Below are 288,358 nucleotides of genomic sequence, written 5' to 3'. Positions count from 1 at the left end.
CGAGCTGACTAGCTGAAAAACCTGTCAAAGAGTCCTTGAGCAAAACATTGAACCATAAATGCTTCTGTACGTCGCTCTGGATAAGAGCGTCTGCTAAAATAGTTTGAATGGGTTGTTTCACTTTAGCCGATAGGACTAGGGCCAATAGATGCTCATATTGCGCAGACGCCACTCTCAGGTCGCAGACGATACTGCTTTCATGACCAAAGACAGTGTCATTATGCAGATCCATGTATATGACATGCGCCTCCTCATGGCAGCCATTTTTCTGTACTTATTGTACCCCATGTCCCCCTCCCTATGCATTCATTCAAATGGGCCATTGAGCCCCTGCTGGAGTGTTGATAAGACTCCTGAGAGCTCCGCTAATGCAGTCTGTACACTGCTCCTACCTGCCACAGCGAAGTCCCCATTATTAATGCATGAGCGCAATTCCACAGTAACGGAGTGATGCTGTCATTGAATTTGTTCTTCACTGACTTGCCTAGTTAAATAAAGGTAAAATAAAAACAGTAGCGTGAAGAAGAGTAGAGTATATTACAGTCCAATAGAGTATTATACTCTACTCTACTTTTCTTTACTTCATGCGTGCTCTACTGTACTTTACTGTACTGGGCTCTACTGTACTGTACTTTACTGTACTGGGCTCTACTGTACTGTGCTCTACTGTACTGTGCTCTACTATGATCTACTGTGCTCTACTGTGCTGTACTGTGCTCGATTGTACTGTGCTTTGCTATGATCTACTGTGCTCTACTGTACTGGGCTCTACTGTACTGTGCTCTACTGTACTGTGCTCTACTATGATCTACTGTGCTCTACTGTGCTGTACTGTGCTCTACTGCAACATATTTTTCAGACACTCCATTACCGATTTAGTAACAGAGGGACTCCTTTTAATCACTTAATAATAGTTATATTTGCCTTTACTTGTTACTTCTGTGAACTTTCAGAATTCTCCCTCCTCACGAAGGAGAGAAATTAGACTATCTTAAAGATATGTGGGGTTTTGGTAACAGAATGACAAGACGGTAGACAATATTTCTTAAACTTACGGAAGGCAAATAATTTCTGCAAAACTAAATATAAATGTTGACATTAGTTGGCAGGGGTCTTTTCTTCAACATTATTCTGTTTGTATGTGTTTCTAATACATTTTAAGACTTTTATGTTTTTTAAGACCCATTTTCCCATCTGTGTGACCAGAAATCAAAACCCTTGTTTATTCCTCATTTTTAGAACAGGAAACATATCTATGCCTTCGTTTCCCAAAAATATAGACTCTTTAGTTTTCAATGAACACCAACGTTGGTACGCTCCTATAAACTTCACATGTTGATTCTCATGGGTCCTTTTACATGGAAATGACCATGAGCATCAGGCAGCACACTAAAGTGTCCAGAACGTTCAGGGCAAGGCCGAGCCTGAGGAGGCCGGAAACGGCTCATAAAAGGATCTTAATTTAGTCAACATTTTTCTGCTGATGAAAATGCTGACTTGTAGTTTATTCAAGGTTTAAAAATGCTTTATAAGTTTGTAATTTCCACTTTAAAATGTCAGACTTGATTTGCCCTAATGAAAAATGTATTAACCCCCTCAAAAAAATGTCCATGAATTATTATCCGCATAATAATTCACATTTCCTTTTGCTGCAGGATTATTTTCCTGCTGTAGCAAACTGTCTCTAATTAAGATCCTACATCTGTACCTTTTTGTTTGTTTTATGAGCCATCAAACATCTCAAGACCACATAATGTGATTACACATCTCATTACACCATCCACTTTCAATAAAGAGCCCCCGGTGGCAAGTTTTGGAAGCAGGGAATGTGCAATTAAGACACTCTCAGAGAGGCCCTGATCAAATCCATGGATCTGAATATTATTGTGTTCTGCTGGGGATAACCTTAGGCCTGCCTGTTAGCTCTCTCTGTGTTTATGTAAGCTTGAAACCAATTCAGGCAGCTCAGCCTCTGTTTTGTAAAGGCTTGGCGTTGCCCATGACTATGTTCAATTGTTACTTTGATGGCATTTCCCCTGTTAAACAACAATATTAAAAATAAAATACAAATATTAAATATATGCCATCATACATTACCTGTGGTCCTATGAAGGAGAAGGAACTCAAAATATATATATTTTTTCCATCAACTGTTGCCCAAGGATTTCCTATGTTTTCAATGTAGATCTAAACCCCCCTTATTAGGTATGAACTAAGAGGACTGAGCCGACAGACAATCCAGCCCCTCTTATCCCTCTCCCAAAGAGGACGGAGACGACAGACAATCCAGCCCCTCTTATCCCTCTCCCAAAGAGGACTGAGCCGACAGACAATCCAGCCCCTCTTATCCCTCTCCTAAAGAGGGTGGAGACGACAGACAAGTCGATTGTATATGATGCACATGTCTGTGGAGCCTCCTGGGCATATGGTGACTGCAGGCTCATCTCTAAGGGCATGAGCAGAGATCAGGTGGCTGGAGGTCTGGATCCACTGATAATAAGAAGTGGCTCCCCGCCATCAGAGGTGGGCCTTCAGTTCAAGACCTGTGCGCTCGGTATACCCTTAAGAGGATTGAACCCTTTAAAGCTACTTCAGTCCCCCACCACATGCAGTTGTCTCTAAGCATTTGGTGTAAATCTGATTTACCTTAAAGGTAGGCCCAGGGAAACGATGTTGCAACGAAGAGCACTGCAGTTATTGAGATGAGCACAATGCAAGACTTTGTGTTTGTAATGTAGTGCATGCAACGGCATCTTGCTGAGTCTACCTTAAAGATATGGCAAATTATTAGCGGTAAATATGGCCAGTATCACTCCAAATGATATACATTATCTGGCATTAGATGAGAAGAATGCGATATGATTGTGATAATTTCATTTAATGACCTGATTAACCTTGGTTTAAGCTTCTCCTTTGAGTATTTGCTGCTTGTTTACTTGACATACTAGATAATAATGACAGATCCCCATTAAGTCAATCATGCACATTGTGCATACAGAGGATTGCCTCACGTTTCGTTTAATGGCTCATCTCCTGAACTCAATTTCCATATAACAAAAATAAATGATTAGTATTAGTAATCTGCCAATAACATCCCAGCACAGCGACACAGCCTCCCAAGATGAGGGATGGAAAGAGATGGAAAGAGATGGAAAGAGATGGAGAGAGAGACACACAGAGAGACCAGAGAAAGAGGGATATATGGAGGGAGAGAGAAGGTTAGCAAGTCAAACAGCCTGAGGAGCGGTGGGCCCTCATTGACCCAGTGCGTACCTGGGGTCACCTTGATTGGAAGGAAGAGAGCGTATAGGTTTACTGGGAGTGTATGATGCACAGCCCTGGAAGTGGAATCCAATCTGGCTGACTTCAAGCACACTTGGCCTAATTTACTGGAAATGGTAAACTCATGGCCTCTTATGATTAAAATTCAGTTGGAATGTCAGTTTGGAACCTTGCTGTTGAATGATTTCCTAACACTCCTGTTGATGCCTATCAGTAGTTTCAGAAGAAATTTATTTGTTTCTGGACATGCTGAGCCTGTTATCGAACCCACAAATGCTGATGCTCCAGATACTCAATAGTCTAAAAAAGGCCCGTTTTATTGCTTCTTTAATCAGAACAACAGTTTTCAGCTGTGCTAACATAATTGCAAAAGGGTTTTCTAATGATCAATTAGCCTTTTAAAAGGATAAACTTGGATTAGCTAACACAACGTGCCATTGGAACACAGGAGTGATGGTTGCTGATAATGGGCCTCTGTACGATTATATAGATTTTCCATTAAAAATCAGCCGTTTCCAGCTACAATAGTAATTTACAACATGAACAATGTCTACACTGTATTTCTGATCAATTTGATGTTATTTTAATGGACAAAAAAAGTGCTTTTCTTTAAAAAAAAAAAAAGAAGACATTTCTAGGTGACCCCAATCTTTTGAACGGTAGTGTAGGTATTTTTGAAATACCCCAGTACGCGGTATAAACGGTATATTACCCAAACCTACATCCAATTAACATGACTGTAAAACCCAACATTCTAATCTGAATGTCCCCCCTAATGGCTAGTAAATTGCATGGTTTCCAGCCAAACATTCTTCCCGAACCATCCACCCCTGTCCTTCTGGGGGAATCAAATAATGTTTCATAGACAAATCAATTCAGCTTTAGAAATTCTTGTAATTATTTGTCAGTATTATGTCCGTGGAGAATGTGTGTCACGTTGAACACCTTACACATTATGTCTGGGGTTTGAACCCCGGTGACCTCTCTCTGTTGTGTCTTTTCTGTGTAAAACGGGTTTAATTATGTGAGCGAGTGCTTTGCCAGACAAAACAGATCAATGTGAAGGCCGATGGGTTGAGCCAACAGCATGCAGAGCATTACTAATAAGACAGGGCGATGATGGGAATATTTAAAGGTCTATACATTTCATAGATCAACAACAATGTCTCATCTCAAAGAGCATCGATCACAGTTCATCATTTTGATGTCATTCCGCTTTCCATCCACATCAAGGTGTTCCTGGAGACATCATATTGATTGGAAGAAAGAATACTTCAATAGCAACGTTGATCGCTTGAATCGTCTCTTAATTATTTTGCAATTAATGAATCTATTGTAGTCCGTGGCTGTTGTTTTGTTTGTGTGCGTATCCGAGGAACATGCTGAGTCACCTGACTCTGAGTAAGGAAGCATCGACGTGGAGAGGAAAACTAGATTAGTTATGCATGCCATTTGTCCGACGGAAATATGGTCAGTGATCCTCTTGACAGGCCGTGTTGCTACTCTGACTGTGGTCTCAATTTCCTCTACTTCCTTCACCTGATGGGGAAGCTGTGCCTCTCACAGAGAAGACCTCAGATGTGTAATTTGGACACTGCGCCTCTCATTTCCATGCAGATGCATTTGGCCTCGTTTTCGTAATTTCTCGTCCTCCCGCCTGTCGCCCGTCTCGTCTCCCTCGCTTCCCTCGCAGCATCATCTGGGGCAGGTCTGGCCTTGTCATCCAGCCATTGACAACCATGCGAGCTGACAGCCTCCCACTCGGGCCCGCCGTCTATGCTGTACGTGCCGTAACACCTCCTGATCCACCTACATCTCTCCCCCCCCCCCCCCCTTCTCCCCCCCCGGGGGTGACATGGCACTCTGCTGTGTCACATCATCCATCAGGCTGTCATTGGCTGTTGACCGGACCAGGAATGCCACGGATCTGTAAACAATGGAGTGAGAGACGCAGCCGTCCCTGTGTCCCGTGCAGCAGGCCAAGCAGGCCTCTCCTCCTGGATGACTCACCCACCCTTCCCCCCCCCTAGCCAGAGGGGGGACACACAAAGACACAGACGTAAGCTACTTCTGATCAGCACACCGCCAGGTGGAAATGACTAACACCTCTTGATGCATGTTGTTTATGTGTCTGCACACCCTGCCGGAACCACGAGAATGATCAATGAACTATGTTACTCTGTGATGAGGGAATGACGTCATTATATCAATAGGGAGGAATTGATAGAGCACCTGGTGGAGTGGTTGTTCTTGTCAACATGTGATGAGGGAATGATGTCATTATATCAATAGGGAGGAATTGATAGAGCACCTGGTGGAGTGGTTGTTCTTGTCAACATGTGATGAGGGAATGATGTCATTATATCAATAGGGAGGAATTGATAGAGCACCTGGTGGAGTGGTTGTTCTTGTCAACATGCTTAAATTGAGATGTTGAAAGGATTCTTCTCAGGTTGTCTGGCAACGGCAAACCTAAATCCTCATTATAGCATCACCACTTTCCTGGAGCGGTGATGCACATAAGAACTCATGGCGAGAAGGATTACATTTTTAAAAAAAATTATACCGGAACATTTGAGTTGTCCAAATTATTAAAAAATTGTGAGGAACCCCCTCAACTCAGAACTGACGAGGTGATTTTGTGGTTATCACTCTGAGGTGATGAAATGAAGACTGTGACAGTTTTATTGGGTTGTATATTTTCTCTATTAGGGCGGAAAGACTTCAGGTGTCTACGGATGGATTGGCTGTTGATGACTGCATGCAGAAACAAGCATACACACTTTCATTACCCACTCGGCCAAACAGTAATCTGTCCGTGCAGATGGCTGAAGGGAGGATTCATTTACTTTTTTATTAGTCTGTCATTTTTTTCCTCCACCACATGATTAATATTGTCACTTTGATTTTCTCGTCAGGATATTAAATTATATAGACCATGTGACTGCAGACCGTGGAATCACAACTAGGGGTGAATGATATTATGTCAATCCCCTGTGCCAACTTCATATTGCCCCCTCCCCACCCCTTCCCTCTTAGTCTCTGAAGTCTAACCTCCAGAAAATCTAATGTTACTGTCGGGCCAGCCAGGGCCTGTTGGAGCGTAGTGGGTTGAGGTGTTGGCTGGGGCTTGGCCAGGCTGCCGCTGGGCCAGGCTGTGTGTGAAGGCCAGCGGGGAGGGTACAGCTGGTGTCCCCACTGTGGAGCGCACAGCCAGGCCAACTCTGCTGACGGGCATTCAGCCCAGAGCCACTGAGCTGCCGTATGCCCTCCAAAGGGGATGGGTCCGGCCCCCCCTCTACAATCAGCACAGAGATCTATGGCCAAAGCCAATAATATAGTAGAGCAATTCCACATTAACAGAGTAACACAGAGACTTAAATTCTTCACTTTAAAAAACAACTCTATGCTACTTGAAGAACAGTGCAGACGCATCGTTTTGTAAGAGAATGACGGGACAAACAGCACAAATCATCGTTCTTCAAGTAAATTTGCTTTTGTACATTTTTCTGTGGAAATTGTTAAAAGTAGTCCTTGTGCGTGGTGCTGTATGATTTGTTTAACTAAACAATCATTGTTTTTTGTTTGACAAAAAAAAAGTGAACAATCTGAGTCTGTGTCACTGTGTTACTGTGGAATTGTCCAATACACAGTTCAGTAAACTCAGTTTGAGATGAGGAATTTGAATGGCCACAAAGTTCCAAGGCAAATACATGTAAGTATGAATATTCTAATGTTTCTCGACTAATGGCTCTGTGTAACTGTGGTGTGTGGTAGGAGGATGACCTTGGAGTGTGGGAGGTGGGGATAGCTCAGCAGGGAGCTTGGTGACTCACCTACAGAGAGAAGCTTTGGAATTTGGGAATCAGTGTTGTAAATCGTGATTCTCGAACGGGTGTCTTTTGAGGAAATTGGACATTGGGCAATTACTGGATGTAATGGGGCTTGCATACGAAAATGTTCATTGCCTTTTGTGAATGAATTAGACAAGGGGAAGCTTGATATCTAGTTGAATTCACACATCAGTTATGTTGATGTGCATTGTAAAATCTAATAGATATAGTCATGTGCCTGTATTCATGTAAATTACCTTATTATGTAGAGTAAAGATATAGACTGAAAGGCAAAGGAAATCACATTGACATCTGTATGGAGGGGGGTTCAAGCTGTCATTGCCAAGGTCACCCATACCAAAATGGCGACTGATCTTTACCATTCTGAACGACTAGCTTTTGTCATCATGTTGTTATAGCCGCTGACCAGGCAGCTGTTGGTGCTACACACCGAAGCTAGTTAGAGAGGACTTCCATTGGTACTCCCCCATCCCAGAGTTCACAGAGACTGTTTCCTGAGAGTGTACTGTAGGGATTTGTGATGACTATCTGTACGAGGTAAGCAGTTGTTCAGAGACACCACCAGGCGTCTAACGGCTTCTAACTGAGGATGCACAGTGTATATACATGTATACTTTATGTAACATATTTGTTGGCAGGGGCCGATGTCAAAGTAAATCCTAAAAGGGTCAGCTACGTCATTAAACATGATGCCCATTCACCCACTCAGGCTAGTTCTGTGCAGAAAATACCACTTGGTTTGCCCCCTTATACTTTGAATTTCAACTAGAGATGTTTTGAATGAATAAAGCATGGCAAAGTAATAGAAGTGAAATGATTTTACTCGTGGTGTTCATAGTGATTGAGTTATTTTGTTTTCCTCTCCTCCTGGATGACTCACTCTCCCCCACGCCACGCCAGAGAGGGGACACAAAGACACAGACAGAAGCTACTTCTGATCAGCACACCGCCAGGTGGAAATGACTAACACCTCTTGATGCATGTTGTTTTTTTGTCTGCACACCCTGCCGGAACCACGAGAATGATCAATGAACTATGTTACTCTGTGATGAGGGAATGATGTCATTATATCAATAGGGAGGAATTGATAGAGTGGAGGGGTTGTTCTTGTCAACATGCTTAAACTGTAAATCCTCATTATAGCATAACCATAGGCAAAATGTATTTCTCTCAAAACACCACCACGTTTCTGGTGCGGTGATGCACATACTTAAGAACTCATGGTGAGAAAGATGAGAATTTTCGAATTATACCAGAACATAAGAGTTGTCCAAATTGTTTAAAGAATCGTGTTGAACCCCGTCCACTCAGGACTGGCGAGGTGATTTTGTGGTTCTCACTCTGAGGTGAAGAAATGACAACTTGGTTTGCCCCTCTGTCTTCTGAATTTCAACTAGAGCCCTTTTGATAATGCATAGAAAATGTATGGAAATGAAATGATTTCTACTCATGCTGTTCATAGTGATTGTTATTTTCAATATGACATCTCCAGATTGATATTAGCCCCTTTTCACTCCCAGAATGCCCCAAGGCTGTGTTTGACACTGTGTGTGTGGGAACATGAAAGGAGTCAGAACGCTCTCCTGCTTAGCCCTCCATCATGACCTTTCAGCCCAGCCAGCCCTGCTCCTCATTCAATCCCCTATTGATTCCTTACTGGTATTTCAGAGATTTTGATTTGAGGAACACTTTCTTGAACGGTTAACTACTGTATATTTCCTTCGTGAATTCCATCTACTTATAAACGTAAAGATCCACTAGGGAATTATGTGTATGTTGATAATGAGGTATTGTATGCAATTTCCTGTAAAAATATATACTTTCAGCAATGTTATCATGGTGCCCAGTGTTACACATCCTCATCAAATAACTTTCCTGAAAGATACAGAGCAGACCAGAGGATAGCACTTATTAGATGGTGTTGCTGATCTCCTTCCAGGCTGTTTCAAAATGAATGAAGGCAGGCTGGTATAACATGGAGTGTCTGGGTCAGAGTCATGACCCATTCATCATTTTAATGAAAGATTGCCTTGCAGTGTTTTTCAAGCTCCTCTATGGATGAGCCCTCCCTTCCTCTCTGGGGAAATCATGTCTCCTTCATGGGCATGATCTGATGGGACCTGTGTGTGTGTGTGTGTGTGTGTGTGTGTGTGTGTGTGTGTGTGTGTGTGTGTGTGTGTGTGTGTGTGTGTGTGTGTGTGTGTGTGTGTGTGTGTGTGTGTGTGTGTGTGTGTGTGTGTGTGTGTGTGTGTGTGTGTGTGTGAATTACCATGCATACAGAAACCACTCACCCTTCACACACTCGCAAGTGCACACACGCACAGACACAGACACAGACACACACACACACACACACACTCACACAGCTCCCAAAGGGGGGATTTTTGGGAGTGTCCTTGCTTGTCATTGATGGTGTGCCCTGCGATGTTGGGCTCAAACACAGGAGGGGATGTTATGTGTGCTGAGAGGGTCATCTTACTTCACAGCTGCCAGAGCAGAGCACGACAGATCCCCCGTCCCTAGCATCTCCCCTCGGCTCAACCAATCACAGCCAAGGACTCTGTGATGTAGCGCCCCTCTCACTTGAGGGATTCCGAAGGAACTGCCACGTGACGACGGTCCGCTTAAACAGCCCAGTCTCTCCCTTCTCTCGCTTTCTCCACCTCCTCCCTCTCACTCTCTCCCTCTCTCTATCTCAGCCCAGCGCTCGGTGTATCCACTGTCGTTTCTAACAGGGGATAATAGAGCGCCACCCGTACTGCTCCCTCAACTCTGGCCACAAAATAAAGGCGGCAGACGGTGACAGCATCAGCATTAGCAGCAGGAGGCTCCTCTCTGCTCTCCTCCTCCTCTCCTCTTGTCTGAGACTCCTCCTCTCTCTCTCTCTCTCTCTCTCTCTCTCTCCCAGAGACTCCCTCGTTCCCTCCAGATGAGATCTTCTCCACATCCGGACGGACAGATCGGGAGCTGACAGCATGCTGTGCCAGGTAAAATGAGACATTCCCTCTCTGGGGTACCGCAAAAGTTATGGGCATGAGTAGCTTGGAGGTGGGGGAGGGGCTGTGTTTGTTTGGGTGAGTGTGATTGCTATCTGATTGATATTGAGAAGAGGAGTGGAGGGAGAGGGGAAGTCTACTCTCTGACAACTCCCACCCTTTTGCCGTGGCACCATTTTTGGCGCCCATTTCTGTGTGGCTGCGCCCCAGCGGGCGAGGTGTTGCCGTGGTTATTAGGAGATGGCAGTGTGTACAGGTTGAGATGAGGTGATATAAGCAGATAGGTGAGTAGCTGGAGGCACAGCTCTGGTTGGGAAACAGGGACCACTGTGTTGATGTCTGGGTGGATGGATGGAGGGATGTGGTGGAGGGAAGGGGGCGGAAGACGAGCAGCTGCTTTCATCCTGGAGAAGCTAATCTCTCTCACCATCAGATGAAATGGCCCGGCTGTGGCTCCGTCTTTTCCTCCTCCATCCGTCACGTGATGGGTTTATCTTTGGCATGACTTGCTTAGGGAGGAACGGAGCACACTATTGATTCGGAAAAGAGCTATAATGACATTTGGAACAGGGAGCCAGGCGTTGATCTCAATCCTTTAACCCCTTAGTTGTGCTGCTTCCTGTTTCTGCACAGGTGTGTGGGATGAACCTAATATACATTCAGTATCTTCTTTGCACAGCAGTCTATGGCTGTTGATAAGATCGCAAAGCCGTTGCGAGCCCTCGAACTGCAAACGTCTGTCATTGTCGTGATTGTTGGAAACCCCCAATAGGATAGCTTCTTATCACCACTCTCAGGTGGCGTCAGGTCCACTAACATGGGGCATTTGCAACAGTGAACACAGGTACTGTGATATCCCCATGTACTGAGCCCAGTGTGAAACATGTCAAGCATATCCCTAGTTATTGTACTGTTCCTCTCTCTCTCTGACAAACAAGGCATGGGCACAGGTCGCCTGTTTCCCCGCCCACCCATTATAACCTCGTATCTCAGGTGGTGTGGATAAGCCCGTTGCTATGAGAGTCCACCCGAGAGAGACTACCGAGCGGGTTTGCTCAGCTGTAGCCCTGGGCTCATGCAATTGAGACTCTCAGCCCCAGCCTCCCTCGGTCGCTGTGAATATATTAGCCAGGAGGTGCCCATGTCAAACTGTTGCCAGGTGATAGCAGCGAGAAGGGAAGCAACTCTCCCTCCTGCCCTCCCTCCCTCCCGCCACCTCTCCCAAATCACAATTACCTCCCCAGCTCATTTCCCCAGACAGCAACTTGTTGTTTACATACTGTCTGGGAGAGCTTTGCAGACGCTTCGTTTCATAACCACTAACTGAATCAGATGTGATAGGGGAAGTTGGGGCTGGTCTCTAGCTGGTGGATGCCATGTACACTGTGTTATTGTGATGACTTATTGAAACACAACAGGCAGAGAATACTTCTGTCATTCACCGGTCATATGGGAATACAGGAAACACCGTTGGGGTAGATCTGTGTGACATGGTTTTTCCATCCGTTTACATTTATATTTCAGTCATTTAGCAGACACTCTTATCCAGAGCGACTTACAGGAGCAATTATGGTTAAGTGCCTTGCCCAAGGGCACATTGACAGATTTGTTTCACCTAGTCTGCTCTGGGATTTGAACCAGCATCCTTTTGGTTACAGGCCCAACGCTTTGCTACCTGCCGCCACAATAAGGCCAATTAGGCCAATAATCCAATAAGGCCTCGAGAAACCCAAACAAGACAATGTTCGTGAGAGCAACAACCACCCAACCAGAGAGGGAGGGGCAGATGTTGACCTTAAATAATTCAAGCATCCCCTCTGTCGCCAGAGGTAGCATCATGTTTAATCATCCTCGTTAAATAGCCAATAATGAGGAGGACTAGGAGGCTGCTGCCCCGAGCCTGATGTGCAAACAGCCCTAGCCTTTTGATTCAGCCCTGGTTATTTTGGGTTTGCCTTTTGAAAACCCAAGGCTTCTGGGTCAGAAAGGGCAGCTGGCAGGATGACTTGGTGTTTGCTCAGAGCTCTTTATTTTAAACAACTGCATTAATGAGAGCCGGGAATTGAGGAGGAGAAGGGGGAAGAGGAGGTGAGAGGGAGGAGGGGGAGGGCGCTGTTGTCGGAGCAAAACAGGCGGTTAAAAATAGTCTCTGTTATGATTCGACATTGTGCGGCCGCTTGGCAGCAGGTCGCTCTGAAAGGAAGTGCACCGATCAATGACATGCTCATGAAGTGACCTGTGTCTCGGCGTTGGCCAATGATGAATGCTTCCAATATCAGGACCTGACGTCCCTCTCACCTTTCACTGTCTGCAGCTGATTCGGTTGTTCATGTCAAAGGCAGGTCCTCAGATGGCTAGATGGTACAGATACAGGACCGGCTCCAGGCATAAGCGACATGAGCAGTAAGTCATGGCAAAATGTGTCGAATTGCATGAAATTACAGTAGCTTTAAAACTAAAAACTGTTCTCTCCACCCCATGGCAAAATGTGTAGAATTGCAGAAGTTCACTTTAAAACATATATTTTTCTCTCAGCTGTCAAGAGGTGGGGCCACTGTACAGCCGGCCCTGACAGATATGAGGGTGTCTGAGTGTGCCTGTCTGAGAGGTGGAATGGGCTGTTATTTTCATCTAAAGAAGCTTTTATAGCCACCTATAAAAAGCAATGCATTTTAGATTCCTTGAGTGTAAAGAATCATAGAGCACCTTTTAACATCCAAACCAATGACAAAGACAGAGGATCACAGAGCAGGTTGTAGTTGGCTAACCATTCTGCATGGACCAGATACATCACGAGGGCAAGAGGTCCCCAGGGATGTGTAGTGTAGCCGGATAAATCATGTTGTGTTCAGGCAGCAAGTCGTCCCAAGATCAGATTCACAGTGGAGGAGAGTGAAAGAATAGTGATGACATACCTAGTGCAACCGTGTGTATATGTGGAACAGAATTCTATACTGTCCAAATGTTGTTTTTTACCTGGTCCAGATAGGGACGACTATTGGAATCATGCCTTTGATATGTTTTATCATCTTATTTCCAAGGCATGAATTCAGTTGCATTTCTCACACCTCTAATTCAAACAGACAACGGGGCTCAGAGAGGGCGGTGTGATAGCCCCTGGACAGATCAAAGAGAACTCTACTGTCTGTGGTTTTCTCTGCTCTTGTTTAGCTCCTGGGCCAGCTACCCTCCCTGATCTTTCCCCTCTGAGATCCTTTAAACAAGGCTTCAATCAACAACCAATCAATATAATCTCACTGCTAGCACCTGTAACCTTGCCATAGGGCCAACTCTCATGAAATACACTACGTGACCAAAAGTATGTGGACTCGTCAAACATCTAGTTCCAAAGTGAAGGGCTTTAATATAGAGTTGGTCCCCCCTTATCTGCTATAACAGCCTCCACTCTTCTGGGAAGGCTTTCCACTAGATGTTGGAACATTTCTGCATGGACTTGCATCCACTATCGTTTCTAACGGGGGATAGTACAGTGCCACCCGTACTGCGCCCTCAATGCCGGCCACAAAATAAAGGCGACTTCCATTCAGCCACAAGAGCATTAGTGAGGTTGGGCACTGATTTTGGCGATTGGGCCTGGCTCACAGTCAGCTTTCCAATTCATCCCAAAGGTGTTCGATGTGGTTGAGGTCAGGGCTCTGTGCAGTCCAGTCAACTTCTTCCACATCAATCTTGACAAACCATTTCTGTATTAACTTTGATTTGAGCACGGGGGCATTGTCATGCTGAAACAGGAAAGGGCCTTCCTCAAACTGTTCCCACAAAGTTGGAAGCACAGAATTGTCTAAAAGTTAAGATTTCCCTTCACTGAAACTAACCATGAAACACTGTCTCACCATTATTCCTCCTCCACCAAACTTTACTGTTGAAACTCTGCATTGGGGCAGATAGCGTTCTCCTGGCATCTGCCCAGGTTAGTCTGTCAGACTGCCAGATGGTGAAGCGTGATTCATCACTCCAGAGAACGCGTTTCCACTTGGCATTGCGCATGGTGATCGTAGGCTTGTGTGCGGCTGCTCGGCCATGGAAAACCCATTTCATGAATCTCCCGACGAACAGTTCTTGTGCTGACATTCTAGAGGTAGTTTTGAACTCGGCAGTGATTGTTGCAACCGAGGACAGACGATTTCTATGCACTATGAGCTTCAGCACTCGGCGTTTCCGTTCTGTGAGCTTGTGTGGTCTACCACTTCTTGGCTGAGCCGTTGTTCCTCCTAGACGTTTCCACTTCACAATAACAGCACTTACAGTTGACCAGGGCAGCTCTAGAAGAGCAGAAATTTGACGAACTGACTTGTTGGAAAGGTGGCATCCTATGAAGGTGCCACGTTGAAAGTCACTGAGCTCTTCAGTTAGGCCATTCTACTGCCAATGTTTGTCTATGGAGATTGCATGGCAGTGTGCTCGATTTTATACACCTGTCAGCAATGGGGGTGGCTGAAATAGTCAAATCCACTAATTTGAAGGGGTGTTCACATTCTTTTGTGTGTATATAGTTTATAGCTAAGCATTGAATACCAATACATTTGTATCAGTAATGTATTTGGCTACAACCACCACTAGAACATTGCTGTTTAAAATAGTTTGTTGTAGAGGAGAGAGTGAACATAGTACATAGTGAACAATGAGATATTGCCTGCATGTTGAGGGTTGGTTTCATGCAAGGAGGGATTGGTGGAGGGAGGAGCTCTCATTTGACTAGCTGTGTTACCATGGTGCTACATTCAGTACAGTATGCCCACAGTCAACCAACTCCTCATTCAAACTACTGGCTCACTGGTGAGCATGAAACTGAAATTGTTTGTTGCACTTTGAAACACTATTTGTTCGCATTGAATTCTAGCCTATCGATCTTCTCTATTTTGTTAGTGATGGCTTATTTCTGGCTTTGCTAGGCTTGGTCCTGTGGTATTACTCTGTTATAAGGCCTGATAGTCTAATTAGTCTGGTTTAAGGCTAAATCCTGATACAAGGCTCAGTATTTAACAAGGTCTACGGGACTCAGGGCTCCTTGATCTCTGTTAGACCTGGGGAGATAAGGCAGAGATTACATGATCAATGAGGCCTTTACTATAATACAGACCCAGGGCACACCACACTTAACATTTCCTGACAATGCAATCGCTGGCACTGCTGATGCATAGAGAAAGGGTGGATGAGAGGCATGGACATCTTTGTTTTGTGGTTTTGCTCCAGTTCTGTCTCAGACCCTGAATGTACTGCATGTACAAAGGATATTGTGAGGAGTTTGAAAGTGACTCACTCGCACTGAACTCAAGTGGGTGAAGGTCAAGATCCTTCCCTTCATGTGGAAGTTCTTCAGGCCATTGTCATTGGTGCAATAGCAAAACATAAAAACAAACAGCTCTTTTTAACGAGGCTCAATCTGTTTAGCCTGAAAAATGTTGTTGTGCAATGTTTCTATTCATATTTACAGAGTGCGCTGTGCTGAAAACAATTGCAGTTCCATTGCAGTTAGTCCTGTGGACCCAATGACAGTAGACAGGCTGGAAACAGTGTGTTTAATGAGGCCTGTAGAAGTGCACCGTCTATATTGGAGATGTCTGTTTCCTATTTGAGCCACAACAATGGAATGAAGAAGCGCATGAAGTGACAATTCAAAACAATTGAATGGATTCACAGTAGTCAAAACTAATGAACAACAACATTTCATCATCCTGCATACAATCTTTTTTTATTGAGGGGGAATCCAAACTAACTGGCAAATGAGATACAGTTGAAGTCGGACGTTTTACATACACCTTAGCCAAATACATTTAAACTCCGTTTTTCAAAATCCCTAACATTTAATCCGAGTAGAAATTCCCTGTCTTAGGCCAGTTAGGATCACCACTTTATTTTAAGAATGTGAAATGTCAGAATAATAGTAGAGAGAATTATTTATTTCAGCTTTTATTTCTTTCATCACATTCCCAGTGTGTCAGATGTTTACATACACTCAATTAGTATTTGGTAGCATTGCCTTTAAATTGTTTAACTTGGGTCAAATGTTTTAGGTAGCCTTCCACAAGCTTCCCACAATAAGTTGGGTGAATTTTGGCCCATTCCTCCGGACAGAGCTGGTGTAACTGAGTCAGGTTTGTAGGCCTCCTGTTTCACACACACTTTTTCAGTTCTGCCCACACATTTTCTATAGGATTGAGGTCAGGGCTTTGTGATGGCCAATCCAATACCTTGACTTTGTTGTCCTTAAGCCATTTTACAACAACTTTGGATGTGTGCTTGGGGTCATTGTCCATTTGGAAGACCCATTTGGAAGACCCAAGCTTTAACTTCCTGACTGATGTCTTGAGATGTTGCTTCAATATAACCACATAATTTTCCTCCCTCATGATGCCATCTATTTTGTGAAGTGCACCAGTCCCTCCTGCAGCAAAGCACCCCCACAACGTGATGCTGCCACCCCCACAACGTGATGCTGCCACCCCCACAATGTGATACTGCCACCCCCGTGCTTCACGGTTGTGATGGTGTTCTTTGGCTTGCAAGCCACCCCCTTTTTCCTCCAAACACAACGATGGTCATTATGGCCAAACAATTCTATTTTTGTTTCATCAGACCAGAGGACATTCCTCCAAAAAGTCGATATAGGACTTGTTTAACTGTGGATATATATACTTTTGTACATGTTTCCTCCAGCATCTTCACAAGGTCCTTTGCTGTTGTTCTGGGATTGATTTGCACTTTTTGCACCAAAGTTCGTTCGTCTCTAGGAGTGGTCCCATGGTGGTCCCATGGTGTTTATCATTGCGTACTATTGTTTGTACAGATGAACGTGGTACCTTCAGGCATTTTGAAATTGCTCCCAAGGATGAACCAGACTTGTGGAGGTGTACAATTCTTTTTCTGAGGTCTTGGCTGATTTCTTTTGCTTTTCCCATGATGTCAAGCAAAGAGGCACTGAGTTTGAAGGTAGGCCTTGAAATACATCCACAGGTACACCTCAAATTGACTCAAATTATGTCAATGAGCCTATCAGAAGCTTCTAAAGCCATGACATAATTTTCTAGAAGTCAACTTAGTGTATGTAAACTTCTGACCCACTGGAATTGTGATACAGTGAAGGATAAGTGAAATAGTCTGTCTGTAAACAATTGTTGGAAAATTACTAATGTTATGCAAAAAGTAGATGTCCTAACCGACTTACCAAAACTATAGTTTGTTAACAAGAAATTTGTGGAGATTTAAGAGTTTTTTAAGAGTTTTAATGACACCAACCTAAGTGTATGTAAACTTCCGACTTCAACTGTAAGTATGGAAGAGTGATAGCATAGTAGGTGCTATCTAGAATCCATAGATTAACCCTTTTTGGTTCCAGGTAGAACCTTTTTGGGTTCCATGTAGAACCCTTTCCACAGAGGGTTCTACATGGAACCCAAAAGGATTTTTACCTGGAACCAGAAAGGGTTCTCCTATGAGGACAGCCCGAAGAACATTTTTGGAACCCTTTTTTCTAAGAGTGTACGCTAGAGGACAAATTCCTTTTTCATCAAGCCATTCAGCCGGACATTTGAACTTCCGACACGTCTTCACCTGTTCAAGCAGGCTTTAGTTTATGGCCACATCAAAGATAAGTATTGTCATTTATAAGGGATGTGAGGGGTATAAACAGGGGAGAAGTAGAACACGGTGGGCCAAAAAATGTATAATAATTGTCAGCCAACAAACTTACTGTACTACCCCCTCAAAGCTGTAATTTCAAAATCCCTTTTAAGAGGATATTGCTTTTCGCTTTCTACAATTTTTTAATATCCAGATTTTTACTGAGCCAAGTGAAACGCATCTAATACCCAGCTGCATTTTGCTGTTGCTACCCTGAAAGTGGTGCGGAGACAAGTTATTAGAGTTTAATAGCATCTTTATGGACAATACTTCTCAGAGAGACCAGCCCTGGAGGAGAAAAGCTCAACGCCAGGCTTCTGAGCATGTTAATAATTACAAAGCCGAGCCACAGAGGTGGGTTGGAGGACATTTTGACTGTTTTATGAACGCAATAAGGAACGGGAGCAGCATTCAAAGGAATGCTATTTGCCGCCCCTCTTCTCCCCTCTGCCACTTTCCTAAAATGCTCACACTCAGCCACTCCGTGGCATCCCAAGATGCATCTGTGGTCAGAATGCTAATACAACAGAGGATGCTGTTTCATTTCACCATGTCTAGTATCTGTAATGACTGTCTGAGTTGTACAATGGTTTTTGGCTAACATGGTTTGGACAGTCGACTTGTTTCAGTGGGCACTGTGGTGGTGAGTCATATTGTGACCCTCATTCATCAGAGCCATGACCACAGAGAAAACCCCTTTCACTGCTTTATTAAGGTTAACAATAAAAAGAGGATCAGGAAATTGGCTCATGCCGCTATATTACATTTAGGGTGAAAAGACATGACAGCTAGACTGAATAGCTTCTTAATACAGTATCTATTTGGACAAAGCAGCCTAGTCTGAGTACAGAAGATCCACGTTGCGAGTTATTGAAGAGCTGCTTTATGTTGTTATATTGCATTTGACTATAATAGCGCGTTCAGTTACTTATCTCCCGTCCCTCTGTTGAAATCCCTCAAATAGGGCCAGCATGACAGCTTCGAAATGAGAGAAACTACTTCCAAGAGATTGGCCTCTGAGCTATTGCACAGCAACAACAACAGCAAGTGCCTCTGGTGCCCTTGGAAGACACATGAGTCATAAAGGACAGGACAGACAGTAATGTACAAGACACAGCGCCACCACCAAGACGTACACGCAATTACAGTCAATGTCTTACTGCTGCATCCATGTCAGAAAACATCCTTCGTTGAGTTTGTGTGGCCATACTAACCTGATTAGCCTAGTAGAAACGAATGACATCCGTACATGTGGGTATGGACGGTCTTTTTTAGTGTACAGATCATAACATCCCATACCCCTAACATTATAAACAGTGTATTTAATGTCTGGCTCTTGACCTCCCTCCGCCCTGATGTGACTCGGTAGGAGGAGATTTGGTTGGATGAATCCCACACTAGCCAATGACATTCCTCTATTGTTTTACTACCAAGGTCATTGTTGATCCTTGTTGATCATTTACTAAGGATGAATGAAATGTGATATCCTGCTGTTAATGAATCTACAAATACACTCAGTGTGGCCATAATGTGTAGTAAACAGTGAAATCTGGTATGTGGATGCTAGTGACCCTCCCTTCTGAAGAGCAAGGCGGTAGTAAACATTATAGCTGCTAGACCAATGGCAGCCCCAGCCCGACTTGTATTAGAATGGAACCCCCTTTCTGGTCACGGCTCGACTAGACCCTGATTGAGGAGGGATGCCGAGTGATAAGAAAAGATATACCTTTCCCACACCTGTTTCACCCCCCCCCCCCCCCCCCCCCCCTCTTTGGAATGAATAGCCAGTGTCGAGCTCCGGTGATTCTCCATTACTGCCCGGTGGAAGGTGTGTGTGGCTTTCATGGCCGCCTGACGAGATTAGCCTCTGATACAAACATCCTTGTTTGTCACCATGGCAACCAAGTCTCCCGCCTGCCGTGGGTTGTCATGCCGTCTCTTCCTCCCTCACCCCTCCCTCTTCCTCCCCTGTGAGCGCTGTAGATGAACACAAGCAGTTCCCAGTTACAAGCCACAACGTGCTCCATCTAGTTATCTCCCTAATCTGTAAAATGAGCCTCTCCTCCCTCTTCCAGTCCATTGTCTTTCAGGGTGCTGCGTTTACATTACACCCCCAGTCATGGCTCTTCAATTTTTCTCTCTTGCAGCTGAAAGATGAAATTGCCCTCGAGCTAAGCGCGTGTCAATTGCTATAATAATAACATAGCAAAATAAGCCCATAGCTCTGCCTCTGGTGCTCTCAGAATGAAAATGTAAAAAAGTGAAAAATAGCGACAACTAGCTTAGTTTCATATTTTGTTTGATTGGTCTCCCCTCCCTCCATCAATGGAACAGTCTGACGGATTTGGGGATCCCCTGAAGGACAATACAAATGAGTAGGCATGCTTAAGGAACGGCACATCCCACTGGGCACACACCGGTTGAATCAACGTTGTTTTCACATCATTTCAATGAAATGATGTGGAACCAACGTGGAATAGACGTTGAATTGACGTCTGTGTCCAGTGGGATGTATCTTCACGAGAGAGAGAGAGCCAGGCTTCTCCAGAGCCAGACAGAGAGGAGGCCTCCCCAAAACATGTCCACCCAGTCAGACAGAAAACAACACTTATTACAACACTTATTACCACTCGCCCCATTGGGGATAATAGCCATGCATCTGGTTAAATTGGCTAAACTGTAGTACTAGCTCTGTGTCTAGTCTGAAGTCTGGAGTGTAGTAACAGATAATATTCCTCTCTATTAAACCTTGGGACTTTTGTATTGCACAGCTTGAAGCATAAGATGTAACATTTTCTATTGAATAAATGTAGAGAATGTAGAACATTTGCATATTTGGCCATTTTTATTTACATTTGGCAGCATTAATAGCGGCCATTTTCTCCTCTCTTCAGTGGGTGGTGGCTGCAGAGTCCATATTGTTGCTGGTGGGGATATCTCAGAGCATACATTTGCCGTTCCTTATCTCCTAAATTAACTCATTACCTTGACATCCTACCTTCCATCCCCTGCACAGATTGGCCTTGAATTTCTAATGAAACATGGCTGTCCCCTCCCATATGTACGGTGATAGATATCTTGCCACTGCTCTCGCCATTGATTTTGACTTCACTCTACAGTCAGATGAATACTCTTGAGGAGAAAGAAAATGAAGGAAGATAAGATCTGGGGCAAAAATATAACTCCCTCCTACAGTATATAGACTTCCTCTGGCCATGTCCTCTCTGAACTGAAGGTATATCAAACCCCGAGCAAGGCTCTGCTAGCCGTCGCTCTGCCTCCTACAACACCACCAAAGCAATCTCAACAAATAGCTGTTTGCTCAGCACACAGAGGACCCCACTCAGGGGGTTTGTCGTCATTGTTCCACCACTACAAAAGTGAGGCAGCCGTCGATAACAAACAGTTGTGGGCGTAAATTGGGTGTGCAATTTCCCCCTGGCTTGCGGTTTGATTGATTGTAATGGGCAGTGAGATGAGAATGGGAGTGTGTGTCCAGGCCAGGAGGTGGGAAGGCTTTTAGATAGATCTCAGCTGGGTCTCGTCTGACCTTGTCCATCTGCTAGGTCTCCCCAGCATGGGGCCAACACCTAGCAACACCTAGCACAACCAACAGCAAATTGCTGCTACAAGATGGACTATATGGATGGGCAACAACTGTCTTCTGGGGCGTGGAGCATGCGCAACACATATTTCCTTCTCCTGTTGATAACCTATACTCTTCCCATTTGCTACTGGGAACCAAGAACCTTAGGTGCCAAACCATTCTATTCACGGCAATTACTTTTTTTCCTGGCGGTTTATTTTAATTGCGTACTATATGCAAATTGGTGCAGGATGACATAGATCTCACCTGAGACATGGTGGATGATAGCAGAGATATGATAACGGCAGATTTCCTCATGTTTTTATCTCAGGAACATACTCGGTCACGAAGAAACATTGATTATGCATGCGTTGTGCATTGTACAACAAACTTTGAGGCTGCTGGCATTAATGACAATTATGCTAATGTGGGAAACAATCAAGGTATTTCACCCCAGTCCAGATGCATGTGGAACATGCAGCATTGTTTCAGATGTTGCTCGGTAAATGATTTATCAGCTTCCTTCCATGGAGTGTAAATGGGTTAAACTAATCAACCTTGCACACACCACTGCAGCAGTGCTTTCAAAAGGTGTATGCTAAAACTAGCTAATACTATGCTAATACAGTAATACATTGAATTATTCAAAGGGCTTTGTTAACTCCAACAAGTGAACCGTAGATCATTTTTTCAGCTTCCGTCAGCTTTCCTTTATATGGTCTTTGTGTGCTCTTTGTAAGATAAAATATTCACCTGTTAATATTATCTTTGCGGAAATCAGATTCATACAGTACCTTACTATTTTATGACAAGATATTTGAGTTGAACTCTTTCATAATTAATTTAGCGTTCAATGCAGAAAGAGCATTCCGAGCATTTAATGTTATTTGAAAGAGCATTTATTCCAGTCTCTTGCTGACTAATTCCGTTTGACTCATGTCTACTGTCTTCTTGTCTTGTCTGACACCTGTGACAGCACAGAACACTCTGATTAGTTAGCGTGCCCCACCCTAGAGCAGCACAGAACACACTGATTGGTTAGTGTGCCCCACCCTAGGGCAGCACAGAACACACTGATCGGTTAGTGTGCCCCACCCTAGGGCAGCACAGCACACTCTGATTGGTTAGTGTGCCCCACCCTAGGGCAGCACAGCACACTCTGATTGGTTAGTGTGCCCCACCCTAGGGCAGCACAGCACACTCTGATTGGTTAGTGTGCCCAACCCTAGGGCAGCACAGCACACTCTGATTGGTTAGTGTGCCCCACCCTAGGGCAGCACAGCACACTCTGATTGGTTAGTGTGCCCAACCCTAGGGCAGCACAGCACACTCTGATTGGTTAGTGTGCCCCACCCTAGGGCAGCACAGAAGCTGAAGGAGCCGATGGAGAAGGATTGGACTTGTTCACCTCCAAGCCAATCTGCTTAGCCCACTGTTGGCTATGCTGTGGTCTGTTCACCTTAACTCAAGGATCATAAATCGATCCATAGAAATAGTCTTGCCTTGAGAGAAAACAGACTGCTCTGGTGATCAATCAGATGTCGAAATGGTCTTCTCATGTTCCTCATCAGCATCAGTGTTGTTGCATCTATGTCATTCATGATTTCCTTACATTCTGTCATTCATGATTTCCTTACATTCTGTCAATATAAAAAAAATGTTTTATTGAATAGGCATTTTGTGTTACCCCTTTACACACATGGGAATTAGCCTGTGTGGATAGGGCTACATTGAAGAAGTATGAAAAGCATATGCATAACCATGGTAGCAATTGAAAGGAAACAGTTTGGAGAGAATGGGGAGGTTATTAGACAAAAGGTGACCTAAGGTCAATCAAAAGATTACGCTGTTTTATGTGCATTTTACATTTACTGTACTTTTCACAGCATTTGTTGATAATGAAATCTGAAAATACTCTGGGTACATTCAGTGACACGATGAGAATGTGTTGTAGGTGCACACTTTGGAGAGGTTTGTGGCCACTTGGAGACACTCAAACCTTTGTCATTCTTTTGTCTTACATGTAAGACAAAAGAATGACAAAGGTTTGAGTGTCTCCAAGTGGCCACAAACCTCTCCAATGTGTGCACAGTTACTAAGTAATTTCAATGCACTTTATGACCCAAAGAAGAGTCTTGAACTATAAGGTGCTTTTATTTAGCTCTCCTAGTTGTGCCATTTAGGAACTACAGCAAGCACACTTGTAGTTGTTTTGTTTGGAACACAGCCCTGCATCCCCGTCATCACACAAGAAACGGTCCATTATAAATCGCAATCTGGGTCAGGTGGGCATGATTTGAAGGCTTGTTCTATTGCCAACATGACTAGCTAAGTTATGAAATATGATCTTACAGTGTTAGGTTTTCACAAGGCAATGCGGAGAAACAGAGCGTCATTTTTGTGCGCATAGAAAGGAGTCATGTGCGCATTCAGGTGCGTGCCGCAAATTCACTTCACAATCAACAAACATATGCTCATTCTGTTCAGAACAGCCCAGGGTATGACGACATGTCATCTTGTAACTGTACGTCAAACATAGTGAACATAAATGATGAGACTGTATTTGACATGAGTTTTATGATTTGGAGAGGATGTGATGTGCACGTTTGGACTCACGGGTGTTTGGCTTGCTTGTATGACATTAAAGCAGTACTTATTATAATGCAGTATTTATTATGATCCTCGACGTCTCATCTTTCAAAAATATATACATTGAGTCCTCTTAATTTACAGCATTTCCCTCACTCGGACAACAAAACATTTGCAAAAGTTGCCTGATTTGCGGGAGGTGTGGTTCACCTTCAGAACATCTGTCAGTCAAAACCCATCCAGAGCTCTGAATCGCAGAGCCAGAACTCTGACATTATGTTCGAATTTAGGCACTTAATAGTTCCCAAATATTCAATTTTCAACCTGTATACGGGTACGAGTGTAAAGGGCTACGGCACTAGAATAGATGTGTTTACTCACGTTGTACTCACAAAAGAACAGCAGACAAATAAAAAACACCAGATATTGTTGAAAATGAAAGAGCAGGAACTTGTCCGCCTGCCAGCAGTAGCCACTAAACACCATGGGTCCTAGCTACATAGAGGGTTTTTAAAACGGTTTCTATTTAGTGGCCGGCAGGAGGCAAGGACTGCCTCAATGTCAGAGTTCTCACCAACCGTGCTTAGTCCATCCGGCCCTCAGGGGCCCCACTCACATATTCCAAGAATCTTCCATTCATAACCTGTCAACCCAGCCTCCCCGTGTGGCCGCCCAACCCTGCTAAGAACCCCCAGAGGGCAGTGGGGTACAACCAAGCACAGACAGTCACGACCCTCCAGACGGTGACTAAACACGGCTGTGTTTGTGCAGCATTCACAGACCTGTACAGCATGCAGATAAAACAAGGAAGGTCCGTGGATCTGCACCAGTCACTCCAGCTTTGTGAATTCAGAAAGGCATCCAGGCCATTAACACACATGGGTTCATTGCTAGAAGGTGTATGTGAATGACTGTAATGGATTAGAGGCTCTTAAAGAAGTGAGGTTCATTTGCACATTAGTATTCCCACCCATATAGGCTGGAGTCGTTCACTCTTTCGGATAACAGAGTGGTTAATTTGCCTTTTCAGATGATGGAGAGATGGCTGCAGTGAGGTTCTCTGCCTCTAGATACTGCTGCAACCTGAAATGTGACGGCCCTTTTGATGAATCAGTGGCCACCAACAGACTGACTCTCGTGACATCTGCATCTGTTCATATATGAATATTCAATTATGCCATTATTGGAACATGGGATGAAGGAGATTGGAACTGAGCTCAAATGTTGTGGGAGGCAGGAGCTATTTCGGGAGAAAGATGGAAGAGTGGAGTGTGTATGCTACATTTGAGTGGCGCTGAATGGCGTTTCTGTGAGCTACAATGAAGCCGTACTAACCCTGAATTAGCACCCCATTTCACCAGCCGTCTGCAACTCACGCGGGGCACCAAGACCTTACACCTGTGGCGATGCCTCTGCCAAGCTTCTACACCATCATGAAAAAATACAACTGAATTACTACTCATCACTACTTCACAAGAGCTACACAAAACCTGCTAGTTTTGCTACTTGATTACTATTGTGATGTCTAGTACACCAGTCATAATTTTTGTAGTAATGAGTGATACATTGGTACGTTTCACTACTGGTGAACACTACATATTTACAATTCAAATCACTAGATTTGACACCAGTGGATTGCAAAATTATTCCCCCCCCCCCTTGGTTTTTTTCCTATTTTGTTGCCTTACAACCTGGAATTAAATAGATTTTTTAAGGGTTTGTATCATTTGATTTACACAACATGCCTAACACACATTTTTTTGTGTGTGTAACAAACAAGAAATAAAACAGAAAACTCGAGCGTGCATAACTATTGAGTTTGTGCCAGACATAACGTTTTCCTTGATGGCCAAAAAGCACAATTTAGTCTCATCTGACCAGAGTATCTTCTTCCATATGTTTGGGGAGTCTCCCACATGCCTTTTGGCGAACACCAAATGTGTTTGCTTCTTTTTTTTTCTTTAAGAAATTGCTTTTTTCTGGACAGTCTTCCGTAAAGCCCAGCTCTGTGGAGTGTACGGTTTAAAGCGGTCCTATGGACAGATACACCAATCTCCGCTGTGGAGCTTTGCAGCTCCTTCAGGGTTATCTTTGGTCTCTTTATTGTCTCTCTGATTAATTCCCTCCTTGCCTGGTCTGTGAGTTTTGGTTGGCAGCTCTCCCTTGGCAGGTTTGTTGTGGTGCCATATTCTTTCCATTTTTGAATAATGGATTTAATAGTGCTCCGTGGGATGTTCAAAGTTTCTGATATTTTTTTTAACCCAACCCTGACCTTTTTGGAGAGCTCCTTGGTCTTCATGGTGCCCCTTGCTTAGTGGTGTTGCAGACTATGGGGCCTTTCAGAACAGGTCTATATATACTGAGATCATGTGACAGATTATGTGACACTTAGTTTGCACACAGGTGGACTTTATTTAACTAATTATGTGACTTCTGAAGGTAACTGGTTGCACCAGATCTTATTTAGGGGCTTCATAGCAAAGGGGGTGAATACATATGCACACACCACTTTTGCATTTTCTATTCTTTAGAATTTTTGGGACTATTTTTTGTATGTCCATTACATGAAATCCAAATCAAATCAATTTAAATTACAGGCTGTAATGCAACAAAATAGGAAAAACGCCAAGGGGATGAATAATTTTGCAAGGTACTTGACTACTGTGTAACTACTGAGATTTTTGGAATCTACATCTTAAAACCTGCACGTTCACTACGGAATTACTACGTAATGCCTACACATTACTGCTGTATGTCTACTTAATCCCTGTTGAATTACTACTGCTATTTGTGTGTGTAGTGTTGTCACTACTGATCATGACTGAATAGCTCCTGATTATTTTTATTTTCCTACAAACCCTTCTGAATTGTTATTTAAACAGACACATTTGCTACTGTTTACCTACTCAGAATCACTATTGGCATCTTCTTGTTTCACCATTGTGTCACTACTAGACTAGTACACATGTTAGTTCCTCAAGTTTCTAGCTGTAGTTATGTCATCAAACAATAAATAATAAGCTTGTACAAACGGAACTGCATTTTCTAAACGTGTTAAATGAATTACTTATCAAATTACATATCTACAAATGTTTTATGCCTTTGAAGCTGTGTCTTCATTCAGCATTAACTTAGCTATCTTCAGATCCTCATTTTTGTTGCAGCCATATTTCTCCACCATGAAACCTTTTAGAAAATAAAGACAAGCACAAGAGACAACCAATTACAAGCCATTATCAATCATCTGCTAACAGAGGTCCAATAAGACAACACAGAAAAACATTTGATAAACAATGTCAGTCTTACCAAAAGTGGCCTCCAGTCTTCTTATGTCGAGGGCCTACTTGTTGGCAGGTCAAAAGAGGTAAGTGGAATGTGAATTTGTATCAATATGAACATACTGCATATTTCCATTCAATCACACATACAGTACTTATTAGCTAGCATGACGAAAACAGAGGCTACATAACTACATTTCTCTCTCATCGTCACTCAATGCACATGTTTACCTCCACTGTATTCACATCCTACCATACCCTTGTCTGTACATTGTGCCTTGAATCTATTATTCAGTGCCCAGAAACCTGCTCATTTTACTCTATGTTCCGAACATACTAGACGACAAGTTCTTATAGCCTTTATCCGTAACCTTATCCTACTCCTCCTCTGTTCCTCTGGTGATGTAGAGGTTAATCCAGGTCCTGCAGTGCCTAGCTCCACTCACATTCCCCAGGCGCTCTAATTTTTTGACGTCCGTAACTGTAAAAGCCTTGGTTTCATGCATGTTAACGTTAGAAGCCTCCTCCCTAAGTTTGTTTTATTCACTGCTTTATCACACTCTGCCGTCCCGGATGTCCTAGCCGTGTCTGAATCCTGGGTTAGGAAGACCACAAAAACCCTGAAATTTCCATCCCTTACTATAACATTTTCCGACAAGATAGAACTGCCAAAGGTGGCAGAGTTGCAATCTACTGCAGAGATAGCCTGCAGAGTTCTATCTTAGTATCCAGGTCTGTGCCCAAACAATTTGAGCTTCTACTTTTAAAAATCCACCTTTCCAGAAACAAGTCTCCAACCGTTGCCGCTTGCTATAGACCACCTTCTGCCCCCAGCTGTGCTCTGGACACCATATGTGAATTGATTGCCCCCCATCTATCTTCAGAGCTTGTGCTGTTGGGTGACCTAAATGGGGACATGCTGAGCACCCCGGCCATCCTACAATCTAAGCTTTATGCCCTCAATCTCACACAAATGATCAAGGAACCTACCAGGTACAACCCCAAATCCGTAAACACGGGCACCCTCATAGATATCATCCTGACCAACCTGCCCTCCAAATACACTTCCGCTGTCTTCAACCAGGATCTCAGCGATCACTGCCTCATTGCCTGCATCCGTAATGGGTCTGCGGTCAAACGACAACCCCTCATCACTGTCAAACTCTCCCTTAAACACTTCATTCAGCAAGCAGGCCTTTTTAATCGACCTGGCCTTGGTATCCTGGAAGGATGTTGACCTCATTCCGTCAGTAGAGGATGTCTGCTTATTCTTTAAATAAGCAGGCATCCTCACCATATTGAATAAGCATGCCACATTCAATTGTTTTTTAACCAGGAACAGATATAGCCCTTGGTTCACTCCAGACCTGACTGCCCTTGACCAGCACAAAAACTTCCTGTGGCGTACTGCATTAGCATTGAATAGCCCCCGCGATATGCAACTTTTCAGGGAAGTTAGGAACCAATATACACAGGCAGTTAGGAAAGTAAAGGCTAGCTTTATCAAACAGAAATGTTCATCCTGTAGCACAAACTCCAAAAAATTCTGGGACACTGTAAAGTCCTTGGAGAATAAGAGCACCTCCTCCCAGCTGCCCACTGCACTGAGGCTGTGAAATACTGTCACCACCGATAAATCCACAACAAGCTTTCCACCTGGCTACTCCTACCCTGTTCAACAGCTCTGCACCCCCCACAGCAACTTGCCCAAGCCTCCCCATTTCTCCTTCACCCAAATCCAAATAGCTGATTTTCTGAAAGAGCTGCAAAATCTGGACCCCTACAAACCAGCAGGGCTAGACAATCTGGACCCTCTCTTTCTAAAATTATCAGCTGAAATTGTTGCAACCTCTATTACTAGCCTGTTCAACTTCTCTTTGTATCGTCTGAGATCCCCAAAGATTGGAAAGCTGCCGCGGTCATCCCCCTCTTCAAAGGAGGAGACACTCTAGACCCAAACGGCCACAGACCTATATCTATCCTACCCTGCCTTTCTAAGGTCTTCAAAAGCCAAGTTAACAAACAGATCACCTACAACTACAAATACTTAGGTGTCTGGTTAGACTGTAAACTCTCCTTCCAGACTCACATTATTCATCTCCAACCCAAAATGAAATCTAGAATCGGATTCCTATTTCGCAACAAAGCATCCTTCACTCATGCTGCCAAACATACCCTCATAAAACTGACTATCCTACCCACCCTTGACTTCGGCGATGTCATGTACAAAATTGCCTCCATCACTCTACTCAGCAAATTGGATGCAGTCTATCACAGTGCCATCCGTTTTGTCACCAAAGCCCATATACTACCCACCACTGCGACCTGTATGCTCTCATTGGCTGGCCCTCGCTACGTATTCGTCGTCAAACCCACTGGCACATGGTCATCTATACGTCTTTGCTAGGTAAAGCCTCACCTTATCTCAGCTCACTGGTCAACATAGCAGCACCCACCCATAGCACGCGCTCCAGCAGGTATATTTCACTGGTCACCCCCAAAGCCAATTCCTCCTTTGGCCACTTTTCTTTACAGTTCTCTGCTGCCAATGACTGGATCAATTTGCAAAAATCACTGAAGCTGGAGACTCATATCTCCCTCACTAACTTTAAGCATCAGCTGTCAGAGCAGCTCACAGATCACTGCACCTGTACATAGCCCATCTGTAAATAGCCCATCCTACTACCTCATCCCCATTCTGTTATTTATTTATTTATCTTGTTCATTTGCACCCCAGTATCTCTACTTGCACACTCATCTTTTGCACATTTTCACTCCAGTGCTTAATTGCTATATTGTAATAATTTCGCCACTATGGCCTATTTATTGCCCTGTCTCCCTTATCATACCTCATTTGCACATACTGTATATTGACCTTTTCTATTGTATTATTGACTGTACTTTTGTTTATTCCATGTGTAACTCTGTGTTGTTGTTTGTGTCGCACTGCTTTGCTTTATCTTGGCCAGGTCACAGTTGTAAATTAGAACTTGTTCTCAAATAGCCTACCTGGTTAAATAAAGGTGAATAAAAAAAATAAAATAAAATGTCAATGTGGCTAGCAAACAGCTCGGCTAAACAGGAGCGTTTTCGATAGCAGTCTTTTTAATGTGGTAAAACAGTTCTATAAAAAGCTACAACGACATGAAGGTATTCCTAAAACATAAAGGAAAGTTAAAACTTATAGATGGTGCCAGAATAAAGGCTATGAAAGAGGATGACAAAGGATGGAAGATGATTGCATTGTCAAAAACAGTAGCTAGCTGACAACAACCAACTACTTCCTATTTTGTCTTCTTTTGTGGTCATGAAAAGCCGGTGTAGTCTGGCTTCAGTGTTGAGTAGTACAAGTCTCAACCTGATTATTACTGGAAACTACTGTTTTCTTACTGAACACTACAAAACTTTTCTTGTGTATCTTGAGTTGTGCATAAGATACATCTTCACGACACAATCCCTACAAGTCTCTACATAATCACTACTGCACAAATAGGTTTTGTTAAGGAATTCAGTAGTATTTTTTCATGGGGGCATTAAGGCGCCCTGTAACTGTCAGTTTGTCCTTAGTAAGCTGGTGTTTGCTCTTGTCTCGGGGCAATGTCATTGAGTCAACATATTTATACATTTTTTGAGGGTGGTGGGGGGGAATGATTTGTGAAATGCGGAATCACCTGTGGATGAAATGGTGTAAAATCCTCATGAATAATTCACCATTGACTGGTCAAACAGGAAGGAAACTTTGATGGGACGTTCAGATTTGATCATATGTTATCCTCAAGCTAACGGTGTTGTTGAACTGTATTTGGACATGCTAAACTCAGAGCTTACTGTTGTGATGTATGTGGTATTGGCAATGGAGGTTAGCAAAGTGGTTTGCTTTGTTCCCAGAATTGGACAGAAAAATCCCCTTCTCTCCTGTCATCCACTGGTGCAAAGTGGTGGCTCTTGATTGACCCCTGCCTGCGCGGGGTGTCGGAACAGTAAACACACTCAACAGCCAACTCCATCTCATGCCACAGATCACAATACACTGAGTGGCTCTCTGTTTACTATTCATCCACTTGCTATCACTTCCTTGTTTGCCTCTATTTCTCCCCCCTCTCTCTCTGTCTCTCTCCCTCCTTATCTCCATCTCTTTCGCTCTATTTATCTTTTTCACACTCTCAATAGATGCAGCTCTTCACTAGACACACAGCCATAGATAACATTTACCATTCATTAAGCTTGCGGGACATTCACAAAATGAATGTGTGTGTGCGTGGTAGTACATTGTCCTGTCTCTGTTATCTCCATTCATTTCCTGTCCATTATAGTTGCCCCTGGATGCAAAAGTATTGTTTCCGCCCGGCGCCTGGTGTTGGTCTGCATCAGCAAACATCCTTTGACGTTGATTTGACAAATTGTTTGTGTTCCAGATGCACTGAGTCCTTCGGCCCCAGGGTACCGTTTGCAGAACAGCGATTTTACCTTTGGCTTGATCAATGACTTTACTTGGCTTCTATCAAAGGAATCAGACCAGGATGTGTTTTCATAGGACATCTAACTACCGGAAATCTCCATCAGGGGGTCAGTTCAATCACTGAGCCTCGTGAATCACACTAATGCTCCCTTAAATCCCTCCGATTTACTCCACATTATTTAACCAAATTTCAGCCCAGTTTGTCAGGTAACGTTATTTGAAGTTGTGCTTGGGGGCTCTTTTAAAGCCAGTGAACTAGTGGTTTAAACACAGAGCCAATGTGTCTCCAAAGTCTCATGGATTTCTTACATGTGCAGCTAAACGAGCAGAACGACAGATTTTTACCTTGTCAGCTTGGGGATTTGATCTTACGACCTTTCGGTTACAAGTCCAATGCTCTAACCACTAGGCTACCTGCTGCCCCATTCATAACTACATTTGACTTACATTAGACAGAGAACAGTGAAATCCCATGTCATCTTGTTATCTCTCTATAAAAGGCCATAAAAAGTATTGCGTATTTATTTACTCTAACTTTTTACCATTAAATGTTGAGGAGGAATGATTGGTTAGGTGTGTTAGCTAGTACAGGGTTGATGGTTGAAGCTGAGTCTGTATTGGGTCTTTCATGTCAGCCAGTCACACCTCTAGTTCCAAGGTGCTCTCCAAATGTTTCCCCAGATTCCACTTGGGGCCCTGGACCCAGTCCCTGTTCTGCTCAGCTAGCCTGGACACAAGCCCTATCAGGGTCTCATGTGTTAGTTTCACACCACACCAGCACCTCTTCCTCCCTCTCTGCCTGGCTGACAGGCACGTCCTCCACAGGGCAGAACGCCTCCGCGGGGAGGTGACACCGAGGTGTGTGGACTTAATGATGGGGCTGACGTTAACAGAACAGTGCCAACCACATGACTCCTCCAGTGCATCATCTGTTCTCCCTCACACCTCAGCCCCCACACAGTCACAAACCTACAGTATATATGTGGATGTGTGACTGTGAGACACATGTGCCTTTGACATGTCTGACTAGCATCATCATTGACAGGTATTAAATACCATATTATTATGGTTGTCCATGGAAGGTTTGGCTGACAGAATACTGAACTCTGATCTTGTCTGAATTCTGCAAGTTAAGGATGTGCTGTGCTCTCTGATTATTAAGCATTGTGGGTTAAACACACACACAGAAGGGCAATTTGCTGAGTTCACCAGCTTGCAGTATAGCAGATTTCAGCAGCAGTCTAGTGGACAGCTCCTCACAGTAACAAGCTAAAAGTGAGGTCTCAGAGACCACTTTCTATGCCATGGCCTGTACCTAACATAGCACTGCTATACCATACAGTTATTCTGTTCAGAACAATAGTATGTATACACCATTTTTAAGAGTGTTTCCTTACTTGTCCTGCTATTTTCCAAATACAGTGGGGACATTTTGTTACTCATTAACTTATGAAATGAGGTGAATGGAAAGATGCAGCCGTCCCTGTCCTGTTTGTCCCGAGGCGGCTTCCGTATGTCCCGCCATCAGTCAGGAAGTCAGTGTGTCAGATGTTTTATTCAAGACAGCTGGGTGTATTTTTGGCACCTGGCTGGTCCATCTGACCCACATCAAACAGCCCAGACACCTGTTCTACAAAGACACTGGGCTGTTTATCTGCCCCTCCCCCTCAGTCTGATCAGATCAAAGAAAAGGGAAACTTTCAACCAGGGGAACATTGGCTGAGATCCAAAGTTTATTTCAAAGCATGATATCTCTTTGTTGGTCATTTGCATTGATCAAATCACTCGTTTTGCCTTCCCTATGGGACCAAAAGATGTATCTGTCTGTTTAGCCGCCGTTGTCTGTGCTTCCATTGTCCTTGCCAATGGCAGCATTCAACTCAACTGCCACAGAACTGACAGGTCCATCTAGACAAACGTCAAAAGATACATCAGGCCTCGTCTCTCTGGCGATCTGTCTTTAGTGTCGGTCCCACGAAGTGGAGAAGCCGTAAACTGATGGGCAGTGAAAATCTTAAGACCTCTCAGTTGATAATGGCCCTCTCTCTTTCTACTGTTGAGTCCGTGGGGACGATTCCACACACTTGGTGTTTTTTAGATCTGCACATCTTTTTTTTCATGTCCACTGTTCAAAGCAAATTGCGCTTTGAGATTTCACTTGACTTAATGGGATGTGGCTGTGAATGGCTCTTTCTCCGCGCCATTCAAAGTCGAACGTTCCTTTTTAAATCAAGTGGTTGATGTGTGGAGACTGGGAGCTCATCAGGACGCCTTCTGTCCTGTTGCATCCTTTTGATCACAGTGGCAACAACAGAGAAAATCATCTGTCTCATGGTAGTCAGATCATGTTGTGACCTAGAAACAAATGAACACTGTAGCATAAAAACACTTTATCCACATCATTATGCTGACAAATAACCTTAATGTGGTATACATACTGTGAGTAATGCCTCGTCTTTGGGGACTTAACCTCAGAGGAGAATCATTGCTGCACAAAGGCAGTTGGCCCAATATTCCAAAGATGCAGGATACTCTTAGCCAGAATATTATGATAGAAATGTCACAACGTCCATGTGAGAGAGGGGCTGGGTAAATGTGAGAGCCATGTCAGAGTTTGAAGTACAGCGGTGGTGGGATCTTGTGTAACGATCTTCGGTGGTGGAATTAGACCAAGATGCAGCGTGGGGTAGGTTAATCATATTCTTTAATGATAACCAGAAAAACAAGAAAGAGAGAACCAACGACACATACAGCCTTGTAGGGCTCAACATCAACAATACAAGGACAAGATCCCACAACATAGGTGGGACAAAAAGGCTACCTAAGTATGATTCCCAATCAGAGACAACGATAGACAGCTGCCTCTGATTGGGAACCACACTCAGCCAAACACAAGGAAATACAAAACATAGAATGCCCACCCAAATCACACCCTGACCAAACCAAATAGAGACATAAAAAGGCTCTCTAAGGTCAGGGCGTGACAGCCCATCTGCTGAGACTATAAAGTATTGGGGGAAAAGTGTTCAAAAGAAGCAGACATCAAGGACTTTACTGGACTTTGACAATCAGTTTTTATTTAACAAAGTCAATGTTTTTTTAAGACAATTTTTTACAAATAGACCAGACAACACACTGACCATGTCCACGTTCGTGCAAAGGCACAAGCGAAACCCTATCTTCCTAATACTGTGCTGTAAAATGACTTCCTCCCTTAGTGTCTGCGGTAGCTGCTACGGTTAAGCCATCTGGCTTTACAGGTATTTTAAGGGTGCATTGAGCATTTAATGTGAAATCAGAGCAGTTTAATGGCATTCGGCACCTTTAGCCTCGTCAATTTGAATGCATGGCATAAACGTAATTCATCCATCTACGGTAATGGAATTCTACTAGTGTTGTATTAGTCACCCCCCTACCAGCCCTATTCACCCCCATACTTCTATATAATGGACTGTGGCTTTATTTTATGTGGCTCCTCAGCTACAGCCATGTTAATGACTATCCCTCTAGATGATGGAAATGTTCCTGCGCTCATTAAAGCTATAATCCGCTGTTGAAACAATAACAAAGCAAGGACCACACCTCTGTTTTTGGTTAAAAAAAATCTGAGGGAAGGGCCTGGAGAAATGTAACCACTCTCAAATTCATGGGCTGACCATTCCTGATATCAAAGTTATAGTTTTAACCATGTTTTGAGGCTACGGTATACAGTTTTGGTTCACAAACATTGGAGTAAAATAAGCGTATATTTTGTATTCTGATGGGTTACGACAATCTCACTAAGCTCACAAAGCATTTCTAAGTTCTATTCTTCAAGAATCAATGGGTATATATATCATATGTTTTTAAGTTCAAAAATGGACATAGCAAAGGAGGATTCTAGCTTTAGAGATACAACAGGTGTAATGCTCCGGGTGTCGTGGGTGTGGAGTCAAATGCAGGAGACAGAGAGTTCAATGCTGCGCGTCCTTTAATCGCACCAATGCACCACAGGGTGCTCACAAAAACGTTACGTTCCCAAAACACAGGGAATCAAAATGTACAAATGGGACACAACGTGCCTATACCACAGAGCCGAAGGTTTACAATGAAATAATCCCGCACAACAACCAGGCGGGCCGGCTGTCTAATAAAGACAAACTAATTACACATTCACAGGTGCTACCACTCAACATACAAGGAGGGGAAGGAAAAACAATCAGTGGCAGCTAATAGGCCGGTGACGACGACCGCCGAGCGCCACCTGCCCGGGAAAGGGAAACACCCTCGGTCGGACTCGTGACAGTACCCCCCCCCTGACGCGTGGCTCCCGCAGCGCGCCGACACCGGCCTCGAGGTCGCCCCGGAGGACGAGGCGCAGGGCGATCCGGATGGAGGCGATGGAAATCCCTCAACATGGAGGGATCCAAGATGTCCCCCACCGGTACCCAGCACCTCTCCTCCGGACCGTACCCCTCCCAGTCCACGAGGTACTGCAGGCCCCTCACCCGGCGTCTTGAGTCCAGAATGGCCCGGATCGTGTACGCCGGGGACCCCTCGATGTCCAGCGGGGGGGGGGGGGACCTCCGGTACCTCACTGTCCTGCAGGGGACCAGCTACCACCGGCCTGAGGAGAGACACATGAAACGAGGGGTTAATACGATAATAGGAAGGGAGTTGTAATCGATAACACACCTCGTTTATCCTCCTCAGGACTTTAAAGGGCCCTACACACTGCGGACCCAGCTTCCGGCAGGGCAAGCGGAGAGGTAGGTTTCGGGTCGAGAGCCAGACCCTGTCCCCCGGTACAAACACGGGGGCCTCACTGCGGTGGCGGTCAGCACTCCTCTTCTGCCGTCCACTCGCTTGTCGTAGAGATTCCTGGACGGCCCTCCAGGTCTCCTTGGAGCGCTGTACCCATTCCTCCACCGCAGGAGCCTCGGTCTGGCTCGGATGCCATGGTGCCAGGACCGGCTGGTACCCCAACACACACTGAAAAGGGGACACGTTAGTAGAGGAGTGGCGTAGTGAGTTCTGAGCCATTTCAGCCCAGGGAATGTATCGTGCCCACTCCCCTGGCCGATCCTGGCAATACGACCGCAGAAACCTACCCACCTCCTGGTTCACTCTCTCCACCTGCCCATTACTCTCGGGGTGATAACCGGAGGTCAGGCTGACAGAGACCCCCAAACGTTCCATGAACGCTCTCCATACCCGGGACGTGAATTGGGGGCCCCGATCAGAAACGATGTCCTCCGGCACCCCGTAGTGCCGGAAGACATGGGTGAATAACGCCTCCGCAGTCTGTAGGGCTGTAGGGATACCGGGCAACGGGAGGAGACGGCAGGACTTAGAGAACCGATCCACAATCACCAGAACCGTGGTGTTCCCCTGAGACGGCGGGAGATCGGTTAGGAAATCTATGGACAGATGTGACCATGGCCGCTGTGGAACAGGGAGGGGTTGTAGCTTCCCTCTAGGAAGGTGCCTAGGAGCCTTACTCTGAGCGCACACTGAACAGGAGGAGACATAACCCTTAACGTCCTTAGCCAACGTAGGCCACCAATACCTCCCCTGAAGGCTCCCCACTGTCCTCGTCACCCCAGGGTGACCCGAGGAGGGTAGAACGTGAGCCCACCGAATCAGTTTGTCCCGAACACCAAGCGGCACGTACCTTCGCCCCGCTGGACACTGAGAAGGCGCGGGTTCAGCCCGTAACGCCCGCTCGATGTCCGAGTCCACCTCCCATACCACTGGGGCTACCAGCTTCGATGCGGGAAGGATGGGAGTAGGTTCGGTGGACCCATCCTCCGTGTCATAAAGGCGGGACAGTGCGTCAGCCTTCACGTTCTGGGAGCCCGGTCTATAAGACAAAGTAAATCGGAACCGGGTGAAGAACATGGCCCACCTTGCCTGACGTGGGTTAAGTCTCCTAGCTGCCCGAATATACTCCAGATTCTGGTGGTCGGTCCAGATGAGAAAGGGGTGTTTAGCCCCCTCAAGCCAGTGTCTCCACACCTTCAGAGCTCTAACCACCGCTAGCAACTCCCGGTCCCCCACATCATAGTTACGCTCCGCTGGGCTGAGCTTCCTTGAGAAGAAAGCGCAGGGTCGGAGTTTTGGTGGCGTACCCGAGCGCTGTGATAGCACGGCACCCACCCCAGCCCCGGACGCGTCCACCTCCACTATGAATGCTAGAGAGGGGTCCGGATGCGCCAACACGGGCGCATCAGTAAACAGCGCCTTCAACTTGTTGAATGCTCCGTCCGCCTCTGCTGACCACTGCAAACGCACCGGGCCCCCCTTCAGCAGTGAGGTGATGGGAGCCGCTACCTGGCCAAAACCCCGGATAAACCTCCGGTAGTAGTTGGCAAAACCCAGAAAACGCTGCACCTCCTTTACCGTGGTCGGAGTCGGCCAATTACGCACGGCCCTAATGCGGTCACCCTCCATCACTACCCCCGAGGTGGAAATGCGATATCCCAGAAAAGAGACGGCTCATTTAGAGAACACGCATTTCTCAGCCTTGACGTATAGGTCATGCTCCAGCAGTCTACCAAGCACCTTGCGCACCAGAGACACATGCGCGGTGTGAGTGGCCGAGTAGATCAGAATGTCATCGATATAAGCCACCACTCCCTGCCCGCACAGGTCCCTGAGAATCTCGTCTACAAAGGATTGGAAAACGGCTGGAGCATTCTTTAACCCATACGGCATGACGAGGTACTCATAGTGGCCTGATGTAGTACTAAATGCAGTTTTCCACTCGTCTCCCTTCCGAATACGCACCAAACTATACGCGCTCCTGAGATCCAGTTTTGTGAAGAACTGCGCTCCGTGGAACGATTCCACCGCCGTAGCGATGAGAGGTAGAGGGTAACTATACCCCACTGTGATGGCGTTTAGACCTCTATAATCGATACACGGACGCAAGCCTCCCTCCTTTCTCCTCACAAAAAAGAAACTTGAGGAGATGGGTGAAATGGAGGACCGAATGTACCCCTGTCCCAGCGCCTCCGTGACATATGTCTCCATTGCCAACGTCTCCTCCTGGGACAGCGGGTACACGTGACTCTTGGGAAGCGCAGCGTCTACCTGGAGATCTATCGTACAATCCCTTCCCGGTCGATAAGGTGGTAATTTAGTCGCTTTCACTTTACTGAAAGCGATTGCCAAATCGGCATACTCGGGGGGAATGCACACCGTGGAACCCTGGTCTGGACTCTCCACCGACGTGGCACCGATGGAAACTCCCAAACACCTTCCAGAACACTCCTCTGACCACCCCTGGAGAACCCCCTGTTTCCACGAAATTTTTGGATTGTGCCGGGCCAGCCAGGGAGTCCCCAGCACCACTGGAAACGCAGGCGAGTCAATAATAAAGAAACTGATACGCTCCCTATGATTCCCCTGCGTCACCATGTCCAGTGGGACCGTGGTCTCCCTGACCATCCCTGACCCTAATGGCCGGCTATCTAGGGAGTGCACGGGGAAAGGAGAATCTATCGGCACCAGCGGAACCCCTAACTTAAGGGCGAGTCCGCGATCCATAAAGTTCCCAGCTGCGCCTGAATCGACGAGCGCCCTATGCTGGGAAGAGGGAAAAAAGCGAAGGAAAAAAGTTAAGACAAACATGTGGCCAACAGGGGGTTCTGGGTGAGTTTGATGCTGACTCACCTGGGGTGACCGAGAAGCGTTCCGCCTGCCATCTCTACTCCCAGACGGACCCCCCCAGCACCGATCAGACGTGTGTCCTCTCCGACCACAGTTGGTGCAGGGAAGGCCTCCTCCTCCGGTACCCCTCGGCGCAGCCCCTCCCAACTCCATCGGAATGGGAGCGGAGGGGCTGGGTGGTGGAACGCACAGGACCCTCTCTGAACGCCCGCGGGCAGCCAGCAGATTATCCAGTCGAATGGACATGTCAATCAGCTGATCCAGTGACAGAGTGGTGTCCCGACACGCTAACTCCCGGCGGACATCCTCTCGGAGACTACACCTGTAGTGGTCCATGAGAGCCCTGTCGTTCCACCCAGATCCGGCTGCCAAGGTCCGGAACTCCAGCGCGTAATCCTGGGCGCTCCTCCTCTCCTGCCTGAGGTGAAATAGTCGTTCTCCCGCCGCTCGGCCATCTAGAGGGTGATCAAACACGGCGCGGAAGCGACGGGAAAACTCTGGGTAGTGCTCCCGCGCTGAGTCTGGACCATTCCAGACCGCGTTCGCCCATTCCAGGGCACGACCCGTGAGGCAGGAGATGAGGACACTCACCCTCTCTTCTCCTGAGGGAGTGGGTCTGACGGTGGCCAGGTATAGCTCCAGCTGGAGCAGAAACCCCTGGCAACCCGCCGCCGCTCCATCATAAGCCCTCGGTAGCGTCAGACGGAGGGTGCTGGAGTCGGGAGATGGGGAGTCCGGAACCGTGGGTGCCGAAGGTGGAGAGAGGAGCCCACTCCTCTCCCATCTGTCCATTCTCTCCATCACTTGATCCATCGCGGATCCGATCCGATGAAGGACGGTGGTGTGGTGGAGAACCCGTTCCTCCATCGATGGGAGAGGGTTGGCTGCTGCTCCTGCTGACTCCATCAATTTGATGGGTGCGGGATTCTGTAATGCTCCGGGTGTCGTGGGTGTGGAGTCAAATGCAGGAGACAGAGAGTTCAATGCTGCGCGTCCTTTAATCGCACCAATGCACCACAGGGTGCTCACAAAAACGTTACGTTCCCAAAACACAGGGAATCAAAATGTACAAATGGGACACAACGTGCCTATACCACAGAGCCGAAGGTTTACAATGAAATAATCCCGCACAACAACCAGGCGGGCCGGCTGTCTAATAAAGACAAACTAATTACACATTCACAGGTGCTACCACTCAACATACAAGGAGGGGAAGGAAAAACAATCAGTGGCAGCTAATAGGCCGGTGACGACGACCGCCGAGCGCCACCTGCCCGGGAAAGGGAAACACCCTCGGTCGGACTCGTGACAACAGGGCTGCATTAAAGACTCGTGAAAATAAAATACTGTCTCACACTTTCACCTTACACATTCTATTTCAAACAAGTCTGTGTCTTTTCTTACCTGCTTAAAGGATAGGTCATGGAGGCGGGGTGGAGCACAGGGTTGCAGTTATTAAGTTTGATCATGTTGACGACTACATTTCTTACCCCCTCGGTAGATTGTCTTCCTTTGATTTATCGTGACGATACACGCAAAGGCTGCCAAGGTTGCCACGTGTTATCCAGCAGCAAATATCATTTTATGTTAGTAATTAAAGAGCATCTGTAGAAATCTGCGTAGGAATAAGTATCACCGTCAACCGATTCTGATCATTTTACATCGTTCATTCTTGTAATTAAGAATCAAATACCAACGTGTCTTTAAGCATCACATCGGCAGTGTCTTGGGAGTCTGATTGAATTCATTGGTCCAGTCACTGGCAAAAAGGGGCCCTGCCAAAAGAGGGGAGTGGAATGGGAGGTGGTGGGGGAATAGAAGAGTGTTTATGAGGAAGCTATAGTTAGATTAGAAAACGTTTTTGTCCATTAAGTTTGCACAGAGTGGGAAAATGTCTTTGGCGCTCTGTCTTACAAACAGACAAAAGAACAGACATAAAAACATAGTCATTACACACATTGAGCATTTCCATGTCAATTCATCCATCTTATTAAGGATTGTCACTGCAGAGGGGATGAAGCATTTCTTAAAACCGTTCTTCAGTGCGAGTGGCACCTTTAGTCTCCGGCTGGACGGCAGGCAGCATATGGAAGGATGCGTACAGTGTGTGGGTGTTGGCGTTGAAGACCTGGAGTGCATTCCTTATAAATGTTCTGTGTGTAGAGTTCTGGGAGTGGTGGCTGTTTGCTTCCGACTATTGCACTGACCTGATTGACAACATGTGCCAGTTGAATTACATGGTGGAGGGATTGATTAGCTTTTTATCTACTGGCGGGGCTCTCCAAGATACTGCGTGGAGATGGATGGGCTGCTGAGGACTGACGTTGTTTATTTGGTCGGTGTGCTCCGGTGGAAGAACGTGTCAGGCACTGACGCAGACGCGCCTCAGATCAGGTGAGCAGCAGGCTCACTCCTCACCCCTCCGTAATGACCCTTGGACCCCCAGCCCCTCCCGGTACTTGGAACATGATTGATATTCATGCATTCCAAATGAGCCATTGCCAGGGCCCAGAGGTCTCTTTCGGGACAGCGAGTGGAGAGGAAAAACGTTTTTATTCCCATACTCTTTCTCTTTTGAGGTCCAATTTCTGGTCTGTGTTGAATTTCCTGACCTTCTGTATAGGCTTCTCCTAAAATCAGGGGTGTGTCTGTCAGTCAACTGACCCAGACAAGGCAGAAAGGCTGCCTCCGGTCCTAGTAAGATACTCATGATGAGAAATTATAATCCTGCAAATCAATCCATTTACACCTGGGAAATGTATCGATTTTTCTCCATAAACTATAACCTTCGGACAAATCTGTGTTTCACCGTATAGATGTACAAACGTTATCTTTGCCAGCATGAAGGTAAGCATACAAACTAAGCTAAATATTTCCTCTACAGGCCAAGGTCACCTTGAGGGTCCAGTAGCAGCATCTACAACTCTCAGCCAGCAGCTATACTGTATATGGCACGATGTCAATATCTTTACTCCTCTAGATTTGGCAGTGTACTTTAGTTAGTTTCAGAAGCTACTGGCAGGGCATACCATGACATAATGATGTCCTTTGACCTGACAATGACTCCTCCAGTAGCTCCTAGGTAGAGAGAACGAGTGTAGTTTCTAGTAGCCATTACAGACGTACAGAGACACATCTGACTCATCTTTCCCAAAACAGCCGAGTGATTTCAGAGATTGCTTTCAGTCCCTCCGTCGGTCCCTTGCTAATCCACCGTTATCTCACATCATTGTACTCTCATTTCTCAATTTTCCTCTTTTGTTTTGTTTTTGACCGAAGATGCCTGTTTTGTTTTCTGCCCCAGTGAAGTCATGCGATAAAACCCAACAAGACCCGGCAGATATTAAGATAGGAAACAGTGGAGATGGAGACAGGATATTGGAGGAAATAATGCCAGAAAGGAGTCTGTGTTCTGTGGTGCATTCCCCTCACTTAGAACTAAAAAGCTGTCTTGTTCGACAAGCAGGCACGCACAAAACAAAGACCAGAGCTGAATTACCGTGGCTAATACATCCCAATGTTTCCAAAGTGGGCCTAAGCTTTGGCAGAGTGTCTGCTGCTGTTGGGCTAATAGGACATGATGAAAGTCAATGCCCGGGCCATCTCCCCACCCACATAGATTTAAAGGATGGAGAAGCACAGGATTTTATGTAGGCAAAGTGGATATGGATTGATGCTGTATATTCAGACTGGGGACTAATGCAGAGACAGAGCAGAGGAGAGGTGTATTAATCTGTGATCGCTGCCATGGGTTATAGAGCTATTTATAATTACTGGGAAGCAATCAATTCTGTGTCGCAGGCAGCAGAGTGGTGAGTGTTCAGGGTATAATTCACGGGGTGTTGGTTTGACTCTGTTTTGATAGACTACACTTTTCACCCTCTCTCTGAAAACGGTGGTGAGTTTCCTAGAAAAGACATGAGCCCTCACCCTGTCTGCACTTATCAGACACATTTTCCAGGTGTCTGCCTCTGGTTTCACCCCATACGGGAGAGATTGAGAAATGTTGAATAACTATGATTTCATGTTCTATTCCCATCTAGATGACTAGGTTTAAGGGTGTGTCTTGTGTCAAATAACAATAACAATATCACATTCACGCTAGTTCCCTCATGCTGTCCTTAGACAACATGAAATAAACATTTACTATACCTCCTTACACTTACTACCTCAGGAGGGAGAAATTACACTTTAAATGGTCTGTAGTCTCCATTTGATTTGTTTTGACAATCTGAATAAATTGGCTTTATGGGCCGAGTCTCTTCACACAATGGCCTCAATTACTCTCCTTGCTGTTATTATTGCAAATCGTGTTGCTTTTATGACTAAAATGACCATGGCATCTGGCACCATGGCATTTAGCATTGGGAATCATCAGAGTGCAAGCTCATGCTAGCCTCTTTACGGCCCTCCAGTTTGGAGGCAGCTGTAAGACAATCTACCATTGGTGCACTCTGTCCTTCTTTTTGACCATCCTATGTATGGGATCACACATCCCATACAATCCATCCACAGAGAGAGATAGCCACAACAATCATGTTGCCCATCTAAAGAGTCATGGGAAACCTGACTAAATGTGTTTTTAGAGCAGAGGCCAGCTAGCACATTGGGCTCAAAGAAACATATGTTTCTCAGAACGTTATGGGATGGCTGGGAGTAGATCAGGATGGGAGAAAAATAATGGCCTCCTCCAAGGAAACTATTGAAAAGGCTGTTGACTTGCTCTGCTTTCTCTTTACTATCTCAAACATATCCTTATGTCATTGGGTACTTAAACCGTTCATCCTCAGTCCCAGCAAATAGGATATGTACATCTGCATATATTTTCTTCAAGAAACTAGCTATATAGGCTAGATGTGACACTGCAGTCCTAAACTATGCCACCATTGCCCTTGATTGTAAGCAATGTTGTGCTGCCATTTTATTGACTTGGCCATAGCTTTCGATACGGTAGACCATTCCATTCTTGTGGGTCGGCTAAGGAGTATTGGTGTCTCTGAGGGGTCTTTGGCCTGATTTCCTAACTGCCTCTCTCAAAGAGTGCAGTATATAAAGCTAGAACATCTGCTGTCTCAGCCACTGCCTGTTACCAAGGGTGTACCCCAAGGCTCCACCCTAGGCCCCACACTCTTCTCAATTTATACTGAACAAAAATATAAAGGCAACATATAAAGTGTTAAAATAAAAGATCCCACAAAAAGCGTATTTCTCTCAAATGCTGTGCATATTTTTTGTTTACTACTATCAGAGCTGTTGCCAGAGAATTTAATGTTAATTTCTCTTCCATAAGCCACCTCCAATGTCGTTTTATAGAGTTTGACACTGTGTATGGCGTCGTGTGGGCGAGCGGTTTGCTGATGTCAATGTTGTGAACAGAGTGCCCCATGGTGGCGGTGGGGTTATGGTACGGGCATGCATTATCTACAGACAATGAACACAATTGTATTGATGGCAATTTGAATGCACAGAAATACCGTGACGAGATCCTGAGGTCCCCTTTTTTTAAGGTATCTATGACCAGCAGAGGCATATCTGCATTCCCAGTCATGTGAAATTCATAGATTAGGGTCTAATGAATTTCTTTCAATTGACTGATTTTAAATTTTTGTTCAGTATACATCAACAACATAGCTCAGGCAGTCGGAAGTGCTCTTGTCCATTTATATATATTTTTATTTTACCTTTATTTAACTAGGCAAGTCAGATAAGAACAAATTCTTATTTTCAATGACAGCCTAGGAAGAGTGGGTTAACTGGGTTAACTACCTTGTCAGTTTAGGGCATCAATCTTCCAACCTTTAGGTTACTAGTCCAATGCTTTAACCACCATGCTACCTGCCGTTCCTATATGCAGATGATACAGTCTTATGCTTAGCTGGTCCCTCCCCGGATTGTGTGGTAAATGTTCTACAAGGAAGCTTTCTTAGTGTCAAACAAGCTTTCTCTCCTCTCAACCTTGTTCTGAACACATCCAAAACAAAGGTCATGTGGTTCGGTAAGAAGAATGCCTACATGCAGTTGTGAGTTTGTCTAGATAGATGGTACACTGTCCTTCTCTCAGCACATTTCAAATCTGCAGGCTAAGGTTAAATCTAGACTTTGTTTCCTCTATCGTAATCGCTCCTCTTTCACCCCAGCTGCCAAACGAACCCTGATTCAGATGACCATTCTACCCATTTTAGATTACGGAGACGTCATTTATAGATCGGCAGGTAATGGTGCTCTCGAGCGTCTAAATGCTCTTTACCATTTGGCCATCAGATTTGCCACCAATGCTTCTTATACTGTTGGACACATCACTGCACTCTATTCTCTGGTCATCTCTGTATACCCGACGCAAGACCCACTGGTTGATGCTTATTTACAAAACCCTCTTAGGCCTCACTCCCCTCTATCTGAGATACCTACTGCAGCCCTCATCCTCCACAACACCCGTTCTGCCACTCACATTCTGTTGAAGGTCCCCAAAGCACACACATCCCTGGGTTGCTCCTCTTTTCAGTTCGCTGCACCTAGCGACTGGAACAAACTGCAAAAACACTTAAAGTGGACAGTTTTGTTGCCATCTCTTCTTTCGAAGACTAAATCATGGACAATCTTACTGACACTGATGTATTGTTGTCTCTACCTTCTTGCCCTTTGTGTTGTTTTCTGTGCCTAACAATGTTTGTACCATGTTTTGTGTTGCTACCATGTTGTGCTGCTGCCATGTTGTGTCACTGCCGTGTTGTTGTTGCTAACATGCTGTGTTGTCATGTGTTGCTGCCATGATGTACTGTTATCTTACTGTAGGTCTCTCTTTATGTAGTGTTGTCGTGTCTCTCTTGTCATGATGTGTGTTTTGTCCTACATTTTTATTTTTAATCCCAGCCCCCGTACCTGCAGGAGACCTTTTGCATCTTGGTACGTAGTCATTGTAAATAATAATTTGTTAACTGACTTTAAATACATATTAAATAAATAAAGAAAATAGTAGTTAATGATAAAAATCCAAAATATATAGTCTTTGAGTCCCAGAAGCTCTGTTCCTCCCATCCTGGCTAATAAACACAACGCATGCACATTGTTGTCATAGTCTGTTTGATGAGGAGGGATGTGCCAACCCTAATGAGCACTTCAGAGAGAGAAACGTTTCCTGTCGGTAGCCCACTTTTGGTGCCCTGAAGCTTTCTACCTCAGCAGTAGACGTCCCTACCAAGCACAGTAAGAATGAAAAGGCCCAAGATGAGTGGCAGGACTGGAGCATGAGGCTGCACATGAAATAGGGTTCATCACTGCAGGTCATCACAACCAATTTACCAGCAACCAACCACTTAGGTGACTCACTGCCGTACAATAAAAGCCATCCTTCAACTCCCATCCTTTAAAAAAATGTTTGATTTAGCTAGGCAAGTCAGTTAAGAACAAATTCTTATTTACAATGATGGCTTAGCAACAGTGGGTTAACTGCCTTGTTCAGGGGCAGAACGACAGATGTTTACCTTGTCAGCTCGGGGATTCAATCCACCAACCGTTCGGTTACTGGCCCAACGCTCTGACCACTAGGCTACCTGCCACCCCATCCTAAATAACTGTTAATGGTGATTTTCAATTTGCTGTTGTTTATTGTTCAGAGACTGGATGCCTGGAAATGTAATATTCATCAGAATAACATGCCTCTGACACTTGCATAACCAAGTCACTCCAAGATGGCGTAGCAGTCGGATGTGTGTCTTTGTCTTGTTCTGTCTAGTCCCATGTATATATCGTTTTCTTCGGATATATTTTGTATATATTTTAATCTCACTTTCCATCTACAGACTAAATATACTCTCCTGCAGCCAGCCTCACCCAATGTGGTACGGATCTGCTAATTTTAACCCCCGTCAGAAGCTAGCCAGCTACCTAGCTAGCTACTAGCTAGTAGTCAGTTAGCCACTGCTAGCGGTCCTCACCGTTAACTCGGACATCAGCAAGCCTCATCCCGGTCAATTCCTGCCAGTCTGCACAGCGCAATATCAACAGAGCATATTGAACTGCTTTTTCTCTACCACATCTCCGGATTCCTACTGCTACAATAACTCTTTTGCCAATTGGCCTGGGCCCTTTACTGCCGACACGGAGCCCCGCCGATCCATCACGACTGGTCTGCCGACGTAACCATCCGAGGTGGTCTCAACAGGCTCTTCCGTTGCAACGTCGTCGGATGCCCATCTGCTATCCCCGGCCCGCTAGCAGTCTGAATCACTGTGTCTCCAGCTTGCCTAACTTAGCAGCAACTACGAAATTGGCTCCCTGACTCATCTAGTGCTACTCGTTGGACCTTATGATCACTTGGCTACACATGCCTCTCCCTAATGTCAAAATGCCTTGTCTATTGCTGTTTTGGTTAGTGATTATCGTCTTATTTCACCGTAGAGCCCCTAGCCCTGCTCAATATGCTTTAGATAGCCCTTTTGTTCCACCCCCCACACATGCGATGACCTCACCTGGCTTAACTGATGCCTGTAGAGACCAACCCTCTCTCATCATCATTCAATGCCGAGGTTTACCTCCACTGTACTCACATCCTACCATACCTGCGTGTGAACATTATGCCTTGAATCTATTCTTCCTTGCCCAGAAACTTGCTCATTTTCTCTATGTTCCGAACATACTAGACGACCAGTTCTTAAAGTCTTTAGCTGTAACCTTATCCTCCTCCTCCTCTGTTCCTCTGGTGATGTGGAGGTTAATCCAGGTCCTGCAGTGCCTAGCTCCACTCCCATTCCCCAGGCGCTCTCATTTTTTGACTTCTGTAACCGTAAAAGCATTGGTTTCATGCATGTTAACATTAGAAGCCTCCTCCCTACGTTTGTTTTATTCACTGCTTTAGCACACTCTGCCGTCCTGGATGTCCTAGCCTTGTCTGAATCCTGGCTTAGGAAGACCACCAAAAACCTTGAAATTTCCATCCCTTACTATAACATTTTCCAACAAGATAGAACTGCCAAAGGTGGCAGAGTTGCAATCTACTGCAGAGATAGCCTGCAGAGTTCTGTCTTAGTATCCTGGTCTGTGCCCAAACAATTCGAGCTTCTACTTTTAAAAATCCACCTTTCCAGAAACAGGTCTCTCACCGTTGACGCTTGTTATAGACCCCCTTCAGCCCCCAGCTGTGCCCTAGACACCATATGTGAATTGATTGCCCCCCAACTATCTTCAGAGCTCGTACTGTTAGGTGACCTAAACTGGGATATGCTTAACACCCCGGCCGTCCTACAATCTAAGCTTGATGCCCTCAATCTCACACAAATTATCAATGAACCTACCAGGTACAACCCTAAAACCGTAACCATGGGCACCCTCATAGATATCATCCTGACCAACTTGCCCTCCAAATAAACCTCCGCTGTCTTCAACCAGGATCTCAGCGATCACTGCCTCATTGCCTGCATCCGTAATGGGTCTGCGGTCAAACGACCACCCCTCATCACTGTCAAATGCTCCCTTAAACACTTCATTCAGCAAGCAGGCCTTTTTAATCGACCTGGCCTGGGTATCCTGGAAGGATATTGACCTCATTCCGTCAGTAGAGGATGCCTGCTTATTCTTTAAAAGTGCTTTCCTTGCCATCTTAAATAAGCATGCCCCATTCCAATAATGTAGAACTAAGAACAGTTATAGCCCTTGCTTCACCCCAGACTTGACTGCCCTTGACCAGCACAAAAACATCCTGTGGCGTTCTGCATTAGCATCGAATAGCCCCCGCGATATGCAACTTTTCAGGAAGTCAGGAACCAGTATACTCAGTCAGTTAGGAAAGCTAAGGCTAACTTTTTCAAACATAAACTTGCATCCTGTAGCACTAATTCAAACAAGTTTTGGGACACTGTAAAGTCCTTGAAGAATAAGAGCACCTCCTCCCAGGTGCCCACTGAACTGAGGCTAGGAAACTGTCACCACCGATAAATCTACGATAATTGAGAATTTCAATAAGCATTTTTCTACGGCTGGCCATGCTTTCCACCTGTCTACCCCTACCCCGGCCAACAGCTCAGCACCCCCTGAAACTTGTCCAAGTCCCCCTCCCCCACTTCTCCTTCACCCAAATCCAGACAGCCTATGTTCTGAAAGAGCTGCAAAATCTGGATCCTTACAAATCAGCTGGGCTAGACATTCTGGACCCTCTCTTTCTAAAATTATCACCCGAAATTTTTGCAACCACTAGTACTAGCCAACCTCTCTTTTGTATCGTCTGAAATCCCCAAAGGTTGGAAATCTGCCGCGGTCATCCCCCTCTTCATAGGGGTAGACACTCTAGACCCAAACTGTTACAGACCTATATCCGTCCTGCCCTGCCTTTCTAAAATCTTCGAAAGTCACGTTAACAAACAGATCACGGAATATTTTGAATCCCACGTACCTTCTCCGCTATGCAATGTGGTTTCCGAGCAGGTCATGGGTGCACCTCGGCCAAGCTCAAGGTCCTAAACGATATCATAACTGCCATCGATAAAAGACAGTACTGTGAAGCCGTCTTCATCGACATGACCAAGGCTTTCGACTCTGTCAATCACCACATTCTTGTCGGCAGATGACTGCCTTGCCTGGTTCACCAACTACTTCTCAGACAGAGGTCAGTGTGTCAAATTGGAGGGCCTGTTGTCCGGACCTCTGGCAGTCTCTATTGGGGTGCCGCAGGGTTCAATTCTAGGGCCGGCTCTTTTCTCTGTATATATTAATGATGTCGCTCTTTCTGCTGGTGATTCTCTGATCCACCTCTATGCAGACAACACCATTCTGTATACATCTGGCCCTTCTTTGGACACTGTGTTAACAAACCTCCAGATGAGCTTAATAAAAGGACCACAAAAGGACCAAGCAGCGTGATTGGGAGGAACAGAGCTTAATGGAAAAGTTGACCTGGGAGAAGGATGAATGGGTAACAACCTGGGTGGAGATTGAGAGTTGGTTGATCGATCCAGGGAGAGTGCCAGAGCCTGCATGGGATTCTTTGGAACAGTGCGAGGAGGGATACAGGAGAATGGAGGAACGACGAAGATATAAGGGTCTAGCACGGAAGCCCGAGAGGCAGCCCCAAGAGACCTGAGCCAACTCCTCGTGCTTACCGTGGGGAGTGTGTAACTGGTCGGACACTGTGTTAAGCAGAGATGCGCACGGTGTCTCCAGTGGGCATTTCTAGCCCGGTGCGCTATATTCCAGCTCCTCGCATTGGCCGGGCTAGAATGAGCATCCAGCCAGAACGGGTTGTGTCAGCTTTACACTCCAGACCTCCAGTATGCCTCCACAGCCCAGTACGTCCTGTGCCTGCTCCCCGCACTCGCCCTGAGGTGCGTGTCCCCAGCCCAGTACCACCAGTGCCAACACCACGCACCAGGCTTCCTGTGCGTCTCCAGGGCCCTGTACGCCCTGTGCCTGCTCCCTGCACTCGCCCTGAGGTGCGTGTCTCCAGCCCGGTACCACCAGTGCCGGCACCACGCACCAGGCCACCAGTGCGCCTCCAGGGTCCAGTACTCCCTGTTCCTGCTCCTCGCACTCGCCCTGAGGTGCATGTCCCCAGCCTGGTACCTCTAGTGCTGGCACCACGCACCAGGCCTATAGTGCGACTCGGCAGTCCAGTACGCCCTGTTCCTTCTCCCCGCACTCGCCTTGAGGTGCGTGTCTCCAGCCCGGTACCACCAGTGCTGGCACCATGCACCAGGCCACCAGTGCGCCTCCAGGGTCCAGTACTCCCTGCTCCAGTCCAGAGCGTCCGGCTACAGTACCCAGTCCAGAGCGTCCGGCAACAGTACCCAGTCCAGAGCGTCTGGCAACAGTACCCAGTCCAGAGCGTCCGGCAACAGTCTACAGACCGGAACCTCCTACGACGGGCCGCAGACCGGAACCTCCTACGACGGGCCGCAGACCGGAATCTCCTACGATGGGCCGCAGGCCGGAACCTCCTACGACGGGTTGCAGTCTGGGGGGGGGGGTACTGTCACGTCCTGACCTTAGTATTCCTTGTTTTCTTTATTATTTTGGCTAGGACAGGGTGTGACATGGGTGATGTATGTGTTTTTGTACTGTTATGGGGTTTTGTATGTTTATGGGGGTGTTTACCATCTAGGTGTTCATGTATGTCTATGGTTGCCCAGATTGGTTCTCAATTAGAGGCAGCTGGTTATCGTTGTCTCTGATTGGGAACCATATTTAGGCAGCCATCTTCTTTGCGTATTTCGTGGGTTATTGTCTATGTCTATGTGATGTTGCATGTTTGCACTCAGTATTTATAGCGGTCACGTTCGTTTTGATGTTTTGTTTGTTTGTTTGTTTGTTTAGTGTACTTTGTGTTTTTCCGTCTTTTCTTTAAAAGATGTATTCACCATCACGCTGCGCTTTGGTCTCCTCACTACGACGATCGTGGCAACCGATCCTTGACTTCGACGATATCATTTACAAAATAGCCTCCAACACTCTACCCAGCAAACTGGATGTAGTCTATCACAGCACCATCCGTTTTGTCTCCAAAGCCCCATATACTACCCACCATTGCGACCTGTATGCTCTCGTTGGTTGGCCCTCACTTCATATTTGTCGCCAAACACACTGGCTCCAGGTAATCTATAAGTCTTTGCTAGGTAAAGCCTCACCTTATCTCAGCTCACTGGTCACCATAGCAACACCCACCCGTAGCAAGCGCTCCCGCAGGTATATTTCACTCGTCATCCCCAAAGCCAACACTTCCTTTGGCCGCCTTTCCTTCCAGTTCTCTGCTGCCAATGACTGAAACGAATTGCAAAAATCACTGAAGCTGGACTCTTACAGTGCCTTGCGAAAGTATTCGGCCCCCTTGAACTTTGCGACCTTTTGCCACATTTCAGGCTTCAAACATAAAGATATAAAACTGTATTTTTTTGTGAAGAATCAACAACAAGTGGGACACAATCATGAAGTGGAACGACATTTATTGGATATTTCAAACTTTTTTAACAAATCAAAAACTGAAAAATTGGGCGTGCAAAATTATTCAGCCCCCTTAAGTTAATACTTTGTAGCGCCACCTTTTGCTGCGATTACAGCTGTAAGTCGCTTGGGGTATGTCTGTATCAGTTTTGCACATCGAGAGACTGACATTTTTTCCCATTCCTCCTTGCAAAACAGCTCGAGCTCAGTGAGGTTGGATGGAGAGCATTTGTGAACAGCAGTTTTCAGTTCTTTCCAAAGATTCTCGATTGGATTCAGGTCTGGACTTTGACTTGGCCATTCTAACACCTGGATATGTTTATTTTTTAACCATTCCATTGTAGATTTTGCTTTATGTTTTGGAACATTGTCTTGTTGGAAGACAAATCTCCGTCCCAGTCTCAGGTCTTTTGCAGACTCCATCAGGTTTTCTTCCAGAATGGTCCTGTATTTGGCTCCATCCATCTTCCCATTGATTTTAACCATCTTCCCTGTCCCTGCTGAAGAAAAGCAAGCCCAAACCATGATGCTGCCACCACCATGTTTGACAGTGGGGATGGTGATGAGCTGTGTTGCTTTTACGCCAAACATAATGTTTTGCATTGTTGCCAAAAAGTTCAATTTTGGTTTCATCTGACCAGAGCACCTTCTTCCACATGTTTGGTGTGTCTCCCAGGTGGCTTGTGGCAAACTTTAAACGACACATTTTATGGATATCTTTAAGAAATGGCTTTCTTCTTGCCACTCTTCCATAAAGGCCAGATTTGTGCAATATACGACTGATTGTTGTCCTATGGACAGAGTCTCCCACCTCAGCTGTAGATCTCTGCAGTTCATCCAGAGTGATCATGGGCCTCTTGGCTGCATCTCTGATCAGTCTTCTCCTTGTATGAGCTGAAAGTTTAGAGGGACGGCCAGGTCTTGGTAGATTTGCAGTGGTCTGATACTCCTTCCATTTCAATATTATCGCTTGCACAGTGCTCCTTGGGATGTTTAAAGCTTGGGAAATATTTTTGTATCCAAATCCGGCTTTAAACTTCTTCACAACAGTATCTCGGACCTGCCTGGTGTGTTCCTTGTTCTTCATGATGCTCTCTGCGCTTTTAACGGACCTCTGAGACTATCACAGTGCAGGTGCATTTATACGGAGACTTGATTACACACAGGTGGATTGTATTTATCATCATTAGTCATTTAGGTCAACATTGGATCATTCAGAGATCCTCACTGAACTTCTGGAGAGAGTTTGCTGCACTGAAAGTAAAGGGGCTGAATAATTTTGCACGCCCAATTTTTCAGTTTTTGATTTGTTAAAAAAGTTTGAAATATCCAATAAATGTCGTTCCACTTCATGATTGTGTCCCACTTGTTGTTGATTCTTCACAAAAAAATACAGTTTTATATCTTTATGTTTGAAGCCTGAAATGTGGCAAAAGTTCGCAAAGTTCAAGGGGGCCGAATACTTTCGCAAGGCACTGTATATCTCCCTCTCTAACTTTAAGCGCCAGCTGTCAGAGCAGCTTACCAATCACTGTGCCTGTACACAGCCAATCTGTAAACAGCACATCCAACTACCTCCTTATTTACCTTGTTATTTATCCTCTTGCTCTTTTGCACCCCAGTATCTCTAATTGAACAGTATCAACTGCACATCTATCACTTCAGTGTTAATGCTAAATTGTAATTATTTTGCCTCTATTGCCTTGTTATTGCCTTACCTCCCTACTCTTCTACATTTGCACACACTGTACATAGATTTTTCTATTGTGTTATTGTTTTTTTGTTTTTTTGTGTAACTCTGTTGTTTTTTCCACACTGCTTTGCTTTATCTTGGCCAGGTCACAGTTGTAAATGAGAACTTGTTTTCAACTGGCCTACCTGGCTAAATAAAGGTGAAAAAAAACTAAATATGAATAACGAAAAATGGCACAGGCTTCAACATAAACATACTGATGGATGCAGTATGGAATGTGGGATGCATTGAGTAGTAGAATGCAACGCCATAGAAAATCATTGTGGATGAATGACATGATAATTGAATGTAATCGCGTGTCATTTAGTCGCTGTAGGGAAGTCTCAACCTATGAAGAGTCCTAGATAGTATATGAGGTTGTTCACCCAAGCATAATCATCTTTGGCATGATGAGATCCTCTCTACTGTCCTGTACTCTTGTTAAGAAATAAGAAATTAGTCCAGCAAAGTTGAACCACACGGCCCTATACTAAGAGGCCTGGATCGATGCGATGGTCGCCCTGGTCATTCTTATGACAGTTACCCTGACCTGTCAGCATTCATATCTCAGGGTGGTGACATGACCTTCCTGACGCAGAGGCCAGGGTTGTGACGGAAGACAGGGGTGCAGGAGGTAGGGTCTAGAGTCTGTCCAAAACCCCTGTGCCCTCCTCCCTCCATCCACCTGCTCTGCCGTTGGCTCCGGTGTGAGTAGTGAAAGGTCATCCTCTGCTGTCCTGTATTATCTGCCCTTTCTGTTCAGCCAAGATCCCCCACTGCTCTCCAGCCTGCTGTCTCTGTGCCTCTCTGTGCCCTGCACCACATAGCCTCCACCAGTCAGACATGAGATTAAAAACGGTGTCTGTCTGTCTGCACACTGTCCTACTGTCCATCCTTCGGTCTCTCTGTCTCTCTGCCTCTCTGTGCTCTGCACCACACAGCCTCTTCCAGGCAGAGATGAGATTCAACACTGTCTGTCTCTCTGGACACTGTCCTACAGTCCGGTCTCCTGTCTCTCTGTGCTCTGCACCACACAGCCTCCACCAGGCTGAGATGAGATTAAACCCTATTTGTCTGCAGTGTCCTTCTCTCTCTGGTTATAATTTCCCATTTTAAAATTACCACTGAGCCTGATTAGCAGTGTTGAACCACGGAAAATACTTTAATTACTTCCAGGTTGGCATCCTCTTTTTGTCTCAATGGCAAGGACTCTGGCTCTCTTTGTACCTCTATTTCTTACCTCTTTTCTTACCTCCCGTTTTATCCCCCCACCATTAGGAGATCAGTTATTGAAGTATTATCACAATGGGGCTGCCAAAGGCTTACAGTGATCAGGATGTGTCTAGCTACCACACAGAACACAACACGACAAGTTTCCAGTTACTGAATGTCCTATCCATGTTTTTGGCAGCAGAACAAATATTTGGCAAGATTAAGTCTGATGGATACTTGCAGTCCTTAGTTTAGCATCAATAGTCACTAGACACAAAATGACAGCACAGTAAGAGCCTGTAACTGTTCACAGCTCCTTAATCGGATTGCACATTTCTTAATTAATCCATGCTAACAGTCAAAACAATAACAGAGTTATTCACAATGTGAAAGAATGGCTACATAGATTAGTCTGTAATCACCTCTCTCCAGGCATACATGTGTTGCTTTCTTACTAATGTAATCATGCTGCTTGAACTAATTAGTTTGCAAAAAGGTTTTTTGTACTTAAACCAAATTGTTATGATAAATCTTGAAAAGAAAACAATTCAGCTATGAAAATAGTGTGTTGCAATCGCTGGCGGTCTTAAAGTAGCAGTTTCCCTCTCTCTCTCTGCTCCGTGATTATGCATGTAACTGGCACAGAGTGAGTTATTTATATTTTGGAGTGTGTCGCCCCACTGCCATGATGTATCGCCTGATTGCCACAACTGTTTTTCTGGGTCAGACAGAGCGCACACACACACACACACACACACACACACACACACACACACACACACACACACACACGAACAAAGCGTATATTTCTCACCTCGATGCTCCTCTTCCTCCCCATCTAAATGTAAACGTGACTAACGGCGTGGCGATAGTGCTCACCCTCAGTCAAGATGGAGGACCCCCCTCCTTCAGCAGTCCCTCGCACGGCCTAGCAGGGCTGTTTTTCATTTGCTAGATCCATGTTGTTTTCTAACTGTCATTAATCAGTGCAGTGTGTAAAGCACCAAGTCCCATTTACACCTGAGCTTTTTGTGTCTCTCTGCCAATGACAGACAGATAATTATCGTTGTCTGTGAATGATGTATAGGAAATAAACGTGGTGCTGCCCGCTATCGTTTGCCTCTTTCAGTGGCCCCAGGGGAACCTATCAGGTGGGTGCTCGCCTTGCGGATGCTTGCATTACCAAGGTTGGAGCTTGGCATGTCCCCCAGCCACCCCCCTCTCTCTGTCCCTCTGTCCTCATGCACTAGATGGCACAAAGGCAACAGAGCAGAGGTGCACTATAATCTATGTAACAGTGGGCGTAAACATTACGGCAGCCAAAATGTCTATTACCTTGTAGTGGAGATCAATATGACAAATGACTGGGGAAAATAGAATTTGGACTCATGTAGTACATTAGGCAATTCAAGCATTGCGTATGTGCCATGGAAAGGCAGCAATGCTTTGTATTTCTCATCAGGTTCTCTCACATAGACCTATACATTCTACTCACATACTCACATACTCCTCATTGTAATTACTGTGGGCATTCTGGTAATCACCTGTACCAGCGAGTGTAGCTAATGACTGTTGACTCATGCTTGTTCTGTCTCTTTAGAAAACTAGCAAGAGCAGTTGCGAGTAATTTAGCATAAAATCAAATGATGACAGTTTGAATAGGATGAAACCACATTTACCTACAATGTGTTAATACACCCTCTGTAATTGAATTTCAATAACAATACTGAAACAAGCCAAGACTCACAGCAGAAAGCAGTAGGTGCAAAACATGCTTCAGTGACTCCACACTACAGTGTATGATAAATCACTTCCTGTTTGTCATAAACATACTGAATGTGACCTCCGCCTAATCCCTAACGTGACCATATTATTTTAGGTACCAGGGACAATATTAGGAACGCCTTCCTTGAGATGAGTAAATGGCATTCCCGCCGAGCGCTGAAGTGTCATCCGGCCCGGGCTCATCACGGCCTTCCCTGTCACCACGGCTAACGGCGTTTGTCACCCATATCCATCATCCCACCTCTGCCGCAGCCGCCTCATCGGTCATTGTTTCAACGTTGAGATTTTTTTCTTGCCGTCTTCATGAGCACCATCCATCACACTCAGAGGAGCTTTCCTCCTCCTCTCCTCCTCTACAGAGAAGATAAAAGGAGGAACTACTTCTCCATGCTTCTGTATAGTTCTCTCTTTTATATTTTTTCGTACTGTAGGCTGTCTTTGTTTTTCACCTTTGAGCTCCTTCTCTCCCCGTTGGGAGTCCAAGTGTTAACTATTTTGATCACTTAAATTGAGTTTTCCTCAACACACATGGGAAATGGACTCTTGTCACTTTTAGTAAGGCGATTCAGGTAGACACAATATGTTGTTCATCTCTCTACCTCCCCTCTCGTCTCTCTCTGGGGTGAGGTGTGCTTATTTCCTGTCCTGGCAGATTGAATCGGCCCCTGAAGGGAAGATCGAAGCAGGGGGAGAATAAAGCCTCAGTGTCCCCTGTCACTTTGTGTTTTAAGAGCTTACATTACTGTTAACGTAGTGGGGCTTCAATGGAGGATCCTGCGGGAGATATTAGCGCTTAGGGCTCTCTGGGCGCAACTTCAATTGGTTATTGATTTCAGATCTCAATGAAAAAATACAACTACTATTTTGGGCTTATCAAGCTGCGAAAACTAGATATCCACAATATTACAGTTTATATTGTGGATATTGGCTGCTCTTCTCGTGTAGGATTACAATTATTTCTGTCTTATTTTCTGTCGGTTCAATCAAGGTCACAGTCTGCAGATATCAAATGTGTCAGCAAATGCAAGTTAAAAGCCCTGACCTGGATCAGATGAGAAAATCAACCCAGTAGCTAGTAAATCAAATCAAAGTTTATTTGTCACGTGCACCAAACCCAACAGTGAAATGCTTACTTACAGGCTCTAACCAACAGTGCAATTTTTAAGTTAAAAAAAGGTATTAGGTGAACAATAGATAAGTAAAGAAATAAAAAACAACTGTAAAAAAGACAGCGAAGAATAACAGCAGCGAGGCTATATACATTAGCGAGACTATAACAGTAGCGAGGCTATATACAGGCACCGGTTAGTCGGGCTGATTGAGGTAGTATGTACATGTACAGTTGAAGTCGGAAGTTTACATACACCTTAGCCAACTACATTTACACTCAGTTTTTCACAATTCCTGACATTTAATCCTTGTAAAAATGCTCTGTCAGTTAGAATCAGCACTCTGTCAGTTAGAATCAGCACTTTATTTTAAGAATGTGAAATGTCAGAATAATAGTAGAGAGAAATGATTTATTTCAGCTTCTATTTCTTTCATCACATTCCCAGGGGGTCAGATGTTTACATACACTCAGTTAGTATTTGGTAGCATTTCCTTTAAATGGTTTAACTTGGGTCAAATGTTTCGGGTAGCCTTCCACAAGCTTCCCACAATAAGTTGGGTGAATTTTGGCCCATTCCTCCGGACAGAGCTGGTGTAACTGAGTCAAGTTTGTAGGCCTCCTTGCTCACACACACTTTTTCAGTTCTGCCAACAAATTGTCTAAAGGATTGAGGTCAGGGCTTTGTGATCGCCACTCCAATACCTTGACTTTGTTGTCCTTAAGCCATTTTGCCACAACTTTGGAAGTATACTTGGGGTCATTGAACAATTCTCCTTCCTGAGCAGTATTTATTTATTTATTTATTTTATTTTATTTATTTTACCTTTATTTAACCAGGTAGGCAAGTTGAGAACAAGTTCTCATTTACAATTGCGACCTGGCCAAGATAAAGCAAAGCAGTTCGACAGATACAACAACACAGAGTTACACATGGAGTAAAACAAACATACAGTCAATAATAAAGTATAAACAAGTCTATATACAATGTGAGCAAATTAGGTGAGAAGGGAGGTAAAGGCAAAAAAGGCCTTGGTGGCAAGGTAAATACAATATAACAAGTAAAACACTGGAATGGTAGTTTTGCAATGGAAGAATGTGCAAAGTAGAAATAAAAATAATGGGGTGCAAAGGAGCAAAATAAATAAATTAATTAAATACAGTTGGGAAAGAGGTAGTTGATAGGGCTAAATTATAGGTGGGCTATGTACAGGTGCAGTAATCTGTGAGCTGCTCTGACAGTTGGTGCTTAAAGCTAGTGAGGGAGATAAGTGTTTCCAGTTTCAGAGATTTTTGTAGTTCGTTCCAGTCATTGGCAGCAGAGAACTGGAAAGAGAGGCGGCCAAAGAAAGAATTGGTTTTGGGGGTGACTAGAGAGATATACCTGCTGGAGCGTGTGCTACAGGTGGGAGATGCTATGGTGACCAGCGAGCTGAGATAAGGGGGGACTTTACCTAGCAGGGTCTTGTAGATGACATGGAGCCAGTGGGTTTGGCGACGAGTATGAAGCGAGGGCCAGCCAACAAGAGCGTACAGGTCGCAATGGTGGGTAGTATATGGGGCTTTGGTGACAAAACGGATTGCACTGTGATAGACTGCATCCAATTTGTTGAGTAGGGTATTGGAGGCTATTTTGTAAATTACATCGCCAAAGTCGAGGATTGGTAGGATGGTCAGTTTTACAAGGGTATGTTTGGCAGCATGAGTGAAGGATGCTTTGTTGCGAAATAGGAAGCCAATTCTAGATTTAACTTTGGATTGGAGATGTTTGATATGGGTCTGGAAGGAGAGTTTACAGTCTAACCAGACACCTAAGTATTTGTAGTTGTCCACGTATTCTAAGTCAGAGCCGTCCAGAGTAGTGATGTTGGACAGGCGGGTAGGTGCAGGTAGCGATCGGTTGAAGAGCATGCATTTAGTTTTACTTGTATTTAAGAGCAATTGGAGGCCACGGAAGGAGAGTTGTATGGCATTGAAGCTTGCCTGGAGGGTTGTTAACACAGTGTCCAAAGAAGGGCCGGAAGTATACAGAATGGTGTCGTCTGCGTAGAGGTGGATCAGAGACTCACCAGCAGCAAGAGCGACCTCATTGATGTATAAAGAGAAGAGAGTCGGTCCAAGAATTGAACCCTGTGGCACCCCCATAGAGACTGCCAGAGGTCCGGACAACAGACCCTCCGATTTGACACACTGAACTCTATCAGAGAAGTAGTTGGTGAACCAGGCGAGGCAATCATTTGAGAAACCAAGGCTGTTGAGTCTGCCGATGAGGATGTGGTGATTGACAGAGTCGAAAGCCTTGGCCAGATCAATGAATACGGCTGCACAGTAATGTTTCTTATCGATGGCGGTTAAGATATCGTTTAGGACCTTGAGCGTGGCTGAGGTGCACCCATGACCAGCTCTGAAACCAGATTGCATAGCAGAGAAGGTATGGTGAGATTCAAAATGGTCGGTAATCTGTTTGTTGACTTGGCTTTCGAAGACCTTAGAAAGGCATGGTAGGATAGATATAGGTCTGTAGCAGTTTGGGTAAAGAATGTCCCCCCCTTTGAAGAGGGGGATGACCGCAGCTGCTTTCCAATCTTTGGGAATCTCAGACGACACGAAAGAGAGGTTGAACAGGCTAGTAATAGGGGTGGCAACAATTTCGGCAGATAATTTTAGAAAGAAAGGGTCCAGATTGTCTAGCCCGGCTGATTTGTAGGGGTCCAGATTTTGCAGCTCTTTCAGAACATCAGCTGAATGGATTTGGGAGAAGGAGAAATGGGGAAGGCTTGGGCGAGTTGCTGTTGGGGGTGCAGTGCTGTTGACAGGGGTAGGAGTAGCCAGGTGGAAAGCATGGCCAGCAGTAGAAAAATGCTTATTGAAATTTTCAATTATGGTGGATTTATCAGTGGTGACAGTGTTTCCTATCTTCAGTGCAGTGGGCAGCTGGGAGGAGGTGTTCTTATTCTCCATGGACTTTACAGTGTCCCAGAACTTTTTTGAGTTAGTGTTGCAAGAAGCAAATTTCTGCTTGAAAAAGCTAGCCTTGGCTTTTCTAACTGCCTGTGTATAATGGTTTCTAGCTTCCCTGAACAGCTGCATATCACGGGGGCTGTTCGATGCTAATACAGAACGCCATAGGATGTGTTTGTGTTGGTTAAGGGCAGTCAGGTCTGGGGAGAACCAAGGGCTATATCTGTTCCTGGTTCTAAATTTCTTGAATGGGGCATGTTTATTTAAGATGGTTAGGAAGGCATTTTTTTAAAATATCCAGGCATCCTCTGCTGACGGGATGAGGTCAATATCCTTCCAGGATACCCCGGCCAGGTCGATTAGAAAGGCCTGCTCGCTGAAGTGTTTCAGGGAGCGTTTTACAGTGATGAGAGGAGGTCGTTTGACCGCTGACCCATTACGGATGCAGGCAATGAGGCAGTGATCGCTGAGATCTTGGTTGAAGACAGCAGAGGTGTATTTAGAGGGGAAGTTAGTTAGGATGATATCTATGAGGGTGCCCATGTTTAAGGCTTTGGGGAGGTACCTGGTAGGTTCATTGATCATTTGTGTGAGATTGAGGGCATCAAGTTTAGATTGTAGGATGGCTGGGGTGTTAAGCATGTTCCAGTTTAGGTCGCCTAGCAGCACGAGCTCTGAAGATAGATGGGGGGCAATCAGTTCACATATGGTGTCCAGAGCACAGCTGGGGGCAGAGGGTGGTCTATAGCAGGCGGCAACGGTGAGAGACTTGTTTTTAGAGAGGTGGATTTTTAAAAGTAGAAGTTCAAATTGTTTGGGTACAGACCTGGATAGTAGGACAGAACTCTGCAGGCTATCTTTGCAGTAGATTGCAACACCGCCCCCTTTGGCAGTTCTATCTTGTCTGAAAATGTTGTAGTTTGGAATTAAAATGTCTGAATTTTTGGTGGTCTTCCTAAGCCAGGATTCAGACACAGCTAGAACATCCGGGTTGGCAGAGTGTGCTAAAGCAGTGAATAGAACAAACTTAGGGAGGAGGCTTCTAATGTTAACATGCATGAAACCAAGGCTATTACGGTTACAGAAGTCATCAAAAGAGAGCGCCTGGGGAATAGGAGTGGAGCTAGGCACTGCAGGGCCTGGATTCACCTCTACATCGCCAGAGGAACATAGGAGGAGTAGAATAAGGGTGCGACTAAAAGCAATAAGAATTGGTCATCTAGAACGTCTGGAACAGAGAGTAAAAGGAGGTTTCTGGGGGGGCGATAAAATAGCATCAAGGTATAATGTACAGACAAAGGTAAGGTAGGATGTGAATACAGTGGAGGTAAACCTAGGTATTGAGTGATGAAGAGAGAGATATTGTCTCTAGAAACATCATTGAAACCAGGAGATGTCATTGCATGTGTGGGTGGTGGAACTAATAGGTTGGATAAGGTATAGTGAGCAGGACTAGAGGCTCTACAGTGAAATAAGCCAATAAACACTAACCAGAACAGCAATGGACAAGACATATTGACATTAAGGAGAGGCATGCTTAGTCGAGTGATCAAAAGGGTCCAGTGAGTGGAGAGGTTGGTTGAGGGTCACGGCGATTTAGACAGCTAGCCAAGCCAACCGGTAGCAAGCTAGCATAGGATGGAGTCTGTTGTTAGCCACCTCTTGCGTTCGGTCAGTAGATTAGTGGGGTTCCGTGAGGTAGAGGGGATTAATCCAAATCACACAACAACAACAAAAATAAGAACAATAGATATAGTTATAGAGGCCCGAGAAGAAAACATAATAATAATAAAAATAAATAAATTGTCCGATTGTCTATTCAGATAGCAGCCGGTAAGACAGCTAACGGTTAGCGGGCCGCAGATGGGCGTTCAGGTAACGTCGCGACAGAGGAGCCAGCCGGATCTCCTTCAGGTAGATAACGTCGGCAGTCCAGTTGTGAAGGCCCGGTGGGGCTCCGCGTAGGCAGTGAAACGGGTCCGGATAGGTGACTGCAGCCCAGGAGTGAATGATGGAACTCAGGAGTGATTGACGGAGCTGGCTAGCACCGGAACAATCGATGTTTGCTCCGGAATAGACGAAAGCCGACTGTCACACGGATAGCAGCTAGCTAGCTGTGAGATCCGGGTATGAATGTCCAGAGAGCAGTTGAAATCCAGGGACATGGAGAGAAAAATTGGTCCGGTATGTTCCGTTCCGAGCCGCGCTGCGCCGTACAAAACTGCCGATAGATTTTCGAGCTAAAGGATAGCTGATGACCACAAACCGTGGTTAGCTGAATACTAACGATTTGCCAGTAAAGAAGCTAACTAGCTTCTGATTAGCTTCTGGATTAGCTTCTGGGCTAGCTCCTGGCTAGCTTCTGGCTAGTTTCTGGCTAGCTTCTTGGAGTTTCTGGCTAGCTTCTTGGAGGATTACAGATCTGAGGTAAATAATATTTTTTTATAAATATAAATTGGTGAGGCTGGTTGCGGGAGAGTGTTTAGAAGATGAGTTGATGGAAAATAAAAATAAAATGTATGTGAAAAAAGTTGTAAATATATATATATACAGGACACGACAAGACGAGGACAAAAGACGTCTGAACTGCTATGCGATCTTGGAGAAGGGATGACAGTATGACGGCTGCGTGGTCCCATGGTGTTTATACTTGCGTACTGTTTGTTACAGATGAGCATGGTACCTTCAGGCGTTTGGAAATTGCTCCCAAGGATGAACCAGACTTGTGGGGGTCTACAATTTATTTTCAAAGGTCTTGGCTGATTTCTTTTGATTTCCCCATGTCGTCAAGCAAAGAGGCACTGAGTTTGAATGTAGGCCTTGAAATACATCCACAGGTATACCTCCAAAAAACTAAAATTATGTCAATTAGCCTATCAGAAGCTTCTAAAGCCATGACATCATTTTCTGGAATTTTCCAAGATGTTTAAAGGCACAGTCAACTTAGTGTATGTAAACTTCTGACCCACTGGAATTGTGATACAGTGAATGATATGTGAAATAATCTGTCTGTAAACAATTGTTTGAAAAATTACTTGTGTCATGCACAAAGTAGATGTCCTAACCGACTTGCCAAAACTATAGTTTGTTTTCAAGAAATGTGTGGAGTGGTTGAAAAACGAGTTTTAATGACTCCAACCTAAGTGTATGTAAACTTCAACTGTAGGTATGGTTAAAGTGACTATGCATATGTCCGGGTAGCCAATGCACGAGGGCACCGTTTAGTCGGGCTAATTGAGGTAGTATGTACATCGATGTATAGTTAAAGTGACTATGCATATATGATAAACAGAGAGTAGCATTAGCATAAAATAGGGGTTGGGGGAGGGGCACACAATGCAAATAGTCCAGGTAGCCATTTGATTACCTGTTCAGGAGTCTTATGGCTTGGGGGTAAAAACTGTTGAGAAGCCTTTTGGTCCTAGAGTTGGTCCTAGACCGGCGCTCCGGTACCACTTGCCATGCAGTAGTAGAGAGAACAGTCTATGACCAGTACTAACTCTAGTACCAGTACTAACTCACAACAATGATGTTGAAGATAGAGTAGGTGATGAAAGTTCCTATTTTTCTCCATTACAAGCCATTTTGGTTGCTTCCTGGTGGGCGTCAAGGCCAGTCAGCGCAGTTTGTGATTAGTCAATCACAACCATTTATTTAGCCCTGTGTTTGTGCATCTGTCTCAAGAGGTTTTAACCCTTTGAAGAAAATGGTCTCTCAACCTGAACCGTCTCTGTAAATCAGAACAATCCAAGAAATAGACTGAGGTGTTGTTTCATTGGGAAAACGCTCAGTGGCTTAGCACTCAGGGGAGGACATGGAAGAAAGAATTGACCAATCCTACAACATCCTTCTTCAACTGTGGCTTTAAGACCATGGCTGGTTGTGTCTACTGGCTTGTGGGAATATATAAGTTGACTGCTCAGTGAACAAAACAGCATAGAGTTCATCAATACAGTACAAGACACAGGCTAAATGTATGTGTGGATGTTGAGGATTGGAGTGTGTGTGTGTGTACAGTATATGTACGAGGTTTACACGTTTGTGTGAAAACTCGAGGAAACCTGCAACGTGACATAAGATGGTTACACAACTGCAAGAAGTTGTTGTTGAATATGCATACACAGCGCTCTCCCACCTCCCACTTACCTATCCTTTACACCCCCCACCCCCAGTGCAATCTTCACATGCAAATGCCCCAGTCTGTGGGTGGGCTGTTGCTGTGGCAAACCCGGGAACAGAAATTACATTTGCATGTGATTGAGGAGGACCGGGTTCCCAGTAGGACCGCATCACAGTAAATAAGGACAGTCAGAGGGGGTAGTGATTGCACACTTCCCTGGTGCACTTCAAAGCACTCAAAATTACAGCCTCCCTTCCCGCCTGCGAGGGGGGCGGCGGCGCTATCTTTTTAGGGCCGTCTCTGAGCTGTCACCCACTGGAGTTAACTTCTGACACTGCAATTGCAGGATAACTCAACGGGTAACACCAACCTATGGTATGGTTGTGAAGTACATTGTTGTGGTTGTGACATGGGTATTTTATGTCTTGATATGAGTATGACTCGTCATTGGTCTTTACTACCTGAAGTGGTCATGGTGTGCATTTTGATAGAAAATACAGTGGAAATTCTAACAGAAGTTTTGGAAAGGTGAACTGTAATGAGGTGAAAGTGTCAATGAACACTTTATGATTAGACCGTTATTAGGAGAGGAATTGAATCAACTAGCTACTTACATCGCTTAAAGGCCCAGTGCAGTCAAAAACGTGATTTTTCTGTGTTTTGAATTCACTATGAGGTTGGAATAATACTGTGAAATTGTGGAAATGATAATACCCTTTTAGTGTAAGAGCTGTTTGAAATGATATCCCAGAAAAGTTGAGAAATCTTGCAACTATTACCTTTGATGGAAAACGTAGGAAAACTGAATTTTGAAACCGTGGAGAGGGAAACACCGATCAATTTACAGGAAGATTACCCTGATTAATTATTTCATGATATCGCTGTTCACATATTTACTACGACTAGGAGAATCCTGTTTCAAATCATATGAGAAAACAAATATTCAACTTTATTTGGAAAGGAAAACCAGATGAAGTTAAAGAGACATAAACTATTGCAGCATAAATACTGGAGGCTGAGACAGGAGGGGTCGGGAGACACTGTGGCCCCGTCCGACGATACCCCCCGGACAGGGCCAAACAGGCAGGATATAACCCCACCCACTTTGCCAAAGCACAGCCCCCACACCACTAGAGGCAGGAAGATCACATCATATTCCTATATTGAACTATTTCTTATTGTTGTTGCATTGCCAAGAAGGAACCTGCAAGTAAGCATTTAGTTGGACGATGTATACCATGCACATCTCGTACATACAACTACTAAAAACTGGAATTGCATTATAGTCAGCCAGTTTGTGTGCTATCCTTCCTACCCACAGATGCACACATAAACACACTAACATGTACACAGGCAGTGAACCGAACACCATCAACATCCCCATCCAGCACAGAGTAGTTCGCATGACGCAACTAGACGGCTTTATGTAACATCATAGCATGTATCTCTCCTGGAACTGGAGCAGAAGAGCATGTGAGACTTATCAACACTGGAGTCTCTCTCTCTCTCTCTCTGTCTATCTCTATCTCTCTATGTCTTTATTTCTCTCTCTTTCTCTCTTCTCTCTCCCCCTCTCTCTTTCTCTCACTCTCTTTTTTTCTCTCTTGCTTCATCTCTTTCTATTTCTCTCTCTCTCTCTCTCTCTCTCTCTCTCTCTCTCTCTCGCTCTCTCTTTCTCTCTCTGCCAAGCCTGCTCAATACGTGTTGACATTAAATCACATGAGCACATTGCACGCTTATAGTTCACATCCTTTTATTCTACATTTGGAAATGTCAAAGAACTGCTACCTGTGTATGAGCGTGAACCATGATGAGAACTTCTAACACGAGTCTATGGCTGGTTACATTTTCATTAGACACTAATGAGCAATCAACGTGATTTTTCTGAAGAGACGTCCGCCCGCAATAGCACTGCTAATTACGTTATTTTCTAAACCTGCATACAGTAGATGCAAATGGAGATAAGATCAGCAACACTGGGCCTATTGGGCTGTGGCTGAGCATGGCCCGAACTAAAGCCATTGTTTACCAAGCATTGATAATTAATGTAATGTGGCAAGGGGAAATTATAGTCTTAATTTTGCCATTTCCAATGGACATTAAGTCCCAATTAAGACTTGGAATTGAGCATTGTGAAATGAAAGGACTCGTCTGACATTGATTATATGCATGATGGAACGCTGCAGCTGAACCAATCAGATAGTCCAATTGCAGAATGAACACGTGAACATGCCAGGCATAATAATCAGCTGTGCTTGACTTGGACTGAAATAGGTGCCGATACTGTTTATGTTTAGGTGCAGGAACTCCTCACTACTTTTGAGCTAATATTCTATAAGAGGTGCAGGAACTCCTCACTACTTTTGAGCTAATATTCTATAAGAGGTGCAGGAACTCCTCACTACTTTTGAGCTAATATTCTATAAGAGGTGCAGGAACTCCTCACTACTTTTGAGCTAATATTCTATAAGAGGTGCAGGAACTCAAGCAGAAGATAATTTCAGGTGCCGGTCCTCCGGTGAGCTCCTGCCCAAATCAAGTACTGATAATCCGAGCAATTAAAGCATTTTGCATATAAAGCCCAAAATAACTATTTGTCTGTTCCCGCAGTAGTGAATGCACTGACTGTACAAGTTAGCCTGGAGTGTGTTAATGTGGTTTTCTATGTACAGTGACATTGGGTGTGATGAATGGTGTCTTAAATACAATTTAACATCATTATAATAATCTAAAATGTTCATAAAACACTGTAATGTACATCACAAACTTCTAGTTATTTTTTCCCCATGTCTTCTAGACCCATTCGAGTGCACCAACCCCCATTGTTACTGTATGAAACCTCTTAATCATTCTAACTTGTGATGTGCTGTTGGGCTCAATGGAGTGGAACATGACACAAGCGGGTGTACAGTCCCACTATGGCCTTCTGCCAGGGCCATTTTTAAAGAGCCACTTAGGCTCCTACAGATGTAGGATCTTAATTTGATCACCCTGTTGCAGGAGAACATTCTTGCAATCCAGCAAATGTAAAAAAATTGAGGTTAAAATCGCTTCTGAAGTTTGTGATTTCCAATTTGAAATTTCAGACTTGATTTTCCTGTATGAAAAATGTGTCAACTCTTACACAAATGTCTGTTAATTATAATCCACATAATAATTCACATTTCCTGTTGCTGCAGGATTATTTTCCTGCTGTAGAAAACCAGCTCAAATGAAGATCCTACAGCCGTAGTAATGTGCCCAGGGAGAGAGGGGGTTTAGGTTGCTGCTCTGCTCCAGTTGCTGCTCAAACATCTCAAGACTGCATGGAACAAGAGGGGAGAAACAGAAACATACACCCTATGTTTGTTTTTAGTAGCGCTTGACATCAATCACAGGAGCGTCACAATAGAAGAAGTCAAGTATGAAAATGAACGCTCCAGGAGTAACAAAACAATATGAGAGAGAGAGAGACAGAGGTAAGTCAAGTAACACACTGTAGAATCTCTTCTATGGCAGTCCCTTGGCAACCCAGTGGAACGTACAGGTTGAGCTGTGTGTGACGGCTGCAGAGGGTGATTATCTGGCGTTCCCGAGAGACAGAGCGTCTCCATATCTTCTCCATAGCTTCTCCGAGAGTCATGTCTATATAGTACAGTATGCTCCCATCCAGGTCCAGAGGTCTGCTCATAATGACTGTTTAGATGGGCTAGTGGGTGACTCATCAGGCCAGTAAACACACAGGCTAATACATAACCTCCAATCAGTGCAGGAGAGCATGTTTGATGCAATCACATGCATGTACACTACGGTCATATAGTTCTAGAATCACAGTATACAGTATGTACACATGCACGCATACATTCACACTGTTCTATGGTTTCTCTGTCTTGAATCCCATGCTGTAAGAGCATTCATTGAACGCAGTGAGGGAGGGACATTTCATTCCTGTCAAGAGTCACCCCTTGGGACTTTGCAGGCTGATTAAAGCAAAACACAGCTAACCTTTAAATGCAATTAAAGTGAGATGTCAACTGGAAGCTAACCTATAGGTTGTGCAGGATCTTCACTTTCTCCTTCCTGTTTTATTCTGTCTATGGAGAGCAGAACCTCAGGCAGCATGTCTCTGGTTCTGGAGACAGAAAGGAGAGGGACAACACCAATTGAGTAATTGGTCTGTTGCTTGAGGTGTGGATTTGTCCTCCTCTCTACAATGCTTGATGCCATTTCACTTCTGAATGACTGGCTGATTGAAATGCCTAAATGAATACTGCGGATGAGAGAATGCCCTTTTCTTTGCTAATTTCACAGCTCCTAATACGTTAGATTGGCTTTAATATTAGGGCTTAACGAAGTCAACAATCACACACATTCAGAACTCCACCATTACGGTGCATATCAATCGTGAGTGAAAACGGGGCAATCAACAAGGCATACATGCCTTTTCTTGAGTATGACGAAATGCTTGAGGACTTTTGCCTGTCCAGTTGAAATGTTTTATTTTCAAAACACATTATCACAACCCAATATCATTGATTTGTCCCACAGTTCCTTGAATGGGTGTTGACAGTCTGTAAACCTGGCCTTTGTATGACACGGCAGCCTAGCTGAGGCGACCCACACTCCTCTCTGTTTGTCTCAAGACTGCTTCTAGCTGTCTCTTCCTCCAGGCCTGTGCTCTGTTGTTAATTATGGATTATGACCATGACAAGAGGTGGGTGGTGGGGCGTGAGGCAGAGGCACTTCTGCCTGAACAAAAACAAGCTGATTAAGCCTGAGGGAGCTGCGTCACGGGAAACGCTGAGAGGAAGATGGGATCATTAATCAGAGACAGAGTGACTGAGTGAGTTTCCCCTGAAATCAGCACTCCAGTGTCACCACGGCTCATCCCTGACCTCCCCAACTCCACAGACACACTTGTAAGGTCATTCTCATCATCATCATCATCCACAGCTGGTTCATATTTGGCCCTGCTGTGTGTTTCTTGACCACTAGCTTGAATTCCGTCCAATTGGCGACAGATTTTCATGCGAATATTCAAAAACAATATGTGCATTTTCCCACCAGGGATGTGTTACCATTAAATTGACTTGTTGCAGATAAGTCTGTGAGTGATGACATTGCGCAAATAAAAATACCTCTTGCAGTTAAACGTCCATGTACCAAATAAAAAATACAAGTAAAAATGGTTTCCAACGCATTTTCAACTCTACTGATGGTTTTCTCACAAAAAGGGATGAGATTATTATGGACGAAAGAGGGATATTACTTGTATTCGTCGAATGGCAGCCAAGCATCACTTATCACGCCAGTAGAATAAGACCCTTGATGTTCATTGGAAAGGAGCATCAAGCGTTTCACCTTGCACTTTCACCCCCCCCCCCCCCCCCCCCCCCCCCCTGTGAAGTTCCTCATAATGCTGTTACTGTGGGTTTTTAGGAGGATCAACATTGTTTTGACTATGTACATGCATCTGGAGAAACCATCTCTGTTTTGTCACTTTATACATGTATTGTAATGTTCAAGGCCAGTGCTATGTGTAATGTTCTGGGAAAGGGTTCTATGATCCTACTCTTTTTTTGGTCCACCACATAGAACTTAATGGCAGCCTAGCAGGTATGACGAAGCCAACATTAGGTCTCCGTGGTGTATTCACCAACTGTAAGTACCATTAGTCATTGTGCAGCTCTGCGACTTTCATTATAGCAATGGCTTTCATGGATCATGATAATATATTATTTTCAATCATTATTTTTCAATGTTCATACAAAGAGTTTCATTCCAATTCTTAAACTCTCTCTCTCTCTCTATATATATATATATATATATATACACACATTTTCAGAAATTTTCAGAAACTAGTTTTTTTTTTTTTAAGAACTTTTGAAAGAGAATAGTGTGTTTTTCACATCTAGTCATGGCATGACAGACATTTTGCTTCAAATATATCACTACATGGCTTCCATTCATACAAACAATCATATTTAGTTGCAAAACTCTATATATCCACCTCACTTTCAGAGACTAAATTAAGTAGCACTGCAAGGTTTTCCACAGTCAAATGTGATGTTCATACCCTGTAGTTTTGTTTAAGCCTCGTCAGCTACCAGCCTCTGGGGCACCTTGGCAACTTATGAAGCCAGGTCAGTCAGACAGTCAGTCAGTCAGTATAAATCACAAGCTGTCTCTCTGTCTTACCCACATCCCCCCAGACAGGTCTAATCAGCCGCTGGGCACTACTCCAGCTCAGGAGTCATCTTCTGTCCTCCTAATCCTCATTGACAATGCAGTGACCTTAACCCTCCTGCTGTGTTCCCGGTCGAATTAGACCGATTTACAAGTTCTCTCTGAAAAAATGTAGTTCATTTAATCTGATTGTCATAAGGTTCCAAATACATTTTGATGATTTTCATTACATTTTGGATGTTTTGTTTAACTTTTGTACACTTGTGGTGTTCCCGTTCACTAGAAATGAATGGGTGAGACTACAATTAGTGTATAAAATTGAGTTCAGGCATATGCCCATTCATCAGATGGATGCACTTCCTCTCCCAGACCCCCACATGCATGTGTGTTTGAGCACACACACACACACACACACACACACACACACACACACACACACACACACACACACACACACACACATCACTCTCCTTCTTGGCTTCCATGGCAACCCCCACAGGAATCCTTCCCCAATAGAATCTTTCCCCCACGGGAACCACACAAACAATCACAACATTCAGTTTCAGTAATATATATAACTTTTCTCACAGCTCTGGTATATAAATATTTTTTGAGGCCTTGCTCACAATTCATCAAACGATATACTGTATGTGAGGTTCTTGATCATATCTTTGATCATGACACTGGTGAGGAGGAGAGTCCTTGTTAATCTTCGACACAAAGTACTCTGTGAGAAATAACACAATATGTTTCATCTGACTATTTGTTATAGTCAAAATAATCCATACATTATGCTTTTTTTAAATTCAAAAACGAGGTGTATGAGCTCAGGTCAATGAGGCCTACAGGCCATAAAGAGTAAATAGTAGGTCCAAACTTGTAATGTTCACAAGGACTGAAGTTGATAAAAAAGATCTAACACAACATCAGGTGAAAATACATGTATTATTATAGATTTATAATCAGCTATAATGGGGCGGTCATTTTGGACCGGGAACACAGAATGAATTGACATGAAACGAACACAACAGGAGGGTTAAGCGTTGGCACGAAACTCGTATCTGATCTCAGGTGTACTTTAAATGCAGACGGTTGGGTCTGTGTGGTTGTCCGGAGGGCTAAAAAATGACCACAATGTATTTTCGGACATCAAAACACATTCAGTTATTCAAACCATGCCCAGCCTGGCTGGGTATAATAGTGCTACAATACGGCAATTAGTTCCGTTCCACTCTAAAATCTTTCATCTCCAAGACATTTTTTGAAGAAAAGAGGCAGAGAAGGAACCAGAGAATTGTCAAAATTGTAACAAACTTCCTCCTCTCCCGTTCTGTCAGGGTTGATCGACACACCGCCAGTAGAATCATTTGGAAATGAAACACAAAAAGTCAAACTGCACCCCGTACAGACGCGTCGCGCTCCTTAGAATACTGAATTCTCCACAGCGCCTGTCCGCAGCAAGAGGTCTGTACGCACCCTGATGGTTCTCCAAACAGAACAAAATGGAGATAGAAATAGGCCTATCAGTAACAGTAAGCACACACAACAAGGATGGAGAATGTAACCACACACAAAAGAAAAGCTGTTCAGCTGCCTTCAGGCAGTTACAAGATCTCTGCTGTGAAAATGATGCCATCTCCAGGACTTTGACATGTACTTACAGTGCCTTGCGAAAGTATTCGGCCCCCTTGACCTTTGCGACCTTTTGCCACATTTCAGGCTTCAAACATAAAGATATAAAACTGTATTTTTTTGTGAAGAATCAACAACAAGTGGAACACAATCATGAAGTGGAACAACATTTATTGGATATTTCAAACTTTTTTAACAAATCAAAAACTGAAAAATTGGGTGTGCAAAATTATTCAGCCCCCTTAAGTTAATACTTTGTAGCGCCACCTTTTGCTGCGATTACAGCTGTAAGTCACTTGGGGTATGTCTGTATCAGTTTTGCACATCAAGAGACTGAAATGTTTTCCCATTCCTCCTTGCAAAACAGCTCGAGCTCAGTGAGGTTGGATGGAGAGCATTTGTGAACAGCAGTTTTCAGTTCTTTCCACAGATTTTCGATTGGATTCAGGTCTGGACTTTGACTTGGCCATTCTAACACCTGGATATGTTTATTTTTGAACCATTCCATTGTAGATTTTGCTTTATGTTTTGGATCATTGTCTTGTTGGAAGACAAATCTCCGTCCCAGTCTCAGGTCTTTTGCAGACTCCATCAGGTTTTCTTCCAGAATGGTCCTGTATTTGGCTCCATCCATCTTCCCATCAATTTTAACCATCTTCCCTGTCCATCTTTTTGTATCCAAATCCGGCTTTAAACTTCTTCACAACAGTATCTCGGACCTGCCTGGTGTGTTCCTTGTTCTTCATGATGCTCTCTGCGCTTTTAACGGACCTCTGAGACTATCACAGTGCAGGTGCAGTTATACGGAGACTTGATTACACACAGGTGGATTGTATTTATCATCATTAGTCATTTAGGTCAACATTGGATCATTCAGAGATCCTCACTGAACTTCTGGAGAGAGTTTGCTGCACTGAAAGTAAAGGGGCTGAATAATTTTGCATGCCCAAGTTTTCAGTTTTTGATTTGTTAAAAAAGTTTGAAATATCCAATAAATGTCGTTCCACTTCATGATTGTGTCCCACTTGTTGTTGATTCTTCACAAAAAAATACAGTTTTATATCTATGTTTGAAGACTGAAATGTGGCAAAAGGTCGCAAAGTTCAAGGGGGCCGAATACTTTCGCAAGGCTCTGTATGTTCTTGCTCCGATACAATACAATGACAACCTATTTCAAATTCTCCACAATAGCCTAACCTCGGGTTGTATTGTGTTCTAAATCTCGAAACGATTGTGTTATTTTATTCACAATAATCCAAAGAAATAGATATATACAATGGTACAAAGTAAGTTGGTTACAAGCTTGGTACCATCCGACTGTAGATACAGGGCAGGTAGACCCACCTACAGTACCCACACCAGGCTCCACCCCAGGGTCCTTCTCTCCCAGCCCAGTAGCCTGTGAGACAGACAGTACGGTGTAGGGAGTTGAGGAGTGGACTGACTCCTTCTCTTCTCATCCTCCTCATCATCACTGTGATCCTCCTCCAGCCTGTTGGGCTAATTTAATCCCCAGCCCTCTGGTGCCAGCTGCATTCTGTCCCTGCCTGTGTCAAATTAACCAGATTAAAACATCCTAATCTACGGGGCTCGAGGATGATGCGGTCGGTACGCGTGTCCCTGCGTCCAAGAGGACTTGGTCCAATCCATCTCATTACTGAGAGCATGCCATAAATAAGAATGGAAGTTAATAAGGAAGGCATGGTTGTCGTAGACAGCTGCTATTGATGAGGCATTACCTTAATGCAAAGTCATGCCTCTGAAATTAAGGAATTGAACAATGTTTTGAATACCTGAGACAGTTTTTCCACATCCCGATTTTGTATGAAAATTCACTCAAAACAACCGGTGTCTGGAATGGTGATATGGTTGAAATGGTTCTATAAATACTTGCTTTTGACAGATTCAGGGGCTTCAAATAATTTCACCACCAGAGGTGTTTGCTTGTGTGAGTACGTGTGTGTGGTGCTGGAAGAGATAATTAAGTTGAGTTCCATTGAGATCAAAAGGAGGTCCCAAATGTCATGGTGATTAGGTGGCTTTTATCTGGATGACATACATACTAATGGCTGTGTCTGTGTACATACTCTACCTGCAATTCAAACAAACCAGTTTGAGGTAATTTATTTTCCGTTTCATTTCAACTAAATTACGTGTTAAGAGGCAGTGTTTTGGAATTGTGTGTAATTTTTTTTTTAGCATTTATTGCATTTATTGGGAGTGGGGTCAGAGCTTATCATGGCAAGAACACACTTTCCTAATGCTTATGTGAAGTAGCTTATTTTCTCCCCAATGTCCCTCAGTCTATTGTGTCATATCAGCAATCTCCCACATTCTCCTCCTTTTCATATAAGCGATGAACTGTAAAAATAATTTCTGGCAGTAAAATAGCAGAGATAGTGTGAACGAACGAATCAACTGCACTGGGCGTCTAAATGCCAAAGCACTTCTCAAGCGGTGCCAAACTGAACTATCACTTTGTATATTCTAGATATTGGCCAATCTTACTCTTTTGATATCCCAACTCAGTATTCAGCTGCCTCTTCATAGGACCATGGCCTTATGCCGTGCAGTTAGTTCTTGTGTGGACTGACTCCAACGGAGGCTGCTAAAAGGGAGGACGGCTCCTAATAATGGCTGGAATGGAGTGAATGGAATTGCACCGTAGTTGGTACCATTCCACCTATTCCCACTCCAGCCATTACCACAAGCCCATCCTCCCCAATTAAGGTGCCACCAACCTCCTGTGACTGACTCCATGGAGGAGTAACAGCTTTCCGTTACCTTCGTTCTAGTCCTCTTACCACAGTAATCAGATGGATCGTCTGTCGGTGGCATTGTGAACATGCTGTTCTTATATAGGTGCTATGCTCTATAGAACACTACACTACGCTTTCCCAACTGTTGACAAAGTCGTAGCGTGACAACAACTAAGAGACGACTAAATGATTGCTGATACATCTAACATACGTATGATCTTATTAATTTCATTTCAAGTGAACAAATATACAACCTCTAATTATGTTTAATGTCTGGATGCAATCCATATCTGAATGGCTTAATTTGCCTAATTTGCTGTTAATTTAGCTTTTCACCATACGTAGTGGTGAACTCCTGAGGCAAAGACTCAATCTGGGTGAAGCTGAAGCAGGGCTGAGGTTCATACCTCATACCTCATTTCACCCCATACCTCATACCTCATTTCACCCCTTGTCACTGTAGTACACTAACGAGTGTTGCCTAGTAACCAGTGAAGCAGCTCTCGTGAAGTTAGCTTTTCAAAGAGGCACGCTTGACGGGATTTGTTTTTGCCTCCCATGTGCCATCTGTATCCACATTAACATCAGAAAGGTCATCCTCTGCTTGAAAAACAATTATAGGGCATAATTACCAATCGTTTGAGATATTTAATGGAATAACAACTCCGATGACTGTATCCATATCTGTCCAGAAGGCAGGTTAGTCATTAGGCTCTGGGCTTGCTGTAACATTCTGTACCCATCCATTGCTCCGTCTTTTACCTGCTTTGGCAACATCTTCTCTTGTTGTTGATGCTTCCTTTTATATTGAATTTGATTAGCGATTGAAGCGGAAATCAATTGAGGTTTGATGTTACATTATGACATATAGACACACACATACATTTAGTAAATTCTACTCACTTCTACGGCTGCCCTCTCAACCTAAATTACCTGAACAAATGTACAGCTCCACTTAATCCATATAAATATAACTTTCAGAGCATACGGTTGTAGTTGGATTAGCATTTCATGTTCTGTCAGACAAGCCTAAATATGTCCATAGGGGCGGCTGGACAAAAGCTCTCCAGTGTGAAGAGAAGCTTGAAATGGAATTACCATTACTCAAATCATAGCCCGTAACATCATATTATCACACATTTAAATACCCTGTATGCTCTCCCATCACGAAATAATGATTTCCGTTGAGCCCTGTCGAGAGAAGGAGCCAAATATGAGTCAAATTAGAAGCGATGCAGAATGTGTCGTCCGTGATTATTCTGCAGGTGATTATCTTGCACCTGCAAAAGCCAAATGATGCTTTTTGATTGCATGATTATCCAGCGTGTGGATTCGGAGTGCTGTCATTCAGCTCAAAATTGCTCACCCAGAGGATTCTATTGAGGTTAGATCAACGCTGTGTGTAGCATTCCCAGCTGAATGAATGGTCAACTCTCAAACTGATGATTCATGAAAGTTTAATGCGGCACCATTCCCACAATCACACCGTAAGAGCTGATGGGGGAAAAAAACGAACCAAAAATGCTCTTACAATATGAACAATACAGTCCACAAACAATATGAACAATACAGTCCACAAACAATACACTTTTACACAACTTTACATTAGCGTGCTTCATATATCACATGCATCAATAATCATGAGAATTTCTACCCAAATAGTTGATTACGTTCTAATAGATTGCTAATGTGGTGCAAGATGAACTAATATTAGCCAGCACAAACGGTGGAGCTAGGCTATGGCTAATAACGCCATATTGCTAGCAGACATCAGAACATCAATAACACAAATATCCGTTCAAAAAAATTAGAACGATTTGAAACAAGACCAATATTGCAAGACAGTAAATACCTTGTTCTCTTTCTATCTAGGTGTTGAGTTTGCCGTTGTTTCTTGGATACTTGAGGGAGAGAGAGAGAGAGAGACAGAGAGAGAGAGAAATCCAAATGTAATCCACTCAGTGGAGAGGGTCATTTCTACACAAGTTCCTTAATCTTTCCAAAAGCAGATTCCTAGTAGCCGCCAGCTTGGTACCAGTTTAGTAGATTGGTCATCTTCATTTAAACAATAGATAGATGATCTACTATGTATCTAAGGCGGTCTTACTGTACGACAAGTGTATTGTCATAGTCTTTACTGTATGATTCTATCTTATCTTTTTTTCTGTTGAATGAGACTGTGTTGGCTTGATGTTCAGCCTAAGTAGGTTGTGGTGAGCAGTGGTGAACACTGTGTGTGCGGCCATTTCCTCCACTCGGTTATGCAAGTCTCCAATAAATTGACCAAGACTTCACAATATGTAAAGTCTGCTTACGGTTCCTCTAGGTGCCATGACCTCCAATACCCTTGAAATTCTCTCCTGTACATCCAATATCATGGTGTTTACTGGATTCTGTACTGAACAGAAAGGCCATTGTTGGAGGTTTGCTATTCACAGGCCGAATCCTAGTTTAGCGGTCTCTGTCAAGGTCAGACCACAGGAGAGGTGGGCACGACCGGCCAGCCTGCCAATGCTGTGTCATCATGAGGGGCGTCCAACTGAATGTAATTACACCGCCTGATGATTCAAGTGCTCAGTGCTGGCTCCAGAGGCGCGTAGACGGGTACCCTGCTCTAAACGTAGAGATACTCTCTTTTTATAGACCTAGTTCTTCCCAAAACGAATGCTCATACACTCCTCATCCCACTGTGCCACCATCTCTTACATTGGTCTGCCTGTGGCAATATGGACATTTGCTGCTATTATTCTCTGTTAGATTGAACAGTGATTGATAATCTAATAGATTTTCTAATGGATCCAATGCTGTCCACTTTTCTACATGCTGATGTGAGGAGAAAGCCCAAATGAGCCAACAGAATGAAAACCCGAGACAATACTTTATCTTCCGCCTCAGTTCCTTCTACCTCATTAGTTCTGCTTAACTACGTTCATACGAGGCGCCCACGCTCCTTCAGTTTAGTTTTGTGGAGCTGCAATAATGTGTGAAGGTGGGCTGTCTGCTGTGATTGCTACCTGCTGGCTCTGTCAGGAGAAACCAGCTGTAGGTTTGATGTCTCAGCGCTGCATCCTCATCAGACTCTGTCCTGATCAGTCAGGATTCACTCCCCCAGGCTTTAAAACAAGTCTTCAACCCCCAGTTCATAACTGAAGATATTTTAAAGGTGCTTCCTGTTCGATTTCAGATTTACTGGTAAAGGCTTTGGAGTTTTGCTTATTAGCAACAACGAAAAATCCCACCCTCCAGTATGGGCATGGGTCAGTGGACGTATAAGACTAGGAATGTCATGTATTGTCATGTTGTGTCTTTCTGTCCTTTCCTTTCACCCTGTCTCCCTCTGCTGGTCGTTGTTAGGTTACCTTTTCTCCTCCTCTTTCCCCCAGCTGTGCCTTGTCTCCTCCTAACCACCTCGTCACCCCTTTTCCCACCTGTTCCCTTTTTCCCTCTGATTAGGTCCCTATATCTCTCTCTGTTCCTGCTCCTGTCCTTGTCGGATTCTTGTTTGTTGTGTTTCATGCCTGAACCAGACTGTCGTCATGTTTGCTGTAACCTTGTCTTGTCCTGTCGGAATCTGCCGGTCCGTCTGAGCCTACCTATGTTTGGTAATTAAAGAAGCTCTGTTTAAGTTAATTCGCTTTTGGGTCCTCATTCACGCACCGTAACAGAAGAATCCGACCAAGAATGGACCCAGCGACTTCGGATCCTCTCCACTCAGCCGTCGGGATCCAGGGAGCGATGCTAGGCAGACACGAGCAGGAAGTGTCTGCTGCTCGACATGCCGTTGAGACCCTGGCCACCCAAGTCTCCAACCTCACAGAACAGGTTCACCATCTCCGCCTCGATCCACCGGCCACTTCCAGGGCTTTCGAATCTCCGGAGCCCAGAATCAATAACCCGCCGTGTTACTCTGGGGAGCCCACTGAATGCCGCTCGTTCCTCACCCAGTGTGATATTGTGTTTTCTCTCCAGCCCAACACTTACTCCAGGAGCACTGCTCGTGTCGCCTACGTCATATCTCTCCTTATTGGACGGGCTCGTGAGTGGGGCACGGCAATCTGGGAGGCAAGGGCTGAGTGTACTAACCAGTATCAGGACTTTAAGGAGGAGATGATACGGGTTTTTGATCGATCTGTTTTTGGGGAGGAGGCGTCCAGGGCCCTGTCTTCCCTATGTCAAGGCAATCGATCCATAACAGACTACTCTATTGAGTTTCGCACTCTTGCTGTCTCCAGTGGCTGGAACGAGCCGGCCTTGCTCGCTCGCCTTCTGGAGGGTCTCCGCGCAGAGGTAAAGGATGAGATTCTCTCCCGGGAGGTTCCTGCCAGCGTGGATTCCTTGATTGAACTCGCTATTCGCATTGAGCGACGGGTTGATCTTCGTCACCGAGCTCGTGGAAAGGAGCTCGCGCTCTCCGTCGCCCCCCTCTCCGCATCACTACCATCTTCCTCTGCCGGCTCGGGTGCTGAGCCCATGCAGCTGGGAGGTATCCGCATCTCGACTAAGGAGAGGGAACGGAGAATCACCAACCGCCTCTGTCTCTATTGCGGTTCCGCTGGTCATTTTGTCACTTCATGTCCAGTAAAAGGCCAGAGCTCGTCAGTAAGCGGAGGGCTACTGGTGAGCGCTACTACTCCTGTCTCTCCTTCAAGATCCTGCACTACCTTGTCGGTCCATCTACGCTGGACCGGTTCGTCAGCTTCCTGCAGTGCCTTAATAGACTCTGGGGCAGAGGGCTGTTTTATGGACGAGACCTGGGCTCGGGAACATGACATTCCTCTCAGACAGTTAAAGGAGCCCACGGCCTTGTTCGCCCTGGATGGTAGTCCTCTCCCCAGGATTCAGCGTGAGACGCTACCTTTAACCCTCACTGTTTCTGGTAATCATAGTGAAACCATTTCTTTTTTAATTTTTCGTTCACCTTTTACACCTGTTGTTTTGGGCCATCCCTGGCTAGTTTGTCATAATCCTTCCATTAATTGGTCTAGTAATTCTATCCTCTCCTGGAACGTCTCTTGTCATGTGAAATGTTTAATGTCTGCTATCCCTCCTGTTTCCTCTGTCTCTTCTTCACAGGAGGAGCCTGGTGATTTGACAGGGGTGCCGGAGGAATATCACGATCTGCGCACGGTGTTCAGTCGGTCCAGGGCCACCTCTCTTCCTCCACACCGGTCGTATGATTGTAGTATTGATCTCCTTCCGGGAACCACCCCCCCCGGGGCAGACTATACTCTCTGTCGGCTCCCGAACGTAAGGCTCTCGAAGATTATTTGTCTGTAGCTCTTGACGCCGGTACCATAGTCCCCTCCTCCTCTCCCGCCGGAGCGGGGTTTTTTTTTGTCAAGAAGAAGGACGGGTCTCTGCGCCCCTGCATAGATTATCGAGGGCTGAATGACATAACAGTGAAGAATCGTTATCCGCTTCCTCTTATGTCTTCAGCCTTCGAGATCCTGCAGGGAGCCAGGTTTTTCACTAAGTTGGACCTTCGTAACGCTTACCATCTCGTGCGCATCAGGGAGGGGGACGAGTGGAAGACGGCGTTTAACACTCCGTTAGGGCACTTTGAATACCGGGTTCTTCCTTTCGGCCTCGCTAACGCTCCAGCTGTCTTTCAGGCATTAGTCAATGATGTCCTGAGAGACATGCTGAACATCTTTGTTTTCGTTTACCTTGACGATATCCTGATTTTTTTCACCGTCACTCCAGATTCATGTTCAGCACGTTCGACGTGTCCTCCAGCGCCTTTTAGAGAATTGTCTTTTTGTGAAGGCTGAGAAGTGCACTTTTCATGCCTCCTCCGTCACATTTCTCGGTTCTGTTATTTCCGCTGAAGGCATTAAGATGGATCCCGCTAAGGTCCAAGCTGTCATTGATTGGCCCGACCCTAAGTCACGCGTCGAGCTGCAGCGCTTTCTCGGCTTCGCGAACTTCTATCGTCGTTTCATCCGTAATTTCGGTCAGGTGGCAGCTCCTCTCACAGCCCTTACTTCTGTCAAGACGTGCTTTAAGTGGTCCGTTTCCGCCCAGGGAGCTTTTGATCTCCTCAAGAATCGTTTTACATCCGCTCCTATCCTTGTTACACCTGACGTCTCTAGACAGTTCGTTGTCGAGGTTGACGCGTCAGAGGTGGGCGTGGGAGCCATTCTTTCTCAGCGCTCCCTCTCTGACGACAAGGTCCACCCATGCGCGTATTTTTCTCATCGCCTGTCGCCGTCGGAACGTAACTATGATGTGGGTAACCGCGAACTGCTCGCCATCCGGTTAGCCCTAGGCGAATGGCGACAGTGGTTGGAGGGGGCGACCATTCCTTTTGTCGTTTGGACTGACCATAGGAACCTTGAGTACATCCGTTCTGCCAAACGACTTAATGCGCGTCAGGCGCGTTGGGCGCTGTTTTTCGCTCGTTTCGAGTTCGTGATTTCTTATCGTCCGGGCTCTAAGAACACCAAGCCTGATGCTTTGTCTCGTCTCTTCAGTTCTTCAGTAGCCTCCACTGACCCCTAGGGGATTCTCCCTGAGGGGCGTGTTGTCGGGTTGACTGTCTGGGGAATTGAGAGGCAGGTAAAACAAGCGCTCACTCACACTCCGTCGCCGCGCGCTTGTCCTAGGAACCTTCTTTTCGTTCCCGTTCCTACTCGTCTGGCCGTTCTTCAGTGGGCTCACTCTGCCAAGTTAGCCGGCCACCCTGGCGTTCGGGGTACGCTTGCTTCCATTCGCCAGCGTTTTTGGTGGCCCACCCGGGAGCATGACACGCGTCGTTTCGTGGCTGCTTGTTCGGTCTGCGCGCAGACTAAGTCCGGTAACTCTCCTCCTGCCGGCCGTTCCCTCTCGACCGTGGTCTCACATCGCCTTAGATTTTGTCACCGGACTGCCTTCGTCAGCGGGGAAGACTGTTATTCTTACGGTTGTCGATAGGTTCTCTAAGGCGGCTCATTTCATTCCCCTTGCTAAGCTTCCTTCTGCTAAAGAGACGGCACAAATCATCATCGAGAATGTTTTCAGAATTCATGGCCTTCCGTCAGACGTCGTTTCGGACAGAGGTCCGCAATTCACGTCTCAATTTTGGAGGGAGTTTTGCCGTTTGATTGGGGCTTCCGTCAGTCTCTCTTCCGGCTTTCACCCCCAGTCTAACGGTCAAGCAGAACGGGCCAATCAGACTATTGGTCGCATCTTACGCAGTCTTTCTTTTCGTAACCCTGCGTCTTGGTCAGAACAGCTCCCCTGGGCAGAATACGCCCACAACTCGCTTCCTTCGTCTGCGACCGGGCTATCTCCTTTTCAGAGTAGCCTCGGGTACCAGCCTCCGCTGTTCTCATCTCAGTTCGCCGAGTCCAGCGTCCCCTCCGCTCAGGCTTTTGTCCAACGTTGCGAGCGCACCTGGAAGAGGGTCAGGTCTGCACTTTGCCGTTATAGGACGCAGACTGTGAGGGCTGCTAATAAGCGTAGAACTAAGAGTCCTAGATATTGTCGCGGTCAGAGAGTTTGGCTCTCCACTCAGAACCTTCCCCTTAAGACGGCTTCTCGCAAGTTGACCCCGCGGTTCATTGGTCCGTTCCGTATTTCTCGGGTCATTAATCCTGTCGCAGTTCGACTTCTTCTTCCGCGATACCTTCGTCGCGTCCACCCGGTCTTCCATGTCTCCTGCATCAAGCCCGTCCTTCGCGCCCCCGCTCGTCTTCCCCCCCCCCCCATCCTTGTCGAGGGCGCACCCATCTACAGGGTCCGTAGAATTTTGGACATGCGTCCTCGGGGCCGTGGTCACCAGTACCTCGTAGATTGGGAGGGGTACGGTCCTGAGGAGAGGAGTTGGGTTCCCTCTCGGGACGTGCTGGACCGTGCGCTGATCGAGGATTTCCTCCGTTGCCGCCAGGTTTCCTCCTCGAGTGCGCCAGGAGGCGCTCGGTGAGTGGGGGGGTACTGTCATGTATTGTCATGTTGTGTCTTTCTGTCCTTTCCTTTCACCCTGTCTCCCTCTGCTGGTCGTTGTTAGGTTACCTTTTCTCCTCCTCTTTCCCCCAGCTGTGCCTTGTCTCCTCCTAACCACCTCGTCACCCCTTTTCCCACCTGTTCCCTTTTTCCCTCTGATTAGGTCCCTATATCTCTCTCTGTTCCTGCTCCTGTCCTTGTCGGATTCTTGTTTGTTGTGTTTCATGCCTGAACCAGACTGTCGTCATGTTTGCTGTAACCTTGTCTTGTCCTGTCGGAATCTGCCGGTCCGTCTGAGCCTACCTATGTTTGGTAATTAAAGAAGCTCTGTTTAAGTTAATTCGCTTTTGGGTCCTCATTCACGCACCGTAACAAGGAACTGAAGGATGCTGGATGATACTCATTTCTATAATCAAAGTGACAGGCCTGTTCCATCAATGTATGCTCTTTTAGGTCCAATCAACCAACCAGACACCAATAAAGTCCCCCAGTCTCCTTTACGTTCCTGTCATCTATCCACATAGCATTTGCATACATTGATTTATGATTGTCTGTCTGTCTGTCTGTCTCATCCACTCACCTACGTAAATGGATAGAAATTCAAATTATTGTGAGATGTCAATTAAATCGGTTGACAAAGGGAGAATCCAGACACAGCAATTTGGGACGCTTTCTTCTTCTCAGAGCCTGTAGCTCCATGATTATCAATGGTGTTTTGATATCAAGGGAGAGAGAGAGAGATGTTGACTGACAGGTCTGGCCAATGCTTGCGCTACCAGATCATAACTGACGGCCAGCTTCTGTGGGACAGAGAAAGACAGGAACTAAGGAAAATAAAAAGAACATGCTGCAGTAGCATATAATTATCCTACCAGCTTCAATAGACTGTTGAATTGAATTTGGCCAAACTCTCTGTGGCTCGCCTTGCCTCCGTATTAATAAATTGTTTTTTTACAGTTCTCTATTCAGCCTGCTTGGCAAACAGAGGCCATTTAACACAGTGAAATTAGGTTATTTTCAGGCAGCAATGAGTTATTGGAGGACAATGACTATTGTTTGCAGTGTTGGGAGGACTACCATAGTGTGTGTCCGTGGAGGCTGTGTCAGTGAAGATTTAGCATTTTGGGATATTTTGAGAGGAAAGAGGGGGCCATGGGATGGAAGTTCCATGTACCAGAGGCTGAAATGAACCTGACTCCGATTGGGGACAATGTCTCAGAGTCAAATTTAAAGGGCAGTCCCACTGACTTCGACATTTCCTCTGGTTTTCTCATTGAACTACTGTAGCAACAACTATCGGTCTTGAGGCCTCTTTCAGCTCCCTCCAAAACAAGTAATTCAACTAAATAAAAAGAGTCTGACTATGTAATCACACATCTCCATGTGTAAGTGTTAATGCAACGCTTCACACTGCGTACTAAACCAGCCCCAGACAATCTTTGTCAACAGCAGATCAACAAAAAATTTGCAAACGGCCTTGATTGCAGAGAGGATAATTTCCATCCGGAACCTGTTGAAAACGAGACCCTGGTGGGACGACGCCATCCATTATACCCACATCAAAATGAATGTTGCCCCGCGTGAAAGGGATTGGCAGAATAGAGGTTGATCATAATTGCTTAGTTTGCGAGGGCCCGGGCAGATTTCCTCTGCCAAATCTATTCTTCCAATCCAAATCTATTCCTCCAATCCAAATCTGTCTCCGATCAGCTTGTTCTCAAGGTTGCGTGGTGTGATGATGCTGCTGGCTTCAGGGAGGAGGGAAGCAATGGAAAGACTCCATGGCTTCTCTATGGAGCAAGACTAAGATTGTCAGATTAATGAAAGCTTGCCTCCTTTCCCTGTCAGGGGCAATGTCTCCATGCCAGATATTGGCTCTGTGTTGTTACCACTAAACATTATTCCTCCCCCACTAGCCCTCTTCACTGGTTTCTATTAAATACATATTGTAAAATAAAATCTATGTCGTCTGGCCATCCATTGTGTGTTAATGTTCTCTCATAATTGCATGTGGACATGTTGCGGTGGTGTTAATAACCATTAAATGTGTAAGCCTGTGGCAGAATATGAATGGATCTGTAATGAATACTCAGGGAGAAAAAGGTGTAGATTCACGCGCAGGGCGCGGCAGGTGTTTATCTTGCCTTTGCAGAAGGCGGGAATCGTGGTCACAGGCAGGCAATGGTCATACACAGGTAGGCAAACAGGCAGGTGAATCAAAACTAGGACTAAAGCCTATAACTGGTTCTCACAAACGAGCTAGGAAAAGGCTTAGTAGAGTCAAAATGAACAATAACCCACAAAGGCACAAACAGAATGAACTGAACTAAATAAGGAGCTGATGAGACCAGGTGAGTAACTAACACAGGTGAAATCAATGAACAAAAATGAAAGACAGGGCTACGTTCAAGAACACAAAGAAACAGAACACAAGGTTGACTAAGAAAAGAAATACAGAACCTTACAGGATCCTAAAGACATTGTTGCCATGAACAGCAGGATGGACAGCTGTTCCCTTCCATGACAGCCGTTTAACTTTGAAGAGAAACTGGGATAATCACTTGATATATTGGGTGTGTTTGTGCAGAGACACTAGCGTCGTATCTCAATTCAACGGCTCAGACACAAGAGGCATGTGGCAGGGTCTACAGTCAATCACGGACTACAGGAAGAAATCCAGCCCAGTCACGGACCAGGATGTCCTGCTCCCAGGCAGACTAAATAACTTTTTTGCCCGCTTTGAGGACAATACAGTGCCACTGACACGGCCTGCAACGAAAACTTGCGGTCTCTCCTTCACTGCAGCCGAGGTGAGTAAGACATTTAAACGTGTTAACCCTCGCAAGGCTGCAGGCCCAGACGGCATCCCCAGCCGCACCCTCAGAGCATGCGCAGACCAGCTGGCCGGTGTGTTTACGGACATATTCAATCAATCCCTATACCAGTCTGCTGTTCCCACATGCTTCAAGAGGGCCACCATTGTTCCTGTTCCCAAGAAAGCTAAGGTAACTGAGCTAAACGACTACCGCCCCGTAGCACTCACTTCCGTCATCATGAAGTGCTTTGAGAGACTAGTCAAGGACCATATCACCTCCACCCTACCTGACACCCTAGACCCACTCCAATTTGCTTACCGCCCAAATAGGTCCACAGACGATGCAATCTCAACCACACTGCACACTGCCCTAACCCATCTGGACAAGAGGAATACCTATGTGAGAATGCTGTTCATTGACTACAGCTCGGCATTCAACACCATAGTACCCTCCAAGCTCGTCATCAAGCTCGAGACCTTGGGTCTCGACCCCGCCCTGTGTAACTGGGTACTGGACTTCCTGACGGGCCGCCCCCAGGTGGTGAGGGTAGGCAACAACATCTCCTCCCCGCTGATCCTCAACACTGGGGCCCCACAAGGGTGCGTTCTGAGCCCTCTCCTGTACTCCCTGTTCACCCACGACTGCGTGGCCACGCACGCCTCCAACTCAATCATCAAGTTTGCGGACGACACAACAGTGGTAGGCTTGATTACCAACAACGACGAGACGGCCTACAGGGAGGAGGTGAGGGCCCTCGGAGTGTGGTGTCAGGAAAATAACCTCACACTCAACGTCAACAAAACTAAGGAGATGATTGTGGACTTCAGGAAACAGCAGAGGGAACACCCCCCTATCCACATCGATGGAACAGTAGTGGAGAGGGTAGCAAGTTTTAAGTTCCTCGGCATACACATCACAGACAAACTGAATTGGTCCACTCACACAGACAGCATTGTGAAGAAGGCGCAGCAGCGCCTCTTCAACCTTAGGAGGCTGAAGAAATTTGGCTTGTCACCAAAAGCACTCACAAACTTCTACAGATGGACAATCGAGAGCATCCTGGCGGGCTGTATCACCGCCTGGTACGGCAACTGCTCCGCCCTCAACCGTAAGGCTCTCCAGAGGGTAGTGAGGTCTGCACAACGCATCACCGGGGGCAAACTACCTGCCCTCCAGGACACCTACACCACCCGATGTCACAGGAAGGCCATAAAGATCATCAAGGACATCAACCACCCGAGCCACTGCCTGTTCACCCCGCTATCATCCAGAAGGCGAGGTCAGTACAGGTGCATCAAAGCTGGGACCGAGAGACTGAAAAACAGCTTCTATCTCAAGGCCATCAGACTGTTAAACAGCCACCACTAACATTGAGTGGCTGTCGCCAACACACTGACACTGACTCAACTCCAGCCAATATAATAATGGGAAATGTAAATATATCACTAGCCACTTTAAACAATGCTACCTTATATAATGTTACTTACCCTACATTATTCATCTCATATGCATACGTATATACTGTACTCTATATCATCGACTGTATCCTTATGTAATACATGTATCACTAGCCACTTTAACTATGCCACTTTGTTTACATACTCATCTCATATGTATATACTGTACTCGATACCATCTACTGTATCTTGCCTATGCTGCTCTGTACCATCACTCATTCATATATCCTTATGTACATATTCTTTATCCCCTCACACTGTGTACAAGACAGTAGTTTTGGAATTGTTAGTTAGATTACTTGTTGGTTATTACTGCATTGTCGGAACTAGAAGCACAAGCATTTCGCTACACTCGCATTAACATCTGCTAACCATGTGTATGTGACAAATAAAATTTGATTTGATTTGATTTGGAGGAGTGTGAGGCAGTAAAGTGGTTTAATCCTGAATAATCTTAATGGAGTAATGATTTTTTATGATTTTACTAGTTGTTTGCCGGCAAATGGCGTGTCCGTTGTAAATAAGGTTTATTGAATGTGCATTTACACATACAGTGCCTTGCGAAAGTATTCAGCCCCCTTGAACTTTGCGACCGTTTGCCACATTTCAGGCTTCAAACATAAAGATATAAAACTGTATTTTTTTGTGAAGAATCAACAACAAGTGGGACACAATCATGAAGTGGAACGACATTTATTGGATATTTAAAACGTTTTTAACAAATCAAAAACTGAAAAATTGGGCGTGCAAAATTATTCAGCCCCTTTACTTTCAGTGCAGCAAACTCTCTCCAGAAGTTCAGTGAGGATCTCTGAATGATCCAATGTTGACCTAAATGACTAATGATGATAAATACAATCCACCTGTGTGTAATCAAGTCTCCGTATAACTGCACCTGCACTGTGATAGTCTCAGAGGTCCGTTAAAAGCGCAGAGAGCATCATGAAGAACAAGGAACACACCAGGCAGGTCCGAGATACTGTTGTGAAAGCCGGATTTGGATACAAAAAGATTTTTCCAAGCTTTAAACATCCCAAGGAGCACTGTGCAAGCGATAATATTGAAATGGAAGGAGTATCAGACCACTGCAAATCTACCAAGACCTGGCCGTCCCTCTAAACTTTCAGCTCATACAAGGAGAAGACTGATCAGAGATGCAGCCAAGAGGCCCATGATCACTCTGGATGAACTGCAAAGATCTACAGCTGAGGTTTGAGACTCTGTCCATAGGACAACAATCAGTCGTATATTGCACAAATCTGGCCTTTATGGAAGAGTGGCAAGAAGAAAGCCATTTCTTAAAGTTATCCATAAAAAGTGTTGTTTAAAGTTTGCCACAAGCCACCTGGGAGACACACCAAACATGTGGAAGAAGGTGCTCTGGTCAGATGAAACTTTTTGGCAACAATGCAAAACGTTATGTTTGGCATAAAAGCAACACAGCTCATCAGCCTGAACACACCATCCCCACTGTCAAACATGGTGGTGGCAGCATCATGGTTTGGGCCTGCTTTTCTTCAGCAGGGACAGGGAAATGGTTAAAATGGATGGGAAGATGGATGGAGCCAAATACAGGACCATTCTGGAAGAAAACCCTAATGGAGTCTGCAAAAGACCTGAGACTGGGACGGAGATTTGTCTTCCAACAAGACAATGATCCAAAACATAAAGCAAAATCTACAATGGAATGGTTCAAAAATAAACATATCCAGGTGTTAGAATGGCCAAGTCAAAGTCCAGACCTGAATCCAATCGAGAATCTGTGGAAAGAACTGAAAACTGCTGTTCACAAATGCTCTCCATCCAACCTCACTGAGCTCGAGCTGTTTTGCAAGGAGGAATGGGAAAAAATGTCAGTCTCTCGATGTGCAAAACTGATAGAGACATACCCCAAGCGACTTAAGGCTGTAATCGCATCAAAAGGTGGCGCTACAAAGTATTAACTTAAGGGGGCTGAATAATTTTGCACGCCCAATTTTTCAGTTTTTGATTTGTTAAAAAAGCTTGAAATATCCAATAAATGTCGTTCCACTTCATGATTGTGTCCCACTTGTTGTTGATTCTTCACAAAAAAATACAGTTTTATATCTTTATGTTTGAAGCCTGAAATGTGGCAAAAGGTCGCAAAGTTCAAGGGGGCCGAATACTTTCGCAAGGCACTGTATCTAATAATGAACTATCATTGACTTTTGGAATTGATAATAATTTATTCGGTGGAGGTTTTCAAGCATTGGTTATTGCCTACACTTCCCCACCTTCTCCATGCCCATCAAAATCATGGCACCATTTTGGCAAATTTTGGCAAAGAGAAAATTGGGTACACAAATGATGTGCCCACAAATAGAGGCTGTTTTAATAAAAATAAAAAAAAACAGCTAATAATCCAGCAATGGTACATTTCACTGTGTGTAACTCATTGCTGAATGATGTTGCTCCATGGTGCCTTACAGTAGTAATGCTTGACTTGTAATGCTTGTTCTTTATGGCAGACGTACATTGTCATTACCCCCACTTGTGTAAAGCCATCTTTACACAAAGGGGGGCAATGTAATACTTCTCCCCCATTGATTTTGTGAATCTTGTGCTTGCATGCCAGAATGGCAATAAAGCCTCTTCAATGTCAGTCCACACCTCTGACAAGTTTGTATATTAAATGCCTGCTATGGGATTTAGCGTAATGTAAAGATGTTAAGATGGTCCTTCATTTGTGTTGAGGGGGAGGGTTGGGCAAGAGAGCAATTGTGAGATGTTCCGTAGGGTCCATTGGATTGTGAATAAATTGTACAACCTTGTATGAAGTCTTAGCCATTCAAAAACACACAGCCTTTTCCCTCACTGAGCAAAAGACAGGGGGGTTAAATAAACCACAATTTGTGAGAATGATTCCGATATCATCAGCATGATAATTGGTTTCTTCTGCTCTGCCGTGAAGAAATGCTGTTCCCTGACCATTATTCTAAAGTGCAATGAACTGAGCCATCACGGAAACAATGTAACACGGTATTTTGACCTCTTTGCATCAGACCATTGTTTAGCTAACCCCCACACACACTTCAACTCAACAGCTTAACCTACCACCTAACTGAGCTTTTAGTTGTCACTTGCTTGAGCCCGTTCAATCGATAGACCACGCAAGGCCGTGTCACATTAAAGTCGGATGTCTCCATTGAGATCAAATGGGCTTCTTGGCCTTTGTATGGAAAACGCTCCAGAAGACATATGTGATGAACCTGCCCTATCAGGGCAGCAGAGTGGACTAGTGGTAGTGCGTCTGCTCCCTAGACAGTCACAGACAGCCATGGATTGTCTCTGATGCTGACAATTCTTGGTTCCCAGAAGGTTTCAGGTAGGTTAAGAATAACATGCCACTACCTCTTTTTTTTGTCCAGTTCCTGAGTTTTCTTAGACAGGAACTCTCTTATAATCTGAACGTTAGGAACGTTCTTCCTCATCTCCTTGCAGTCCACCTCTATGACAGCGGCGCACCCTGCCTGGCTGCGTCTGCATTAACGTAGGATGCATTGTGGGTTGGTCATTGTCGCATTCTACTTTAATGCCTGTCATAGAGCCGGCTCCCTCTGTGCTCAGCAGCGGCAATGAATTAGAGACATGAAAGGTGGAGTAACATTTTGTGAGGTGAGCTCAAAAGTTACATATATAACCTAGCTGGTAATCAAAGGCCAAACCAGTGGAATCAAATGGCATGAAGGGAGTTCATGGGAGTAGATGGGAGTTCAGGAAGTCATTACTTACCTGCAGCATTACCTCAGAGGGCAAGAGAGGACTATGAACGACATAGACAATCAACAAAATTGTGTTGAAAATGTGTTTCGAAAAGGTTCACAATAAAGAATGGCGGAGTTCATTTGGCTGAGGTGTGCAATCTTGTGTAAAAGGGCAAAACTGTTGACATCAATTATGAAAGGCACAAATCTATCCATTAAATCGAGTACTTTGTCGTTTCTATTCATTTAATCCTGTTCACACTTCCACTGTGGTACTGTAGCTCTAACCCTGTCAACAGATCCTTTTCTCTCATTTCAGCTCATATTCCCCAGTTCAATGCTATGCCTCCAAGGGCTGAATTTGCCACATACCTCATTCAGTGCCTCTGTCAAACTTCTGAAATACTTGGATGAAGGACCATACAAGCTTAATATTAAAATGCATTAAACCTTCTAAATGAATACTAATCTGCCTGCTCCACAGTTACACTGTGTTGTATATAGCCAAACTTTGGCCCTATAGAAGAGGTTACCCCTGGATTTCTCTGGCTTGCTGTACTATGAGTGTGCTCCAGAGAGTACCAGCATGCCACAGAGCCAGTTAGTCTGACAGAACCAGTCCAACTAACAGAGGGAGCCAGAGGGAAGGTGCTGTATGTGTCAAGCGTAAATACCAAACTCTGATCCAGCCAATCATGGCACCCTGCGGGCATCGTCTGATTGGCTTGGCCTTGCGTCAGGGAACACTCTCTCCCCCGACGGCCATTACAGAATCCCATCATGCCCAGAGTCATTTTCTCTCTCTTGATTTCTGGTTCCAGTGAGAAACCAAGTGTGTAGGTCAAACTAACTGCTGCTTGTTACATTTAGGCAGTATTGACTTCTAAATGCCTTCTGTCTGCAAGTGGAGAGGCAGGCCTGGGGAGTGGGGAGGCAGGCCTGGGGAGTGGGGAAGCAGGCCTGAGGAGTGGGGAGGCAGGCCTGAGGAGTGGGGAGGCAGGCGTGAGGAGTGGGGAGGCAGGCCTGTGGAGTGGGGAGGCAGGCCTGGGGAGTGGGGAGGAAGGCCTGAGGAGGCAGGCCTGAGGAGTGGGGAGGCAGGCCTGAGGAGTGGGGAGGCAGGCCTGGGGAGTGGGGAGGCAGGCCTGAGGAGTGGGGAGGCAGGCCTGAGGAGTGGGGAGGCAGGCCTGAGGAGTGGGGAGGCAGGCCTGAGGAGTGGGGAGGCAGGCCTGGGGAGTGGGGAGGCAGGCCTGGGGAGTGGGGAGGCAGGCCTGGGGAGTGGGGAGGCAGGCCTGAGGAGTGGGGAGGCAGGCCTGAGGAGTGGGGAGGCAGGCTTGGGGAGTGGGGAGGCAGGCCTGGGGAGTGGGGAGGCAGGCCTGAGGAGTGGGGAGGCAGGCCTGAGGAGTGGGGAGGCAGGTCTGGGGAGTGGGGAGGCAGGCCTGAGGAGTGGGGAGGCAGGCCTGGGGAGTGGGGAGGCAGGCCTGGGGAGTGGGGAGGCAGGCCAGAGGAGTGGGGAGGCAGGCCTGAGGAGTAGGGAGGCAGGCCTGAGGAGTGGGGAGGCAGGCCAGAGGAGTGGGGAGGCAGGCCAGAGGAGTGGGGAGGCAGGCCTGGGGCGTAGGGAGGCAGGCCTGAGGAGTGGGGAGGCAGGCCTGAGGAGTGGGGAGGCAGGCCTGAGGAGTGGGGAGGCAGGCCTGAGGAGTGGGGAGGCAGGCCTGGGGAGTGGGGAGGCAGGCCTGGGGAGTGGGGAGGCAGGCCTGAGGAGTGGGGAGGCAGGCCAGAGGAGTGGGGAGGCATGCCTGGGGCGTAGGGAGGCAGGCCTGAGGAGTGGGGAGGCAGGCCTGAGGAGTGGGGAGGCAGGCCTGAGGAGTGGGGAGGCAGGCCAGAGGAGTGGGGAGGCAGGCCAGAGGAGTGGGGAGGCAGGCCAGAGGAGTGGGGAGGCAGGCCTGAGGAGTGGGGAGGCAGGCCTGAGGAGTGGGGAGGCAGGCCTGAGGAGTGGGGAGGCAGGCCTGAGGAGTGGGGAGGCAGGCCTGAGGAGTGGGGAGGCAGGCCAGAGGAGTGGGGAGGCATGCCTGGGGCGTGGGGAGGCAGGCCTGAGGAGTGGGGAGGCAGGCCTGAGGAGTGGGGAGGCAGGCCTGAGGAGTGGGGAGGCAGGCCTGAGGAGTGGGGAGGCAGGCCTGATGAGTGGGGAGGCAGGCCTGATGAGTGGGGAGGCAGGCCTGATGAGTGGGGAGTCAGGCCTGGGGACTTCTGCTGTTTAAATGTTAAAATGTGTTTCCCAATTGATGTTATGTTTGTAAATGGCCTCCATTTCCAATCAATTCCATGCACATTGCATCTGTAGTAGATTAGAGACCCCTTGTCGATTAGGATTTGGGCTGGGGGTTGTGAGGGGAATGCAAATGGCTGATAATTGAGCCGATCATCTGAGGAACCTCTGACTCCATTAGATAACTAAGCACCAGTAGATTACTGATGAAACTGAGGAAGGCCCATTAATTCCCTAAATGAAAGAGGTCTCTTCTACTAGGGGGTGACAGACTTGCTAATGACCCTCCCTCAGCACAATCATGCTGTTAGTCTATTGCTCCCCCCAACTGAAACCAAAACTATTGAAGAGCTTCTGTTGTTGTTCGTGTCGAGTTTGTCATCCAGTTGGCTCTATAGTGAATTACATAGTGCTGTTCCACAGAGGTGGCAAAATCTAAGCTGTGCTTTGAAAATATCAAAATGCAACATGCAATGAAAGAACAATCCTCCACTGTGAAGTGTATAGCCCTCAGCTGTGGATCAACACCACTGTTTTGCATTTGAGGGGGTAAAGCACCTTTAAAACGTTAAAACGGATAGGCCATTGGGGAAGATGTTGCATGGTCCCCAGAAATCACACACACACACACACACGCTGTCACGCCCTGACCATAGAGAGCCCTTGTTTCTCTATGGTGTAGTAGGTCAAGGTGTGACAAGGGGGTGTTCTAGTTTAAAATGTCTATGTTGGTGTTTTGGTTTGGTTCCCAGTTAGAGGCAGCTGGTAATCGTTGCCTCTTATTGGGGATCATATTTAAGTAGCTATTTTTCCCACCTGTGTTTGTGGGATATTATTTTTTGTTTGTGCATGTGCACCACATAGTCATGTTTCGTTGTTCGTTTATTGTTTTTGTTTTGCTTAAGTTTCACATTATAATAAAGATGTGGAACTCTACGTACGCTGCGCCTTGGTCCAGTTCTTACGACAACCGTGACACACACACACACACACACACACACACTGATAGGACAGCTATTTTTAGACCTGACTTGACACCCTCAAATGAGCCATATCTTGTGCTCTGCTTAGCCAGGTCCTTATTTGGAAAAGCAAAGAGTCAGTGAATGCCAATGAAGCTAATCTCCCTGAGCATTTGAGCTCTATTCTGGGACGATAACTAACTATGGGCAGCCTCCAAGGGGGAGAGCGAGCAACCTCATGTTTATTTCCCAGCCCGTTATTTTCTCCTATGCCGGAGATTGATTTGTCTAATCTCTCATGAAATAAATTTTTAGTGGAGGAAAGGCGGTGACGACACTCAAAGCCCTACTGCTGGCCACTCCCAAATATAATTGGCTAATTAAGGGCTATTTACATCTCAGTCTCCTGGAGCAGAATGGACACCCTGTGCTATTTATTCTCAGCCATATAGAATTATGACTCAAGAAATGTTTTTTTTGCCCTTCATCTACATGGAAACAGAGACTTTTTTTTTTTGAGGAAAATTGGTATTCCACCTTGGTAGTCTACTTAATCATTCAAGTGGCAGTACTTGAGGAAGTTCTAAGGAGGAGAAACTTGTTTTAAAAGTTCAGTAAAGTGAATATTAAGGGGGTTTCTGAGATTGTTGGAATCTGTTTCAAATGTTAATCACCCCTAGACACCCCTGTCTAAAGAGAAGGTGCTGTCAGTGAGATACAAAAGAAGCTTGAAGATGTGCCAGGTCTCTGTCCTGTTAGATGCCATGTTTCCACCCTTCCACACTCATCCACACACCATGGACAGCCAATTAGAGGAGATTTCTGTCCATAAGCCCCAGCTATGTCAGAAGTATGACCAGTGACAATGTGTAATGAGACACATGGCCTTTCCCTGGTGGCATTAGTCAGCCTAAGAACAACCACAGCCACAATGATCGACCGAGTTCAACTTCTGCACACCCGGATGATCAAAGAGCCCCATTTCTGTTGAAGCCCAAATCTAATCGCTTGACACCCTCTACCAAAGGTAACAAACAACTATTTGAGGATGGTTACCCCTCACAGCCTGTTTCTCGTCAAGTGTTTGTTGTGCTCAATGGAATCCCACAGGAAAGGATGCCAATTCTTTCCTTCAGGTAGAGGAGAGTGGTCTTCTGCTTCGGGTCCACGGGGGCCAGTTGGGCTGCCTCATCACCCTAAACAACAAGGGGCCGTACTGAGTTCCTGGGATCATTATTCTCTCATGAATTACCCGCAACCCCCCCCCCCCCCCCCCCCACTCCTTCCCACACCGTCGGTGGGTCATTGTGTTTCTTCACCGACGAGGATGATGCTCATGGTTTATGCATGGAGGTCTTTTCTCTTTGAAACACAGAGAGAACGAGCAGCGTGAGTGGTGCCATAGAGCCTGAGTGAATGCTTCGAGATCTGTTTATTGACATCTGGTTGATTTCTATTCCTCTCTGTAATCCGTGGCAGCCCTGGTTGTTGTTATCATCTGAACCTGGTTGAGTGGCTGGAATCCATTTTGTTGCTTTGTGTGTGCTTCATTGTGTGCCATCTGCCTCCTGCAAATGAACCCACAATGTCAATTTCTGTGTCCTTTTGTTCTGGCACGGATCACTCGCGCCCACCCTGAAATGGGAATGGATGTGACTTACATGTTTAGGACTGAGTGAAGTTTTGAAAATAATTAAATGCATTTTATGTTAGTATCTAAGAAGGTGGTATCGTTATAAGAATATGTAGCGGTCGTCAACTTTGCAATATAACTGTGTTCCATTTTGATGCACTGAGTGCTAAACCGAGCCAAATGGAATAATGTTCTGGCTGCAACCATGCCATTAAGGGAGAAAAAATGGATTTTGTGAAAAACAACCAAACGACAAAGGGGTAGAAAGGTAATGTTCTTTTAAAAAGCCTCCCATCTGTCCATTTTTATGGCTCCGAATCTGTCAGAACTTCTAAATGAATAGGATCACCTCTATGTCAACATTGTGAAGTAAAGCCCAGTAAAATGCCTTCAGTAAGATGCTACAATGCTGTCCCTTCAGCTATCAGTGGCTTTATCCATCACTTACTGAATAAGGAGTGTAATGACAGCTCTTAGTTATCACTCACTGGAGTTTGAGTCATGTGAGTGCATCATCACTAGGCTGTGAAAGGAAAATGTCACCTCCACAGGAACAGGATGGAGAGGAGAGGGGCCTCTTAAGTGGAAGTACGTTGTCGTCAATGCTTTCCAAAACCAGAACCCAAATTAATCACAAAGGTTGTTTGCTATCACGCACAGCCTTGGGCAATTCAATCACACCCGGGCGCCATTAGTGCTGTTGCCAAATTTGAAAGAAGTACAAAGATGGAAACAAGTATGAGGTCATTAGTGATGTCATACATTTTGTCATGAACAGGATCTCTATGGTTGAATGACCTTTTCTTCAATTCACTGATCATTGTTTGTCTTTCATCAATCCACATCCAATTTAAAAACAACTCCAGTAAAATAAGTTATAGGTCTGACAGAAGCTAAACTGGATTTATTGGCTAATAGATGTGATATCCTGTACAGCTTCTGGTTGAAGGCCGTGGGCAAGGTGCATTTTGAGAGTACAAGCAGAACCACAGTGGCACAGTTACAACTCTATTTCCAACAGCATTGTTGACTCAGCCAAGTCATGGCACAAATGGGATCTTCCACAGAGCCAAGCTTGTTTGATCAAGTCATCTGTGACACATCACGCTGGGAAGGTTTTTGTTTAAATCAGTGCTGTCTATTATATAACCCATCATGACGTATGATGTTGCTTATATATGATTTGAGAAGCATGTGTAAGGCATATGAAGACCTTATGAATGCTCTATAAAGCCTTTATAAGGTAGTTCTCTTGTCTCAGTGTATGCATATTCGTGTGCATCTACAATGACTTTAAATGCCACTTGAAAATATTCAGAGCTCCTAAATATGTACATTTTACAGACTCTTAAAAAAGCAATACATGACTAAAATGGAAATGTGTCAACTTTTCAAAACTGTCAACTTGTTTTTGCAACTGCCACGTGGTAAATCTAGGGCAAGATGATGTACCTTTTGCATAATTCAATAGTAAGATGAAGGAGTAGGGAGAGGAACTTTAGTCTGACAGGATCCTTACAAGACACCATCTTTTCAACTCCACTTTCTGTCAGATTGACAGGCCAGTAAAACAAAGGAGAAACCGTTCTATTTTTCATAACATACCCTAACATATACACGTGTTAATCTCACTTCTTCTCCACATTTAAGTCCAGTTACAGACATGGGAGTGTATTTCCATGTAAAATTAGCTGTTCACGCCCTGAAACACCATGTCGCTGTCCATGGTGCTGAATTCAGATAAGTACAGATAAGTAAGTTCGGATAAGCATACAGCCTAGTTGTCGTGAAAAACGATGTAAACAAATCGGGAGAGGCTACCTTTACTGGGCTACCTCTTAAAACATACAAACAACTTACTTTTGTTCATTAAGATACAGTAATAGGAGTCATACCATATAGGCTACCACATGACGAGTGCAATTACACGATTCACATGGAGAGGGAGAAAGAGAAGCACATGATCATTGGTTGAATACTATTCGGCAGTCTGTTGCCAGACGTGGGCATAGTCACTACACTAGTCTATGGATATTGTGGCTGGATGCGATTATCAGTTGCATCCGTGGATTTAGTAGGTGAGTAGCTCATCCTTTTGATGTGTTAGTTGAAACAAAATATAGCAACATCGTGAGAAAATTAAATAGATATTTTGCCCATTCATTTGGAAGGAAACGTGCTTATTTGTCTAGCACGTTGCTGTGTGTAGCCGCTTGATCTAGGAGTGTTATTTTGTTCATGGGTAGAGCGATTATTGCATATACATAAAAATACTATACATTCGTACATTGTCAGTAGCACACAACATGAAATATACTTCGTTTTCGAGACAGAATAAGTTTTTTTCTGTAAAGGAAGCATCTTTGATTGACTTGGCAATGAGCCAATCTCTTATTGGAAGTTGGTTGGTGCTGAACAGGGTTATTTAACCAAATAGAAAGTCAATTTGAGCGAATTAGTTGTTCGTTTTTTTGGCAACAATCTGACAATTCTTTAGATAAAAAAATGATAGCCTGCCCTGTTCCGTAGTAAGAACAATGAAATCGCGCTTGTTACCTTGGTTCGCTTTCTAAATATTGCGTTGTTTAGAGATATTTACATTCGAATGTATCTTGTGTTTAGAAGCCTTAACACAAAGTTTGAAACAGTGATGATGGTTTCTTTTACATTTAGTGGATTTCCTTGATCATAGCTTATGGTTGCAAATAGAGGCATGCATAGTCTATGCCATATGTACTCTACGGCAGGGTCCCCAACTGCCGATTTTATTTGACGAGCAAATCAGCTCCAAGTGATTTGAATTTTGGAAATCTGTTCCACAGTATTCCCACGCATAATAAAAATATGTGATCTATACAAATGTTTATACGTATTATGTTTTAGTAAAATATGTCTGTTCTGGGCTTCTTGCGGTCAATTGACAAATTAATTATGTTCTGTCCCCTTGACCATCCAATAAAAAAATCGTCCCGCAGCTGAATCTAGTTGATGATCCGTGCTCTACAGGTCAACATGCTTCTCTCTGTAGGTTTGTGTGTCGGCATCAGCAACCTCCAACTATCAAGCTTTTCTTAATTACCATAATCCATTTCTATTACCAAGCCTCTCTGGAGTACAAACCTACTTCTTTCTCACTTTTAATTTGTGTGCACTTCTACGCACAGGTCCTTATTTGGTCATTCAGATAATAATAATTTAATCTTCCCTTTTCAGATCTGACGTGGTACCCCAGTATGTTAATTAACGGGTAACATATTGGCTCAATGTAAAACTCATGCATTTGGGCTATAGCAAAACTGTTATTCAAAACATAATGATCCAAATGTTCATATTAAGGTAACTGTTATGAGGGCTACTGGGAGTCTAGGTTCGTCTGCTGTCAATACGATCCTTCTCTGGACTAGTTTCTGTTCACATTGCTGTTTTACCATGCTGTAGCGGCTGTCGTGGGTTGAAGAAGGTGAGGACCAAGGTGCAGCATGGTACGTGTTCATCTGTTATTATGAATTGAACACTGAATGGAAAAACAACAAAAGCGAATGAACGAAACAGTTCTGTCTGGTACAGAATCCAAAAACAGAAAACAACTACCCACAAACACAGGTGGGAACAGGCTACCTACGTATGGTTCTCAATCAGAGACAACGATTGACAGCTGCCTCTGATTGGGAACCATACCAGGCCAAACACATAGAAATACAACACACCAAACAAAACATAGAAATGAAAAACATAGAATGCCCACCCCGACTCACGCCCTGACCAAACCAAAATAGAGACATAAAAAAGGAACTAAGGTCAGGACGTGACACATGCTCACCTACTTCACGCTATACAGCATTAGACTTGAAGCAGAAGCTCCTATTCAGGCAAGAGGGAGCCTTCTTCTTTTGTGAGAAAACACACTTATAGTCATGGTCGAGTTCACTGAACCATAGGTTTGTTTTATGTTGCCTTGGCCTACTTTCACTCTTGTACAGTGTGATTCTCTCTCTCTCTTCTCTGTGACTGCTGCTCTCTGCTGACCCTCGTCTCGTTCTCTTGGATGGCCCTAGGCAGTTCTGCCTTTATATTGAATGTGTTTGGACACGCATGCCAGATCTAATACCACTGTCTGTCTCTTTTGCAGTGAAACCAGCCAAAGGAAGAACAAAAAGGAATCTACACAGACTGAAGACGTTGTAAGTGTTTCATTACATTTTTCCTTGAATCAACATATAACATTTCACAAATTGTGTTGTGCTTGCAGTGGTGTATATTTCTGGCCATCCCATCCCATCCCAAATCTAATGAAACAACCTTCCAATCTGTCAATTTCGATTTTAAGATCAACAAATAACCTTAGATTCATTCGATTTTCATCTCTCTTATCAAACGTAAGAGGACAGATAAATACAGATCACAGTGGCCTACTCAACAAAGTAGTTTTTCTCAAAAGCCTTTATATATTGTATCATACAATCATCTGTACTCTTAATAATCATAATTATTGTTCTTATTATTATATTTAGTAACTCCACTGCAATTCCCCGATTTAGGAATACCACATGTTGCTCGACCTTTTGCGTGAATCACAAGTTGATGTCAATGGGAGATTTATGCAAACATGTGGCTTATATGCTCTTACTGTATCTACATGCATTTAGCCTATAGCGCCTGAGCAGTACACACACAGTGAGTTACTCCATGGGACATCTTATTGAAACATTTTAAAAGCAGCTGACGTACATACTGTCACTCAACCTACCGTATCAAGTTAGTGAATTGACCAGGGAACCAGAATGCCTGATGTCCTCTGGTCTCGTTTGGGATGCAGACATTGTCCTGCTGCCTGCTCTAATGAGATCTCTTGGCTGGAGAATCAAATATTCACCACCGAGGCTACAACATGGCCCCCAAGTCAGTGGCTCTGAAGACTGTATGATAATCCAATGGAGTGGAGTCATCTGTGATCAAGAAGAACTAGAGAGGCAATAGAATAGAGCCACACTCCAGAGGAGAATGTTCTGTAAGGGATCTGTAGTGTGTGTCGAATTACCAATAGATGGCAGTGAAACATGACATTTTCTCTCCACAAGTCCTGATTTAGGATCAGTTTTATCTTTTAGATCACAATGAATATGATTACATGAACAGGGGAAGCTGATCCGAGATAAGCACTCTTACGCTTGACACATATGGCCCTCGTCTTTACAGTATAGTATGTATGTTTGCTTGTTTTTGCTGGTGGCTGGTTTGGAAGGACAGGCAGTTACAGTATAGACGAGTAATTAACGCTGCCTCATTTTACATGATGGAGCACCAAGTTGTCTCCTGTGGTGAATGGAGCTCCCTGCATCTGTCCCAACTGTCACCTGTGATTGATGAACTGCGTGTGTCCCAATACGTCTCCCCCCCCCCCCCGCCACCACCATCCTGATCCCCATCGCCGGATCTCCCAGCCTCATCCTATTAGCAGGCATATTAACCACCACCCATATTTTATGATCGGGACATAATCCCACCTTGTCATGATGGTCTGTCATTATAGTAAGACAAGTCTCCTTGTTGCCGTCCTTGTGTTTACTCTTTTCCAAGTGAGTCCCTCCTCTTCTCCACATAGCCTCCCCACCTTTGAGGCAGGGACAGGGGTGTACTGGCAACAATCACACCCCCTTAATCCATTTAGATCCAGGACATACGTAATCCGGACAGTGTTTCCTGGCATTAAGTGCATATTCACACCTGATATGTTGTTGTGGGAGATGGGCCAGATCTGATGGGAGGACAGTAGCAGGTTTATAGGCTCTCTCACCACCAAGGTCGAGCCTGTCAGTGAGTCAGTGTCTCATAACACCTTCCATAGGCTTTGAGCTTTGTGGCAGTAGCCTGGCCCTGTTCCACAACACTGATCCTGGCCTGATTCTGACAATCTCACCCTCTATCTGGGGAAGCCCTTTGAGGGTTCCCATCACCTGCCTCTCCCATCACCTGCCTCGACCCAGTCTCCCACTTTAGTGTGATGACAGAGTTTAGAGAGCGTGCGCCCACATAGATGCTAAATGGTATCAGTATAAGATATTGTCACAATCACAGATTTGCAACAAAGCCATGATGTATTGGGTTTGAGCCAGGTGACGAGTTGAACCAGGGAACACTTATGATTTAGTGTTTTCCTCTGATACTTGGTAATAACTTTACAGTTTACCGGCTCACTGAGAGTCATCAATCTGCTGGTGGATGTCATCTTGCTCTCAGCTCTCAGCTGCTTGGAGAGGCTGACAACCATCTCATTCACTCAGTGCTCAGTCAGTCATATCTCCCAGGGAGAGAGAAGTGAGTGGGATGGAGATAAGTGCTGCAAGATGGAGCCCCTTCATTTAATGCAAAACAGATAGACATGCAACAGAAAACATTCACGGTCACACAGATTGATACAAACAACTTTGAATTCACTCTTGAGCATCATAGTATTGTTTTGGAGTCAATATAGCACAGTGATTAGAGACAATTATAAACTGGGTGGTTCGAGCCCTGAATGCTGGTTGACAGCCGTGGTAGATCAGACCGAACACCACGGGTATGACAAAATATATATATTTACTGCTCTAATTACGTTGGTAACCCGTTTATAATAGCAATAAGGCACCTCAGGGGTTTGTGGTATATGGCCAATGTATCACGGCTAAGAGCTGTATCCAGGCACTCCACATTGCATCGTGCTTTAGAGCAGCCCTTAGCCATGGTATATTGGCCATATACCACACTCCCCCGGGCCTTATTGCTTAATTATAAAGTCGACAGAAAAACGTTGGTTCACAGAGTGTAGTAATTGACATGAGGAGCTGTGAGGATGGGGTGTAAGGAGGTTTTATGGGGATGTTTTACAGGGTGTATTCATCACCCTAGCTGTCTATAACCAGACTGACTACTTCCCCCGCCAGAGTGCATTAAGGTCTCTCAGAGTGGGCTTTCAGACCAGACCCATTTTAGACATAGTTCTCTCTCCCTCTTTGGCCAGGGTATTACAGCAACCAAAATGAGCTCCTCTTTTTTCTCAGACAAGGTTAGTATTCACCTGCATTCCCTTATCTAACGGGACAGGCTATGCTCCATGTTCGTCTTTGAATCTCAGGCATTATACTATTTCATTTCCTCCCTAATTCGTTTAATCAGCCGCTGGGTCCCGCTCCTCAGACAGGGCCGGGGTGACAGCAAACGGAATTCACATCTCATTCTTTGTCCTCGGTTTCTGCACCATGCAAACTCTGTGATTGTTCTTTAATAACAGAGTGTGGATGTATCCAGGTTACCATTGTGGGGACGTAATTTAATACCTAATGTTGCCCCTTTGAGGAAATTACAGGGAAATTGAGGGCTCGCTTTGAAATGAGGTCTTGCGTGGATACTGTTTCACTGAGAATAGGGCCGTACAGCTTTTAATCAAACAGAGTAGAACATTAGCAGTTCATTTGATAATCAGTTTAACTTTGGCAATTCAAATTCTTCAGTCATTCTTTATCTCGGTGTAGGTTTCAAAGTCAACTTCTCTCCTCAACCTTCATCCCAAGGAGCATTACGTTGCCTCAGCAAAATGGATGACTGAACAAGATGCAAATGCAAAACATGGTGAACGACGACACTTGTCAGCATTAAGCAATGTCTAAATGTTGCAAGGTCACGCAATGATGTGGACGCACTGAGGTCAGTGACTGACGAGTGAGAAAGGCATGTATGGCATTAGCCCTGGTGGACCTTAAGCCAATCTGTCAGGGAGTTAGACCCAGAGCGCTGCTACGCTGCTTAATGAGAACCGACTAATCACATCAAATCATTACTAAAGCCTGCATCTCCACTGGCCTGGTCAGGGTGCACACCAGGATTGTGGAACTATAAGAGGTCTAATGGCGTAAGCCTTTTATTTCATAGTAGCAATGAAGGATCAGCCCATTTAGCTTTTCTCTCCGGCTTCTTCCTTGTTTCATCCTAAGTGTTCATCCATTTATTTTGTATTTCTATCCACGTTCATTAGCAGCAGCATGTTGAATGTACTGGGTTTTTCAGATACGTGTGCACTACACTGGGGGTTGGGCTGTGATGCTGTTGGCTGTGTGGCCTCTTCTTCTGGCTAGCACACCGTGCTCAGTAACCAGTGGGCTGACGGGCATGTTTCTGTCAGCACAGCTTCTTGAGCAGTGAAAGCACCCTCCGGTGAAGCTCAGGACAACGCTGATGGGTAAAAAGCAACATCAATGTGTTCAAAATAGCTGCGAGGTTGGTATTTTCCAGAATGCTCCACTTCCCATGGCGTTCGCCGTGTCCTCTGTGAGCCAACGCGTCTCGGACACATTGCGGTCACCAAGTGGCTGGAGGAGATCTGAAAAATGCAGAGATGAAGACTGCGAATGTCCCGTGAGAAAAGTGTGTTCCTTGAGAATATCGTCTAAGCTGTCCAGGACATGTTTCTGACTCATTAGCCTTGTTACAGAGGAGTACAGTATATTCTTTATCAACCGAGGTCAGGTGACCACTGCATTGTAGGTACAGTGCCTTGCGAAAGTATTCAGCCCCCTTGAACTTTGCGACCGTTTGCCACATTTCAGGCTTCAAACATAAAGATATAAACCTGTATTTTTTTGTGAAGAATCTATAACAAATGGGACACAATCATGAAGTGGAACGACATTTATTGGATATTTAAAACGTTTTTAACAAATCAAAAACTGAAAAATTGGGCGTACAAAATTATTCAGCCCCTTTACTTTCAGTGCAGCAAACTCTCTCCAGAAGTTCAGTGAGGATCTCTGAATGATCCAATGTTGACCTAAATGACTAATGATGATAAATACAATCCACCTGTGTGTAATCAAGTCTCCGTATAAATGCACCTGCACTGTGATAGTCTCAGAGGTCCGTTAAAAGCGCAGAGAGCATCATGAAGAACAAGGAACACACCAGGCAGGTCCGAGATACTGTTGTGAAAGCCGGATTTGGATACAAAAAGATTTCCCAAGCTTTAAACATCCCAAGGAGCACTGTGCAAGCGATAATATTGAAATGGAAGGAGTATCAGACCACTGCAAATCTACCAAGACCTGGCCGTCCCTCTAAACTTTCAGCTCATACAAGGAGAAGACTGATCAGAGATGCAGCCAAGAGGCCCATGATCACTCTGGATGAACTGCAAAGATCTACAGCTGAGGTTTGAGACTCTGTCCATAGGACAACAATCAGTCGTATATTGCACAAATCTGGCCTTTATGGAAGAGTGGCAAGAAGAAAGCCATTTCTTAAAGATATCCATAAAAAGTGTTGTTTAAAGTTTGCCACAAGCCACCTGGGAGACACACCAAACATGTGGAAGAAGGTGCTCTGGTCAGATGAAACCAAAATTGAACTTTTTGGCAACAATGCAAAACGTTATGTTTGGCGTAAAAGCAACACAGCTCATCAGCCTGAACACACCATCCCCACTGTCAAACATGGTGGTGGCAGCATCATGGTTTGGGCCTGCTTTTCTTCAGCAGGGACAGGGAAATGGTTAAAATTGATGGGAAGATGGATGGAGCCAAATACAGGACCATTCTGGAAGAAAACCTGATGGAGTCTGCAAAAGACCTGAGACTGTGACGGAGATTTGTCTTCCAACAAGACAATGATCCAAAACATAAAGCAAAATCTACAATGGAATGGTTCAAAAATAAACATATCCAGGTGTTAGAATGGCCAAGTCAAAGTCCAGACCTGAATCCAATCGAGAATCTGTGGAAAGAACTGAAAACTGCTGTTCACAAATGCTCTCCATCCAACCTCACTGAGCTCGAGCTGTTTTGCAAAGAGGAATGGGAAAAAATTTCAGTCTCTCGATGTGCAAAACTGATAGAGACATACCCCAAGCGACTTAAGGCTGTAATTGCATCAAAAGGTGGCGCTACAAAGTATTAACTTAAGGGGGCTGAATAATTTTGCACGCCCAATTTTTCAGTTTTTGATTTGTTAAAAAAGCTTGAAATATCCAATAAATGTCGTTCCACTTCATGATTGTGTCCCACTTGTTGTTGATTCTTCACAAAAAAATACAGTTTTATATCTTTATGTTTGAAGCCTGAAATGTGGCAAAAGGTCGCAAAGTTCAAGGGGGCCGAATACTTTCGCAAGGCACTGTATTTATGTACCCTAAGACCAATGGAACCATGTCAGATTCAGAGGCTATGTTGTTTTGAGGAACTCCCTGAACCATCCAAAGTGTTCTCAGTGTCTGAAGCTGAACTTCTCACAGGAGAACCCAACACATCTCCAAGATGGATTCCTTTTCATGTTTCTGGGCAGGCTTCATGTGTCCACTCTTTCCTCAGCGGGAGAGACTCACTTCAAAGGTGTGGCCAGTAAAATCAGGGCATCTTCGTGCTCAACCGCAAGGTCTTCTGCTGAATGTTTTACGGTCAGTGGAATTCTCCAAAATTTCTGCCCTGGATGTCAGATATTGGAATTGTGTTATGATTTACCTGCAGATACCACTGTCACAGCATGTCTTCTCTCAAATGTCTTACTTATTGCTGAACTCTCTCATGTCAACTCGCATTGATAGACTCTGCCCTCTGTGTTGACCTCCATTACTCAGTGTAGGTAAAGAGCTACCACCTTCACATGATACCTCCAACGACTTCAATGAAGAGAAAAAAATGCCACTGAGGATCCTATCAGAGGGATCAAATTGAGGATCGTATTAGTGGGATCACTAAGTGAGAACTACGTCAAATATCTGGGGCAGGTTTCTTAAACTGTTCTGTCATCAGCCAGCGGTGATTCATCCGGATGCCTCGTTGTGCCCAAAGCAGCTCCGTAGATCTACCAATGCTAAGTAACATTTGGTTTGTTGAAAATGTTATAGGTCACATTAGGAGTGAGGTTGAAATAGCTCTATTTGTGGGATGGGGAAATCTTTCTGTGTGTGTGTGTGGCAGGGGGATATGCAGCCTTAGTCCCTCTTTCCACGCTTTTCAGGGAGTGTTGTGGTGTTTTCTCCCCAGGATTTGGCCCACTGACTACAAGTGGGTCCATATTCACTACCGGGGGAATAAAACGGTGATAGTGTATGAGTGAAATGTATGGATGTTTTTACCAAAGTTCCACATCTCCACAACACTGTCAGATACACAACGTCTGTCTGGGACTTTCTTCTTTTCTCTTTCTTATCCCTCTCGTCCTGTGTGGAATAATGGCCTCCTCCATTCATTCTCTCCCTCCTCTCCAGGAAATCAATAGCGATGATAACAAGCCCGAAGAGAGGTCCTCAGTCAAAACAGCCCATTGAGCCTAAATGTCACCGTTTGGAGTCTAAGATTGATTTATTCTGGCAAAATACTGGTTGCTATCTTGGAATTGCCTCCTTTCCTCATTCCCTCTCTCATTTCTTTCATTATCGTCATGATTCAGGAGAGTGTGCTTTTACTTCTCTGTATTTTCAAAGTCTTGTCCAAAGTTCAAGTAAGCAAACATTTGACTTCCTTAATCTCGGCCTGCAAGGGGCTTTAAACGGGTAACCCTAATGGGCGTCCTGATTTAAGCCACCACAGCGCAGCTACTTTAGACTCATGACGACACTCGCTGATGGCTTGGTTAATTACGCTGAATTGTGTGTTTAGCAAACTTAATCTGTCTGGGAAATATTTAAACACACTCAATCACAGTGATAATGCCTCTTCCACTTCAGACTGTCCAATCAGCAAAGAGCTCAGGGGCCAACTCTTGGATGGATCGACATAGCTAATCAGAACTTGCTGTAGGTGACGGTGAAACAATGCTTTTAACCTCTGACACAGCTATGGGTTTTCAAACGGTGTGATGGTGTGTTGCCAATTTCATATGCAACTCACTGCACAAAATAAACCTCCATAACTTAATCTCACTCTGCCTCTGTTAGAGCCTGCTAGGCTAATTGAGTCCGTAGTGGTTTTAAGAGGTAGTCCTTTAAGTGTTTTTTCACACATGAATATAATGTTCTATGTTTAATATGCTTTCTTGGGCTCCTTTGGGATACAGCTCCATATCCATTCTCTCAGAATGAAGGTTGAATCTACTTTTGTGTTTTTAGGAACACATTATACATTTGGGCGCTGTTAGTCACATGAGTATGTGGGAGAGTAAACCCATCTCCAGGCAGGGCCAGATTAATATTCTGTAGGGGTTTACCGGGCCTGAAACTCCTGGGCCCAGGCCCGTGGGGGGGCCAAGAGGCAGCAAATTATTATTTATTTTTTAAATATATATATTATTCACAAAAAATATACTACCATTCAAAAGTTTGGGGTCACTTAGAAATGTCCTTGTTTTTGAAAGATGTTTTTTTGTCCATTAAAATCAATTTGATCAGAAATACAGTGTAGACATTGTTCATGTTGTAAATGACTATTGTAGCTGGAAACGGCTGATTTTTTAATGGAATATCTACATAGGCGTACAGAGGCACATTACCAGCAACCATCACTCCTGTGTTCCAATGGCACGTTGTGTTAGCTAATCCAAGTTTATTATTTTAAAAGGCTAATTCATCATTAGAAAACCCTTTTGCAATTATGTTAGCACAGCTGAAAACTGTTGTTCTGATTAAAGCAATAAAACTGGCCTTCTTTAGACTAGTTGAGTATCTGGAGCATCAGCATTTGTGGGTTTGATTACAGGCTCAAAATGGCCAGAAACAAAGAACTTTCTTCTGAAACTCATCAGTCTATTCTTGTTCTGAGACATGAAGGCTATTCCATGCGAGAAATTGCCAAGTAACTGAACATCTCGTATAACGCTGTGTACTGCTCCCTTCACAGAACAGTGCAAATTGGCCCTAACCAGAATAGAAAGAGGCATGGGAGGCCCCGGTGCACAACTGAGCAAGAGGACAGGTACATTAGAGTGTCTAGTTTGAGAAACAGACGCCTCACAAGTCCTCAACTGGCAGCTTCATTAAATAGTACCCGCAAAACACCAGTCTCAACGTCAACAGTGAAGAGTCAACTCCGGGAAGCTGGCCTTCTAGGCAGAATTGCAAAGAAAAAGCCAGACTGACCAATACAAATAAAATATTAAGATGGGCAAAAGGACACAGACACTGGACAGAGGAACTCTGCCTAGAAGGCCAGCATACCGGAGTCACCTCTTCACTGTTGACGTTGAGACTGGTGTTTTGTGCACATTTGGGCGGAGGTTTCTGGGAGCGAGATTAGTGGGAGAGCAACATTATGTTGGAAGGTAGCCTAGTGGTTAAGAGCGTTGGGCCAGTAACTGAAAGGTTGCTGGTTTGAATCTCTTTGCCGACTAGGGGAAAAATCTATATCTTTGCCCTTGAGCAAGGCACTTACTGTAACTCTATTTGACAATAGTCAAAAAAAAATTCCTCTTCGTTTCTCCTTTCCTTTATCTCCAGAGAAGAGATGAGGAGAGAAAGCTTCTTTAGGTTATCCAGGTGATGTCACAATGACAGCCACCATTTCAGTGATAATGCCAGAGAAGCCCGTGTTTGGAGGGTGCCGTGCCAATACATCCTCTATAAACCGGCTTCGAGGGTATTATCACTTTTATACAACAGGTTAGCAAAATATAAAAATATGATTTACATATTTTAATAAAAAAAGTTATTTTTTTGAATTTATTTATACTATTTCATCCTTCCCCAAGATATAGTCCCGACACAAATCTAGGGTTGATACCCAAGCCGGCTGGTCGTTCGTTCTATCAGTTTGGTTGCCAGAGACGAGACCCAGTCGTTCAGTCTTTTTGTTCTGTTTCTATGGATGCAACCCAGTCATTTTTTTCAAATGTTCCATTGCCACACTGGCTGACAAAATTCTTATCTCTTGCTTGCTAGCTAGCCAACTACGGCTAACTTACAGTCACGGCAAACATTGCAGCCAGAATAACAACAAATTAGCTGCGTTTGCATTTATTTAAGCTGTTTTCTAGTGACATTTACTTGGATACATCCAAAACAATGAGCTAATAAGTCACGATTTCAGCTGGCATAGAAAATGTGCTCTCTCATCAGGACACTGTTGTTCAGAGGAGCTAGCCAACAGCACAGCTAATAGCAATTACTTCAAGTGGAACCTGGAAAGGCTGCACTTCATTTAGTTTTACCTGTTTTCTATTGATATTTCTGTGTATATATCCATACAATTATGCTGATTCATGATTTCGACTGGCTGAGAAAATCTGCCTGTCTGTCTGTCTCATCCCGCCTCCCGACACGTTTATTACTATGCGACAGCTGGAGATTAAATTTGAATATTGAAACAATGTTGCAAATGTTTGAGAGACAGACAGTAAAGTTTATACAAATCTCTGTGGTGAAAACAAAATGTTAGTCTAAGAGAAATGTGTGATAATGTCTAGATGCTTTTTATAGTGGAGATCAAGTTCATAAATTGTCTGGCTGGGCTGATGAGACAGCGGATTGTGCAGTCAGATGGAACAGGGTAAATAGACATTTTAATGTCATAGATTTAGCCGGTGGTAACTTGTGGAATAGACACCGGATGGAATGCGGTTTTAACCAATCAGCATTCAGAATTAGACCAAGCCATTGTAAAACTTCCGATAACCACCATCCATCCATATATGAGTGTCAAAGGCCAGTGAAAAACCAGCACCACACCATCACACAATGTCCCAACTCCAATGAAGTCTTGTTCACAGTGGAATAGGAGGAGTAGGTCTGCTGATTGTGAGTTGAATGACTAGGTCCCTGCAGACTCTACAGACTGGGGGCTGCATCATTGCTCTGGTCTAGCTCCTGCTTCACAGAGGAAGAGGGAGAGAGATTTCTCAGCCCACGGACAGCAGAGCAGCCTGAAGCCAAAACACCCAGATGCTTATTTAATTCCGCGCTGGCTCACAGTGGGCTGTAAATTGAACATGGGAGCATAATTCTGGGTGTCTGTTTGTTGTGTTTAAACACTGGCGAGCCGTCTGCCGGCGTCGCTTCATCAGCCGCCCCCCCGACTTCTGGGCGGATCTCCACCCCTCCCCGCTGCAGAGGTGTGTGGAGCAGGAGAGGAACCGAAACCAGCCCAGAACACCTGCTAAGGAGAAAGAGAGTGTAAACTGAAAAGAAGATTGCATCTTTTTCTGTTATTGAAATGATTCAGGAACTGAAATGTCTCAGCTCTAAAGTAACAGTGTTCATTTTGCACCGCTCTCTGAGTCAAAAGGTATGATAAACAGAAGTGAGGCCTGTGCTCACAGTGAGGGGTTTTGTAGCCAGCCATTGTATCAGGGCACTCGGCCTCCCCTCCACACAAAGACACAACGGTGCCATCCCTTTTCCTCTCCGATGAGTCACAATAGCGGTGGTCACGATGATGTCGGACATGGCACAGTTACCAACCCAGTGGGTGCCAGATGTGAAGGAAACCATCGTCGGCTTGTAAGAGCTTGTCTTGGTTATTCATTTAAACATGCCTTTGCATGTTCGGTGGAACCACTAATAATGAGTCAATGTTCACAATGCAGAGTTGTTCGAGGCATCTGTCCTTCTTTCTTGGAATTGCCCCCAGAGAGTTGTATGGCATTGAATCTCGTCTGGAGGTTAGTTAACACTGTGTCCAAGGAGGGGCCAGAAGTATACAGAATGGTGTCGTCTGCGTAGAGGTGGATCAGAGAATCGCCAGCAGCAAGAGCAATATCATTGATGTATACAGAAAAGAGAGTCGGCCCGAGAATTGAACCCTGTGGCACACCCATAGAGACTGTCAGAGGTCCGGACAACAGGCCCTCCGATTTGACACACTGAACTCTATCAGAGAAGTAGTTGGTAAACCAGGCGAGGCAATCATTTGAGAATCCAAGGCTGTCGAGTCTGCCAATAAGAATGTTGTGATTGACAGAGTCGAAAGCCTTGGCCAGGTCAATGAATACGACCTGGCCAAGGCAATGGCAAACATAAGGTGGCAGATTTAAAATAGCAATAAGGCACCTTGGGGGTTTGTGGTATGTGGCCAATATACCACGGCTAAGGGCTGTATCCAGGCACTCTGCGTTGCGTCGTACATAGGAACAGCCCTTAGCTATGGTATGTTGGCCATATACCACACCCCCTCAGGCCTTATTGCTTAAATATACTCTGTTACATCCTGTATCGGTAATGTTTTTTATTTTCTACCTAGTTTATCACACTCTGCTCCTCGTTGATGTCACTCGCCCCGTTCACTCTGTATTAGGTGAGTGTTGAATGTCTATTAGCATTGCATGGAGAATAGGTTTGCAGTAGAGTTGCTAAGAAACCGCAGAGCTTCCCCAGAATGTGCTGTTATTTCTGATAACCACGTCACGGCTTTCACACCTCTGAGAATAAGTACAGCAGCCTAGACTTTAAAGACAAGGAGACTAAAGGAAGACAGAGTAGTTCTCCCAAGGATGGAAGATCATTCTGTCTCCAGTAGATTTGAGAATTTTGAAAGATGAGCATGCATCGTTGAGCTCTATCAGCTTTTGGGGTTGTTTTTTATTAAACCTCGCACAACAACACAGGCATAGGCAGATAAGCCATTTTTAGAATGTGTTCTAAAAATGTGTTGGGAGCTAGCATAACCCTCTTGTCACCCTCCACTCACTGAAGATTGAGATGTAGCACATTGAAATGTCAGCTCCTCTTAGTGTCGTCAGTTTCGCTGAGGGCTGCGGTATGATTACCATAAGGCTGGCGTTACCTCATCACACTCGCCCCTGTGTATCTGCCTCTCTCCTCAGAGATACGGGGCAGAGGGACACAGCACACACAGAGCACCACAGAATGTAGAGGAGAGTAGATCCGAGTCAGCCCGACTGCAATGGCTGACAGTCTGACACAATAATCAAGGCTGAAGACAGTGGGCAGCCTGTGGAATTGGAATGGGTTGAAACCATTAAGAGTGAGGTTCCATTATACATGGTTTGGCAGCCATCTTGGATAAATATACACAATGAATTGTGTTGAATGGCAGTAACAAAGTTTAGAGTGAGTTTTATGAGTTATACCATACCAAAGATTCAGCACTGTTTACAAGGGTGGGCCTCTAAGTACTCTGTCACAGGGGCTTGGAAGCTTAGTCAGGCTCTTAACAAGCTGTAAAGGGCTTCTCACAGAGTAAAAGCAAAGATAAGCACGAAAAAAAACTCATGTCCTGCCGCAGTGGTGCTGGAAGTGGGTGACAGCTTGACACCACTGTGTCCCGTTACTCTGTCAGATGGGCCCACTCTGAACCCTGACCTCAATCTCCATTTTGTTTACCCCAGCTGACTAACCATGTACTATTTGGCTGTGAGTACCCTCTGTCTCTCCTTTAACCCCACAGAACATAGTGGGCGTTTTCATCCTGATCCAGCCAGTACTCCCCCACCACCGCTTTTAATCTGCATTTAAAGATGAAAAGAGAATGCAGGCATCTGTTGGGGCACCCACTCTGGGTAATAACAGGACGACTGAGGGAGCACATGAAAGTCTAGGCCTGGTGCACAAAGAGGCCAGGGTAGAGGGGAGAGAGTCATTGACCACCCCAGGCCCCCAGAGCAGAGGCTTTTACAGGGACAAGGCCAGCTTTGATCATCCAGTGGTAAGAGGCACCGTGGATAAGTGTGTGAGAGAGAGAGAGAGAGAGAGAGAGAGAGAGAGAGAGAGAGAGAGAGAGAGAGAGAGAGAGAGAGAGAGAGAGAGAGAGAGAGAGAGAGAGAGAGAGAGAGAGAGAGAGAGAGAGAGAGGCAAAGGGGGAGAGAGGCAAAGGGAGAGAGAGGCAAAGAGAGAGAGAGAGAGAGAGAGAGAGAGAGAGAGGGTCAGTGATCCGAGGGTCTTTGTAAAGTCACAGTAATGCGCCGGCATCCATTTTGTGACCTCGGTACATTGTGAATTGGCCTCTGATGAAAGACAGTGCCAGGAAAGTGCACTTTGATAACTATCCCAATGCTGTTACCATGTAACATAATCACAGCGGCTATTACAGTCAAAATGGAGACCTGTAGACTGAAATGGAGGGACATGGAAGTAAATGGCTCTAGAGAATCAGCAGAGAGAGAAGATGGAGCTGCAACAAAAGACTGGATCTGTGTGTATTCTCATGTGGCCACCATCTCAGCATGCTATGCATCTGCTATTAATACAGTGTTGTTGTAGCCAGGTTGCGTCACCCTGTTACTCCGACATGTAAGGGCTTGCATAATTGGTTATGGTTCAAGCTGTAGATTTCCTCAATAACTCAGGCTTGTGTTGGTACTGCATTGAATGGTGTTCATCTCAAAACGAATGTAGGTCAAATAGCACTAAAAACAAGACCCATGAGACGTCTCCCCTCTGCACGTAGGTTCCACTGTCTCCTTCTGTTCTCTTCTATTACAGGGAAAAGGTTCACTCGGGTAGTCATCCAGATATGCAAATCATCCATGGATGACAGATCCTGATGCGACACACCTGTCATCGTGATGCATGATTTAACCGTTACAACGGTCTCTCTTTTCTAGTCAGGGGTCAGATACTAAACTACCACACACTCTGCATTCCCCAGGTGCCATTGGCTCCACCCCAACTGTCGCCATGGAGACCCCTTATGTCCCCGTTTTAATCGCCTGTCCTTGACACATATGGAACTACATACACAAAGCCTACACACAGTATGTACACACAGCTTCAGGTTTGTTCCCGTGATGCACACAGGCAGCTGTTCTGCCACTGCCCTGTGGAGGGGAGCGCAGTGGATCCTCCAGTGGACCACTCACATGCAGTTCACAGTGCACACTCCCAGGAGGTTTAATGAGTGGGGGAGGGCCGGCACACAGCAGCAGACTCTCCTCACTGTCCGTCTCAGCTGTTCATTATGGACCTGCTGCTCTGCTCCCCCACTGCCAAAACTCAGGATAGAGTTAATTCCGTCCTCCTAGATGATTTCCCATCGGTTTAGTTTGGCTGAGAGAGCAGGCAAACACACACACATGTGAACCCAGGCGCAAACACACACAGATGCGCGCACACACACGCATGCACGCACACACACAGACACACACGCACGCACACACACACACCCTGTGCGTACTGTGGTTAGTTAGTCACGTGCAGAAGGTTTGTTGTAAAATGCTTTGGGATTACAGCTCCATGGTAAACAGGTTATTCTAGAGAGCAACATTGGTCTGTTTCTCCTGTATTCCTGACCACATCTGTGTGTCTATGTTCCTGCCTTCGAATGAAAACGCCACCAGAGAAATCAGCCCAATCGAAGACCCATCCTTCCAAAACCCGATTGGGTCAGAGAGTGCCTGTCTTGAACTATAAAACAACCCATTCTCCTCCGGAAAGATCTATGCAGACCAATACAAGTTAACTTACCCCTCAAACACACGTGTACTCTTTTCCAATGCCCAGACACGACGGTCCATGGATTTGTTCTGAGAGGCCTCAATGATTTTCCACCGGTTGTCCAATGTGATCTCCAACAAATTGAACGTGGAAAGCATTTGACACATTAGGCATTAGGTGTTATCGTTGAATAACATTATGGTTAATACCCGCTCAGAGTTCTTTCACTAGTGTACCGTCACATGGATACAAAATTTACTGTGAAATTGGACTACCGAGCCAAGACCTTTTCTCTCCACACCCATGGATAATGACCAGCAAAGATAACTTGGGGGAGAATAATTGTTAAAGGAGCCTTACTCATAATAGCACATAATTTACATAGTTTCCATAAAAGGGACATGATTATGAGAGAGAGAGTTGTTCATCTCTGTCTCAGACTTCAAGCCCAGGCATTTCAAAGTTGTGTTTCACAACTAATGTTAGAGCAGGCCGAGGAAGTTTTGTGTGAAGCAATGCAGTCACGACTGAGGGAATATTCCCCCCCCCCTTCTTTCTCCCTGCTTTGTCTTCCCCCTCTCTCTCAGTGGCATCCATCTCTCTTAGAGATCCACCATGCTCTCCTGCCCAAGGGGGCAACCTGGATACTGTAAGAAAGCCTCTGGCCTGTGAGAGAATAACAATCACTTTACCTTGGATAACCCCGAGCGCATTGGCCACTGTAGTGGGGGGAGAGGAAGAAATAGGAATCAGCCATCCTTGGAGGAGCCCACGCTCAAATGGCCCTCTGTCAGCCAGGCGTACTGCGCTCTCTCTCTCTCTCTCTCTCTCTGTCTCTCTCTCTCTCTCTCTCTCTCTCTCTCTCTCTCTCTCTCTCTCTCTCTCTCTCTCTCTCTCACTCACTCACTCACTCACTCACTCACTCACTCCTATGGCACTCGTATATCAGACACGACACCTGTCAACCTCCATCATGGTCATCGGTGCCCTAACAGGCCCTATCTCTGGACGGGGCTGATTAAGCTGGACCTAGAGACCTGCGATGACAAAATGTGCGCCGGACCGAGCCATCCCACGGTGTATGAGCAGGTGACTGCCAGACCATGGGAAACAGGAGGGCTGTATTGTTAAATGACTGTGTCCCATCGAGCCCTGGCTTGGACCACTGGAGGATGAATAAGGAAATAACAGCCAGTCGTGCTGCCCAGGAACAATTTCCCCTCCACTGCCAGCTGGTGGACCCCATCCATCCCCACCTACCCTCCCCTTGCTCTCTGCTTATCCTGGTCCACAGGCAGGTTAGAGATGGAGCTCTCTGTGACAGACAGTTACTGTATGAACCTAGTGAAGGAAGCTGGAGGGGAGGCAGAGAAGAAGAACTTTCACCAGCCAGTGCAATTCCAACAGTTTTTTTGTCTTTGTTTGCTATGTTAACTCAGATGTGGAGGTGTATTTCACCCTCAATGGAAAATGACTAACCTCTCTACCCTCATCTTATTAAAACACTTACAATCAACCATTTTCACAGACCAATTCAAAAAGCTACAGGCCTTTGTATTTGGGATAACGACTGCACTCACAGGGGATCTTTTGATCAGGGCGTTGTTGCGTTTGCAGCGGGTATCTGAGGGCTGCGTCCCCACTAAACGCTCTGTCTCCAAAGTTTTTGTCGTTGTCAGAGAGAGTGAGTCACCCCCAAAGTACCTTGAGACAGGGATTAAACACGGCAGCTCGTCTTCATCACAGTAATCTTGTTTGCTCAGAGGGCAGTGTCTATAGAGGACGGAGCACAGCCACACTCACTGTCACAGGGATAAGGGTCTACCTTAGGGACGATGTGATCGCTAGCTACCTTCTTGTTCTTTAAAGGAGACGAGGCTGAACAGCGTTGGAGCTGTGTTTGTGGTTGTGTGTACACATAAAGAGCTTCGGTATGTGGTGTCGCTGCGGCTCAAGGACGACTATAATATTTACAATCACTCAAATGGACCTATAATACTATTCAGTACAAATGGCCGCATTGTAGAGTGCTGGTCACAATATTGTAAAGGACAAAGGAAAACAAGGTCTTAAATATTCAGATATTGTGAATTCACTGTTGATGGCAGCTGTTCGAATAGTTTCCATGTGCTTTGACATAGAACATGGCTGAAAAATACATGTTGCTCAGCACATGTCTGCAGGACATGAGCCAAAAAAACCTAAACAGTTCATTTTTTTGTGTAGAAAAATGTCTTCCAGAGTTCAGGGAGTTTACAATTTAAATTGATCGCCTGGGTTTGTACTGTAATTACTCTCACCGCGAGCCGCCATCAGCCAGCAGAAGAAGCGGATTGCAAATGTGTCACAACGGGATAGCTAATCCACAGAAGTAGCCTGTTAACACGGGGTGGCATGTCTCCACCCAAGACTTATGGTTCAAGCTTTGTGGGCATGCCGAGGGAGGTTGGTGGGAATAAGAGTCAGTCTGGGAGAACTGAGAGAATTGTCAAAAAAATTATGAAAAAATACTATTCGGAGAGACAAGACTCAAAACAATAACAAAAGCCTTCTCGCTGGCTTTCATTTGTCACCTGTTCCTCCGTCGTCGCTGCATCTCCTTAAGCCTCGTAGCACTCTTATTCCCGTCTTGATATTTCAGCGGAGCACGTGTCCACAATCAGACAGAGTACAAGCGGGGAACGAAAGAACATTATCAGCACCGTACATTGCTTGTGGCTGACAGCCCTTACAAACAGCCACCGCAAGGCAGACAGACAGGCAGTCTAGTCTCTCTCTCCTGAAATAGTTAAGGAAAAGTATGGAGGAGTGACAACGTGCTCGGGCTTTATGAGTGAGTGTAAGGTTGAAATGAGAGAAAGCAGATGGAAATCAGTATGCTGGAGAAAGTGTTGTTCCGCCTTCGTTCTTCAACGTATGGAAGGTTTCAGAGCTTCAGTAGAAGATATTAGATGAATGCACTAACTGTAAGTCGCTCTGGATAAGAGAGTCTGCTAAGTGACACCATTTTTTAATGCAAATGTAGGGTATGAGGGGGTGAGATTGTTCTTATCTTTTTCCTAGCTGGCTAACTATATGTCCTATGTGCCTACCTCTCTGTCAACTAACAGACCCAGGGTAATATGCTTGTGGTGTTACACACAAAGCCCGCCAAAACAGACAACTTAACAACTGCCTTATAGCATTAGCTGTGGGAAGTCAGAGGTCCTCAATATTAATACAGCCGTAGATCCGCGCATCACAATAGAGTTGGTTTTATAGTGTCGACCAGTGAAGGTGCATCACTTATCAGTGGTAGTGTGGTAGAGTGGACTTGCTGGGGGCAGATGATGAGCCTGGTCGAGCTCCAGCCGTACAGGGACCGCCTTCTGTGTAGCCTAGAGGCATGCTGGGTAACAGTTTCTAATCATCTCCACGGCGCTCCCCGCCACCGTAGAGTGACCACAGAGGGGGTTGGAGGATGGGCCTGGAGGTGCCTGACTCAGTTACTCCAGCTCAACCTGACTCAGTTATACCAGCTCTGTCAGGAGGAATGGGCCAAAATGCACTTATTGTGTGAAGCTTGTGGAACGCTACCCAAAACATTTGACCCAAGTTAAACAATTCTACCAAATAAGAATTGAGTGTATGTAAACTTCTGACCCACTGGGAATGTGATGAAAGAAATAAAAGCTTAAATAAATTATTCTCTCGACTATTATTCTGACATTTCACATTCTTAAAATCAATTGGTGATCCTAACTGACTTAAGACAGGGAATTTTTACTCTGATTACATGTCAGGAATTGTGAAAAACTTAGTTTAAATGTATTTTGCTAAGATATATGTAAACTTCCGACTTCAACTGTAATTATACAGTAAATACTTAAGTACCTTCTCCGATCTACAGTACAGTACAGAGCCCGCTACAGGTATCACTCTATAGAAATCCATTTCCCCAAGTGTTCTAGTGATTGGACGTTCCTGCTTTCCACAGAACTGCCTGGTTTCACAGAATGTGCTCCAACATGTTTGAGTGATGAGACTTCTCTAGCTGTCAAGAAGGATGTTTCTTACACTCCAGGCTTTCTGTCAACACCAATCATCTCAGTGGGTAGACTCTGAGGCAGAGAACACCAGTATCCTGTCCTTCTTTAAGGGGAAAGAGGACATGGGCTACTATGTTTATATGCCTGTTTTGTTGAGGCGTTGTATGGTGTCCCAACGCATGATGAAAATACATACTAAAAGCTAGATTCATATTCGTAAAAGACAATGGCTTGGCTATTTTCAGAATCTAAATGATTAAAACTGTGCGAAAATATGTTGGTTCTTCCCTCTATCAGGAATCAAGGTAAGACCCAAGTGCAGACTGTGTTAAGCAGCAATGTTTATTGTAACCACAGGGGCAGGAAAACGACAGGTCAAGGCTGGCAGGGGTTGATAATCCAGAGCAGAGGCCAAGGTGCAGGATGGCAGGCAGGCTCAGGGTCAGGTCAGGCAGAGGTCGGCAATCCAGAGGTGGAGCAAAGGCACAGAACAGCAGGCAGGCTCAGCGTCTGGCAGTGGTCAGGCGAGAGGGTACAGGGTCAGGACAGGCAAAGGTCAAAAACCAGGAGGACAAGAAAAAGAGAGACTAGGGGAAACCAGAAGCTGAGACAAAATGCTGGTAGGCTTGAACAAACAAGCCAAACTGGCAACAGACAGAAAACACAGGTATAAGTACACAGGGAATAATGGGGAACATGGGTGACACCTGGAGGGGGGTGGAGACAAGTACAATGACAGGTGAAACAGATCAGGGTGTGACACCCTCCTTGTTTTCTCCATCTGATAATGACATTTTCACAAACATCTCATTGTCTTGACCAACGAACATGACTTCTCATGAGATGCTTTGCCATCGTATTCCATGTTGGATCCCCCTTCAGAACTGATGGGATGGTATAAGCCAATGGTCCGGTCATTACACCAGCTGACATATCTGGAGCGTTGGGTTTCTGCCTCAGTGCCTGTCAAGGGGAGCAAGGCTCTGGTGATTGGCACGGCCAAGTCCTCAAGGTCATGTTTGTTTTTACCGCTCACCCCTCACTGTAGATTACTGGGGTAACATATCTCCTGTCACCCATCCACCCACCCCCCCCCCCCCCCCCCCCCAGCACTGGTCCTTAACCAGTACACACATCTACAGATGGTTTCCACCACTTGTCTCCTTCATGTTGTAACCCAAGCCAGGGAAATATACCGGAACACAAACATTGTATGTATGTTTTGTCTCCCGTCGGAATACTAAGAGATGGAAATGTAATTTCTCCCTTTGGCATCGCACTGAGCTGGTCGTGATCGTAGACCATAGCTCTCAGGAACCCGGCCAAGGCTGCATAGGGCCTTATATTCATCACTGTGCAACGAGAAGGATCGCATCATTCACCCGGCTGCTGCCTGAGAGCCATTCAAATCGGCCAGCGTTAAGAGCGAATAAGCGATAAAGGGCTACCTGGTCAGAATACAGAGGAGTTCTAGAGGAGGCATCTGATATGAGGATGATGGAGACGGACTCACGTGTTCAGGCAAGCAGAGAGGTGGAGGGAGAGAGGGAGATGGAGAGTGGTGGATACCCTAAGTGGAAATGCAGGATGGAGGAATAACACGGTGAAGAGAAAGATGACAGGAGGCTGGTGAAAAGCAGGCGCCACGCCGGGAAAATGAAGACTTATGTGAAGCACCACAAAGGGTGATTGGCTGTTGCAGACACTGTAGCTGACCAATTGTAGGAGTCACGAAAGCCAACACTCATTTCGACGAAAGCGGCGGTTTGGATATCATAACGACAATGTCATTGTGTTCCTACGATGACTTATTTTCACACTCATCTAGCCGAGCGTCGGAAGTGGTAGCAGGCCCATTGATTTGCTCGAAACCGTTGTTCTGTGATTACTTGTCACAACCCTACTGTGCTCTGTGTGTACATTGAGTAATATGCACAGGAGAACAGCTGGAAACTTTGGCAGTGCTACACCTAATGTGTGTGGCAAGGTTCAAAGCAATCCCACTGGTTACTTACTGTGGCATAGACACTCAAAGTACACACACACACACACACACACACACACACACACACACACACACACACACTGCACCTATCTGGTGTATGTGACAATAAAAATAACATTGGAAAAGTACACACTCTCGCATCCTAAAGAGATGAATGACATGTGATGAGGTGTGTGTATGTGTGCGTGTTTGTGTTTGTGTTAGTAATGTGGTGGAGATTTCATTCATGCACATGTATTATACCAAGCATCAACATATCATTGTCTCCTTCCAAGTTCTTAGCGTGCTGCATGTCATCCTGACTGAGGATGGCTTTGCTGGGGTTAATATCAACTGTTTTTGACAGAGTGGCACCAATTGTTAGGAAAATGGAATTCATGGGTATGTTAACAAGAGCACGTGATTCATTCTATAGCAGGAGCTTACGGCTGAAAAATGTATTTCAAGGCACTGGCTACATGGTCTCTTGATAGCATGTTGTTAATATATAGCTAACAGTATGCTTTAACTTGAAATGAAAACAACTTTGTGACAAAATTAGAAACGTGTAATATCTGCAAATGTAACGGTTTTCTTGAGTCGAAGGAGAGGAGGACCAAAATGCAGCGCGGTTGAAATTCATGTTTGTTTTTAATAAGAAAACTATACTTGAATAAACTACAAAACAAGAAATGTGAAAAACCAAAACAGCCCTATCTGGTGCAAACACAGAGACAGGAACAATCACCCACAAAACCCAACACCAAACAGGCTACCTAAATATGGTTCCTAATCAGAGACAATGACTAACACCTGCCTCTAATTGAGAACCATATCAGGCCAAACATAGAAATAGACAAACTAGACATGTAACATAGAATGCCCACTCAGATCACACCCTGACCAAACAAAACATAGAAACATACAAAGCAAACTATGGTCAGGGTGTGACAGCAAATGTAACTAGCTAGACTATTTTATGATTGGATGGACGCTTCTCTGTCATTGATGCCATGGTTGCCCTTAGTTTGAAGATGTAATCCGGAGACAGGTGTTTTATACAACAGCCTTCTTTCTGTGTGTTCTCTTTTCGTCTCCGTCTGCATATTTATTTGCAATCAAACTCCAGAATTTTCTAATTCATACTCTGATTATTTTTCCATGCCTAAACGAACTAGGCTCGTAATTTAACAATTTCATTCGAATTTGCAGATGGCATACAAGTTTGTAAAGCATTTCTGCCAAAAAACGCATTTTGATTAAAAAAAGTTAAGTTCAAATGGCTTTTAAAATGTATTCTAATGGCTGTCCTGTGAAGTAGTGATGCGCGACATACCCCTAGTTTCCTGAAACGAGGCACAAATTGCCTCTGAATTTTTGTGCCTTTGTGTACCTGCCAGTGCCAGCCGGAGGAAATAGCTTTTAAAGGCCCGGCAAATAGCTCCTCAATAGTAATGGGGGAATGAATAGGGAATCACAAACTCCATCTCCAAATCCCCACGCCGTCAAGATGGTGCAGATAGCTCTCCATCACAGCAGAACCTTGAGACGTATGCTGCAAGGACAGATCTTATTTGCATTTTTTATTTATCCATTTTGAAGTAATATATTCTGTGATTCTGTGAATCTCCATCCAGGTGTTTATTGGATATTGCTTTTGGATACATTTTAAAACCAAAATACAGTCAACCGATCACATTAGTTTCCTTTCAAACATGATTTACAATGAAATGAGACATTGAAGTAGTATTGAAAATCCCCTGCTGTGACCCTAACTAGAGATGGTCCGTACTCCACATCCGCCTCCTCCTCCACGCTGGAGTGCCTTTCACACTGTAGTGGCAGGCAGCATCTGTGGGGAGGAGATCCCCAGCTGGTCCCCGTCCCTGGTCTCCAGCTCATGACTTGGTTCCACCGGCTTCTAAATGAACACAACCAATCGGCTGTGCAAGCTCTCCATCGATAATGGATCCCTGCCACCCCCCACACAGACACACACACACACACACACGCACGCACGCACGCATGCACACACACGCACACACACAAATAAACACAACTGAGCTGATGGAAAAATCCACTGGGTGAAATGACATTGGTTCATTTCACCGTGCCTCGGTTCTGGATGTCGCCATTTGAGCCCATTGCCGTACACATTGATTGGCTGAAAGAATTGAAATGCTATTGGTCTTGTGTGCGCTTGGCTTATAAAGTACTCTTAAAAGAAAATGGCTGCTCTCAAGAACACAAAATGTCAGAAATCGATACACAGAATAGCAAAGTATCTGACTGGGCTTGTTTAAAATCTCTCTTGAAAACAGGAACCGACCTGCAGTAACTAGTCTCAATTCAGTTCTATGAACTTTGCATACTTTTTGTTGTTCCAAATTAACATGCTCTGTCTGTCTCTTCCTCAGCTTTGAACTATCTCGACTGCGTGCAACTCCTGTGTAAAGAAGAAGAAGCAGCATTGGAAGAGCCCCTAGCAGCAGGCACCGTTGAGTTAAAGGTTAGTCTCTGTTCCCTCGTACTCAAAGACAGGCAAACAAAACAGACATCCTGTCTCAGTGGAAATGCCACAGGTCCACAGAGCCACTCTGGCTATTCACTGTCTCAGACCCCAAGGATCTCCAACCCCTATGGGCAAATAACCTCAGTCCCCTGGTTCCTTATCCTTAAATGCCAATGACCACAGGGGGGCAATCCCGAAAAGAAGAAGAATTCCACAGAGATTTGTCTCACAATGTACAATGACTAATGCTAATTAGTATGTATTATTCCGCACATTTTGTGTATACATGCATTAAACAACTCATAGAGGCCACCAAGACACACTTCTAATAGAAAAGACACATCAAACAGTGGTACGCAGCACTGAAAGCCTCATTAGTACTGTAGAGTAAGACATGTGATACTACAGTCTCTGGACACCATAGCTCATTCATGGTCTTTATTTGGACTAATAAAGTATTGATTTGATCTATTAGAGCAGGAAAGGCTCAAACGCACCATATACATTAGGCTATAATGTAAAGAGCTCCGTTGAGCTCCAACTAGGAAGATGAGTCATGTTATCGTGTGGGAATCCAATGGTAACCACTGCAGTCCTTATCTTGAATTTAAGTAGGGGGGGGTTCAGGGGTTCTCTTGATGTCATGGTGTTTATATTCATCACACTACTGTTCACATTTGAATGTCATGCTGTGACAGCCAGAGCAACATTTTCAGATCCAACAACATACGTGACAATCCTCTGTCTCAAGCTAGGGGAGACCGAGCGTGTGTGGCCAAGGGCACGCCATGGCGACCAAGGTCATCATAAATGGCAAACACAAATATGAGGACACCACACACTGTTGATCAACGTCGTATTTGAATAAATAGCAGGAAAACAAATGAAGAGTGAAAAAAACTATGAAGATGAAGGCTTAAGGGAGTTTTATCATCACACACAAGGTTTCCAACATTGCTTGAGAAGGAATTAATGAATTATGATTAAGCCAGTGTTAAATAAAGCCAGGCAGATCATATGGAGTCTTACCCTGGTGTAAGTTTAACCAATAGGGAACTCTGTCCTGGTCTCTGTTCACAAACCGTATTTCCTCCCTCGCACTACACAATACCACTCTACTATAACAACATGTACATCCAGCTGGTGAGGCAGGTGCGGCGGGGTTGAGTAGCCATTTGCTGAGGCATGTGGCTGATTCAGGCCTTGTTAAATTCCATTTTGTTTGTGAGCGGTGCTGAGCGTGGCCTCCTCTGGGCGTATAAGGGCAGACTCCGAAGCCACCGCACCGACTGGAGACCGAGGGGAGCAGTCCCAATTTGTCATCCTTATTAACCATGACATATCCAAAGTGGCAGAGTGCGGCCCATGGAGATATAGAGAGAAAGAGAAAGAGGGAGATAGGGGAAAAGATAGACTCCCTGCCCACCTCTGTCTCCTATCCTCCCTCCCCCTCATGAACCTCTGAGCAGGGCCCCAATCTGCCTGGCTAAAACAATGCAATTCAATGTTGGTGATTAGGGCAGACGAGGCTAAAGTAAAGGAGTCCCGGCCGGGTTCCCACCTCTCTCTCTCCAGTCTAACTCACTTGTCTCAGTAGCTCTGCTGCGAAGGGGGGGGGGGGACAAACAGAGCATGAAGCCTGCTCTTTTACTCTGTCTAGCTATCTCAGCGAGGCTAAATGAAAAAGTTACTTGGCCCTGGAATGGCAATGGGGTCTAGTCAAGGGCATCTACAAGGTGACTTCCATAAGAAGAGGTAGTTGGACGGGGGTGGGTGTCTTGCCTTCAGCCACGTGACATGATATTAGGGGTTTTCGTCACTGAACGAGTCCCCCCTCTCCCCTGCTCACCTTCCCACGGCGGAGATTAAGATCGCTTGTTGTAATTATTGCTCCTTGAGGCAATCTAATTCTGCCAAGGAGATAGCGTCACACCAGTCAGGTGCTTTAGAGGGAATCTGGCAACCAGCTGTTGTCGTCCTCTGTGTGTTCCGAACGGCATTGTTTTGTGATACATGTCTGTTGATCGACTGGCTTCTCTGGCTTCTGCCAATCCCCCCCGTCTGTCTCCAGATTCGCTCTCCTTCACTAACCACATTATAGGAAAAAATAAGGGGGAAAAAAATCACACGCCAAAGCCAAAAACCCTGAGGTGTCTGGGATTTCTGCCACCTGACGTACTGCGAGGCATCAATCATCCGCCACCACTGTCCCATGAAACATCTGTCTTAGACACACCGGGAGCATGGCCGCCTCCCATCCAAACACAGGTGTTTGACACGCACCTTCAGCTCTGCCCAATGAGCAGCCATCTTTTACCGTCAGGAACAGTAATGTAAGGGTATGAGAGATCACCAATTAACGGGACAATATGCATACATTCAGAAACCTTCACAGGTGTGCGATATGTCATACAGTATATGCATTACAGGAGAAAAATGGGCACAACAGTTATTTGCTTTTCAAGTGATTCATGTTCAAGCAAGCAGTATCATCACTAGCGAGCTCCTGTTATGGTTGTGTCATTGAATGTTACAGTGATGACACTGAGCGTTATGGGGGTGACGTTGAGCGTAATGGTGGTGACATTAAGTTACGGTGGTGACATTGAGAGTTACGGTGGTGACATGGAGAGTAACGGTGGTGAAATTGTGAGTTACGGTGGTGATATTGAAAGTTGCGGGCAGATGGTCTCTCTTGGGAATGACTCCCTACCGAGAAATCATCTGCGCCCGCGATAAGCTTCATTGGCTGTTCAGGGCCGATGTTCTAATTCTCCAAAGACAGAGCCCAGCTCAACCCCGTTACACACGTGTGTCGCCGCAAATCACCCTCAACAGCGCGTGCATCACCCTGTCTTTCCCCAGCAGATCTATCGGTGCCACTTTGCTAGGGTAACCGCAGTCAGTTCAGGCACGCGGCTGATCCATTGCCCTCGCTCAGCAGTGGAGTAGGATCGTTGGTTGGGTGTACTTTCCGTCTGCTGCTTTCATCAACAAGCCTTAATGATCCTCAGACAACTGACTGGTGAATACGATCACATCTTATAGGAAGGGATGTCTATTCATTTGCTTTAATCGTGACGGAGTGACAGGCAATTAAGGATTGTGGTGCCTCTGTCATCCCTGGGAATGTGTGGGCTGGATTAAAACGCACATCAGTTTATGGTAGCGCTGGTATATGGTCGTGGAGGGAAAAACAGCTTATTGTCAATGCTGTCAACTCCGGAACATGGAGAATGGAATCTCATAAGCATGAAGTAACATTGGTCATTGGGAATTGCCTCAACATGGGTGACATTTGGCTCCATTTACTACAGTTGAGCAGGTTAATGTACATTGTCACTGTGTGTGGCTACTCATGCGTGGATTCATGTTAATGTGTGAGTGATATTAATTGAGAAGAGGAGAAATGTATTTCATCAGTGTTAGTGATTAGACTGACCTTTATTTAAATAGGCTATTGTGGCTGTTTACAAGTCTCAAAGTCATGTAGAGTGTGTGGGTCAATACATTTTTTCTGGTAGGGTGGGTATGTTTTTCTATATGTGTGTGTGTGTGTGTGTGTGTGTGTGTGTGTGTGTGTGTGTGTGTGTGTGTGTGTGTGTGTGTGTGTGCGCGCGTGCGTGCGTGCGTGCGTGCGTGCGTGTGTGCAAGAGGGAGTGCTCAGTGGCAGATCGTGACAAACCCTCAATCTCTACGTGGGAGCTGCTACTGTTCAACCACGACCATACACCCACATCTCCCTCTTCTGCACCCCCACTTTCTCTCTTCTGCACCCCCACTTTCTCTCTCTCTCTCTCTCTCTCTCCCTCATTATTTTGCTCACTCTCCTCATCACCTCCAGCTAACTCTCTCTTCCTCTAGCTTTTCTGCCCTGCTTTCTCTCCCCTGTTCCTCCACTCATCTATTCTCTCTCCCTCTCTCTCCAAGTGCTCTCCCCATTTCTCTCCCAGCAGGTCACAGCCCCTCCTGGTCTGAGCATAGACACCAGGGGGGAACCCTGTGATGTGGCCATCTGCAGTATTCCCACATTGGGCCACTTCACCACCATCACCATCACGCTGGGCCCATCTCCTGTCAGTCTCCCCACTCCAACCACACACACTGCTCACTCCACCAACCACAGCACCACCAGAGGACCACCTGCAGATCTCAGCCACTGCATGGCAACGAGTCAATCCACATGCTATCGGGAAGGGCAGAGAGTAGTTGGAAACAAGAGAGCTGATGTTCAGGATTTTTAAATAAGAGAGGGAGAGAATCAGAGGTCTGAGACAGTCAGACATTTGAATGTCTGTGTCAGTCTCAATGTGAACTGCAAAGGCCTAAAGAAGTCCTGACTTAAGTTGCACTCCACCTTCAAGACCAACCATCCATTGGCATCAATGTGTTGTTCATGCCGTGGATAAAGTTTCAAGTCAACTGTGTCATTCAGGATCTTGAGTCAAGATGGTGGCCATGCAGCTCATTCCAGATATGAGCAGAGTGACCTTGAAAGCCCTGGTCTGTGTATAGTAGATAGATGGGAAGGCAGCGGCATGGCTGCTGAGGTAATTTAATTATCAGACCCTCCACAGGCTAGGGTAATGACTGCTCTCCAAATCCTCCCTAATCCCCTATCCCAGTCCTCTACACAATCAGGCCCTGCCCGGGGCTCTCTGACTGTCTGACACAGGCAGTACTAACTCCTATACCCTGACTCTGTCTGTAGTCCCAGCCTGATGGCATACAATACTGTAATATACAGTGCCTTCGGAAAGTAGTCAGACCCCTTAAGCCTTTCCACATTATTGTTACGTTACAGCCTTATTCTAAAATTGCTTAAATAAAAAAAATGTCCTCAATTGCTTTGTGATTATGGGGTATTGTGTGTAGATTGATGTGGGAAAAAACGATGTAATCAATTTTAGAATAAGGCTGTAAAGTAACAAAATGTGTAAAAACTCAAGGGGTCTGAATACTTTATTTAACTATATCGATAGGAGCGACGTGTTTGGTGAGTAAAAGACCAAAATACACTTCCATGTAGTGCATTGTGTGTGTGCGTGTGTGTGTGTGTGTGTGTGTGTGTGTGTGTTAAAATAGCTCTTCATTCCTCTCACGTTGGTGTCCTCTGAGTCCAGGATGGTTCTTGAGGTCTAAAGGGGGCCGTCCTCTCTCCATGACATCTTTATTAATTACCCCTCCTGAGAGAGATAGGAGGTGACCCCTGACCCTCTCAGAGGCCCCGGACCCTAGACCTGGTGACTGGCTGTGGGGACTGACTGTCTCCTCTCAGTCAAACCACTGGAGAGCCAAAATACCCACTACACACATTGCAGGGGAGCCACACCATCTTGTGGGCGGAGGAGAGTTAGCTTGTTTGCTCGGTCTACGTCTCTGCTTTCAATTTTTGGTGATTAGTCAGACACAAAGTAGCTGTTCACTTCCACCTCCGGTCAAGTAATACCCTATAATATGATATAGTGAGTTGTGAAGATGACATGATTAGATAGGCACTGTGAAAAGTGGTTCATTTAGATGAAGAAACCCCTGGGTGTGAATGGTGTGCCTCTGTATGTTATCCTGCTGAAATTAACCTCTCTGTTTTACCAGACCTCCCTCCCTCCCTCCCTCCCTCCCTCCCTCTTCTCTCCTCTCTCCTATCCAAGCATCTGTGCAGAGTCAATGGTGTTGGCATGTGCTAATGACCCCAACATGGTGGGTGGGTGGGTGGGTGGGTGTGTGTGTGTGTGTGTGTGTGTGTGTGTGTGTTTGTGTGTGTGTGTTTGTGTTTGTCTGTGTGTGTGTGTGTGTGTGTGTGTCTGCGCGTGTGCGCCAACAGAGAGTGAAAGGAGCACCTGTGCGTGTTGAAAAGAGCCTGCTGGTCCTACCTTATGAACAGCACCACATCCTCCAGGCTGGATTGATAGAGCTTTAAGGCAGCTTCCTGCCTGCGGAACAGAGAGAGAGAGAGAGTGTAACGAGAGAGTGTAAGGGGGCTATCAGATGTAATTAAAGCAAGTGTCTCTTCTCTGTAAGAAAGTCAGAATTCTCAGAAATATGTCTGACTCACTAAGAATTCTTTGAACAGCATAACACCCATGGGTAGTGTGGAAATGAGCTGACTGTGACAGGGGCATGATAACCATACAGACCATACAGACCTTACAGACTATTCCTGGGATGGAAGACAATGCAAGTGGTAGACGGGCTGAGTTGGGAATCGACTATGACATGCTGTATAATATCTCAATTTAAAGGGCTAGGACTGTCAAAGTATATCTTAAAATGTTGACCTTTTGGAGATTGGCTGCCTTTTTCTCTTTCCACTCATCTCTTTCTCCTGCCCTCTCTTCTTCTCTGTCTCTCCACCTTTCTTTCTCTGCCTCTCTCTTCCTGTCCCTGCTGACCCTCTGACTCCCCACTCCTCACAGCTAGCTTTCTTCTGGAAGACAAACTCTCCACTTCAGGCTCTCTTCATGAACTTGGCAGCCGAGAGCTAGGTTGTTCATTTATTTCCCCCTCCAAGAGAATAATTATACTCCTCATGGGCCACTAGACAAAAGTCAAGCCAAGATTATTTCTTGAAATGTTTTTTATAGTTTTTTCCCCAGTTTTTTTTCTCCAACTTTTTTGAAATAGACCCCCTCTCTCTTTCTTTTTGGAATTGGCAACACTTTGTGTTCATCTCAGTCTGATTGGCTGGAGCCTCGTAGTCCCCAAAGCTTCCAGAACAAAGCCTGTTGACTGTATCAGCCAAGTGGTGGATGACACAGTCTAGGAGAGAGAGGAGACCAGGATGAAATATTTATTTTGCAGACTGGCTGTGTGGCAGCCATTTGCTGTTATGTTGTGTCTCACTGCCTTGATCTAGCTAGCTAACATAGTCTGTTTGTTAGTTGGATTTGCTTGATTGCATGGATTCATTTTTGGTTTCTAGTCTCTTGTGACTTTTCATCTGAAAAAGGGAAACGTTTTTCTGTGACTCCTGACTTCAAGGCTCATTACATCTAATCATGCAGTGGTGTACTGTGGCCTTGTTTTCTCTCGGTTTTTGTTGTTGTTTTGTTGCTGTTGTTTTACCATTCCCTGCATATTTACGATAACAGGACATAAAATGTTGCCATGGGGACCGACCCACCCCGGGATAACAGAAGGCATTACAGCACCGGACCACAGAGGAGAAAGCCTTCCGGCCAATCAGCAAACAGCTCACTGTTGCCAAGGAGTTTTTCATATATATATATATATATATATATATAAAAAATCACCTTTATTTAACCAGGTAGGCCAGTTGAGTACAAGTTCTTGTTTACAACTGCGACCTGGCCAAGATAAAGCAAAGCAGTGCGACAAAAAACAACAACACAGAGTTACACATGGGATAAACAAACTTACAGTCAATAATACAATAGAAAAATCTATCTACAGTGTGTGCAAATGGACTAAGGAGGTAAGACAATAAATAGGCCAAAAGTAGCGAAGTAATTACAATTTAGCAAATTAAGTGATAGATGTGAAGATGATGATGTGCAAGTAGAAATACTGGTGTGCAAAAAGAGCAAAAAGTAAATAAGAACAGTATGGGGATGAGGTAGGTAGTTGGATGGGCTATTTACAGATGGGCTATGTACAGCTGCAGCGATCGGTAAGCTGCTCAGATAGCTGATGCTTAAAGTTAGTGAGGGAGATATAAGTCTCCAACTTCAGGAATTTTTGTAATTCGTTCCAGTCAATGGCAGCAAAGAACTGTAAGGAAAGGCGGCCAAATGAAGTGTTGGCTTTGGGGATGACCAGTGAGATATACCTGCTAGAGCACGTGCCAAGGGTGGGTGTTGTTATGGTGACCAGTGAGATGAGATAAGGTGGAGCTTAGATGACCTGGAGCCAGTGGGTCTGGCGACGAATATGTAGCGAGGGCCAGCTGACGAGAGCATACAGGTTGCAGTGGTGGGTGGTATATGGGGCTTTGGTGACAAAACGGATGGCACTGTGATAGACTACACCCAGTTTGCTGAGTAAGTGTTGGAGGCTATTTTGTAAAATGACATCGCCGAAGTCGAGGATCGGTAGGATAGTCAGTTTTACGAGGGTATGTTTGGCAGCATGAATGAAGGAGGCTTTGTTGCGAAATAGGATGCCAATTCTCAATTTAATTTTGGATTGGAGATGCTTTATGTGAGTCTGGAAGGAGAGTTTACAGTCTAACCAGACACCTAGGTATTTGTAGTTGTCCACATATTCTAAGTCAGAACTGTCCAGAGTAGTGATGCTAGTTGGCCGGGCAGGTGTGGGCAGCGATCGGTTGAAGAGCATGCATTTAGTTTTACTAGCATTGAAGAGCAGTTGGATGCCACAGAAGGAGTGTATGGCATTGAAGCTCGTTTGGAGGTTTGTTAAACAAAGTGTCCATAGAAGGGTCAGATGTATACAGAATGGTGTCGCCTGCGTATGGGTGGATCAAGGAATCACCAGCAGCTAGAGCGACATCATTGATATATACAGAGAAAAAAATCGGCCCGAGATTTGAACCCTGTGGTACCCCCATAGAGACCAGATGAGAGATAGGATTGAGATAAGAAGTGAATGCGTACAGTGTGTTTGCACCTTTCAATAGCTCATAGTACTGTTTGGATTTCCACGTTTTTCCAAGTCCATAGTCTAGTAACATACCCTATGGAAGTCCAAGAGCATGACGGCTCATATTGCCATTCCATGACGAAATATTGTTTCTGAATGAGCCTTTTCATGCAAGACGTTTCCTCTGCCTGCTGAGATGGGAACAGCTCTTTACACTCCAACCCCTAGGGGCAGTAATTATTACCCCAGGGCCCTGTTTAGTCACTAACCATTTTACAGCTGCCTGCATTTAATGTTCACAGAGTCATTACGATTAGCTAGCTTGAATCTCACCTAGACGACAATCCGTGGCTTTTCATTGTTGTCCTCTTTCTCTTAGTTCCCTCCTCTCTGAGAACTCAGAGAGATCTATCACTGACAGACTGCATGCTACAGCTAGTCAGATACTGGAGGTGATAACTGGGCTAAGTTTGCAGTCTACGGCTGTGTTGTTTGAACAGCCTCTGTGGCGCTGAGGTGTTGGGTGTGTGTGTGTGTGTGTGTGTGTGTGTGTGTGTGTGTGTGTGTGTGTGTGTGTGTGTGTGTGTGTGTGTGTGTGTGTGTGTGTGTGTGTGTGTGTGTGTGTGTGTGTGTGTGTGTGTGTGTGTGTGTGTGTGTGTGAGCTCGTCAGGGAGATGGAAGATAATCTCCATATACACAGACATGGATGGCCAGCCCAACCCCCTTTTTTTCCTCCCTTTCCTGTCTTCCTGAGACCACTGGGGCGGAAATCCGCCCTGTCCCCACGCAGCGTCGCTCCTATCCATCCCTACGTAATACACACACATGGCCACAGATAGGTGGGCATAACAACCACAGTTTTCTGACCGAGACTCAAGCTTTTAGCCAAACAAGCCAACTTGTAAGGAAGCTTAAACCAGGTGATGGTAATCATTAACACAGCCTGCCTGGCTTGTCTTTTTGCTTATCGTTGCCTTGCCGCTGGACTGGCTCCAGTGTCCAACAGCCCTGTGTGTCATCACAAACACCATGAGCCTCCCACTCCCCATTTTTTATCAGCTTAACAAGGCCTATTTCCTTCACGTAGGCCTCACAGGTGTAAAGGGGAGGCTGTAGAGGGTTATGATACATCACATCTGTCTAAGCCTGAGGCTCCCTTCTTCTACTTCAGCCCACCGAAACACCGAAAGTTGACAGAGCTCCATTGTAAGACTTATGTGAATACTGGTTTCAAGATCAGTTGAGGAGATTGCATGAGTTGGGGGGCAGGGGGGTTCCGGGTCAGAACCTTAGTGGTTCCTGAATAATGGAATTAAACCACACCAAACTAAGCCAGGCCTCTACTGCCAGGGTGACTCTTTTGAGGTACACAAGCCCATGCTAATACAGTCCTCCACTGTACATAATGTATAAACCATACTTTTACAGTTCTTTGGGAAAGTATTCAGACCCCTTGACTTTTTCCACATTTTGTTATGTTACAGCCTTATTCTAAAATGGATTAAATTGTTTTTTCCCCTCATCAATCTACAAACAATATCACATAATGACAAAGCAAAAACTGTTTTGAGAAATGTTTGCAAATGTATGAATGTACTTACATATCACATTTACATACATTTTCAGACCCTTTACTCAGTACTTTGTTGAAGCAACTTTGGCAGTGATTACAGCCTTGAGTCTTCTTGGGTATGACTCTACAAGCTTGGCACACCTGTATTTGGGGAGTTCTCGAGCTCTGTCAGGTTGGACGGGCGTTGCTGCACAGCTATTTTCAGGTCTCCCCAGAGATGTTCGATTGGGTTCAAGTCCGGGCTCTGGCTGGGCTACTCAAGGACATTCAGAGACTTGCCCCGGAGTCACAGCTGCGTTGTCTTGGCTGTGTGCTTAGGGTCTGAATACTTTCCAAATGCACTGCAACTACCTTATGCTCTGTTGATTGGTTTATTTCCGTTGGCTGTTGCTGCCTCTCCCTGGGTGTGCTGTGTTTCCCCTCAGCTTTACATCTGGCTGTGTGGAGCGCTGTTGTGAGGCAGCACCTTGAGAGAGAGAGACTTTCTAAGCTACATATAGAGGGTCTGTGTACTATCTGTGAATGTATGGTTTAGTACAAGGAAGAGAGAGACTATTGTTTTTAAGAGCAGAGGTGGGTGGTTACATGTCAAAGAGAGAGAGAGAGAGAGAGAGAGAGAGAGAGAGAGAGAGAGAGAGAGAAGAGAGAGGAGAGAGAGAGAGAGAGAGAGAGAGAGAGAGAGAGAGAGAGAGAGAGAGAGAGAGAGAGAGAGAGAGAGGCGTGAGTGTGACCGGGAGAGAGAGAAGGGGAGGGGGCTGGAGTAGGTGGGCGGGAAGAGTGGGAGGGAGTGTCAGAGAGAGGAAGAGAGAGATGAAACAAGCAAGCAAGGGAATCAGAGCTTGCCTGCCGGAGCTGTGTTGTGTTTGGTGTGTGAGCGTAAGTGAGCGCTAGCTGATCCATCACTGTGTGAAAGGGACCTCGCTGAGCGTTCAGCCCCAGCCCCGATCTCCCTCAACCCCCCAGAGCCCTTCCAGAAGGCTGTAAAGGAGGACCCAGGCTCGTGCACGTGCTGCCAGGTAAGACACAGAGAGCATGGAGGCTCTCCGCTGAGAGAGCTTACTGTACAGAGAACAGATCACGAAAGCGCTTAGCGGTGCCTGTGTATCGGGAGGTGATCTTATTGGAATGGATGTGGCTTGCAAGGACAAGGTGAATGGTGTTGTTTCTCATCTGTGTCTGTGTCTGAGTGTGTCAGTGTGTGTTTGTGTACGTCAGCTGACTCGGGTCACAGGGCATATGTAACCTGATTGGAACAGGTCAGCTTGTATGTGACAGCAGTCAGTTTATTTCTGACTCTAGCTCCTCTTTAATGGCAGATGTCATGGGACATCAATACTGCCATTTACAGAAGAAAAAAAACAAAATAGGAAAAGGCGGTTTTTGATTTGGATCCCGTTTAGTAAATTGGCCTTAATAGCTGTTGTTTCCATTGTTTTCTGATGTATTTCATTGCTCTCTTTTGTGGCGAAGTGCTGTTAGATATTGTCATCATCGCAGGAGTTTGTCTCAGAGCATAAATAAATGATTACTGTATATATTTTCTCGCCTCACTACTGGCATACCATTTTTCGCCCGTTCCACGAAGGCTGACAGCAAATTGCTGTGTGTTTGTGAATGCACGATGTGTGTGTGTGTGTGTGTGTGTGTGTGTGTGTGTGTGTGTGTGTGTGTGTGTGTGTGTGTGTGTGTGTGTGTGTGTGTGTGTGAACGCATGCATGTGTGTCTGTGTGTTCGTGTTTGTGTGTGTATACGCATCTGTGTGTGTGCATGGTTGTGTGTGACCCGGCTGGACATGGCGGCAGAGTTGAAAGCATCCATGGCATTAATGAAAGACTGGGATGAGCGGAGTCCCACTGGTGTTGGGCTGGGCTCCAGATGCAGCGCTGGAACTGGGAGGGAGGGAGGGAGGGAGGGCTGGATATTCAGTGTGGAGCAGCAGAGCCTCTGTTTCCATATGAGACAAAAGACTGGATTCTGCTGACTGAATGATGAATGATTATCAATCACCAAAGAGGAAAATGGGGTTGTCACCAACACAAAATACAAACAGAGACATTACAAACCCACAGCATACACCAGAATAAAATAGCTTCTCAGTGAGAATCAGCTTTCCTGATATTAAAGAGTAGGGCCTATTTTGTACAGGCAAGATGGATGAATAGAGTTATTATCGTCTTGCCTACCCTCCACATAGGTATCCCCCTTCCCATGGACTGATGGAAGACAGTCGGATGGAGACAGTCGTATTCAAATCATTTTGGCTCCTCTCTCTCCCTCTCTCTCCCCTTTCTCTTCCCTCTCTCCCCTCTCTCTTCCCTCTCTCCCCTCTCTCTCCCCTCTCTCCTCTCTCTCTCCCCTCTCTCTCTATCCTTCTCCCACTCTTTATTTCAGATGAATTGACCCAGTCCTCTTTCCACCCCTCCATTCCTTTCCCTCTACTATAAATAGGTCAAACCCAGAGCACAGATCCAGTGGAACGGTGATTAACATTCATAGTTGTTCTCTCATTTAGAAACATGAAAGAGTGGAAGGTTGTCTCATTGTGGAGCTTCAAACATCTCCTCTCCATTTCCTTCCATTGTCCTCAGCTGGTGTAATCCATGAAAGCCAATGCACGGGCCAGTTCTTTTTTTACACATGAATCAAACCTGTCGGATTTCAATTTCATTTCACCTCTTTGCGCCAGGTCTTTTTCTTTCTCTCCTGGCGGCCTATCTAGCGTATTCACATCCACTGTAACAATCTGGCCTTTGGAAAATGGATTTGCACTTCCAACAGGGGTCAAGGTAGGCTGAACAATGGATCATGTCTCCACAGTCTGGTCTTGTTCAGGGTTATTGTTACCGATCATATTCATAGACATTTTAAATGAAAAGATATTCAGCTTTCATCTGGTTCATTTTGAATGGGACAGTGTTTAGTGATAGACTGGTGGACACTTGCTGTTTACACAATAGATTCCTTGGTTTGTGTGGAACTTCTCTCAATGGATTTTGACCAGAACTGTAGTTTCAGCATGTATGAGCACTACAATGAGATCAGGACTCATGCTATAGTCTCAAGGCTGAGAAGTAAACAGAGAGACAGGCTGTGCGTGGTGTGTATGGTGTGCGCGTGTTTGCGTGCGCGCTCGCGTGTGTGTTCATTTCTTTGCATCAATAACTAATGAGCTTCTCTCTGGCGCTCTCACTCAGTTCAAACAGTGTTTTTGTTTATCTAGCAGCTCTTTCAGTTAAGTAAATATGTTTGCCTCTGACAAGCAAAGGGTAAAGTAGGAGCAGCGTGTGACCTTCATGCAACCTTGTAGTGACGTTGAGGATGTTTTGGGGTTATTTAGAGGTGGCAGAAGAGTATATTGGATATCTTGTCTTATAAATACAGAAACCAGGGCGATAGAAAAAGGGAGAGAAAGAGAGAATGAGAGAAACAGAGAAAGAGAGATAGAGAGAATGACAATTCCAGAGAAAGAGAGAGAAGGGAGGAAGAAACAAGGTGAATCAGAGAGAGAAGGGAGGAAGAAACCAGGTGAATCAGAGAGAGAATGGAGGAAGAAACAAGGTGAATCAGAGAGAGAAGGGAGGAAGAATGAAGGTGAATCAGAGAGAGAAGGGAGGAAGAAACCAGGTGAATCAGAGAGAGAATGGAGGAAGAAACAAGGTGAATCAGAGAGAGAAGGGAGGAAGAATGAAGGTGAATCAGAGAGATAAGGGAGGAAGAAACAAGGTGAATCAGAGATAGAAGGGAGGAAGAATGAAGGTGAATCAGAGAGAGAAGGGAGGAAGAAACAAGGTGAATCAGAGAGAGAAGGGAGGAAGAATGAAGGTGAATCAGAGAGAGAAGGGAGGAAGAATGAAGGTGAATCAGAGAGAGAGAAGGGAGAAAGAAACAAGGTGAATCAGAGAGAGAATGGAGGAAGAAACCAGGTGAATCAGAGAGAGAAGGGAGGAAGAATGAAGGTGAATCAGAGAGAGAGAAGGGAGAAAGAAACAAGGTGAATCAGAGAGAGAAGGGAGGAAGAAACCAGGTGAATCAGAGAGAGAATGGAGGAAGAAACCAGGTGAATCAGAGAGAGAAGGGAGGAAGAAACAAGGTGAATCAGAGAGAGAAGGGAGGAAGAATGAAGGTGAATCAGAGAGAGAGAAGGGAGAAAGAAACAAGGTGAATCAGAGAGAGAAGGGAGGAAGAATGAAGGTGAATCAGAGAGAGAGAAGGGAGAAAGAAACAAGGTGAATCAGAGAGAGAATGGAGGAAGAAACCAGGTGAATCAGAGAGAGAAGGGAGGAAGAATGAAGGTGAATCAGAGAGAGAAGGGAGGAAGAAACAAGGTGAATCAGAGAGAGAAGGGAGGAAGAATGAAGGTGAATCAGAGAGAGAAGGGAGGAAGAAACAAGGTGAATCAGAGAGAGAAGGGAGGAAGAATGAAGGTGAATCAGAGAGAGAAGGGAGGAAGAAACAAGGTGAATCAGAGAGAGAAGGGAGGAAGAATGAAGGTGAATCAGAGAGAGAGGAGAAAGAAACAAGGTGAATCAGAGAGAGAAGGGAGGAAGAATGAAGGTGAATCAGAGAGAGAAGGGAGGAAGAAACCAGGTGAATCAGAGAGAGAAGGGAGGAAGAATGAAGATGAATCAGAGAGAGAAGGGAGGAAGAAACAAGGTGAATCAGAGAGAGAAGGGAGGAAGAATGAAGGTGAATCAGAGAGAGAAGGGAGGAAGAAACAAGGTGAATCAGAGAGAGAAGGGAGGAAGAATGAAGGTGAATCAGAGAGAGAAGGGAGGAAGAATGAAGGTGAATCAGAGAGAGAAGGGAGGAAGAAACAAGGTGAATCAGAGAGAGAAGGGAGGAAGAATGAAGGTGAATCAGAGAGAGAGAAGGGAGAAAGAAACAAGGTGAATCAGAGAGAGAAGGGAGGAAGAATGAAGGTGAATCAGAGAGAGAAGGGAGAAAGAAACCAGGTGAATCAGAGAGAGAAGGGAGGAAGAGGCATGTTTAGACAATAGACGTGTGCGTGTGTTTGTGTGTGTTTGTGTGCGTGCGCTCTGACCCGTGTACTACTCTCCCTGGCTGTTACGTGTTTCGCTCTGAGCGACAGCCAGGGCCTCTTACTTTCCACTCTGCTGGACTCTGTCCTTCCTCCGTGACTCACCACCTCAACGCCCACTCTGATTGTCTATCCATCCTTACTGCAGGGAGATGGAGGACAGAACTCAACCTCGCCAAACGCCCAGGGTGATGTCTGCGGTCAAATTGGTGGTGGTCTCTCTTTAAGCAGTGATCAGAAGCTTTATTCACAGAATACACTACTTTATTCTTAGAATGGAATTGGATATGAATAGAGGTTGATTGTGTGGTTTTAAATAAGTGAAGTGATTGTAACTAATGGTAGTTTGAGAATTGGGCATTCATTTGGTGTTTGGTGGTGGTCTCCTTATTTTGCATCATCTTACTCCTGGGTTCTGTATCCTATTTAAAAAGTTATAGGTTGTGCAAAATGCAAATTATATATTTTTATTTTTTATGTCAATCAGAATGTTCTCATACGAGCACCCAAGTCATATTCAAAAATCAAATCAAATCAAATGTTATTTGTCACATACACATGGTTAGCAGATGTTAATGCGAGTGTAGAGAAATGCTTGTGCTTCTAGTTCCGACAATGCAGTAATAACAAGTAATCTAGCTAACAATTCCAAAACTACTACCTTATACACACAAGTGTAAAGGGATAAAGAATATGTACATAAAGATACATGAATGAGTGATGGTACAGAGCGGCATAGGCAAGATGCAGTAGATGGTATTGAGTGCAGTATATACATATGAGATGAGTATGTAAACAAAGTGGCATAGTTAAAGTGGCTAGTGATACATGTATTACATAAGGATGCAGTAGATGATATAGAGTACAGTATATACATATACATATGAGATGAGTAATGTAGGGAACATTATATTAGGTAGCATTGTTTAAAGTGGCTAGTGATATATTTTACATCATTTCCCATCAATTCCCATTATTAAAGTGGCTGGAGTTGAGTCAGTGTGTTGGCAGCAGCCACTCAATGTTAGTGGTGGCTGTTTAACAGTCTGATGGCCTTGAGATAGAAGCTGTTTTTCAGTCTCTCGGTCCCAGCTTTGATGCACCTGTACTGACCTCGCCTTCTGGATGATAGCGGGGTGAACAGGCAGTGGCTCTGGTGGTTGCTGTCCTTGATGATCTTTATGGCCTTCCTGTGACATCGGGTGGTGTAGGTGTCCTGGAGGGCAGGTAGTTTGCCCCCGGTGATGCGTTGTGCAGACCTCACTACCCTCTGGAGAGCCTTACGGTTGTGGGCGGAGCAGTTGCCGTACCAGGCGGTGATACAGCCCGACAGGATGCTCTCGATTGTGCATCTGTAGAAGTTTGGGAGTGCTTTTGGTGATAAGCCGAATTTCTTCAGCCTCCTGAGGTTGAAGAGGCGCTGCTGCGCCTTCTTCACGATGCTGTCTGTGTGGGTGGACCAATTCAGTTTGTCTGTGATGTGTACGCCGAGGAACTTAAAACTTACTACCCTCTCCACTACTGTTCCATCGATGTGGATATCCAGCTCAGGCCCCAGCGTCCCTCTGGTGCAGATGATGCTGTCACATGACAGCTCCAAAGCAAACAAGGCGTGAAGGTGCCTGCCTGCCGAGAGCTGGGCTCATTTAGACACATCCAAGCAGCATGGCCAAACAGCTCCCTGTAGCCAGCAGCCAGTTATATTCAGCACCCCCTGTCTCCGGACAGTTCCTTTTGGGTTCGGCACAGCAGTGCTGGCGGTTTCAGCACCTATATCATCTAACAGCACTGCCTGCTCAGACACAGCAGTGCTGGGAGTTTCAGCACCCCTCCTCTCCTGGACAGGGCCAATCAATTCAGCTGCACATCATTGAGGTGAGAAAGAGGGCTGAGAGATTTCAGCACCACCTTCTCCACACAGCGACAGCCAGTCAGTGGACTGCTAGGTGACAGTGGATTGTCAGGAGACAGGTGCTAAAGAGGCACACACTTACCCCCATGCCAGTGGGCTGAACTGAGTGTGTGTGTGCGTGCGTGAACGACCTGAAGCTGCTTCACTAAAATGGGTCATGTATAGCAAGCCAGAACGCATTCCACCTTTGATAAGATAAGAAAATGCATTTTGCAAATCTATTCTTAGAGTGGCAGTATCAGCCCAGTGCTGAAGCTTTCGCCGTTACCCCACAGATTAGGTTTTGACCCTCTGGCGAACTTGGAGCCACGTCAGTTAATGTTTTAATCCTGAGAATTAGGAGAATCCCTTGTTCCTGAACGTTGGATTCGTGTCTGGGATATGTTTGCACAAGAGGCCATCCAAACACTAGGTAATGGCTTCAGCTGCTGGTATGTTTGGCTACAATGAGATTATGGGTTTGATACGGAGCTTCTCTGGGCAGTGGATGTTCTATCAGGAAGAAGTAAGCCACATGCTTTCCACATGTTAGTTTGTCATCCCAGAGCCCATCCCAGGATAATAGAAGGAGATCCTCACACACACACACACACACACACACACACACACACACACACACACACACACACACACACACACACACACACACACACACACACACACACACACACACACACACACACACACACACAGGATGTGAGTATTAAAGGTGAGCATCGCTTTGTCGATTCTCCTTATTGATTTAAATGCATATTTTTACAATGTACCTACCTACGACACATGCAAGCCACAGCGGGCGTATCATTTAACTTTCGTTAAAAGCATTTGACAGCTGTGCATTTGGATCAGTGTGAACGTCATGGCTGTGTGAAAAAACGGCAACTTTACATGAAAACAGATGATTTCTATTTGCCCTAATAGATGAAAGATGCTTTGATCCGTCGCCGTAAGCTTTGGTGATATGGTTGGTGGGACCGCGCATGGAACCATTGTAGATAGCAGCCGCACGGAATTCCTCTGGCCGTGGAATATCATCCCAACATCCCAGAGGGGTAAACGTCTCGCCCCCGGCCTGGTTATCACACATTACCAGAACCACACCCCTCTCTCTGGGCTTTACCCCTTCTACACATGTCCCCTAATTGAGACAACATGGGGGTATCCAACCAGGGTCATTTGTATGTTGGAATTAGCATAATTGAATAGGCATGAGTTAAGTGTGTTCCAGTGGTGTGTTAATAACATGGTCAGGGCAACTGAGGCAGGAAGCACGTGTCACTGTGTTTGTCTCCAGCAGGGACATCCATCTGCTCTCTCTCCCTCTCCTTCCTTCCCTCGATTCCTCCTGCTGTCCCTGTGCAGTGGGGGTGAATGGGGTAATTTTTCACTCTCCCGAGGACGCCCTTGTTTGTGGTAGCTAGCTGGCTGAAGCCAGAGACCTGGGCCTGTGTGTTAACGTCCAGGCTCGCAGCGCTGCCGTGTGGACTTGGCGCCCCGTGTGGGGACCGACTGGCCCCTGGGATTCAGAAAGACAGTCGCCGGACTCCAGCCAGTGGTTAATTTCCCCTGTGTGTCACACAGATGTGCACGGTGAGAAGTGACATCCTGGCCCAATTGCCTTACCTAGTAGCCCCAACTCCCAGCTTTGACCAAATGTTATCTTTCATTTTAAAAGCTTCTGTCTTTGTAGTGTCTTTCTACCCAGAGTCCACTGGTAAACCCCCACTCAGGTGCAGCTATAGCCAACTATATGTCAGCCAGCTGCACAAAAGCAGAAGAAAGTCAGAGGGGGCCGGGAGGTGAACTGGAGTGAAAGCGAGGGTATGATGGGAGAGGGAGGGAGGGATGGAGGGAAGGAAGGGGAGAGAGCGAGAGAGAGAGAGAAAGAGAGAGGATGATGGTAGGATAGAGAGGGGGGGGGGTGTTCCATCCCAGCTGTCGTCCTTGTTACTGGGTTTGTGTGAATCAGTGGTGTGACTGCTGCTGCTCGAGCTGTTTCCTCCCCCTCTGTGTCTGAGTGATCAGGTTCCACCCTGGGCTAAAAAACCCTGTTTGATTCTGCACAGTGGGACAGCTCTCCGGCCTTAAGACATAACTCAGACTAGCAAAAGTAGTAGTAGTAGTAGTAGCAATAGTAGTCATTTCCATTCCATTCACCCAGTTCAATGTAACATTGATGAGTTTAGGCTACTACATGATACTCAAATTTCCACTCTGCCATGAGGCTGCTGCAACCTAACCTATGAATTAAAGTTTACAATGTAGGTGCACACAGGTCGAGAAAAATATTGGAGATGACAGACAGTGACACATGGACAGACAATGACACATTCAATACCGAATTGCTCACTCTTGCCTGCATCTAGCTGATCTAGGGTGTAGTCACTAGTCCGACAGTTTCTATTGGATAAATTCAGGTATTTTTATCCCTGGTTTGTTTGCTTCCGTTTAAGAAACTGTTTCAACAGAATCGGCGGAATGAATATACCCCTGATCATAGCAGCCACGTTGTATTCCTTCTAGCCTCTATGCACTCTCCTCCTCTCACCTTTTCCCTTCGTTTGTGGACTTCAATGAACAACACATCAGCTGTATGTGACCAGGCGAAAAAACCTTTCCAAGCCAGACCATGTCATAACCACTACACACAGTCTACATCGTTGTCACCATATTAGCTAAAGTAATGTCCTAGTCAACATAGTTAATATAACCCATTTGTTAGTAAACCCGCTACAATCACCTTATCGCTACAGTATATTTGGGATACTACTGCTAAATATACTCTCCTTTGAACAGCCCCATTTGAGTGTTTAAGATCATTCGTCCCATACAACTGAGGCCATTTTATTTGACACTGTCACTTTAATTGATTAGCTTCCTCCAGAAACCAAGGTCAATTTTGTTAGCTCTTCTCTGCTCCCTCCTCCTATGAGATGGGGGTATTGAGGACACCTTGACTGAGGCCCCTTCTTGCCACTAGATAATGATGGAGGTTCGACATGTCCCTCAGTGCTGCTTTACATTCACAAGGGTGATAGACAACCCAGGCCTGTGTCCTCTCCCAGACAGAAGTCCCACTCAGGCCTGTGTCCTCTCCCAGACAGAAGTCACACTCAGGCCTGTGTCCTCTCCCAGACAGAAGTCCCACTCAGGCCTGTGTCCTCTCCCAGACAGAAGTCACACTCAGGCCTGTGTCCTCTCCCAGACAGAAGTCCCACTCAGGCCTGTGTCCTCTCCCAGACAGAAGTCACACTCAGGCCTGTGTCCTCTCCCAGACAGAAGTCACACTCAGGCCTGTGTCCTCTCCCAGACAGCAATCCCACTCAGGCCTGTGTCCTCTCCCAGTATAAATGCAGCTTAATTAATATCACAGCTGTGCCGTTCTGTGTTAAAAGGTTCTGAGGGATTGAGATCTTAACATGGATGTACGGTATTGGTTTTTAGAGGGGGAAACAGAGGTGTTATCTGGAAATGTTACACATTTTTTTCCACCAGGAGCAGGGTAGATTGTGTTAAATGGAGAGTAATTACTTCTCTAAGCCGTCCATTTGAGTGGCCTTATCAGCCCATCAACAAGGTCTGGTCCTGGAGATACAGATCCCCATTAGAGGTGTGCCTTGCATTTCTAATGCAGCAGCACACAGTCTCTCTCTTGCTTTTTAAAAATCTCTACCACACACACACACACACTACACAGATGCACACACACAGTCTTTCTGTCTAATTTTTTGACGTTTCGGCTCATATTTTCCTCATTTGCAAGGCTGTAAAGGAAAAAACTCAGCATCAATGGTAAATCCGGCATCAGGGGGAACTTTCGATGCCCCATTGTAATACTTTTATTAAACGAGCAGAACTGAATTGAGCATGGAGAATTACATTGACTTCTCTCTCTCACCTCCTCCCTGCTATGGAGGCTGCTTGGAGCTGGGGACAGGAGGGTCAAGAAGGGGGTGGCGGAGGGGTGCGGAGGGGTGCGGAGGGGTGCGGAGGGGTGCGGAGGGGTGCGGAGGGGTGCGGAGGGGTGCGGAGGGGTGCGGAGGGGTGCGGAGGGGTGCGGAGGGGTGCGGAGGGGTGCGGAGGGGTGCGGAGGGGTGCGGAGGGGTGCACGTCTTCATGATTAACGCCAGGAGATACATTTCATGTATTATTCCTTTTCCGTCACCTCCGCCGGACGGAGGCTGGCAAATCTTCAGGGCACATTGTTCCTGAAAACGTAAGCCGAATTAACGCATCGATAACATCAAACTCTCAGGCGAAGACTCTCTCTCCTATTCCTTCGAATGTGGTGAAGGAGCTCCTCTCTGGTTGTGGAAAGCCTCCAACGCCCCCGAGACTGTTTGTGAACAGATAGTAAAGATAAAGTCATAGCTGCCAGAAAGTCTTGTTACAAACCTGAGGGAGCTCATCTTACTCTGGCTAAGCAACCCTAATAGGTTCAATATCTGGACTATTCCCATTGAAACCCTACCTATTCAAGGTGGTGTGGGACAACTGAGTGAACCTCTTTTCTATGCCGTTTCTTTATAGTTAACTCATTCTAAGTATACTGTTTGAGTAATACAAAGATTAGTGTATGCACGCACACACACACACACACACACACACATCACCCTGGTCAGTTGAAATTCAATCCCAGACCCCTTTGGAAAACAGCCAGTATTGTTTTAACTCCACAGCTGATAATAGCCTCTTTCTCTGTCTCTCTGCCGTAGCTGTCAGTATAAATAACTCCTCTACCTCCCGATATGATAAACCCTTAGGAGAAATGAATTACCCAGGATGCACAGGGAGTGGAAAACACACACTAAAAATAAGATACTGGATTATGATGGCCCGGTTCTTCTTTTTGAATGATCTGTATGCAAACTACGTCTGCCACCCACACTTAATATTTAATTATGTTGATTTATATTATTTATATGTTTATATTTTTCCAGATCCTTTATATCAGTTGCTAATGGTCTGACCCACGCATTCAGAGTCATGGATAGATGCCTGTGTCCTTGAATGGCTAATGGATGTTACATAACCTCAAGGTCACAGGTCATAGACGGGCGTCCATCTTCACCTGTTTAATTAAATATCACTCAGGAGTTTGTTGTGTTATTGTAATGACCGATCCAACATCAGATTCACAATGACTAAACGTAATGTACAGTATGTTCATTCACAGAAGGCAGGCTTTATTATAAGACATGTCACTATATGAGAGGTTTGCAATGGATCTTTTGAAACCGTGAAGCAGACGCAGTAAGTTGACATGCTGTCTCTAGACTAGAATCAATGACACAACAATATGAATAGATCACAGGAGGCTGCTGAGGGGAGGACGGCTCATAATAATGGCTGAAACGGAGCACACGGAATGGCATCAAACACTCAGATACCATGTGTTTGATGTGGTTGGTACCATTCCACCTATTCCACTCCAGCCATTACCACAAGCCCGTCCTCCCCAATTAAGGTGCCACCAACCTCCTGTGGACTAGATATATGGAGTTACATGAATAATTTACAAAAACTCCTTCATACCATTTTGCGAACCATCATTGCAACATGGGTTGATATATTAAACCAATACACCCGAGCCATTCAGAATAACTATGAGGTCACCCTGGTACATCACTCTGTAATTGGAAACAAAATTAGATGTCATTCACATTGTTCTTAAAGCTTTTCTCTGAATGAGAGGTTGTCTGGTGTTTCACACACACATGCACACACACACACACACACACACACACACACACACACACACACACACACACACACACACACACACACACACACACACACACACACACAGAGGCCTAGCTCCTTGTCTGTGAGATGAATGGCACCCTAGGGACCTGCTTGGATCCCCCTTGACTGGCCCAGGTCCACCCAGCTCAGTGAGACTCTCTGGGCCCCACTCCCCCCCCCCCCCAGCCGTCAATCCAGCTATCCATGTGAAGCCTGAGTGGCACAAAAGAGGACAGCACCCCTACCTTTTCCCCCCACTCTTTCCAGCACAACATCCAACCTCTCCACCCAAACCTACACGCTAACTCTGCCCCCTGCTGTGTGTGTGTGTGTGTGTGTGTGTGTGTGTGTGTCACAAAAAAAGTGCAGCGTGAAGAAGCCTCCTCAGTATGTTTTTATACAAACATCAGTAGATCGTGTAACACAAACGCTACAGTGATAGCAGTCGCACGTTACATGCAATTAGCTGCAGTATTGTGCTGTTATTGTGGATGAGGGAGAGGATAAGAGTTTATGTAGATTTATGGATGGCATTTCTATTAAGTACATGACAAGTACCCCTGCCAGTGTTACAGGGTTATTGAGCTGTAGCTCCTGAGCTTTTAAGATGTAAATCATGAATGTCCGCAATGACTCATTGGCTTCAACAACACTGTATTGATAAGGACGTTATGTATGAAGTGCACCACTGTTTCTGGTTACACGTTATTGTTGCACTGATGTACCATCAACTGTACATGCACCCTCTGTATAGATGTGATCCAGCTGTTGTATGAATTATGGCACTACATGTTTATTTTGTTGTCTGCTTGCAGTGGGCGTATTGTGTGTGTGTGTGTGTGTGTGTGTGTGTGTGTGTGTGTGTGTGTGTGTGTGTGTGTGTGTGTGTGTGTGTGTGTGTGTGTGTGTGTGTGTGTGTGTAGTAAGTTGTAGGACCTCAGTCATGTCCCAAGCAGACAGGGGGAGGGGGGGGGGGAGTCACGTTCCACCGCCACACAACATAGTACTCAAAGGAGTGTCAGACCGCCCTCTACAAACCACCACTGAATGCATCAAACCAGACATCGAACCAGACGTCTCCCCAGCCCAGTCACAACGGTGCATGGGATGCTTTTGGTAGGAGCTGTTGAAGTTGATGATGGTTGTACACAATTAGAATATATTATGCCATTAAATCCATTTGCGGGTGTTACCATGTTTCCCTTGGAATGTGTGTGAATCAGAGAGCAGTGTGTACGTTCTGTAGCGGACGTTTTCATTTGCCTTCAGTAGAGTTCTGTTAAATGCACAGCTAAAACTGAGGAGCTCCACATTGTCTGTTTAAATTCATGAAAGCTTTCTAGGGTTGTTGAGAGGATAGGGACGTAGAATGGAACAGCTTGGCCAGTCAGACACATGCCGCTACTTATAATTAGAGATTTTTAACAGCACTTAATGAAGTCCCCAGCCACTTTTAAATTAAAAGTAACATTGTTTTGTTTGCTGAAAGGGAGAGAGAGAACAAAAGAATGAGGGGGGGAGAGGTGGAAAGGACATAGAAACAAAGAGGCTGGAAGGAAACAAAGTGACCACCCTCCAGGAGGGGCGGTAATAAGATAAGCTGTACAGCAGCGTGTGTTCAGTCTGCTCACAGATGGCCGTCCTCCTCTCCACCGTCTCCGCCTAGTAGAAAGCATTCCAACCGCTCCCAGCATTTATCTCCTCCTCACAGCCATGCCACAGGGAGCCGGCGCTGCCTCCCCCCTCTCTGTCCTCCCTCCATCCTCTGGGAGAAGTGGAGTCGTGTCCCCTGCTTGCCCCAGCCAGCTACTCCTCCGTCTGGGAAGATAGGTTCTGAATCCCAAGATGACAAGGACAGGTTCTGGATCCCAAGGTGACAAGAACAGGTTCTTGATCCCAAGGTTACAAGGACAGGTTCTGGATCCCAAGGTGACAAGGACAGGTTCTGGATCCCAAGGAGACAAGGACAGGTTCTGGATCCCAAGGTGACAAGGACAGGTCCTGGATCCCAAGGTGACAAGGACAGGTTCTGGATCCCAAGGTGACAAGGACAGGTTCTGGATCCCAAGGAGACAAGGACAGGTTCTGGATCCCAAGGTGACAAGGACAGGTTATGGATCCCAAGGTGACAAGGACAGGTTCTGGATCCCAAGGTGACAAGGACAGGTTCTGGATCCCAAGGTGACAAGGACAGGTTCTGGATCCCAAGGAGACAAGGACAGGTTCTGGATCCCAATGTGACAAGGACAGGTTCTGGATCCCAAGGTGACATGGACAGGTTCTGGATCCCAAGGTGACAAGGATAGGTTCTGGATCCCAAGGTGACAAGGACAGGTTCTGGATCCCAAGGAGACAATAACAGGTTCTGTATCCCAAGGAGACAAGGACAGGTTCTGGATCCCAAGGAGACAAGAACAGGTTCTAGATCCCAAGATGACAAGGACAGGTTCTGGATCCCAAGGTGACAAGGACAGGTTCTGGATCCCAAGGTGACAAGGACAGGTTCTATTGTACTTACTGTATGACAGTTGTTTAGGTGAATATCCTGTCGCGTCAAGACATTTTAATTGAAAATACCATGGCTGGAGGACTAAGACAGGTGTTAAGCAGGTGTCATGTCTCTGACAGTGTGTGGTTCCTGTTATGTCTTTTCAGGAGAAGGTGTCAATTGGTCCTGGCAAGGTGGCAGCAGTACCCACACAGGAGACTCAGCCAAGGGCATTTGACAATAGGGATAGTAATACACACCAGGCTATATCTTCCTATGACTGTTTTTAACTTTGAATAATACACCCATTACTATATGTGTTTTTAGTCCATGAGGAAATATCCGCTTCCTAGAACCAGAAGCAGACCAGTACTTGTTGTACCAATGAAAGTGAAAGAGGAAATTAGTCACACATCTATTTTTGAGCGCTGACTTTTCTCTCAGATTTCTCCACATTTCAGACATGTGTAATGGGACATTGAGAGAGAAAGAAAAGGTATTCACACCATGCAAGATCCTGGGTTGCCATGACGCCCGTCATCCGTGTAGGATAATCGGATTCCCACTATAGCTGTGAAAACACACTCATTCCAGTCTTTCTAGTTGATCTTCGGAACTATACTATTCATTCACCCCAAGGCATTTGACCCCGTGACCCGCTATTTCTATCTGCCCTAACGAGGGAGAGTATCAGTGGGAGGCAGAATGAAAGACTATTGCAGAATGACTACTATGCTACTATGGCAATCAAATGGAGGATGAGCTCTGCACACACCAGCTCTCTGTTGTCTTTGACACTCTGGTATTATTAGAAGAAGAATGGAATCGAGTGGTAGGATGGGTTAAGGATAGAGCCAGAAATATGCCCCGTTGTTTTCTGAATCACGATCCTCTCATATTGAATTAGATGCTGTCTAGGTTGAAGAAACCCAGATGGGATTTGATCTGATAACGCGCTGCTGGAGTCTTCAGACACGGTTCATGTGGAAGAACAGAGCGAGCGGACACAACGTTATGTCCGTCTTCCTTATCATTCGTAATGGCTGTTGTATAGTGTCTGTGAAATATCAAAACCCTGAGTGAACAACACAACCACATGTAATACTGTTTCACCAAGCCAGAGGCCAGAAGATTTTCATTTGTTCCATTTCACCCCAGCTCCCACTCATAAGATGTGACATTACTGCTTTTTCAGACCATTTTAGACAGCAAAATGACCCTGATTTGGTTGAGATTGGAAAAGGCGGGAAGACATTTTGGTCGAAGTGTAGCCAGGCTTCGTCTATTACATCTATCTTCTGCGCCCAAGTATGACAACTATAGATCTTCTCCCCCTGGCCCAAGATAAATGACCTTATTACTGCACAGAGCCATTCAAAATAGGATCATGACAAGCATGGCAAATGTCGTTCCTCTGGAATATACAGACCTGCCAGACAAAGCCTGGGGTATATCGCAGCTCCCCAAGATGACCTTGTCAAACACAAATGAGAGAAAGTGCTGGATACATGGGCTATCTGGTCACGTCTAAAGTATCATCTAAACTCCATAGTGTTCTATGTGTGTCTATGAATGTCAATGTCGTCTAGACAGTTCGCTTAATTTAAATGAACACTGTAAACCCAGGTCAGTTGGCTGTTGATGACACACTTGTTCAGCTTAAAGGGAAACTTTGGGATTTTGCCAATGAGGACCTTTATCTACTTCCACAGAGTCAGATGAAGTCCCGGATACCATTTGTATGTCTCTGGTTCCATTATGAAGGAAGTTACGAGGTAGTTTCACGTGCCAATGCTAACTACTGTAGCATTAGCGCAATGGCTGGAAGCATTTGGGGAGGGGTTAGTGGGTGTAGTTCATTTGCAGGCAGGTTCAGTAAATGGGAGTCAGACGAGGATAGGTGTTTTAATTGTAATTGTTGGGTTGAAGGGGTTGAATGTTATTCAAGACCACCATCTTTTGTTCTTTAATCAAATGAACTAGAGCCAGCTTTGCATTAATGAAACATAACGATAATAATAATTCTAATAATGATCAAAGATCGTCGTTAACACCCATAGAATAACTTCAGGCTGATGATCAGTTCAAGCCTGACCATAGTAATATTCTGAATCGGGTTAAATCCAGTTTCAAACCACTTTCTCTAATGTACAGCAGCACATTCTCCTCTTGTTAACACCAGTTTACTTGTCTCCTCCCTGTGACAACCCTGGCCAGGTTTAGCCGATTCATCTTTCCGACTCTTACTTTTATCTTTGCCCTTCAGATGAGACCCACTCCTCACTTGGTGTTTATGCAACGTGTCAGCACCTGACATCCAGCGAGCAGCGCTGACTTCAGTTCCCCTGGGGTCAGTCTGGGATCTGTCTCCGCTGCACACTGGAAAGTCAGGCAAGGGTCGAACTGAAGCGTATCCCTGTGTGTTGAGTTATGGGGCCAATCAGGAGGGATATTTACGGAGGACTCAACAGACATCTGGAGGGAGATGAATGCAGACAACCAGGATGGGCGGGGTCCGGTGGGCAGTCAAGGCAGGAGACAGGTGGATTTGATTAGGAGCAATGTGAATGACCTCAATCTGTCAATTTACAGGAAGTTGATTTGAGTGATACCTCCTGTGCTTGTGCTACTGTGTATCATGACGTGATATACTGTGTATAAATGCACCATTTGATCCACATTTGATCCACATTGAAGAAGGCTCTTACTGCAATAAATTAGTGTCAGTATGATCCAAAAATCAAAATGATCTAAAAGCAATTCAGGTATATTCTGGACTCAATAGCATCCCAACTCCACAGTAATAGCTGGATATTACCATCCAGCTGAAAATAGTCCTTCTATCTTTCCCTTTTTGTCTCTGAATCCATTGACAAAAGCGTTTCCCCAGTTCAGTAGTCTTTAAAGAGATGTTGAAATACATCTAATATCAATGAGGCTGGGAAGAGGTGATCATCTCTCTCTCTCTCTCTCCCTCTCTCTCTCCCTCTCTCTCTCCCTCTCTCCCTAGTTTGTTAAATGGCCTGGACTCCTGGCAATAAACACCTATTTGAATGCATATTTGCGCGAGCCACTCCTGATAACACTCCTGAAGCCGTCGGAATGGAATTTTCCACAGCGGGGATAGTTTAACTGAACATAAAGTTGCATTCTGGTTAGCAATCGGTATTCTGCAAGCTTTTTGGAGACTTTTACCTTTGTGACAGGAGCCATTACATGTCTGGGTATTGTGTGACTGATCGCTTTTCCCCGTCCAGTTTCAACCCAGCAGCAGTTTGGGGTTGTAGTGATCTCAGAGAGGGAGTAGTAGTTAGCTGTGACAGGAAGGCCATTTGAAAGCATGGCTGATTTTCCTCCATACTCCCACTTGGGCTGACTAACAGCTTGTTCAGTCAAGGGTTATGAGCCGCAGATGGTTTGAGACAATAAACACAATCAAATATGGGGGTGGAGTTTTTAGAGGCACTATGCCTGAAGCCCTGTCTTCATAGCGATGCACTAACTTCTCAGCGTAACTTCTCATCGTACAACTCGTATCTTAATTATTCCTTCTCTTCCTATCTGTTCCTTCTTCATTATTTTTTCCCATCGCTTTATTCCTTAGAGAGTGCATTATCTTTTGAAACGTTGACTGTTTGTGCCCTCAAGCACTTTAACAGCTCTAGATGACAAATAGCATTATTATTGAACATAAATTACAATTACGTATGCATTTCACCTTTAGCTTTGCGCCTTGTTTAATATTATCGTGTCTTCTCATGAAATATGGACTTTGACACGAGCGTTTAATTACAGTTGCATTTTCATGTACAGGAATAGTGTCAGGAACACACTGAGGTGATGTTGACAGCCTCAGTGTGTTTTATTAAAGATCCATAGTACATTTCCACTGAGGACATTTGCATCATAATTACCCTGATCAATTCACTCTGACAAAAGGGTAAACTACAGTAACTTACTGTAATTTCTAACCCTCCATCCTGATCATAAACAATCCAACCAATGACATCTGGGCCCTGCCCCTGAACATGTAATGGGTTCAATCAATCAGCTATTGAGGAGCTACAGAGGAGCAATGCTTAGCAACAGCTCAGTCTAACAGTGGGGTGCAGCCTCTCTCCTCCCTGAGTGAATCACCTCTAAACCATTTCACAGTAATCATGATTGATTTTGTTTACCCCTTCACCAATCAACATAGAGAATGGCACCTGTAATTGCAGAGGACAGTATTCCAGAGTTGGCAGAAAGAAAGAAAGAAACTCTAGTGGCTTTTATCCAAGAGGTCAGCGACATTTTACATAAGAAGAAACCATATTCTATCTAATAGCGCGTATCTGATTGGCCTAATAGTCTTCTTTAACCACCATGTTTGCAGTGTTGGTTCTAATATTACAGTACATGCATACACACACACACACCGAAACACACACACACCGAAACACACACACACGCAGGCAGGCAGGCAGGCAGGCAGGCAGGCAGGCAGGCAGGCAGGCAGGCAGGCAGGCAGGCAGGCAGGCAGACAGACAGACAGGCAGGCAGGCAGGCAGGCAGGCAGGCAGGCAGGCAGACAGACAGACAGACAGACAGACAGACAGACAGACAGACAGACAGACAGACAGACAGACAGACAGACAGACAGACAGACAGACAGACAGACAGACAGACAGACGTCAGCTCAGAAAGAAGTCACATCCTTCCGTTCTTTAAGCAAACTGAATCACACTGAACCTTATCACAACGAAACCTTATCGTTCCTGTATCGGAGCCCAAGTATCTAGATCAGTATCAAATCATCTCCTGGAGCCCAGTTACAATGGTCAAGCTTCGCTTAAGGTCAATTGGAAATCTTATGTTCCTAGAGGATGTCGAAAGAGGGAGTGTTTCCCCTTTATCATCTCTGTTGTCTCCATGGTGCTCCTTTTTTCTTGCCCTCGTCACTCATCTCCTACAGGAAAAAAGAGAGAAAACAAAATCAATCGACTCATGTTTCATTTTGTGCATTGAGACAAAGGTTTTGTAAAGTCACCTGATTAGCTATTGTGAAGGTATCTCCGTCTCAGCACAAACACTGAACACAGTGAAAGGAAAACGAGGTAGTTAGTTTCCAGAGTAATCATCATATTGAAGCAGTCGAACATCTCTGTACGAACATCTCTGTATGAGTACTGCATAGGGAACAGGTACAGTGGTATATATCAGCCCTGGTTCAATGAGACACGATGGTTGTGACTCAGTAGGAAATGATCTGGCTCTGTAATCACTGAGCTGGTCACCGCTGATTGTCCTTGTAGCAGCAGTACCACATTTCCAATTTGACTTAATCACATTCTTCCCATGCCATCTCTTTCCCAGACTCAATAAAACAAATGGGGATGTTTCAATTTATATTGCAATTGGAAGTCTTTGCGACTTTTTGACTGCTATTATTACAAAGACATAATGCAGAGGTGTCCACGGACACAGGTGTTAAAGGTTGAATATAATATTGTAATAGAATATTGAAACACATTTTAATTGACTGTGTGTACAGTGCCTTCGGAAAGTATTCTGAACCCTTGACTTCTTCCACATTTTGTTAGGTACACACAGCCTTATTCTAAAATGCATATTTAAAAAAAATCATCATCAATCTACACACAATACCCCATCCTGACTAGTCTCCCAGTCCCTGCCGCTGAAAAACATCCACACAGCATGATGCTGCCACCACCATGCTTCACGGTAGGGATGGTGCCAGTTCAATCTTTGTTTTCAGACCAGAGAATCTTGTTTCTCTCGTGGTCTGAGATTCTTTAGATGCCTTTTGGCAAACTCCAAGTGGGCTTTCATGTGCCTTTTACTGAGGAGTGGCTTCCATCTGGCCACTCTATCACAAAGGCCTGATTGGTGGAGTGCTGCAGAGATGGTTGTCCTTCTGGAAGGTTCTCCACAGAGGAACTCTGAAGCTCTGTCAGAGTGACCATCGGGTTCTCTTGGTCACCTCCCTGACCAAGTCCCTTCTCCCCGAATTGCTAAGTTTGGCCGGGCAGCCAGCTCTAGGAAGTGTCCTGGTGATTCCAAAATTCCAATTCCAATTATTTTGACCTCATGACTTGGTTTTTGCTGTGACATATACTGTCAACTGTGGGACCTTATATAGACAGGTGTGTGCCTTTCCAAATCATGTCCAATCAATTGAATTTACCCCAGGTGGGCTCCAATCAAGTTGTAGAAACATCTCAAGCATGATCGATGGAAACAGGATGCACTGGGCAAAATTTCCAGTCTCGTATTTATTTGTAAAAAATTCTAAAACCTATTTTTGCTTTGTCATTATGGGGTATTGTGTGTAGATTACTGAGGACATTTTTTTTATTGAATCCATTTTAGAATAAGGCCGTAACGTAACAAAATGTGGGGGAAAAAAGGGGTCTGACTACTTTCCGAAGGCAATGTATGTACTGAATATTTACTGTCATAGAATAATGAGTTGATTTTTGTCAGGGACACTCTGGGGTCACATATAGCTGTGTTTACTAACATTACAAGGAGTACAGTGCCTTCCCCAAAATGAACTGAGTAGCAGAAAGACTACTGTGTGTGATGAGTAGCACCACTGTACAGCTTTCTCTGCATGGTCTGTCTCAGTGAAGACAGAGGACTATTTGCCTTTGCACATAACCCTCCCTGGAACCATGTATACAGTCTCCGAGGGACCAGATAAAACAAAGCACTGGGGGGAAACCATGAGCACTCTGCCCCAGGGCTCTCTGTTTCTGTCACTCCTTCTCTCTGTCTCTCGCTCTATCACTCTTTCTCTCGCTCTCGCTCTCGTTTTCTCTCTGTTTCTGTCACTCCTTCTCTCTGTCTCTCGCTCTATCACTCTTTCTCTCTCTCTCGCTCTCGTTTTCTCTCTGTTTCTGTCACTCCTTCTCTCTGTCTCTCGCTCTATCACTCTTTCTCTCGCTCTCGTTTTCTCTCTGTTTCTGTCACTCCTCTCTGTCTCTCGCTCTATCACTCTTTCTCTCTCTCTCGCTCTCGTTTTCTCTCTGTTTCTGTCACTCCTTCTCTCTGTCTCTCGCTCTATCACTCTTTCTCTCTCTCTCGCTCTCGTTTTCTCTCTCTTTCTGTCACTCCTTCTCTCTGTCTCTCGCTCTATCACTCTTTCTCTCTCTCTCGCTCTCGTTTTCTCTCTGTTTCTGTCACTCCTTCTCTCTGTCTCTCGCTCTATCACTCTTTCTCTCTCTCTCGCTCTCGTTTTCTCTCTCTTTCTGTCACTTCTTCTCTCTGTCTCTCGCTCTATCACTCTTTCTCTCTCTCTCGCTCTCGTTTTCTCGCTTTCTATCACTCCTTCTCTCTGTCTCTGTCTCTCGTTTTCTCTCTCTCGCTCTCGTTTTCTCTCTCTTTCTATCACTCTTTCTCTCTCGCTGTATCTCTCTCTCTCTCTCGTTTCTTTCTTCTCTTTCTATCACCTCTCTGTCTTTCTCTCTCTCTCTCTCTCTCTCTCTCTCTCCCTCCCCCTCTTTCTCGCTCTCCTTTCTCTCTCCCTCACCAAACCTCAAACGGGGCCCAGTAATAGACCAATTTCAGCTCTGCCTGGAGCAAACCAATCCCTTTATTCATGTATCCGGGCCTTTTCCCGCACAGTGAGATTGCCCCCTTCACACTGAGACGAGTGGGAAGACGCCTCCCTGGTGGGGCGCAATGAACGCCCATGAGCCATGGGGTGGCCGGGACGGGGAACATTCACCACTACCACAATACAAATTGTTGTAGGCTGTATACAGGGGCGGACTGGGACAAAAATGAATTCAGCCCTGGCATTTCAGTCACATCAGCCCACATCACCACTACTTACACACACAAGCAGTGATGCTACTGACACATAATGTAAGCAACTATAGTACAACTTTTACTGTACCAGTGACCGGTGGAACATCGTCCTTATTTTTTAACCAGCTCTTTCCAGCTCATGTTTAAGACAAATGTAACATGTAAAAACAACACTGGAGATACAATATAACAATATAACTGTGCCTCTGTTGCCTCCCTGTTGGGCAGTCTGTCTCTGCTTCTCTGTCACTTTTTCTGTCTGTCTGTCTGTCTGTGATTCTTCTTGTTCTCCTTTGTTGTCACCCTGACTTTGCTTCTGCTTGTGCCCATCTGTCTTCACTCTGAATGTCTGCCTGTGTCTGTCACTCTGTCTGTCACTCCTAAGTGTTAATTGCTATTACATATACAGTAGAGTCAACATTTTAAGGAACTGGCAGGACATCTGTGTCTCTCTGTTTTCTTCCTATCTCCACTACACTCACCTCTGCTGTCTCTGCTAAGCCCAGCTTCCTTTCCCTCAGCACTGGTACCAGAAGACCAGGGGACCACTGCCTATACTGGGCCAGGCAACATCATAGATGTGAATGAATAAACACATTTATTTGAAGAATAAAGATTACTGAATAAATGCCTAAAAGATAACAATTGGCTCATAATACCTTAAGAAAACCTAACTACTGTACTAATACTGCATATATAATTGCCTGTCTATCATGCATGCCCCCCCCCCCCCCATCCTAAGGGTTAATTACTATGACATATACAGTATTCATATAGAGCCAAAATATCAATCAACTGTCAGTACATGGGTCTTCTCTCTCTCTCTCTCTCTCTCTCTCTCTCTCTCTCTCTCTCTCTCTCTCTCTCTCTCTGTCTCTGTGTTTTCCACCGACATCCACCTCAGATATCCACACTGCCTGTGCTGGGCCCAGATACCCACTAGGATAACACTTTATTTTAAGGGTCCATAATAAACCATTTATAAGGCATTTAATCATTACTCCCACATTTGTAAATGTTAGTAAGCTAGTTATTCACACACATATATATATATTTCCTTAAACATCCTGTGTTGTGTGCTTGTTCTTTTACCAGGTACAGCAGGAATGTCCACCATCTTTTTGTGAGAAATTACACTGGTCCCTCAAAACATTTCTGAAGTATTTATAGAGTATAAATAGCACTCACTTTAGATCAGGGACTGCAGAAAGACGTGACTAATGATTAGTAAATGGTTTATTGATGTGGGAGTAATAATTCTTAATCAAGGCATCATACACTCTTTAAATGCCTTATTACGGCCCCTTAAAATAAAATGTTACCGATCCTCGTTGTGAATGAATAAACACAAATATTAGACAGACAAGAACATCCCTGAATAAATGCCTTATGATGATGACCATTGGCTTATATAATACCTTATGACTAATTAACTACATATTTCAAACGAGTGCATTTCAAGTGTTCCCCCCTGCCTACTTTAGATAAGTGTTTAAATATTAGGCTACATGTAATCTGTTAAATAGAAGAAAACAGAGACGGAGAGAGACTGCCAGTTCCTTAATGGTTAGGCTGTAACCAATGGCTATATTAAGGAACTGGCAGTCTCTCTCTCTCTCTCCTTCTCTGTTTTCTTCTATTGAATTAAATATACAAACGTCTGTGTTTGTCAAACAACGATGCCGGGACTAGTTTATGTGGATGCGGATAAATTTCCTGCGACGTGTTCCGTTTGACAGTGCCACTTGCGTATGCTTGTCTCTTTCTGCCAAGAAGTGACGGGCCTATCAGTGAATGAAATAAGCAGGCGATATAACCTGACACCGGTGTCCCTCGTTACTACAGCTCATGAACTCACTCGCTGGGCTGAGATTCAGAAACGAATAAACATTGATTAAACAATTCAAATACACAGTCCCCGAATTGACCTTCATGGTAACAGACCAGTGGTTCCCAACCAGGGGCACTACGACCTCGGGAGTACAGTACCTGGCCTATCCACAGGGGGTATTTGAGAAGCCTCATGAGACTGTAGGTCTACTTGTAAAATGCAAATGAGGGGGTACTTCAGAAGTACCGGGCAGAGCAAAATTCAGTTAGTGGTAGAGTAACTGAAAAACATTAGGAACCACTGTAATGCATGATGACTTGTGGTTAGTAAAAATCACTGTATAAATGTGTGGTAGATGGCTATTGCCTTACCAATGGGTTATAAAAGCCAATCTAATAGCGTAAAAGTCATTAAAAACCAGGCTCATGTGCTGCAGATGTTTCCATTATGTGTTTCTGTATTCATATCAATGTGTTGTTATCCATTTGGAACAGCCCACCATGATCAAATATGGTCTGGTCCTCCGGTATTTGCCAGAATTGCTAGATGGCCAATCCGCCCATGTTTGTACACCTGCCCTCCTGTGTCCAACTGGCGTATGTGTCCTGTGAAGTGGAACATGACCATGGGCAGGTTGCAGAGTAGTGTGAACTCCCCTGGGTCTGGGTGAGACAGGGAGTGTATTCTGTCTGACTGTCGTCAGCGGGTGTCCTGTCTGTCTGTGTGATGTGATTTGACCATAACTGGACACGACCAAAGCCAGGGCTCCAAAGAGTCTAAATGGGATTCTATTAAATCCAAAATGGCCCGCTGTGGATAAATGGCCCCCCTCCCTCCCACTGTTTACCATAGAGGCACATTATCATAGCAGTCCATCCTGCCTCACATTGTCATATCCAATTATTCAGATTACCGAATGGCACTAAGGCGTGCTTAATTAATTAAAAGGCTCATTTAAATTTCCCACTGTCTGGCTTGGTGGGAGACATTTAGAAATATCAGAGTGGAAAGCTGCTAACGTGCAGACTGTTAAAAGAGAGAGAGAGTTGGTTAAGCCTCCTTTTCTTATGATTCATTTGTTTAGCGTTAGTGTGCGAATCTATTCAGAAGAGTGACACGTTGAAAACACTTAACATTCATTCACACCCAGGTGGGTTGCCAATGGACATTCATTCCATATCAGGTTTGGGTCTCCTCATCTGGCCCTGCTCTACTGTGCATGGGGTTGCCAGGTGTGGAGGTCAATGCTGAGTGCCTGGGGAGGTTAACAGCATCAGTGTGGGAGACTAAAGTCAGTGGGGTTTTCTGCTAGTGGTACTGCCCACCCCAGACACGCTGTCCTCCATAAGGGGTGAGTAATTGTCCCCCTAATTGCCCTGTGAGACGTCTCTCACCATCGTGACCCCATCCCCTCGCTCAGTTTCAGACCCTGTGATGTTGCCACCAATCTTCATCCACTGTGTCAGACCCTGTGATGTGGCCCCCAACCATGAACAAAATGCAATGCTTCTATTTCTCATCTCTTTCCTTCTCCTCCCTTCCCAAAGGAGCAACATTAGTCAGCCCTCATCAGGCATACACTCTTCGAAAAAAGAGTTCCGAAAGGGTTCTTTGCGGAAGGACAGGGTTCTACCAAGAACGTTTTGCTCAGAAGAACCCTTTTTGGAAGACAAGCGTTCTTTGTAAGGTTAAGGGTTCTACCTAGAACCTTTAATATCATAAGGACCGTTTTTGGAAGACAGGGTCCTTAGATGATTCTTTGGAACGCAAGAACGATTCCGCATAGAACCATATGTAATATTTCCCAGCATGCTCTATTGCATGGAGATTTTCAGAATGGTTTGTTTTACTGTAATATTTGTGTTTTTGCAAGTACATTGATTGGTTGAATTGATTTGATGTTACAGAAAGATAAATAACATACCGTTTTCTAAACTAATCTAATCTGTTAGTATTTTGTATTTATTGCACCCGTTACTGAGATGGTTGTTCCAGTTTAGATGACAAAATGATTATTACCTAGAACCCTTCATTAGGTATGACCATATACAGGGGCTTCTTTGAAGAACCCTATCTAGAGGGAACCCTCTGCAAACAACCCGAAGAACCCTCTGGCAACGGGTTCTACCTAGCATCAAAAAAGAGTTCCCCTATGGCGACGATCTGAAGAACCCTGTATGGTTCTACTTAGCCATTTTTATTTCTAGGAGTGTAGTATTAGTCATCAACATGATGAAGGCCTTCGTTGCCAAACAGACGTTCTGCTTCCGTATTTGCGAACGCTTGATTCGACACCTACTGTATGCTTGTACTTAAGTCTTGATAGAGCTGCTTATCAAGGCGGTCTGAAGCAGTACATCAGGAAGCCTACCACTGAATCATAAGCGGCCATGACAAAGTGGCTTATAGGAGAGGAGTTTAGGAGCCCTCTTAGAATGAAGACATCTAGTAAAAGTGGATGTGTTGGAGCCTAAGTTTGAGCCACTGTGGCATACTGTAGCCTAGGGATCAGTTGAGTAAGCCGAGGGACGATTTTTGTGCGGATGGGTGGCGGGCGGGAATATAATTACATTTAGTTTGTAGACAGCAAGAAGCAAAACACATAATATTTGACTACAACATCATTTCAAACCTTGCGTAAGGGAAACGCTTGAGCTTGAAAAACCCAGCAGAGTTGCAGTTCTTGGCATAAACCGGTGCGCCTGGCACCTATCACCATACCCCGTACAAAGGCACTTAAACATGTTATCTTGCCCATTCCTTCTCTGAATGGCAAAACTACACAATCCATGTCTCAATTCTCTCAAGGCTTAACAATGTGTATTTAACCTGTCTCCTCCCCTTCTACACTGATTGATGAATGGGAAATAAAGGCCTTTCACTGTACTTGTGCATGTGACATTCAAAAACTTGAAACTTGATTGAAGTGGATGTGACGTGTGACATCAATAAGGGGTCATAGCTTTCACCTGATCAGCCTATGCCAAATCACATTTTCCAAATCAAATTTTATTAGTGACATGCGCCGAAAAGAACCGGTGTAGTAGACCTGCTTACTTACGAGCCCCTAACCAACAATGCAGTTCAAAGAAATACGGATAGAATAAGAAATAAAAGTATGGGGGTGGCACCGGTTAGTTAAGGTAATATGTACATGTAGGTAGACTTATTAAAGTGACTATGCATAGATAACAACTGAGAGTAGCAGCGGTGTAAAAGGGGGGAGGGGGCAATGCAAATACTCTGGGTGGCCATTTGATTACATGTTCAGGAGTCTTATGGCTTGGGGTTAGAAGCTGTTAGAAGCCTCTTGGACCTAGACTTGGCGTTCCGGTACCGCTTGCCGTGGGGTAGCAGAGAGAACCTTCTATGACTAGGGTGTCTTTGACATTTTATAGGGCCTTCCTCTGACACCGCCTGGTATAGAGGTCCTGGATGGCAGGAAGCTTGGCCCCAGTGATGTACTGGGCCGTTCGCACTACCCTCTGTAGTGCCTTGTCATGGAAAGTGCAGGTGTTCATAATGTTTTGCACACTCAGTGTACATCGGCATACCATTGATAATGTCTAACTCTACTTCTCTCACAGCCTGAACATATCGCTTCCAAGTGATGCTGCAGCCTATCACAGCTATCGATGCGCTGCAGCCTTAGCTATGCCAGCATTGATGCTGCTCCACCACTGGCTCTGTCACAGCCAAAGCCTGTCATTAACAGTGTTGAGGCACGGGTGGGAGTGTTGCCTCTGTGTTGTGCCTGAGGTGCCACAGAAGCAGATGTCAAGGTTTGGAACTGTATTCCCTCTCCCAGTGTCTGGCGTTAATGTAATCATTATTATGATCCTGACACCAATTAATAGGACCTGTGTCAGGGCCAGTAAAGTAACTGCAGTGGGGCTGAGGAGGGCTGTGTTGTTAAAGGGGAGGTGGGGTGAGGTGAGCGGTGGGGTGAGGGGGACAGTGGGGTGAGGGGGGAATGGTTGGGTGAGGATGACGGTGGGGTGGGGGGGGCGGTGGGGTGACACTGGGTGAGGGGGGCAGTGGGGTGATGGTGGGCGGTGAGGTGAGGGGGCGGTGGGTTGAGAGGGGTGAGGGGGACGGTGGGCGGTTGGGTGAGGGGGGAGTGTGAGGTGAGGAGGGCGGTGGGTTGATGGGGGACGGTGAGGTGTTGGGGGACGGTGGGGTGAATTTACCCTGATTTAGAACTGGACACCTCCCAGGTGAGGAGGGCGGTGGGTTGATGGGGGACGGTGGGGTGTTGGGGGACGGTGGGGTGAATTTACCCTGATTTAGAACTGGACACCTCCCAGGTGAGGAGGGCGGTGGGTTGATGGGGGACGGTGGGGTGTTGGGGGAAGGTGGGGTGAATTTACCCTGATTTAGACCTGGACACCTCCCAGGATGCAACAACTTGATTACTCACAACTGTTGTTTTAGTTGGAAGGGAGGGAAAGAGAGAGGGGGGAGTTGGGCGAGAGAGAGAGACTGAGAGAGGGGTAGAGGGAGCTGGATGGGAGAGAAAGAGAGAGGGGGAGCTGGAAGAGGGAGAAAGAGAAAGATACAGAGAGAGGGGTAAAGGGAGCTGGATGGGAGAAAAAGAGAAAGATACAGAGAGAGGGGTAAAGGGAGCTGGATGGGAGAGAACGAGAGAGGGGTAGAGGGAGCTGGATGGGAGAGAAAGAGAGAGGGGTAAAGGGATCTGGATGGGAGAGAAATAGAGAGGGGTAGAGGGAGCTGGATGAGAGAGAAAGAGAGAGGGGTAAAGGGAGCTGGATGGGAGAGAAAGAGAGAGGAGTAGAGGGAGCTGGATGGGAGAGAAAGAGAGAGGGGTAAAGGGAGCTGGATGGGAGAGAAAGAGAGAGGGGTAGAGGGAGCTGGATGGGAGAGAAAGAGAGAGGGGTAAAGGGAGCTGTATGGGAGAAAAAGAGAGAGGGGTAGAGGGAGCTGGATGGGAGAGAAAGAAAGAGGGGGAGCTGGAAGAGAGAGAAAGAGAAAGATACAGAGAGAGGGGTAAAGGGAGCTGGATGGGAGAGAAAGAGAAAGATACAGAGAGAGGGGTAAAGGGAGCTGGATGGGAGAGAAAGAGAAAGATACAGAGAGAGGGGTAGAGGGAGCTGGATGGGAGAGAAAGAGAGAGGGGGAGCTGGAAGAGAGAGAAAGATACAGAGAGAGTGGTAAAGGGAGATGGATGGGAGAGAAAGAGAAAGATACAGAGAGAGGGGTAGAGGGAGCTGGATGGGAGAGAAAGAGAGAGGGGGAGCTGGAAGAGAGAGAAATATACAGAGAGAGCTGGATGGGAGAGAAAGAGAGAGGGGGAGCTGGAAGAGAGAGAAAGATACAGAGAGAGTGGTAAAGGGAGATGGATGGGAGAGAAAGAGAAAGATACAGAGAGAGGGGTAGAGGGAGCTGGATGGGAGAGAAAGAAATAGGGGGAGCTGGAAGAGAGAGAAAGACTGAGAGAGTGGTAAAGGGAGCTGGATGGGAGATAAAGAGAGAGAGGGAGCTGGAAGAGAGAGAAAGAGAAAGATACAGAGAGAGGGGTAGAGGGAGCTGGAAGAGAGAGAGAGAGACAGAGAGAGAGACAGAGAGGGGTAAAGGGAGCTGGATGGGAGAGAAAGAGAGAGGGGGAGCTGGAAGAGAGAGAAAGAGAAAGATACAGAGAGAGGGGTAGAGGGAGCTGGAAGAGAGAGAGAGACTGAGAGAGGGGTAAAGGGAGCTGGGTGGGAGAGAAATGGAAAGAGAGAGGGATAGAGGGAGCTGGAAGAGAGAGAGACTGAGAGAGGGATAGAGGGAGCTGGATGGGAGAGAAAGAGAAAGATACAGAGAGAGGGGTAGAGGGAGCTGGATGGGAGAGAAAGAAAGAGGGGGAGCTAGAAGAGAGAGAAAGAGAAAGATCCAGAGAGAGGGGTAAAGGGAGCTGGATGGGAGAGAAAGAAAGAGGGGGAGCTGGAAGAGAGAGAAAGAGAAAGATACAGAGAGAGGGGTAGAGGGAGCTGGAAGAGAGAGAGAGACTGAGAGAGGGGTAAAGGGAGCTGGATGGGAGAGAAAGAGAGAGGGGGAGCTGGAAGAGAGAGAAAGAGAAAGATACAGAGAGAGGGGTAGAGGGAGCTGGAAGAGAGAGAGAGACTGAGAGAGTGGTAAAGGGAGCTGGATGGGAGATAAAGAGAGAGGGGGAGCTGGAAGAGAGAGAAAGAGAAAGATACAGAGAGAGGGGTAGAGGGAGCTGGAAGAGAGAGAGAGAGACAGAGAGAGAGACAGAGAGGGGTAAAGGGAGCTGGATGGGAGAGAAAGAGAGAGGGGGAGCTGGAAGAGAGAGAAAGAGAAAGATACAGAGAGAGGGGTAGAGGGAGCTGGAAGAGAGAGAGAGACTGAGAGAGGGGTAAAGGGAGCTGGATGGGAGAGAAATGAAAAGAGAGAGGGATAGAGGGAGCTGGAAGAGAGAGAGACTGAGAGAGGGATAGAGGGAGCTGGATGGGAGAGAAAGAGAAAGATACAGAGAGAGGGGTAGAGGGAGCTGGATGGGAGAGAAAGAAAGAGGGGGAGCTAGAAGAGAGAGAAAGAGAAAGATACAGAGAGAGGGGTAAAGGGAGCTGGATGGGAGAAAAAGAGAAAGATACAGAGAGAGGGGTAAAGGGAGCTGGATGGGAGAGAACGAGAGAGGGGTAGAGGGAGCTGGATGGGAGAGAAAGAGAGAGGGGGAGCTGGAAGAGGGAGAAAGAGAAAGATACAGAGAGAGGGGTAAAGGGAGCTGGATGGGAGAAAAAGAGAAAGATACAGAGAGAGGGGTAAAGGGAGCTGGATGGGAGAGAACGAGAGAGGGTAGAGGGAGCTGGATGGGAGAGAAAGAGAGAGGGGTAAAGGGATCTGGATGGGAGAGAAATAGAGTGGGGTAGAGGGAGCTGGATGAGAGAGAAAGAGAGAGGGGTAAAGGGAGCTGGATGGGAGAGAAAGAGAGAGGAGTAGAGGGAGCTGGATGGGAGAGAAAGAGAGAGGGGTAAAGGGAGCTGGATGGGAGAGAAAGAGAGAGGGGTAGAGGGAGCTGGATGGGAGAGAAAGAGAGAGGGGTAAAGGGAGCTGTATGGGAGAAAAAGAGAGAGGGGTAGAGGGAGCTGGATGGGAGAGAAAGAAAGAGGGGGAGCTGGAAGAGAGAGAAAGAGAAAGATACAGAGAGAGGGGTAAAGGGAGCTGGATGGGAGAGAAAGAGAAAGATACAGAGAGAGGGGTAAAGGGAGCTGGATGGGAGAGAAAGAGAAAGATACAGAGAGAGGGGTAGAGGGAGCTGGATGGGAGAGAAAGAGAGAGGGGGAGCTGGAAGAGAGAGAAAGATACAGAGAGAGTGGTAAAGGGAGATGGATGGGAGAGAAAGAGAAAGATACAGAGAGAGGGGTAGAGGGAGCTGGATGGGAGAGAAAGAGAGAGGGGGAGCTGGAAGAGAGAGAAATATACAGAGAGAGGGGTAAAGGGAGCTGGATGGGAGAGAAAGAAATAGGGGGAGCTGGAAGAGAGAGAAAGACTGAGAGAGTGGTAAAGGGAGCTGGATGGGAGATAAAGAGAGAGGGGGAGCTGGAAGAGAGAGAAAGAGAAAGATACAGAGAGAGGGGTAGAGGGAGCTGGAAGAGAGAGAGAGAGACAGAGAGAGAGACAGAGAGGGGTAAAGGGAGCTGGATGGGAGAGAAAGAGAGAGGGGGAGCTGGAAGAGAGAGAAAGAGAAAGATACAGAGAGAGGGGTAGAGGGAGCTGGAAGAGAGAGAGACTGCGAGAGGGGTAAAGGGAGCTGGATGGGAGAGAAATGGAAAGAGAGAGGGATAGAGGGAGCTGGAAGAGAGAGAGACTGAGAGAGGGATAGAGGGAGCTGGATGGGAGAGAAAGAGAAAGATACAGAGAGAGGGGTAGAGGGAGCTGGATGGGAGAGAAAGAAAGAGGGGGAGCTAGAAGAGAGAGAAAGAGAAAGATACAGAGAGAGGGGTAAAGGGAGCTGGAAGAGAGAGAGAGACTGAGAGAGGGGTAAAGGGAGCTGGATGGGAGAGAAAGAAAGAGGGGGAGCTGGAAGAGAGAGAAAGAGAAAGATACAGAGAGAGGGGTAGAGGGAGCTGGAAGAGAGAGAGAGACTGAGAGAGGGGTAAAGGGAGCTGGATGGGAGAGAAAGAGAGAGGGGGAGCTGGAAGAGAGAGAAAGAGAAAGATACAGAGAGAGGGGTATAGGGAGCTGGAAGAGAGAGAGAGACTGAGAGAGGGGTAAAGGGAGCTGGATGGGAGAGAAAGAGAGAGGGGGAGCTGGAAGAGAGAGAAAGAGAAAGATACAGAGAGAGGGGTAGAGGGAGCTGGAAGAGAGAGAGAGACTGAGAGAGGGGTAAAGGGAGCTGGATGGGAGAGAAAGGGAAAGAGAGAGGGATAGAGGGAGCTGGAAGAGAGAGAGACTGAGAGAGGGATAGAGGGAGCTGGATGGGAGAGAAAGAGAAAGATACAGAGAGAGGGGTAGAGGGAGCTGGATGGGAGAGAAAGAAAGAGGGGGAGCTAGAAGAGAGAGAAAGAGAAAGATACAGAGAGAGGGATAAAGGGAGCTGGATGGGAGAGAAAGAGAAAGATACAGAGAGAGGGATAGAGGGAGCTGGAAGAGAGAGAAAGAGAAAGATACAGAGAGAGGGATAGAGGGAGCTGGAAGAGAGAGAAAGAGAAAGATACAGAGAGAGGGATAGAGGGAGCTGGAAGAGAGAGAAAGAGAAAGATACGGAGAGAGGGATAGAGGGAGCTGGAAGAGAGAGAAAGAGAAATATACAGAGAGAGGGGTAAAGGGAGCTGGATGGGCGAGAAAGAAATAGGGGGAGCTGGAAGAGAGAGAAAGACTGAGAGAGTGGTAAAGGGAGCTGGATGGGAGATAAAGAGAGAGGGGGAGCTGGAAGAGAGAGAAAGAGAAAGATACAGAGAGAGGGGTAGAGGGAGCTGGAAGAGAGAGAGAGAGACAGAGAGAGAGACAGAGAGGGGTAAAGGGAGCTGGATGGGAGAGAAAGAGAGAGGGGGAGCTGGAAGAGAGAGAAAGAGAAAGATACAGAGAGAGGGGTAGAGGGAGCTGGAAGAGAGAGAGACTGCGAGAGGGGTAAAGGGAGCTGGATGGGAGAGAAATGGAAAGAGAGAGGGATAGAGGGAGCTGGAAGAGAGAGAGACTGAGAGAGGGATAGAGGGAGCTGGATGGGAGAGAAAGAGAAAGATACAGAGAGAGGGGTAGAGGGAGCTGGATGGGAGAGAAAGAAAGAGGGGGAGCTAGAAGAGAGAGAAAGAGAAAGATACAGAGAGAGGGGTAAAGGGAGCTGGAAGAGAGAGAGAGACTGAGAGAGGGGTAAAGGGAGCTGGATGGGAGAGAAAGAAAGAGGGGGAGCTGGAAGAGAGAGAAAGAGAAAGATACAGAGAGAGGGGTAGAGGGAGCTGGAAGAGAGAGAGAGACTGAGAGAGGGGTAAAGGGAGCTGGATGGGAGAGAAAGAGAGAGGGGGAGCTGGAAGAGAGAGAAAGAGAAAGATACAGAGAGAGGGGTAGAGGGAGCTGGAAGAGAGAGAGAGACTGAGAGAGGGGTAAAGGGAGCTGGATGGGAGAGAAAGAGAGAGGGGGAGCTGGAAGAGAGAGAAAGAGAAAGATACAGAGAGAGGGGTAGAGGGAGCTGGAAGAGAGAGAGAGACTGAGAGAGGGGTAAAGGGAGCTGGATGGGAGAGAAAGGGAAAGAGAGAGGGATAGAGGGAGCTGGAAGAGAGAGAGACTGAGAGAGGGATAGAGGGAGCTGGATGGGAGAGAAAGAGAAAGATACAGAGAGAGGGGTAGAGGGAGCTGGATGGGAGAGAAAGAAAGAGGGGGAGCTAGAAGAGAGAGAAAGAGAAAGATACAGAGAGAGGGATAAAGGGAGCTGGATGGGAGAGAAAGAGAAAGATACAGAGAGAGGGATAGAGGGAGCTGGAAGAGAGAGAAAGAGAAAGATACAGAGAGAGGGATAGAGGGAGCTGGAAGAGAGAGAAAGAGAAAGATACAGAGAGAGGGATAGAGGGAGCTGGAAGAGAGAGAAAGAGAAAGATACGGAGAGAGGGATAGAGGGAGCTGGAAGAGAGAGAAAGAGAAAGATACAGAGAGAGGGGTAGAGGGAGCTGGAAGAGAGAGAAAGAGAAAGATACGGAGAGAGGGATAGAGGGAGCTGGAAGAGAGTGAAAGAGAAAGATACAGAGAGAGGGATAAAGGGAGCTGGAAGAGAGAGAAAGAGAAAGATACAGAGAGAGGGATAGAGGGAGCTGGATGGGAGAGAAAGAAAGAGGGGGAACTGGAAGTGAGAGAAAGAGAAAGATACAGAGAGAGGGATAGAGGGAGCTGGATGGGAGAGAAAGAAAGAGGGGGAGCTGGAAGAGAGAGAAAGAGACAGATACAGAGACAGGGGTAAAGGGAGCTGGATGGGAGAGAAAGAGAAAGATACAGAGAAAAGGGTAGAGGGAGCTGGAAGAGAGAGAAAGTGAAAGATACAGAGAGAGGGATAGAGGGAGCTGGAAGAGAGAGAAAGAGAAAGATACAGAGAGAGGGATAGAGGGAGCTGGAAGAGAGACAAAGAGAAAGATACAGAGAGAGGGATAGAGGGAGCTGGAAGAGAGAGAAAGAGAAAGATACAGAGAGAGGGATAGAGGGAGCTGGAAGAGAGAGAAAGAGAAAGATACAGAGAGAGGGGTAAAGGGAGCTGGAAGAGAGAGAAAGAGAAAGATACAGAGAGACGGGTAGAGGGAGCTGGAAGAGAGAGAAAGAGAAAGATACAGAGAGAGGGGTAGAGGGAGCTGGAAGAGAGAGAAAGAGAAAGATACAGAGAGAGGGATAGAGGGAGCTGGAAGAAAGAGAAAGAGAAAGATACAGAGAGAGGGGTAGAGGGAGCTGGATGGGAGAGAAAGAGAGAGGGGGAGCTAGAAGAGAGAGAAAGAGAAAGATACAGAGAGAGGGGTAGAGGGAGTTGGAAGAGAGAGAAAGAGAAATATACAGAGAGAGGGGTAGAGGGAGCTGGATGGGAGAGAAAGAGAGAGGGGGAGCTGGAAGAGAGAGAAAGAGAAAGATACAGAGAGAGGGATAGAGGGAGCTGGAAGGGAGAAAATGAACGAGGGAGTAGTAAGAGTGGGAGAGAGCTGTTACAGCTCATTCAGACATGCAGCCAGGAGAGGATAGAAGACATCACTTAATATGTTCTTTCGCTGTCCATTCAGATCATGGAAGAAGAGGATCTGAGCCAAATAATATTCATCATGGTGTTATAGACAAGACTCGACTAGACCATCTACCTGTCTGTATGGCGAGGCTCACAGCACTGTCCCACTTTGAAACTCATCTACCAACCTTACATCTCTATCTCGCCATTACAATGTGGAGTAAGTTTTTCAACAGCCATTTCCCGGTAGAGGCCCGCGTGCCGAATCATAGAATTACACATAGAACCCCTATTAATTCAAATGGATCTCTGTGGGCCTAGAACTTGAAGATGTGTCATCTAACTTGTAAAATGTATTACCTTCATCATCTGATTGTCAATCACTTCAAAGGTCTCCTTTACTAGGCTACCCGTTCACGATCATCCACTCGTAACATTTAGTATTTAGCCTCCAAACAGGAGGAAAAGAGACAGAATTTATGCGTCCACTGCTGTCGGTGTTCGCCACTCATCTCTGCATTGGCAAAATGTCAGTGTTCTTGTCTAACCACATGGCATTTTGGAGCGTAGGCTATACCACCTGTTTTCATGTCCATTTGCAAATTGTTCATGCCTCTGACATGCGGTAATGATAAATAATTGTGTAAAAGCCTACAGTTTTATTGACATTTTGTTTGAATTATTATGATAGGTTCATGTTCCACAGGTACGGTTTATCCCCACTATTTATTTTCCCAGGATGCCATACAGGACCGTCTTACTTTCACCCCTGATGCTTTCTACTTTGGTTGTGTTTAGTATCTATGGAGAGTACTGTGTACTGCTTCTTTTTGTCACAGACGCCATGTCATATGTCAAATATTTCCCCTCGCTCTCTCTCTCTCTCTATCTCTCTCTCTCTCTGTCTCCCTCTTTCTGTCTCCCTCTCTCTCCTCCTCCGGAGATTTGTCTAACCTTAGGGCTGCAGTGATAACAGCAGCTCGCTTTGCAAATGAGAAAAACCTCCCCCATATGAGAACATCTAAACTCATATTAATGCAGTGTCAGGGACGCCTGATGGTGCCCGATAAGCAGCTGAACGATTGTCGCTCTCCGCGCTACTTTATTTCAATGTCACCCACAACGTTATCTACCCAGCCGCTGCCACACACTGTGAGTTTAGAGCTGCACAGTAATGCTCCCATCGGGTGGTGATGCCACAGCACTCAGGGAAAAAACACCTTCTTACTGGCATCTGTGTCATCTACTACAGAATGGCCACGCTGTGAGTTTAGAGTTACACAGTGTTGCCCCCATCGGGTTACGATGCCACAGCACTCAGGGAAAGCAGACCTTCTTACCGGCATCTGTGTCATCTACAAGTACTACGGTATGGCCAATATCTCTTACCTCTGGAGTCAGGGTGTTCTGACAACTTCAGTGTCCCTGCTTGGAAAGAAAGTTATGAACATGGGTATACAATGCAATAGCATGATGAGTCTGTGGATTTACTGTGGATAATGAGGGCGTTTGTAAACATCATATAGCATGTTAGATCCTCAGTATACAGTAGGAGAAACATCATGTAACATCATATAGCATGTTAGATCCTCAGTATACAGTAGGATAAACATCATGTAACATCATATAGAATGTTAGATCCTCAGTATACAGTAGGAGAAACATCATGTAACATCATATAGCATGTTAGATCCTCAGTATACAGTAGGAGAAACATCATGTAACATCATATAGAATGTTAGATCCTCAGTATACAGTAGGAGAAACATCATGTAACATCATATAGCATGTTAGATCCTCAGTATACAGTAGGAGAAACATCATGTAACATCATATAGCATGTTAAATCCTCAGTATACAGTAGGAGAAACATCATGTAACATCATATAGCATGTTAGATCCTCAGTATACAGTAGGAGAAACATCATGTAACATCATATAGCATGTTAGATCCTCAGTATACAGTAGGAGAAACATCATGTAACATCATATAGAATGTTAGATCCTCAGTATACAGTAGGAGAAACATCATGTAACATCATATAGCATGTTAGATCCTCAGTATACAGTAGGATAAACATCATGTAACATCATATAGAATGTTAGATCCTCAGTATACAGTAGGATAAACATCATGTAACATCATATAGCATGTTAAATCCTCAGTATACAGTAGGATAAACATCATGTAACATCATATAGCATGCTAGATCCTCAGTATACAGTAGGATAAACATCATGTAACATCATATAGAATGTTAGATCCTCAGTATACAGTAGGAGAAACATCATGTAACATCATATAGCATGTTAGATCCTCAGTATACAGTAGGAGAAACATCATGTAACATCATATAGAATGTTAGATCCTCAGTATACAGTAGGAGAAACATCATGTAACATCATATAGCATGTTAGATCCTCAGTATACAGTAGGAGAAACATCATGTAACATCATATAGAATGTTAGATCCTCAGTATACAGTAGGAGAAACATCACGTAACATCATATAGAATGTTAGATCCTCAGTATACAGTAGGAGAAACATCATGTAACATCATATAGCATGTTAGATCCTCAGTATACAGTAGGATAAACATCATGTAACATCATATAGAATGTTAGATCCTCAGTATGTTGGGATAATGGGAGGAAGAGAGAGGAAGATTGAGAGAGAGAGAGAAAGAGAGAGGGCAATTGAGAGAAAGAGAGAGGGAGATTGAGAGGTAGAGAGAGGGATATTGAGAGAAAGACAGGGAGATTGAGAGAAAGAGACAGGGAGATTGAGAGAAAGAGACAGGGAGATTGAGAGAAAGAGAGATGGGGATTGAGAGAAAGAGAGATGGGGATTGAGAGAAAGAGAGATGGGGATTGAGAGAAAGAGAGAGGGAGATTGAGAGAAAGAGAGAGGGAGATTGAGAGAAAGAGAGAGGAAGATTGAGAGAAATAGACATGGAGATTGAGAGAAAGAGACAGGGAGATTGAGAGAAAGAGACAGGGAGATAGAGAGAAAGAGACAGGGAGATTGAGAGAAAGAGACAGGGATATTGAGAGAAAGAGACAGGGAGATTGAGCGAAAGAGACAGGGAGATTGAGAGAAAGAGACAGGGATATTGAGAGAAAGAGACCGGGAGATTGAGAGATGGTTGGTTGAGAGAAAGAGACCGGGAGATAGAGAGATGGTTGGTTGAGAGAAAGAGACCGGGAGATTGAGAGATGGTTGGTTGAGAGAAAGAGACAGGGAGATTGAGAGCAAGAGACAGGGATATTGAGAGAAAGAGACAGGGAGATTGAGAACAAGAGACCGGGAGATTGAGAAGAAGAGAGAGGGGGATTGAGAGAAAGAGACAGGGAGATTGAGAACAAGAGACAGGGAGATTGAGAAGAAGAGAGAGGGGGATTGAGAGGAAGAGACAGGGAGATTGAGAAGAAGAGAGAGGGAGATTGAGAAGAAGAGAGAGGGGGATTGAGAGAAAGAGACCGGGAGATTGAGAAGAAGAGAGAGGGGGATTGAGAGGAAGAGAGAGGGGGATTGAGAGAAAGAGAGTGAGATTTAAAGTGAGGGAAAGAGAGAGGGATAGAAAGAGGCGAAGACAGATGCAGGTAGAGATTGAGTGAAAGAGTGCCACACCGGCTGATAAGAGGAACATTGAATCCACAGGCAGTCCAGCAGGACACTGCATCACTCCTGACGTGCCCATAAACGTCAGGGGACTGGAGAGAGAGCCACCAGAAGGAACTCCAATTACCAATCCAGCCATCTTCCACTCATCTTCTGTTCCTTTCTTATACCGTACCTTCCCGATCTGTCTTTCACCTTCTTTACCTTTCTCTCCCTGTTTCTATTATCTTGTCCCTTTCTCCCCTTCTCTCCCTCCAGCTGCCACTCTCCCTCCTTCCCTCCCTCATCGCTAATCTAATCTATCCTTCATGAGAAAGCCTGCCACAAAATGTCAGATCAGTGACACATTTGAGGATCAGATCAGGGTGTTATTTGTCACCACCTAATCATACCCCTTCGCACTGTAGCTCTGTTGATGATGGGTGGACAGGCTGTCAAAGGCATGCACAGTGACAGGACAGCTGTATGACGCTCACAGTTTCCATGGAGGAAATGATGCGGCGCCGTGGAGGAAGTAAGGTGGGGGGAAGTGGGCGGGGGGCATATGTTTGGGAGGTCTGGTGGGGGATGGACGTCAATTCCATAAGTGCCAATTAGATTCAGGGACCGTGGGAGGACAGGAAAAAAACAAAGTCCCCCTAAATTTGTATCTAACGGCCTTGGACAGATGATGTTTAGCAACCATGATCAGACACACAGACATGCACATACACACACACATGCAGGCATACACACACACATGCAGGCATACACACACACACACACACACACACACACACACACACACACACACACACACACACACACACACACACACACACACACACACACACACACACACACACACACAGGCACACACACAGGCACACACATAGAGAGTTGCATGCTCACACACACACTGGGCGCACACACACAGGCACACGTACAAACAATTACGTGTGTGTGTATACCGAGTGTAGGTAAGGCAGAGAGCTTAGATGGGTGTCTGTTTGTGAGAAAAATCAACAGCTCGGATGACATCTCTCTCGACACGGGACCACGGAAAATGACAAACAGAGCACTGTCAACAAGTTCTCGCCACTCTCTACAAGTTCTCACAACAAGTTCTAGCCACTCTCTTCAAGTTCTCACAACAAGTTCTAGCCACTCTCTACAAGTTCTCGCCACTCTCTACAAGTTCTCACAACAATTTCTCGCCACTCTCTACAATTTCTCACAACAAGTTCTCGCCACTCTCTACAAGTTCTCACAACAAGTTCTAGCCACTCTCTACAAGTTCTAGCAACTCTCTACAAGTTCTCGCCACTCTCTACAATTTCTCACAACAAGTTCTCGCCACTCTCTACAAGTTCTCGTAACTTTTGGGGAACCGTTCATTCCACCTGGTGCCTGATTTGTAGCATATGGAACAATGTGTTGTGGGTAACTTCCTGTAAACGCCAGATTGGTTGACAGTATCCATGACTGAGTGCAGTACCATGGGTGTGGAGTTTCTGTCCTGCGTCACTGCTTGTGTAAGCCGAAGTCACACAGCATCTCACAGTAGGAATGCTGATCTCGAATAAGTCCATATAATATTATTCATTATTATCTAAAAGGCTAAACTGATCCTAGATCAGCACTCCTATTCTGAGATGCTTTGTGGATACATGCCCTGACCTGACTGCAACTAACAAGTCTGAAATCCCCCAATGGTGTGTGTGTGTGTGTGCATTTGTGCGTGCGTGTGTGTGTGTGCGTGTGTGTGTGCGTGCGAAGGAAGTGTTCCTGTCACAAATGTAACAATGTGGAGCTTCTTATACCATGCTTGAGTTGGTGTTTGGGTCATTGGGTTCCCTCTACCTACAAGTATGTTTTAATATGCAACATGTTCTTCCTGATCACGCTTTACTAGACCTTGTCACTTGTGATCTCTGTGGCTGAGCCTTGTGGGAGTCTGGGTACGGCGGGGGAAGTGAGAGGGAGGAGAGGGAGGGAGAGGAGGAGGGAATTATGTTCGCTATTGCTTCCCTCTCTCACTTTCTTTGCTCTTTCCGTCTCTCTTTTTTCTCTTTCTGTGTGAAGTAACACTTCACGTCCAGATTCAGTCACTTCCATCCACCTGCAATAATAGAACATAACTTGACAGGGGGAATCTGTCTGCACAGAAAAAAATACCCTGTTTTTACAATATTGTAGTCCAAAAATAGAGAGAGTGAACAAAAGTGAAAGATGAAAATATAAAATCCTCCTCCAGGTCATGCCCTCTCAGACACCCCATGAAGTCCGTCACGCCTGCCCACCCTCTCAAACCTCCGGCTGGAACTCCCCCAGAGGGGTCAGTCTAACTCCTTGACCATTAGAGTCCTGTCAGTCACTCCCCACTTCTCTTCTATTCTCTCACAGCGTCACGCCTCCAGTGGTCGTCGGTCGCCGGGCAGATTTCCCAGTGGGGTGCTCTCGGCCCGGGTAGTGTTCTGAGCAAATAGCCCCCTCTTGACCGTACGACTCACCTGTTTACATGCAGTCCCTTACCCCCTGTCCCTCTCCCCTCCCTTCCTCCCACATCAGCCTGATTCCAACAGACACCGTTCTCCACAAGGGCTGTCTATATTAATATGGGTCCCCAAACACCCCCAGCTGCCTCCTCCCACCGCCCAGCAAGCCTCGCATGCAACCAGGGGTAGTAGAGGGTAGCATTGAGGGGCTGGTAGGAGACCGGGTCTGTCCTGTGTCTCCTATAGAGAGGACAGTTATTCAGGCTTCCAGACTACTCATCATCTCTTCCTTCTGTTCTATATGAGATCATCCCTGGATGACTGATACACCAGACACACGCTCTAACACTGTTGTGTATTTAGGAGTATTACAGCGCAATACCCCATGCTATGTTGCTGTATGGGGCCATTTTTCCTGAGAAAGCAATGTTCTAAAACATACAACTAATGGGTGGTAGACCAGGGAACTGGGAAGGTTTTAAAAAAGTAATCTGGCCGTGGAGAAAGGACAGTGGAAAGGTGTGAATCCCCCAGTTCTAAGAGCTCTACTCTCACAGCTGGAGAGGAAGGAAGGTAATGAGACCCTAGGGGTGGTAACCACTAACATCACTGCTGCTCTGTGACTGAGCTCAGCACAGGGAGATATGTGAAAGCTGGAGTGGTCCTATCATTAGCCAATTAGCCCTGGAAATCTCCAGATTTTTCCAGAAAACCAACATCGCAAAGGGCTCACATTGACCTCGGTGGCTTTACCCAAACACCTAAGTCCATCCAAGCTTGGCTAGACTCCTAGATCCCCCCAGGGCTCTCCTCCTCACCCCAACCCCAGGAGGACTCAGAGCCCTGCTTAGCCCCTAGCTGACAGGCTCATGTTTCAGGGTGCACAAGACACAGACATTACAATATTAGTGAGATGAATAGGACCAGGGGGGTGACTGGGAGGAACTGGATTGGAAGATAACAGAGGGAGGTTTTGAGGCCAACTAAAACCCTTCTCCGTCAGGTTCTGACCAGCACGACTGCCTGTATTTAAGGCCTTATTTCTCCTTCATAGACCTTTCCTCTGTGCCTTTGCAGTAATTGAAAACTGGGGATCTTTCTGCATTGGCTTAATAGAGCTGTCCCTGCCTCGCAGCAAAGCGGGGTTAATCACTTTTTCCAGTTCCATTACCCCTAGAGATTGCCTGCAGATGAGTAAAGACCCATGCTGGACAGGGAGGGAGCTGGGCTCTGGGCTTTCTACTCACACTGCTCATATCTCCCCTTGCAGCAGGCTGAATAATTTGCACCACTTATTACTTACAGTACACAAGAAACTGTGTGTGTGTGTGTGTGCATGCATACCTGTGTGTGTGCGCATACCTGTGTGTGTGTGTGTGTGTGTGTGTGTGTGTGTGTGTGTGTGTGTGTGTGTGTGTGTGTGTGTGTGTGTGTGTGTGTATGTGTGTGCGCGTACCTGTGTGTGTGTGTGTGTGCGCGTACCTGTGTGTGTGTGTGTGCGCGCGTGTGTATGTGTGTGTGTGTGGCTGCACATACCTGTGTGTGTGTGTGTGTGTGTGTGTGTGTTTGTACGTGTGCACTTGTGTGTGTGTGTGTGTGTGTGTGTGTGTGTGTGCCTGCGTGTGTGTGTGTATGTGCATGTCTGTGTGTCTGATCATGGTTGCTAAACATCATCTGTCCAAGGCCGTTAGATACAAATTTAGGGGGACTTTGTTTTTTTCCTGTCCTCCCACGGTCCCTGAATCTAATTGGCACTTATGAAGAGGCTTGCTTGACGGACTGCCGTTCGGAATTGACGTCCATCCCCCACCAGACCTCTCAAACACATTTTTATTGTCACATACACCAGATAGGTGTGTGTGTGTGTGTGTGTGTGTGTGTGTGTGTGTGTGTGTGTGTGTGTGTGTGTGTGTGTGTGTGTGTGTGTGTGTGTGTGTGTGTGTGTGTGTGTGTGTGTGTGTGTGTGTGTGTGTGTGTGTGTGTAGGTGTAGGTGTGTGTGTGTGTGTGTGTGTAGGTGTGTGTGTGTAGGTGTGTGTGTGTGTGCGTGGGCACCTGTGTATGTCTGTGTGTGCGCAAGTGTGTGGGCGAGTGTCATCAGACCATCCTCTAATAAATGAGTATCCTTCCAGTTTTTGCCTGGCAGTTTGTCCACCACTCTGGATAAAATAGCAATTGGCAACTAATGTGCCACTCCAATGGCCCAGTTCATATGAGTCAGAGTTCAGAGCACTCCAAGGCCCAGTTCATAGGAGTCAGAGTTCAGAGCACTCCAAGGCCCAGTTCATAGGAGTCAGAGTTCAGAGCACTCCAAGGCCCAGTTCATAGGAGTCAGAGTTCAGAGCACTCCAAGGCCCAGTTCATAGGAGTCAGAGTTCAGAGCACTCCAAGGCCCCATCAAGTGCCTCTCTGTCTGCACCGCATGTCAGCTGTCCAAACTGGCCTCCAAAGAAATGTCTGAAACTGTTTGGAAAAAAAAGCCTAATTCAAGCAATTCTGTAATGATGAAACGCCCGTAGGGATATTTACCATCAATATTTAGTACATGGCCATGTTATGTTTCCCGTTCACTCAGCTCAAGTGATAGTGAATACAGTACATGTATCTAAAGAATGTAGGGGGGAAATGTACCGCACCTTGAATCAAAGTGAGCAGTAATCTGTTGTTTATACTTTCTTGTGTTTTCAAAGCTTCCTCTCTAGGTGGTAATGAAGCCTTGGATGAAGTAGAACTCTGAAATACACAACTTTTTGTTACGTCCCCCTGTTTCCTTGAAGATAGCACTAAAACCATTGTGTTGTTTGATCATGCAGGCGAGCTATCCACACATTAATGGAATGGGTTTTGAAGCAGGGGTATTCCTTTAATATTTTTAATTGGTATGTTCCAGATGAATATCTCCCCGATTTAATATAGTGAACTTAATTGTTTGATGTGGTGCCACCTGTCTCTAGCCTATTTATGCACGCAAACACAGGCTTTAATTTGGTTTATTTCATTTAATTAAATGTATTGTAATTACACTGTTAGTGTTCCGTTAGTGTTCCCCTCAGATCAAAACCAGTGTTCTCACTCGGATTATTCGTTTATCCGTGTCTGTAAAGCAATTGCAAGTGTCTCGCCGAGGATTACTTTAAATGCTCGGAATGTCCTGAGCTTTCAACTGTAATCAAAATGGGACTGAATTTGAATCCAACAAACACCTGTTGAGGGCAGAGAAATGATGGACGGCTACACAGTCGCAGTCGGACTGTAGCTAATGGGTGTTAAGAAGCGCTGCAATAGATGGTCAAGTGGATTCATACAGTAGTTATATAAAGTGAGTCTGTTGGAGCTAGACTTTTTGTCACTACCTTCCTCCACCATAACAGACAGACATCAGACTGAAGAGCCCTGGGCCCCTCCTCTGTATTGGTGTGTAGTAAAAGCACTTTCTCCCATTGATTCAAACTATCGATCCCGGCTGGAGCATTTATCCCAAACACTCGCTCTCGCTCTCTTTCTTTCTCTCTCTTTCTCTCTCTCTTTCTCTCTCTCTCTCTCTCTCTTTCTCTCTCTCTTTCTCTCATCTGTTCTTTGACAAAACAATTACAACACTATTATTGCCTTCCTGCTTACCAACAGGCTCCTAGACAGCTTCTACCCCTAAGCCATAAGATTGCCAAATAGCCAGACTGCTAAATAGCCAGACTGCTAAATAGTCAAATAATGGTACCTGAACTAGCTGCACTGACTCTATCTTGCACCGACCCTATGCACACCCACTAGACTATATATACACACCATATACACACTCACTAGACTACATATACACACCATACACACTCACTAGACTACATATACACACCATACACACTCACTAGACTACATATACACACCATATACACACTCACTAGACTACATATACACACCATATACACACTCACTAGACTACATATACACACCATATACACACTCACTCGACTACATATACACACCATATACACACTCACTAGACTACATATACACACCATATACACACTTACTAGACTATATATACACACCATATACACACTCACTCGACTACATATACACACCACATACACACTCACTAGACTATATATACACACCATATACACACTCACTAGACTATATATACTAGTGTTTCCCAAACTTTTCGGGGTCTTCTGAAATTGAAATGGGGTCCACTTAGAAAATCTGTAATCTTATCAAACAAATGACAAAATATTTCTTCAAATGAGTATAAAATACAAACTTTTAGTGTCAACTGAGGGCCTCTAATGCGCTTTCATGTCATTACTTTGATTCGGCACGGCATAACAGACCCAAAACTGAGGGAATATCATTTTTTTTAAATTGGGGTCCCCTGCATTTTCTAGTGTCAATTTGGGGTTGTGTGCAGAAAGGTTTGTGAACCCTTGATATATACACACCATATATACACTCACTCACACACACACACTATATTGACAATCCCACAAAAAATCCACACACATTCACATACTCTACATACGCACACACACACACATAACACACACACGCAGACTGACACAACATTAACACATACATACGTACACATTACACACACAGGCACACTTACAGACAAACACTTTTACACTCATCATTTGTTGCTGCTACTCTGTTCTTTATTTACTTTTATTATTATCTATCCTGATGCCTAGTCACTTTAATTCATGTACAGTACATATCTACCTCAAATACCTTATTATTATCTATCCTGATGCCTAGTCACTTCACCCTGCCTTCATGTATCTATCTCAAATACCTCATACCTCTGTACATTGATCTGGTACTGGTACTCCCTGTATATAGCTCCACATTGATCTGGTACTGGTACTCCCTGTATATAGCTCCACATTGATCTGTTACTGGTACTCCCTGTATATAGCTCCACATTGATCTGTTACTGGTACTCCCTGTATATAGCTCCACATTGATCTGGTACTGGTACTCCCTGTATATAGCTCCACATTGATCTGGTACTGGTACTCCCTGTAAATAGCTCCACATTGATCTGGTACTGGTACTCCCTGTATATAGCTCCACATTGATCTGTTACTGGTACTCCCTGTATATAGCTTCACATTGATCTGGTACTGGTACTCCCTGTATATAGCTCCACATTGATCTGGTACTGGTACTCCCTGTATATAGCTCCACATTGAGCTGGTACTGGTACTCCCTGTATATAGCTCCACATTTATCTGGTACTGGTACTCCCTGTATATAGCTTCACATTGATCTGCTACTGGTACTCCCTGTATATAGCTCCACATTGATCTGGTACTGGTACTCCCTGTATATAGCTCCACATTGATCTGTGTTGGTACTCCCTGTATATAGCTCCACATTGAGATGGTACTGGTACTCCCTGTATATAGCTCCACATTGATCTGGTACTGGTACTCCCTGTAAATAGCTCCACATTGATCTGGTACTGGTACTCCCTGTATATAGCTCCACATTGAGCTGGTACTGGTACTCCCTGTATATAGCTCCACATTTATCTGGTACTGGTACTCCCTGTATATAGCTTCACATTGATCTGGTACTGGTACTCCCTGTATATAGCTCCACATTGATCTGGTACTGGTACTCCCTGTATATAGCTCCACATTGATCTGCTACTGGTACTCCCTGTATATAGCTCCACATTGATCTGGTACTGGTACTCCCTGTATATAGCTTCACATTGATCTGGTACTGGTACTCCCTGTATATAGCTCCACATTGATCTGGTACTGGTACTCCCTGTATATAGCTCCACATTGATTTGGTACTGGTACTCCCTGTATATAGCTCCACATTAATCTGCTACTGGTACTCCCTGTATATAGCTCGACATTGATCTGCTACTGGTACTCCCTGTATATAGCTCCACATTGATCTGGTACTGGTACTCCCTGTATATAGCTCCACATTGAGCTGGTACTGGTACTCCCTGTATATACGTAGCTCCATTCTCTGCATCATAGGGAAAAGCTCGTCATAGGGAAAAGCTCGTAAGCAATCATTAAAGTCTACACCAGTTGTATTCGGCGCATGTGACAAATAACATTTGATTTGATTTACAACCTAAGCAAAGCAGTCATTTTGGGTCAAGTGCTCTCTCTGTCTCCAGTGGATGATAGGTTTTAGACAACTTTCAATTTAATTATTCAACTTCAAATAGTTTATTGTCGTCCTTCATCTTTCAATACATTTAAGTTCCTCCATTCTTGGATATAGCAGCACAGTTTACATTTTGCAATCCAGCGTTTGGATGTCGTTCTGAAATGGCTTCGCTCTACATGCACCTCAAATACTGAGTGAGTGGTTTTAAACCACCATTTTGGGGAATTTTTTTGGAACCCTTTTTTGGGAGGTTTTTAATCTGCAATGGGGATGGATGACAGTAGTACTTCAATTGTGTCTCTCTTTCTTCCTTTATAAGAGGTTATCAAGTTAACCTAACAAGCCTCTGCCTGCAGCAAAATGACTTTATCCCATCAAGTCACAAAGAAAAAGGTATTTGGTATATGGTCCGAAGTAAGATCACTCGACTCAATGCCCCACGGTGCATCATTCAATTTGATTGACTGCAATGACATGTAGTGGCTACTGAATCGTTTGTGACAATTAGCAGTTGACATTTAACCTCTCAGGGATAGGCGTCTTTCTAGCGGGACAACTTCCGGTGAAACTGGAGGGCGCGCAATTCAAATAAATAATCATAGAAATTATGGATGTTAAACTTTTAGGTACATACAAGCGTCTTATATCGGTTGAAAGCTTAAATTCTTGTTATTCTAACTGCACTGTCTGATTTACAGTAGCTATTACAGCGAAAACATGCCATGCGATTGTTTGAGGACGGCGCCCCACATCAAAATATTTTTCCACCAGCACAGGTTTCATAAATTCACAAATAGCGATTAAATATTCACGTACTTTTTGAAAATCTTCAAGCCTGAAACCTTGAACATAGACTGCTGACACCCAGTGGGAGCCATATGAGTTGCATCCTGGGAGCTAGAATTGAGTATGCCCTTATACTTGCCATTGGAAGAGCATGCTCTCTCTCAAAATAATTCTGGTTGGTTTTTCTTTGGATTGTCTCCTACCATATCTATTGTGTTATATTCTCCTACATTATTTTATTAACATTTATACAAACTTCAAAGTGTTTTCTTTCCGATGGTACCAATTATTTGCATATCCTGGCTTCAGGGCCTGAGTAACAGGCAGTTTACTTTGGGCACATCATTCAGGTGGAAATTGAGAAAAAAGGGACCTAGCCCTAACATTTAACTATTCGCTAAATGGACATAATTAAACATGAACTGGCTAGTTAACTCATGGATTCTACACATAAGGTGCACTGTCGTTGGATATTCCTCCCATTCTTTTTCATGTCCTTCACTTGAAAGTCAACTTTTTGAGTCCTCTCTGATGAAATTGACGGCAATACTCATCGCTCTGGCTTCCCTGGCTTCAGCTTTCCCTCTCATCTCCAATGGATTTAGAGCCCGGCTGATTTGGCAGCCTTGTAATTTCCTCAAACAGCACGGTCCAAAACACTCTGCCCGCTGAGAGTCCTGGCAAAAATTGGGAAACCTGCAGGAGAACAGGTTCGGAATGAAAGCAGCACTCTTTCCAAACCTAAACCTTGATGGTAGCTTAAAGAACATGTTTCTAGTAGTAATAATTCTACAGTATCTCTATATCTATCTTTCTCAAGCAATATACAGGGACAGAGAAAGAGGAAGAGATAAACAGCTTTGCCAGTGTTGCACCTGGGAGATGGCCATGTGGGGGTTTTGGGCATGGAGGGAGGGAGCTGACCCAGTTAGAGTAAGTCTGGCTGGGTAGTGGGGAGGAGTTGGTCTGGTCTGTGGGCACCGCTATCCAGGCGCAGGGTGTGATGGGGGCCCTGCTAAGCCATCTGGCCATCCTGTAATTGGGTAGGGCTTTTACACCTGCATGGCACACCTCGAGAGGGATGAGCTTTTGAGATGGAAGAGGGGAAGTAGAAACTCAGACTCGTTGTGCTTCCTCAGGTGCTTAGAGGAAAACGACTGAAAGTGAAAAGCAGCTGGTCTTGTTTTAATCTGTCCACTATCCTGAATCCATTATCCTCCATCTTTGTTTGGCATGTTGATTTGAGAGATTTCCAGGCTTTGGTGTCCTGATATTTTAGCTGGCCTTGTATCTGACAGACTAGGTACATTTGACGTGTTGCCTCAGCAGTGGAACAGAGTGGGCATGCTGGTGCATGGCTGTGAGAGGAAGTGGTCTCATTATGACAAAATTGACGCTATGTGTTAAAAGGGCATTTCTGAATTTTATCGGCATGCATCATTTAACATGCTCTCTGTGATGTATTATTTAGCTTTGGCTTGAAGTTGGTATAATAAAGGCAATTGAAAGGGCAGGTATTGACTTACTGTTGAAACGGAGATCGCTATGGCGATGACAGCCCATGGAAAGGGGAAAAGGTCATAGAGGCAAATGAGCTGCCAGCCAGCCAGAACAGAATGCTACTCCATGTTCAAGTTGGTCACCTGCCACACAAGGGTCTTCAGCCTCTATACGAGACTTGTTTATACAAGTATACATAGAATTTGAGATAGAATAACCCTAATATTCTGGGATGATCCTTGAAATGAGAAGCATCACTGTCTCTGTGGATGGTGTCCAACTCACAGTAGGCCTGAGAACATTCTCTCTCCAAGCATAATGCATTTGACATTAATGTCACAATGATCCAAGGTGTTTTACACTTTATATGTGACCACCTGCACATAGAGAACATTAAAATGGCTGCCTAAAGCTAGGCCCAAGTTAGTCAATTCTTTAAGCATTTGATGATCATTTGTCTTTCTATAAAGCATCAGTGGTGATGCATTAATACAACAGTGATATCAACTCTTGTACTACATAGTTACCACATGATGTAGCCTATAGCCACTCATTCTCCAAGAGCCTGTTCATAGGCAAAGAGCCAATAGCATCCATCACTTGGTGCTTTGACCTTGAGAGAGAACAGAGGAACAAAATGATCTGATCACGTCTCTGAGTCTCGACATCAGCCGCTACGTCTCTTTGAGTAACTGGGCATGTGAATAAGAAATGCACTGAGAGCAAATAGATAAATGACTTGTTTCAGCTCTGTCACTTCAGTTTAGCATCTAGGCCTAGGTCCTTTGTGCTGAGGACAAAGTGGCTATATGGGTCATTCCCCTGGTAGGTGGGTCTGTACTCTTCACAGGGGCCCAAAAGGGGGGCGCCACCAAACATCAGGGCGTGTCACAAAGATCTCCCTAATGTTCCAAAGTGTCGGATGTTCTCTTTAATGACAGCCCCGCCACCCTGATCTGGCCTCTAAGTGGATAGATTGTCTCTCTTGTTCCCACAATGCAAATGTGCTCCTAAATGGGGCTGTTTTCTGCTCAGGGTTTCTTGTAATTACAGCCCTTTGATGGAGCTCCTTTGTTCAGCCTATGACTCACTCACGCCTGTTAGGAGAGCGGGAAACTTTAGCAGGTGTGCATTAGGGCCCTTCGGATTGGAGTCTGACGTGGACGAACATGAAAACATCACGCCTGAAGCCTACAATACAATACATGCCCTCCATTCCCTTCCCACGGGATCAATCCTATCTCCAATAGAAGAGAAGATGCCTCCTCCCACATACCCTACTCTCTCCTGAGAGCGGCATTATATTCCGAAAGTCCTCTCCCTGCCTGCACTGAAGTGTCTCTGTCGTGGCCCGTCGTGCCTCTCCACGGCTCAGCCCCCACACTCACCTGGATGCTGCCTTTCAAAGGGAGACAATGGAAGGCAGGGAGAACAGGAAGGTGTAGGTGGAACTTTGAACTAGAGTGGAGATTCAAAGGGCTCACAGAAGCACTGATTGCTGTGTTCATTCATAGAAATTAGCTAAGATTTCAGGGAGGGGGTTTCAAGCCAAGCTAGAACCTGAGTTAGAACACATCAATGCAATTGTATACCCTTTATAAAATAGCCTATACAGTTGAAGTCAGAAGTTTACATACACTTAGGTTGGAGTCATTAAAACTCGTTTTTCAACCACTCCACAAAGTTCTTGTTAACTAACTATAGTTTTGGCAAGTCGGTTAGGACATCTACTTTGTGCATGACACAAGTCATTTTTACAACAATTGACAGATGACAGACAGATGATTTCACTTATAATTCACTGTATCACAATTCCAGTGGTTCAGAAGTTTACATACACTAAGTTGACTGTGCCTTTAAACAGCTTGTAAAATTCCAGAAAATGATGTCATGGCTTTAGAAGCTTCTGACAAGCACAGGCTTGTCAATGCCTGCAAAGTGAGTGAGCAACACCGCCTCATGCTAACAGGCTTGTCAATGCCTGCAAAGTGAGTGAGCAACTCCGCCTCATGCTAACAGGCTTGTCAATGCCTGCAAAGTGAGTGAGCAACACCGCCTCATGCTAACAGGCTTGTCAATGCCTGCAAAGTGAGTGAGCAACACCGCCTCATGCTAACAGGCTTGTCAATGCCTGCAAAGTGAGTGAGCAACAGCTAATCCTGTGAATACGCTGCACTCTAAATTTGATAAAATGTTTTCTCCCATTAACACACTTAGTAAACCTACAAGGGAATCGGATCAATGTTAGCAATACTATATTTGTTCTCAATTCATTCACATGCCTGGGAGTCCATTTGCATGACTAGAATAGATAACGGCATAAAAGTTCACACTTAAAGTAAAAAGTGGAGGTGTTAGAGGCTTTGTGTACGTCCCAAATGCCAGCCTATTCCCTATATTTGGGACACAGGCTTTGTGTGGTGTGAAAGCCAGCTTCATCTGCCTGGGATTGCTGGTTGAACCCTGCAAGATCATTGTGGTTTCAAGGTGTGTTTACTCAGGCTGAGCCAGCAACTAGTCATACAGAGGGAGCATCCACTCACTCATCTGTAGCAGGGCCAGAGAAAACTGTCTTTGGAAGGCATCTGTCACAACCAGCTAATCTTACCTGACTCTCTCTTGCTTTGTCTTTCTTTCTCACTCTGTCTCCCTGTCTCTCTTTCTCTCTCGCTCCACCTTCGATCTGCCTCTCTGTATCTATTTATTCTATGTACACTGGAAGCTATATTAAATTAGGTGTGTTAAACTCAACTCTTTCTCCATCTCTCCTCCAGCTTCTGCCTGGCTGCTCAACACCACCATGGCTGAGAGTCGAAGGGAAGCCCTGGCAGCGGCCCCGATGTCCACCACTGCCTCCACGGTCGGTGCCAACTCTACCGACATCTCTGGCACCGGATCCAGCGAGGACTTCTCCAAGCTCAAGGACAAGTTCATGAATGAGCTCAACAAAATCCCACGTGAGTCATGTTAGTGGTTGGTGTCCCCTAACCTGCCCGGTGACAGGGTGGTGATTGGTTGAGTAGCTACTTCCTGTAGACATCTCACAAATGCCTTACAGCACCCTTGGATCTGTTCTTTAGCGACTAATTGCAATCAACAAAGTACAAGTGGCCATTATGACTGATTGTGGATAGGGACTAATGGTCTTACTCAGAAGTACTGTGACTACTTTTAGAAACCCATTTGGCATTTGAGGTGCCAAGAAAACAAACGGCGTTGACTTCAGAGTTGTGTTTGGAAAGTATGTCTAATTTCCAAAATTGTTGGTTTTCTCAAAGCAAATTAACTTTTTCAATCTCCAAAGTTGTCTGTATTGCTGGGCACCCTGCGTTTCTTCCCTCCATCAATACCCTCCCCCGACAGGAGACATGACTACAGCATGTTGGAATCCTGACCAACTGTGAGCCCATCACTCCTATATAAAAATGTTCCACCCAGTGATTCCGGAGGAGATACTTGTCTTTGCCTGTAACGTCTGTGGAACAGTAGCAGTTAGTTTGGGACAGCAGCATCCTTTGTTTATCCCAAACCCCAACCTACTTATCCAGTGGACGTTGTTGTGTTCAGCCTCCCAAGTCCTAAATATAGACAAATCCACCGGCTCATGTGGAAGTAATTCTCGTGTCAGGAAATGGCTCCCGTGAAAAAGAGAGGTTCTGTTGCTTTAGCTCCAACGTGAATGACGCCACTTGTCACCCCCCTATCCACATCGATGGAACAGTAGTGGAGAGGGTAGCAAGTTTTAAGTTCCTCGGCATACACATCACAGACAAACTGAATTGGTCCACTCACACAGACAGCATTGTGAAGAAGGCGCAGCAGCGCCTCTTCAACCTCAGGAGGCTGAAGAAATTTGGCTTGTCACCAAAAGCACTCACAAACTTCGACAGATGCACAATCGAGAGCATCCTGGCGGGCTGTATCACCGCCTGGTACGGCAACTGCTCCGCCCTCAACCGTAAGGCTCTCCAGAGGGTAGTGAGGTCTGCACAACGCATCACTGGGGGCAAACTACCTGCCCTCCAGGACACCTACACCACCCGATGTCACAGGAAGGCCATAAAGATCATCAAGGACATCAACCACCCGAGCCACTGCCTGTTCACCCCGCTATCATCCAGAAGGTGAGGTCAGTACAGGTGCATCAAAGCTGGGACCGAGAGACTGAAAAACAGCTTCTATCTCAAGGCCATCAGACTGTTTAACAGCCACCACTAACATTGAGTGGCTGCTGCCAACACACTGACACTGACTCAACTCCAGCCACTTTAATAATGGGAATTGATGGGAAATGATGTAAATATATCACTAGCCACTTTAAATAATGCTACCTTATATAATGTTACTTACCCTACATTATTCATCTCATATGCATACGTATATACTGTACTCTATATCATCGACTGTATCCTTATGTAATACATGTATCACTAGCCACTTTAACTATGCCACTTTGTTTACATACTCATCTCATATGTATATACTGTACTCGATACCATCTACTGTATCTTGCCTATGCTGCTCTGTACCATCACTCATTCATATATCCTTATGTACATATTCTTTATCCCCTTACACTGTGTACAAGACAGTAGTTTTGGAATTGTTAGATTACTTGTTATTACTGCATTGTCGGAACTAGAAGCACAAGCATTTCGCTACACTCGCATTAACATCTGCTAACCATGTGTATGTGACAAGTAAAATTTGATTTGATTTGTCATATTACGCTGTCCTAGATTCATAGCGCAGGGAGCCTGATAGCGATGAAAGATTTTTCCGGCGTCTGGTCTGGCTAATTTAAAACCAACATATTTGCTTTGGGAAATAAAGCCGAAGAAGCTTTAAACAGTAGTCCGTGGTCAGTATGTGCTGCCCTGGACTTTACCCCATCAGACCAGAGATAGACTTTCATTGATTGACAAATGACAAGCGACAAACACTTCCTGGTCTCCTCATAGAAGTGTGTTGGAGCCATTGGGTGCTCCAATGAAATTGGCACCACTGAGGAGCATATGGAAGCCATAATGAAGACACTGTGGAGGGGGGTGACTCTGATGTCCCCTGTGCCTTAGAGTAATGGTCCCTCATATCAGAACTGTTTCACCATGAGAGGGCTTGAAGATACGCCACCTGTCACATTTAGCTACTAAACTACACCCCTCAATCCTAGCCAGCACAGCTAACCTGGTGCCTCAGCACTCTCACAATGGAGTTGCGTTACCCTTCCAAAACACCCGATCTTTCCTTCATTTCACTGTCTGTATTTGGCAATGACATGGTGGCAACCAGCCCATTAGGCTTTGTAACAACCCATGTACCACCTCTCTCCCTAATTATCACATTGTGTGATGTGGACAAAGACTAAATAAGGGGTTGTTGGGTGCACCTCAGACAGAGATGGTATCTGCAAGCAGCCCCCCAAAAAGCCACTCAGTTATAGTAGAGTTTAAATTACAGTTTTTGCTCCAGCACTCAGTCAGAACTAGAAAATGAGCGGCTCCGCGTCGAGGGCTGCCAGCCTGATAAATGCCCACTGACGTGTTTGTGCCAGGGAATATCAATACAGCTACTCCCAGGATGGGGACAGGGCATTAATAAGGAATATTCAAGGTGAGAAGGCAGCATGAATAAAACAGAATTAATCCATTGCCATAGAAAATTGTTTCCTTGTGGGTATTTCTACATAGGAATAGATGGTTATCTATAAGACTTGACTCCTGGAGGTAAAGCTGAATGCACGGTGTTGTCAGAGTCGGGCATCTTGTGCTGTATCTCTGGTATAACTCAGTGGAATGCCTTGTGACATTAACAAAGATCCATGGATGAATCTCCAAGCCAGAAGCTCCTCTTCAGCCCCATCTGTTGGCTGCTGCTGCTGGAAGTGGCTGTTTCTCAAATGGAGTTGAATTGCATCCCTACAAAAATCTTCAGTGTTTTCTTCATACATTTCCCTTCTCAAAATTATTTTAAACCACCAAACCTGGTTTAAAAAAAAACAAATAAAGCAACACCACACGGCACAACGCCTCTCCCCCATGTGACCTACTTGTTGTGTAAAGTACTGACATGTATGTGTAACTGATAGATGCACACACACATACATTTCAAAGCATTAACATGTAGTGTATGGAAATTGTATAGTCTTTTGTCTGTAATGTCTTTTTTGATACGTGCCCAGTAAGACTATCTGTTGCCATTTGCGTCGGCTAATGGGGGTCCTAATAAATCAAATCGAATCATTTCTAATTCGCTGTCTCATAACTATTTCCCACCAAGGAGTACCTACAACAAAGAGGATGTTATTAAAAGCATTACTTCCTCCATTACCTGCTGTAGTTCCATCCACAATCCCAGCATGCATTGCCACCACCAGGATGTTTGTGGAGATTAATGCAGACTGTCCCACTTTTCTCTCTTTCAAGTTTACCACTAAAAGTTTGTTGTCAGACTACTGATATTATTGGCTTGTGTGGAGAACGCCATGTGATGCCGTAGCGAGCGCCACATAAAGCTCATGGCCACACTCAGAGGGGTGTATCCGCTGCAGCTGTATCTGTTTGTGTTGGGCCGCACCACACCATGCTCAGGGCCTTGTGGCCTCAGCGGGAGGCGCTGTAATGAATTTTCCAGCACTCCCTCTAAACACCAAGGGACAATAATGAACCTCTCAGTGTTAGAAATGCTTTGCTCCGTAACTGCTGTCTCCACACTCTCCTCCATTACTCTAAATAACACAGACAAACATATTGAAAAGGACATTTCTAAAAACATGTATTTTCAAAGGCTGTCAATATTAGTGTTTTTTTTCACACCTGTTTCTGTGGGTATTCTGTGGGTAAGCTATTCATACTCATTACAAAATGGACTGTTTGGGATTTTAAAATAAAATTAGATGTACAGGTGACTGAAAGCTAACATTTCAAAAAATGATTTACAATAATTACTGAGTAGTTTATTTCATTTAGATTCTGCTCGGAAATGACAGCACCCCGGGGGTTAGGCTGGAGGTAGATCAGCAAAGACAAACTTCTCTGTCTCTCTCTGTCTGGCTCTAGTCCCAGTCCTCTCCCGGGGCTTGGACTGAGCCAGTAGGCCTGCCATTAGGCAGCAGGATGGGGCTGGGGTATCAGAACTTAGAGCTCGCAGCTTATACAGAAGGGAAGAACAGCCCTCCTCGGATCAAACTGCTTGCCCCCCCGCACACCTGAACCCATGTCAGGAGGGTGCTCCATGGAGTGCAGGGTGAGATCTCCCCTCATCAACAGTGTGATGCTTGACCATTTTGCGTTCAAACAAATAAAATGAGATGCCCAGTACGCTACCTCACACCTCACCCACCCCCAGAGTAGCATTTCAAAGAAGGGAATCAGAGGCCTGGTCCGAAACTCAATCACTTTCTTCCTCATTAGTTTTACATACTGTAAATCTTACCACAAATACCAGTTTGTGTAGCTAGTTATTTTTTCTGTTATATATTCATCCTACCCCATTTGCAGCTATTGTTGCACTGTCATTGTTGTTGTTCCCACAGTGGGAAAGTTCAAGGACCTGGGGTGCTGCTCTTGTTGGCATAACAACATGTAATGTCAAGGTTAATTGACCAACAGTGTGCTGTCATAATGTATTAGTTTGTGTTGCCATGCCTATTACCCTGATACATCATCACACACCACCCACCCCCCTGCCCACTACTGTTGCCAGTCTATTGGATCCTCTATATAAAGATGTAAGGAGGCAGGTATCTCCTCAGAGGACCATGGGTAATGTGATAACAAGCAGGAAGCTCCCACCAAGCCCCGAGGCAGACCGCACGTGACTGATTACTATGCGCCCATCTCATCAACCTCACCCGTCGTGGAAAATCAAACTGCTCCAACTCCCTCAGACTGCCTCTGCCCCGTACCATTGAGATAGTATGGAAATCTGCTCCAAAACTAGACAATGAATTACAGCCCTTTAAGCATCCATGATTCCTATTCCGTGTCTCACCGATTTGACTGATCCTGCACTATCTATTGCCACACCTGAAAGTGGTTGTGTCTCTCAGTTGAGCAACACTTCAATAGACATCAATACACATCAATGTACACTATACAACAATAATATACACTATATACTGTACATCAATGTTACTTTTTAACTCTGCATTGTTGGGTTAGGGCTCGTAAGTAAGGGCTCATAAGTAAGAGTTTCACTGTAAAGTCTATACCTGCTCTTGTCAGATACAATTTGACTTGAACAATACCCATCAATATACACTATACACATCAATAATACCCATCAATATTACATGAATATTCATATCAAAACACTGAAAGCAAAACACAATCATAGAAAACAAACATTATTCCGCAAAAAGGTCCTCAATCAGCCTTTTAAATTGTCCCAGAGGCATCAATTTGTCCAATCTTAGAGAGCCTTGGAGATTATTCCACAAGTAAGGTGAAGAAAACTCAAATAGATTTACCTACTTGTAACTCAGTGGAGATTGTAGGGATCTCCAGAGTTAGCCATCCATAAGACCAGGTCTGGTATCTCGTACGTCTATAAGTTAACAATTAAGTAACAATGAAGTTAACAATGAAGTTACAAAATGCAGTGATGTGTACTTAACCAATCGTCTATAATACTTCCTGACAGGCCGCTCCCCGAGTGGTAAGGTTAGGTAACAACACGTCCGCCACGCTGATCCTCAACACAGGGGCCCCTCAGGGGTGCGTGCTCAGTCCCTTCCTATACTCCATGTTCACTCATGACTGCACAGCCAGGCACGACTCCAACACTATCATTAAGTTTGCCGATGACACAACAGTGGTAAGCCTGATCACCGACAATGACGAGACAGCCTGTAGGGAGGAGGTCAGAGGCCTGGCTGTGTGGTGCCAGGACAACAACCTCTCCCTCAACGTGATCAAGACGAGGGAGATGATTGTGGACCACAGGAAAAAGAGGACCGAGCACGCCCCCATTCTCATCGATGGGGCTGTAGTGGAGCAGGTTGAGAGCTTCAAGTTCCTTGGCGTCCACATCACCAACAAACGAACATGGTCCAAGCACACCAAGACAGTCATGAAGAGTGCATGACAAAAAAAATTCCCTCAGGAGACTGAAAAGATTTGTCATGGGTTCTCAGATCCTCAAAAGGTTCTACAGCTGCACCATCGAGAGCATCTTGACCGGTTGCAACACTGCCCGGTATGGAAACTGCTCGGCCTCGAACCGCAAGGCACAACAGAGGGTAGTGCATAAGGCCCAGTACATCACCTGGGGCCAAGCTTCCTGCAATCCAGGACCTTTATACCAGGCGGTGTCAGAGGTAGGCCCTAAAAATTGTCAAAGACTCCAGCCACCCTAGTCATAGAAGGTTCTCTCTGCTACCCCACAGCAAGCGGTACCGGACCGCCAAGTCTAGGTCCAAGAGGCTACTAACAGCTTCTACCCCCAAGCCATAAGACTCCTGAACATCTAATCAAATGGCTACCCAGACTATTTGCATTGCCCCCCCTCTTTTACACCGCTGCTACTCTCTGTTGTTATCTTTGCATAGTCACTTTAATAACTCTACCTACATGTACATACTACCTCAATTACCTCGACTAACCCTTGCCCCTGCACATTGACTCTGTACCGGTACCCCCTGTATATAGTCTCGCTAATGTTATTTTACTGCTGCTCTTTAATTACCTGTTACTTTTATTTCCTAATCTTATTCGTATTTAGATGTTTTTTTCAAACTGCATTGTTGATTAGGGTCTCGTAAGTAAGCATTTCACTGTAAGGTCTGCACGTTTTGTATTCAGCTCATGTGACTAATAAAATGTGTAATCATCTGCCAGAGAGTAGACCCAATTGGCCCAAGCCCCAAGTAATACATTTGGGCCAGCTAACTCACACCGGAATTGGACCGAGCTCAATCCCCACATCCTAGCCATAAGTAATACTGCCGAAGGCAGCCCAGACTCGGGCCACATTACGTCAGCCGAGTCTGACTCTCAGCCAAGTGCCCGACTCTCAGCCGGAATCGGCCCAGATCCACTGTGATAGCTGGGATGGCAGGAAATGTTTTGAAACAATTACTGCTTCACATACAAGCCAGGGAATTCTATGTGTTACAGCTGGATGAGTCAACAGACGTGGCGCACCTGGCACAGCTCCTGGTATATGTCTGTCAAGTATATGGGGGGTCAATTAAGGAAGACATCCTCTTCTGCAAACCTCTGGAAACCAGGACAACAGGAGAGGAACATTTTAAAGTACTGGACAGCTTTGTGACATCAAATGCACTTTGGTGGTCAAGATGTGTTGGTATCTGTACTGATGGCGCAAAAGCCTTGACAGGGAGACATAGTGGAGTGGTAACGTGCGTGCAAGCAGTTGCTCCCTTCGCCTCTTGGGTACACTGCAGCATCCACCGAGAGGCTCTTGCTGCCAAAGGAATGCCTGACAGCTTGAAAGACGTTTTGGTCACTACAGTGAAAATGGTTAACTTTGTTAAAGCAAGGCCCTCATGTATTTCCTGCACAATGCAATGATATGGGCAGCGACCATGTAACGCTTTTACAACATACAGAAGTGCGCTGGTTATCAAGGGATAAAGTATTGACACATTTTTTTAAATTGAAACACGGGCTTAAAGTTTTCTTTACAGACCATCATTTTTACTTTACATAATTTTTCTTTACTGACCACTTGTCTGACCGCTTGCATGATCATGAGTTTCTCACACGACTGGCCTATCTGGGTGATGTTTTATCTCGCCTGAATGATCTGAATCTAAGATTACAGGGACTCTCCCCAACTATATTCAAGGACAAAATTGAGGCTATGATTAAGAAGAGCTCTTCTCTGTCTGCAATAACAAGGACAACACACAGGTATTTCCATCATTGTATGAACTGGATTCGTTATCCTTTTCATGCCCTGCCTCAGAGTATCCTGCCTTGGCAAATCGCGCTGTTAAGACACTGATGCCCTTTGCAATCACGCACCTGTATGAGAGTGGATTCTCGGCCCTCACTAGCATGAAAACGAAATACAGGCACAGACTGTGTGTGGAAAAGACTCTCTCCAATACAACCCAACATTGCAAGGTTATGTGCATCCTTTCAAGCACACCCTTCTCATTAACCTGTGGTGAGTTATGCACAATTTTCGATGAACGTATAGTTTTATATGTAAGATGGCTAAATAAAGAGCAAAAATATTTATTATTATTAAATTATTATTTGTGCCCTAGCCCTATTAGAGCTCTTTGTCACTTCCCACTCACACTCTTATGTTTAATAAATGTATCGTATAGTATGTGTGTGGCAGGCTTACAATGATGGCAAAAAACAACATTTGAGAATGCGCTGACCTTGGTGCTAGAAGGGGTACACATCTGGAGGTTGAATGTTTGAAGGGGTACAGGACTATAAAAAGTTTGGGAACCACCAATATAGACAATATCCCCATATTCTATAACCGGAAACGAATGTTGACTGAATTATTTGTTTTCTGCTATTTAATTAAAACCATGACCGATTCCTTTAAAATAAGCTGTTGTTAAATAGAGCCAATAATCTCTTACAGATGAAGTTCAGTAAAATACCTGTCAGTTACTGTAACCTTTTCTTCTTCATTCCAGAGTGTATGTCTGATGAGTCCCTCATCCTGTTTGCATTGTTCCATGTGGCAAGAGTTCTATAGCCCTTGGCAGTCTGCAAGGTTTTGTTAAAAAACCCTGTCTGATAACTCAGCTGTCATATTTCAATGGTCCCCATTCCAGCCGGTTATCAGATCAATTCTGTCTGGAAGAAAAAAAACATGAGTTTGATAAGAAAGCTGGGGACTCGGAGCGCCAGACAAATGCAGCTGGAGCCTCCTGGTTCGGAGCGAATGAGCCAAAAGGCCCTGCTGTGTCCTTGAAGGCATCCGGAGGAGAAAAGATGGTAGACTTATCAGTTGGCCGATGATATTCACAGCTGAAAGCCAAGGAGGTGTCTCATTGTGTGGCGTATTGGCTGCCGCTCGCTGGATGGCTTTTGACTACGGCGGCAGAAATTTGATTTGCGCCTCTTCTCGGGAGCTGTGAACACCGAACACGCACTCCATCATCCAGAGCCTCCATCGTTTTCCGTTCGCCGTTGTGTGTGGCGGAACGAGGGAGAACTACTGCTTAAAGTTGAAGTGCGGTGCACCCGCTGGCGTCGCGGTCTCAAGTGAGAATAGACGCACCATGTAGTTAATTAGGGAATGCTTTTTATTGCTTTCGGGGACTCAGGTTATTTTAATTAAGCAACACAAAAGTGTCTTGCAGTATGAGAGACATGCAGAATAAAGTATACCCAGCAAGGCCTGGGTTATTGCATTGAGTTTTACAGCAGTGGGCTGTGCATTATAAAGGTCACGTACCGCTGATGACAACACATTGTAAATAACCACAGAGGATGGCAGTACCATTTAAACACATTATATTTCATGATGCACAACGGAATCCAATTGCAGTGCAGTCTGCTTCGTCAAAATAATGCCAAATTCCACTGTTATATCAGTTCATTTATTTACACTCCTGCTGTGTCATTGATATTAGAAATCATTTTTATCAGACCTCCCATTTGAAAAAAAGTGTCACAGCTTTCCGGTTCCTTCAGTGGGAATGTGACTTACCATCCCAGCTTTCAGGCCTGAAATAGGATCCTGCCATATCTCCGACACTTCCATTAAAAGATAGTCTGCCAGGCTGTGTGGAAAAAAATGACGGGTCAAACACTGGAACATGTGGTGGTATCCCAAAGGTATCAGTCTCAGACCGCTGCCCCTGCTTTGGCCAAGGAGCAGAGGAGAGGTTTTAACTCAGCCCTAAACCTGTGACTTTAGGGTCAACCGAGGATGCAAGAGGAAATGGAGTCAGTGATGGATAGCGAGGTGTTATATTATGTTTAGGTATTGATAATTACGATACTAACGCAAAGTGACATAGTTTTACCGCTAAAACAATTATAACAAGCACATTTCAAAACAATATTTCATATTTTTCAAATGTTTTCTTGTTTACCGTTCAACAACTTTGTGAGCAGCAACAAACCAGTTTTTCGAGAGACCACAGCGAATTCAAAATGGCGTGGGTCGGGGGAGATTGTCACTGCCATTAGCACACCACTTTGGTAAGGCCAAGGCTGTAGATCCCAAAGTTATTTTAGAGCATCACTCAATGTTTTTCCTTAAAGGAGAGTGCTTATCGATTTTGTTCTCTCCCCCTCCCTCCTCTCTGACAGCGAGGCGGTGACGGAAATTCAGTGAAGTGCTGGCAAGCCAAAGCCCCAGGGAGAATAGACCGTCATGTATTTCTCCTGTGATGGTTCTTTCTAGTGGCCCGCAGATATAGAGTCTTCAAAGTAGCACAGAAAGGTGACAAACATTGGATTTACAATGAAGCCAATTGGCTCCCAGTGTTCCATACGATCAGAGTTAGGAGTACCACAACAGGTTTCTGAGTAGTGTACAGAGAGGAACTGTACCATGTCATCTTTACTATGGTTGTAATTATTCTGTAATTATACTGAACAAAAATATAAATGCAATATGCAACAATTTCAGGCGATTTTACTGAGTTACAGTTCATATAAGGAAATCAGTCAATTGAAATAAATTCATTAGGCCCTAATCTGTGGATTTCACATGACTGGGCAGGGGCACAGCCATGGGTGGACCTGAGAGGGCATAGGCCCACCCACTTGGGAGCCAGGCCCACCCACTGGGGAGCTAGACCCAGCCAATTAGAATGAGTTTTTCACACAAAAAGGCATTATTACAGACAGAAATACTCCTCGGTTTCATCAGCTGTCTGGGTGGCTGGTCTCAGACGATCCCCCAGGTGAAGAAGCCAGATGGGGAGGTCCTGAGCTGGCGTGGTTACACATGGTCTGCGGTTGTGAGGCCAGTTGGACATACTGCCAAATTCTCTAAAATGATGTTGGAGGCGACTTATGGTAGGGAAATGAACATTCAATTCTCTGGCAACAGCTCTTGTGGACATTCCTACAGTCAGCATGCCAATTGCACGCTCCCTCAAAACTTGTTTGACAAAACTGCACATTTTAGAGTGGCTTTTTATTGTCCCCAGAACAAGGTGCACCTGTGTAATGATCATGCTGTTTAATCAGCTTCTTGATATGCCACACCTGTCAGGTGTAAAGATTTTCTTGGCAAAGGAGAATGCTCACTAACAGGGATGTAAATAAATATGCTTTTGTGCGTATTGAACATTTCTGGGATCTTTTATTTCAACTCATGAAACACTGGAACAACACTTTACATGTTGTGTTAATATTTTTGTTCAGTATAGCTTGCTTGAATTTATACAGGTGGGAAAACTGTTTAATTATCAGATCCTTCGTTGGTGAAGTAAATCAAACCAGCCTGAATCTACCATATGGTCTCCATCTTGTGCATGGTAAATATTGACAAAAACATATTTTGTTTGCTGATGGGGCTGTTGGTGGCCCTCTCTGTTGAAAGGAGGAGTGGGTTGCAAGGTGTTTGATGTTTTGTGAGCAGAAGCCGTAATTATCCCTCCAGAACGGAGCAGTCTGACACTGTGTTTCTGTCCTCATTATTTACAGCACGTCTGGCCACTCTACCATTCCTCTGATACATTTAACAACCCACTTTTGTGCCGTGCATAGCTGGTGGCTGTGTGTGTGTGTTCTGTCGGGGAGAACTGCCTGACTCCTGTTGTTTAGATGGGAGTCCCTGTTTGTCAGCAGGCTGTTAGAGTGATCACTGTGCTGTGGAGCTGAGCGGCTCCCTGTCTGCCTGTGACAGCCCTGACTGGAGCATTCAGCTGGACTGTTTAGTCCATCCAGCCTTATATAAAATAGGGCCTGGGAGGAAAAAAACACGTCATTACATTCTCAATTAAAGTAACATAACGGTCCATGGCTGTTTTAGTATCCTTTGCCGAGTAGGTCACATCCACGAGCAATGCTAAGAAATTGACTTGATAAAAGCTCTCAAAGAAAGTTCTCAGAAACTAGCTAGTATGAGATGAATCTAAGACAAACGTGTGAATAGGAACTCTCTTTGAGAGAGAAGTGTCAAAACCCATCAACATGATGAGTGGTCATGCAATCACTGACTCGACACGGTCACGCTACAGTTGGTAACTCGCTCTCCAACAGGCCCTGCAAATTACCTCTACACCCTGACCCGTGTGCCCGTGATTGGTGTGAAAGTATCAGTTGTCAGAGAGAAATGTTTTGTTTAAATGGCAAGTGGAAAATGCCAACCTCTGTTATTTCCACTAAATTGGCCGAGGATGCTCAGTGAAGCGTCGGGACGCTTAAAACGTCTCTCTTCGAGGGCAATCGTTAGGAGTCCATGTCTAGACTGCAGATTGGGGACGCTGCCACCCACCACTGTTGATCAAAGTCTTCCGTCTGCACATTACCTTTTACATTTGAGTCATTTAGCAGACGCTCTTATCCAGAGTGACTTACAGGAGCAAATAAGATGAAGTGCCGTGCTCAAGGGCACATCAGCAGATTTTTCATATAGTCGGCTCGAGATTCGAATCAGCGACCTTACGGTTACTGGCCCAACGCTCTTAACCTCTAGGCAACCTGCCGTCCCACATCCTGATGTCTTTCTCTATGTCCTCATTCACTCCAGCCGCTCTCTTCAACAAGTGGTCTCGACATCCCGCCATCAGTCATTCGTCAGATGCAGGGAGATGGTGGCCAGGCATTTCTGGTCAGCTCGGGCCTTGTTTGAAACAGACAATGGTGCCATATTCTGGACGAGGCACTTTTGGTTGTTTGAGAAAAGAAGAGTGAGAGCAATGGTGCGGTTTTCTTCATCCAGGTATGGCCCCATCTTTGACATCAGCTCGTCTAACCTGTGTCCCTGTGTGTCCCTCTCCAGTGCCAAATTGGGCCATCGTCTCCATCGCCTTCGTGGCCGTGGTCCTGGTCCTCTCCTGCTGCTTCTGCATCTGCAAGAAGTGGATATTCAAGAAGAAGAACAAGAAGAAGGGCAAAGACAAGGGCAAGAATGCCATCAACATGATGGACGTGAACGACGGTGCGAAAACCGAGGTAAAGACTTTGTACAACTGCCATTGAACGTTATTGATTAGAGTTAATAGTTTCTTAGTGAACAGTAGTATTTGATAATGCCAAGTTGTTCTGTATTTTCTACTGCATTATTATATATACTGTATATAACTTACCTTTTACTTCAAGGTAAAAAAAAAAATAATGGAGTTATATACGTTTTTATACATTGCGAGTTTCATATTATCTGTGATTGACTGTAGCCAGAAATGACATCACTGACTTTTATTACACCTGACATTCATTGATGATTGAAACCTATAAATAAATGCATATACAGCATATTTCAGAATAATAATCTTCACATAACAAAGTGATTTCACTATACAATTTATCAGACATACATATAGTTTAGGCCAGGGGTGGGCAGTCGTTTTGGCTCGAGGGCCAAAATTCAACGGAGGGCCGCACAGAATTTAAAACAATACTTTCTATCTCATTTTAAAGGTTCAAGTGTGGCCTGGAGTGTTTTTTTTAAACCCAAAATAATTGAATGGGCCCGCGTGCCGTAGTTTGCCCCGCCCCTGGTTTAGGCCAAACTCTTCCCCATGAAGACCAGTGGACACACATGACACACGACTTGTGTTGACATTGTTGCGTCTGCGATGACTCCTCCCCATCCACTCTGATTACAGGACTGTTAAGGAAGCCTGCCGTTTATAATCGCCTCAGAGAGAGTATTCAATCTCTCCTTCTGTTCCTCTCAATATTTTAATGTGTTAAGAACAATGGAGCTCTGAGTACGGTATGCTGTATTGCCAGTGGTATCAACCCAGAGAAATGACATTAGCTAATTACGAGCGAGGGGAGTGAATTAATTCCGCCCTCCCTCTCCAACGCACACAGAGAGAGAATAGGGAACACACAACTCTTTAACCCCAGTTAGAATACTAATTGCATTAGCGAAGGTTCTCAATCCCCCCCCCCCCCCCCTTCTCTGTCAAAGTCTGTTTAATTTGCAGTCTGTCCACGCCGACGCCGCTCACATCATCAATCAGGGACATTGAATTGGGGTAGAGGGCAAAGCCCTGTGAGATGATGTAGGAGTAGGGAATTGAATAGCCGCACAGGCCAGAGATGCAGAGGTGTTACACAGTCTGATAAGGAGTGAGCTCCACAAGTTTCATCTGATTCATACCAAAGAGCTTATTGTTGAAATGCTTATTTGATATGTAGAGGCCTATGCCTTGTGTCCTTGTTCCTAGTGACAGTTGGTAAGCTTTATAATAACACTGATTTATCTTAAGCTTTAGTAAGATGCACCCATAGAATTACAATGACTTCAATCTAGAATGAATTCTATTTGGATAGACCACTTTTCCTGTGCTGATTTAGGAGCTGCTACGACTACACATCAAGCAATTAGGCTACACACTGCCAATACAACACCCCTATCGGTTCCATATGCAACACACCTATTGGTTAGATATTCTAGAGGCGGGGCCATGGGCTCCCGAGCGGTCATTTCTCCTGGTGTGCCCAGACTCTTGTGTTAACTCCTGTGTGTGGTTGTTTTAATGTGTGTTTCTTCCTTCTATGTCCTCCTTATCTGTGTTGTGTCTGATGACTGTGCGGGATTGTCACTGGCGGTAGGTTCCCAATTGTTGTTGGATCCTCCTTAAGCCTGCTGCTCTGATGTTTTGATAGCCTCTTGACAACAACTTACCCCTATAGAACCAAATATATGTAACTATGCATACAGTACATGTATATCTGCTCTATATATGTGCGTAGTCTTGCACATGCACATATATATGTATGAAAGAAGCCCTGGGCGCGCTTTAACAAGGTTGAACCACACTGATCCTCCATCTGGCGCCTTTTCAATCTTTGCTTTGCATTTCAAAACAAAGATGTGCCTATGAGCTAAAGTAGACTGGTAAAGATGCTAGGTTACTGCTTTTGAAACCTGTAGTAAGGTTTAGACATACAGTAGCTTTACGTTTCACATACATTCACCTGAAGCCAACAGGCAGATTGACTTGACTTTGACTTAACCCAGTAAAATACCTAATACACGTTGTGGGTGTTGAACATGGCTGTCTATTCTGCTGTACTCCTCTCCTCTCTGTGTGCAAGCAATAACGAACAAACAATTACATTTTTTAGAGTTTTGCTTAGCGAAAAATTGACTATAGGTTTGCTTGCACCAGGAGGGGACTCAGATGGGCCGTACAAATTCCAAACAAATCTATGTTGTTCAGCCTTGATGCTTTCACACCAGCAACCTGACCATCACCATGACAACCATGACAACATCTCTTATCAACACCTACCTACTTACTGCTGGCATGATGCTTATAGCTTCCATCGGCGTGGGGGTAACACATGCAGCTGAGGGTTCTGACAATGCGATTGTGTCTCCTGATGGGTGAATGATAAGTAAACTGAGAATGTGGGGGTCACAACCAGAGTACTGTTCTGTTTACTGAGAATGCCCTGCATGCAACAATGACAGTCTGACAGTGTCTGACCTTTGGAAGGCAACTTTGACACTGAATGTACTTGAGAGCTAGTTTTTGCCTCTTTAATCGCATGCTTATCAATAACAAACTGACTGCCCCCCTGCCTCGAACCCGCCTCTCCCCCATCACTACCAGCATCCCTTCAGAACCAGGCTAGCGAAGGAAAACTCACTCTTCTTCTTCTTCATCATCTTCTTCTTCTTCTTCACTCGCGCCATCTCTTGACATTTCCCTGTTGATTTTGTTTTGCACCACAGACTGATCTTCTTGAAATAACATCAAGGGAATTGTCGTTGGTGGTTTGCAGAAGCGCTCTCTCCCTCTCCCCCTCTCCCTCTCCTTTTCTCTCTCTCTCTCTCTCTCTCTTTCTCCCCCTCCCTCCCTCCCTCTCTCCCTCTTTCCCTCCTCTGCCTGCCCATTACTCTCATCTTTTGGCTCTATCATTTGATCTCTCTCCCCCCTTGCCCCCTCAGACCAAAACACCCACAAATTGATTGAACCGCATCACGGGTCCCGGCCCGACGAGCATGTCCTGGTGTTAACCGCTGTGGTGTTTTAGTGCTTGCTCCCCCCATTATAATCCCCCGAAAGAGAGGCAGCTTTTTTCAGGAGACGGGCCCGCTGGCACACCCGCTGGCAGGCCCGGGGCGGGGCAGGGCGACAGACGTCTATGGGGCTGGCACAGGAGGCACACGGAGGGCACTGACTGTTGGTGGGTGTCTCCTTCAGGCCTTGAAGGATGAGGATGATGCTGAGACAGGCCTGACCGATACAGAGAAAGAGCCCGAGCCCAAGGAGGAAGAGAAACTTGGAAAATTACAGTTCAGCCTGGATTACAATTTCACCGAGAATACGGTAAGGGTCCGTCTCTGATATCCACTCTCTCTGTCGTTGTCGTTGTTGTCCGAAACATCTCTCCTTCGTAAGTATGGTCACCCCATCTTCCTCTGTGGTTGGCCCATTGACTCATCAATCCATTTTAAAAAATACTGAGAAAATGTTGCCTACCCAGGTAGTGCAGAACATACTCCTACTGTTCATTGTTGCATAACCACTGTTTATAATGAATGCCTATAACTGCAGCATGCTAACCAGAGCTTATCAACTACACCTCACCAGAGGATCACGGTGGTTGGGTTGGTTTGTAAATTAATCACTCCTCCTCTCGCAAACAATCCCATCTTGGGATTTCGGTATTTCTGGGTTTACCATTTTTCTTTGTAAAAGTGTCCTCTTTCAGCCTTGACGGGAACACGGTCCCCTATGGAATCCATCTTCTGTTTTTTTTCCCTCCGTCTGGTTTTTAAAAAGCAGAGCGACTTGAGGAGCAGACCAACTTCCAGATGTGGTGTGACAGATCATAGAGGAGGGTGGAAGGCAGCATGGAGAGGAAGCTCTGCTGTCCTTCACTTAGGCCCTGCTAACTCCCTGTTATTAACAGAACCGATGGACAGCCTGAGATTAGCCACTCACACACATCTGTCACTCTGACTCGTCCACGTGGCCAGGAGTTTTAATTGGCTCACTGGGTTAGAGCATGGTGCTAGCAACACCAGGGTTGTGGGTTCAATTCCCACATGAGCTGAATGGATAGTATGTTGACAGTTCTATGTGGATTTCTTTGTCACTTTGGGTGAAAGTGTTTGCTGAACCGCCATATTATATTATCCACACGTTCGGAACATTAGAGATTCTCCACATGCATCACAACTTTCCCCTGAAAGACCCTCAAGCACTCTGTTTGTCCTTAAATGAAAATGCTTTAGCGAATATAGTGACGGTAACAGACAGTAATGATGCTAATCATGAGGATTAATAATCACAATAATCCCTCACGCACTCAGTTGTTATGGCCATAATAGTCATGGTCATTATCATAATATCAGTCAAATGTATTCTGATAAAGAGCCTTATTACCATTTAAGACGAATGCACTAACTCAATACTAGTCACATTACTTATTTTATATATTGGGTCCAATATAGCTTTCTCCATTCCCAGTAGTTTACTGAGCTGTCATGCAGTGTAAAACCATACCAGCCTGTTCTGTTCTGTGAGACTGTGATTACAGTGGTCCATTAATAATAAGCACCGTAATTCCATAATGGATCCATAATGAATGGATGGCAGTTGTCACTGTGTGTGTGACAGAAACCTGGAGCATTGGGCCCGGCGCTCACTGACTGTACCCAGCTCTGAGGCTGAGAGACAAAGCCAGTGAACCAGGGACTATTGTCAGTCTGACCCACTTTCAGTTCAGCAGCAGCTACAGCAGAGAGCCACAGAGCCCCCTACTCACTCAGCTCCTGTGTCTTCAGATCAGGTCCACAGAGTAGAAGCAATCACGGTGAAAAGACTGCCCTAGTCTGAGGAAGAGTGGCTGGCACAGGTGATTGTTCCACTAGTTGTTCTCTTGTCCTCTACTGAGGACTTTGGAGGGGGAGGGGGAGGAGCAGGGGGGACAGGAGGGCTAAACTCTCGTTTTGTTTAAAGGTAATCTGCCCTTCTCAGCTCAGTAGAGCAGGGCCTCTCTCTGAATGAAGGAAAGAGAAAGACCAGTATGGTCAAATGTCTCCGCCTGGTTCTGTTAGTTAAGCACCAGTAATGGCTACTGGCCCAGGCCTCTATTAGAATGGGGGTGTGGGGGTTGAATGAGAGCACAAGTTAGTAAAGGGTTTGGTACCCAGAGTACGGTGGCCGTATAAAGCAGCTCCACCACAAATGATCCACAAAGGAGCCAGAATGGGAAACATAATATGCTATTTCCCACTTTCAACATCATAGTAATTTCCCTTTTAATGGGTCGAAAGGAGACCCTCTGCATTTATAAAAGAGAGTCTACCGTCTCCCTTATATTGGGTAGGAATAATTAAAAACACAGTTTTTCCCCATTACCTTTCGCTGTCTCTCCAAATGTACTTCTACCATTGACCTCTGAAAGAGAATACATTCTCAGAGGCTCCAGCAAAAAGCAAGAGAAGACAGGAGGAATATGACAGCTCCATTCACATCCGCTTTCGCTTTCTCCTTTGAAGTGTGTAGTGTTTGTGTGGCTATGTGGAGCCGTGATGGCAGAGAGGGACCAGGGAGAGAGTATCGGAACAACTTGATTCAGGATGTGCTGCCCGGGGCTTAGTCACAATTGCAGGTGCACACCGTTCTCCAGCCTCCCGTAAGCGGCCAATATCACACATACAGGGAAGGGTTATGACCCAGCAGGCCCTTCTCTGTGACAGGACGCTGCCCCTCCGTTAAACACACACACAGGTTTACAAACCTGGGGAATGTGAAAGAAGCCAGATCACATGTTCAGTATCATGAGGATCATATAACACAAACACAGATTGGAATAGTATCATTTTAATAAATAAGATTAGTAGTACCCTTTTAATAATCCAGTTTAGTAGTACCCTTTTAATAAACCAGATTAGTAGTACCCTTTTAATAATCCAGTTTAGTAGTACCCTTTTAATAATCCAGTTTAGTAGTACCTTGTAATAATCCAGTTTAGTAGTACCATTTAATAAACCAGTTTAGTAGTACCTTGTAATAATCCAGTTTAGTAGTACCATTTAATAAACCAGTTTAGTAGTACCATTTAATAAACCAGTTTAGTAGTACCTTGTAATAATCCAGTTTAGTAGTACCATTTAATAATCCAGTTTAGTAGTACCTTTTAATAATCCAGTTTAGTAGTACCTTTTAATAATCCAGTTTACTAGTACCTTTTAATAATCCAGTTTAGTAGTACCCTTTTAATAATCCAGTTTAGTAGTACCTTGTAATAATCCAGTTTAGTAGTACCATTTAATAAACCAGTTTAGTAGTACCTTGTAATAATCCAGTTTAGTAGTACCATTTAATAAACCAGTTTAGTAGTACCATTTAATAAACCAGTTTAGTAGTACCTTGTAATAATCCAGTTTAGTAGTACCATTTAATAATCCAGTTTAGTAGTACCTTTTAATAATCCAGTTTAGTAGTACCTTTTAATAATCCAGTTTACTAGTACCTTTTAATAATCCAGTTTAGTAGTACCATTTAATAATCCAGTTTAGTAGTACCTTTTAAAATCAAGTTTCAGTGGTGGAAAAAGTACCCAATTGTCATACTTGAGTAAAAGTAAAGATACTTTAATAGGAATTGACTCAAGTTAAAGTGAAAGTCACCCAGTAAAATTCTACTTGAGTGAAAGTCCCAAAGTATTTGGGTTTAAATATACAGTACTTAAGTGTCAAAAGTAAAAGTAAAAGTGTAAATAATTTTAAATACTTCTATTAGGTCATCTAAATGGCACAATTTCTTGTTTCGTTTAATTTACGGATAGTCAAAGGCAAACTCCAGCACTCAGACATAATTTACAAATGAAGCATTTGTGTTTAGTAAGTCTGTCAGATCAGAGGCAGTAGGGTGACCAGGGATGTACTCTTGATAAGCGTGTGAATTGGACCATTTTCCTGTCCTGTTAAGCATTCAAAATGTAACGACTACTTTTGGGTGTCAGGGAAAATGTAGGGAGGAAAATGTACATTATCTTCTTTAGGAATGTAGTGGAGTAAAAGTTGTCAAAAATATAAATATTAAAGTAAAATACAAAATAGAAATAGAAATAGAAATTTAAATAGAAATTTAAAGTATTTTTTACTTAAGTACCCTTAGTAGTACCCTTTAATAATCCACTTTAGTGTAGCTGTTGGTCACTTTCTACACTTTACTCAACTGGTCCCTCTGAGAATATTCAAATATGATGAAATATTCAGCTAGTCTGAATCTGACTGTTTAACTCTTGACTGTGGACATGTGTTCTGTACGTGTTGTATTAAACAATAGAGGTGGTTTCACAGCAGAATATCTGATTTGGTAGGTAAAACCTAGTAAGTAAACGGTCTTCGTCACAGTACTCCAGTCCCATCATCCTCTTAGAGATGATGGAGATGAGTCCAGGTGGGTGGAGGCTCACAGTAAATGCAGGGTGACACCGTGTAGCAGGACACCTGACACTGCTTCTCTCTGGACAACTGTAGGGAAATCTAATGGACAGCATGTCAGGATTAATCGACACACTTGCATAGAGATGACTGCTGGTTAACATTTTGAGCTCTGCAGAATTCTTTTTGAAAGCTACAATATCATCACAGTGAGGTCTTTGGTAAGTGACGAGCAGGGTAATTGTACTTGCAGTGCCTTCAGAAAGTATTCACACCCCAGTTACAGAGTTGAATGGCTGTGATAAGACAAAACTGAGGATAGATGAACAACATTATTTGACCTAAACGACAGAGTGAAAAGAAAGAAGCCTGTACAGAATAAAAAATATTCCAAAACATGCATCCTGTTTGCAAAAAGGCACTAACGTAAACTGCAAACAAATGAACTTAATGTCCTGAATACATAGTGTTATGTTGGAGGCAAATCATCCAACACATCACTGAGTACCACTCCTCATATATTCAACCATGGTGGTGGCTGCATCATGTTATGGGTATGCTTGTCATCGTCAAACACCAGGGAGTTTTTTAGGATGAAAAGAAACGGAATAGAGCCAAGCACAGGCAAAATCCTAGAGGGGAAACCTGGTCTAGTCTGCTTTCCAACAGACACTGGGAGAACTTCATCTTTCAGCAGGACAATAACCTAAAACACAAGGCCAAATGTACACTGGAGTTGCTTACCAAGACGACATTGATTGTTTCTGAGTGGTCCATTTACAGTTTTGACTTAAATTGTCTTGAAAATCTATGGCAAGACTTGAAAATGGCTGTCTAGCAATGATCGATAACTAATTTGACAGAGCTTGAAGATTTTTACAATCTAGGTGTGTAAAGCTCTTAGAGATGTACCTAGAGTGACTCACAGCTGCAAACACTGACAAAGGTGATTCTAGCATGTGTTCCCTCAGGGGTGTGAATACTTATGTAAATTACATATTTCTGTATTTTATTGTCATACATTTGCTAACTTTTCTAAAACATGTTTCGCTTTGTCATTATGGGGTATTGTGTGTAGATGGGTGAGAGAACAAAAATATATTTAATCCATTTTGAAGAACATACATGTCCAGAATCTTAGTCATTCCTTTTGGGTTGCTTTAGCTTTATGTTCAAACTACACTGAGTGTACAACATATTAGGAACACCTGCTCTTTCCATGACATAGACTGACCAGGTGTATCCAGCTGAAAGTTATGATCCCTTATTGATGTTACCAACTAAATTCACTTCAATCCGTATAGATGGAGGGGAGGAGACAGATTTAAGAAAGATTTTTAAGCCTAGAGAATATTGAGACATGGATTGTATATGTGTGCCATTCAGAGGGTGAATGGGCAAGACAAACAATTTAAGTGCCTTTGAATGTGGTATGGTAGTAGGTGTCAGGTGCACTGGTTTGAGTGTGTCAAGAACTGCAATGCTGCTGGGTTTTTCATGCTCAACAGTTTCCTGTGTGTATCAAGAATGGTACACCACCCATTGGACATCCAGCCAACAGCAGGCCACGGGTCAAAAACGGGTCCTTTATGAAAGAGGACAAAGGAGGCTGACATGAATTGTGCAGAGCAACAGACGGGCTACAGTTAGTCAGCTGACAGATTAGTGCAACATTGGTGCCCAAAGACCAATAAAATAATGCAAAACTCATCGTACCTTGACACGAATGTGGTATGGCAGCCGACAACTTTACTGCTGTTGCAGTGGGCTAAGGAATGAAAACACTGGACACTGGAGAATTGGAAAATCATTGAAAGTCATTGGTCTGATGAATCCCAGTTCCTGCTGTTTCACGCATATGGGAGGACTAGGGTATGGGTACATGCATCCATCATGCCACCTGTCAACATTGCAGGATGGTGGTGATGGTGTGATAGTGTGGGGTGTGTTTTTATGGCACATATTGGGCCCCTTGATAAAAGTGGAGCAACATTTGAATGCCGCAGGATATCTGAACATCATTGCCAATCAGGTGCATCCATTCATGTGTATCCATCTGCAAATATATATTTTTTCTGCAGGAGAATGCCCCATGCCACAAAGCTAGCATTGTATTGGAATGGATCCACGGACATGACAGTGAATTCAGCTGACTGCAGTGGCCTGCCCAGTCACCACATCTCAGTCCATTTGAGCATCTGTGGGATGAGATGGAAAAGCTATTTGAGGTAGAGATCCACTACCAGCCAACTTGACACAACTGTGGAAAACAATGGAGTCAACATGGGCCAGCATCGCTGTGGAACGCTTTCGACACCTTGTAGAGTCCATGCCCCGATGAATTGAGGCTGTTCTGAGGGCAAAGGGGGGTGCAACTCAATATTACAACGGTGTTCCTAATGTTTTGTACACTCAGTTTCAGGAGTTGGAATCTCAGTTATTTTCCAATCGTTTCGTTTTGAACAGAACCATAATTTATTTGGTTCCAATCCATTGCTTCCAACAAACAAAATAAAGTTCTGAACCGGTTCAAACCAAAAAAAGTAACATTTGATATCTTTCCTTTTTGTGCCTTTGAAATCTAAATGTGCCTCTGAAATCCACATTTAGCTCAACATTAAATTACTTCACCAATGTATAGTGGATCCATTCCTGTACAATGCTAGCCTTGCATTGGACAAACTAGTGTAGTGTAGGCTGTGGAGAGTGCTGGGCATGAAGTGCTGGATAACTTGTTGTTATGACATGCATTATCTGAATTTGGCCCACATAATTATACCTATGGAGGAGCGACTTCTATGAAGGAACTTTGAACTTCAGAGAGTTGACTTAACTAACATTGGACCAGAGCTAGCCCTTGAGCATGACTCTCAGTTCCATTACATTACACATAATGCTGCCTAGAGTTTTCGAGAGCTAGACCAGAGCTATCTAACAAGCTAGCTGGCTAACAAGCTTGTGTGTGCAGAGCAGCACCAGAGATATAATAAAAACGTTTCTTATCTTTTTGTAGTTAAGAAATCCAATGTGAAACTTGATAACTATGCTTAACTAGCACTAAAAATGCAAGTCCATTGTTCTCTAATTAAAAATCTATCTCCCTAATTTCAGAATCACGCCTGTAACATCAGTAGCTACAGTAGACTATGCATGGTTTAGAGGGAGGGAGGAACATGTACTGTAGCCTACACACACACTGGAAAAGATGTTCTGGCAGGCACTGGAATACGTTTCTGAATGACAGTGAGGGCACTGTGTTGCATTTTTACTGCAACGTTATTAACCGGTTACCATGCTTTTAAAATAATGGTTCTGTTCCGGAACAGTAGATCACTTTCGTTCTCGGTTCTGGTTCTGTTCCTCGAAAAATGTAATTATTTTCCGGGTTTTTGTTCTGTTCCCTGAACCGCTTCTAACCTCTGCTCAGTGTATATAACAATAATATAACGTTTTTGTGTATTTAACAATGTTTTGAGAATGTTATGCAGTAGCATGGGTGCATTTTAGCACAATATCACCCCCATTGACAGAGGGGGTTCCATCTATGTTCCTTCCATGTTGTGTTCCTGTGCAGTGTATATGGAGTATTTGCTTTGGCCTCTGTATTGTGTCATCACACAGTCATCCCCCACTCCCATCATTTTTTAAACTAGGCAAGTCAGTTAAGAACAAATTCTTATTTACAATGACAGCCTACCCCGGCCAACGCAGGCCAATTGCGCGCAGCCCTATGGGACTCCCAATCATGGCCGGTTGTGATTCAGCTTGGAATCGAACCAGGGTCTGTAGTGATGCCTCTAGCACTGAGCTGCAGTGCCTTAGACCACTGCTCCACTCGGGAGCTCTTCCAACAGCTGGAGTCCCATCACCATCTCCCCTGAGCCTTGCTTTAGCACTGATCTGAACTGCGAAAACACGGGTCACAAATTCTGATGAGATCCAGCATTCGTTGCTATACCGATCCATGCGTTTTGATGACAGAGGGTAGCCTCATTTCTCACGCTCCAATAATCCATGCTGGCTGGCTGGCTCTGACAACTGCTGGAGAGCTCCATGGTTGAGTGCCCTGGTCCCCCTCCAGATTGCCGGTTGATGGCTGCCTGACAGGAAGTTGATTGACTGACTAGGAGGCCTCAATAGGCCTTGGAGGAAGCAGCTGTGACTGGCAGGTCAATCAGCCTTCCCTGCCCCCCAGCATGGTTATCAATTATCAGCCTGATGTGGTGCTTTGGCTTAAACCATCATGGATTTCACAGGAGCGTGACTTTTAATATCACCTATGGCCTACCTCCATGATTTGAAATGTAAAGAGTTACAGATGAGAAGGTATGGATGAGTCCCTTTGTAAGAGATTACCGATGGGCCTCTTTCTCATAATTCAATCTAAACTATAGAGGCTCTTGACTTCAATTCTGCTGGTGATCGTTTTAAACCCATGCCATGTCGCGTCTCTCCATCCTAGTTTTTTGCACCAGTGATGAGACCGGGGGTTATTCCAATTGAACCAAAGCTTGGTGCTCTGTTAGAATGGTGGTGGGATGACAGTCATATCAAGGCTCTGGTATTGCTGTGGGTAGTCTGGTATTGCTGTGGGTAGGACTGTAGTGCTGACTAGTCTCTGTTGTCTCCCCTCCACCCTTCCTCTCCTCAGCTCATAGTAGGGATCATCCAAGCAGCGGACCTTCCAGCCATGGACATGGGCGGCACCTCGGACCCCTATGTCAAGGTCTACCTGCTACCTGACAAGAAGAAGAAGTTTGAGACCAAGGTCCACCGGAAGACCCTAAACCCCACCTTCAATGAGCAGTTCCAATTCAAGGTACTTATTCAAGGTATAAGAGTAGACTAGACAATACTACACCCATGCAACTCTCCAACCTTGTCTTGTGCAGCAGTAGTAGTAGTAGTAGTTGCTGTTCAATCAATCAATCAAATTTATTTTATATAGCCCTTCGTACATCAGCTGATATCTCAAAGTGCTGTACAGAAACCCAGCCTAAAACCCCAAACAGCAAGCAATGCAGGTGAAGAAGCACGGTGGCTAGGAAAAACTCCCTAGAAAGGCCAAAACCTAGGAAGAAACCTAGAGAGGAACCAGGCTATGTGGGGTGGCCAGTCCTCTTCTGGCTGTGCCGGGTGGAGATTATAACAAAACATGGTCAAGATGTTCAAATGTTCATAAATGACCAGCATGGTCGAATAATAATAAGGCAGAATAGTTGAAACTGGAGCAGCAGCACAGTCAGGTGGACTGGGGACAGCAAGGAGTCATCATGTCAGGTATTCCTGGGGCATGGTCCTAGGGCTCAGGTCCTCCGAGAGAGAGAAAGAAAGAGAGAATTAGAGAGAGCATATGTGGGATGGCCAGTCCTCTTCTGGCTGTGCCGGGTGGAGATTATAACAGAACATGGCCAAGATGTTCAAATGTTCATAAATGATCAGCATGGTCGAATAATAATAAGGCAGAACAGTTGAAACAGGAGCAGCAGCACAGCCAGGTGGACTGGGGACAGCAAGGAGTCATCATGTCAGGTAGTCCTGGGGCATGGTCCTAGGGCTCAGGTCCTCCGAGAGAGAGAAAGAGAGAAGGAGAGAATTAGAGAACGCACACTTAGATTCACACAGGACACCGAATAGGACAGGAGAAGTACTCCAGATATAACAAACTGACCCTAGCCCCCCGACACATAAACTACTGCAGCATAAATACTGGAGGCTGAGACAGGAGGGGTCAGGAGACACTGTGGCCCACTCCGAGGACACCCCCGGACAGGGCCAAACAGGAAGGATATAACCCCACCCACTTTGCCAAAGCACAGCCCCCACACCACTAGAGGGATATCTTCAACCACCAACTTACCATCCTGAGACAAGGCTGAGTATAGCCCACAAAGACCTCCGCCACGGCACAACTTAAGGGGGGGGGGGGGGGGGGGGGGGGGGGGCGCCAACCCAGACAGGATGACCACATCAGTGACTCAACCCACTCAGGTGACGCACCTCCTCCAGGGACGGCATGAGAGAGCCCCAGTAAAGCCAGTGACTCAGCCCCTGTAATAGGGTTAGAGGCAGAGAATCCCAGTGGAAAGAGGGGAACCGGCCAGGCAGAGACAGCAAGGGTGGTTCGTTGCTCCAGAGCCTTTCCGTTCACCCTCCCACTCCTGGGCCAGACTACACTCAATCATATGACCCACTGAAGAGATGAGTCTTCAGTAGAGACTTAAAGGTTGAGACCGAGTTTGCGTCTCTGACATGGGTAGGCAGACCGTTCCATAAAAATGGAGCTCTATAGGAGCTCTGTTGTTGTATTAGTAGTAGTATTAGTTGTTGTAGTAGTAGTAGAAGTAGTAAACTTTGTATTCCAAAATAGCAACAATATACATTTCTAAAGGAATAGGACAAATACACAATACACAAACCATACATTGCACACAGTAGTTTAAGCAGGTTGTGTTTGTTCGTTCTATGACAAAGTCATTTGCATGCTGTGGTTTGTTCGTTCGGGTAAGGTGTGTAGACATGGAGCAGCTGGCCCCGTAACAAGCTGCTGACAGACTGCCTCCTGGTCCACACAGCTGGCCCAGTAAACAAGCTCCTGACAGACTGCCTCTTGGTCCATACAGCTGGCCCAGTAACAAGCTGCTGACAGACTGCCTCTTGGTCCATACAGCTGGCCCAGTAACAAGCTGCTGACAGACAGCCTCCTGTTCCATACAGCTGGCCCAGTAACAAGCTGCTGACAGACTGCCTCTTGGTCCATACAGCTGGCCCAGTAACAAGCTGCTGACAGACAGCCTCCTGGTCCACACAGCCTCTGTGTGATCAGGATTCACACAGGCAGATGCAAACTTCCATCTCTGATTGTTCTCTCTCTCTCTTTCTTGTTTTGATTTGGCCTAAATTTGAGCAAAAGATCCTCCGTTTCGAAAATGTGATTGTAGCTACAATATCTCAGCTGTGGAGGAAGAGTTGTGGTATTCACCCAGCAGTAAAAAGATAACAGGTGTTTGTCTGCAGCGAGGAATACGTAGCATATGTGGGGGGCTGGGGGGATGCTGGTTGCCAGATTGGTTAAATACCAGTAGGAAATTTATTTTGGAATTCAGAAAACATGGTAGATCTGTGAAGCTTTATTTATCCCACCGGCGCCTACTTGTAATCACAAGTGGCTCCATTATAGAAATGAAGGAGCTAGGAGTGTTCTTTGGTCGTGCTGGTGATAGTGTCAAGGACAAACTTCAGAAGTCTTATCTCTTTTCTAGCCAATCAGGCAGTTTGTCACCATGTTGTAACAAGACGCCGTGTATAATGAGCTTTGTCTGCCTCAATTGGAGGCAATCAAGAATCAAATCCCAGACACCACTCTCATCCACTCTTCACCATCCCCTCCACCAGCACCCCTTCCTTCGCCCCGGATCTCTGGCAGATAAGACTGCCTGCCGCCTGTCTGTCACAGATAGGACTGGAGAAGGAAGGAGAGGAGGAGGAGGGAGGAGGAGGCGGGTTGATTGATTTGTAATGCTCTAGAACCAGAACTTCCCCAACTCACGACAACTCCTCTATTCCTTAACAAGTAATACCAGTGCCTGGAAGTAGCTTTGATGCAGCGTGCCAATCTGGCGGCCATTTTGTAAAGCACCACTTTCACCACTGTGCTACTACAGTTGTCAACAATAGACTACTTCAATTTATCCTTAGTTTGAGATAAGTAAGTTCCACCAGAAGACACTTAGAGAGGTTTCAAGTTCGGACAGACTCTCTTCTAGTGATTATATGCACAAGTTCAGTCCTCATGGTTCTCCCCAGGTGCCCTACGTCGAGCTGGGAGGCAAGACGCTGATGATGACGGTGTACGACTTTGACCGCTTCTCCAAGCACGATGCCATCGGAGACGTGAAGCTGCCCATGAACAAGATTGACTTTAGTCACGTGACAGAGGAGTGGCGGGATCTTGTGAGCGCCGAGAAGGAGGAGGTAAATAATATAATATATATATATAATATAACATCTCTAAGTTTACACATCAGAAACTCCTAATATTTTCTTCCCCAAAGTTATGACAGTTGACTACCAGTATGGAGTGTTGTCACCAAGGTAACAGTTCATTTCTAGAAAATCCACGATCAGACATTTTAAATGACACGTTTTATCACATGTCAATCGTATGACTATGTTAAAAATGTTTGACCTGGGATTGAAGAGTGAGCTCAGTGCCAAACAGTAGTTGGGGGTATTCCTTCTCTCATAGAAAATGTAACATAATCATCTCTCCATGCTTCTCATTCTATTAATAAAAGTGTGCAGGAGATACAATGTTCAAGGTAAATGTTACGGCGTGCAGCATTTAAGCGTGGGTTGCTAGGGGAACCTTGTTTTTAGCAGCACGCTAGGTTCATGTAAAGGTTCATTTTCACACCTGTGGTGCCAGAGAGTGGAAGGACATCTCAATCTGCAGCGTTGTTCCAGAACCAGACAAGCTACACCTGATCACTTCACGCGAGGCTTGAGACACTGTCTTAATGCCCTTAAAGTGGTAGTCGCTCGCTTGAGTGGGCTTTCGCTGAAGGTTTTGGTTTGATTTGAAATGGCCACTTTCACTATCGTTAGCACCATCTTAAACACAATATGATTATACAAATATTGAAATGTGGTCATTGTGCGAAGGCTTTAAGGATAATGTGACACACCAAGCAACTCGTGTAAGAGACAATGTGAGGTCAAGAAGAAGTTCCTGTCCTCATTGAATGTGTGTAACAGTGGCTGAAAGGAATGTTTCACACATCAGCCGTGCCTCAGTGGCTGCAAATGACACCCAATGAGGTCCTAGCAGTTAGCTAAAGAGATGCTCTGAACAGCCCGTCCTCTAGTCTGGTCCCAGATCTGTTTGTGCGCTATAGCCACCTCCTATTTCTCCCCATGCTTCTACGTTTGGCACGACCACACTAGACTAAGGGCAAAATTGGTCCTTCAGAATAATCCCAATATCCACTCAGAACAATGTATGGACTCATTACCCATATCTATGCAAATATATGCATCCACACAGAGTGAGAGGCATGTTGAACCAGATATTTCCTCTGGGGTATGATTTAAGCAATAAGGCCCGAGGATGTGTGGTATATGGCTAATATACAACGGCTAATGGCTGTTCATATGCACGACGCAACGCGAATTGCCTGGACACAGCCCTTAGCCATGGTATATTGGCCATATACCACAAACCCCCAAGGTTCCTAATTGCTTAATTATAAACTGGGTGATTTGAGCCTTGAATGCTGATTGGTATACTGGTTACACACGGAATTAGAACAGTAAAAACATAAAAACAGGCCTTAGCCCTGGTATATTGGCCATATACCACACCCCCTCGTGCCTTATTGCTTAATTATACCATGGTATTATTGAATACTCGTTTATGATTGGCTTGAAGGGCATTCTAGAGCATGGATTATTTCCCTATAACGCACGGTATATCAGCACTGTAGAATTCAATGGCCATAGTTCATTCTTAAATGTTCTATGTTTGAGCTGCTTTTGAAAGCAAAACTTGAATTGAAAACATTATTGCCGTTGTTTAATTAGATTTTCATAATAGCAAGCTAGGACTAAACTAGCAAGTCTGTTTGTTTGGCTATCAAAGCAACTACTGTATCTTTCTAGTAAACTTACTATCTAGTAAACAGTGGATGTTGAACACATTTCTACCTGCAAATGAACACATTTGTAGCAGTAAATGTGTTAAATTATAGCCATGGTATAAAAGGGATAATAGACTCTGGGCTCTATCCGTTCTCTGAAAAATTATACAACTCCGTGGAAGGTTCCACGTCGTTCATTATTCTCTACAGAATGCATAGACCCTTGTTGATTATCCCTTACATATACAGTAGGTCTGTGGAAAAGATAACATGGCGGCATTCTGTTCATATAACTTTAAAATGAAGCCAGAATAACAGATGGATTCCAGATGAATTCAGAAGGAATCCAATCTTTTTTAAGCGACACGTGTTTTTACCCCCAAGCCATAAGATTCCTGAACAGGTAACCAAATAGTTACCCGGACTATTTGCATTGTGCGCCCCCCCCCCCCCCCCCCCCCCCCCTAACCGGGCTATCTGCAATGTGTCCCACCACCCGCCAACCCCTCTTTTTACGCTACTGCTACTCTTTGTTCCCATACCTACATGTACATACTACCTCAATCAGCCTGACTACCCGGTGTCTGTATATAGCCTTGCTACTGTTATTTTCAAATGTCTTTTTACTGTTGTTTTATTTCTTTACTTACATACACACACATACACATACTTTTTTTTTCGCACTATTGGTTAGAGCCTGTAAGTAAGCATTTCACTGTAAGGTCTACCTACACCTGTTGTATTCGGCGCACGTGACAAATAAACTTTGATTTGATTTGATATCAGGGGGTTTCATAATTTGTTTGTTTTCCACCGTGTATCCTTCTAGAAACAAAGGTTCCTTACAACGGCGTCTGTTGTCGAGAAGAAAAGGGATGCGGGGACAATTGGATTTATCTGCAAACGTGCTTTGAAATAACACACCCATATTGGCTGAGGGAACCACAGACCATGCATTTTATTAGCTACAAAATGTTAGACTCTTCCTACTCGGTTGTATAACAGTGTTGACATAGCGAAAACATCCTCCTCAACCTGGCGGGTCAAACACGAGGCGCTCTCAGCAGGAGAGGCAGTGCTGGCCTTTCCCAGATATTTCTGGAATATATTAGACCATGATGGCTTCAGACAAGCATCATTTATTTCAGCGTTTTTTTTTTCTCTTAGTCTCTCTGCCCACGTCTCCCCGGGAGGAGTGTGTGTTTATGTTGATGAAGCTGGAGCCTCTGTCATTAAAGTGAGTCTCTTTAGTCCCGTCGGCTCTGGGCTGAGTGTACAGGCCAGGCACGGCTAGATACACTGACTGAGTAATGGCAACCCAGGCTGAGAATAAACCTGCCCCATATACAACTCACATCTGGCAACCATATTATATTCTCATCACATATATTTAGTATTAGGGAATCAGTCTTGATTGTAATTTGATAAAATACCTCTGGTATATAACACAAAAATCAATGTTCAGGCCTCCTTGGCCCTTGATTTATGAGGTCTATTCATAGTGGCTGTTTCCAATCATGTGTAATTCAAGTTGGACCTGGGACACTTATTGAGCGTCAGTCTGTTCCACTTGTTAATATGTGTAATTCCAGAAATATAAATCACATTTTGAGTCTGTTCGCTCTGTGACTATGATTGTTTATTTCTGTGTTGATGTGCATGACACAAGGGAATGATTGATGACGTTCTGTCTCTCAGCAGCTATAACCTCAGCCAATAACCTCTACAACAGGGGTTCCCACAAACTGCATTCAGCAGCGGGACGTTTTTTCCTTGAGCGGATGGTCGGGGGTCCCGGAACATAATTGCAAATCATTTGTCAAAATGACCACAAGATGCCCAAACAAATATAATATTTGACTAAATCATAAGAATTTCAAACCTTGATTACATTTGGATATGGTAACATATGTATCCCTATTATGTGTTGGAATACTTGGGGACAGATTTACTAAATTAAAATCTCTTGGAGCTGAATTCCTGTTTTTTTGTTACCCCCTACCCTAAAAAGATCCAAGAAAACCCAAATGGGAAAACAGAATCCATGTGAAAGCATTTAAGCTTTTAGACAGACAAGACTAGACAACCAAAACATGTGTCACTTCGGGAGACAACTTCATCCTTATTCATAGCTATGGTCATGACTCCTCTCTCTCTCTCTCTCCTCTCACAGCAAGAGAAGCTGGGTGATATCTGCTTCTCCCTGCGATACGTGCCCACCGCTGGTAAGCTGACCGTGGTCGTCCTGGAGGCCAAGAACCTGAAGAAAATGGACGTGGGAGGCTTGTCAGGTGAGCAGAGCAGAGCTGAGGGCCAGGCAAGACGATTGACAGCCAGGGGGCCTAAGATGGTAGTAAGGAATTTTACCTCCAGACCTGCTCTCATCTGTGTCATGTCCACTCAAGAGGAGGGGCTGTCATTATGAAACCCTCAGTCAAAGCGACTCTCTCTCTCTGGTAATGAACGCTCTCAGGGTGTTACAGTATGTATTAGAAACCATTGTTTTGCCCTCTCCCCTCTCTGTGCTGTTCTAGGGGTTTTGCTGAAGGCTTGGTGAGTCATTGTGGGGCCCAGTGTTTTGTCAGGTTGGACTTTGGGAAATTGGTGTCTGTTGGAGACTTTGAGCTCTGATTGTGCTGCTCTTTCACTCCCCGCTGGCTTTCCACGCGACAGGCTCATCTTTTGTCTGAGAAAATCTGCGGCAGCAATCACTTCAGTGTCTCCTATTTTCCTGCAGCTATTTCTCTCAAACAACAACCGTCCCCAACCAATCATTGCCCACCATTATATTGGCAGGAGATAACAGATAGCATCTGAAGTGATTAATGTATGTCTAAACTCTACCTCCAAAATGTGGACAGCAATAGAAATGGCATTTTGTCTTCCAGAACAATACCAATGTGATGCCAATGTGATGCCAACAGAACATGTGGTTAGACCCAGGTACTCCAGGGATCAGGGGTGTGGGTGGTGGTTACTGGGCTCCACTGTGCAGACCTGCTGTTGCGTGGGAGAAAATACACATGGACAGTAATGATCGCAGTGGGCACTAATGAACACCCTGCTTTATGTTGGCAGGAGATCCCATAGGGACTACACTGAAGTAACGCTTTGGAAAGTCACCTGGCCATTGCGGCCATGGTTCACTAATGCACCTGTAGAGGCTCATAGATAGACACATTTCTAATGAATTGACCAACTCTGAAAAGTGAGCCTGATGCCATGTTAACAGAATGTTTCATTTGCGATAGTGACCACGCATTACACACACACACACACACACACACACACACACACACACACACACACACACACACACACACACACACACACACACACACTCCTGATCATGTGCAGGTGTGTGTGTACTGCAGAGAGTAATCCATCTAGTATTGAGCAGCTTCCCATCCATCAGTGAGCATGGGGCAGAACTCTCCCTGAGGGCCAGAGAACGCCATGATGGATACCAGACACTCTCCCATGAAGCTCCCCTCGGAACATCACACCATCACACCACCAATACTGTTCTACACAGAAAGGTGGACAGGGGAAAGTTGTCGCTGCTGCACTGCTCAGAGATGAGCAAAGAAATCTAATTTTCTAAACCTTTCCTCTTGGAAGGAGGGCTATGTGGGCGCGGGCCCCTTCTAGCAAGCAGAGCCAGCTGTGTACATTTCCTGTATGGTCCTAGTGATACAGGCCATTCAGGAGCTAGAAATAGGAGCCCACCTGAACCATTCATCACTCCACCCCACAAAGAGCCCCCCCAGCCCCTAAAAATCCCCCCTTCCACAGCTGGGTCTACCCCTCCCGTCTCCCTGGCTCTCTCCTATCCATTCCTTGGACCATTTCTAATCCCCTATCCTCCTCTTCCTCCCTGTCCTTCCTCCTAACCTTAACCCTCTCCAGGCTGCAGTTACCATGCATCTAGTCCATTCTCCCTCCCTGTGCCTCACAGCCTAGCAGGCCATCAGTGCCTGACTTGCCCAACAGAACCGCTACCTCACACTAGCCCAAGACCTTCCGTCATCTGTCTGTGAGTAGTGTGCCTGGTAGCCATTAGCCAGAACCCATGCCTCCCTGCTTGCATTTCCACTCGAAGCATTAGCTCTCATCTGTCGCCATTTGCATCATGGGATTGGCCACATCCTAAGCTGTCAATCAAGCTGATGAGGTAATAGAAGGGAGGCAGTTTGAAGGCCAGGCAGTTACTGTGGGAAACTTATTCCGAAGGAAAGTGGTTAGTAAGGTTGGCTGGGCTTGACATGCAATATGCCAAGGGTAATTGGTGCATGGTTTATCTAGTGTGTTTAAAAGGTCAAAGTGGAGCCAAGTCTGGGGATTTCTGGTTGAATTATTAACATATGGTAATAGCATGTTTTCATCTTAGTTGCCATTGGATTCAGGTTCCGAACTATGATTTCCATTTTAATAGCACATTAGACTGGCTACACTGTTGTCGGTGGGTCTGTGTTAGTGTGTGTGTTGCGTCTGTCAGAGTGTGTCAGTCAGTGTGTGCATGGATATGTCTCTCATTGTATACTCAAATGAGCATACTGTATCATAAAATCTGTAAGGGGATAACATAATTTCTAGCCAATGGCTTCTAGCCATCCCAAGACCCTATTGAGAATCATATTGGCACATCATTGTCTATCCAATCTATCCAACTGGTAAAGTATTTAACACTCTCACCTGGGTTTTTACTGGAATGAGAATTATAGGAGCTATTGTTCGACTTTCATGTTACCTATTGAAGTCCCAAACAGTAGGCTAGATAACAGGCGTCTTGTTCCCACTCACACAGCTTATTTCGGCATTCATGTTTTTGATGTCAACCGAACAATGAACAAGGTAGTGAAGCTGAACACAATGACAGCAATTTTACCTTTTTTAAATGTTATCAGAAAATTGAATAGAGGAATAGCTTGTGCTTGGCTTGTTTTGTTCAAGTTTTGAAAGAGAACGTTGTCATTCCTTTTGAAAGGAGCCAATACTCTGGTATCTCTTCGTCGCTCCGCCTCCGGGTTTGACTAACCAACTAAACAAATACCAAACAAGCATAATTCCCGTACACGCTTTAGGGCAGAAAGTATTGTTTTGGACCCCTGTAGCTAACAAAATTGTGTTCCAATTTATTTTATCTAACAAGATATCGCAGAATACTATATCGCAGTTAGCCCATTGTTTGAAGTGTCAACTTCTCCAGAAGTGTCTTTTTGCCAGGAGAATAGACGTCAAAGCCTGGCAGATAGATGAAATAACACGCGTGTATATAATAACAATAATTAGTGACTATCTCACATCGTGACACAGCCAGAACTAGAGGAGGAGGACAAGTAATTGATGGTCTGGGATTGGTCCTTTCCTCCACTGCTGTCCTGTTTATCGAGCCTAATTACTGCTCAGCAAACGAGACACCTCTATTTTCATTCAAATATGTATAATTATTCATAATTCTTCTGATTGCCCCAAATAATCGTAACAGCCAGAATCGCTGTATCATGCTGTGCACCAAAACTTGTTTTAAAAGAGCACCTAATCTAATCATCGTTAAAAGTTCTCAGCTGAGCCACTCCTGAATCACAGTGGAAGGTTTATTTTTTTGTCAACAACCTCGTCTTATCATAACATAACTATATCCCTGGAGGGACTCGTAGAATACAGTATATACAGTACCATACAATCCATCGAAGGCAAGACACTTGTCTTTCTCATAATCTTTGCTGAAAATGTACAGATAACCTTATAGACTCAAGGTGAGTTCCTATATTTAAGTACAGTATATATTGTGACAATGGGAACAACTCTCACTAGTATGACTCACCACAGGAGAGAGCTCCAGTACCCATGGAATTAAAATACAGTTGAAGTTGGAAGTTTACATACACTTAGGTTGGAGTCATTAAAACTCGTTTTTCAACCACTCCATAAATTTCTTGAAAACAAACTATAGTTTTGGCAAGTCGGTTAGGACATCTACTTTCTGCATGACATAAGTACTTTTTCAAACAATTGTTTACAGACAGATTATTTCACGTATAAAATGTATCACATTCCCAGTGGGTCAGAAGTTTACATACACTAAGTTGGCTGTGCCTTTAAACCGCTTGGAAAATTCCAGAAAATGATGTCATGGCTTTAGAAGCTTCTAATTGTCATCATTTGAGTCAATTGGAGGTTTACCTGTGGATGTATTTCAAGGCCTACCTTCAAACTCCTTGCCTCTTTGCTTGACATCATGGGAAAATCAAAAGAAATCAGCCAAGACCTCAGAAAAAAATGTATAGACCTCCACAAGTCTGGTTCATCCTTGGGAGCAATTTTCAAACGCCTGAAGGTTCACCTGTACAAAGATTAGTACGCAATGATAAACACCATGGGACCACGTAGCCGTCATACCACTCAGGAAGTTCTGACTCCTAGAGATGAACGTACTTTAGTGCGAAAAGTGAAAATCAATTCCAGAACAAATTCAAATGGCCTTGTGAAGATGCTGGAGGAAGCAGGTACAAAAGTATCTATATCCACAGTAAAACGAGTCCTATATTGACGTAACTTGAAAGGCCGCTCAGCAAGGAAGAAGCCACTGCTCCAAAACAGCCATAAAAAAGCCATACTACGGTTTTCAACTGCACATGGGGACAAAGATCGTACTTTTGGAGAAATGTCCTCTGGTCTGATGAAACATAAATAGAACTGTTTGGTCATAATGACCATCGTTATGTTTGGAGGGAAAAGGGGGAGGCTTGCAAGCAACATCTCAAGACATCAGTCAGAAAGTTAAAGCTTCGTCGAAATGGGTCTTCCAAATGGACAATGACCCCAAGCATACTTCCAAAGTTGTGGCAAAATGGCTTAAGGACAACAAAGTCAAGGTTTTGGGAGTGGACATTGCAACGCCCTGAACCCAATCTTATAGAAAATTTGTGGGCAGAACTGAAAAAGTGTGTGCGAGCAAGGAGGCCTACAAACCTGACTCTGTCAGGAGGAATGGGCCAAAATTTACCCAACTTATTGTGGGAAGCTTGTGGAAGGCTACCCGAAACGTTTGCCCCAAGTTAAACAATTTAAAGGCAATGCTACCAAATACTAATTGAGTGTATGTAAACTTCTGACCTACTGGGAATGTGATGAAAGAAATAAAAGCTGAAATAAATCATTCTCTCTACTATTATTCTGACATTTCACAGTCTAAAAATAAAGTGGTAATCCTAACTGACCTAAAACAGGGAAGTTTTACTAGGATTAAATGTCAGGAATTGTGAAAAACTGAGTTTAAATGTATTTGACTAAGGTGTATGAAACTTCTGACTTCAACTGTAGTTGTCACTTCTCAAGGCTGCAGGGCTCTTCACTGGCTGTGTGCAGCAATGTGATAACAGCCTATTTCTATGGGTGAAGTATGTTTGCGGGGCACATAGACCATGTCCCCTCACATAAAAGGTGAGTAGAAGCATATAAAGAGAACTCAGCGCCAATGCTGACAACCTACATACAGTAAAGTGTGTAAAGCCACAGGCACTATCAAGAGCCAATCAAATCATTTGTAGTAAATAATATACTGCTATAGAATAGTATCAGTGTGTTACATACAGAAGCACAGTGGATGTTACTGGAGGATGAGTACATGCTTGTTAAGATAATGGATGTACTGTCTGCACTGTGACACTTCTCTCCCTCTCTCCGTCTATCTCTTTCTCTTTTTCTTTCTCTCTCATCTCCCTTTCTCTCTCCACCTCTCCCTCTCTCTCTCTCTCTCTCTCTCTCTCTCTGTCAGTCACAGGGGATAGTGAGGCTGTTCATAACAGGGTAATGGACCTCCTCAGTGAGGGGGTTATCACATCAACCAGTCCTGTAGTATTAATGAACCTTCACTGCCTTCAGCCAGTGCTCCCTCACCTCACCACACAGCATGCCATCAAGCCTCTCAGCTGGAGACCATATTATTTGTTTTGTTTCTCATGCATACTGCCCGGCTGTTTAAGGGAGCTCCAGGTTCGCAGCCCCACTCCAGTCATTTACACTTGTGTGGAAAGCAATGAGGCCAGGTGTTATTATAATGATGAACGAATGGAAAACCAATTTGGTGGTGATTAGGGAAATGCAGAAGTTTGGAAGTGTGTGTGTGTGTGTGTGTGTGTGTCTGTGTGTGTGTGTGTGTGTGTGTGTGTGTGTGTGTGTGTGTGTGTGTGTCTGTGTGTGTGTGTGTGTGTGTGTGTGTGTGTGTGTGTGTGTGTGTGTGTGTGTGTGTGTGTGTGCGACGTAGCTTAGTTGCATGTGAATGATTCATGTCAACTCCAAGTGTGTAAAACCGAGATGACAGTGGGGCCCTGCGTGCCCCTCCTCCATGGCCCATCCAGAACGATGGGAGGGAAACTAAGATGACAGCTGAGCTATATTTAACCTGCTTGTGTTGACGTACGTTCAACATCTCGTACACAGCCCCCGCAAGCCAACACACAGCACACTCGAGTAAGCAGCCAACGTGCATGTTTACTAGTAGCTTTCTGTTTTTACCGTTTGGTCTTCACACGCTCAGTAGACTAATTATGATTGGCATTGATAGCTATTCTCTTTCACTTAGGCCTATAATTCAAAATATATAGCAATGACTAGTTATCGACAAGCTTAAAGCCTAGATCTAAGCGATTCTGTTGAAACCGACGGGTGAACACACAGTAACGCTGAAATAGGCTCGTAACGGTAGGGAATGAATATAATGTGTTTGTTTTGGATGTACACACTGTCGTGTTAAAAGGTCGTCTGTCATCTGTTTGGCACAGAGCCAGCTGGGATAGAAAAGGTCCTGTTATGGCTGCTGCTCTGACAGATCGCATGGGACAGGTGCCTGCATCGTCTCCTCCACAAACACCTGCAGCCGACGTCGCTCATGTCCTCCCCGTTAGCCACTTCTTCACACACCTGCTGCTCCCTGTTCACTGGGAAGGGAGGGGGACTCTTTATAAATGGGCACAGCATCTTTTCATTATAACCCGGCCCATTGGCAGTGATCCAAATGAGTGACTGTCACGCTTGCAGCAAGGATCTGCCTCCGTATACTAAAGTGTAGACAGACACAAGGAACGGTAAACGCGCTCTCTCTCTCTCTCTCTCTCTCTCTCTCTCTATCTCTCTCTCTCTCTCTGCGACAGGCGCATCACATCAGGTACCGCGGCCACTCATCCGCAAAATGGGCAGAGATTAGAGCTGTCTGGGATGAGACGCCAAAATGAGCTGGATATGAGTTGGGGTGCGTCGCCCGCCAAAACCCAATAATCCTGGCGGTGAGATAAGAAGAGTCGGGGTAGAATAGGGCTGAAAGCCACGGGACACCACAGGTGTTTTTCTAACAGTGGAGGGATAGGTTATCTGTGATATCCCTGCCTGGGTGTTGTTGTTGTGTGTATTCAGCCTCAGTCTCTATGGATAGGGGGATTTTATCCAGTGCTGGTCATTCAGACCCAGGCCTGTGTGGATGGTCAAGATGAGGCAGAGGTAGCCAGACACAGGGTTGGAATGGGAAGGAGTTGGAATGTATTTATACGGTTGTGAATGTGAGGTCTTTTTTTATACAGAGATAAAAGATTTCTGCACAGGTTCAAGACTGTGGCAACTGATGATCAGGAGCAGGGATGAAGAAATACTTTGCCATTAAACGGAAATGCGTAAGTGTGTGAATGCCTGTGTGAGTTATACAGCTGTCACAGCCATGGATCAGGATCTGATGCAGCCTCTGTTATCAGTCTGCTGTGACAGTTCCAACCAAGGGGATTGAGCCTAACCTCCACAGAGACCTTGGGGACCATACTTAGTTAATCCACAAACTTCCCTCCATTAACCTCTAATCATGACCTATTAGAAAAGCTTCCTATCAGCGTCAACAGCAAAGCTGTAGAAGTCTGATTGTTTGTAATCGGCTCTCTCATGACACATCTTTAGTTTCCTACAGGGACATTAGTAGAACCTATAAAGAAGGGAACTGAGCTGAAGATAATTCACTGCACACATCAAAAAAAGAAAGAGAGAAAAAAACAATAAAGGGGTTGTTGATGTTAGAGTCTGATAGAAAGTGGTGATACGGCCGTGTGATGCTCACAGTCCGACACTGGAGAAGATTCCCATTTAGATACTGCTGGGCCTATTCACTAACACACACCTCTCCTCCACTGTCTCTTTTATCATCGCACAGCCCTCACAGGAGAGTAATAAACGTCACAATGGACACCCGCTCTCGAGGCTGCATTCTCTTTCTCTCTCTCTCTCTCTCTCTCTCTCTATTTCTCTCTTTTTGTTCTAGCTGTTCTCTCCCTTCTGTTCATTCACCCTCTCTCTCTTCGTTCACTCAGTTCTCTCTGTCTTTCTCTCGCTATCACACTTTGTCTCCGTCCTTTCTTTTTTCTCCCTTTCCCTCTGTCCCATTGCCTTTCTTTCTCTTTTTTTCTTTCTCTCAGTTCTGCTTCTATTTTTCTCTGTCTCTCAGTGTACACTGTGCACACAGCTATGGGATGAACCTGCCAGTGAGCAATCAGCTCTTACAGATGTAGGGTCTTAATTTGAGACAGTTTTCTACAGCAGGAAAATATGCCTGCAACAACAGGAAATGTAAATTATTGTGTGAATTATAATTAATCTACATTCTTGTAGGGGTTGATACATTTTTCATTAATAAGGCAAATCAAGTCTGAAAACAGGTTGCTGGATTGAATCCCTGATACAAATCTGTTGTTCTTCCCCTGAGTAAGGCAGTTAACCCACTATTCCCCGGGCGCCGAAGACATGGATGTCAATTATGGCAGTCCCCCGCACCTCTCTGATTCAGAGGGGTTGGGTTAAATGCGGAAGACACATTTCAGTTGAATACATTCAGTTGCACAACTGACAAGGTATCCTCCTTTCCCTCTAAATTGGATAACAGATGTTTACCATTGCTTTCAAAATGTTTGCCATTGCTAGGAATCCCACAGATGTTCCACAGTCAAAACTGTAGAACAAATCCCTACAAAGCCCTACGCCATGAGCATCAAAGACAGCCTAATAAAGTCATCTGGGAGCCACAGATACTGCTGGTTCTCATAATCTAGATGTATTTTAGAACAAGAGAGCATTATGAGGATTGATACTGATGCCTTGCTTCATGGTGCATTACCATGCTGGGGCTCAATTGTAACTGCCACCCTTTCCCTTAATGTGATTGGTCGTTTAGCTCAATTACCATGCCATATCCTATCATATTTCTTTGTGTTTGTTGATCCTAGAACCAACAACGCTGTCTCATCTTCAAAGATAAATGGCGTGACCTGTTTTCATTAAGATAAGTCTGTGTCTACTATCTAACTCGAATTGGTTTCAATGGCAGTCCATTACCAAGGCTCATTAGCTCTCCAAAACTAAAGTGTCTTGTCTCAAACAGGGTGCCACTCCACACCCTCCTCTCCCCTCTCCACTTCCCGCTTGTCATTAGCATTCCGAAAGGAGTAAAAGAAATCAGGATTGCTAGCCATGCTAGTCCAACGTCTTGATTGCCAATGATAAAGCAGGAAGGCTGATGGGTGAGTCTGCATCTTTTACTGGTCCTTTTGACCTGATTACCAGAGAGGGGGGGGGGCACAGGGCCAGCCACAGCAGGCCCACTCTGGAGAGGCTTCAGTCTTCATTATTGGGGAAGGGAAATGAGGCCCTTCAGTGAAAGTGGCGAAAACATGAGCCACTTGAAAAAGCAGCGAAATTCTATTTATAGAAATTGTGCGGAACTCTGTTTCTCTTGCATATGATTTGAAATGGGTTTGTAAGTACGGTGAATATTATCAGACGGTGTGATTCCTCTCCGTGTTGATATATCCAAATAAAGTGACAGACAAGGTGTGACTAAAACATATGAGTGTATAGACACTAGAAAGGGAGGGTGTAAATGCCTTGTGGCAGTAGGTTCTAACCTGGCCCTCTCTTCTTTCCTCAGATCCCTACGTGAAGATCCACCTGATGCAGTGGGTTCTAACCTGGCCCTCTCTTCTTTCCTCAGATCCCTACGTGAAGATCCACCTGATGCAGTGGGTTCTAACCTGGCCCTCTCTTCTTTCCTCAGATCCCTACGTGAAGATCCACCTGATGCAGTGGGTTCTAACCTGGCCCTCTCTTCTTTCCTCAGATCCCTACGTGAAGATCCACCTGATGCAGTGGGTTCTAACCTGGCCCTCTCTTCTTTCCTCAGATCCCTACGTGAAGATCCACCTGATGCAGTGGGTTCTAACCTGGCCCTCTCTTCTTTCCTCAGATCCCTACGTGAAGATCCACCTGATGCAGTGGGTTCTAACCTGGCCCTCTCTTCTTTCCTCAGATCCCTACGTGAAGATCCACCTGATGCAGTGGGTTCTAACCTGGCTCTCTCTTCTTTCCTCAGATCCCTACGTGAAGATCCACCTGATGCAGAACGGGAAGAGGCTGAAGAAGAAGAAGACAACAATTAAGAAGAACACCCTCAACCCTTACTACAACGAGTCCTTCAGCTTTGAAGTGCCATTCGAGCAAATCCAGGTAAAGGTGTTGTACGTACCCATGTGCATCTTGGGAGTTCTCCATGTTGTTGAAGCATTAAGACTAGATCTAATTGAGCTCAGTCATAAACCACTGAGTCAAGTTTTTTTTAAAGAATACTTTAAATAAGACTTAGTGCCAACACCGAGACAAATGACAAGGAGATTGTGTTCAAAGCTTGTGGCTACTAAGAGTGAATTGGTGGCTTAAAATTAGCATGTGAATGTGTGCTCTTTGGTCTGTACAGGATAATCAGTCTCAGGCTCTATTCATCATGGGCCCGATTCAGACTTAGTAAATGTACACCTTTCCTATGCACTTCTCAGTAGTTGGTATTCAGGCTTACCTAATGCAGGCGCGTAATGCATTAGTGTACCTCAAATTTGTATTTTGTCGACAGACTACAATACATTGAAGGAACGGGTTCAGAATATAGGGATCAATGAAAGAAAGCCATCTACTGTATATATATGCATATTCAGCTCGGTTTCAGCACCAACTGGTAAATAAAAAAATACTCTGATCTTGTAGACTTTAAGCAAAATGTATGGTTATGAAAGTATGTATGAATCATATTTTACAGGTTTGGAGTGCGTCTACGCACAAAATTGATTAATGAAAGTTGAGATACTCAAGTTCATTCCATTAAATATTAGAAGGTGGAAGTAGATGTACTATAGGGGTTGAACAGTAGTCCTAGAAATCTACCCTGATCCTCATTAATCATGGAACTGTATGACAACGGTCCAGTCATCGTGAACCATGCACCAGGCTTAAACTGCTACGTGTGGTCTGAGTTCCATATTGACTCAAGTAGGCTATGAGTAGGCTGTCCCAAATGATTTCACAGTGTTAGCCTGATATGATCCACTAATGCTAGCACCCCTCAGGAACAACTACACAGACATGACAGAGGAAATAAAAAGTAAACGGAATGGAATCTTTCAAAATGCAGGCAGCAAATTTAACAGTTACAAATGTATGTGTGGCTCCCGATAGTGGCTAATATTTAACAATACATATTGTGAAAAAAAAAAACTGCAAAACGTCTGGGTATATAATTAAAACATTCTAAAGCGCAATTTGGCAGATTCGGTCCGACAGAAGCCTGTAGCTTGGGTCTCCAAATGTCATCTATGCAAATGATGAGGGCATACAAAATAAAATCAGATTAACGGCACAGCTATTTACAGCCTACTTCACTGTGGGAATGGGGACACAATACATATCATGTTGATAGGATTTTTAGTTTGCTTCCATATGACTGGTTTAACATTTAATGGTCACCTACACATGGTTAGCAGATGTTAATGGTCACCTACACATGGTTAGCAGATGTTAATGCGAGTGTAGTGAAATGCTTGTGCTTCTAGTTCTTACCATGCAGTAATATCTTACAAGCAATCTAACCTAACAATTTCACAACAACTACCTTATACACACAAGTGTAAAGGAATGAATAAGAATATGTACATAAAAATATATGAATGAGCGATGGCCGAACGGCATAGGCAAGATGCAGTAGATGGTATAGAGTACAGTGTATACACATGAGATGAGTAATGTAGGGTATGCAGCAGCCACTCAATGTTAGTGGTGGCTGTTTAACAGTCTGATGGTCTTGAGATAGAAGCTGTTTTTCAGTCTCTCGGTCCCTGCTTTGATGCACCTGTACTGACCTCGCCTTCTGGATGATAGCGGGGTGAACAGGCAGTGGCTCGGGTGGTTGTAGTCCTTGATGATCTTTATGGCCTTCCTGTGACATCGGGTGGTGTAGGTGTCCTAGAGGGCAGGTAGTTTGCCCCCGGTGATGCGTTGTGCAGACATCACCACCCTCTGGAGAGCCTTATGGTTGTGGCAGAGCAGTTGCTGTACCAGGCGGTGACACATCCCGACAGGATGCTTTCAAATGTGCATCTGTAAAAGTTTGTGAATGTTTTTAGTGACAAGACGAATTTCTTCAGCCTCCTGAGGTTGAAGAGGTGCTGCTGTGCCTTCTTCGCTATGCTGTCTGTGTGGGTGGACCATTTCAGTTTGTCCGTGATGTGTACGCCAAGGAACATAAACTTAACATAACATAAAATCCACCTTCTCCACTACTGTCCCGTCGATGTGGATAGGGGGCTGCTCCCTCTGCTGTTTCCTGAAGTCCACGATCATCTCTTTTGTTTTGTTGACATTGAGTGTGAGGTTATTTTCCTGACACCACACTCCAAGGGCCCTCACCTCTTCCCTGTAGGCCGTCTCGTCGTTGTTGGTAATCAAGCCTACCACTGTAGTGTCGCCTGTAAACTTGATGATTGAGTTGGAGGTGTGCATTGCCACGCAGTCATGGGTGAACAGGGAGTACAGGAGAGGGCTGAGAACGCACCCTTGTGGGGCCCCAGTGTTGAGGATCAGCGGGGTGGAGATGTTGTTAACTACCCTCACCACCTCTAAAACAATTGCTATGTGTATTTACAATTCTCTTCTCCAAATGGATTACTCATTTACCTAGCTCTTATCAATAGCTCTTATCCATTTATAAATGACTGTGCATGGAGAATGCTGTTATTTCTATCAAAAAAAGAAAGTACATGCTTTTCCCACTTGGAACCGGCAGGTTTGCTCAACCTTATTCATGGTTTCTTCCCACACGAAGGTGGTAGAATGATGAGGGAGTTAAGTCAAGTTCAGAATGGTCTCCACCCCAAACGAATAGCGTGTGAAAAGAATGCTGTTCTCATGATTAAGTTCAAGGTCAGAATGCTCATAGAGAAAAAGTGCATAAAAAGGAATTATGTTTCCATTTACACACGCTTAACTTGGGTCGGAATTCCCCCCATTTGCATTGTCATTAAATGCCTTAATTTCACAAGTTTACAAGACAATTGCACAGGGGAGTGGTGAGAAGTAATGCCATTCTCAACACATCCCTGATTACTTGCCTTTGGCGTATGATTACATTTGAACATTCAAATATCTCTTCTTCATGGTGCAATTCAGTACCTTTCTATTTTCCAGTGCGATGAAATATATATAGAGTACGGTTTAGTATGGCACTCGCACTGTTTGAGGACAAATTACTTTATGAGAAAGCACTTTAAAGCTACTAGGCCCAGAGAATTAAAGAAGATAAAGTGCATGCAAATTGGGCCAAGGGGGAATTATCTGTGAGCGGGCGTCTAAACGCCAGGCATAAAAAAGTAATTGCCTATAATTGATTTAGCACTTCACAGCTCACAAACCACGAGTTTGGTTCCACGTGCCTCCGTTTCCAACCGCGCCTAGCCTGTGAGGATGCCAATCAGAACATCCCATACCCATTGGAGAGACAGAGGGGTGACAGTGGAGGAAGCCTATACTGCTAAGTACACTGCCGCCTCCACAGAGGGTCCTTCTCTTTAAAGGGATAGAACAACCCAAATACAAGTGTCTCTGTCGTTGTTATACCTCAAAGTGATTTGAGGGGGTCAACTATCTCTTTCAAAGCCACTTGACTCCAACTGACAGGCTGAGGGACTTGGTGCAGCGTTTCATTACATGCTTTGGGAGAACAGTGACTCGGCACCTACACAGGTAGAGCAGCTCCTCTCTCCTCTCTCATGTGAATCTTAGTGTGCCGATTCATATTCCCTTCCAGCAGATGACGCACGGATCACCGCTCATTGCTGAGACACTTTGAATAAACACATGCTGAGGCTGAAATGTTGACCTCTGAGTGAGATTACAATCTGTTGTGCGTTTGGCTCTGGAAAGATTCAGGCCCAGTCTTCAAATGGTATCTACAGCTAATTAGCACGTAGGACTGGCTCTTCAAGGGAGCATATCACTCTTCACTCAAATAGGCCACTCTGTTAGTCAGGAGCATTTGACAGAGTGGAGGTTACTCCCACTTGTCTTCTAATTGTACTGCTTTTGGTATTTGAGAAATTAGCCAAGGTCGTTCTGTAGGTCGTCGAGCAGAGCCTTCATCATTGTGCTCAATAGAGGAAGTAGGCTGTCTGGGGACTTGAGACAATATTATTATTCTCTGTTACGTTGGGTGAATACTGGGTGCTCAAGAAAACTTCTCAGCACTACACAAATCATAAAACGTCCATGACTATAGTCTGTGAGCTTTAAATCTTACCAGTACATTACTTTAGTTACCTGTACAGTGTGTGTATCCCACAAACTCATAATCTATTCCAATGTCTTCCTCCCTACTTATCCCCTTACAGAAAGTTCAAGTTGTTGTAACCGTTCTGGACTATGACAAGATCGGCAAGAACGATGCCATCGGCAAGGTCTTTGTGGGCCTCAACAGCTCGGGGACGGAGCTGCGCCACTGGTCGGATATGCTGGCCAACCCCAGGAGACCCATCGCCCAGTGGCACGTGCTGAAGGTGGAGGAGGAGGTGGACGCTCAGCTCTCCACAAAAAAATAGGCAGGGCCCTTTCAGCACCTTCCCCATAGTGCTCTTTAGCCAGTATGTGTAAATACCTCAGTGATATATGAGTCCATCCACCGTCAAACCAATCCAGCCAACACCCATCCTTCCCACCAACTCCATACTACTTGTCTTACCGTCTTCTTTTGTAATTGTCAATGGTTCTTTCAAACCCCCCTAGGCCCTGTCGTTCAGATTTGTGTTTCTATTTGTCAGGTTGGGAGTCCCCGCCCCTGACTATGTTGTCCATCTCTGCACCCTGATTCCCCTTAACCAAATTCCCCCTTCTTTTAAGCAATATGATCTGTATAGATAGTGCATGACTGAAAGACATTTATTGTACCACAGTTGTATATATCAGTCTGCAGACAAAAATGATTTCTAGTTTATGTTGGTATGTTGTTACCCGTTTCCTAATCGATGTATATCTGGATGTTTTTAATAAGATGTTCTATTTTAAATGATGTAAATGCAGATATAGGAGAGACGATATTATATATTACAGGATAAAACATTTTGACCTTATTGCATTCCAGAGGAAGAAGAAAGCAATTCCAACCTGTAAGATGCTAATGGCAGTATAGTCACATTGTAAAGGACGGTGTCTGGCTTTATGTTTACTAATGAACCATTGCAGAAAAAAAGTTGAAATACACAGAAAACTAGGCCGTTAACTACTATGGTTTCATGGGAAAATATATTCTGCTGGATAGTATACAAGCACATGGTTTCTTATACACCTTTTTATACACATTTCTCCATCAGAGGACCTACTGGTTTTGCTTGAAACACAATGTTCTGGAGGATCTCTCAAATCGATGCAAACCGGTTAGCCTTTTTCCTTTTCCTTAAGCAGGGCATCACCTTGTGACACAGTCAGTTACTTCGAAGTGAAATAGGTCCTCATTTGAAAGGCCATCTTTTCATTAAATGATTTACTTTTTACAGACCGGTCCTCTTAAACCCAAATGACTATTCCGCCAAACCCCCCCTCGGAAAGTGATCCCATATGAAATAGAATCAAGCAGTAGCCATTGTGTCCTTAAGCTTGTTGAACAATATTTACTTTCAATAGCCTTGTTGTTGGAAATGGATTATGTTGAGAACATTGGAGTCTCAAGGTCTCCATAAATGGAACAAAGACTTTTGACTCTAAGCTTTTAGATGACTATTTTTTAGATAAATTCAGCTGATTTTTTTTGTAAACTGCATGATTTTTTAAACAATATTTGCTAAAGGCTGGGATGGGATGGGGGGGGGGGGGGGGGGGGGGGGGGGGGAGATCTACCAACACCATGGGGCTGTCTCTTATGATAACATCCCCTTGCCTTCAATCTATTTAATCTAGATTAAAGCTGAATTTAGTGATTTGATGGGTCAGTAAATGATTATTATATTGACTGGAAGTAAAGTGAGTTTCTAAACACTGCCATTTTCAGGGAGGTGACACATGTATAGTAACCTTCTCTCCATGCACACTCCCACTAGGTAGTGGTCGTAGCTTTGGTTTATCGGGAACAATGTATTTGGCTGCACAAGGTGCCCTAAATAGCAGCTTTGTGTTGCCTTCTCACAGTGGCAATAGAGCTAGCCATGTTATACTGCCAATCTTACTTTCTGTACGGCTACTGTTTTGCACTGTATGTCTTTGAACCGGCAATAGCTTGTTGACTTCTTTACACTATGTTGACGGGCCTTATTTAAGGACGCTCAATGCGCAGGGGAGCAACAACCATATACTGTATCTCTTCGTTGAGTAAACCGTAGTTAGCCAGTTTTCTATTGTTGGCTCTCAGTACAACACCAAGAGAACAATGGGATATAAACAATGACTGTAAAAGTTAATGGTCTGCATAGGGGATAATATTTGTTTATATGTCCTTTACTACGGGCCCAATAAGACGCTTGAATCCATGAAATCCGTGAAGTCTCTTATCTTGGAGGAACCTCCATGCATATACTGGATGCTAGCTTCAGGAGTAGTTTCTAAGTGTTTTCAATGTTATTGTGTAGTTGATAGCACTATTATGAAAAAGCTATTTGTCATTCCATGGGCGTCTCTGAGGACAGCTTTGTGTGTCACTGTGACTGCCGTGCGTGCTTAGAGGTGTAGACTTTATCAATAGCGACAAGTTTGTTCTGTAGTGACGTTGTACTGCCATTTCCCTTCCACATGCTGAGAGAGTGCGTGGCATCGTCAGTTCTTATAACTGTGCAGCGGCCGGTTGGTTGATTGACAGGGCTACACACAGGAGTTATAGAACGTTTTATGGGAGAGCGAGAGTGGTTGGATTCACACAGCATTTCGTTGAGCACTGTGCAATACTTGTATGTTCATCCCATAGTGTTGTGTGGGTTGTGTTTGCCCGAGGAAAAAAATGAATATTTAAAGTTTAAAGACTCCTATCAAGTGAGACGTATTCCTCTCCAGTGAGATGGTTAGGACACAGCACATGTAGATTCTGTGGTGGTTGGAGTCTGACATCTAAAATCCTTCTGTTAAGGGTTCCCTCCTATCCAGTTCGTTCTTTTCTTGCACACAGATTCGGCTTCAGAAGTTTCAGGACATAGTGGGATTGGGAAATACCAAAATATGACGCACGCACACACACGGAAACATTTAAATGACCCCTCACCCTCTGAAAGTACATATGTACATATTTTCATCATTTTCCAAAAAGTGATTTATTTATCATATTGAAATGGTCATGATCATTACCGAAACATATCACATCTTGTCATGACAACGTCATCCATCGTTGCATCAACCTGATCTACTATACTATATCTAATTATGATTATTTTTTATTACTAAGTTATGTTTTACAACCCTGTTGAAAATACTTTTATATTTGAAATGAAAACTCTGAATGTACAGTATGGACTGTGTGTTTGTGGTGATTAACTGTGAGATTAGTACTTTTTTTTCATTGTTGCAAAAATATGTTGATTTGTGTGTGTTTTAATTTCTGTATTTAAATACCCTTTTGGGTAGACTTTCCCCGGATAAACTATACATTCCAGAAACGTGGAACATACATTTAATCACAGCAGTATGTGCCCTAATGAATTACATTCCCTCTTGAACTATATATTTTTTCATTTAACATATTTATTATGCATCCTTTAAATCATGAATTACAAAAAAAAAAAAATGCTTGTTTAAATAAAACAAGGATAAAACGAAGGCTCGGTATTTGAATGGAAGGAGCAGATCCACAGGGGTACGACTAAATCACGAACGAAAGGCTGTAATCGGCATTTAAAGGGGAAGGAAATCAAAATGTTTCAACAAAAGAAAAGGAAAGCGTCAAACTCTTGAGGGGCGGACACTACAGTAAGAGGCAGCATTACAGGATCAGATTGTGAGGTGTGTAACTTACTGTACCACAAGAAAAGCCACTAGCTGCAATGTAATGCTACTCTTATTGGTCCCCCCTACTAAATCATGGAAGCAAAACCCCTCACACTCTATTCAAGAAAAGACCATACATCTCACTGTGTGATCAGAAACATACACGATTCTCTAAAATGACGACAACAAAAAGCCACTCTAACCTTTCAAGACGAAGCTGTGTAAAGTATTCGAGTCTGATGCTGTAGAAAGATCCTAGTTGCCTTTGTGTATATCAACTGCCTGCTTGAGTATTTTCTGTGTTGACATTTTCTCTGTAATCTTGTACAACTGTTTGGGCTGTTTTTCCTGCCATATCGCTCGCGGTGACAGCGAGCTGACAGTTACTGTATATTGCTGTGTATACCTTCATTTTTTATGAGGTGTTTTACAGTTTTGTTTCACTTTGTGTAGTGATTCACTCTGTGGAGTTTTTTTGACTGTTGTTATATAACTTCATATACACAAATGATCAATAAAAATGTTTTATTTCCTGTTGATACAGAACCTTTTTCAAGTGCTTTTTTTTTCTTTCCGGATGCTGGTTTGGTTCACTTACCAACTTTTTACGTGGATTTTGATGTGTGAGCAGATAATACTCACATTCACATGTTAGACAACATGCCTTCATCAGCACAAGAATAAGAAGCATTGAGTGAATTTAATAATAAACATTGAGTGCATATGAAGCCTAGATTTATTTTCATTATGAGCCAGATCTAGGAATTGCTGTGATCTATTTAGTAAACACAAGAGACCAGAGAAATGTATGAGTGTGGCGGTATATAGCAGCAACAGTGGCATCTAGTGGTCAAAATCTGGTAAATTCACACTAAATAATCCAAGTGATTTAAATTACAAAAAAAATGTATGAAGGGGAAAAAACATCTCCAGATTCACAGGGAATACATTACATAGTATGGATAAGCAATACTACAAGCCACAGCTTCATACTATGTGTCAGACATAGAGAACTGACACAGTATATTGGTTGTTGGGGGGTCTGTGTGTGACTTTTTGACCATTCGTTTTGTAGAAAGGATGTCAGCTACTATATTTAGTGAATATTATATGAACCCTATATATTTAAATGGTCAATTTGGATGCAATTAATTAGCGTAATTTCCCAGCGATCCAATTATATTTCAACAAAATAATGTTGCATGAATGTTAATCTTATCTGTTTCTAACCACATAAATTATTTCAGAACAATCTGAGATGGTGGGTGTCCTTTTAGAGATGGAATGACCCTACAATCATTCAGACATTATCAAATGACTAATGCGTCTTCATTCATTATACTTAATACATTAGTAACATTTTTATTTATTTATTTTAATTTGATTTAACCTTTATTTAACCAGGCAGGCTAGTTGAGAACAAGTTCTCATTTGCAACTGAGACCTGGCCAAGATAAAGCAAAGCAGTTCGACACATACAACAACACAGAGTTACACACGGAATAAACAAACATAAATCAATAATACAGTAGAAAAATCTATATACAGCATTTGCAAATGAGGTAGGATAAGAGAGGTAAGGCAATAAATAGACCATGGTGGCAAAGTGGTTACAATATAGCAATTAAACACTGGAATAGTAGAAAGTGCAGAAGATGAATGCGCAAGTAGAGATACTGGGGTGCAAAGGAGCAAGATAAATAAATAAATTCAGTATGGGATGAGGTAGATTGGATGGGCTATTTACACTATGTACAGGTGCAGTGATCTGGGAGCTGCTCTGACAGCTGGTGCTTAAAGCTAGTGAGGGAGGTAAGAGTCTCCCGCTTTAGTGATTTTTGCAGTTTGTTCCAGTCATTTGCCGCAGAGAACTGGAAGGAGAGGCGGCCAAAGGAAGAATTGTCTTTGGGGGTGACCAGTGAGATATACCTGCTGGAGCATGTGCTACGTACGGGTGGTTGCTGCTATGGTGACCAGTGAGCTGAGATAAGGTGGGGCTTTAACTAGCAGAGACTTATAGATGACCTGGAGCCAGTGGGTTTGGCGACGAGTATGAAGCGAGGGCCAGCCAACGAGAGCATACAAGACGCAGTGGTGGGTAGTATATGGGATTTGGTGACAAAACGGATGGCACTGTGACAGACTGCATCCAATTTGTTGAGTAGAGTGTTGGAGGCTATTTTGTACATGACATCGCCGAAGTCGCGGATCGGTAGGGTGGTCAGTTTGATGAGGGTATGTTTGGCAGCATGAGTGAAGGATGCTTTGTTGCAAAATAGGAATCCAATTCTAGATTTAATTTTGGATTGGAGATGTTTAATGTGAGTCTGGAAGGAGAATTTACAGTCTAACCAGACACCTAGGTATTTGTAGTTGTCCACATAATCTGAGTCAGATCCGTCCAGAGTAGTGACACTGGACGGCGGGGCAGGTGCGGGCAGCGATCGGTTGAAGAGCATGTATTTAGTTCTACTTGCATTTAAGAGCAGTTGGAGGCCACTGAAGGAGAGTTGTATGTCATTGAAGCTCACCTGGAGGTTTGTTAACGCAGTGTTCAAAGAAGGGCCAGAGTTATACAGAATGGTGTCGTCTGAGTAGAGGCTGATCAAAGAATCACCAGCAGCAAGAGCGACATCATTGATGTATACAGAGAAGAGAGTCGGCCCGAGAATTGAACCCTGTGGCACCCACATAGACACCGCCCAGACAACATGCCCCCTGATTTGACATACTGAACTCCATCAGAGAAGTAGTTGGTGAACCAGGCGAGGCGATCATTTGAGAAACCAAGGCTGTTGAGTCTGCCAATAAGAATGTTGTGATTGACAGAGTCAAAAACCTTAGCCAGGTCAATGAATACGGCTGCACAGTAATGTCTCTTATCTATGGCGGTTATGATATCGTTAGAGGACCTTGAGCGTGGCTGAGGTGCACCCATGAACAGCTCTGAAGCCAGATTGCATAGCGGAGAAGGTATAGTGGGATTCGAAATGGTTGGTAATCTATTTGTTAACTTGGCTTTTGAAGAGCTTAGAAAGGCCGGGTAGAATAGATATAGTTATGTAGCAGTTTGGGTCTAGAGTGTCTCCCCCTTTGAAGAGATTCCAATCTATGGGAATCTCAGATGATACGAAAGAGAGGTTGAACAGGCTAGTAATAGGGGTTGCAACAATTTTGGAAGATTATTTTAGAAATTGAGGGTCCAGATTGTCGAGCCCGGCTGATTTGTAGGGGGTTCCAGATTTTGCAGATCATTCAAAACATCAGCTATCTGGATTTGGGTGAAGGAGAAGTGGGGGAGGTTTGGGCTAGTTGCTGTGGGGAGCGCAGGGCTGTTGTAGGGGTAGCCATGTGGAATGCATGGCCAGCCGTAGAGAAATGCTTATTGAAATTCTCAATTATAGTGGATTTATCGGTGATAACAGTGTTTCCTAGCCTCAGTGCAGTGGGCGGCTGGGAGGAGGTGATCTTATTCTCCATGGACTTTACAGTGTTCCAGAACATTTTTGAGTTTGTGCTACAGGATGCAAATTTCTGCTTGAAAAAGCTTTTTGGGCATGCTTATTTAAGATGGTGAGGAAGGCACTTTTAAAGAAAAAACAGGCATCCTCTACTGACGGGATGAGGTCAATATCCTTCCAGGATACCCGAGCCAGGTCGATTAGAAAGGCCTGCTCGCTGAAGTGTTTTAGGGAGTGTTTGACAGTGATGAGGGTGGTCGTTTGACCGCAGACCCATTACGGATGCAGGCAATGAGGCAGTGATCGCTGAGATCATGGTTGAAAACAGCAAAGGTGTATTTGGAGGGCAAGTTGGTTAAGGATGATATCTATATGGGTGCCCGTGTTTACGGATTCATTGATCATTTGTGTGAGACTGAGGGCATCAAGCTTAGATTGTAGGATGGCCGGGGTGTTAAGCATGTCACAGTTTAGGTCACCTAGCAGCACGAGCTCTGAAGATAGATGGGGGGCAATCAATTCACATAGGGTGTCCAGGGCACAGCTGGGGACAGAGGGTGGTCTATAGCAAGCGGCAACAGTTTCTGGAAAGATGGATTTTTAAAAGTAGAAGTTCAAATTGTTTGGGTACAGACCTGGATAGTAAGACAGAACTCTGCAGGCTATCTCTGCAGTAGATTGCAACTCTGCCCCCTTTGGCAGTTCTATCTTGTCGTAAAATGTTATAGTTAGGGATGGAAATTTCAGAGAATAGTTGGTGGACTTCCTAAGCCAGGATTCACACACGGCTAAAACAAACTTAGGGAGGAGGCTTCTAATGTTAACATGCATGAAACCAAGGCTTTTACGGTTACAGAAGTCAACAAATGAGAGCACCTGGGGAGTAGGAGTGGAGCTAGGCACTGCAGGGCCTGGATTAACCTCTACATCACCAGAGGAACAGAGGAGGAGTAGGATGAGGGTACGGCTACGGTTATCAGGACTGGTCGCGATGTAGAGGCCAGTTGAGTACCCCCTCGAGCAGAATTACGTCATAGTCCAGTCCTGAAGGATCGGCGGGGTTCCGTGCTCCGTACCGACAGTAGAAGGGGTCCAGGTATTGTAGCCCAGGAGTGGCTGATGGGCATCTTTAGCAAACCGGGAGAAAGGGCCTAGCATGGGCTAGCTCCAGGCGAATTGTTGCTTGCTCATGCTAGGCCCTCCCGGTTACCGACGTTAGCCAGTACTCGGGTAGCAGCTAGCTAGCTGTGAAGATCCATGTGAAAATGTCCAGAGCTTGCGGTAGGAATCCGGGGATATGGAGAGAAAATAGGTCCGGTATGCTCTGGTTTGAGTCGCGTTGTACAAACTGGCGAGAGCTTTCCAGGCTAAAGGTTAGCTGATGACCACTAGCAGTGGTTTGCTGACTACTAGCAAATAAAACTGTGAAGGACCTCGGCGTTACTCTGGACCCTGATCTCTCTTTTGAAGAACATATCAAGACCATTTCAAGGACAGCTTTTTTACATCTACGTAACATTGCAAAAATCAGAAACTTTCTGTCCAAAAATGATGCAGAAAAATTAATGCATGCTTTTGTCACTTCTAGGTTAGACTACTGCAATAATCTACTTTCCGGCTACCCGGATAAAGCACTAAATAAACTTCAGTTAGTGCTAAATACGGCTGCTAGAATCCTGACTAGAACCAAAAAATGTTATCATATTACTCCAGTGCTAGCCTCCCTACACTGGCTTCCTGTCAAAGCAAGGGCTGATTTCAAGGTTTTACTGCAAACCTACAAAGCATTACATGGGCTTGCTCCTACCTATCTCTCTGATTTGGTCCTGCCGTACATACCTACACGTACGCTACGGTCACAAGACGCAGGCCTCCTAATTGTCCCTAGAATTTCTAAGCAAACAGCTGGAGGCAGGGCTTTCTCCTATAGAGCTCCATTTTTATGGAACGGTCTGCCTACCCATGTCAGAGACGCAAACTCGGTCTCAACCTTTAAGTCTTTACTGAAGACTTATCTCTTCAGTGGGTCATATGATTGAGTGTAGTCTGGCCCAGGAGTGGGAAGGTGAACGGATGGGCTCTGCAGCAACGAACCGCCCTTGCTGTCTCTGCCTGGCCGGTTCCGCTCTTTCCACTGGGATTCTCTGCCTCTAACCCTATTACAGGGGCTGAGTCCCTGGCTTACTGGGGCTCTCTCATGCCGTCCCTGGAAGGGGTGCATCACCTGAGTGGGTTGATTCACTGATGTGGTCATCCTGTCTGGGTTGGCGCCCCCCCTTGGGTTGTGCCATGGCGGAGATCTTTGTGGGCTATACTCAGCCTTGTCTCAGGATGGTAAGTTGGTGGTTGAAGATATCCCTCTAGTGGTGTGGGGGCTGTGCTTTGGCAAAGTGGGTGGGGTTATATCCTTCCTGTTTGGCCCTGTCCGGGGGTGTCCTCGGATGGGGCCACAGTGTCTCCTGACCCCTCCTGTCTCAGCCTCCAGTATTTATTCTGCAGTAGTTTATGTGTCGGGGGGCTAGGGTCAGTTTGTTATATCTGGAGTACTTCTCCTGTCCTATTTGGTGTCCTGTGTGAATTTAAGTGTGCTTTCTCTAATTCTCTCTTTCTCTCTTTCTTTCTCTCTCTCGGAGGACCTGAGCCCTAGGACCATGCCCCAGGACTACCTGACATGATGACTCCTTGCTGTCCCCAGTCCACCTGGCCGTGCTGCTGCTCCAGTTTCAACTGTTATGCCTTATTATTTATTATTCGACCATGCTGGTCATTTATGAACATTTGAACATCTTGGCCATGTTCTGTTATAATCTCCACCCGGCACAGCCAGAAGAGGACAAGCCACCCCACATAGCCTGGTTCCTCTCTAGGTTTCTTCCTAGGTTTTGGCCTTTCTAGGTAGTTTTTCCTAGCCACCGTGCTTCTACACCTGCATTGCTTGCTGTTTGGGGTTTTAGGCTGGGTTTCTGTACAGCACTTTGAGATATCAGCTGATGTACGAAGGGCTATATAAATACATTTGATTTGATTTGATTTGCTCTCCAATATATTGTCCATGTAAAAAACCTGTCTGATCAGGATGAACAACATCTGGTAAAACCTTTTTTATTCTATGTGCTATGCATTGCGCCAGGAGTTTTGCATCACAACATTGAAGTGTAAGAGGCCTCCAGTTTTTTAAATGGACTGGATCTTTATACTTACTACCTGGGTCTTGTTTTAATAATAAGGAAATCAGACTTTCTTGTTGAGTACCTGAAAGTCTACCATTTGTATAGGAGTAATTAAAACATGCTAATAATGGATCTTTGAGTACATCAAAAAAGGTATTACCATCAAGCCATGGTGTTTTTCCAGAATGAAAAGATTTAAACTGTAATTATTCGCCTACCTCCTCATGCCTTTTGCACACAATGTATATAGACTCTTTTTTTTCTTTTTTTCTACTCTATTATTGACTTGTTTATTGTTTACTCCATGTGTAACTCTCTGTTCACACTGCTATGCTTTATCTTGGCCAGGTCGCAGTTGTAAATGAGAACTTGTTCTCAACTAGCCTACCTGGTTAAATAAAGGTGAAATAAAAAGCTCAAAAAGTTCATCTTCTGTAAGTTGGCCTTCACACTGGTCTTTCTGTAAATGTGTTAATTTCACATTATTATTATTGTTATTAGGAAAGAAATGCATCATTCAGTGGAAATGGAGGAGACTGAATAGAAAACATTTCCTTAAAATATTTTGCTTCCTCTTTCAAAATATAATTTGGTGAATCCTTGTTGACTCGATCATTTATAATGAGTAAAACAAATAAAATTGGTAGCATTTCTATGTTGAATTTCTATGTTGAATTCTTAACAACCATTGCCATTCTAGCGAAGGCTCATATCATATAGCCTAGTTCAGAGCGTGCGCAGATCACTGGCTCTAGTGTTTATGGACATGTTCATACTCTCCCTATCCCAGTCTGTCTTCGCCACTTGTTTCAAGATGACCACCATCGTGCCTGTACCCAAGCAAGCTCAGATAACTGAACTAGATAAATGACTATCGCCCCATAGCACTCACTTCTGTCATCATGAAGTGCTTTGAAAGGCTAGTCAAGGACCATATCCCCTCCACCATACCCTACACCCTTGACACAGTACAATTTGCCTAGTTTCCAAGAGGGGAAGCATTGGAGTCAACATACAATTCATTATTAGTGTTCTTAATGTTTTGTACACTCAGTGTAACGCTACTATAATAAGTCAACTATAATAAACCTGGGACACCAGCCTTAAACTCTGAGCCACTCTAGTCTACTCCTCTGTAGTGGCCCAAAAAGCAGAGTATATTCTTGGCTCATGCTGTTTAGTATGGTCACAGAAGATTAGGGTTGGGGAGTAATTTACATGTTACATGTAATCTGATTACATAAAAATATAACTGTAATCAGTTAGGTTACCAGCTAAAATATTGTAATCAGATCGGCATCTGACTGTAAGGCGCTACAGAGGGTAGTGCGAACAGCCCAGTATATCACTGTGGCCAAGCTTCCTGCCATCCAGGACCTATATAATAGGTGGTATCAGAGGAAAGCCCATAAAATTGTCAGAGACTCCAGTCACACAAGTTATAGACTGTTTTCTCTGCTACCGCACGGCAAGCGGTACCGGAGTGCCAAGTCTAGGTCCAAAAGGGTCCTCAACAGCTTCTACCCCCAAGTCATTAGACTGCTGAACAATTCTTCTTGAACTGCACTGTTGGTTAAGGACTTGTAAGTAAGCATTTCACAGTAAAGTCTACACTTGTTGTATTCGGCGCATGTGGCAAATAAAGTTTGATTTGAGATTGGAGACACTTTCGAAAAACTAGATTACTTCTTGGATAACTTTTAGGATGTTTCCTAGAAGAAAAACTCCCATTATGAAACATTTCTGTTTTCTCAATGACATTCAATTCAACATTGAAAAAAGGCGCAAGTTTAAGTTTGTTCCACCTGAGTGAGTCTGACTACATGTCAGCGACCACTATGACACACACATTTTTCTTCTTCTAATGCCTCTTAAGGGTAAAGTCATCCAGAAGTAAATGAAAGTAACAAGATAACATTACTGTGTTTGAGTAATCCAAAAGTTATGTTACTAATTACAATTCTGGACAGGTAACAAGTAACTGGAATGGATTACATTAAGAAGGTAATCTACCCAACCCTGTGAAGACCTTGCATGTCACAGCTCTCTCTACAAGATGGAGACACAAGACCGTTTTTACACTGATTCTGCATGATGTTCTTCACTACAAAGACTTGGGCATTTGGAGTGAAGTATGAATGTTGTTTACTGCTGAGGTGAGGTTCCTCTGTTAGAATGGTGGCTTGTCCATCAAAGTATCAGGTAACACGTGCTATTTAATTCAAACAATTCAATTAAAACCATTATTAGTGTACTCTTTATCATCATTTGCTTACATAGTTTTCCTAAATGCATGCAGTGCACTCTATATCAGCCCAGGCCATCCATTGACTTTTAAAGGCCCTGATTTACACGAGTCTTTGCTGCCATCTACTGGACTTGTCTAATATGTCAATTGGCTCCATACACATCTGTATGATAGAATCATTAGAAATTACCATCATATTAATCAACATAGCTTAAATGGCAATTTCACCACTTTTCAACTTCATTTTCGATTATCTCCAGCACAATACAAGTGTCTAAATATGTGAAAATGGTGCATTTTTCTTCTTGTTATGAACACAACAAATACAAAACCAGAAATATACAAACAAGAGTACATAAACCTAACAGACAGACAGATATTACATATCGAGATACATTTTCAATTTGACAAAAACCTTTATGGTGCGTATTGCTTTTTTGTTTTTACATTTACTGATCATTTAACAAATTTTATTTCAATTGTATCTTAAATAATGTGAAGAGGGGTTTGTTCTCTGCCCACTTAATTTTATGGATAAATAATCTTCCATGAAAGATAAACAAATGAACAATGAAAGTTAAATCAGGGTCCATATCATTTGGATCTAAATAAAACATAACATCAGAGTCTCTTAGATTAACATTAATAGTCGTTTCCTTTAAAATCAAATATTCTAACTCACTCCAAAATCGCCTGACATAAGAACAGTCCCAAAATAAATGGTCAAGAGTTTCTGGGTCACAACCACAAAATACACATTTGTTAACAATAGCTATTTTAATTATGTGTATAATAAAGGTCTTTATGGGGTAGATTCTATGAATGAGTTTGTATGATACTTTCACCTTATTAGATATGCAATATTTACCAGACAGCAATGAGACTTTGTTCCAGCTCATTTCTATGTTCTGTAGAAAAATAAGTTAAAAGTTCAACCCGACGACATCATCAACAGTTAAAAACATTTTTAAAACAGTGATTTCAAACACTATGGGATTCGCGGTGACGTGAGGAGCAAGAAAATACCCTCTCTGACTAGAAACTCGTTGCAGAAACGTTTAATCCTACACTGTGATGTCTCCGAGAATCATTTCTTAGGACCTTTGTTTTCACATTTGTAGGTCTAGTTTGGTGCTGAAGATAATGAATAAAAGGTTGAAAAGTAGCGGAATTACCCTTTACAATGGCTATTCTGCATTAAACGCGACTTCGTTCATTGTAGCCAGACAGGCATGTCCAAAACAGTTTTCATACAAATCCATGGGTCGTGCATGGACTCTTATTTTGAAAAGCGTGTTTATAACTGCAGGGGTTGAGCGCTAATTCCTTGTGACGCGTTCAAAACAACTGTGAACTCAAAAATATCTGATGTACGACTTCAGTGCGTTCAAGACAGCTGTGAATTTGCGAGAAAAAAAACTCAGAGTGCGAAACATCGTTTTGAAAGGTCATCCAACTCGGAATTCCAACTCGTGAATTCGGGCCTCTCCTAGAACTCCAACTTTCCGATCACCGACGTCATGATTTGACCTCGTATTTTTTCCGAGTTCCTAGTTGCCTTGAAAGCCCCGGAGTCAGTACTTTGACAGCGCGACGGTTTTTCCTCGGAGAACAGACTTTTCGCTGTTGCCTTGTAAGGTGTTAAAAACAAGATGCTGTCTTACATCATTGGGGTAAGTATAATTGCCAACTAGCTAAATATGATCTTTTTTTACATTGGCTTAGGCTGAGCTACAGTTGTGCGATTTGACACTGCACAAGGAATCTATAGCGAACGGCAGGCAAGCTAGCTATGGTTGGCTAACTAGTACTGTAGACTACAGTGTAGATCTTCGTCGTGAACCATCAGGTTTGTAATCCACCGTAGCTGTAGTAAGTCAGTCATATGGTATATAGTAAACTGTCGTCATAACTACCTAACTTGATAACCAAAGCTTTTGCTTTGCCTCTTATTGAGATGTTTGGGCGTTGCATGGCGCAAGTTGCATGGCGCTAGGGAGTGAGTTAACGTTACCTAGTTTACGTGATTGACAGTCTGGTTAATTTCTGATTAAAATAGCCAGCATGGAGATCTCTGCACACTTGTCAAAGGAGTGCACGCCGCTATGGCTCTACCATGTCGTTATTAAGTTAGCTAGCTACTAGCTATCGAATAGTGGTGAAGCGCAGCAGTTTGGTCCAATGTTGGGGTGTGTGCGTATTTATTTAACTAGGCAAGTCAGTTAAGAACACATTCTTATTTACAATGACGGCCAAACCCGGACGTCGCTGTGCCAATTGGGACGCTGCGTAGCCCTATGGGACTCCCAATAACCACCAGATGTGATACAGCCTGGAATCGAACCAGGGACTGTAGTGACGCCTCTTGCACTGAGATGCAGTGCCTTACCGCTGCGCAGCTCGGGGAAATTCGTGTTTCCCCAGTGTTCCTCTGACATAACCACTCCCCTAATTTTAGGGAAGCGTTGTGCCTATCCATTATGACTAAACTATTTGTCAAGTTAGGTGTAATATCACACTGACTGATGCATTGTATATCAGTACAAAAATGAGGTATATCCTAATAACTGTTAAAAAACCTATTTTTGTTGACTTGTTGGTACAGTCTGTAATTTTCCCCTCCCAATCATGGCAGCAGTCTTTACAATGTTCAACATGGTAAAGATCGACATCCTTATTTCCACAATAACTTCAACTGAAAAGGCAAACCTTCCTTTCCCATCTCCGCAGCTCATTCGGAGCAGTATTGACAACATTATCAACCTCATCGTGAGCCTCTTCCTCTCAAAGAAGAAACCTGCCATCACCCTAGAGGACCCCAACATCAAATATGCATTAAAGCTGATAGATAAAGAGGTAAGAATTCAGTGTTGTGATCAGGTTATTATTACTGTGCTGTGGTGAAACCACGTTCACATTATTAATATAATAGAGTGAATGAAACTAATTGGACTAAGAAATCATGAGTAACAATTGTGACTAGATAAGACATGTTTGATCTGGGATGCCCAGTGCTGTTCTAGAAAGGCAATTCCATGAAACAGAGTGATGCTCCGACTCAGATTTTTCACCTTAACATTTATGTAAAACAAAAACCAATGATTGCAAAGTTAAACAAACTATGCACAATGACTACTTTTAACAATTTCCACACAAAAAAAACAACACATTTACCTGAACAGTGCAGATGCAATGTTTAGTAACATAAGGATCCCACAAACTGTCATTCTGTTACCAAACTTTGCATTTACTTTACAAAGTTCTATGCTTTGTAATCATTGTTGTTTTGTTTGAGTCTCAGCATCATTCTGTTACTGTGGAAATGCCCCTTACCATCACAGGAACTGCACAAAGACCAAACACATAAATTAGGCTGGTCTGTGTCACAAGCCCTTTAGGACTTGGGCTGGGCAGCTGCTGCATTGCTACAGACTGAGGTTTCTCCATTTAGTGCAGAGGTCAATATGCAACCAGTCTGGATTATAGTTTGAAGTTATTGCTCTTGTACAGACTGCTACTGTGGATCAAGGCTAACAGTCAGTCAACAGTGTGTGCTTTATATCAGGGGTATTCAACTCACCCTATGAGGTCTGGAGCATGCTGGTTTTCTGTTCAAGCTGATAATTAATTGCACACTTGGTGTCCCAGGTCTAAATATAGCCCTGATTTAGAGGAAAACAGTGAGAGAACACTGAGAGAACGTGGTGGAACTATCTTTGAGGTCTAGAGTTGAGTTTGAGGGATCTATATCATGTCAGTGCAGCTGTGAAATGCTGTGTTGTGGTTCTCATAGATCATCAGTCATGACACAAGGAAATTCCGTTTTGCCCTGCGGGAAAAGGATCATGTCCTTGGGCTACCCATTGGTGAGTACATTCAATTGATGTCGCTGTTCAACTTTTCAGCATTTATATAAAAACACTATTAGACTATAATGTAGTGTAACATTGACTGTAATCCTGGTCTGAATCTGAAATCATACAAAAATGTATCTGTTTGTTGTGTTGTCTTCGCACGATCACGACTACTCTTCATTTAAGTGGCCACCATACTTTGACTGTTTCCGTTCCCAGGGCAACACATATACCTGTCTGCCAAACTGGATGGAGTCCTGGTGGTCAGACCGTACACACCTGTGTCTAGTGATGACGACTTAGGCTTCGTAGACCTGGTAGTGAAGGTACTGAAGAAGCTTTCTCAGTACTATAATTCAACCTCTATCTCCTCAACCAGTTTTCCCAACAAATGTTCTTATTGCTTCCCAGATTTACTACAAGAACGTTAATCCAAAGTTTCCTGAAGGTGGGAAGATGAGTCAGTACTTGGAGAGCCTCCGGATTGGCGACACTATTGATTTCAGAGGGCCCAGCGGCCTGCTGGTCTACCAAGGAAACGGTGAATCATCACGTTTGCCCAACATTGCCACTGTGTGCTAGATCTTGCATTAAATACCCTGTTATGTATATTTAGGCCCTGGCTGAAAATGTTTCTAAAGTGGTCACTGCTCTGAGCTAGGTCAATGGTGAAGAAGTGCACGCAAGCCACTCCTTTACTAAATTGGTTTGTTTATTGGGTGTTTCAACAGGGGCTTTTGCCATCAAGGCAGAAAAAAAGGCGGAGCCTGTGATCAAAACTGCCAAGCAAGTGGGCATGATCGCAGGAGGGACTGGTAAAACAAAAGCCACCATGCTCAATCTGTACATAGCAGAATGGCCATCTGTGATGGGTTGACATGTGTTCTATTGGATCCTGTTCCCTCAGGAATCACTCCCATGCTGCAGCTCATCACAGCTATAATGAAGGATCCCCAGGACCAGACAGTGTGTCATCTGCTCTTCGCCAACCAGGTGAGTTTACACCGCTTTCCTCATCTGGTTTGAATTTGATGTCAATGAGTTCAAACATGGGCTAGTAGTCCCTAATACCTTCTCTATCCTATTCTCCCTCAGACTGAGAAAGACATCTTGCTTCGACCGGAGTTGGAGGAGATCGCAGCGAATCACCCAACCCGGTTCAAGCTATGGTTCACCCTGGACAGGGCTCCTGAGGGTAAGAGATGCCCATAACTTCTATTATGTTTCAGTGAACATGAGCTGATATAGGGAAATAAATGTTTGTTTGCCCTGTTGAAGTGACAATAAATGCCGTTAAAGGTTCACAAAGATTTAAGAGAAGGCTAAGAAAGAATCTTGTCTGGTCCGGAGTGACTTAAAGTTTAACGTCTCTTTAATCATCAGAGTGGGAGTACAGCCAAGGCTTCATCAGTGAAGACATGGTGAGGGACCACCTTCCACCCCCTGGAGACGACACTCTCATCCTCCTGTGCGGACCGCCTCCCATGATCCAGTTTGCCTGTAACCCCAACCTGGACAAAGTGGGCCACGCCAGCAGCCGGAGGTTCACCTTTTAGAAGCCATCCCAGGCGAGGGGTTAAAGGGGCTCAATGATCAGCCACACCCAACATTTATTAAAACTCTTGCATCAGCGCTTGATCATCTGTTGAAATCATTTCACTTATCCTACAGCAGAATTAGTGGACCATTTTCTGTAATTTGGTGTGCCTTAATTTCCAAAACAGAATCCTGAAATGAGTGGTGTCTAAAGCATTTTCTGATTTCATTCTGAATTGAGTAACTGGTAGTTGGAGGAAACAATTATTTGAATGTTCTTCCTGTCAAACTAATTGTGACTGATACCTGTGTACTGAACAAAATATAAACAACTGATTTCCTCCTAAACTCTTAAGTTAAATGAATTAGGCCCTAGTCTATGGATTTCACATGACATAGGCCTACTTTTTGGGAGCCAATCAGAATGAGTTTTTCTCCACAAAAGGGCTTTGTTAGACAAATACTCCTGGCTTTTGTGTCCCCAGCACAAGGTGCACTTAGGAGAAATTCTCACTAACAGGGAAGTAAACACTTTTTTTTTACAGAATGAAAATAAGCTTTGTGCAACTGGAACATTTCTGCTCATGAAACCACTTTGCATGTTTTTGTTCAGTATAATTTTACTTGAGTGCCTTAGCAATACTTATTTGTATGCACAGCTGAAGACATGACCATAATACTGCTCAGTTGCTTCCACTGCAAACTATTCCCTGAAGTGTAATGTATAACTTTGCACATTGATGTACTTATTCCATATTGTTGCAGAAAGTGACTAAAGGGAGGATATCTTGAAGCTGTTACTGGAGTCTTTGTGCTTAAATGTCTTTACAGCACTTGAAATATGGTTTCATTATGCAACATGTTATATTGAGATCAATAAAATACAAATGCAATAAGTTGTTTGTCTAATAGATCTTTTAACATCCTGATGTAAGCACAGCCTTGACTGATCTAGTTGCTGGGTTGAAGTAATGGCTGTGGGTTCAAATCCCATTTCCAGGGGTGCAACTTTCACTGGGGACATGTCCCTCCCACATTCTGAAATTGCATTATCACTGATACAAAATGGGACTTGTGGGTCTCTGGCTGGTGTAAGGATCTATCGACAAAGTGCTCAACTCAGACCTTGCTGAAGTGGAATAAAAAATACTTGTGGAAGTATCTCAATGTACATAGCTCACCCATCTGTAATAGGCTAGTATACACAGTCATGTAGCCCATTTTACCATGTTTTTATTGACAATTCTTCACAAAAAGATGCATAGAAACAGTACACAGTACATTACATTGTGTTCACTGATATGGTTAAGGCTTGCAAAACAATATCATTGCTTTCTGGTGATGTTCACATTCTAGAACATTGGGCTTCCATGTTCCTAAAATTCCACATGGCAGGACAAACCAAAGTGATAATATTGAATTACTTTGGGACACAAACAGGAGCATCAAATGAGACAACTATGGATTAAAAGTCAAAACATTGCAGTCTAAGTGTCCCACTGCGAGTTGACCAATCTTTTAGGTTATATAATTGCTAATAGGCGTGAGAGGGTTCCAAAAATAAGTCAGTCAGGACAATGGCATACCATGTAAGTACAGGGACTCATTTATGGATATTCAAACAAATATATAGAAAAAAACAGTTCTGTAACACAAAAGTATGGAAGTATAAAGTAAATGCTCCCATGTTGAAATCTCAAGTCATGCTACATTTCAACAACTTAAATAAATACACATGTATAACTTCACTTGGGAATGCAGAGCAAGAGATCGTAAATTGCTGAAACGACAACGACGTAAGGGCATAGGTGGTCTCAGGTTGTAGAAGACAGCTTATCAAGGTGTGTGTGTGTAGGGGGGGGGGGGTTTGCATGGCGACGCCAGCTGGGGCCAATGATGTGTATAAACCCTGGATTGCTGATGCTATGTAACAGCCAATGAGAGGCTTTGAAGCCACCCGTCAGCCATATTGGTGCTCCTCAGAAGGAGCACTCCTCCATAGGAATTATTTGAATTCTACAGCACTTCAATCAAATGTTTAAAGGACAAAATTACATGCATTTAGGTATTTATTTGTTGTAGTGGGGACAGTATCATTAGTACTCCCTTGTATTTTTACACATCATTTCAAAGTATGCATTAAAAGGTGTCTAATATAATATACTTGTCAAAAACAAATGTAGACATTAATGCATTTCTACAGCTTCTAAAATCTTTTTTTTACAATTGAGGAGTAACAAAATGGCTGTGTGGTGGCTGCAAAACAGCACCCCCTGTCAGTCATCTAAAGCTAATACATTTAATTGGCGGGAACCCTCCCTCACACGTTGGAGTCGTCATCGGTGACACTGGCCTCGGGGGAGCGAGAGGAGACCTCGCTGAAGAATTCATCCTCCTTCAGCATGCTCTGAAACATGCAGGAGAAAACACACTGAAGTCACACAGGAAAACAAAGAGATTAATAACTGCCAGAAAAGTGCCATGGTTGTTTTGCTAGAGCACAGCTTGCTGAGAGGCACATAAGTGATTTGATGTGTGATCATGTGAGTTTTTGTGGGGTGGGGGGGGGGTATTTTACCCCCCTTTTCAATCTTGTCTCATCGCTGCAACTCCCCAATGGACTCGGGAAAGGTGAAGTTAGAGTCATGTGTCCTCTGAAATAGGACTTCTTAACACCCGTCCGCTTAACCCGGAAGCCAACCACACCAATGTGTCGGAGGAAACACCGTTCAACTGATGACCTGGCCAGCCTCTGGAGCGCGATGAGCCAAGTAAAACCCCCCCGGCCAAACCCTCCCCTAACCCAGACGACACTGGGCCAATTGTGCGCCGCCCTATGGGACTCCAGAGATCACAGCCGGTTGTGATACCGCCCGGGATCGAACCCAGGTCTGTAGGGACACCTCTAGCACTGCCTTAGACCGCTGCGCCACTCCGGAGGCCTCATGTGAGCTTTTTAATGACTTCTTACCGTCAGGTTGTCGATTTCCTCAGAAAATGCTCCTATCTGCCTCACAGCCCCTTCCGAGTCCTCCATCTAAGAGTACAGACAGTGTTCAAGAGCACTTCACATGGAAAATTAAAAGTAAAACACTATCCTCTTGTGGTACCACATTCCAACCTCTCATCTGTTCATTGGAGTGCTCTAACCTCACCTAAAGGATGATTATCATTAATACTTTTAAAATAGTTAGCGCCTCAGTTGAAGGGGCTAAAAAAAAGCCACACTAAAAACACCCACATTCCCTGAAGTTGAAGGGGTTAATGGCAGTCCCCTACCTGGTCCAGGTTGTCCTCATAGATCCTCAGGTCCCCCTGGAAGCTGCTGTTCTTGGGCATCTCCACGTCCATGGGGCACACGTACTCCTCGCTGTCCTCCTGGCGCTTCTTACGCAGGGTCCCGAAGCCACCAAACGGCAGCCTTCTGGGCTGGAGGAGGAGAGAGGATGATGGGAGAGAGTCAGTCAAATGGGGACAAACGGCTGTGTCTAACAAGCTTACCAGCTGCGAGTTGACCCTACCTTGACCTTGGCGGTGGCAGTGAGCAGGGTGTAGTCAGGGTTCTCCAGACACTCCTGTTTGCTGCGCTGGGCAGCGGAGCCGATGAGCAGGTGGAAGTGGGTGGCCAGGTGGCGGCGCAGCAGGGTCTTGTTGGGAGGGATGTTGAGCAGAAGGGCTAGGGACTCCACGTTGAAGCGAGGCTCCAGCACCTGAGACAAAGAGAGATGCAAACAAAGTGTGAGACAGACACCAGTAAAAGGCAGTCAGTGTATGTATACGCTGATGAAGGTGTGTGTTCCTGAAATGAGTCAGTGGCAAGCCAATTCAAACAGAGACCCCCCCCCCCCCCCCCTCTCACCATGACCCCCCCGTGCACACCACTGCCCCTCAGGTTAGGAGCGTACTCAGCCAGGTCCACTGATCTCAGCCACTCCATCACTCTGTGATTGGTCCACTGGGAGATCTCCCCTGGTGTGATGTTGTTCTGGGGAGACATTTTCTTTTAAGTTGGTGTTAATAAAAAGGGAAAAGTTTATTTTCCCCTTTACAAATAACACCACTGAAATGTAACTGAACTGGTGAAGTGAGAGATCATGTGTATGGTGGATATGAAATCACAGGGAGAGAAAGAGCGAGAGAAAAAAAAAAACTTTATTTATTTAGAAGTGACTAAACCGTACCTCGTCAGAGGGCCGTCGGCGGAGGCAGTTGGGCTCGTAGAAGTTGAGCCGGAGGACCTGGATGGCTCTCTTGATGCTGAGGTGGTGGAGAACACTGCCCACCTTTAGAGACAGCAGGTCATCCTGAAGGGGACAAACACACATACTCTTCTCAGTCAGGAGAATGACTACTGTCAATCAATAAGAAATAAAAAGGACACTAGACATACAGATGATCACACAAAAGCAAGGATTTGTTATTTAATAGACTATTCACCCCCTTTGACATTGATTCTAATTCATTTTAGCCGTGTTAGACCGACTACTGCAAATTAAGACTCACCACAGTCATGTAGTGTAGCATTCGTCCATCGACCCTCCCCTCATCAAACTGGCTCTTATACTGTGGCAGACCAATATCATCAAGCCATCCTGAGAAACACCAAAACAACTCAAATCAATCACAAGTCACAGAAAGGTTATTCCATTTTTCATTGTCAAGGCTTTTTGATAACTCTGAGGCTGTGGTCAGTGGTCACTCACTGGTCACCCAGTTGTGGTCCAGTTTGGCCTTGCTGACATCCTCCTCTGATCCCAGTGCCTGGAGAGCCAGCTGCAGCTTCTTCCTGTGGAGGGGCTGTTTGATCCCCAACTCCTGTTGCCACAAACATGTATGGATTGTTTAAAACATCTCACATACTGTACAGTTAGGAAGAGAGTGATAGAGAAAATAGATGTTTGTCAGGACACAGGTAGCAAAGTGAACATTAAGCAACTATAAGCTTTAACATCGGGAGTTTCATTAAAATGTCTAGCGACACAGAATGCACGAGACGCCTCCTGGATGCTCCACTGAGCCGTCCTACCTTCTCCAGGTCGTGCTGGGAGGCCTGCAGCAGGGTGAATCCTGAGCGGATCCACTGCTGGGCTTGAGCCACGTGCAGCCCCAGGCCCTGCTCCTGCAGCCACACACACACCTGCTCCTTACTCCACTGCGCAAAGGGAGCGTCCACATCACTGAGGGGGGAGAGAGCGAACACACTCACCTTTAACGTGGAGGGTAAACAGTACATCATTCATTCCCATTTGCTCCTCTGACACCACAAAATCCTAATACCCTAAAACTGTGATACTGTAGACTTAGTTCCAATAAACTTCTGATCCCTTCTTCTACATCTCTAGTTCACAGACAGATACACACACAGAAACAGTCTAGCAAGAGGTGAGCTTCACATACTCGGCGCTGTGCTGCAGGTCACGTGACCAGCCCAGTCGGGGGCCGGCCGTGGCTCTGACTCCTCCCCTCCTGAACTCAGTCTCCTCCGGGTCTAGCGAGGTGGAGTGACTTCTCTTCAGCCTAAGAGGGGTCAGAACACAGCAAGCCTAAATATCCTGCCATGCTCGATCCTCGTGTTACAGCAAACCCTCTGTCCTCGTATTACAGTTAATAAAGCAATATAGTTTAATTTAAAAACCCTGGCTCCATCTTAATTCATCTTTCCCCCAATTCCTTGCATACCATCTCCTCACCTCTTTCTAAACTTAGGGAACATAGAGAACATTTTGACCCACCTGCCTAAGAACTTCATAAAGCCTTTGGACTTCTTCTTGGCCTCTGGTGAGGAAGGTAGGGTCTGGCTGCTGTCTCCTCCCTGAGGTTTGTGTGGCGGGGCACCAGCCAAGTCCAAGTGGTCTGTGCCCTTACGTTCGGTCTCAGCTGGATTCAAACACACACACCCCTGTTAGATCAATAGCGGACATCTGACAATCCACCACCACAGGAAACTCGAGGCCAACACTGTCCAAGGACTACAGCTGTAATGGCCACCATAACCACTTCTGGACTACATCTTCCACTAAACACCCCCACCACTATGAGTACGCCAAGAACCACTCAAAAGCACCACAACTCAACTCATGCAGGACTGGTTGACATGAACTTTGATGCAAATTCATAGACTTCCAACTGTAAAAGACACATCTCAGAGGCGCATCTTTAAGGACAGCTAGCAGAGTTAAGCGGCATCATTGCAGATGGTGTCACGTCATGGATAAGGAACAACTGGATATGATTTAAAAGGGGAGAGAAATCACACTAAAAACCACCCAGCTCACACCAGCGATCAACTAAACTTTTCACTTGCTTGATACAAGTGAAAAATGAAGAGTAGAAAAATGGAGGTAGGGGCATATCTAGGGATTCTTCACACAACAATGTAACCATTTACCATCTATGACCCAATCAGCCTCAAGAGGGTTCAGAAAAACAGCCAGCCTTTTTATTTAGTCTACAATGGGTCTAGTTGTGTAGTAACATTAGATGGTGATCACATTGTTGTGCTAGTATCCCTGCACACATCCAGCGTTCATCCTGATCTGCCATACTGCAGGCCTGGCCCGTCTGTGGGGCTCTGCGCTGCAGACTACTGTACTGTACCCAACGTAGGCGCACTCGCACTCCGGCTGCGATCTTCACATCACATAGAACCATGGAGAATAGAGAGAGCAAGGATAGAACATAGTCACTAGTGTGAATACTACCCGACAGACAGACATAAGAAAACACACATTAAGAAATGGAACTGTGAATGTTTTTTTTACATCATGAACATGGAGTAATATTTATTGTTCACACCACCCCGTGCAGAGAAACGAGCACCCTTCTCCCCGTGCCCTTCCTGCCGCCCCCCCAATGATGACTCACCCAGATTTGGGGCGCTGGACGTCCTCTTGCCTCCACGCATCTTGAAGAAACCACGTCCAAAGGAGGAGCGGGCCTTCTTGGTCCCAAAGCTTTCATTACTGCTGGGGTTGGATGGGGGGCTGGGCTCCTCAACTGTAGTCTAGAAAAGGGGTGAGGGGTCATTATGAGCGCATTAACCTAATAAAATATTTGGCATGCCAGTAGACAACATCAATCTCCCAATATAACCAGCTCAATTGTTCTGTTGTACCACCAGGTGGTGGTGGAGTAACACAACTGTCAAAACAACCATTGCTCAGGAATCCTATTATGATTCCATATCATCCTGACAGACAGTCCGGAGTCCAGTCAGCCATCACAGTGGGGCTCAGTGACCCCGCCCTCCATGTGGGGGAGATAAGAGATAAACCTAAACCTGTATCTGTATGACTGCCCGTTTGAGAGACACGCCTTTGAGACTCTCCCATGTTGAGAGGTCAAAAAGGTCATAAGAAGCTCTAGTGTCCTAGTTTGATTGATAAAATGGGGGGTGGGGGGGGGGGGGGGGGGGTTATGTGATTCAAGACTAGAACAATGGGCCAGAACAATGGGCCATTAACCAAAAGGTTGCTGGTTCTAATACCCGAGCCGACAAGGTGAAAAATCTGCCGATGTGCCCCTGAGCAAGGCATGTAACCCTAATTTGCTCCAGAAGTGCTGTACTACTATGGCTGACCCTGTAAAAGAAAAAAGTTTGGACATCTACTCATTCAAGGGTTTTTCTTTATTTTTTACTATTTTCTACATTGTAGAATAGTAGTGGACATCAGAACTATGAAATAACCAAAAAAGTGTTATAAAATATATATGTATTGATTTGTTTATTTGAGATTCTTCAAAGTAGGCATCTCTTGCCTTGACAGCTTTGTACACTCTTGGCATTCATGAGGTAGTCATCTGGAATGCATTTCAATTAACAGGTGTGCCTTGTTAAAATGTGAATTTGTAGAATTTCTTTCCTTCTTAATGCGTTTGAGCCCATCAGTTGTGTTATATCCTGCCTGGGTCGGCCCTGTCCGGGGGTATCGTCGGGCGGGGCCACGGTGTCTCCCGACCCCTCCTGTCTCAGCCTCCAGTATTTATGCTGCAATAGTTTGTGTCGGGGGGCTAGGGTCAGTCTGTTATATCTGGAGTATTTCTCCCGTCTTGTCCTGTGTGAATTTAAGTATGCGCCCTCTAATTCCCCCTCCTATCTCAGAGGACCCCTTGATGTCCCCAGTCCACCTGGTCGTGCTGCTGCTCCAGTTTCAACTGTTCTGCCTGCGGCTATGGAACCCTGACCTGTTCACCGGACATGCTACCTTGTCCCGGACCTGCTGTTTGCGACTCCCTCTCTCTACCACACACCTGTGGTCTCTAACTGAATGCTCGACTATGAAAAGCCAACTGACATTTACTCCTGAGGTGCTGACCTGTTGCATCCTCTACAACCACTTATTATTATTATTATTTGACCCTGCTGGTCATCTATGAACATCTTGGCCATATAATGTAATAATCTCCACTCGGCACAGCCAGAAGAAGACTGGCCACCCCTCAGAGCCTGGTTCCTCTCTAGGTTTCTGCTTTTCTAGGGAGTTTTTCCTAGCCACCGTGCTTTTACATCTATATTGCTTGCTGTTTGGGGTTTTAAGTTGGGTTTCTGTATAGCACTTTGTGACAATGGCTGATGTAAAAAGGGCTTTGTAAATACATTTGATTGATTTACAAGGTTGGGGCGGTATACAGATAGCCCTATTTGGTAAAAGACCAAGCCCAAATTATGGCAAGAACAGCTCGAAAAAGCAAAGACAAACGACAGTCCATTATTACTTTAAGACATGAAGGTCAGTCAATTCGGAAAATTTCAACCACTTTGAAAGTTTCTGCAAGTGCAGTCGCAAGAACCATCAAACGCTATGATGAAACTGGCTCTCATGAGGACCGCCACAGGAAGGGAAGACCCAGAGTTACCTCTGCTGCAGAGGATAAGTTCATTAGAGTTACCAGCCTCAGAAATTGAAGCCCAAATAAATGCTTCAGAGTTCAAGTAACAGACACATCAACAAACTGTTCAGAGGAGACTGCATGAAATCAGGCCCTCATGGTCAAATTGCTGCCAAGAAACCACTACTAAAGGACACCAATAAGAAGAAGAGACTTGCTTGGGCCAAGAAACACAAGCAATGGTCAATAGACTGGTGGAAATCTGTCCTTTGGTCTGATGAGTCCAAATTTGAGATTTTTGGATCCAACCGCCGTGTCTTTGTGAGTTGCAGAGTAGGACGATCTCCGCATGGGTGGTTCCCACAATGAAGCATGGAGGAGGTCGTGTGATAGTGCTTTGCTGGTGACACTGTCAGTGATTTATTTAGAAATCAAGGCACACTTAACCAGCATGTCTACCGCAGCATTCTTCAGCGATACGCCATCCCATCTAGTTTGCTGCATCAGATGACCTGGCCTCCAAAATCACCCAACCTCAACCCAATTGAGACGGTTTGGGGTGAGTTGGACTGCAGAGTGAAGGAAAAGCAGCCAACAAGTGCTCAGCATATGTGGGAACTCCTTCAAGATTGTTGGAAAAGCATTCCAGATTAAGCTGGTTGAGAGAATGCCAAGAGTGTGCAAAGCTGTCATCAAGGCAAAGGATGGCTACTTTGAAGAACATAAACAAATCTAAATATATTTTAGAAATTAACACTTTTTTTGGTTACTACATGATTGCATATGTGTTATTTCATAGTTTATGTTATTCTACAATGTAGAAAATAGTAAAAATAAAGAAAAACCCTTGAATGAGTAGGTGTCCAAACGTTTGGCTGGTACTGTACATAAACTCCATGATTGCAGCAAGTCAAGGTCTTTCCAGTTAACCCACCATTCCCCATCACCCTAGGAGTAAGAGGACAGTCTTACCTGCTCTGTGTTGCTGTTTATGTGGCCCAGGCTACCTACTGAATGTGGTGGGACTTCTGGTGGACTGCAAAGAGAAAGGGAAGTTAACAATACAGTCTAGACCTAGAGATGATGAATATACTGACAAACTAAAACTGTGACCTAATGGACAAATAGTGCATGGGAGTGTAGTTTGTCCAGGAAAAAGCCAACCTCACCTGTCTGTGTCTGGTTCCTGTATCAGGCTTTCCTGCTTCAGCTCTGAAAACACTGCAATAGATGGAATCTGGGAAGAGAGGGTGAGAGAGGAATAGAAAGAAAGACAAGAGTCAACCTCGCAAAATGAATGTTTCGTCAATGTCGCAAAGCACAGTGGACAGTTTCATTGGTTAGGTAGTTGGTGTCCTGCTAAACCAATACCCCAAGCCTGTTGACCCTCACATTCCTAACATTACGTTTTGGTAAGGAAGTCTAGAGTCTCGGGTCCATCCTGTGTGTGAGACATTGTTATGACAGGGGAGGTTGTTACCTCGTCACAGCTCCTTCCTGTCTCCTCCCCAACTGCCAGGGTGGCCCGGTCTGTATCCATGGCGACCTGAATGGAGGGGGATCTGTCATCCTGGATGTCATCGTAATCGTCTTCATTCAGTGTGTCTGCGGGGGGGTGGGGGGGGGGGCAGTTATAATTGTTACACAAAATTATCAAGTCCATTATTCTACACTCTAAAACGTGATTGATCTAGTCCGATAAATAGAAATGGACTATTGTAATGATACCGATAAAACACTTCATTACTAGTTTCATACTCCTTGAACATAGTTTCACCTTTCACCAAGTCCTGGACCTTTTTGTACCGTGTGATAGACTCCTGAAGCTCCTCGATCCTCCGGTCCTGTGGGTGAAGGATGGTAGATCAGAGTTAGAAAAGCCATTGAGATCCCCATGCGTCAACTACAGAAGCCTTTATGAAAAAGTGTGAACAGGAGCTCCAGTACCTTGTCATTGTTAGCTGACGTCAGGGACTCCATGGCCCTCTTCATCCTCAGCACATCCACATCTGGAAAACAACAAGCGTGCCCCCACAGGGATCAGAGACACACTGGTTGAGTCTATAAAGACCTACATGCAAGTCAAGTCCACTTAAGCAACAGGACTTTTAATCGAATAGACTTGAGCAGACAATTACATTGCAGTATTTAGGGCATGTTCAAGGCCAATAAATTCTTGAAGTGAATACATTGCACTCCACATAAATTGCATTCCTTTATGGTAAATGGGTGATAAGAGCCTCAGCTGTGGGTTGAAAGAGTCAGAGATCATGTCTAAACATGCTTGGTATGAGCCCTGAAGACAGATAAGACGATAGTGAGGTGGAAAGTACAAAATCCCCCTTTCTATCTGTGTGAGATAGACAGGATGCTTTGAAAATTGTATTTCAGGGGGAAAGTCCAATGCTCAGGCCATGTCTTGATGGTACCCATCATTACTTAAGGGGACTTAAGGGCAGAAATAACTGCAGACGAATTAGGAAAAGGAATGTTGGAAACTTGTTGCCGTAAATCTGTCAAGGTGCAAGTTAAGCCTATTGAAATATTATGGCTCCTCGTGTGTGAGAGTGTAGGGAGGTTCCCCTCCCTCCCACATGTCTAGTAACCGTACTCCCACCTTTCTCTCCATCTGTTCTGTCTGGGGTCAGCACTCCCTGTGTAGCCTGGTCTTTAAGTCTCCTCAGCTCCTCCAGCTGCCTCTGAAGAGTCTGCAGTTCCTCCTGAATGGGAGAGGATCATGTTCGGGACCATTCAGACCTCATTAAACTACAGATACACATCTAGGCCCATATTCATAAAGTGTCTCAGAGTAGAGGGGTAGACTATAAAGCAGGATCAATGAGCTAACTTGCCTAAATAGTCACAATTAACTTTTTATTTTTTAGAGAGAGAAGCTTGAAAATGGGCATGTCCTAATTGACTCAAAAACCAAAAACACATATCTAAATTGAGCTTTCTTAAATTATCCAGAAAATCAATAGTTATTTCTGGTTGTTTATTAAAGTTAGCTGGCTAACCCATTGAACCTGCATTGTAGTATACCCCTCTGATCTAGGATCAGATCCCCTGTCCATTCATTTTAACATAAAAGGCAAAACTCATACTAGAGAAGCACTCTTCGTATCGGACACTATGAATACAGGCCAAGATCTAGATTAAAAACCCAGCTAGACAACAGAGTCTGACCAAACGGAAAGTTAAAACCCAGTCTGATGCCAACTGTGCTGCAGGGCAGTATGACCCAGAATAAGGTTAGAGTGAGGATACATTCTACCAGAGGACTGGTGTCTTAACCAGAGAACCATACAAACAACTGTAAACATGTCAGTTTCTTTCACATTCCACTGAGAAAGAACAGCTCCATTGGGATGTTCATCTCCAGCAGAAGGCCATCTGTGACCGTTCAGTTCCATCCATTAGTTTAGCTTACTTAGCCAAAGGTTTAAGACATTTTAGCATCAATGCACAGTTAACATACAATTAAGTGGATCAGGGCAGGAAGAAATGAAAAACGAGTGTGTTAAGAAATCTGCAACTTTTACTTAGCTGGTAGGAGAACTTAGTCAAAGTGGAAATGTCCTGAAAGTTGGAAAAATGGATAGTGTCAATGGACAGAGGGAAGGTTTAGAGGCCCATAAGGACAGACAGGGAAGAGCAGAGCACAGGGTGTTAACTTCTGCACCACACCTCCAGTGAACCTTAACCTGCCCCATTTCTAGGGCTGCGACAGGTTAGCACGTTGCAGGGGAGAAGTTAGCCAGGCAGGGGTGAGAGAGGAGGAGAAAAAGGGTATGAACCATGAAGGAAGGTGGTATTACTAAGAGTGAAAGCAGTGATTTATAACCAACATATAAGGGAACAATAGATTCAGTACCTACATGATGTAGAAAAAGTGTAGAGGGAGTCAAACTTAATCTGTGGACCATATGTCATGCACAATCTAATTTGAACGGATTGACCCAAGGCCTTCGTATTGCAGACAGATTCTTAGCCATGCTACTCACTTTGGTGGATTTAAGTTTCTTCTCACACTGCAGTCTTTCATTCTCCATATCGGTCACCCTGAACCGCAGGTCATTGACTTCCTGGTACAACTCCTGGGGAGGTAAAAGACTGCATTACCCACATGTCCAAGGGGTCAGCTGAGACTATTGGAGGAAACTGTGGGGGATGTTTTTATGGAGTGAAAAATCCTCAATGAGGCACCAAAGAGTATTTAGAGAGAGAAAGAGAGAGAGAAACAGAGAAGCCCACTACAACATGGAGACAGATCCTTGATTTTGAAGAAAGCGTCATGGTCAATTACCATTACAACTGCTTTTATGTCATGGATAATACATACTCCTGCACCTTGGAGCAATTACCTTATAGACGGAGCACTCAGGAAATATGCATCATCATTAAACAAGAATGTGCTACATGATTCACGACGCATACATTTAGACAAGAGTAAAAACCGCAGAGCACCGTGGGTAGGAAAGAAGAAATGGATCAGACTCATGGGTGTGTGATTTACAGCCGAACAAAGCCCAGCATTAAACAAAGGCGATATTAAATATATATGGAATACATTGCCTTTCTACACACCTCTCCCTAGGTTATAGTAGTGTCGGAAACCCAAACTCAGGATCCAATATCCTGATTCCTCCAGCCCAGGCCTGCTCAGTGCTCATAGATTAGGTGTATGGAAACCCTGACTGTCAGACTCCCAGCTTCTCTGGAGGGGATATGAATTATTTTATGAGAGGAAATGGCTGATGGAGCAAGGCAGTGTTTTGGCACTCCCTGCCCGCCAGTCCAGGATCTGCATGACGGATCAGGGCCCACTCCATCCGACTGAGACAGACCTCTGCATGGTATTAAATGTTTGGGTGACTGCCAAGATTCATATAAACTCACATCCTAATATTATAAGAAGTCTGCCTGCCGTTGAACAAAACGCCAAATATCTACCAAAGACAAGATATCTCTGTGTGGGTGAGTCTATCGCCATAATGCATCCGTGTACCTCACTATCCCTGAGATCTCTCGCCACAGTGGTCAGCTTCAGTTTCAGACTGGACACCTCGGTCATCAGCTCCAGCTTCTGGGTCTCCAGGGTCGACCTGCTCAACAGCTCCTGCACAGGACACAGTCACAAACGAGTAGGAGCGAAGTGTATTAAGTGTGTTAATCAGTGTTCATTCAGAAAGAAACATTTGGATCAAAAGGCTGACCAATACCTTGAGCCCAAGGTTCTGTCTCATAAGACAGAACATCCTGCTAATAACCATAATACACTGCAACCCTGCTGGGGCCTCACCTGCTGCAGCGTTTCTTCAGTGGCGTCGAGTTTCTCTCTGTGCTCCTCCAGACACATGTCCAGATCCCTGATCTTCTCCCCCTGCACCTCCACCTGGTCTGAGAGAACACTCACCTGGGGACAGTCGTCACTCAATAATACACCACATGTCATCTGCGTGTTGTTTTCAGGGTATGGGTTAGTGATCTAAGAGCATGCTCTGTGATGCATGTCTTCCACTCACTCCATGAATAGGTAAAACCTACTGAATTCAACAGCTACCTACCAAATACACTTTAAACAGAGCACCCTTGCTAATGTACGGTTTGCATGTACAATGTATTTGCTAATGTTCACATTTTCTCAATATGGGGTGGTATTTCCTATTTGTTAAAGCTGGTCTCTGCTTGTTCATGGCCTTGTGACACACACCTGGAGGACGAGACACTCCTTATCACTCTCCACCCGTGACAGTCGTTCCTGGTAGATCATGGCGGAGCCATTTCCGTTGGTCTGAAATCACAAACAACCAAAGCCAAGTGCTTAGAGAGGCCATAAATATGGTCAGGAATAACTTCTTGCCCTACCACCATACCAGGAAAGACTCCTGACCCTAGGAATAGAGCAGCCTCCAGTCATATGTACCACTCCATCTCAAAGGCCAGCATACAGCATTCAGGTGTCATAGCATCCCTACATTGAAAAACATCACATGATTTTCCCCTGGGGAGAAAAAAATTTAAAAAAGGCCGGTGACACGTGAAATGCATGTTATTTGAGAGACACGTGAGGGTCAATAGGGTTCTCACATGCAAGTGCTTTATGTGTGACTAAAGTGGCAATTGAATCAAAAACTGAACTCCTCTTCTCATATTTCACACAGGGAACGAAAGGGCTTGAGGGAGGAAAACATGAGCCTCACTGTGAATAATCTCCAGTAAAGAGGATGGAAACCATTTCAGACACCGCTCCAGAGACACTTACTCACAAAGCATGTCATCACACAATAGCCATACAATCAACAGAGTGAAGGTATAAATAACAGGTAAGGCTGTGAAGACAAAGCAGACCACTGCCTGTGCAATCACACAAAAGGAATCTAGTCTAAATAAAAGTACTTCGATGTGTGGAATACTCATCAGCAATACATTTTCCATGATTACACTCAAATTGGGAATATCTCATGCATTAAAGAGATCCTCCGGTACTTCTGTATACTTTTTAGCCAGCAGTTCTGAAAGTAGCGCTCGCGAGCCAAAAATTTATGTACCACATCATTGCTCTCTCGCTCACTCTGCTGTGTGCGCATCTAACTAGCTGCCACTCAAATGGCAAGGGGCAGATTGAGGTAAGACAGTAATTCCGCTCATAAACGATGCATGTATGAACTACACAGACACATTCAGCCAAAAGCGGGAGGTTTAACAAATACTTTGTTCCAGAGCATGTCTAACAATAGTAAAAATACTGACTAACATTAACAGTGTTTGTTTTCTTACTGTTGCAAATGCAGAGGGAGTTACCTACCAGTTGTCCCTGCTGCAGCCACTCCACTAGGCCGTCGGCGGTGGTGTCAGGGACCTGGCAGCGGAGGCCCTCCCTCTCATCCTGGTCCATCATCTCCAGCGCCGCCCGCAGGTCCTCCAGCAGGTGCAGTGCCCGCAGGCTTCCCAGGAAGGGAGAGGTGGGCGACTGGCAGTCAAACAGCCCATTGGAGTAGTCCATGGCCTTGGAGCCTGTTGGGGCCATGGTTAGGAGAGAGGTGGTTAGGAACAAATAAGCAAGTTAGAAGCTTAGATATACAGTACCAGGCAAAGGTTTGGACACACCCACGATTTATCTTAATTTTTTACATTGTAGAATAATAGTGAAGACATCAAAACTATGAAATAACAAATATGGAATCATGTAACAGGAAAAAAAAGTCTTAAATCAGAATATATTTTGTATTTGAGATTCTTCAAATATCAAGGCAAAGGGTGGTTGACAGCTTTGTACACTCGACACACTTGCCATTCTCTCAACCAGCTTCGTGAGGTAGTCACCTGGAATGCATTTCAACAGGTGTGCCTTGTTAAAAAGACAATTTGTGGAATTTCTTTCCTTCTTAATGCATTTGAGCCAAATCAGTGTTGCGACAAGGTAGGGGTGGTATACAGAAGATGGCCCTATTTGGTAAAATACCATGTCCAAATTATGGCATGAACAGATCAAATAAGCAAAACAGAAAACAGTCCATGATTAATTTAAGATTCTTCAAGTGCAGTCGCAGAAACTGGCTCTCATGAGGACCGCCACATGAAAGGAAGACCCAAAGTTAACCTCTGCAGCAGAGAATAAGTTCATTAGAGTTAGCAGCCAAATAAATGCTTCAGAGTTCAAGTAACAGACACATCAACGTCAACTGTTCAGAGACCGCGTGAAATCAGGCCCTCATGGTCAAATTGCTGCAAAGAAACCATTACTAAAGGACACCAATAAGAAGTGACTTGCTTGGGCCAAGAAACACAAGCAATGGTCATTAGACCGGTGGAAATCTGTCCTTTGGTCTGAGGAGATCAAATTTGAGATTTTTGGTTCCAAACGCCGTGCCTTTGAGACGCAGTGTAGGTGAATGGATGATCTCCGCATGTGTGGTTCCCACCGTGAAGCATGGAGGTGGTCATGTGATGTTGCTTTGCTGGTGACACTGATTTATTTAGAATTCAAGGCACACTTAACCTGCATGGCTATCACAGCATTCTGCAACGATACACCATCCCATCTGGTTTGTGCTTAGGTGGAACTATCATTTGTTTCTCAACAGGACAACGACCCAACACACCTCCAGGCTGTGTAAGGGCTATTTGACCAAGAAGGAGAGGTGCTGTATCAGATCTGCCTCCACAATCACCCGACCTCAACCCAATTGTGGTGGGATGGGTTGGACCACAGAGTGAAGGAAAAGCAGCCAACAAGTGCTCAGCATATGTGGAAACACCTTGAAGACTGTTGGATAAATCATTCCAGGTGAAGCGGTTGCGAAAATGCCAAGCGAGTGCAAAGCTGTCATCAAGGCAAAGGGTGGCTACTTTTAAGAATCTAAAATAACACTTTTTGGTTCCTGATTCCATATGTTATTTCATAGTTGTGATGGCTTCACTATTATTCTACAATGTAGAAAATAGTGAAAATAAAGAACAACCCTTGAATGAGTAGGTGTGTCCACACTTGACTGGTACATCTATAGTTTTAGCCCTGTGGTTGGAAGTGTGAGCCTCGCCCATCCTCTCCTAATTCCCTTCAACTAGGAGGATGAAAGACAATATCACCACGTGGGATGTCATTGACCCATGTGATGCGCTGCAGAAGTGGATTTCTGAATGTGTCCTGAAAAATCACATACCACACATTTTAAAAGCAAAGAATAACAGATTAGATTTTTTTTTTTTTGTGCAAGAGGCCTGAGCAGAAGCTTGTGTGTTGGACTTGGAAAAACCACGTTTCCAGTGTGTACTATAATCTGTCAACCTTCATAGAAATGTAGAAGAGAAAAATAAAGAGAGGGATAAATAAATATACAAGTCTTCCCTAAAAAGGCAGCCAGGGACAGAGTGACCGCAGTGGGTTCTGTGGTAACAGGGGCTAGAGGATGTCATGTGATCAGCCATCCCTCTTGGAAAGGTCAATTCTAAAAAATATACAAGTCAGTGGAAAAGCCTGGGCTCTTAAAGCTGTCCCCTCTGCTCATCTACCATCAAAAAAATAATAGGTCCAAAACTTCCCTCTGGTGTCTGACTGACCATTTCTATTGCTTTGGTGCAATTGTCACTCAGAATGTGGTACATTTTCACAGCTCTTAGTACAAAACTCAAAACAGACTCAAAAAGGCAGTTCAAAACTAAACATATTTTCAATTGACTAAGTACAACACACAAGATCATAGACACTTGTGTCTAATCTAAAAATACATGTTTCATATTGCAATTCATGTTTATTTAACTAGGCAAGTCAGTTAAGAACAAATTCTTATTTACAATGACGGCCTACAACGGCCAAATGACGCTGGGACAATTGTGCTCCGCATAAAAAGGACACTCGATCACAGCCGGTTGTGATACAGCCTGGATTCGAACAAGGGTGTCTGTAGTGACGCCTCCTGCACTGAGATGCAGTGCCTTAGACCACTGCGCCACTCAGGGGCCCATGTTCATATAAAGTTATTGCCTTTCACAACACAATGTTCACATTACTTTTGATATGATTCTCTTCGGTTAAAATACATTTTAGAATAACTTAATCTGACTGTTCTTAATTGAAGTTGGGTGAAGCTATAGATTTTACATGGTTTGTCAACTACAGAATGTATGTAACAAATTAACGTGTATTGGTTGCATACACAGATTAGAAATGTTACAGCAGGTGCAGTGAAATGCTTGTATTCTAGCTCCTACAGTGCAGTAACAATATGCAAATATTTCATAAAGTCCAAAACAAAAAATGCATCCCTTATACAGTAAACCTGTATCCAAAATTAAGTTGCTGGGGTCACACTGCTCTACAAAAACTGCATTGGCCAATACAGTACTGTAATATGCCATTTACATAGCAGACACTTAAACAAAGTGACTACAGTCCATATATTTTTGTATGTGACCCAAGTGGGAATCAAAACCCACAACTCGTGTTGCTAGTGCCATGAACTGAGCCACGTACATGACCACTACAATAAATACATACATAACTGTAAAATACAATACAGATGGAAGACGTAGGATTGCCATCCCAACAGGCGTGCCACCCTCCCTTCAGGCCATGGATGAGGCATGCAATGCCTGCAAATCATATTAGCAGTAGGCCTTGAATAATAATTTGTTTCCATCACTGCTGAAACAATGGAACGTCTTGCTTTCTCATATTGGAGGACTGCACTGGGAAACATCCCAGACCAGTACCTCAGTCATATCCTAAGAGCAGCAGCATGGGAACCCTAGTCCAGAGGATAGATATCAGGGTCTTATTTAAGAGGCATTTATGTACATATTTGAGGGGGATCCGCCCCACAGTTCAGAATGTGAGTGAGTTTTGCGCGTTACCTGCTATGATCCCATCCATTTGCTCCAAGGCGGCAGCCAACATCTCGCTGGCGTCGGACATCATCTTCACCCCCCCACTGTGGATCTGAAAAGAAAACAGAAGTGTCAAGTAAAGACCAATGACAAACTGAACAGCCATTGCCCAGAAGACGACAGCACAAGTTAGACGATGTGCTTGTAAAAATCGGTCTGAAAATGGCATTTCAATGGCTTTTAAAACTTGAGCAGTAAATTACATGAACCCCATGGGTAGTTCAAGTCTACACATTTCACACAGACAGAACTAAAGTGGACAGAGACCACCCAAGAGTCAGGACCCCCCTACATTACAACACTAGCAGATTTTACAACTTTAGTGATGATTACAGTAATATTTGATGAAAGGCGTTTCTATGCACCTTAATTTGTAAGCCACTTCCTGGTAGTAAGGATAATGTTCTAGCCTACAGTTAGTTGTAGAATGACACTGCAAATAAGATGTAGGATTTTCTCCCTCCATGTGAATGGGACATTAGGGAATTCCCATGTCTTGTGTGATCAAGTGTAATTACAATGCACATGTCCGGTATTTGTTGTTAGGGGCATAATTGTGTCCCTGGTACATTTCAAATCAAATCAAATGTTATTTGTCACATACACATGGTTAGCAGATGTTAATGTGAGTGTAGCGAAATGCTTGTGCTTCTAGTTCCGACAATGCAGTAATAACCAACGAGTAATCTAGCTAACAATTCCAAAACTACTACCTCATACACACAAGTGTAAAGGGATAAAGAATATGTACATAAAGATATATGAATGAGTGATGGTACAGAGCGGCATAGGCAAGATGCAGTAGATGGTATCGAGTACAGTATATACATATGAGATGAGTATGTAAACAAAGTGGCATAGTTTAAAGTGGCTAGTGATACATGTATTACATAAAGATGCAGTAGATGATAGAGAGTACAATATATACGTATACATATGAGATAAATAATGTAGGGTATGTAAACATTATATTAAGTAGCATTGTTTAAAGTGGCTAGTGATATATTTTACATCAATTCCCATCATTAAAGTGGCTGGAGTTGAGTCAGTGTGTTGGCAGCAGCCACTCAATGTTAGTGGTGGCTTTTTAACAGTGATGGCCTTGAGATAGAAGCTGTTTTTCAGTCTCTCGGTCCCAGTTTTGATGCACCTGTACTGACCTCGCCTTCTGGATGATAGCGGGGTGGACAGGCAGTGACTCGGGTGGTTGTTGTCCTTGATGATCTTTAGGGCCTTCCTGTGACATCGGGTGGTGTAGATGTCCTGGAGGGCAGGTAGTTTGCCCCGGGTGATGCGTTGTGCAGACCTCACTACCCTCTGGAGAGCCTTACGGTTGTGGGTGGAGCAGTTGCCGTACCAGGCGGTGATACAGCCCGACAGGATGCTCTCGATTGTGCATCTGTAGAAGTTTGTGAGTGCTTTGAAGAGACGCTGCTGCGCCTTCTTCACGATGCTGTCTCTGTGGGTGGACCAATTCAGTTTGTCTGTGATGTGTACACCGAGGAACTTAAAACTTACTACCCTCTCCACTACTGTTCCATCGATGTGGCTAGGGGAGTGTTCCCTCTGCTGTTTCCTGAAGTCCACAATCTCCTTCGTTTTGTTGAGTGTGAGGTTATTTTCCTGACACCACACTCCGAGGGCCCTCACCAACTCCCTGTAGGCCGTCTCGTCGTTGTTGGTAATCAAGCCTACCACTGTTGTGTTGTCCGCAAACTTGATGATTGAGTTGGAGGCGTGGAGGTGATATGGTCCTTGACTAGTCTCTCAAAGCACTTCATGATGACAGAAATGAGTGCTACGGGGCGGTAGTCGTTTAGCTCAGTTACCTTAGCTTTCTTGGGAACAGGAACAATGGTGGCCCTCTTGAAGCATGTGGGAACAGCAGACTGTGATAGGGATTGATTGAATATGTCCGTAAACACACCAGCCAGCTGGTCTGCGCATGCTCTGAGGGCACGGCTGGGGATGCCATCTGGGCCTGCAGCCTTGCGAGGGTTAACACGTTTAAATGTTTTACTCACCTCGGCTGCAGTGAAGGAGAGTCCGCATGTTTGGATGAATATGAAATCATATTCCTCTTTTTTTAAACAATATATTTTATTTTATTTTTATTTTACCTTTATTTAACCAGGTAGGCAAGTTGAGAACAAGTTCTCATTTACAATTGCGACCTGGCCAAGATAAAGCAAAGCAGTTCGACAGATACGACACAGAGTTACACATGGAGTAAAACAAACATACAGTCAATAATACAGTATAAACAAGTCTATATACAATGTGAGCAAATGAGGTGAGAAGGGAGGTAAAGGCAAAAAAGGTAATGGTGGCAAGGTAAATACAATATAGCAAGTAAAACACTGGAATGGTAGTTTTGCAATTGAAGAATGTGCAAAGTAGAAATAAAAATAATGGGGTGCAAAGGAGCAAAATAAATAAATCAATTAAATACAGTTGGGAAAGAGGTAGTTGTTTGGGCTAATTATAGCCCACCTATGTACAGGTGCAGTAATCTGTGAGCTGCTCTGACAGTTGGTGCTTAAAGCTAGTGAGGGAGATAAGTGTTTCCAGTTTCAGAGATTTTTGTAGTTCGTTCCAGTCATTGGCAGCAGAGAACTGGAAAGAGAGGCGGCCAAAGAAATAATTGGTTTTGGGGGTGACTAGAGAGATATACCTGCTGGACCGTGTGCTACAGGTGGGAGATGCTATGGTGACCAGCGAGCTGAGATAAGGGGGGACTTTACCTAGCAGGGTCTTGTAGATGACATGGAGTCAGTGGGTTTGGCGAGGGCCAGCCAACGAGAGCGTACAGGTCGCAATGGTGGGTAGTATATGGGGCTTTGGTGACAAAACGGATTGCACTGTGATAGACTGCATCCAATTTGTTGAGTAGGGTATTGGAGGCTATTTTGTAAATGACATCGCCAAAGTCGAGGATTGGTAGGATGGTCAGTTTTACAAGGGTATGTTTGGCAGCATGAGTGAAGGATGCTTTGTTGCGAAATAGGAAGCCAATTCTAGATTTAACTTTGGATTGGAGATGTTTGATATGGGTCTGGAAGGAGAGTTTACAGTCTAACCAGACACCTAAGTATTTGTAGTTGTCCACGTATTCTAAGTCAGAGCCGTCCAGAGTAGTGATGTTGGACAGGCGGGTAGGTTATAAGGTTTCTAAAGAAAATATTATCTATCATGAAGATTCACGGTTGTATGATGACATTGACTGTTGTATTTCTCCCCCGATGCATTGGCTGAATCAAATGCGTCTCAGCCGCCTACTCCTACCTCAGAGTCAGAGTCAACAGGTACTCCTACATGTATTCTCCTATACTGTAAATCTGGTGCCTCACAACTTCCCCATTGATGACTGCATTTAGTACCGACCTCAGCAATTAACTTTAATAATGGGGTCACGACTTAAGCCTATGACTGGGTGTTTACTTGGAAATTATTTAGGGCCTATTGGGCGTTTCCATGGAGCATGTGTGGGGCAACTGGGCCACCTAATGAAAAGAGAGGATAAGGTGATTGTAAACTGCCAGACAGTTACCCAACATTTGCATATGGAGATTTCCAATGTAGGAAACCAGAAAGGAAACTAGGACCATGGTATTGCGAGTGAAGTGAACTGTAAGTGACCACAACATGCAAGTCAAAAACAAAGAGGAGCTTTCAGAGGCAAAACCATAACAGTGATTTCTCACCCCGGCAAAGATTCCCTGAGCAGTCATGGGGATTGAGAGTTGGCTCTTATCTGGAATAATGGTCCCATTCTACCAGGGATCTCTCCCCACAGCATGTTGGCTTGGCTGGAAATCTAAGCTTCAATAACAAAGCATCACTCCCAGCCTCCTGACCCAACATGCACCTCATTCACCTAAATGGACCAGACAACTTCACTTTCATGGTAGGTCTAATGTTATATTACATATTGAATTCACAAAAACAAATGTACAATCTAAAAGAGAAATGTAAAATAGCCTGAGAGGATATGAAATAATCACGACGCAAAGTCAATTGAATTGGAGGGTAATGAGAGAGAGCCCTCTCCTTGTCCAGGGAAGCATAACTCAGGGTAGGAGAGGGGGGCTAAAAGAGCCAAATTAAATAATTGGCCTTTATTAGAGACGGGGAGAGGGAGCCGTCACATTCAGTCACCCACTTCCATCATGGGCCCTTTAGGCTACATGGGTAATATTCCCTTCAAAATAGGCTTACATTGCTATACAGTTGCACTACTCAATAAACAATGATGAATTGTACCAGCAATGGCAGGGCAACTGAAGAGGGAGTTGCGCACACAGAAACATTTTCCAGCAGAAAACAATTCGTTTTATAAAGCTGCCCACACAATTGTCTTGGATGGTTCACACCCTTTTAAAAAAAACAAAGCAGAATCATTGTTCACTGGACATGCCAACTGATAACTGAAATAATCTGAATGATGTTATCGTCAAGATTAATTATTTGCTGACTTTTTCGGCTGAAAAATACTGCACCAAACACCTTAGATGTAAAATTAAGATCTTAGAACTAGAACTAAGATCTCTTCGGCAAAAAGAGATGACAGATTTCTTTAGTTGTCTAAAATTAATTCGGACTATTTCGAGGAAGTGTATATTGGCTACGGCATCTCAAGCTGGACAAACAGTACTATTGCCGCTTTTTCTTATAAGAGCGCATGTGAGCACACTCGTTCGGTTAGCCGAGTTTGGCTAGGCGACTGCCGAAACGAAACATGCTGACGCCTTTAGTACCATTGCTTTTTCCTCCCAAGGCATTTCCTTCTGACGGAGAGCCATCCCACTCTCACTCCAGGGAGGGGGGAAGCTTTATTTGGTCAGCCGTTTGTCTCACCCCAAGAGGGACACCCAAAACGTGGACATGTTTCTAACTGGAACAGCAGTTTTAAGAATTCAAACATGAACGTTCCCTCTCTGGGATAGTAAAATGAAACTAATAAGGAGCATAAAGAAAGGGTAAATGCACTCAAAGCAGGCAAGCTCTAGTTCCTTTAACATAGTAATTCAGTAGGTCGAATGCTTCTGAGACAGGATTTGGCACAAACGTTTCTATGCAAGATTAAATATCAGCAAAGTTGACAAGATATCATATAACTTCTTTAGCGTTCATCCTCTTTTACCCCTTCACCTTCTCTCAATCAGTCTCATAGCTTGAGGTCACAGTAAATTAAATGGTACATACTGGATTAGCAAATTAGTATTACTCCAGTCTCAAATTACATATTTAATAGGGAGAGACAACAGTTTGCATATGATGTAAATACATTAAAAGGGCAACTGCACATTCATATTTTGCCTCGTTTTGAAGATTGCTTATAAAAATGTTTGGGGCCATGACTGAAGCACAACCAGAGTTGTCTTGTGGGTGTGGTTTGATGTGGGTGTGTTATATTCACATATCGTACCCTGGTAGGTACTGTTTTTTGGTGCAGTGTGAACATGCCAAAGGCACGCAGACCCCTCAAAAGAGCCCCTGAAGGGAACCAAACAGACCATCTCCAAAAACAGCACACCTTTTCTCAACATCATCATCTCTTTTGTGGCACCAATGAGAGGGGTTATGGCAGGGGAAACAGTGTTGCAGTAGTTTAGTGTTTGGTACTGGAATAACAAGCAAACCTGACCTGTGGAGGTTTCCCTAAAAAGTGGACCTGGACCATGGAATCCAAGCAAACCGAGATGGACTCAGTTTGGTTCGCTTCAGGGGCTCTTTTGGGGGGGTCTGCGTGCACACGGAGTAAAAATAAAAATTGGCTGAAAGGGACCAAGTGTGAAAACACCCTTACTTTAACTAGGCAAGTCAGTTAAGAACAAATTCTTATTTACAACGACGGCCTACACCGGCCAAACCCTAACCAGGACGACACTGGGCCAATTGTGCTCCGCCCTATGACACCTACCTATGAGCTCCCACTCTTTCCATTTACTTTAACCAGGCATACTCACCCACTGAGCACCGACCGACACCGGACGTCCATGGACGTTGAAAAGTAGTTGATAGTCGGTCAGTCCACCCTGACCTTGATGTTAACGTCCACAGATGGACCGGACCAAATCTGAACCTATCATAGACATTTGTTTCACAAGTTTGGCTAGTACAGTGAGTACAGTAAAGTACAGTAGTATATTGTATTGAGCTGTATTGTACTCTACTGTGCTCTGCTATCCAAACATGTGAAACATGAGAAGGAAATTTACTCCCATAATCATGCATTTCCATTTAGGGAGGCACGATACATCAGCGAACATATCGGTAACGGACGATATTAGCTGAAAATGTCGGCATTGGCCCGATGTCTAGTTTAACACCGATGTGCAAAACCGATGTCAAAGCTGATGTGCATACCTATATAATGTACACTACACACTATCGTTCAGAAGTTCACTTAGAAAAGTCCTTGTTTTTGAAAGAAAAGCACATTTTTGTCCAATAAAATAAATTCAACATTTATCAGAAATACAGTGTAATTGTTAATGTTGTAAATGACTATTATAGCTGGAAACGGCTGATTTTGCAATATCTACATGGGCGTACAGAGGCCCATTATCCGCAACCATCACTCCTGTGTTCCAATGGCACGTTGTGTTAGCTAATCCAAGTTTATCATTTTAAAAGGATAATTGATTAAAACATTTCAAAAGGGTTATGTTAGCACAGCTGAAAACTGTTGTGCTGATTAAAGAAGCAATACAACTGGAGCATGAGCATTTGTGGGTTCGATTACTCAAAATGGCCAGAAACAAAGACCTTTCTTTTGAAACAGGTCAGTCTATTCTTGTTCTGAGAAATGAAGGCCATTCCATGCGAGAAATTGCCAAGAAACTGAAGATCTCGTACAACGCTGTGTACTACTCCCTTCACAGAACAGCGCAAACTGGCTCTAACCAGAATAGAAAGAGTGGGAGGCCCCAGTGCTCAACTAAGCAAGAGGACAAGTACATTAGAGTGTCTCGTTTGAGAAACAGACACCTCACAAGTGAAGAGTCCAGGTCCAGACGTCTCACAAGGAAGAGGTGACTCTGGGATGCTGGCCTTCTCAGACTGGCCCAAAAAAAGATGGGCAAAAGAACAAGACACTGGATAGAAGAACTCTGCCTAGAAGGCCAGCTTCCCGGAGTTGCCTCTTCACTGTTGACGTTGAGACTGGTGTTTTGCGGGTACTATTTAATGAAGCTGCCAGTTGAGGACTTGTGAGGAGTCTGTTTCTCAAACTAGACACTAATATACCAAGTGCGCTATTTTTCAGATGTTGCACTACCGGAGTTACACAGTAATAGCGTCACTGCTATTAGATTCACGACTGACATTTGGACCAGCGATATCAGCCCCATGAGCTTGCTGAGTCTGACACAGCACAGTGGGTTGTTGAGGATTTCGTACTGAGGAAAGTCGTATTGCATGCTCATTAATGTGCTCTATACAAGGCGGTGTCAGAGGAAGGCCCATAAAATTGTCAAGGCCTCCAGCCACCCTAGTCAGACTGTTCTCCCTGCTACCGCACGGAAAGCGGTACCGGAGCGCCAAATCCAGGTCCAAGAGGCTTCTTAACAGCTTCTACGCCCAAGCCATAAGACTCCTGAACAGCTAATCAAATGGCTATCCAGACTATTTGCATTTGCCCCCGCACAAAATGCTGCTGCTGCTACTACTCTCTGTTATCATCTATGCAAAGCCACTTTAACAACTCTACCTACATGTACATAATTACCTCGACACTGGTGCCCCACGCACATAGACTCTGTACCGGTGCCCCCTGTAAATAGCCCCGCTATTGTTATTTACTGCTGCTCTTAATTATTTGTAATTCTTATATCTCACATTTTTGGGGGATTTTCTTAACTGCATTGTTGGTTAAGGGCTTTTAAGTAAGCATTTCACTGTCAGATCCCTGATCTGTACTACACGGAAATTAATGATGCACCTGTTGTATTCGGGCGCATGTGACAAATAAAAATTGATGATGAAATCCTGGTTGAGAATGAAACGACTGAACAAAATAATAACAAAACAGCACAGCAAGTAAGAGAAATAGGTTTTGATATTTTTTTTTACTGGTAATGGGGACATCCGTAAATGCTAACAAAATAACTGTGTGTAAAACCTTTATTTAACTAGGCAAGTCAGGTAAGAACAAATTATTATTTACAATCACGGCCTACCCCGGCCAAAACTGGACGACGCTGGGTCAATTGTGCGCTGCCCTATGGGACTCCCAATCACGGCCGGATGTGATACAGCATGGATTCGAACCAGGGACTGACTGTAGTGACGCCTCTTGCACTGAGACGCAGTGCCTTAGACCACTGCGTCCATGTGTGTGTGTTAATTATTTAACTGTACTAGAATGCTTAAAAGGCTGCAAAAATGTTTCTTATCAGTTTGCTATTGTTTTTTTGGCAAGGAAAATATCAGATATCTTATCGGACAAAAATGTCATCGGTGCATCACTCATTTCCGTGTAGTACAGATCAGGGACCCATGATGTAATTTCGTTACTCGGTGTATATCCACTTCACTTACTATAGATCAATAACCAAGAGAGATTTTTTTCAATGTGCCATGTCATACGTGCAGAATGAGTAGGGTGTCAGCTATCTTTGAATATTCATGGAGCATTTATTTAACAGCGTTTTAGGAGAACGTGATTGCAGAAAAACCTGAAGGAGATTTGACCATAATTCCATTACCAAAGTTTGCATCTGCACAGTTCCTCCACTAAATTCATTTTTGTAAATATTTCTGTAGAAGTTGTTAAAAGTAGTCCTTGGGCATAGTGTTGTATGGTTTGTTAAACTTTGAAATCAATGTTTTTTGTTTGGCATACATTTTAAAAGTAAAGAAACGGAACCAAAGCTCGATTCTGTTACCATGGAATCGCTTTAAAGTACAAGCTACACGCTGTTTATCAGTGCCCGAAATCACTCGCTAGCTAAGTTCCAACTCTGTGTGTGTCAATGACGCTATGTAACAGGTAGTAGCTAGCAGGTACAGTGAGCCACATTCAGCTTATCAAGTCACTGGCAAGGTGTGCTTCGGTGCGTCTAGTTTTTTTTACACCTTTCTCAACATCTATTACCAGAATGTGTCTGTCTGGCAGCATTTCATAGGGAATCATGTTACAAAACAGGTTACAGGGGGGATACAAGATGCTCACCGATGGGTTTTGGAATATTGATAACACTCTGTCAGTCTCAATTCTCATTTTGCCCCAAAAAGAGGCAGACTCAAATGATTGACACCAAACTATCAGCAAGTGGCCACTCCATAAAGGGCTTAGGGCCAAGGGTTATTTTAACATAATGTGTGGTCTTATGTAAACCAGTCTGAGGCGCTGTGTAATGGGCAGGTCTCTCTCACTGTCTGGAGGTTCTGGTTGCTATGATTGGATAGAGCGTGGGCAGCTGATGGAGTGCAATCAGTACAGCTGCTTCTCTCGTGTTAGTGGGCATGATGATTGTAATCCATACCCAACCACCCCAGTAAGTCGTGACAAACTTACAAAACTCAGTTTTGGATGAGACTGACTTAAATGGCGAAAATGATCCTGTAGTCAATTTTGACACTAGAATTGATGTTCCTGACTCCGATACTAATGTCACATATCTGGTTTTAAACAGCCTAAGTTGGTTCTAAGGGGCAGTTTACATTTAAATAATAGCAAGAGAACATGGTCTTTATCTAATATTAAAATCAGGACCTAATGAAATCAACTGAAGCATACCTTTTGAAAGTAGAGCGCCATGGACACAATGGAAAAACAAGTACAATTGTAATGCGTGTCTTTGTCTTTGCTAAAACGGGTAGTGGGAATTAACACCACACAGCCCATCTACTCACAATGACTCACTGAACCAGTAAAGTACCACTTTATGGTGAAGAGCAAAGAGTTTTCCATTTCTGTTATATCACTCAGTGGCTGGCAGATTCACCCAAAGCAAATTTTAAAACCACAGTCTCTACAGAAAAAGTTATCTATGCAGCCTTGTAAAGTACTGTCTGCCAGAAATGGCAACTCGTCAGCTCTAGGCTACACAGACAATTCTACTGTGGGTAAGGCATTGAAACTTTCATTCCAGAGCAGTTCAGTGCTCAGTATGAGGTGTCAGTTCAGTAACTGACACTGGCATCTCTGTGACCTGTATGACCAGCCCTCCCCCTGGATTCCTTCAAACCTCTTCCAGATGTGCTCTGCCACACACAACCAGTTACAAGTTTGGACACACCTCCTCATTCAAGGGTGTTCTTTATTTTTGTACTATTTTCTACACTGCAGAATAATAGTGAAGACATCAAACCTATGGGGGGGGGGGGGGGGGGGGGGATAAAACAGTGTTGGGCAAATCAATATATATTTTTTATATTGGAGATTCTTCAAAGTAGCCATCCTTTGCCTTGACAGCTTTGTACACTCTAGGCATTCTGTCAACCAGCTTCATCTGGAATTCTTTTCAACAGTCTTGAAGGTGTTCCCACATATGCTGAGCACTTTTTGGCTGCTTTTCCTTCACTCTGCGGTCCAACTCATCCCAAACCATCTCAATTGAGATGTATTGTTTTGTGTTTGGTATACATTTTAAAGTGAAACATCTGATTTTCAGCGTAATTCCATTACCATGGAGTTTTCCCTAATATAATCTAACTTACTCACGGATAACAACCAATCCACTACACATTGTGTGCCAACCCCTCTGAACAACCAGCGGGTTCTTCTTTTTCAAAGCTTCCATGTCATCAGACAAAACAAAGGTCTACCACTAGAAAAAAATACATTTAAATCTCCTAGTACGGTCTCATTGTTGAATGTGTGCATTGTAAGCGAGAGCTAACCCATGTGGCTCAGGTTTGCCTTTGAAATCATTAGGTAGACATTCTTTTGGTTTATTTACATAGTTTGACATCAACCAGATGTAGAGATATGGAGGGGGAGGTGCGACTCTTACGAAAAGAAAAACACACCGCCTGGCCCATTGACGAGCCTCTCTCTCCCTCACACACACACACACTAATAGCTACGTAGCTATAGAGTTCCAGCTGTGCCACAGATGTGTCCTTCAGAACTAAACTGACCTATGCACTTGTCTCCCCTTCAGCTGGTAAGCTGTTGTTTAACAGGGGGCTCAAAGTAGGGTAGAGAATTGAAATACCCCATATGGCACAATGTTTCAGTCATACAAATTATGAATGTCCTAACAGTAGTACTGGATGTTGGTTTGGCCATACAGCACCTAAATACACAACATCAGGCGCTTTCAGTCTTCAGTGCCAGGATGTAAAGCAAAACAAAAACATACAACTACACTAAACGTGCACCAATTCCTGAACAGCATCCAACTATTTCAAACCCCTTGGCTTGTTTGAATGCTTCTTTTCCTTAGATGTCTAATGGTCCTTTTGTCATGTCTGGAGTGAGGTCAGGTTGCAGTTGTAATAGTAGGCTGGGACTTCACCCCTGTGGTCGTGGTGGCCGCGGCTCTGTAGACATGGCACACAAACAGCTCTTTGTCCTGCTCAGAGTCACATGGAAAGCAAGGGATAGAGAACACAAGGTACAGCCGTTTTACGCATGTCCCGACTAAATTACAGCCAAAAACACACACTTGGGGGGAGCAACTACACAACGTCACAGGCAGGGCAGAGTACAGGGAGAAAATGCTGCGTTGGACATCTTACTACATGTCTGACTGGCCTTATTGTTCCCTTAGTTGTGGTGACTTGTAGGCCTCAAAGACCCCTTCCAAACAGACTGGTGTTATTATTCAACACACTGCAATTCTGAACAGAGCAATAACAAATACACATCATTCCAACTAATAGCCACGCTGAAGAAACTGAATGTCAGTTTAATTATGCATTTCCTATGTATGTCCTGGGGCTAGTCATCATTAGCTGTAGTTATGATGCGCATATGTTTGACTATCTGCCACTGTAGACTGAATATGGATTTTGAAGCAGGCGCTGAAAGCTTGGCATGGCTGAACACAAATAAGACAGACAATCATCTCTGAAGTTAGGCTAGGCTATATAGTGAACAAGGCTGCTGGCCAAAGCATCCCTGCACTCAGGATGACCTTCGCCATGTCCTGTTAGGAAGTCCTTCCTGTCACATGCTTGAGAAATGTCTTCCTTTCAGTCACACTGTCATTTTCCCAGCTACTACTCAGGGCTCTACGCTGACCTTTTTACAAGGAGCACACCAAGAAATGTAGGGGCACAATGAAAAATATTTGAGTTTTTAAAGCTTGAATCCTTAATTTCTCAAATAAAATGGTGGTGAATAAATGGTCGCACTGTTGAGCCCTGCTACTACTGGTATGTGACGCAAGCCAAAGATCTTGTCAAAGAGGTTTAGTGTGAACAGAAAGCACATTATTCCAGTCAGGAATTTAGGCTACTGTATATGCAAATGTGTATAAGAATTCAACAACAAATGGAATGAAAGAAACAAAGTTTTCACATTAAAATGTCAAGTACAAGGATCAGGTCTACTCCAGCAATGCCCCAAACTGCTTCACAACATTCTGAGTTTGACCAAGAGCCCAGGAGCTGTCCCACCACAGGAGTAGTCCTCCTGAAGTATGGATGGAGTGTAGGGAAAGGGAAATGTGTAGGGAAAGTAGGTCTGAATGGTGGAGAACGGCATCAGGACAAAATCTGGTAGAATGGGTGCAGCTGAAGGAAGGGTTTTTTAAGCTAGATGCTAGACATCTATTACGTCACATAGCTGGGTCTGTCAAATAACTCAGTTGAAAACTGGATGAAGGAGCTGTATGCTAAAATACTTTGCTCTCCACAACAAACTAGGACCAACCCACACTATATCAATGAACTTCACCTCTGCTGGAACTGATTCAACTCTGCCTGAGGGAGAAACAACTGACAGGACACACTGCCTAAGGAAAATAAATGTTTAAAAAAAAACATACCTGCACATAATGCTGAAATGAAAAACCTTTGCTTCAAAAGGACAGACACACAGTTGATTGTCTCCTTGCTATTAGGTTGGAGGGCACATTTGTCAACATAAAGCTGTCACTATAGCTCTTGGAAGTCTGGTCTTATGGCTGGACCTGGCTTGTACAACAACTTTCAGTTGGACTTGTGGTGAAGAATATGTTGTCTTGCAGCACTGATACAGATTTAAAACGATTATCCTTGCCTGATAATGTTGCAGTCATTGGATACACTACTGTATAATACATGCTATCCTTAGGACATTTGACCAAAAAAATAATACATATATAATCTAAAATACAGTAATTGGTCTGAGCGCAGCAGACTGAGCCAAAGTCTTTGTCTGAGAGTAAATCCTTTGTTATGCTTTCAGTCCCCCTACCCAATACACAGAGAGATAGCCAAGAGCCAGGACACAGACAATATCTCAGGAAGGAGCACTCTTTCCTGGACAACTTAAGACTACAGAGTAATACCAATAAAACTATGAGCCCTTAAATGTAAGGACACAATGAATGAATTTGACATGGGCTCTAGATAAACAATTCTTACTCGCCAAATGCAAATGACGTTGTTGAACTAACTTGTCCTTGTCTCCCACAATTGCAAGAATTAAGCCCCCCCTTTATGAATAGGTCTACAGTTAATGAAATTACCTGAACTGAAGGTAACGTTGACCTACCAGAGGTGTGCATTCCATATGCAGTGGTGGAAAAAAGTTCCCCAATTGTCATACTTGAGTAAAAGTAAAGATACCTTAATAGAAAATGACTCAACTAAAAGTGAAAGTCACCCAGTATAATCCTACTTAAGTCTAAAAGTATTTGGTTTTAAATATACTTAACAAGAGTACATGTAATTGCTAAAACATATACTTAAGTATCAAAAGTGAAAGTATAAATAATTTCATATTCCTTATTTTAAGCAAAACAGAGAGCACCGTTTTATTTACAGATAGCCAGAAGCACACTCAGACATCATTTACGAATGAAGCATGAGTTTAGTGAGTCTGCCACATCAGACGCAGTAGAGATGACCGGGAATGTTCTCTTGATAATTGTGTGAATTAGACCATTTTACTGTCCTGCTAAGCATTCAACATGTAACGAGTACTTTTGGGTGTCAGGGAAAATGGAATTAGTAAATAGTACATTATTTTCTTTAGGAATATAACGTTAGTGAAGTAAAAGTTATCGAAAATATAAATAGTTAAGTACAGATACTCCCCCAAAAAACTCCTTAAGTATTTTTTCTTAAGTACTTTACACCACTGACCATTGTGTAAAAACTTCAGTGGTATGCAACACTTTTTAATATTAGTGATGTTATTGCTCATTGCTACACTGTAACCATAATCACGAGTTGTGGTAAAGGTGAAAATGTATCAAACTGTTGCCCATTCATTGTTTTCATCAGCTTGCCAAAGCTTTTGCCGTCTCATCAACTGATTAACGTACTGACAGCTGTGCACAGCAGTATCGTAAATCACTTTCCAAGAAAGTTGGTCTCAAATCTTCTCCATTGTTTTTCAATTGAATAGAAAAACGACTGTTTTTGGCCATATATAATCCAATGGCGCAGACTAAATTTAACCCATACAAACCACACAATTGACGGTCAAAGTACAAAAAAACTGGTCCGTTATAACTGAAATACAAAATTTCATGTAAAAAAAAACGTTTTAAAAAACTTACCCAATTCAAAAAGAATAACTTCACAAGCGTCAACTTCTTGAAGGGCGACCTTAACGCTATTCCAAAAGTTCACTTTCCAGTGCTCTCTCGAGCCGTACGCAACACCTTTTGATAAAGCTTCATGGCGAATTCCCAACTTCCACAAGTTTGCCGTATATCCCACTGCGCATGCGCCAACCAAGGCCAATCACAGACTACTCCATAGTGTTGCAAAATTACTTTTGGATTAAAAAATAATATTTAACCTTTATTTAACTAGGCAAGTCAGTAAAGAACAAATTCTTATTTACAATGACGACCTAGGAACAGTGGGAACTGCCTTGCCCAGGGGCAGACTATTGGTTTTTATTTTGTAGGGAATAAAATAACTAATGGAAAACTGACCATTATACATGAGCCAAATAACATCTATATGGGTGTAAATTATCTTATTCATGTGATTTATTTTATTAATATTAATCATTTTGAATACCATATCATACTGGTATTAATATTATTTTGTTGCTCCACAAAACTGTCTAGAAAACTGTTAGTTATCAGATTATGTCTGTCAGGTTTTTAAACAAAAACTGTACATTATGAGTGTTGCTCCTCATCTCTATCTTTGAGCAGCTATGATGTAGGACATAATTTCCTCCTTTTAGGTTCTGATAATGAGCATAATTTAGCTTGGTGAGCATTCTGCTGTAGGCTTCAGTAATCGGTACAATGAGTTGAGTTGGGAAATTATGGAAATTGGGTGCACTCTGAAAATAACAGTGGTCAACAGGCAAATTGACACCCGATTAAATACTAGTTTTATCAAAGGAGAAGATACTACTTGGAAGATACTACTGGGCTTCCGAGTGGCGTAGCGGTTTTAGGCACTGCATCTCAGTGCTAGAGGCGTCACTACAGACCCTGGTTTGATCCCGGGCTGTATCACAACCGGTAGTGATCGGGAGTCCCATAGGGCGGCGCACAATTGGCCCAGCGTCGTCCGGGTTAGGGGAGGGTTTAGCCGGGGTAGGTTGTCATTGTAAATAAGAATTTGTTCTTAACTGACTTGCCTAGTTAAATCATTATAAAATACAAACTAATAAACCAACAGCCAATTGAGCATACCTTTGCTTAGCGTACTAAACTCCACGGTGAAAGACATTCCTGACGACTCTACCAACAGAGTGGATCAGAGACCAGGCTTTGTGGGATCTAGCACCAACTACATCGATTCGCCCAAGGGCAATACTTCAAAACATTTACATTGTGAAACACCTACCGTGTACCTACGCTTGTCCTCTGTAGTTGCGTGCCTTTGTTTGCTGAAATCCAAATACAACCACCGAGTGAGTGTTTGCTCATTGCTGTTGCTCTAAAATGGCAACTACGTTATGTGCCATTTGAATCTCAACAAGGAAACTGTTGGTGATTGTATTTGGTTAACGTTTATTGAAAAGGTATGGGTTTCAGCAAAGGCACGCAACTACAGAGGACAAACATAGGTACACAGTAGGCATTTAGCAATTTACATTTTTTGACGTATCGATGTAGTCAAAGCTGAATTCCACAATGCCTGGACTCTGCTCTACTCCGTTGGTGGAGTAACCAGAAACTCCCTTCCCCACGGAGTGGAGTATAGTCCACTAACCTTTGCTGGGCATGAAATCAATTCTGACTGCCACTGCTGGAGTAAAGCTAAATGGCTCTCTCTAGTGGTTGTAACAGTCACAGTGCATAATTGATACGGTCAATATATCCAACATAGCCAGCAGCACTGCAAAAACAACACATTTCTGAAACAATAAATTCCTTGTGGCTATCACCTTGGCAACTGGGTG

General features: G+C 44.6%; 4 protein-coding genes across 9 annotated transcripts; 2 read left to right on the top strand and 2 right to left on the bottom strand.

The window, feature by feature from the left end:
- Nucleotides 1–92,503: 92,503 nt before the first annotated feature.
- LOC118943003 (extensin-like) lies at nucleotides 92,504–102,783 on the bottom strand. Its single transcript, XM_036958468.1, has 2 exons — nucleotides 102,711–102,783; nucleotides 92,504–93,849 (listed from the first exon to the last, which is right to left on the bottom strand). Exons 1-2 carry the CDS (start codon nucleotides 102,781–102,783, stop codon nucleotides 92,504–92,506), a joined length of 1,419 nt encoding a protein of 472 aa, XP_036814363.1.
- LOC110500005 (synaptotagmin-1) lies at nucleotides 98,459–238,931 on the top strand. 2 transcript variants are annotated; one of them, XM_036957293.1, is made up of 11 exons: nucleotides 98,459–98,593; nucleotides 100,645–100,696; nucleotides 124,230–124,321; nucleotides 187,731–187,913; nucleotides 200,863–201,035; nucleotides 204,257–204,373; nucleotides 213,098–213,265; nucleotides 216,253–216,420; nucleotides 220,258–220,375; nucleotides 230,485–230,618; nucleotides 234,821–238,931. In XM_036957293.1, exons 4-11 carry the CDS (start codon nucleotides 187,757–187,759, stop codon nucleotides 235,025–235,027), a joined length of 1,242 nt encoding a protein of 413 aa, XP_036813188.1. In that variant the 5' UTR covers nucleotides 98,459–98,593; nucleotides 100,645–100,696; nucleotides 124,230–124,321; nucleotides 187,731–187,756; the 3' UTR covers nucleotides 235,028–238,931. The 2 variants fall into 2 exon arrangements, with proteins under 2 accessions (XP_036813188.1, XP_036813187.1); XM_036957292.1 differs by having other exon boundaries at nucleotides 204,248–204,373.
- Nucleotides 238,932–248,517: 9,586 nt separating this feature from the next.
- Nucleotides 248,518–253,550, top strand: LOC110500004 (NADH-cytochrome b5 reductase 3). Its single transcript, XM_021577104.2, has 9 exons — nucleotides 248,518–248,937; nucleotides 249,995–250,120; nucleotides 251,058–251,130; nucleotides 251,338–251,444; nucleotides 251,530–251,659; nucleotides 251,850–251,933; nucleotides 252,026–252,111; nucleotides 252,214–252,313; nucleotides 252,502–253,550. The coding sequence occupies exons 1-9, from the start codon at nucleotides 248,917–248,919 to the stop codon at nucleotides 252,672–252,674; spliced, it is 900 nt and encodes a 299-aa protein (XP_021432779.1). The 5' UTR covers nucleotides 248,518–248,916; the 3' UTR covers nucleotides 252,675–253,550.
- Nucleotides 253,551–253,870: 320 nt separating this feature from the next.
- On the bottom strand, nucleotides 253,871–287,818 carry LOC110500003 (liprin-beta-1). 5 transcript variants are annotated; one of them, XM_036957287.1, is made up of 26 exons: nucleotides 287,800–287,818; nucleotides 271,840–271,924; nucleotides 268,292–268,500; nucleotides 267,197–267,277; nucleotides 266,786–266,899; nucleotides 266,492–266,602; nucleotides 265,488–265,580; nucleotides 264,101–264,203; nucleotides 263,431–263,492; nucleotides 263,261–263,327; nucleotides 262,964–263,088; nucleotides 262,653–262,720; nucleotides 262,456–262,519; nucleotides 259,519–259,657; nucleotides 259,252–259,284; nucleotides 258,387–258,531; nucleotides 258,052–258,171; nucleotides 257,681–257,831; nucleotides 257,358–257,469; nucleotides 257,158–257,246; nucleotides 256,836–256,958; nucleotides 256,514–256,654; nucleotides 256,176–256,364; nucleotides 255,934–256,083; nucleotides 255,626–255,691; nucleotides 253,871–255,061 (listed from the first exon to the last, which is right to left on the bottom strand). In XM_036957287.1, the coding sequence occupies exons 2-26, from the start codon at nucleotides 271,901–271,903 to the stop codon at nucleotides 254,975–254,977; spliced, it is 2,706 nt and encodes a 901-aa protein (XP_036813182.1). In that variant the 5' UTR covers nucleotides 271,904–271,924; nucleotides 287,800–287,818; the 3' UTR covers nucleotides 253,871–254,974. The 5 variants fall into 5 exon arrangements, with proteins under 5 accessions (XP_036813182.1, XP_036813181.1, XP_036813183.1 ...); XM_036957286.1 differs by lacking the exon at nucleotides 287,800–287,818 and adding an exon at nucleotides 286,542–286,707; XM_036957288.1 differs by lacking the exon at nucleotides 287,800–287,818 and adding an exon at nucleotides 286,542–286,706 and having other exon boundaries at nucleotides 256,514–256,639.
- Nucleotides 287,819–288,358: the final 540 nt, after the last annotated feature.

The sequence above is a fragment of the Oncorhynchus mykiss genome, chromosome 21 (assembly GCF_013265735.2).
Source record: "Oncorhynchus mykiss isolate Arlee chromosome 21, USDA_OmykA_1.1, whole genome shotgun sequence".
Classification (NCBI taxonomy): Eukaryota; Metazoa; Chordata; class Actinopteri; order Salmoniformes; family Salmonidae; genus Oncorhynchus; species Oncorhynchus mykiss.
Note: the sequence above shows the minus strand (reverse complement) of the source record. Positions and strands in the feature narration are given on the sequence as shown.

What these genes read in the sequence shown, in the direction of transcription:
- LOC118943003 (XM_036958468.1), bottom strand. Translation starts at nt 102,783, where the DNA reads ATGGTTGTCAGCCTCTCCAAGCAGCTGAGAGCTGAGAGCAAGATGACA. An exon ending in CAGCAGATTGATGACTCTCA is followed by an intron (nt 93,850 to 102,710) that starts GTGAGCCGGTAA and finishes CCCACTCATCAG; the next exon opens with GCCTGCCTCCCCACTCATCA.
- LOC110500005 (XM_036957292.1), top strand. Translation starts at nt 187,757, where the DNA reads ATGGCTGAGAGTCGAAGGGAAGCCCTGGCAGCGGCCCCGATGTCCACC. An exon ending in ACAATTTCACCGAGAATACG is followed by an intron (nt 204,374 to 213,097) that starts GTAAGGGTCCGT and finishes TCCTCTCCTCAG; the next exon opens with CTCATAGTAGGGATCATCCA. An exon ending in TGAGCGCCGAGAAGGAGGAG is followed by an intron (nt 216,421 to 220,257) that starts GTAAATAATATA and finishes CTCCTCTCACAG; the next exon opens with CAAGAGAAGCTGGGTGATAT.
- LOC110500004 (XM_021577104.2), top strand. Translation starts at nt 248,917, where the DNA reads ATGCTGTCTTACATCATTGGG. An exon ending in CATGATCGCAGGAGGGACTG is followed by an intron (nt 251,934 to 252,025) that starts GTAAAACAAAAG and finishes CTGTTCCCTCAG; the next exon opens with GAATCACTCCCATGCTGCAG. An exon ending in ATCTGCTCTTCGCCAACCAG is followed by an intron (nt 252,112 to 252,213) that starts GTGAGTTTACAC and finishes ATTCTCCCTCAG; the next exon opens with ACTGAGAAAGACATCTTGCT.
- LOC110500003 (XM_036957287.1), bottom strand. Translation starts at nt 271,903, where the DNA reads ATGATGTCCGACGCCAGCGAGATGTTGGCTGCCGCCTTGGAGCAAATG. An exon ending in AGGAGTGTCTCGTCCTCCAG is followed by an intron (nt 266,900 to 267,196) that starts GTGTGTGTCACA and finishes GACTGTCCCCAG; the next exon opens with GTGAGTGTTCTCTCAGACCA. An exon ending in GACCTGCAGCACAGCGCCGA is followed by an intron (nt 257,832 to 258,051) that starts GTATGTGAAGCT and finishes CTCCCCCCTCAG; the next exon opens with TGATGTGGACGCTCCCTTTG.